Source organism: Oncorhynchus mykiss, chromosome 17, assembly GCF_057628025.1.
Source record: "Oncorhynchus mykiss isolate SJ-2025 chromosome 17, ASM5762802v1, whole genome shotgun sequence".
NCBI lineage: Eukaryota > Metazoa > Chordata > Actinopteri > Salmoniformes > Salmonidae > Oncorhynchus > Oncorhynchus mykiss.
The window spans coordinates 6,686,836-6,941,264 of NC_143038.1; the positions used below are offsets into that span (position 1 = coordinate 6,686,836).

A 254,429-nucleotide genomic window follows, 5' to 3' on the forward strand; every position below is an offset into this window, starting at 1 on the left:
AAACCCCATTTAAACAATGATATGTATTTAAGTCTAGAATAAACACTAGTACAAGCATCTGGCTGGGCTCTCAAACACAATGGAATTGTGTGTTTATAAATAATAAATGGTTTTTGGGACTTTTTTTGTCTTTCTGTTTCTTTCTTTCATCTGTAGTCCTAAATGAGAACCAACATCCACCTGGATTTCGGAGATGGCACGGCAGTCTCCTGCTCCAACCTGAGCTGGATCGAAGAGGGTATTACAAGACGGCTGGGATATTATGTCTCTGCCTTGGCGGAGAACACCCTGGGATTCCATACTACCACCTTGGATCTGCATGTTACATGTATGTTACCTCTATACATTCAGTTATTGTGTCAGGGCTATTCAATTCCCACCATTGAGGACTGAAGTACTTCTGGTTTTAGTTTCTACTGTACCTGGTAGATAATTGGTCATTGATTGGCCAGAGTGGTCGCTCACCTGGTGACCCAGGTCTGAGTCAGTCCCTGATTGGAGGGAACGACTAGAAAACCACAGTGCTGTGGTTCAAGGATCATAATTGAATATCTCTGCCTCATATTCCTCTGTAAATTACCACCTTACTAAATATACAGCAGTGTTCAGGTTCAGGTGAGTCTGAAGAGGCACTGGTGCATGTAACGATGGTGAAATGTGTGGTTAATAATGAACAGCCTGGTGACCTAGAGAGCCGGAGAGGGAGTATACGTGAAAATGTCATTAACCTTCCCTTATCAGCTTAAGTAGTCTTATTGAAAAGAAGATCTCACACATTACCCCAGTGATAATGACAAGTGGTGTACAGAGGGAAGGTGGAATGGAGCTGGAACGGAAGTGGAATGAGAAGAGGGCCTAGAACTGAGCCCTGTGGGACTCCAGTAGTGCGACCACATGGTGCAGACACAAATACTCTTTTGATGTTGTGTACAGTATACACTATAATGTATGTGGGGTATCAACTATACAACTTTAGTAGAGTTGAACTGACACTATTCATTCTTACACGATGATGCCATATAGTGTGCATGTACTGCAGTGGTGGATGGTGTAACTGTAACTAAATCAGAGGACAGGCTTATTGTAATGGCTGGAACAGAATAAATGGAACAGCATCGAACACTTCAAAGACATGGTTTCCATTCCAGTTCCATTCCACTTCAGCCATTATTATGAGCTGTCCTCCCTTCAGTAGCCTCCACTGATGTATATATGGGTTATACATGATGTCTATGGTATTACATACATTGACCACTTCTATTGCTGAAGATGACAGTGATAGAGGCGTAGCAGTCTCTGATTTTGTATTTTTTTCAAACATCTTATTAGTTTGTCATGAGTTATGACCTTAGCTGCATTGGTTCTAGATCTTATGGGGAGGATGTTTTTTGTAGGGTTTTATTCAAGTCAGAAGCTCTGACTACTCTTCAGGACAAGTTGTTATCATCTGGAATGGTTTTATTTTATGTTCTGTGGTTTTATGTAAGTGTTTTAGGTGAAGGGATTATGACCAGATCAAAGTGTGATCATCCATTTTGTCCATGTTCCCTCTTCCTCCAGCTGGTGATCAGTTTAGACAGGAGAATCTCATGCACCTTCACCAGTGAGGGAATGAACACGGTCCATGTGTCTTCAGCCAACAAAACAGCAAGACGATAGCAGTCCAAGGTAAGGATCAGTACTGCCTCTCTCTCTCCCGCTCTCTCTCTCTCTCTTACTCTCTCGGATCGCCCTAATCAAAATATTCTACTTGACGTACTGCTAATTAGCACATCTAGCAGCCATCTGAGTTGGTAAGCTACGTTTGAGGATACTTTACATTTGAATGTGTCAGGATATGTGGGAAAGGGGAAATTTCCAAAATTATCTAAGAACTCACTTGTGCGATCAATCATCTCCCCTTCAGCACACGAACACGCACACACCGACATCTCTGTCAGCTTTCCCACCCATCACAAGGCAGTTAGAGGAGGGACTCAACCAGAACAAATGACAGTCGGGAATGAGAAGGATACCTTGAGAATAATGCACCTAGATTAGGAGCTGAATTAACGGTCTGTTTCTCCCCTGGGTCTCTCTCTCTCTCTGACAGAGTTCTTCAAATCTCTGCTTTTATCTTTCTCTCTTAATCTGGACGAGTACAACCCTGATGTTCCCGAGTGGAGACAGGATGTGGGGAGAGTCATTAAGAAGACTCTGCTCCAAGTTAGTGTGAATTCCTTTTCTCGTTTTCTCCCTCGTCTCTTTCTATCCGCTCAGATACTTCTGCATTCGCCCTCGAGCTGTCCTGTGATTCATTATCACACAGGTGTGAGAGGCTCGGCTTCTTCTTCCCCTCGCGAGGCAGCTTGATGAGCACTAATAACTTATTTTCAGAAGTCGGAGCAATCAAATGCATTCTTCGGAATTAGTCTGGAATGTACTTAGGTAAATATACTTTAAAGTACTACTTAAGTCGTTTTTTTGTGTATCTGTACTTTACTATTAATATTTGACAACTAACTTTTACTTCTCTACATTCCTAAAGAAAACAATGTACTTTTTACTCAGTACATTTTCCATGACACCCAAAATTACTTACATTTTGTATGCTTAGCAGCACAGAAAACTGATTCAATTCACACACCTGGTCATCCCTACTGCCTCTGATTTCGTGGACGCACTAAACAAAAATGCTTTATTTGTAATTGATATATGAGTGTTGGAGTGTGCCCCTGGCTATCCATAAATGTAAAAAAGAAAAAGAAAATTGTGCCATCTGGTTGGCTTAAAGAAAGCTCCAGCTTGGGCTATTAATTGCTAGCTTCAATAGATTGATACAACACCTCTTTTCATACAGAACATTTTGTAATAGAACCTTTTAGGACCATGGAAGATGACCGAAGGCTCCCTTTCAGGTTCCAGACAGTGACTGTCTGCAAATTCATATAATTTAGAACATTTTCACATTTTCACATTTTCCTGAAGAGGTGGTTTTTCAGCCAAATTCAGTCGGACTCACCTACACCCCTCCCTTAACCCAGATCAGATTTTTCTCTCCAGCGAACGAGTTTGGGGGTCATAAAATGCCAGCGCTGCCCAAGCACACAGAGACAGAAGGCTTTTAAGACTAATGAGTGTTCGCAAAGAGAACAAACAATGCCTGAGTGCATTGATTTTTTGGCAGCCCATTCCCTTCCCTTTCCCTCTCCCATTCCTTCTATGCCTCTTTTCCCTCATTGCAAGTCATTCCTTTGCTCTCGATTTGTCCGCTACCTTGCTACTCAAATAGTGACTTTTATGCTTGATAATTGATGTGCTTCAAGTGTGTGTGACTCGCAGACTACGCCAATCCATTGTTCGCCGATAGCCCCATAGAGAACCCATAGAGAACCCATGAAAGCATTAGTGCCTTTTAAAATGGACACTGATTGTCAGTTCGAATCCCCTGCCTCACAGGTAATCTGAAGTGGTTAAAAGACATTATTAACAAAAACATGAAATAGTAGCTATTTTGAAGGCATGGAAAACAGTAGTTTGGCAAGAAGTACTTTGCCATCAAGAATGAAATACACTTTCGCAAAACAGGGAGGTTGAGATTGGATTTAAAAAAGGGTCAAACTTTATATGACACCTAGGGCCATAACACATTATGACACGGTCATTAGCATGTCATAACAGCTGACCAAACTTGTCAAAACCTATCATTATATATTCATAATGTTGTCATGGCCCATATATTTAGACCTGTTGTGACATATTGCATTATTTTATGGCTGGTTATGACACCTGTCAAAACCCACAATACCTGCCACACAAGGCAAACTATTCCATTACACCATACTTCAAATTAAATCAAATTGTATTGGTCAGATACACATGGTTAGCAGATGTCAATGCGAGGGTAGCGAAATACTTGTGTTTCTAGTTCCGACCATGCAGTAATATCTAATAAGTAATCTAACAATTTCACAACAACTACCTTATACACACAAGTGTAAGGAATGAATAAGAATATATACATATAAATATATGGATGAGCAATGGCCGAACTACATAGGCAAGATGCAGTAGATGGTATAGAGTACAGTAATTACATATGAGATATGAGAGTAATGTAGGGTATGTAAACATTATATAAAGTGGCATTGTATATAGTGACTAGTGATGCATTAATTACATTCAATTTTTAATTATAAAAGCAACTAGAGATTTGAGTCAGTATGTTGGCAGCAGCCACTCAATGTTAGTGATGGCTGTTTAACATTCTGATGGCCTTGAGATAGAAGCTGTTTTTCAGTCTCTCGGTTCCTGCTTGATGCACCTGTTCTGACCTTGCCTTCTGGATGATAGCAGAGTGAACAGGCAGTTGATTGGGTGGTTGTGGTCACCCAACTTATTGTGGGAAGCTCATGGAAGGCTACCCAAAATGTTTGACCCAAGTTAACCTGTTGGGTCAACCTCCCCCCTACTTTCTGCAATTTCTGCCTGAAGACACACCCAAATCTAACAGCCTATAGCAGAACCAAGGATATGCATATTCTTGGTACCATTTAAAAGAAAACACTCTGAACTTTGTGTAAATGTGAATTGAATGTAGGAGAATATAACACAATAGATTTGGTTTAGATAAAACAATGGAAAAAAACATATGTTTATTTTTTAAATTTTTGTATCATCATCTTTAAAATGAACAAGATAAAACAAACATTCAGATAGGATGATGGGGACAATTTCAGTGAAGAATACAAGAGGGCAACAGTACTTGTGCAAAGTTTCAGAATGATAACTTCCAAAATGATTGTGCTACATGACATTTATCATGAAGTCACCCAGGTGTCCCACACAAGTAGCCCAAATGTACCCAAGAGGCGAAATTGGTGAAGGTATACATTTTGAAACAAATAACGATATACAAAATACCAAAATGGTATTCTAACACAAAAAAAACTAAGACAAAAAAATGGAAAAAATTGAATTATTGATGAAAAAAATATGAAAAAAATGTATATATATACACATTCACAAAATAACATGGGTAACTATTTACACACTTTCAATATTTGGAAGACCCTCAGTCCTCTATCAAATCAAATCTATTTATATAGCCCCAGCCTAAAACCCCAAACAGCAAGCAATGCAGGTGTTTAAGCACGGTGGCTAGGAAAAACTCCCTAGAAAGGCAAAAACCTAGGAAGAAACCTAGAGAGGAACCAGGCTATGAGGGGTGGCCAGTCCTCTTCTGGCTGTGCCGGGTGGAGATCACAGTGGTTGTTGAGGGTGCAACAGGACAGCACCTCAAGAGTAAAAATGAACACTTTAGGGTTCCATAGCCGCAGGCAGAACAGTTGAAACTGGAACAGCAGCAAGGCCAGGTGGACTGGGGACAGCAAGGAGTCATCATGCCAGGTAGTCTTGACGCATGGTCCCAGGGCTCAGGTCCTCCAAGAGAGAGAAAGAGAGAATTAGAGAGAGCATACTTAAATTCACACAGGACACCGGATAAGACTTCCATTCGCAGTCAGTGTCACTGTGAAAGAAAATGTTCAGTTAAAATAGCTTCACATATGAGCCCTTATTCAACAGGTATAATAAACATATATATATATATATGGAGTACAGGGAACATAAGGTTGAATATATTATTATGACCTGCTAGATCTACTGTCTCTTTTATATTTTGACATTTCAGCTAGATCTACTGTCTCTATTATATTATGACAGACCAGCTAGATCTACTGTCTTTATTATATTACAACAAACCAGCTGTATCTACTGTCTCCATTTCACTTTGGCCATTGTTGTGGGCCTGCTCTCCCCTCAACAGTCTCAAATAGGCTTTTTCATGTGGGTTGGGGTGGGGCGGCAGACACACGCATCTCACATTTCATGACATTACATGTTTATATATTGCTTCTAAAATTGAAGTAATATTTTATGTTATTAATTTCAAACAAGGGCATTAGCATGATAAGAACTTACCAGTCCAAAACGATGTCCTCGCCCGTTCAAAAAATATTCCTCCACAATCGCTAAATGAATCGTCCAACAACAGTCTCTGTCTCACTTTCCCAATCAATTTATTCTAAAATTGTGTGTACATCTGTATATCTAGACTTAGATTTAGCTTTCCCTGACTTAGTCGCCAAACTGATTGATATATAAACAGCTGAATCTGCGCATTTACCAAACAATTCAGTGCGTAATATGTGTTTCTCCTTCCGGTATGAAACTTCAATAGCGGATGACTCTCTTTACGCTGGAGCTTACTACATGGGTTGGTCTTGCAACACATAAACTTGAACTATTGCCGTTTACATCAGCTCATTGGCTATCTCAATCTCACACAAATGATCAATGAACCTACCAGGTACCTCCCCAAAGCCTTAAACACGGGCACCCTCATAGATATCATCCTAACCAACTTCCCCTCTAAATACACCTCTGCTGTCTTCAACCAAGATCTCAGCGATCACTGCCTCATTGCCTGCATCCGTAATGGGTCAGCGGTCAAACAACCTCCTCTCATCACTGTAAAACGCTCCCTGAAACACTTCAGCGAGCAGGCCTTTCTAATCGACCTGGCCGGGGTATCCTGGAAGGATATTGACCTCATCCCGTCAGTAGAGGATGCCTGGATATTTTTTTTAAATGCCTTCCTAACCATCTTAAATAAACATGCCCCATTCAAGAAATTTAGAACCAGGAACAGATATAGCCCTTGGTTCTCCCCAGACCTGACTGCCCTTAACCAACACAAAAACATCCTATGGCGTTCTGCATTAGCATCGAACAGCCCCCGTGATATGCAGCTGTTCAGGGAAGCTAGAAACCATTATACACAGGCAGTTAGAAAAGCCAAGGCTAGCTTTTTCAAGCAGAAATTTGCTTCTTGCAACACTAACTCAAAAAAGTTCTGGGACACTGTAAAGTCCATGGAGAATAAGAACACCTCCTCCCAGCTGCCCACTGCACTGAAGATAGGAAACACTGTCACCACTGATAAATCCACCATAATTGAAAATTTCAATAAGCATTTTTCTACTGCTGGCCATGCTTTCCACCTGGCTACTCCTACCCCTGTCAACAGCACTGCACCCCCAACAGCAACTCGCCCAAGCCTTCCCCATTTCTCCTTCTCCCAAATCCATTCAGCTGATGTTCTGAAAGAGCTGCAAAATCTGGACCCCTACAAATCAGCCGGGCTAGACAATCTGGACCCTTTCTTTCTAAAATTATCTGCTGAAATTGTTGCCACCCCTATTACTAGCCTGCTCAACCTCTCTTTCGTGTCGTCTGAGATTCCCAAAGATTGGAAAGCAGCTGCGGTCATCCCCCTCTTCAAAGGGGGGGACACTCTTGACCCAAACTGCTACAGACCTATATCTATCCTACCATGCCTTTCTAAGGTCTTCGAAAGCCAAGTCAACAAACAGATTGCCGACCATTTCGAATCTCACCATACCTTCTCTGCTATGCAATCTGGTTTCAGAGCTGGTCATGGGTGCACCTCAGCCACGCTCAAGGTCCTAAACGATATCTTAACCGCCATCGATAAGAAACATTACTGTGCAGCCGTATTCATTGATCTGGCCAAGGCTTTCGACTCTGTCAATCACCACATCCTCATCGGCAGACTCAACAGCCTTGGTTTCTCAAATGATTGCCTCGCCTGGTTCACCAACTACTTCTCTGATAGAGTTCAGTGTGTCAAAGCGGAGGGTCTGTTGTCCGGACCTCTGGCAGTCTCTATGGGGGTGCCACAGGGTTCAATTCTTGGACCGACTCTCTTCTCTGTATACATCAATGAGGTCGCTCTTGCTGCTGGTGAGTCTCTGATCCACCTCTACGCAGATGACACCATTCTGTATACTTCCGGCCCTTCTTTGGACACTGTGTTAACAACCCTCCAGGCAAGCTTCAATGCCATACAACTCTCCTTCCGTGGCCTCCAATTGCTCTTAAATACAAGTAAAACTAAATGCATGCTCTTCAACCGATCGCTACCTGCACCTATCCGCCTGTCCAACATCACTACTCTGGACGGCTCTGACTTAGAATACGTGGACAACTACAAATACTTAGGTGTCTGGTTAGACTGTAAACTCTCCTTCCAGACCCAAACATCTCCAATCCAAAGTTAAATCTAGAATTGGCTTCCTATTTCGCAACAAAGCATCCTTCACTCATGCTGCCAAACATACCCTTGTAAAACTGACCATCCTACCAATCCTCGACTTTGCCGATATTTATGTAGCGATCACCGTATGTTGTGGAATTTCAGCCCACTAGCGGGTTCTGTGCGCAGGGAGGTTGAAGAAGTTAAGCATTATGAGCATCATAATTATATAAATCCAGAAAGGCCTATCACATACATGTCCTCATGTCAGTTATCAGTGACAAAGAGGATGTCTTGTCCAGCTCCTGAAATCTGCTCCTGCATTCATCCCAGTCATCAGAAACAGAGCATTGGGGTAGGTACATGTTTGATATCAATGTGTGTGCAGTTTAATATGGTCAATTTTAGAAAATGTTATATAACATAAACATAACATATAACATAAACATAACGTTTACGTTTACAACAAAACAAAGGAGATGATCGTAGACTTCAGGAAACAGCAGAGGTAGCACCCCCTATCCACATCGACAGGACAGTAGTGGAGAAGGTGGAAAGTTTTAAGTTCCTTGGCGAAATTTGGCTTGTCAACTAAAACACTCAGAAACTTTTACAGATGCACAATCGAGAGCATCCTATCGGGCTGTATCACCGCCTGGTATGGCAAATGCTCCGCCCAGAACCGCAAGGCTCTCCAGAGGGTATTGCAGTCTGCCCAACACATCACTGCGGGCAAACTACCTGCTCTCCGGGACACCTACAGCACCGATGTCACAGGAAGGCCAAAAAGATCATCAAGGACAACAACCACCGGAGCCACAGCCTCTTCACCCCCACTATCATCCAAAAGGTGAAGTAAGTACAGGTGCATCAAAGCTGGGGCCGAGAGAATGAAAAACAGCTTCTATCTCAAGGCCATCAGACTGTAAAATAGCCATAATTAGCCATCACTAGCACATTAGAGGTTGCTGCCGAGATACATGGAGCCGGAGAAGAAGGCAGACATTTTACATGTCCGCAACTGATTGTGTTTTTTGTTATTTTATTTGCATGGTTTGTAACTTATTTTTTTACTTCTTTGTACATAATGTTTCCGCTACTGACTCTTAGGACCGATAATAACTTCTGGACATCACTGTGATTACTCACCACGGACTGGCAGAATCCTTTTTTCCCTTTAACAAGTCTGATGAGACCGACGTGAACGACATACTGCTTTCTCAGGAACAGGCCAAGATCCCCGTGATTGCATGAAAAGGTGGAGAAAAAGGGGGCAGCGGGCAGGCTGCCTTCTGAGAATTTGTAGGCGATCGAATAAACCCCCACTTCCTTCTATTCTGCTTGCAAACTTGCAATCTTTGGAGAATAAAATTGATGACTTACGTGCAAGTTAAAACTACATTCAAAACTGTAATATTTTTTGCTTCAGAGGCATTGCGGAACGACAACACTAACAACAAACAGCTGGCTAAATATACGCTGTAGGATAGAACAGCGGCGTCTTGTTAGACATGGGGCGGCAAACTATGCAGTTTTGTAAATAACAGCTAGTGCACAATATCTAAGGAAGTTTCGAGCTATTGCACGCCTGAGTTAGTGTGGTCTACAGCTTATCATGAGATACTCTATCTACCTAGAGAGTTTTCATCTGTATTTTTTGTAGCTGTTTACATACCACCACAGTCAGAGGCTGGCACTAAGACAGCATTGAATGAGCTTTATTCCGCCATAAGCAAACAAGAAAAAGCTCGCCCAGAGACGGCGCTCCTAGTAGCCGGGAACTTTAATGCAGGGAAACTTAAATCCGTTTTACATTTCTATCAGCATGAAAAATGTGCAACCAGAGGAAAACAAACTCTGGACCACCTTTACTCCACACAGAGATGTATACAAAGCTCTCCCTCGGCCTCCATTTGGCAAACCTGACCATAATTCTATCCCCCTGATTCCTGCTTACAAGCAGACTAGATCAATAAAAAGTGGTCAGATGAAGCAGATGCTAAGCTACAGGACTGTTTTGCTAACACAGACTGGAGAATGTTCTGGGTTTCCTCCGATGGCATTGAGGAGTATACCACATCAGTCATTGGCTTCATCAATTAGTGCATAGATTGCGTTGTCACCCACAGTGACCATACGTACATACACCAACCAGAAGCCATAGATTACAGGCAACACTAAGCTAAAGGCTGCCGCTTTCAAAGTGCAGGACTCTAACCCGGAAGCGTATAAGATATCCCGCTATTGAGTGTGTGTGCGTTATTAACATCTGCCTACGTCACGGCGATCCCAATCCGGACATCCGCTGCCCAGCCATGGAGCGGACTTCTTCATTTGCAGACACCCTACCCGGGTCGACCACCAGAGGGGGGACTGCAACGGCGATCCCAATCTGGACCTCCGCTGCCGAGCCATGGAGCGGACTTCTTCATTTGCAGACACCCTACCCGAGTTGACCCCGATGGGGACCAAAACGATGATCCACAACCAGGACAACCCACGGTCATTTTTATGTTGGTTTGCAACATGCAGGTTAATCGAAAGATTGAATGCAACATGGGGGACTGTCATGACGCTGGCCTGGGTGTAGGTTTATAACAGTCATAAATACCTCTTCCCCCCCTTTTCCTCTCTCAACCCTACTGATGTGAAATTTGAAAACCCCTTGTTAACATAGAGATTCTTGGAACATCAGAAGGTGGGGGGAAATTAACTATATTCTGGTAGTCCGTCCAATTGAACATATGTGGTGGTACTTAATGAATATGATGTCACTTCGGATGTCATCTGAGACATTCTCCTCAATGATAGGGTGACATAAACTGTACAGTGGAAAGTCTACACATCAGGGTTATCGGATTCACATGGAATTGTTGTTCAATTTAAATGTTTGGATATAAAATTATTGGTGTAGAGATTAAATGTAATTTTAGCTTCCAAATGAGAGATTTGGGTTTTCATAAGGTTAGGGCTCTGCTCAATCAGTGACCCACCCCTGTGAAGAGACATGGGCTGTAGACTGTGAAACACACCCTTCTCCCTCCACTATATAAGCCCTTGACAACGATGTAACCTTCTGTTCCAAGTACGTGAGGTCTGCAGCCTCTGCGTTAAAAGTACTAACATGTCAACTACAGAACTAAGCCAACCTCAGCGTGAGCTTGGGTTGCGAATGGTATGAACTTTGAACTCTTATTCACTACAGAAGTGATACCTCCTAGCCGTTGAGTTAGCCACAGCAGCTGCAAACGTGGGCTAGGAAAGAACAGACAGAGTATCCTCTCTACCACACAATAATGTTACTACAACATATCTAATTGACCACTAGAGACATTCTTCAAAGGACAAAGGACTCGGTTTGACAACACGGCCTTCCATCTACCACCAACCTACCGAAGAGCAGCTCAGAGTAAATATTTATTGTATTTTCCTTTTCCAATGGGCGGTCATTTAGAATGCATAAAATACTGTATTTACGATAGCACAGCTTCTCCCTTTGTCCCTCAGTCTTCCCGCTTTTTCCCTCAAACCCAGTCCCTTTTCTTTTGTGTAACCAGCTGTCATATCTGTTCCGCCCGGTAGGGACGTTTTCCTTTATGACGTAATTTTAATCAAGGTATAATTCATTCTTTGTATATGTCATTCTGTGTGATTAGTTAGGTATTTAGTAAATAAATAATTAAATCCAATTTTGTATTGCTGATTCAACTTGTTATCCAGGGTTCCTGAAGATAACCAAGAATTTACAACTTTCATATGAGACTGAATTAAGGTGACGATTAATATTGACTGCTATTGATGTAAAATATTACTATATTACTAGGTCTTTAAGAGTTTATTCGGAAGATAACAGCTCTATCAATATTATTTTGTGGTGCCCTGACTCTCTAGTTAATTACATTTACATGATTAGCTCAATCAGGTAATATTAATTACAGAGAAAGAAGAATAGCATGTCATATTACTTAATCCGGCATAGCCAAAGACATGACAGTGTCTTCACTCACATTTTCAACCTCTCCCTGTTCGAGACTGTAATACCAAAATGTTTTAAGCAGACCACCATAGTGCCTGTGCCCAAGAACACTAAGTTAACCTGCCTAAATGACTACCGACCCGTAGCATTCACGTCTGTAGTCATGACGTGCTTTGAAAGGCATGGCTCACATCAACACCATCATCCCAGAAACCCTAGACTCACTCCAATTTGCATACCGGCCCAACAGATCCACAGTTGATGCAGTCTCTATTGCACTCCACACTGGCCTTTCCCACTTGGACAAAAGGAACACCTATGTGAGAATGCTATTCATTGACTACAGCTCGGCGTTCAACACCATAGGCCCTCATCAATAAGCTAAGGACGCTGAGACCAAACACCTCCCTCTGCAATTGGATGCTAGACTTCCTGACAGGCTGCCCCCAGGTGGTAAGAGTAGGTAACAACACATCTGCCATGCTGATCCACAACACAGGGGGCCGTCAGGGGTGTGTGCTCAGTCCCTTCCTGTTCTCCCTGTTCACTCATGACTGCACAGCCATGCATGACTCCAACGCCATCATTAAGTTTGCTATTGACAAACAGTGGTAGGCTGTTTGCTAATGTCAAACAGTGGAAGGCCGACAACAACGAGACAGCCTATAGGGAGGAGGTCAGAGACCTTGCCTTGTTGTGCCAGGACAACAACCTCTCCCTCAACGTGATCAAGACAAAGGAGATGGTTGTGGACTACAGGAAAAGAGGACGGAGCACGCCCCCATTCTCATCGACGGGGCTGTAGTGGAGCAGGTTGAGAGCTTCAAGTTCCTTGGTGTCCACATCACCAACAAACTAACATGGTCAAAGCACACCAAGACAGTCATGAAAAGGGCACGACAAAACCTATTCCCTTCAGGAGACTGAAAAGAAGTGGCATGGGTCCTCAGGTTCTACAGCTGCAACATCGAGTGCATCCTGACTGGTTGCATCACTGACAGGTATGGCAACAGCTTGGCCACCGACCGCAAGGCACTACGGAGGGTAGTGTGAACGGCCCAGTACATCACAGAGGCCAAGCTTCCTGCCATCCAGGCAGTGTCAGAGGAAGGTCCTAAAAATTGTCAAAGACTCCAGTCTAGTACCAAAGGCTTCTAAACAGCTTCTACCCCAAAGCCATAACACTCCTGAACACCGAATCAAATAGCTATCCAGACTATTTGCATTGCCCCCCCCTCTTTTACACCACTGTTGCTCTCTGTTGGTATCGTTTATGCATAGTCACTTTAATAACTCTACCTAAATGTACATAATACCTCAACTAACCAGTGCCCCCGCACATTGACTCTGTACTGGTACTATTGTTATTCTACTGCTGCTCTTTAATTACCTGTTACTTGTATTTCTTATTCTTATCCATATTTTCTTTTAACTTCATTTTTGGTTAGGGGCTCGTAAAGTAAGCATTTCACCTGTTGTATTCGGCGCATGTGACTACAAAAATTTTATTTGATTTTTGGAACATTTCGCACATTTTTTCCCGCGTGAGGGTGGAGGTGTGGGTTGGAGAGAGGATTGCTCAAAACTCTTTGGTCAGATTTGGTGGTGGTTGAAGACTTAACAGGTATAATAGAACATATTTTGAAGGTTCTATTAGCCACATAATCCCATTGACAACACATAGCCTTGAGCTGGCAGTCTGTGGCTTACAGGGCTGGGTATACACAAGCAGGTCGGTGGGTGCTGGACCTTAAAGTGTGTGTGTGTGTGTGTGTGTGTGTGTGTCACCTTAGAAAAGGTGGGAAGAGCCTTCAAGCTACTTCAGAAAGGGAATCGGCATCACAGGCCGCCTCTCAGAGCTTGGGCTGGAAAAAATACAAAGTAGAAAATATAGTGTGCGCTACCTTTGATAATAGATATTAGTATGCATTTCAGAGTCAGTGTAATACCCCAGAGAGAGGGTGAGATGGAGTTGTTGAATATTATAATCAGCACCATATACTTCCAGTTTATGCCACAGTAAGTGATGCTGTGTTGTTCTGTATTTGTGACAGTCATTGTAAAATGCCTGTTTTTCCATTAATTTAGCATTTACCTCAGAATATGAGTGTTGCTATGCTTATTTTAAGCAGATGGCTTTTAGTTGAAGAAAGGCAACCATTTAGAAAATTCTAATTTCACGCTATCACAGTCTTTTAAATGTGGGATATTAAAAATGCACTATCATTGCATCATCTACCCATAATCCATAGCCTGATTTATTTACTGTTGAATAAACTTGGCGACGGAGATGTCCCTTGTCCCAGCTCTGTTGTTTTAGGCCTAGACTACATAATCATACAAATCAGACCAAATAAATGCAATTTGTTGCTGTTTACTGGCCACTGGAAGGGAATAGTTTTTGACAATGTTGTGGCGCCAAAACGCAACATTATTGAACACCGTGTTCTTGTATTACACCATTTTGTTTTCAAAAAATTAATTCAAGTTAAGCATATGGACTGACTGTATGTAGCCCTACTGTAGCAGACTATTATGATTCAAAATATCTCAACTGTATTCCATGGGTGTTATTGGTGATAAAATATAGTATAGGATACATTTTGGCAATGAAGCAAGAAAATCTCCAAGGGATTCCCATATTAACCTTTATTGTGATGCTATATTCCTGTTATGTTTAACGTTCACCCTTATGATCACTCGGCTACGAATGCCTCTCCCTAATGTAAATATGCCTTGTCCATCTCTGTTCTGGTTATTGATTATTGTTTTATTTCACTGTAGAGCCTCGAGCCCTGCTCAATATTCCACCTCCCACATATGCGATGACATCACCTGGTTTAAATGTTTCTAGAGACAATATCTCTCTCATCATCACTTAATGCCTAGGTTTACATCCAACGTACTCACATCCTACCATACCTTTCTCTGTATATTATGCCTTGAATCTATTCTATCACGCCCAGAAACCTGCTCCTTGTAATCTCTGTAGCGAACGTACTAGACGACCAGTTCTTATAGCCTTTTGCCGTACCCTTATCCTACTCCTCCTCTGGTGATGTAGAGGTTTATCCAGGACCTGCAGTGCCTAGTTCCACTCCTATTCCCCAGGTGCTCTCATTTGTTGACCTCTGTTAACCTCTCTAGGCTAGGGGCGGTATTTTCACGTCCAGATGAAAAGTGTGCACAAAGTAAACTGCCTGCTACTCAGGCCCAGAAACTAGGATATGCACATTATTAGTAGATCTGGATAGAAAACACTCTGAAGTTTCTAAAACTGTTTGAATGATGTCTGTGAGCATAACATTACTTATTTGCAGGCGGAACCCCAAGGACAAATTTTGTTTTTGAGGTCACTCTCTTTTCAATAATTCTATCTAGATTTCTACGGCACTTGCTCTACGGCACTTGCTTGCAGTTACTATTGCTTCCACTGGCTGTGAACAGTCTTTAGAAATTGGTTGATGTTTTTCTTTTGAGAAATGAAGAAGTAGGGTTGTTCAGAACAAGGCTCGAGTCTAGTGTACTGTTGTGGTTGGAGCACGCGATCTGAAAGCTCGCTCCACTTTGTTTTTATCCGCTATTGAACATCTGTGTTTGTTTGATGGGGTGCTGTCCTCAGGATTAACAAGAAGTTAAGCTTTATATTGACATATTGCATATGTATTTTCAAGAATGTTAAATATTTACAATTTCGTAGTTTGAATTTGGTGCACTGCACTTTCACTGGATGTTGGTCAGGTGGGACGGTAGCGTCCCATCTAGCCTAGAGAGATTAACTTCTTGGCGCAACGATCCCTTTAGCGGGATCATTTTTGTCAACATCCGCTAAATTCAAATTAAATTACTAAAAATATAAAATTTTCATGAAATCACAAGTGCAATATAGCAAAACACAGCTTAGCTTGTTGTTAATCCACCTGGTGTGTCAGATTTCAAAAAAGCTTTACAGCTAAAGCAAACCAAGTGTTTATGTAAGGACATCTCTCTCAGCAGACAAAACAATGCAAACAGCTAGCAGCAAAGTAGCTTGGTCATGAATGTCAGAAAAGCAATAAAATGAATCGCTTACCTTTGATGGTCTTCGGATGTCAATCACGAGACTCCCAGTTACACAATAAATGTTCCTTTTGTTCGACAAAGATTATTTTTATATCCAAAATACCTCCGTTTGGTTGGCGTGTTTTGTTCAGAAATCCACAGGCTCGAGCGGTCACGACCAGGCAGACGAAAATTCCAAATAGTATCCGTAAAGTTCGTAGAAACATGTCAAACATTTTTTTATAATCAATGCTCAGGTTGTTTTTAAAATAAATAATCGATAATATTTCACCCATAGGAAAAGGAATCTGGTTGAGGTTTCAGGAAAAACAGTACTTACTGGTTGGATTTTCCTCAGGTTTTCACCTGCAATATCAGTCCTGTTATACTCAGTTCTGTTAAACTTTAGAGTGTTTTCTACCCTAATCTGACAATTATATGCATATTCTAGATTCTGGGCCTGAGAAATAGGCAGTTTCATTTGGGTACGTTTTTCATCCAAACATCAAAATACTGCCCCCTACACTCAAGAAGTTAACGTGAAAGCCTTGGTTTCATGCATGTTAACATTAGAAACCTCCTCCCACACTCTGCCAACCCGGAAGTCTTAGCCGTGTCTGAATCCTGGCTTAGGAAGACCACCAAAACCCCCTAATTATAACTTTTTCAGAAAAGATAGAACTGCCAAAGGGGCGGAGTTGCAATCTACTGCAGAGATAGCCTGCAGAGTTCTGTTTTACAATCCAGGTTTGTACCCAAACAATTCAAGCTTCTACTTTTAAAAATCCACCTTTCCAGAAACAATTCTCTCACCATTGCCGCTTGCTATAGACCACCCCCAGCTGTGCATTGGACACCATATGTGAATTGATTGCCCCCCATCTATCTTCAGAGCTTGTGCTGCTAGGTGACCTAAACTGGGACACCCCGGACATCCTACAATCTACGCTTGATGCCCTCAATCTTACACAAATTATCAATGAACCTATCAGGTACGACCCCAAATCTGTAAATATGGGCACCCTCGGAGATCATCCAAACCAACTTGCCCTCCAAATATACCTATGCTGTTTTCAACCAAGATCTCCGCGATCACTGCCTCATTGCTTGCATCCGTAAAGGGTCTGCGGTCAAACGACCACCCCTCATCACTGTCAAACACTCCCGAAAACACTTCAGCGAGCAGGCCTGTCAAATCAACCATGCCGGGGTATTCTGGAATGATATTGACCTCATCGCGTCAGTTGAGGATGCCTGGTTATTTTTTTTAAGTGCCTTCCTCATCATATTAAATAAGCATGCTCCATTAAAAAATGTAGAACCAGGAACAGATATAGCCCTTGGTTCATTCCAGACCTGACTGCCCTTGGCAAGCACAAAAACTTTTCAGGGAAGTTGGGAACCAATATACACAGGCAATCAGGAAAGCTACGGCTAGCTTTTTCACACAGAAATTTGCATCCTGTAGCACAAACTCAAAAAAGTTCTGGGATACTGTAAAGTCCACGGAGAATAAGAACACCTCCTCACAGCTGCCCACTGCACTGAGGCTAGGAAACACTGTCACCACCGATAAATTCACTATAATTGCATTTTTCTACGGCTAGCCATGCTTTCCATCTGGCTACCCCTACCCCGGTCAACTGTGCTGCACCCCCCACAGCAACTCGCCAAAGCCTCCCCCATTTCTCCTTCACCCAAATCCAGATAGCTGATGTTCTGAAAGAGCTGCAAAATCTGGACCCCTACAAATCAGCCCGGGCTAGACAATCTGGACCTTCTCTTTCTAAAACTTATCTGCAGAAATTTTTACAACCCTTATTACTAGCCTGTTCAACCTTTCTTTCGTATCGTCTGAGATTCCCAAAGATTGGAAAGCTGCCGCGTTCATCCCCCTCTTCAAAGGGGGTGACACTCTTGACCCAAACTGCTACAGACCTACATCTATCCCACCCTGCCTTTCTAAGGTCTTCGAAAGCCAAGTTAACGAACAGATTACCGACCATTTTGAATCCCACCGTACTTTCTCCGCTTTGCAATCTGGTTTCAGAGCTGGTTATGGGTTCACCTCAGCCACGCTCAAGGTCCTAAACGATATCATAACCGCCACCGACTAAACAGCCTTGGTTTCTCAAATGACTGCCTCGCCTGGTTCACCAACTACTCTGACAGAGATCAGTGTGTCAAATCGGAGGACCTGTTGTCCGGACCTCTGGCAGTCTCTATGGGGGTGCCACAGAGTTCAATTCTCAGGCCGACTTCTCTGTCTACATCAATGACGTCGCTCTTGCTGCTGTTGATTCTCTGATCCACCTCTATGCAGACAACACCATTCCGTATACTTTTGGCCCTTCTTTGGACACTGTGTTAACTAACCTCCAGATGAGCTTCAACGCCATTCAACTTTCCTTCCGTTGCCTCCAACTGCTCTTAAATGCAAGTAAAACTAAATGCAGGCTCTTCAACCGATCGATGCCCGCACCTGCCCGCCCATCCAGCATCACTGCTCTGGACAGTTCTGACTTAGAATATGTGGACAACTTCAAATACTTAGGTGTCTGGTTAGACTCACATTAAGCATCTCCAATCCCAAATTAAATCTAGAATCGGCTTTCTATTTCGCAACAAAGCAACCTTCACTCATGCTGCCAAACATACCCTCGTAAAACTGACCATCCTACCGATCATCGACTTCGGCGATGTCATTTACAAAATAGCATTCAACACTCTACTCAACAAATTGGATGCAGTCTGTCACAGTGCCCCATATACTACCCACCATTGCAACCTGTACGCTCTTGTTGGCTCGCCCTCGCTTCATACTCGTCGCCAAAGCCACTGGCTCCAGGTCATCTATAAGTATCTGCTAGGTAAAGCCCCGCCTTATCTCAGCTCACTGGTCACCATAGCAGCACCCACCTGTAGCACACACTCCAGCAGGTATATCTCACTAGTTACCCCCAAAGCCAATTCCTCCTTTGGCTGCCTTATCTTCCAGTTCTCTGTTGCCAAGGACTGGAATGAACTGCAAAAATCACTGAGCTGGAGACTCATATCTCCCTCACTAGCTTTAAGCACCAGTTGTCAAAGCAGCTCACAGATCGTTGCACCTGTACATAGCCCATCTGTAAATAGCCCATCCAACCACCTCATCCCCATACTGTATTTATTTATTTATCTTTCAACTTTGCACACCAGTATCTCTACTTGCACAATCATCTTCTGCACATCAATCACTCCAGTGTTTAATTGGTATATTGGAATTACTTCGACACCATGGCCTATTTATTGCCTTACCTCCCTTATCTTACCTCATTTGCACATAGTGTATATATACTTTTTGTATTGTATTATTGACTATATGTTTGTTTATTCCATGTGTAACTCTGTGTTGTTGTATGTGTCGAACTGCTTTGCTTTATTCTTGGCCAGGTCGCATTTGTAAATGAGAACTTGTTCTCAACTAGCCTACCTGGTTAAAAAAAGGTGAAAAAAAATATTATTTCTCTACCCTCTGTTACAGCACCCTCTGTGGATTCCAGCCTGAGACACAGCAGTTCAGCCATGCTGATGCTCCTATCAGTAGTATTCCTTGGTTTAGCAGTTTTTCTCATCTACAAATTCAAGAGGTATGTACAGCACTTTATGATTATATATTTGAACACTTTATCGAAGCACAGGTCTAATCACCTGCCATCGTCATTAACCTCGTCCTTAACCACACGTACCAACAAATGGGTGTGATCATTCTACAGTGGTGCCTGTACGTACGCTCAAACCAGTGTGATTAGAATGCTTATTTAGAACGTCCTGTTTCAATTGACACAACAGTCAGTGTTTGAGCTGGCCACACAATTTTTTCACGGAAACATGTCCAAAATGTGACCAGTTTATTTTTGGATGAAGTGTTGAGAAATTCACAGAAGTAGCTACAGCATAAGACAATCATCCAAACCGGAAAATGTAGGCTAAATTTGTCCTAGCACTACCTGAGGAAAGATTGAGTAACGCAAGCGGTCATATTTTTATAACTCTCGGCTGACAGAAACTACAATGTGACTTAACTAATAGCAAATACTATGTATAATTAATCTGGTGAGCCCACCATTGATTAAAATAGTTGCGTAAAACACTTTCTAGGAATCGAAACTAATCCGACGATGGGTAGTTTGTGCGCTACCATGTTTGTTTTTTCGCATCAACCAAAGATAATAAGAGGAGACAAGATGAGTTTTGTCTGTTTATAGTATGCATGTTGAAGGTGATTTGTTGTCTACAAATGAGTGAACTCTCCCTCACGGCATTATAACATATTTGTTCTGACAGACGTTTATGTGAAATCCAGAATGCATTGTATGTCAACAACCATGGCTCCACACATAGCTGGCAAATAGCTTAGCATTAGCTCATTAGAATCAGTACAACAAAATACCAACAAAACGATTTTACACACATCATAGGAGTCCATTACAATCTATGCAATAATCGTAATGGAATAGTTGTCACAAGAACTTGAAAACAAGTGAATAAAAGTGTAAATACATTCTGCTCCATGATTGCATACATACAGTGGGGAGAACAAGTATTTGATACACTGCTGATTTTGCAGGTTTTCCTACTTACAAAGCATGTAGAGGTCTGCAATTTTTATCATAGGTACATGTCAACTGTGGGAGACGGAATCTTAAACAAAAATCCAGAAAATCACATTGTATGATTTTTAAGTAATTAATTAGCATTTTTTTGCATGACATAAGTATTTGATACATCCGAAAAGCACAAATTAATATTTGGTACAGAAACCTTTGTTTGCAATTACAGAGTTCATACGTTTCCTGTAGTTCTTGACCAGGTTTGCACACACTGCAGCAGGGATTTTGTCCCACTCCTCCATACAGACCTTCTCCAGATCCTTCAGGTTTCGGGGCTGTCGCTGGGCAATACGGACTTTCAGCTCCCTCCAAAGATTTTCTATTGGGTTCAGGTCTGGAGACTGGCTAGGCCACTCCAGGACCTTGAGATGCTTCTTACGGAGCCACTCCTTAGTTGCCCTGGCTGTGTGTTTCGGGTCGTTGTCATGCTGGAAGACCCAGCCATGACCCATCTTCAATGCTCTTACTGAGGGAAGGAGGTTGTTGGCCAAGATCTCGCGATATACGGCCCCAAGCATCCTCCCCTCAATACGGTGCAGTCGTCCTGACCCCTTTGTAGAAAAACATCCCCAAAGAATGATGTTTCCACCTCCATGCTGCATGGTTGGAATGGTGTTCTTGCGGTTGTACCTCTTCTTCCTCCAAACACAGCGAGTGGATTTTAGACCAAAAAGCTCTATTTTTGTCTCATCAGACCACATGACCTTCTCCCATTCCTCCTCTGGATCATCCAGATGGTCATTGGAAAACTTCAGATGGGCCTGGACATGTGCTGGCTTGAGCAGGGGGACCTTGCGTGCGCTGCAGGATTTTAATCCATGACGGCGCAGTGTGTTACTAATGGTTTTCTTTGAGACTGTGGTCCCAGCTCTCTTCAGGTCATTGACCAGGTCCTGCCGTGTAGTTCTGGGCTGATCCCTCACCTTCCTCATGATCATTGATGCCCCACGAGGTGAGACCTTGCACGGAGCTCCAGTTGTTGCATTCTCACCAAGCTGCTTGCCTATTGTCCTGTAGCCCATGCCAGCCTTGTGCAGGTCTACAATTTTATCCCTGATGTCCTTACACAGCTCTCTGGTCTTGACCATTGTGGAGAGGTTGGAGTCTGTTTGATTGAGTGTGTGGACAGGTGTCTTTTATACAGGTAACGAGTTCACGATTGGGGCCTGGTCGGGTGTCTGCAGTATATCCTTCGCGTCCGACTCATTGAAGAAGAACTCCTTAGCAGCATCATGTTGTGGGGGTGATTTGCTGCCGGAGGGACTGGTGCATTCACAAAATAGATGGCATCATGAGGTAAATTATGTAAATTATGTAATTATGTAAGTAAATTATGTGGATATATTGAAGAAACGTCTAAGACGTCAGTTAAAGCTTGGTCGCAAATCAGTCTTCCAAATTGACAATGACCCCAACCATACTTTCAAAGTTGTGGCAAAATGGCATAAGGACAACAAAGTATTGGAGTGGCCATCACAAAGCCCTGACCTCAATCCTATAGAACAATTTACCCAACTTAATTGATGTGGGAAGCTTGCGGAAGGATACCTGAAACATTTGACCCAAGTTAAACCATTTAAAGGCAACGCTACCAAATACTAAACTATTATTCTGACATTTCACATTCTTAAAATAAAGTGTTGATCCTAACTGACCTAAGACAGGGAATTGTTACTAGGATTAAATGTCAGGAAATGTGAAAAATGAGTTTAAATGTATTTGGATAAGGAGTCTGTAAGCTTCCGAGTTCAACTGTACATATGTACATACAAACATACCGTGTGCTACAATAGAAACGACAACACGACACTGAATATAAGGTACTTACTTTGATAGGAACGCACACATGTCCAAAGTTATTATTTGTAAGGAAAACAATGCAATAATGTGAGCGACAGACAGAAAATGTTCCAGTTCGTGGAGAACTGCGCAAATGTCTGCATACTTGATATGCCCAAAAAATGGGGAAGGGCTTTGTCCGGCTCAGTAAAGCCTCAAACATAAATTGAGCACAACACTGAAATGGGCTATTTCTATGTGAATTAATCAGGAGGCAGGACACATCTCAATTCAAACTGTTGTTAGAAAATACAACCTGTTAGAAAATAATTGACAAGTTGAAACATAGCCTATAGATAATTAGCAGGCAGCATGGGTTAACTGTCCTATTGCATAACAATCACATTTTGGAACAGTGAGTGCATTCTGACATCACGTGCATAAAACAACCCATTAGAGATATTTGGAACTCATGTGAAAAGGTTAATAATAATTATAAGAATATGCTATCTTGATAATCAATGATGAACTAATGACGTTCCTTTGAAATAACATTTAAAATATCCTTTATTTGGATGCATGAGGAACATGTGTGATTTGGTGATGTTATGTTAAGAAAACTGGCATTCAATTGCTTAATATTCTGTTGCCATACTTTGGCTGTTAGTAGCTGAATTATTAAAATTATTTTTTCCTAAAAGTCAGTGGAAAACGCATCAATTATGGATATGGAATTCCCCTCATTAATCTAAAGAGGAAACAGATTTATTGAAATGTCACACACGACAAAGCAAAACAATTAAATAACAAAATTACTTGTAATTTGAAATAAATTGACGTACGGGTGGATGAAACACATTTCTAATCTTAAATATAAATGGGGAAAGATTTTAGAGATGATGCTAAATACACATTACAGTCTGTTACCTCTACTAGACATTGATGTCATATGTGGATTTAATGATGGATAGATTAAGATTTTCTAGATAATATGTTCAGGGGTTAATACCAACTCTGAACTGAGAAGTGCTGCCAAAGGGATGGACCATCATTGAATAGTCATTCCCTATTGTAACATGGCTGTTGTCTGTCTACATTTACCAATCTGTAGAAAAATCCCCTGGATGAACATGTAGGAGGAGGTGAATCAGGAGAAAGAGCAGATGATTGGTTCAGTTAGCCAGAGCGCTAGCACTCCTAAGACCACCCTCAGTGAGTTCTCTACACCCAAAGAAGTCATGGAGAAGGAGATGGATACCAGGGTTAAACGTAAGATACAAACTTAGTCTGATTAATCGTTGTTTATTGTGTTATTAGCAAGTTGCTGATTTGGCGACTTTCGACTTCGTCGTTGAGAATATAATAAAACACATACATTAAAATATAACACATACATTGTCCAAATTAATTGTATTAGAGTACAACAAATATGGTTCATATCTCCATGTATAACAATGTTGACTTTTGACCTGCAGTATATAAAGTCTTCATTGTTTCTTTACATGGAATTAACTGGTAGGAAAAAGGAGAAGTAATGTATCTTCAGAAAAAAAGGGAAGAAAATTGGGAAACAAACAAACCAATGGTTCAGCTATTAATGTCCCACACATGAAACAACAGCTTAAGAGCTTTTGATAAGACGTTGTAATTAAACCCCAGTAATCAACAGGCAGTATCAGTGTCAAAGTAGTTATTTGTTTCACAGACACCAAAGCCTCTAATACCAGTGGACTAACACACGTTGTTCTTATGTTACATTTTTTCTCTCTACCCCAGGGCAAATTGGAAATGCCTGCGAGAGCACAAGGGAGATTCCTAACTGTACTAGCGTGTATGGCCGAGGAAGTAATGCAACAAATGTGTAAAGACAAAGTATTGCTATTTTGAGGGTTCTCACTTCATCTTTTGTAATTTCTCAAACACAAACCCAATGTGTGCTTTCTAAGTACCTGATTTAAACTGATATGCATGGGTGTTTTGTTTGATAACAAGTATGAACTACATAGGCCTACTGTCACACAATTTGGATTACCAAAAAACGTAAACTTTGACATTTATGAAGAGTTATGTACTTTTTTTGTTTGTTTTACTTTTCATGAGGTCTATGGGCCATTATGTCTACATGTAGGTCTCCTTTCTAACAGGGAATACAATTGAAAATGTACCAGACTATCTTTAGATATCTTTTATCACTGTCACGACTCCTACCGAAGGTGGCTCCTCTTCCTGTTCGGGTGGCGCTCGGCGGTCGTCGTCACCGGCCTACTAGCTGCCACCGATCCCATTTCCCTTTTCTGTTGTTTTTGTCTGATTAGTAACACCTGTTTCTTGTTTAGGTTTTAGTTGGGCTATTTAAGCCGGTAGGCCCACCTACTCTTTGTGCGGGCTTATTTATTTTCCACTGTGTTATTGTGGGGTAGTGTGTGTTGTTTTGGGGTTTTCCCTCCGGACTGGTTAGGTCCTGGTTTTGGGCATTTGTGTATGTGCGCCCAATATCTTGGCGAGTACAATTTTTCCTGTGCTTAATAAAGCGCTATTCTGTACCTCCTGCCTCCTGCGCCTGACTCCGCACCCAATACGCCCAGTGCGTTACAGAAGCCTGCACCATCAAATGGAGTCAGCAGAACGCGTCCTCCATCATACCACCATCCTCCATCAGATTGGGTCTGCGATGGACCAGATGATGGAGAGAATGGACCGATGGGAGAGGAGTGGTCTCCCAACTTCACCTCCGGCTCCTCCGACGAGTCCACCTACTCCTCCCCCAGCGTCCGGCTCCAGCGCACTTCGTCCTGCTCCCCCGAGGGAGTATGATGGAGCGGCGGCTGGGTGCCAGGGGTTTCTACTTCAGCTCGAGTTGTACCTGGCTACCTTGAGGCCGAGTCCTTCGGGGGAGGAGAGTGTGAGCGTCCTCGTTTCCTGCCTGACGGGTCGAGCTCTGGAGTGGGGCAACGCTGTCTGGAATGGCCCAAACTCAGCGAGGTTTCCGGGCCGTATTCGACCACCCTCCGGAGGGCCGAGCGGCGGTTGAGCGACTATGCCACCTTAGGCAGGAGACGAGAAGCGCACAGGACTTTGCGTTGGAGTTCCGGACCTTGGCCGCTGGGGCCGGGTGGAATGACAGGGCCCTGATGGACCACTACCGGTGCAGCAGAACACTTCTCGGTCACCCCAGGTGAGTCAGCATCAAACTCACCCAGAGCCCCTTGTTGGTCACATGGTTGTATTAATTTTTTTCATATATTTTTCTCCCTCTTCCCAGCATAAGGCGCTAGTCGATTCAGGCACAGCTGGGAACTTTATGGATCGCGGACTCGCCCTCAAGCTGGGAATTCCGCTGGTGCCGATAGATCCCCCTTCCCCGTGCACTCCTTAGATAGCCGGCCATTAGGGTCAGGGGTGGTCAGGGAGACCACGGTTCCACTGGACATGGTAATACAGGGGGATCATAGGGAGCGGATTAGTCTCTTCCTTATCGATTCACCTGCGTTTCCAGTGGTGCTGGGGGTTCCCTGGCTGGCCAGTCACAATCGCAGGATTTCGTGGAGACAGGGGGTTCTCCAGGGGTGGTCAGAGGAGTGTTCAGGTAGGTGTATGGGAGTTTCCATTGGTGCCACGTCGGTGGAGAGTCCAGACCAGGTTTCCACTGTGTGCAATCCCTCTGAGTATGCCGATTTGGCTGTTTCAAGATAATCTCCTCAAACATTATTTCCATACAAGAAGGAAAAAAACAACTTTGTGTTGACTTTCCACTCGTCTGATGAGGTGTCTAGAGTAAAAACTATGCAATACAATGATTTTAAACCACCATCCCATTCATATGTGTCTTATCAAATGATCCCACTATCAACACATTTCATCAGCTTCTTTTAGAAGTTAGAAACCAACTGTTGAGTCAAGTTCCACCACTTGAATTCCCTAACGTGGTGAAGTACACACAATAGTGTACATGCTATCTAGTAGCTAGTTTCCTCCACTACACTGCTGTGCAATGCAATCCTCCGAAAGCTGTCACTAGCAAGAGTAGAAGCAGGAGCTCCAGTCAGCCAGCCAGCCAGCGGCTTGAAGGCACGCACAGGTCCCCTGGCAGCAGGTGTAGCCAATCTGGCGGTAAGCAGAGATGGGTGGATGGTTAAGCACCGAATGTACCATGCCGAGCTATCCTATAATGCAATGCCTAGAGTCAGCACATAATGACACATAGGAGAGTTAGAGGAGAGAAGGACGGAGATGTTTTGAGAATGTTAAAGAAGTGTATTTTTAGTCACAGGAAAATGTGTTTCCCATGATAGTGTTGAGTAGTAAAGGAAAGAGGTGGAGCTTCTGTATCTGTAGTCCCTTGTTACATTATAACAAGTGTGGTGCTACATTCTAATAAGAGTATTATAGCAGTTGTCATATCCAGCCGTTGCTGTAGAGACAACTAACGTTGTTATGATGCATGAAACATCATCCACAGAGGCTGTTTTTTTCCCGCTCTGGTTCCGTTCTTCCTGACACAACATCAAAGCAATGCTTTGTTTTGTTGAATGATAATTGCATCATCCTTACTCATCTATTTAGGGACAGTGAGATGTCACACTGGCTTTGTTCAAAAACGTAAAACTTTATTGACAGATAATTGGAACACTAAAATATTTTTTCTTTGTGTCATCTCTGCCACCACCAGTTCCTACGGCAACTCCTGCACTGCCTCCACTGGCAGACAAAGCTGAACGAGCTGAGCTAGGTCACTGAGAGTTCATCCACATGTACACTACCATTCAAACGTTTGGGGTCACTTAGAAATGTCCTTATTTTTTAAAGATAAGCACATGTTTTGTCCATTAAAATAACATCAAGTTGATCAGAAGTACAGTGTAGATATTGTCAATGTTGTAAATGGCACATTTTTTATGGAATTTTAATTTTAATTTAATTTTTTTTAATTTTTTTAAATATAGGTGTACAGAGGCCCATTATCAGCAACCATCACTTGTGTGTTCCAATGGCACGTTCTGTTAGCTAATCCAAGTTTATAATTTTAAAAGGCTAATTGATCATTAGAAAACCCTTTTGCAATTATGTTAGCACAGCTGAAAACTGTTGTTCTGATTTAAGAAGCAATGAAGCTGGTCTTCTTTAGACTAATTGAGTATCTGGAGCATCAGCATTTGTGGGTTCAATTGGCTCAAAATGGCCAGAAACAAATACTTTCTTCCTGAACTCGTCAGTCTATTCTTGTTCTGAGAAATGAAGGCTATTCTATGTGAGAAATTGCCAAGAAACTGAAGATCTCATACAACACGGTGTACTACTCCCTTCACAGAACACAGCAAACTGTCTCTAACCAGAATTTTTCAAAAGGAGTGGGAGGTGCCGATGCACAACTGAGCAAGAGGACAAGTACATTAGAGTGTCTAGTTTGAGAAACAGACAAGTACTCAACTGGCAGCTTCATGAAATAGTACCCGCAAAACACCAGTCTCAACATTAACAGTGTAGAGGCGACTCCAGGATGCTGGCATTCTAGGCAGAGTTGCAAAGAAAAAGACATCTCAGACTCGACAATAAAAATAAAATATTAAGATGGGCAAAAGAACACAGACACTGGAAAGAGGCCTATAAGGCCAGCATCCCGGAGTCGCCACTTCACTGTTGACGAAGAGACTGGTGTTTTGTGGGCACTATTTAATGAAACTGTCAGTTGAGGACTTGTGAGGCGTGATGGTTGCTGATTATGAGCCTCTGTATGCTTATGTAGATATTCCATTAAAAAATCTGTGGTTTGCAGCTACAATAGCTACAACATTAACAATGTCTACACTGTATTTCTGATCAATTTGATGTTATTTTAATGGACATTTTTTTTTGCTTTTCTTTCTAAAACAAGGACATTCGTAAGTGACCCCAAACTTTTCAATCGTAGTGTATAATTCCATTTATCTCTCCGGAATTTCTTTGGAAAGGCATTCCTTCGGCATGTAAAGCCATCATAACGGTGGAGTACTGTCACGACTTCCACCGAAGGTGGCTCCTCTCCCTGTTCGGGCGGCGCTCGGCGGTCGTCGTCAGCGGTCTACTAGCTGCCACGATTACTTTTTATTTTCTGTTGGTTTTGTCTTGATTGTTTTCGCCTGTATCTTATTTGTTGTTAATTAGGGGCTATTTAAACTGTTGTGTGGGTTTATCCTTTATGTCAGTGGTGTATTATTGTTTTTGCTTTTACGTGTTGGCTGTCTGTTATTTTCCCTGGTTGAGGGACTATTCGGTTTATTGGTCATTTTTGCCTGGTTGTTGGCTGGACCCAGCTGTATTATACGTATTCACTGCTCTCTGCACCTGACTCCACACCCACCACTCCTAGCTATCCATGACAAGTACAACCATTCATCCCATAAGCCTCGAAGCTCCTTTTGCCCTATGAGCGGGAAACCATGGGGGAAATTTCCTGAATCTTCTCATTACCCGGGAGCTAGCATTTAGCAGTCACTTCTTAAAAGTTGAAAGGGGGACAACTTGTTGTCTTCTTGATGCACCCATCCCATTAGCGGGATCATTTTCGTCAACATCCGCTGAATTTCAGAGCAGTATATTCAAATTAAATTACTAAATATAGCAAAACACAGCTTAGTTTGTTGTTAATCCACCTGGCATGTCAGATTTCCAAAAAGCTTTTCGGCGAAAGCATACCAATCGTTTATGTAAGGACATCTCTCTCAGCAGAGAAAACATTACAAACAGCTAGCAGCAAAGTAGATTGGTCACGAAAGTCAGAAAAGCAATAAAATTAATCGCTACCTTTGATGATTTTCAGATGTTTGCATTCACGAGATTCGAGACTCCCAGTTATACAATAAATGTTCCTTTTGTTCCATAAAGATTATTTTTATATCCAAAATGCCTCCATTTGGTTGGCGCGTTATGTTCAGAAATCCACAGGCTCGAGCGGTCAAGACCAGGCAGACGAAAATTCCAAATAGTATCCGTAAAGTTCGTAGAAACATGTCAAACGTTTTTTATAATCAATCCTCAGGTTGTTTTTACAATATATAATCGATAATATTTCAACCGGACTGTAGCTTCTTCAATAGGAGAGAGAGAGAAAATGTCTGCTCCTCTCTGTTGGCGGATGCAAAACACTGCTGGCACCCAGCCATCCAATGACGCGATGTGATCTTTCTCGCTCATTTTTCAAAATAAAAGCCTGAAACTATGTCTAAAGACTGATCACACCATGCGGAAGCCATAGGAAAAGGAATCTGGTTTATATCCCTTTAAATGGAGGGAAGGCATGTTAAGAACGAGGGTCGAGTCTAGTGTACTGTTGTGGTTTGGGTCGCGTCACCTGAAAGCTCGCTCCACTTTGTTTTTATCCACTATTGAACACAGTTTATCCCGTCTTAAATTTGATTGAGTATTTACGTAAAAAAATACTGAAAGTTGTTTGAAATGTTTGGACAAAGATTACAGGTAACTTATTAGATATTTTGTAGTCATGTTGCGCGAGTTGGAACCGGTGTTTTTCTGGATCAAACGCGCCAAATAAATTGATATTTTGGAGATATAACGATGGAATTAATCAAACAAAAGGAGCATTTGTGATGTTTATGGGACATATTGGAGTGCCAACTGAAGACGCTCTTCAAAGGTAAGGCATGAATTATATCGTTATTTCTGAGTTTTGTGTCGCGCCTGGCAGGATAAAATATGATTGTCTGTGTTTGTTTGATGGGGTGCTGTCCTCAGAAAATCGCATGGTTTGCATTCGCCATAAAGCCTTTTTAAAATCTGACACCGTGGCTGGATTGACAAGAAGTCAAGCTTTAATTTGACATATTGCATGTGTATTTTCAAGAATGTTAAATATTTACAATTCTGTAGTTTGAATTTCACGCTCTGCAACTTCACTGGATGTTGGCCAGGTGGGACGCTACCGTCCCACGTACCCTAGATCAGAGAATATCATATTACTTCAGAGCTAGCCTCCCTACACTGGCTTCCTGTTAAGGCAAGGGCTGATTTCAAGGTTTTACTGCTAACCTACAAAGCATTACATGGGCTTGCTCCTACCTATCTTTCTTTTTGTTCCTGCCGTACATACCTACACGCACGCTATGGTCACAAGATGCAGGCCTGCTAATTGTCCCTAGAATTTCTAAGCAAACAGCTGGAGGCAGGGCTTTCTCCTACAGAGCTCCATTTTTATGGAATGGTCTGCCTAGCCATGTGAGAGACGTAGACTCGGTCTCAACCTTTAAGTCTTTACTGAAGACTCATCTCTTCAGTGGGTCATATGATTGAGTGTAGTCTAGCCCAGGAGTGTGAAGGTGAACGGAAAGGCCCTGGAGCAACGAACTGCCCTTGCTGTCTCTGCCTTGTCGGTTCCCCTCTCTCCACTGGGATTATCTGCCTCTAACCCTATTACAGGGGCTGAGTCACTGGCTTACTGGTGCTCTTTCATGCCGTCCCTAGGAGGGGTGCGTCACTTGAGTGGGTTGTCACTGATGTGATCTTCCTGTCTGGGTTGGTGCCCCCCCTTGGGTTGTGCCGTGGCGGAGATCTTTGTGGGCTATACTCGGCCTTGTCTCAGGATGGTAGGTTGGTGGTTGAAGATATCCCTCTAGTGGTGTGGGGGCTGTGCTTTGGCAAAGTGGGTGGGGTTATATCCTTCCTGTTTGGCCCTGTCCGGGGGTATCATCGGGTGTGGCCACAGCGTCTCCTGACCCCTCCTATCTCAGACTCCAGTATTTATGCTGCAGTAGTTTATGTGTCGGGGGGCTAGGGTCAGTTTGTTACATCTGGAGTACTTCTCCTGTCTTATCCGGTGTTCTGTGTGAATTTAAGTATGCTCTCTCTAATTTTCTCTTTCTCACTTTCTCTCGGAGGACCTGAGCCCTAGGACCATGCTTCAGGACTACCTGGCATGATGAGTCCTTGCTGTCCCCAGTCTACCTGGCCGTGCTGCTGTTCTGCCTGCGGCTATGGAATCCTGACCTGTTCACCGGATGTGCTACCTTTCCCAGACCTGCTGTTTTCAACTCTCTAGAGACAGCAGGAGTGGTAGAGATACTCTTAACCTGATGAGGCGGTAGGGATCCCTTTTGGGAACATCCCCTCCCACGTTCAGCTGGAACGGTGGCGCATGGAACGCAAAAATATTCTTAGAAATATTTAACCTCCACACATTAACAAGTCCAATAGCTCAAATGAAAGATAAACACCTTGTTCATCTACCCAGCATGTCAGATTTTTTAAATGTTTTACGGTGAAAACACACCACATATTTATATTAGACCACCACCGAAACGAAGACAAGAGGCAGCCATTTTGTCCCAGAAAATATAAAATTATAAAAGCAGGATTAAAAAATAAATCATTCACTGACCTTTTGAAAATCTTCATCAGATGACAGTAATAGGACATGTTACACAGTACATTTTTTTTTCAATAATATGCCATTTATATCCATAAATGTCCATTTACATTGAATTCATGTTCAGAAAATACTCAAAAATGTCCGCAGAAAATATAGGTAGCGCGGCAAGATAACGTAAATAGACATCATAAACTTTGACTAAATATACATGTTCTACATATAGTTAGAAAGATACACTGCTTCTTAATGCAATCGCTTTGTTACATTTATTTTTAACGTTACAGAAATCGCTCACTATTCAATATTCTGAGACGGCGCTCAGATATAAGCTATATTTCTCCGCTATGTTGGAGTCAACAGAAACACAGATTTCAGCATAAATATTCCCTTACCTTTGATGGTCTTCGTTCAGAATGTACTGGAAGGGTTCATACTTACCCAAAACATTGTTTGGTTTCAAGTCTTGTGTCTTTGTATTAGCTACTGCTAACAACATCAGCTGAAATGCACCCAAAATGTCCTCTGGTCCGGAAAAGTTGCGCATCAAAACTCCAAAATTACATATTATATGTCGACTAAACAGGTCAAACTAAGTGCAGAACCAAGCTTTAGGATGTTATGAACATACAAAACAATTTTCTATTCAACCGGTCATTGTTTGTCCTTCTCCGGAGTGCTGGAACAAAGGAATGGCTGGGACTAATTTGCGCCCTAACGCACAGGTATTTTCTCGCGGCACTCACTCAATTCACTCCCATAGGGCCAATTCTCACGAGATTTGAACGATTAAACGCTCTACTGAATGAGGACATCTAGTGGAAGACATAGAAAGTGTCCCCAGATCCATAGCTGGTTGGTAAGGGTGGGGGCGATGACGTCAAAGTTGCCCCAACTTTCATGACCACAAAACTAGTTTGGAAGAATGCCTGCCCTGTGAGTTCTGCTATACTTACAGACATAATTCCAACGGTTTTAGAAGCTTTAGAGTGTTTTCTATCCAATAATAATTATTATATGCATATATTAGCAATTTTTGACAGATTTTTTTTCAGTTTACTATGGGCACGCAATTCCTCCAAAGGGGGCAGTAGTCAGCCCTATCTTTAAGAGGTTTTAATGATCGGCTATGAAAAGCCAACTGACATTTACTCCTGAGGTGCTGACTTGCTGCACCCTCGACAACTACTGTGATTATTATTATTTGACCATGCTGGTCATCTATGAACATTTGAACATCTTGGCCATGTTCTGTTATAATCTCCACCCGGCACAGCCAGAAGAGGACTGGCCACCCCTCATAGCCTGGTTCCTCTATAGGTTTCTTCCTAGGTTTTGGCCTTTCTAGGGAGTTTTTCCTAGCCACTGTGCTTCTACACCTGCATTGCTTGATGTTTGGGGTTTTAGGCTGGGTTTCTGTACAGCACGTTGAGATATCAGCTGATGTACGAAGGGCTATATAAATCAATTAGTTTTGATTTAAACACTTTCCCAAACTTCTTCAATGAACCATAAACAATTCATGAACATGCACCTGTGGAACGTTCGTTAAGACACTAACAGCTTACAGACGGTAGGCAGTTAAGGTCACAGTTATGAAACCTTAGGGCACTAAAGAGGCCTTTCTACTGACTCTGAAAAACACCAAAGGAAAGATTCCCAGGGTCCCTGCTCATCTGTGTAAACAGGCATTAGGCATGCTGCAAGGAGGCATGGGGACTGCAGATGTGGCCAGGGCAATAAATTGCAATGTCCATACTGTTAGACGCCTAAGACAGTGCTACAGGGAGACAAGACGGACAGCTGATCGTCTTCGTAGTGGCAGACCAAGTGTAACAACACCTGCACAGGATGGGTACATCCAGACATCACACCTGCGGGACAGGTACAGGATGGCAACGACAACTGCCCGAGATACACCAGGAACGCACAATCCCTCCATCAGTGCTCAGACTGTCCGCAATAGGCTGGACTGAGGCCTTGTAGGCCTGTTGTAAGGCAGGTCCTCACCAGACATCATCGGCAACAACGCCGCCTATGGGCACAAACCCACCATCGCTGGACCAGACAGGACCGGCAAAAAGTGCTCTTCACTGATGAGTTACGGTTTTGTCTCACCCCCGCATTTTTCCATTTATGTTAGTCATATGTCTGTGAAACTTGTTCAGTTTATGTCTCAGTAGTTCAATCTTGTTCTGTTCATTCAAACATTTACACCTGTTATGTTTGCTGAAAATTAACACAGTTGACAGTGAGGATGTTTCATTTTTTATGTGTGTGTGTGTCTGGTGATGGGCATGTCATTTGCAAATAGCATCTACAACAGTTGTTGTAAAATACTTATGGTAAATGCAAAGGCTGCTAGACAAAGGTCGGGCATAAATATTGGCAATGTGATTAATGTGATTGTTTGTGAGTTGCTGTCACCTATACTTCTTAACAAATGATGAAAGCAGTTGTGTGTAATACAGGGTAATCTTCCAATAATGCAGTCTTGTTATACAGTACGTTCTTGTTAAAGCTACTGTATTTTGTTACTGTAAATACTATATTGTATCTTGTTATTGTTGATACCATACTGTATCTTGTTATTTTAAAGATTTTATATTTCTTTTGAATATTTTCTCCACATGGTAGCGAAGTTGCTGCATATCTCCTTCCTGAACCCAAACAAGCAAGAGGTATTCCTATGAGTCACTGGTTTAATTATAACCACGGCGACATGATGACTTCACGGTATCATGGGATGCCACCTCCCGCACGGATTTGTTAATTCTTAAGTCTTTGGACACTGACAGGTAAATCGTCTCAAATTTGACATCCGCGCCATGTGACACCCGCTACCACTCAAAGATCAACAATAAGCGTTGTCTAAGTGGCCATGTTTTTTTTCTTCCATTATCCTCAAGCCGCTTGTAGACGGTAAGAGCTGAAAAAGAAGTGAAGAATTGATTGGAGGCAGAATATTTGTGGTTGATCAAATACCTTTGTCAAGAAAGATGTCAGCACTGTCATCTCCAAAGCCACCAAAGTGTACTCAAGGGATTGGCACTTCACAAGACTATAAATTTACTCTGTCAAAATAATAACAAATAAAGGCTCTCCATTGATTACAGTTTATTTCACTTTTGCAGTTTTCTGGCATAGTTGGCAGATGGGCTGACTTTGACATGAAATGGATACCGCTGGACGGCAAAGCCTGGCATAAACAAGGACCATTTGTCTTGACTCGCGAGGGGAAAGCCTTCGGAGCAGCGTCATTAAACCTAGGGTTGGATTAATCTTGGGCCTGTTTTTCCCTTTCACCTTGGGACCCCATTACAATGTATTACAGGTCTCTTTGGCTGTGTTTACACAGGCATACCAATTTTAATGTTGCTTCCACTAATTGGTCTTTTGACCAATCATTTGAGCTCAAAAAAAAGTAATATCTGATGTGATTGGTCAAAATACCAATTAGTGGACAAAATATCAGAATTGGGCTGCCTGTGTAAACACAGCCTTAGAACCCCAAACACATACTCTAACCCTTGGCGAGGGTTGCTGATAGACCTGTGGGTTGGGTAATAGAAGCTTGGAGCTAGGCTGGAGTGTGTTTACACATTGGGAAATGAAAGCCAATTCTTCACATTTCACATCTCAGCTGTGAAGTGAATCCAACTCCCGATGATTGGGCCAATGTTGCATCAACGTTATATCTTTGACCTCGTGATTTTAGCAATTGCTGGAAGATTCTGAAAGATTTTTGTTGTTTTTCAAAGCCTGTTTATGTTATTTTTGGAATGGATGCTTGTCCTTGATGCCTTGTAAAAAACAAACATAACAAACAAGGTGGATGCCATGGGAGGGCTACCAATTTGGGTAAGGGGGTTGGAAGACTCATAATTGTCTATGAGTTGTTCAAAACATTTCTTAAATGTTTGTAATCAATCTCACCTCCAACTTCAATCTCGCCAGACTAGGTTGAACTAGACCCTGCAAATTGTAAACTGAGCGTTTAAGAAGTACTTTGCATTTCACAGATTTGGAACTTGTGTCAAGCGGGGAGATGTGGTGGCATTTGTTTCACCACAGTAATGACAGACACCAGCACACAGGAGGATCTTTAAAATGGTTTGAACTTTGAATCTCAACATGAGGTGGAGACAATAAAATCACCTTCCGGACAATCACTGGTACGGCTGATTAGCTGTCCTAAGTAAAGTATCATCGTAAGTGAACTTAAGTAGGACCATCCTGTTACTCTGCTCAAACCATCGTATTACAATACTGTCATCAACCCATTGGGGAACGATCGATACGGTTGGCTAGGCTATCTTCAAAGAAGCATCTCCCAGAGCAAATGGAAGGAAAATCAACTCTGTAGTTCTGTTCAGTACTACACGACAAGTCACCGGATACCGGACAACTACGAAGGAAGACAACAGTAGAAGAATTGTTGGAACCATTTCGGACAATCAGAGCCTTACAAGCGTGCCGCAAAAAGGCCCAACCACTTTTCCAAGGCTGCCCCGTTCACCGAGAGATCCCTAGCGAACCCAGGCATTTCACTTAAATACATTCATGAGTTCTTGCTCAAAGCTGGCAGCGGTTTGTGTGCAAAGTATACGGTTATTGTAGGCAGAGTAGTTTCTGAATGTGGCAGTGTTATCCATGTTGTCATTCCTCTAGGGATCTATTTTTAGCGTATTACGTCTCCAGTCAATATCAGTGTAGCATGCGTGTTTATCCTGTGTCCCCATTTAATTAGCTAGAAAATAAGTAATTAAACCAATTTGTGTAATTCTGAGTCATAAATTAAGCTCAGGTTTTTGCAGATGCAAGGTTACGACTGTACAGAATGGTGATATGATACGAGGTTATGATTAATAAGTTATCTTTTTATAGATGTGATAGGTAAATACCTTTTAGAGTTTATTTTGGGAGATGGTAACTCTTCAAAACAGACTGATATTTCTGGCAATCTTTTCTAACAGCTTTTACACTAAAAGAGCATTTTCATAATTTTCAAAATGTCATTTTTATTCCAACCCCATAGGGTGGAAAAATCACATTTTCGACTGCACTGGGCCTTTAAAATGTGTTTACTCGAGAAGGATCTTGAACAGATTTTTAACCTGTTGATGCCAGGCAGATTTACGCCCCCTTTGGAGAAATTGGGTACCCCTAGTAAACTGAAAAAAAAAATATTAAAAATTGCTAATATATGCATATAATAATTATTATTGGATAGAAAACACTCTAAAGCTTCTAAAACCGTTGGAATTATGTCTGTAAGTATAGCAGAACTCACAGGGCATGCATTCTTCCAAACTAGTTTTTGTGGCCATGAAAGTTGGAGCAACTTTGACGTCATGCCCCCACCCTTCCCGACCACTTATGGATCTGGGGACAATTTCCATCTCTTCCACTAGATGTCCTCTTTCTTTGGAGCGTTCAATCGTTCAAATCGCGCGAGAATTGGCCCTACAGGAGTGGTTTGGTTGGAGTAAGTGTCGCGATAAAAAAACCTGTGCGTCAGGGCGCGAATCGGTCACAGCCATTCCTTTGTGCCAGCACTCCTGGGAAGAGCAAACGATGCCCGGTTGAATTGAAGTTTGTTTTGCACGTCTAAAACATCATAAAGCTTGCTTCTGCACTTAGTTTGACCTGTTTAGTCGACATATAATGTGTAATTTTGAAGTTTTGATGCGCAACTTATCCGGACCGGAGGACGTTTTGGGTGCATTTCAGCTGATGTTATTAGCAGTAGCTAATACAAAGACGCAAGACTTGAAACCAAACGATGTATTGGGTAAGTATGAACCCTTCCAGAACATTCTGAACGAAGACCATCGAAGGTAAGGGAATATTTATGCTTAAATCTGTGTTTCTGTTGACTCCAACATTACGTGGAAATGTAGCTTGGAACTGAGCGCTGCCTCAGCATATGAAATAGTGTGCGATTTCTGTAACGTTAAAAATAAATCTAACACAGCGGTTGCATAAAGAAGCAGTGTATCTTTCTAACTATATGTAGAACATGTATATTTAGCCAAAGTTTATGATGTCTATTTACGTTATCTTGCCGAGCTACCTAGGTTTCCTGCGGGCATTTTTGAGTAATTTCTGAACATGAGTACACTGTAAATGGACATTTATGGATATATATGGCATATTATTGAAAAAAAAAAAATGTACTGTGTAACATGTCCTATCACTGTCATCTGATGAAGATTTTCAAAAGGTTAGTGAGCGATTTATTTTTTAATCCTGCTTTTATAATTTTATATTTTCTGGGACAAAATGGCTGCCGCTTGTCTTTGTTTCGGTGGTGGTCTAATATAAATGTGTGGTGTGTTTTCGCCGTAAAACATTTTAAAAATCTGACATGCTGGGTAGATGAACAAGGTGTTTATCTTTCATTTGAGCTATTGGACTTAATAATGTGTGGAGGTTAAATATTTTTAAGAATATTTTTGCGTTCCATGCGCCACCGTTTGAGCTGAACGGGGGGGAGGGTGTTCCTACAGAGGAACTCCTGGCACCAAGACAAATATAGAATATCTACTCTGTTTGCTTTGTCACATACATTCCCTGTTAGTCCTATATACCTTGTCTGTCTACAACTATTAGCCTGCGTATGTGAGTGTTTGAACGCCATGCTAAGCCACTTAGCCATGTCCATGGCTGTTTATGTATAAAGTGTCTGTATTAACTTCTTTGGGACGAGGGGTGCCCCGTCCCAAAGTAGCGTGGATAAAAAGGTGCCCAGAGTAAACTGCCTGCTACTCAGGCCTAAAAGCTAGGAAATGCATATAATTAGTAGATATGGATAGAAAACACTCGGAAGTTCCTAAAACTGTTTGAATGATGTCTGTGAGTATAACAGAACTCATATGGCAGGCAAAAACCTGAGAGAAAATCCAACCAGGAAGTGGGAAATCTGAGGTTTGTAGTTTTTCAAGTCATTGCCAATCCAAGTCTTTGCTGATCACGCGGGCTCCCGTGAGAGGTAGCTGCAATCCATTGCATTTCTAAAGACAAAGGAATTCTCCGGTTGGAACATTATTGAAGATTTATGTTAAAAACATTCTGAAGATCGATTCTACATATCGTTTGACATGTTTCTACGGACTGTAACGGAAATGTTTGACTTTTCGTCTGGACCCACTGATCGCGCCTCATGTATTTGGATTTGTGAACTAAATGCGCGAACAACAAGGAGGTATTTGACATAAATGATGGACATTATCGAACAAAACAAACATTTATTGTGGAACTGGGATTCCTGGGAGTGCATTCTGATGAAGATCATCAAAGGTAAGTGAATATTTATATAGCTATTTCTGACTTCTGTTGACTCCACAACATGGCAGGTACCTGTACGGCTTGTTTTTGTGTCTGAGCGCTGTACTCAGATTATTGCATGGTGTGCTTTTTCCGTTAAAGAAAATGTTAAAATCTGACACAGCGGTTGCATTATGGAGAAGTGGATCTAAAATTCCATGCATAACACTTGTATCTTTTAGCAATGTTTATTATGAGTATTTCTGTAAATTGATGTGGCTCTCTGAAAAATCACTGGATGTTTTGGAACTACTGAACATAACGCGCCAATGTAAACTGAGATTTTTTAATATAAATTTGACAAAACATCGGGAACTTGAGGAGCCGGCTGAGGAGTGGGAACCTGGTGAGCCGTCTGAAGCGGGGGAACCTGACCAGCCGGCGGAGGCGCGGGAATCTGGCGAGCCAGCTGAGGCATGGGAGACTGAGAAGCCGGCTGAGACATCCCCGGGTTGCTTCGGCCTGTTGAGCCGGCCCCGGCATGGGGAGCCGGGCGAGCCGGCTGAGGCATCCCCGGTTGTTTTGGCAATGGAAGCCTGATGAGCCAGCTGAGGCTTGAGAACCTGTCGAGACAGCTGAGGCATCCCGAAGCGCAAGAGAGGATGAGCGGGAGTAGACTGGGGAGGTTTTCAAAAGCATCAGCAAAGAAGGGCACCTATTGGTTAATGGATAAAAATAGAAAGCAGACACTGAATATCCTTTTGAGCATGGTGAAGTTATTAATTACACTTTGGATGGTCTATCAATATACCCAGCCACTACAAAGATACGGGTGTCCTTCCTAACTCAGTTGCCTGAGAGGAAGGAAACCGCTCAGGGATTTCACCATGAGGCCAATGGTGACTTTGAAACAGTAGAATGGCTGTGGTAGGAGAAAACTGAGGATGCATCAACAACATTGTAGTTACTTACTAATACTAACCTCATTGACAGAGTGAAAATATGGAATTCTGTTTGCAACAAGGCATTAAAATAATACTGTGGTTAGAAATTGCCTTTTTTACCTGAATACAACATTTTATGTTTCGGGCAAATCCAATACAACACATTACTGAGTACCACTCTCCATATTTTCAAGCATAGTGGTGGCTGCATCATGTTATATTTATGCATTGAATCGGTAAGGACTCGAGAGTATTTCAGAATAAAAAAATGATGGAATGGAGCTAAGCACAGGCAAAATCATAGAGGACAACTTGCTTCAGTCTGCTTTCACCCAGACTCTGGGAGATTAATTCACATTTCAGCAAGACATTAACCTAAAGCATGAGACCAAATATACACTGGAGTTGCAAGAAGACAGTGAATGTTCCTGAGTGGCGGAGTTACATGTTTTTACTTAAATCTGCTTGAAAATCTATGGCAAGACCTGAAAATGGTTGTCAAGCAATGATCAACAACCAATTTGACAAGAGCTTGAAGGCTTTGAAAAGAATAATGGGCAAATGTTGCACAATCCATGTGTGAAAATCTCTTTGAGACAAAAAGACTCACAGCTGTAATCACTACCAAAGGTGATTCTTGACTCAGGGGTTTGAATGCATATCTATTTTTATTTTTTTTACAAATAACAGTTTTCTTCTTTTGACATAAAGAGTATTTTTGGTAAATCGTTCACAAAAAATGACAGTTAATTCCATTTTAATCCCACTTTGTAACACAACAAAATGTGGAAAACGTCAAGCGGTGTGAATACTTTCTGATGGTATTTCATAATTTAAATGCATGGTGTTAGGTGTCAGTCCATTAAAAGTTGTAAAGCATTTTACCATCTCCTTCGCAGCACATTGTTGTGAAGATTCAGTTATTTTCCACTCACAACCATCTCCAATACTCTTCACTGTTGAGAAAGAAGTTTTAAAAAAAACTGTCGTCAGTGATAATTATGTGTGAAAACTCCTTTAATGAAAATTAATTAGTCCTTTGAGTTATTGTCGACGAAAGACTGATTAGGGGGACATGGGGGCTCAAATTGTTAATTCATCTTGGAGTTGAGTGATGCTTGCTGAGTCAGCATTCCCATTTCCATTTTGTCAATAGTGTACCTCCCATATTTTACAAGGTGATTCATTCATTAAGTTAAAGAAAGAGCGACCGGGCCTTCTAAAGATAAGCACCTACTTCAAAAGGAGGCAGGAGACTTGTGTTAAGATGCAGGGAAGATAAACATGAACAATTATGTTTTAATTGTGTGAGAGGGGAAATGAGAAACAACATGTTTTTCAGTGAGTTGTAGGGTCTTCTCGCTGGTGCTCTGAGAGGTTTGTCAAATACTATATAACTACACAGCCTGTGTTTGGTATGTATGTATACAACCTGTAACATTTGGTCTACCCTCCTCCTGGATACCTGGGGATACTGGCTTTTGCGCCACAGCCTTGCCATTCCTTGTTACTGGTATTTGTCAGACGTATTGTCAGCAACTTTTTCTATATTGTGCAACATCAAAACCACACTATTTCCATATGTTTACAACATTTACGAATCTCGATACTCTCGTCTTGCCCTCTGCTCTCCACTGCTGACTGACTAATGGGTTATTGAGTAATTAATCAACTTCTAATGAGTCGACAGCAGATTTCCAAATGGGGTCTGAAATAAGTCTGAATGGCAAACATGCACTGAGACTTGATGTTCGGGACACTGCAATTAAAAATGCAATATCTAGTCTTCTCCTCCAATGATTCTCTTGGTGGAGGTGGATGACTCAGGGTTGTGTCCTTGCGAAGAGGAAAAACACTAGACATTATCTGTTAAAAGTGTGCATTTGCACACCTTAGTTTTAAGTTTCAAGTTATAATGTCATATGCGCAAGTACAGTCAAATGCTTTTCTTGCAAGCTGTAAACCTGGAGTATTTATTCAGTCTTATCCATTGCCCTGTGTGAATTTAAGTATTGTCTCTTGGATGACCTGAGCCATAGGACCATGCCTCAGGACTACCTGGCCTGATGACATCTTGCTGTCCCCAGTCCACCTGGTCGTGCTGCTGCTCCCGTTTCAACTGTTCTGCCTGCGGCTATGGAACCCTGACCTGTTCACTGGACGTGCTACCTTGTCCCAGACCTGCTGTTATCAACTCTCTAGAGACAGCAAGAGCGGTAGAGATACTCTTAATGATCGGCTATGAAAAGCCAACTGACATTTACTCCTGAGGTGCTGAACAGTTGCACCCTCTACAACCACTGTGATTATTATTATTTGACCCTGCTGGTCATCTATGAACATTTGAACATCTTGGCCATGTTCTGTTATAATCTCCACCCGGCACAGCCAGAAGAGGACTAGTCACCCCTCATAGCCTGGTTCCTCTCTAAGTTTCTTCCTAGGTTCCAGCCTTTCTAAGGAGTTTTTCCTAGCCACCGTGCGTCTACACCTGCATTGCTTGCTATTTGGGGTTTTATGCTGGGTTTCTGTACAGCACTTTGTGACATCAGCGGATGTAAGAAGGGCTTTATAAATACATTTGATTGATATTCTTCACTCCTTTTTGTAGGTCGCCAGGACCTTCTTGTACCTTTTTGCTATGTTGTCGGGGGATTTGCTGTTAACATACACAACATAAAGCAATTATTTAATGTTCTTGCTGAAATCTGAACACAATGTAATTTATTCTAAAAATAGATATTTATATCTTTCCCTCTGCCATTACTCAAATAAAGCTTAAGCTAAAAAAACAAATCAACATCAGCATGTAAAGATTGTTTGAGGATGTTTTAATTAGAAAACATAACAACCTGTCACGTAGAGTAGGCCAGAAGGGTAAACTGGAAAACCTAACCTCTATCAAAATAAAAAGATGGCGGAGCCGCAAAAGTACTTCTGTGCATGGGTGTTTATTTACATAGTGATTCCGGAACAAAAACAACAGTACTGCCATCAAACATATACCTTATGGGCCAGCTAAAAACAATGCTTCCCCATCCACAGCTCAATCCAAAATGCCTCCCCATGAACTGAAAGATAGGCTCCTTTTGTAGGGCTAGCCCCTCCCCTCAGAACAATTAACCCTAATTAATATTAATTTAGCAATTACCCAGACAAACCTATATTTTCCATTTAACTAAACGTACTAAAGTATATACATTGCAACATGGTTATGAAACAATATCACAACATAACATTTACAAAATTACATCACTACTGACAGTGTCTTTCAATATGCCCATTTACATTAATGAGCCATTTGGGACAGGCACTACAAAGTCAGCCCAATTCCCTTAGCTCGGGTCCTTATCCAGCATTCCCGGAAGCTACAGAAATGGAGAGAGAGAGGAACAGAACAGACAAACAATGCGCTCATCCACAACATCGATAAGTATAAAAAATATTGCTTATATTAAATATGAACACTGACATAAGTGTGAAATGTATGTACTAAGACAGAGAAGTTAACTTGTGTGTCGACCCACATTGTTAACTTATCTGATAACAGAGCAGGGAGGAGTGATGAATGTGTGCGTGCGTTAAAGTACCAAATGCTGCCCGCGGCCAGTGACGGACACAACCCTTATCCTTAAGTTCATGTTATATAGTAACTACATAGTAGTGCTCTTAGTAACCACAATGTAGGCAAATAGTAATTGCAATGTAATTACTGTTTGGTGACAGATGTTATTACAGCACACCTGTGTAATAACCTATGGCTCCAAACAATATTACCATGTAATGACACAGTTGCAATTCCAATAAAACTAAAATGTTACTATCTAGTAACTAATACTAAGTAGTTACTTTTACTACTCAGGTAAGTTGTTCATTCTATACTTTAAGCTATATAGCTTTTGTGCCCAACAGTATCAGAGAGTAACCTTAATTAAGGTGTTGGAATACTGAGTTGTAGAAGTCACATATAATGCCAGCTGGCGCCACTCGTGCGCAGAGCTGTGTGAACACTGTGTTTATATAATGATTTTGTGGTTGACTCTGGTCTTCTCTATCCTATGAGGAGGAGTCAGCTACCCATCAGTTTGGTGCGTTTTAACCTTAAAGTGAAAACTGCCCATGTTCATTATGCCTTAAACTTTCCCTTAAATACAAAGTTCAACTCTAAAATATCTACAAGAGTAACAACGTTGGTCACTTGCAGAACCACTAAGGTAGTTGAATTTTCCCAAAAGTACACATTTATTTGAGTCTTTTGTGACGACCCTCCTACTCTGTCTCCTGAATTTTTTCTCTTTGCTCTTGTTTTCTTTAGTGGGCAGAGCTGGGAGAGTCGTCAGCCAAATGGGACACACCTGGGCCTGGGTGTGTTCCAGGATAAATACACATTTTCCTCATTCATTGAGGAGACTCCATGCAGACACACTGTTTGATTTTGGTTGTGGCATTTTTGTGGCCGTCTTGCTTGCTTTGGCATCTTTCAAAACTCCTCATTATCACATCTATACACACAACCACTCACTTACAATACTGATTACTGACTCCACACACCATTGTTCATTTGTATATAGTTAACAAATATAATTTTGTTATTCCTTATCTCCACGTTGTCTCCCTTTTTGTTGCGTGCTTTGAGCCGGTTCGTGACAATTTTGAAGGTAATATTTAGAATGTCCCTCATATTCTTCTACTGCATCTGGGCCTTGTTTCAAAACTCTACCTATAATACACTATTTTATGACAGGAGGGTAACCCAAGCAATGAAAGAACAAGTCTAACTCATGCTAGCTCATAGTTTACTATCCTAACGCTCCTTTGCCGGCTAGCCTGTGGAGGAGTGAGCTAGCTGCACTTCAAACAGATTTTAGTCAAGTAACAGGAATAGGTGTTGACATAAATAGTAGGTACTGTATGTATTGACATGTATGCAGACTATAATATGCTTTAGTTTAAATTCAAATTCAAATTCAAAGACGTATGACCTTAGTTGTAAAACATAGTAATTTTTCTGGGAGAGAGAGGGAGCTGGTCACTTTTGTTCCCCTTACAATCTTCGGGCCTTTCTGACAAGACCTTAGGATTTTCCATGGGTGTGGGCAAATATTGTTGAATTTCTACTCTATGGTAGTATTGAGAGAACTTTAAATTGAAACGTTTGATGTGTTCGATTAATATGCATGCCATATGACAGCTTGACTGTGCTAGCTTGTCTTTAAACACTTAACCCTTGTGTTGTCTTAAGGGTCAAAAAATGACCCGCCACTATGTATAACAGCAGAGAAAATGCTCTAAATGCTCTATTTTCAACTTTAAATGTTATTACTTTTCCTCGATTGACCCCAACATTAGAAAAAGTGAAACATCGCCTTTGTTCATATTTCTATGAAAGCTGTACACCACCAGGGTACAAAGATTATCTTAGGGTAATGTTTAACATTACAAAATAATTTATAAAATAATTTACACACCACGAACAAAGGAAAGAAGGCAGGAAGGAAGGAAGGCGCGGGCGGACAGGCAGGCAGGCAGGTAGGCACGCACACACACATAATGAGAAATTGAGATTATGTGTGCTACTGATTGAACTCAGCCAATGGCTCCTGAAAAGGAAGATCACCATGGTTGGCACAGTTAGAAAGAACAAGCCTGAGCTCGCCCCTGCACTCCTCGCAACAAGGGGGAGAGAGGCCTTCTCATCAAAGTTTGCCTTCACCCCACCACCACTCTAGTTTCTTACCTCCCAAACAGGAACAAGAATGTGGTCCTCCTGAGCACACTGCACAAAACGGCTGAGATCAGTGTTCGTGAGGACAGGAAGACAGACATCATCCTGGACTACAACCACAACAAAGAGGCATGGACAACCTGGACAATGTGATTGGAACTTACAGCTGCAGGAGGATGACTGCCCACTGGCCCCTGGTCATCTTCCATAACATCATTGATGTCTCCTCATACAATGCCTTCGTGATATGGAACAAGATCAACCCTACCTGGATGCCTGATAAGCGGAACAAGAGTAGGGAGTTCCAGGAGCAGCTGGGAAAGGCACTTGTAACCCCACACATTCAAAGAAGGGAGCACCTCCCCCGCACAGCAGCGTCTGCAGCACTTGTGAAATCTGTTCAGGGGGCTGAATCTTGTCCAGATCCACCTGAGGCTGCAGCTGGGCCAGGCAAGAGGAGGAGATGACAATTTTGCCCCCCAAAGAAGGGCTGTAAAACAAATACTATGTGCTGCACATGTGAGAATTACATCTGCAAAGTCCATGCACACACTTGTATACTGTCCTACATCTGCTAATTAGAGTTGATTGATTTATGTTCTTCATGTTTTTGTTTTGTATCTATTATCTTATTTTATTCTTATTTATAGTGGTTGTTTATACACCTTGTGGGTGGGTGCAGTGGTTAAAAAAAATGGGAGAAGACTAGTATTTTGCAGCTGAATTCCTCATTGCACAGTATATAATGTATCACTATGTTGCCAAAAGTATATAACACAGTATATAAAGTATATAACACAGTATATAATGTATCACTATGTTGCCAAAAGTATATAACACAGTATATAAAGTATATAACACAGTATATAATGTATCACTATGTTGCCAAAAAAGTTCAAGATTGTTTTCCTTCAATAAAATGCATTCCAAACTACTTTCTGCTCATTTCTGCTACGTTCTTAGGCTATACAAGTATGTATGTTTACACCTATGCAGTACCTTCAGCAATAATAATGATAATAAACCTCTACTTTAGTAAAGAAAACAATTATGACAGGTGTGTTGTAATAAAAACGACTGATTAAATGCAGTCTTTATGCATTGTGAAGCGGGAAAACCCAGCTAATCACAAAGTTTGTGATGAAAGGCAGGCTGTTTCTTCATGCAAAATAGATTTGGGGTTTAAAATTCAATTAAGCTGCTTTATTTTAGGGGTTTAGTGAAGAAGGTGCATCATTTATTTACCCTTGGGGCAAGGGAAGTATACCGAATGTTAAGACTACACAAGGGTTAAAGTCTCTAATGTTCGTTGATTTCAATGAATTGTTGTAGTGTCATGACAAATACCTCTGCATTTAGCCGTCTCCTTTTTTTTTTGATCCCCTCTTCTTCTTCTTTTTCACTGTCAGCTGTCTGAGCTTGAAAACAATGAGCTGTTGTCCGATTCACATTTGGTCAACGTTGTCCCCTGAAACATAAAGGGAGAGTTAGTCCTAAAGGCATACGTAACAGAACGAACCTTACACATGATTGCTGAACCTGACTATGTGGTGAATGCAGCCCGCCCACGACCCGCCACAACCTGTTAAATAAGATTTTTTTTCCCCACATGATTTGTGTGAAGGTAATTAAACAGTAGGGCTATCAAAGCATTGAATTGAATCCCTCCATTTCCCACTCACTGGCACACACATACGCTACGGTTTGGTATTGATAAGATTTAATTGATTCCTATACTTAACGATCATTCAACGATTCTGTTAATGGTTCTGGAAAGATAAATGAAGTCTCCTGCTTAAACATTGACCATGTGCCGATTTTATTACCATTTAATTCCATTCATTAGTAGTGGGTTAGTTGAGTTATTTAGAGTAGTTGGGGAAGTTGTGGTATTTAGGGTAGTTAAAGAAGGAAAGAAAACAAACAATATCAAAGTCAGCCCTTGAAGTACTCAAGAGCTGTTTTAATTTGAAATTACAAAGAGATATAACTCAGCAGATTTTAATTTTTTATTGAATATTTAAAACAATCTAGTTGCAGTGAGTCTGCTCAACATCCATTTAGTCATCTAACAGACTCCCATCCTGAGCAACCCACAGAAGCAACCAGGGTCAACGCCCTGCTCAAGGACACAGATCTCCCATCAGGTCAAAAACGGGGACCTGCTCAAGAGTGAGGTGTCCTATCTGTGGTCACAAGCAGAAGATTATCCGGCATAAGTGCAAAGATGGATACATTTGGTAAGTTAATGTTACAACTGGTATTGATAGCCTAGATAACTTTGGGAAAGTTTGAAATGAGGAGTACTGTACTGTAAGAAATGTTTGAATATGTAAATGTACAGTGATTCTAACTATCATCTTGAGCTGGTATGTAGGTAGACTAGTTAGCTAGTCTCATAGGTTCTAGGCATGTTCACTGCCAGGCTGGGCTGGCATTGGCCAGTGGAGGTTGGTGGGAGGCGCTATAGAAGGACAGGCTCATTGTAATGGCTGGAATGGAATATATGGATCAGAGTCAAATATGTGGTTTGATACTGTTCCACCCTTTCCATTCCAGCCATTTCAATGAGCCTGTCCTCCTATAGCTCCTCCCATCAGCCTCCTCTGACATTGACCCATTTATTATTTCACCAGCAGGAACACATTTTTTTAAATGTTGCTTTTCCATGCATTGAAGTGAATAATCTAAGCTTTCCAGTGGCTAGTGTCCTTCAAAATTGTGCATGTGCTGCTCGAGAAATTAGATTTCCAGTCTTTCTACAAGGGCTCGCGCTCCTCTGTGTCCAGGCTGCATTTCAACTCTGGACACTCTGGACTGCAAGCGAGAGAAGAGCTTAGAAGACACCCTGGTCTACACCTGCTTCCAGGGACCTGTGCGTGCCTTCAAGCCACTGGCTGACTGGCTGACTGGAGGTCATGCTCGTACTCCTGCTGATGATAGCCTTCGGAGGATTGCATTGCACAGCAGTGATGCTTCTAAATGCTTCTAAATTAAGCTTATGAAATGTGTTGATATTGGGATGATTTGATAACACTCATATGGATGGGGTGGTGGTTTAAAATCATTGTCGTGTAGTTTTTACTCTACATACCTCATCAGATGAGTGGAAAGTCACCACAAAATTGTTTTGTTTCCTTCTTGTACGGAAATAATGTTTGAGAGATAATGTTTGAGGATATTACCATGAAACTCTATGAGAGTTGATATGTTTAACAGAGACAGAACACTCTATGCATAGATGCCAGCAAAGGACATGATAAAATACATCACTGCAAAATACCCCGAAGCTACTTGTCCTTGTCATGCTGATGGTCCTTACAAAATATACTCACCAGTAACGACAATTGACATGTACAACAATGTGGGATCATCTTGATGAGTCAGACACAAATTATATCCATGGATCATAAATGGTTGATTCCACTTTTCTCGTTACATTCAAAGGGCAAACAGTAGAAATAATCCCATGGTGTTTATGGCAAGTTTTGTCTTTTACAAAGAGTTTAACTGTTGAGATGCAGGTAAAAATGACCACCAATTATGTGTTTTATTTCATTTCAAGCAGGGGTGGTGTTGCGTAAACCTGGTTTGATATTTATAAAATTATGCCCATCTTAACAGTTAAACCATTTGTACAAGACAGATACATTTTATAGCCATAAATTAACAAAATGACGGATATGAGAGTCTGTATATATACTGTATGTAAAAATGACTGAGCTTTTTTGACTAATAGAAAATGACTATTTACAACACTTGCTTATCTACAACACATACATCTCGTCCTTAATAACATCTCGTCCTTAATAACAACATGCACAAGTCAGGGACCTCATTAAAAACAAAGTTGGACTCATTCTATAAGTAATATCTTGCTTTTTGTCATGACGTGCTTTTTGTCATGACGTGCTTTTTGTTATGACGTACAAACACATGAAAACCATTTTGCAACCAGGCAGGTGCGACACGAAAGACAGAAATAGCAATACAATAAATGCCTTTCCTGTGAAGATCGTCATTCCTTTGCCATCCCAAATGTCTCAGTGACACAATGAATGGTCGTTTTGTTCGATAAATTCCTTCTTTATATCCCCATTTATTTGCCGCGTTTGATTCAGAAATACACCGGTTCCAACTCGCCCAACATGACTACAAAGTATCTAATAAGTTACCTGTAAACTTGGTCCAAACATTTCAAACAACGCTTCTAATCCAACCTCAGGTACCCTAAAAAGTAAATAATTGCTGAAATTTAAGACGGGATAAACTGTTCCCAAAACAGGAGAAAAGTAACGAGGAGCGCGCTCCTGTTCACGCTCACCAAAAGACTTGAGTCTATCTGAGTGACACATGGAAAGAATAGGACTACTTCATCATTTCTCAAAAGAATAACATTTAACAATTTCTAAAGACTGTTGACATCTAGTGGACGCCATAGTAACAGCAATATGGGTCCTAATAAATCAGGTTTCCCATAGAAATATACTGAAATACTGTAATACATATTACAGTGAAAAAATACAATGCCATTGTTTGAGGGGAGTGCACAACAAAAAAAAACTTTTATCACGTTAACTGTTTTGATACATTCACCTCTGAAGGTAAATCATGTACTTAAATTCAGTAATCATGCTCTGATTTGTCATCCTGAGGGTACCAGAAATAAAATGTAGCATTGTTCTGTTTGATAAAATAAATTGTTATATTAAAATGTAGGAACTGGGTTCTACAGTTTGAACCCCTGCTGTGTCTTCCTTCCCCCATCTAGATGTGTGAAGGTTAGTGTCTTTTCGGTAGGGAAGCTAATTATCCATCATTTATGACCTTCCTGGGAGTGTGTAAACTGATTTATTTTTATTAACATATTTTTCTATGTTCTCTATAGTTATGTACTTGAAAATGTATCAATTGACCAATTCGGCACATTTGGCCAGACTTGATACAACATTTTGAACAGCAATGCAATGTTTCATTGGATCAGTCTAAAACTTTGCACATACACTGCTAGTGGCCAACATCTAAATTGTGCCTAGACTCCTAAGTGATATAATGTCCTTTATCTTGCATTTCAAAGATGATGGAACAAAATAAAATTGAAAATGCATGTTTTTTCTTTGTATTATCTTTTACCAGATCAAATGTGTTATATTATCCTATGTTAATTTCACATTTCCACAAACTTCAAAGAGTTTCCTTTCCAATGGTATCAAGAATATGCATATCCTTGCTACAGGTCCTGAGCTACAGGCGAGTTTCCTTTCAAATGGTATCAAGAATATGCATATCCTTGCTTAAGGTCCTGAGCTACAGGCAGTTAGATTTGGGTATGTCATTTTAGGCAAAAAATGAAAAAAAGGTCAGATTCTTAACACTATAGCTGCCGATGCACTCTACACACCATATAGTGTATTTTAATAACTGCAATAGAAGAGTGAGACTACATGAGTGAAACTACACAGTATGAGACTACACACCAATGTGTACTACAGGGAGGTGTGCTCTCCACCTCTGCAAGGCAATTATTGTTAGGTCTTCAGCTTCCCTTGGTTTCTCAGCGGCAGCTGTAAGACAGTTCTGCCGAGCTGTTTTCCGGAGTAATTCAAGGAAAGAGAGGAGGGCTTCTCTCTCACTTGAGTATCTTAAAGAGTAATTGTGTGTTTTCTATTCCTGTAATCACCTCTTCCCTGTAGGATTTACAGACGCTCCCCACCCCTTGGCCACAACCCTTCTAATTTAGTGTACCTGGGTCTCTGGCAGCATTTGGAAATGCCTATCTGCAGTCAAGAACATTGAGTTCATCTCAGCCTATGCTGGTTGCAGCATAGGCTGGTCCCTTGACTTTTCGGCCCTGACGGAGACATGAATCACCCCAGAGAACACTGCTACCTCAGCTGCTCTTTCTTCATCTGACTATGTCTCTCTAATAGTTGCGGTGGTGGCACAGGTCTATTCATTCTCCCTTTTCTACCTGTCGAATCTCCTCATTTGAATTTCATGCTGTCACTGTCACTTGTCCACTCAAGCTTAACATTATTGTCATCTATCACCCACCAGGTGCCCTCGGAGAGTTCCTCAATGAGCTTGACACATTGATGAGCTAATTTCCTGACGATGGCTCTCCGCTCTTCTTCCTTTTCGACTTCAACGTCCCGACGTCTACCATCGATTCATTTCTTTCCAACTCGCTCTTTCCCCTCTTTGCCTCTTTTGACCTCACCCTTTCCCAATCCCCTCCAAGCGCAATACGCTTGACATCATTGTTACTAGGCTGCTCGCCTACTAATCTTATTGCAACCCACTTCCAGGTCTCTGATCACTACATTGTTTTCTTTTCTGTCTAACTTTCCTCCAAACCTAACAACTCAGCCCCTACCCAGATGGTCACGCTCTCTCTCTACCACTACTCTCTCTTCTTATATCCTATCATCTCTCCCTTCTGCTAAATCCTTATCCCTTCTGTCTCCTGATTCTGCCTCTTTGACCCTACTCTCCTTCTTTCCACATCCTATGACTCACATTGTCCCCCTTTCCTGCTGGCTGGCTCGGACTTCCCCTCCTGCTCTGTGGCTGAGTGACTCATTGCGAGCTTACTGAACAGGGCTGAGGGTAGCTGAGGGAAAATGGAGGAAAACTAAACTTCCGGAGGACCTATCATCCTTTCACTCCCTCCTCTTCCTCTGTATCTGCTGCTAAAGCCAATTTATATCACTCTAAATGTCAAGCTTCTGCTTAGAGGACATTATTTTCACATGGTCTCTCCTATCATTGCTATGCAGACAACACTCAACTACTTTCTCCTTTACCCCACTGACATCCAGGTGGCGACATGCATCTCTGCGTGCCTGGCAGATATCTCAACTTGGATGTCAGCCCACCACCTCAAGCTCAACAAGACGGACCTGTTCTTCCTTCCCGGGAAGGCCTGCCTGCTCAAAGACCCCTCCCAGAGTGCAAAGAACCTTGGCATGACCCTGGACAATACCCTGTCATTCACAGCAAACATCAAAGCAGTGACCCGCTCCTGCAGGGTCATGCTCTACAACATTCTTAGAGTACAACTGTCACGTCCTGACCATAGAAAGCCATAATTTTCTATGGTAGAGTAGGTCAGGGTGTGACTAGGGGTTTTAGCCTAGTTTATAACTTCTATGTGGGGTTCAAGGTTTAATTTTCTATGTTGGTGTTTGTGTATGATTCCCAATTAGAGGCAGCTGGTAATCATTGTCTCTAATTGGGGATCATACTTAAGTTGCAGTTTTCCACCTGTGGGTTTTGGGATATTGTTTATGTATAGTGTGTTTGAGCACTACGTAGTCACGGGTCTTTGTAAGTTTTGTTCTTGTTTTCAGTTTCACTTATTCATTAAAAGATGTGGAACTATACTCACGATGCACCTTGGTCTGCTCATTTAGAAGAACGTGACAACGACCTTACCTCCTGTCTGGGCTACTGCAACTCGCTGTTGGCTGTGCTCCCTGCTTGTGACATCAAACCCTTACAATTCATCCAGAATGCAGCAGCCTGCCTGGTTTTCAACCTTCCCAAGTTCTCTCATGTCAACCCGCTCCTCCGCACACTCCACTGACTTCCAGTTGAAGCTCGCGTCCACTACAAGACCATGGTGCTTACCTATGGAACAGCAAGAGGAACTGTCCCTCGCTACCCTCAGGCTATTCTCAAACCCTACACGCCAACCCGAGCACTCCGTTCTGCCACCTCAGGTCTCTTGGTCCTCCCACCCCTATGGGAGGGCAGGTCCCACTCATCCCAGTCCAAGCTCTTCTCTGTTCTGGCACCCCAATGGTGGAACCAGCTTCCCCCTGAAGCTAGGACAGCAGAGTCCCTGCCCATCTTCCGAAAACATCTGAAACCCTATCTCTTCAAACAGCATCATGAATATTCCTCCTCCTCACCTTAAAAAAAATAAAAACAACCAGCACTTGCACATGTCCACCCCACCACCCCCTTCTAGATCTGACTCTACTGACAGCTACGTTATTGAGAAAAAAATATCTTTCTATGTCGATGATATGTGGTTGTCTCCCCTAATTATCTTTAGATGAATGCACCAACTGTAAGTCGCTCTGGATAAGAGCATCTGCTAAATGACAAAAATGTAGTAATGCTACAGATATTTCTGTAGCTAAATCCTTTTGTTGAATGGAGAAAACAAGGGGGGACATTGTTGCTTACCTCAAATCAAATACAATTTATTTGGCATATAAGCCATTCACAACAGGTGTAGACTTCAAATGCTTACCTTGAAATGCTTACTTAAGAGCCCTTTCCAAACAATTCAGGGTTAAAAAGTAAGACAAATTTGCAACATAAAATACAACAATTCTATCGGAATAATTGATCTCTTGTATGTATCAGAATATTTCAGCAGTTTGATTTTGAGGAATGGATCCCTCTGGTAGGACACATAGTAGCTGGCCTGTCCTGCTGTAGTAACCTGGAACAAATTGAGCCAAGACACTGAGTATTCCCTTTGTGTTCACTTGTATCATTTGTCCATGCTGCACATCTGTGACTCGTTATTGTCAACATTAATTAACTACTTGGACTAATCTAAAACCTTCATAAATGTGTCAATCATTACCTATCTTGTAACCTTCACCCAAGTGAACATAGATGACATTGTTCATGATGTAAAGATATATACTTTACATTATCTGGCAAGGAACATTGATGCATGAGAAATGTAAATGGCTATTTCCAGACTTTACTATTGAGAAAATAACAACATCTTCTGGCTAGCGTACAGCGGAAACTGCTCCTCTCAGTCCTTTTCTGTTGTTGATGCCCTTTGTGGTTATGGAGGTAGACTTGGGTAAATATCTGGTAAGGACAATCAATAGCCTCATTATTCTCTGTCAAGAGAAATCTTTAACTCTCCCAAGCAATGCTCAGTGGCCTGTCTAAGGAAAGTCAACCTTAATGATACCAGGGCCTCGGCAAGCAAACACTCGAGCTGTTAGCTGCTGTTAGCCTATGCAGTACAAACACCGCAAGCAGGGAAGAAAGTCCTAGAATCCTGTAATTAGAGCACAGGATTCTGAGACTCTCAGGATAGGAGAACAATTTTGAGCGACAAAAGTGTGATTGTCCTAGCGTCAGCACTAGGTAGCAATTTATTTCATCCACTATTTCTTCTTAATTACATTAATCGAGAATTCATCCACAAAACAAGCTGCTGGCTTTCTGGGTTGGAAAATGGAGAGGTGAAATAAGCTTATTATATGACAGAACCAATTAGGCTTCTTAGTGTGCTTCTAAGTGTACTGGTCAATTGGAGGGAGGGAGGTGAGAGGGAGAAAGAGAGAGAAGGAGGGCACGAGAGAGAGAGAGAGAGAGAGAGAATGAATCTGAATCTGTTCGGCTGTGATTGCTCGCCAGAAACAGTCCCACATGCAACTGAGTTAAGAAGGTCAAAGTCGATGGAGAGTAACCGAGGGCGGTTTTGAACTGAAAGAGAAATTGGAATGATTGATTTTTCATTACCATCTTTCACAGAATCTGTTCGGCTGTGACGCAACGCAAGAAAACATTGTAGGTTTCCTCAATTGAAGATGAGGTCGGAGGTTTAGGTCGAGTGGTTGTGGGTTTAGCTAGGGAGACGTATGAGTGTGGTCAAACACGGTTGAGGGATCTGGTAGACCACAGATCTATATTGTCAGACCATTATTCTGGCAGAGTGAAGCCAATCAAGTGTAGGGCCTGGAGTTTCCTGAAAATATGACCTGACTGTGAAGAAGTCTTGGCCCTGAGTAGACTATAACTACATGCCAGAGTTTTTTCAAGGCATCACGTGTAGGGATAGGAGTTCTTCCGGAACCCCTGATATAGGCTACTGGAGGCAAGAGTTTTCCTGGTGAAGCCACTTGCTCAAGAGAAAACTATTTCAATTAAAGCCAGGAGTTAAGACCATGAGCTTTACGTCTGACCCGACTTGGAAAAACTTGTGGGCCTAATTCATGTTCTAATATAAATACATCCATACCTCTCCCCTTCAAATACTTCAAACAGCTAGGTAAGCCTTTGGAGTTCAATTTGGGTGGAAAAGGTTGGACTGTATTGGTGGCATAAATATTGCTATTTTCCTGTTTACTTTTAGATTCATGTGTCCTCATTTGCACAATGTCAAAGTAAATAATATTCAGGTGGCGGGAGGGAACTTAAAAGGATTTCCCCCTTTTTTTCAATTTTCGCCTAAAATGACATGCCCAAATCTAACGGCCTGTAGCTCAGGACCTGAAAAAAAGATGTGCATATTCTTGGTACCATTTGAAAGGAACCACTTTGACGTTTGTTGAAATGTTAAAGTAATGTAGGAAAATATAACACATTGTATCTGGTAAAAGATAATACAAAGTTTTTTTGTATTTTTTTTGTACCATCATCTTTGAAATGCAAGAGAAAGGCCATCATGTTTTATTCCAGCCCAGCTTCAATGCAGATTTTGGCCAATAGATGGCAGCAGTGTACGTGCAAAGTTTTAGACTGATCTAAGGAACCATTGTATTTCTGTTCAAAGTGTTGTATCAAGACTGCCCAAATGTGCCTAATTGGTTTATGAATAACTTTTCAGGTTCAAAACTGTGCACTCTCATCAAACAATAGCATGGTATTATTTCACTGCAATAGCTACAGTTAATTGGAAAGTGAAGTTAGATTAACAAGAATTTAAGATTATTCCAATATCAGATATGTCTATGTTCTGGGAAATGTTCTTGTTACTTACAACCTCATGCTAATCGCATTAGCCTCCATTAGCTCAACCGGATACCCACCGAGCAGGGTACCCACCGATCCTGAAAAAGTTTTAAACATGACCACGAAATTGCACCAGCATTACTTAGAATTCAGCACATTACCATTTCAGATTCCTCTTTCTCGCACAAATGGTGATTAATATGACATAGTGGGGACTGGTGTGGAAGAATATAAAACTCCCTAAGTTTCACATCTGAATCAGAATAGTGTGCAAATGCAGACTCTCGAATGAAGGATCAAAAAAAAGGTTTGCATATTTTACATATGTCATGCGAGGTGCCTTGTCTTTATACAGAATGTGTCTCTATTGTTATTTGGACAATAGAAATTATGGAAATAGCTAGAAATAAAATACCCATGCAGTATAACAACTGGTAAAGTTTTCGGAGGCGAGAATGACAAGTCCCGTCCCAGTCCTAGCCAAACCAAGTTGTGCATAATACATAACACATGCACATATCATTTAAGGCTAATAATGCACATCCTATGCAATGCATCATGGGCCCTATACAATATGGTACAATATATTATTCTCAGACAGAGCCTTACCTGTGAGCTGATGTTGATGTATCCAGGCAAGGGGTAGTTTCTGTTGGGCTCTGAGCACGTGAGAGCCTGGCATGTTACATACTGTATACCTGCCAGATGAGGAGATAGAGATGACTGGAAATCTGGATTAATAGAGCTGTGGATCATGTCCCTTATTCCTGGGAATGTGAGGATGCCTGGAAACCGAGGCTATATGTCTGTTGATCTTGAGGGAACTTTTGTATGGTTTGTGATTGACATGCAATAGAGGAGACAGCATTACACTTGTGACAGTATACTGACTGTGTATATATATATATATGCTTTGTCATTTGACCAGTTGATTGTGATTTCCATTCGGTGATTGGTTCAGTCATACAATATGTAAAGTTGTAGATTTGTCACTATTCAACATGATCAAATATGATCATTCTCTGTGTACAGAAAACTAAACTGTCTCTGATTCTGGGGCTCTAACAACAGCAACAGCAGATAGCTAGAATAAATAATCTCACAATTTCCCCTATGGATGACCTTGGGTGGCGTTGCCGTGGCGAGTTATAGAGCTGACACTCCCAGGGTGAGAGGGATGAGAGGGAAAGGCCACATTAATCAAATGTCATGCACTGCATTTATCAGTGGGGTAAATCCACTGTCTCTCCTCTGGGACACAACATTCTAAACCCAGGGTGGAATTTATTCCTTGGTAGACTCTCATTCTCTTCTATCGTTTGAGGGCTGATAGTTGGACAGCAAATGTGGGGGCGTTTCTCTGCTGTGTGTGAGACAGAGAGAGAGAAAGAAAATAGGTGTGTGTGTGTGTGTGTAGTGCCACTTACGTTCTTTAGGGGTGTGTGACTCCATATGAACCATCTGTCTCATTGTCTAGACCTGTTACAGACCTAGATTAAGAAGAGGAGAGAAGGAAGGGTGAAGAGGGGGAGGGGGAAGGAGGGGTAAAGTAATGAGAAGAAGGGAAAAGGAGTAGGGGAGACAGAGAAGAAGAGGAGGAGAGAAGGAGGGAAGAACAGGATGGGAGAAAATTGGTTGAAGTGAAGAGGAAGGAAGAGGAGGAGAGGAGGAAAAAGAAGGAGGGAAGAAGAGGAGATGAGGAGAGGAGGAGGGAAGAGAAGGACAGAAGAAGAGGAGAGAAGGAGGGGAAGAGGGAAGAAGAGGAGGGAAGGAGAGGAGGAGGGAAGAAGAGGAGAGAAGCAGGGAAGAAGAGGAGAGGAGGAGAGGAGGAGGGAAGAAGACTATCAACAGAGGGAGATGAGTCTCAGCATGGGTATTCCACTCCAGATATAAAAGTCTCATTTCAGCATTGTCTCAACAATGATGGCAATAAAATAGCAATGCCTTTCCATGTGAGGACGTTTTCCCAAGATATGTATCACAAAATGTCACATTACCCTTAGCAACCCCCACAGCAACAGCCAGACACGGTGGGTTTGTTATTCTACCAAAAAAGTGGTATCTGTCACAAAAGAGTACATTTGCATTAACCTAAATATGGTATTTCTTTTGTCTGGCACTTTACACCGGCAAGGCTGTGCCACATAATTCAAGTCACTGTACTGTATATCACTGTATTATATAATTTTATTGGGTAGAGTGGATTACCTGGGACAGATTTGGCGTTCCTATAGTGTGATGTATGTCAGTCCTGGTGGAGTGAGACTGAAAACCTACCTCATGTGAGCATGGCTTGAGGGGCCAGGGGTACTAATATTGAGGGCCAGAGTTTAAAGTCCTTGAAGGGGTTGGATCAAGGATGGATCGAGCAAATGATTTAGGATATGTGATGAAAAGTATACACCGAATTTATGCAAGTTGCTGTGGACATAGCTGGCAGCTGCTCGACACACACACACACACACACACACACACAAACACACACACACACACACACACACATCATCCCCTCTATCTCTAGGAAGGAAAGCTGCCCGGGCGGTGTGTTTGGGATCATTGTCATGCTGAAAGACCCAGCCACGTTTCATCTTCAATGCCCTTGCTGAAGGAAGATTTTCACTCAAAATCTCACGATACATGGCCCCATTCATTCTTTCCTTTACACAGATCAGTAGTCCTGGTCCCTTTGCAGAAAAAAAGCCCCAAAGCATGATGTTTCCACCCCCATGCTTCACAGTAGGTATGGTGTTCTTTGGATGCAACTCAGCATTCTTTGTCCTCCAAACACGACGAGTTGAGTTTTTACCAAAAAGTTATATTTTGGTTTCATCTGACCATATGACATTCTCCCAATCTTCTTCTGGATCATCCAAATGCTCTCTAACAAACTTCAGACGAGCCTGGACATGTACTAGCTTAAGCAGGGGGACACGTCTGGCACTGCAGGATTTGAGTCCCTGGTGGCGTAGTGTGTTACTGATGGTAGGCTTTGTTACTTTGGTCCTAGCTCTCTGCAGGTCATTCACTAGGTCCCCTCGTGTGGTTCTGGGATTTTTGCTCACCGTTCTTGTGATCATTTTGACCCCACGGGGTGAGATCTTGCGTGGAGCCCCAGATCGAGGGAGATTATCAGTGGTCTTGTATGTCTTCCATTTCCTAATAATTTCTCCCACAGTTGAGGTTGTGGACAGGTGTCTTTTATACTGATAAGTTCAAACAGGTGCCATTAATACAGGTAATGAGTGGAGGACAGAGGAGCCTCTTAAAGAAGAAGTTACAGGTCTGTGAGAGCCAGAAATCTTGCTTGTTTGTAGGTGACCAAATACTTATTTTCCAACATAATTTGCAAATACATTCATTAAAAATCCTAGAATGTGATTTTCTGGATTTTTTTTTTCTCATTTTGTCTGTCATAGTTGAAGTGTACCTATGATGAAAATTACAGGCCTCTCTCATTTTTTTAAGTGGGAGAACTTTCACAATTGGTGGCTGACTAAATACTTTTTTGCCCCACTGTATATGTTGGGGTCAATGAAGGGTAGATGGGAACTAGGAATATGGAAAGTTACTGAGAGTAGAAACTTCACATTCTGTTCCAAGTTTCTGAGGAGGGAGGCGAAAGGAAATTGTTAGTCTCTGATAAGACAGATGAGGTGAGAGGAAACCCCTGGGAGGGGGACCAGCAAGGCCCACCACAACGTCTCCCCTTTTGCAGTTCTCTCTCACACACACACTTTCACACCCACAAAGGTTTTTGTAACAGGCATGGCTGTGACTACCACAGTGAAAGGAACCAATTAAATTCCTGCCTAGCAACAGAGATGCATGGTTGTCTATGTGTGTAAGGAGTTGACTACACCCATTAGAATGTTATAAATATATGTGCTTGTGTAAACCTGGCTTCGTCTTGGCAGCTGTATGACCCAGCGGCTTTTTCTAGAGGTCCGTGAGTTTTTACTCAGTTTGTTCAGAACCTAACAAGTGTTACCCTGTTTTCCTTTCCAAATGTAAATTAGCACGAGGTATAAATAAAGCGCGTCAAGTCCAGTATGTTCAGTGAAAAATAGGTTAACATTATCGTTTGCTTTTCCTGGAATAGCAAAACCTTTGGTGGATTCCAGGTGACCAAATTAAGTGGAGTGCTTATATATAAAATTATGTATCTAAGAAATGGAAACCAACCCTTATATATCAGAGGAATATTAGAAATCAAGAATGCTACTGTAAATGATGGATATTAGCATCCAAAAATAAATGTATTGCCCTGTTGACGATCAGGTGTAGTAGCGCCCATGGCCTCATTTCATTGGTCTAATTATATTTTCCACTTCCTGGGTGCATAATGACAGGGTGCATTTTGTTCCATTACACTGATTGATGCTCCTGAATTTGCTTCCTGCTGGCTGTTTGTATTGTTATTTTAGTCCTACAGACAGAGTCAGTGGCCTCAGTCAAACTCCATACTAATCTTCTACCATTCAAGTACAATGAAAAGGACACACCTTTCTCAGTGGAGGCTGCTGAGGGGAGGACAGCTCATAATAATGGGTGTCCCGGGGTAAATGGGATGGCATTAAGCACATGGAAACCATACCATTCCACTGATTCTACTCCAGCCATCAACACTAGCCCGTCCTCCTCAATTAAGGTGCTACCAACCTCCTGTGGCATTTCTCGACGGAAGCAAATGTATCTGTCAACTTCACAGAGAAGGCAGTAATTAAAGTAAACAGCTGCAACATCTGCAACATTGTTTGATAAATGGAAAACCCATACATACAGTAACTCAGAGTAGAGTTACTAGCTACTGTATTATCATGTTTAGCTAAACTAGATCCATAGTATTTGTTGTAGGCAGTGTCTTTTATCAGTGTTTGCTCATAGGCTAACAATCATGAAATACAAGGTGCACCTTACCATATGGGCTACAAACATATTAGTATGGACACACAGAAGGCCTAACTATCACAAAGGCCAACAATCATCAAACACCAGATGCACCTGACTAAACTGTCATCATCAAAATCATCATGTTATTTATCACTGGCTTGGTACCAGATATGATCCTATAGCTAAACCATTAGTAAATTAATAGCATATAGGATCCTGCATGTGGCATGCAGGCGGAACCATGTTTCTCCCAATTGAAGTCTATGGTGGCAGCCAGGGGGAGCAGGTCGTTAGGCCAGGCTAGTCTCTCATCACTCTGGACAGTGACATAATGCCACTGTGTGAGCTGAAGCTGCACTCAATCATCAGGCCAATGACATTTTAAAGTCGGAAGCTCATGTGCTCAAGTGAGCTTCATAGTTTCACACTCGCCTCGATAAATCAAAACACACACCAGATCCAGAGCCACTGATGAGGCCTGCCCGGCGACAGTCGAGAGACTGAGAGAGCAAGAGCTGCCAGGGAAACTTCTAAATGGTGGTTGTAGGGTCGAGGATAACATATGTTGGTTCCACTCATCTATTCATGTTGACGGAGGATTTCAATTTAAATCTATACGGCGGGATGTACGTCATTGTGTTCTGAGACTTGTTCAGCTGTGTACTTTAGAATGCAAACGCTGACACGCGCTGCTGAATTTTAAAAGTAGAACGTGGTTTACCAGGAAAGAGAGACAGAAAAAGAGAGTCATGATTGTTGTGCCTGAGCTAGGTTGGTAAACCATGTAAGTATAGCGTGGAGGACGCTGCCACAACTGAAGGTCTGCTAGTTGAATTATTTTTTATTTGCCCTGCACACGAAGAGACAACACACATTATGTTAACCCTTGGCACAGTCCTAGCTCTCAGGCACCTGCGCAAGCACATGGACACTCACTCAAACACTGTCCCAAGTACTCACAAGTTACAATAGAAACCCTAGTTAGCGAGCTTTGTGAAACTTGTTAACATAAATCTTTATATTATCCACATTGTAACAAACTTATGGTAGCATAACAGTACATTGTGTAACATTATGACGGTTTTTATATGAAACATATTCAGAGCCAAGGACAACATACCTTGCTAGCCGAAGGTCAGGCAAAAGAGAACAATAAGGGGGTATGGAAATACAGATAACCCGCGATGGACCAAACCAAAATATACAAAACTTTTCCAATCACATGTATGTACAATATTGATATGAAAAAGTGTACACCAAAGAAAAACATTAGCTATGCAGCTGTAATTAACTAAAAAAAATACACTGAATTAGTATTATTATTGTCAAATTATTAACTTCCCCCCTTGACCTGGCCTATTTGAATTGGTCCTTGTGTGCAACTTGGTGCATAATCTAGGGGAACAACATCACACTGCTACATAAGCATTTGAGAACATGTCAAGGGACTAACGAAAGCACCTGATTATGTACAAGAACAAACCATCACGGCGCATGAGGGCAGGGAGGACGTCGCACAGCATGTGTCATGTCTTCATTTAAGAATAATGTATTCTAATGTGGTTTCAGGGAAAACGCAGAACATTATGAGAGCACAAACATTATCGCATAAGCATATGGTGCGTTGCGGCCCCAAAGAGTGGGCATCCCGCAGTCTGAATCACAATCGAGGCTGCAAGATCTCACGCAGGCCTCTTTTACCAGACAACAACAGCTTTTATATTGTCTGCAGCCAGCCAGTCAGAACATTTACAGATATGACTTGGTCTTTAAAAGAGGAAATCAATTGATTTTATTTTAACATTGGCCATATGACTGATATCTGTTAGATAGGACTATTGGATTTCATATCTGTAGGTGCTTTTTATGAGTGAATGTGAGCATATTACTGTGACTGATACATCGCAAGCTGTCAGTCATGTCTCCACAAGGCACAGTTCATTACTCCTTAGCACAGAGAGACTGACAGTGTACTGGCCAGTCTGACAGTGTCTTGACCAGTCTGACAGTGTCTTGGCCAGAGTGAACCTGTATAGAAGCTGCACTATACAGTATGTGGTCAGTCTCGACAGCCATCCCTTCAATATGGACTCTTTTAGTAGCTGTACATAGATACAGTACATGTTATCACCAACAAATGCTTGTGCACACTGTACTATCACTACCTATTCATTACGGTAGTGGATATGAGGTGATGACTAGGATGACTGTCATTCTGTCCATCATGTCTGGATCATGATTGACATAGAGGAAACAGGGTGGCATAATTTGACTACAGTATGGGTCTTGTGGACGTTTAGCCTACTGTGAGCTCTGTATGAGCCCTGGGATAATGTGTCATTTGCAAGGCAGATGGCAGAATGTGTTAGACTTATGCTTCCAATTAATAACAGGAGGCTTCATTTACAGTGTGATACAGGGCAGCAATCAACTCTACTTATTTGATTAACTTCATACAGTAGCAGATTAAGTATAGAAGGAACTAAAAAGGGATTTCAAGCCAATAGTATCAGAGATTGTCAAGTTTATTGGTGTCATACTTCAGGCTACATACTTGACTTGTTTCTGGGTTTCATTCAAAGTTACACAACTTGATTATTTTTTTCACGAATGTTCTTGCCCTTGTGGTCAAAGATATATAGGAAAAACAAGCCTGCAGTCACAGAAAGGTTATCTAAGGTTCTTCATCTTATCCTGCTTCCTTCTTTCATCTGAACTCTGGAAGCTAGATATCACAACTGACCTCTGTTTCGCCGCCAAATATCCTCATTCATTAAAGGTCCAATATAGTCGTTTTTATCTCAATGTCACCAGGAAGGCCAAAACTCCATCCACCACAGCAGGCCTATGTTTCAGGAAGTCTATTGAAACAGATCTTATATTAAAAGGGCATTGTAATTTTTATCAGTATTATTCCAACCAAATATTGTGGGCAAACTGTATATATAAAACACAACCTTTAACACCCAAACAGCAGAATCTCCTCCCAACTGAAATAGGACATGTGGAGCTATGGAAATGGTAAATGGCGTATTATAGACTCTGTGTCCTGAACAATTACTATAATTTACTTTTACAACACCTAATTAAAAGTCTCCTATGAATTCCTTTAGCATTTATGTACAGTACTCTAAATCAAACCGCACCGGTTGACAGTGCCTTGGCTCTGACTAGAGCGGAAGAGAAGGTGATGGGACAATTTTTTCTGGAATTTATGAAGCCAGGAGAATGCAACGCGGTGGTGCGTTACAGCATCACTCAACAACGAATCTACAACTTAATAATCTTCAGAGGTTGAAAAATGAAACACGCTGCAATGGCAACAGCATGTATTCTCATATAGCATACCGTATCACTAAACATGTAAGTGGAAAATCTAAAGTTGCTAGTAGTATACACTTGCCAAATAAAACAATTATCTCATGAGATGAACTTCAAACTCTAATGGAGCCCACTTTACTGTAAACCAATACCAATTCCCTCTCACATTACGGTGACGTATTACCCACCACCGTCCCCTTGGATCTTAATGGGGCAAACATCTGCACTACCGCTGTACAATAACAAATGATAGCAGCATTAAAATGGCGCTGCAACTGCTTTCCGTTCAGAATGTCACCAAATGTGTCATCTCTGGTGGGGAGGAATGATGGCTGTTGAGCTCAGTCATCTATTCCGCTCGGTTGGATTCGCTCTGCAAACTCGGCGACAACAATCTCCACCTAGAAACCCATCTACCTTTTATAGGTGTAGTTTAGTGGTGTTTGAATAATGTGTGTGGATGTGTAAGTAAGTATATTGCTTCTACATGTCTAGACTGTGAAAAAACGTGGTGATTCACAATGCAAACTAATAATACCCAACTAAGTACTTCGGCTCGGTATGTCTGCATTGTTATCCAATTAGGCATAATTACTCTGTTAAGTGCTATGAGGTAAACACAGAGAAAATGACACTATTAGTACACTGCTAAAGGCAAAATGGAGGTCGGCATTGTCATGACAGTGTGTTTCAAATTAAAGTCCATTAAAGGTGTCCTGAGAGGACCTGCTGGGTCCAGTGAACCGCAAAGGGAGACGACCTGTTGCACCTTCAGCTGACAAATGGGCTGAGCACTAAAGATACCTGCCATGTGGAGGGGCATTGAGCTGAGAAATGCACCACAGTGGAGGAGGAGGAGGAGCAGCCATTTTTATCTCTGGCTCAGCAACACTTTGAAGGGTCGCATCCAGATCTAAGGTGGGTGGGGGAGGGGAGGCCCTGCGGTGGTGGTGGAGTCCATTTTGGATTTAGATCAGCACATACTATTGGTAAATTAATGGACAAGAGTCTGTTTTTATTGTGGAGGAACAATTTGGGGTCTGACTACACAGCACCTTGCTGGTTGCGTCATGACATAGTGGGCTTATGCACTGCAGTGATGGGAGGCTGGGGAGGCCATTTTTGCTCAAGATCAACATCACCTTCGAGGATCAGTTTATGCGGAGGAGTGAAAAGTAAAAGTTTAGTATACACCTGTGGTTGCATTATTTTATGTGGTGCAAACCCTGCAATGGTACAAACTTTATGACAAAATGGCTACCTCACGTCAGCAGTTTCACTCCTCCACATAAACTGATCCTCCTCCTCTTCCACTGTGGTGCATTTCTCAGCTCAATGCCCCTCCAGATGGCAGGTATCTTTAGTGCTACTACCTGGCTACCGGTCTGGGAATGCACATAAGGGGCAGATGTTGCTTCTGCTAACACAACACAATCTCCTTAATCAGAAAAATGGTTTACTGCTCTCTCTGTCTGTACTATAGTGCATCTATTTAAGTCTTGTAGAATGAAGAATCAGTATTGAGCAGCAGAAAGGTGTCAGCCGCGGATTAAAATGACAAGAGATGATCCTGTAAGCGAAAGCGCTCTGGGATTTATAAATTCACTGACTCCTATCAGACAAGGATTGATTTAAACTAGTTTATCTGAAGGAGACTCCAACGACAAGAGCTGAAACCCATCCACAGAAAGGCAATATCCCACATATTACTATTATTACTACAGAATTGGAAATGATAATACATTTTTTATACAGTCAATTTAAATGACAAATGAAGACAAAAAAACTAAAATCCTGAATAATGTATTTTTGTCTACTTCTTTTCTCGCTCTGCAAACTTAGCGGCAATACGATTCCTACCATTTCCTAATTTGTTTTTTGGTAACTGTCTGCCTGGGAGAGGAGATCGGAGGAAAACGATCTATTCTGCTGGAAAGCTAAGCGCCAACAGCCAACATTCGGACACATATATTTGTGGCCTGAGTGTTTTGAAAAGCAAAAACAATGGCAAGCAACAAATGTTGGAAATCACTATTCTTATACTTCCACGTCACCTTGCTCTCTAAGTGTACCGTACCGTTTCCTTCCCACAATTACCTGCATCACACAGTCTAGTATACTACAAAGTAGGTTGTACTGTGACATATTGGAACATTATCTACCATGTTTGTTTCCATGCTCAATACAATACTAAATATAAGAGTACATGGAATATGCCATATTGAAAGGGTGATGTTGCTATATAGTATTTTGTATGGTAGATTACTATTAAACAATAGTTTTGTATTTAAAGCTGGAATACTTAATGGTGAAACTGTGACGCCCGTTTGCAATATTACAACAACAAAGAAGTTACTTCAAAGACAAAAACGCACATTAGAACAGCAGATGATGTACTATGATTTATTTTTACTGCGATGCTGGATGTTCCTCCCCTCTGTTACTTCAACTAAACAAAAGAAATAACAAATGTGCTGGGTGGAACAGTGGCACTGTTTCACCTTATGGTGAGTTCAGATTTACAATAATCTTGGGACAACTGTATATATTTGTATATATAGATATATTGGTTTCTTTCTTCGTGGTGGCACCATCAAGATATTAAAACCCCAACATGCACATTATGAATGCACATGCAGTTGTTAACATGACAACCATCCTGCCATGGACCTCCAATGGGATTTCCTAACACATAGGGAATGAACTAACAGCAACAGCATTATACCACAACCCAAAATGGGCCCTGTCAACTTCAGTCACCCATTACCATTAGTCAACCAGTTGAGTAATTCAAATGACCACATTACGCCAAAGACAACGAAATGGCACGAGGACGAAATGTACGATTTTTTTTAAATAAAAAACTTACGGAAACGAGATTGTGCCCCTACTCTTCAGGACATATGGTAGATTTTCTCTGAGAGAGGATAGGTGGAGACCACATAATGATGAGACACTTAGTTTCACTACTGCACCCAATGTATAGGTTCCTGGGCAAGTTAAGATCATTAGGGGAAATGTGGGGGAGTGGATGGGGGTACGACTAGAGCTGGGGGGAGGTGGAAGGGAAATTACATCAAGGTTTATTCTGGTGAACGCAACACTTTTGAACTATAGGTCTTTGATCCTCCCTCCGCACTATTTGTGCAATGGCATTTTGTGCAATGACGACTCCATATAATTTCACACTCCAATTAGTACATGACTAATGTTGTCCTAAAGAGCAAATCTCTGGGTGACATTGAACAAATACTGATTGTTCTAAACCTCAAGGGAATCAAAGGTTCCCCAAGACCAAATAAAACCGTCATTGAATGTATGTCTAAGTGGAATATATGTGGGAAATCAATTGCAGCTGAGAGTGCATGAAAAAGCATTCTCTGAGCGTTTTGATTGTGGTTGGTTGTTAATGTCATGGCAAAAGTAGATAATTACTCCCAGGTGTGTATCATAACACTACAGGTTAGATATACTGGAATTGACGCTCTGGAAAAGTAATATCAATAATGTACTATTTGTCTTGCTGTCCAAATCTACAGTACATGAGGCAGGTTCGCTGTAACGGTTTTCTTCCTGGGAAGGAGAGGAGGACCAAAATGCAGCGTGGTTAGAGTTCAACATGTTTAATCAAGACCATACACGAGAACAATACAAAATACAAAACAACAATGACACAAAGACAGAAGCATAAACATACAAAACCCCTAGACCAGAATAAACACATAAATCCCCATGTCACACCCTGACTTAACCAAAATAATAAAGAAAACAAAGATAACTAAGGCCAGTGGCGGCTCTGGCGCGGGACGTGGACCCCAACCCACCCTAGTCTTTGTCCGCTTTAGTCTGTTCCTAGGAATGGCGACCCTCGCCGCCGACCTAGGATTGGCAACCCTACTAAAGGGCCCCACTCCACTAAACAAACTCCTCCGGACTGAGGGGCAGCTCAGGACTGAGGGGCAGCTCAGGACTGAGAGGCAGCTCAGGCTGAATGGCGTCTCTGGCGGATCCTGGCTGACTGGCAGCTCTGGAGGATCCTGGCTGACAGGCGGGAGACTCTGGCAGCGCTCTGGACAGGCGGGAGACTTTGTCAGCACTCTGGACAGGCGGGAGGCTCTGGACAGGCGGGAGACTCTGGCAGCGCTCTGGACAGGCGGGAGACTCTGGCAGCGCTCTGGACAGGCGGGAGACTCTGGCAGCGCTCTGGACAGGCGGGAGACTCTGGCAGCGCTCTGGACAGGCGGGAGACTCTGGCAGCGCTCTGGACAGGCGGGAGACTCTGGCAGCGCTCTGGACAGGCGGGAGACTCTGGCAGCGCTCTGGACAGGCGGGAGACTCTGGCAGCGCTCTGGACAGGCGGGAGACTCTGGCAGCGCTCTAGACAGGCGGGAGACTCTGGCAGCGCTCTGCACAGGCGGGAGACTCTGGCAGCTCTGCACAGGCGGGAGACTCTGGCAGCTCTGGACAGGCGAGGCACACTGTAGGCCTGGTGCATGGTGCCGGCACTGGTGGTACTGGGCTCTGGACACGCACAGGAAGCCTGTTGCTGGGGGGCTGCCACCGGAGGGCTGGTGCGTGTAGGTGGCACTGAATAGACCGGACCGTGCAGGTGCACTGGAGCTCTTGAGCACTGAGCCTGCCCAACCTTACCTGGCTCGATGCCCACTCTAGCCTGGCCGATACGAGGAACTGGTATGTACCGCACCGGGCTATGCACCCGCACTGGAGACACCGTGCGCTCCACAGCATAACACGGTGCCTGCCCGATCCCTCTCGCTCTCCGGTAAGCACAGGAAGTTAGCGCAGGTCTCCTACCTGGCTTCGGCATACTCCCTGTGTGCCCCCCCCAATACATTTTTGGGGCTGACTCTCTGCTGCCGTGCTGCCTCTTCAAACCGCCGCCTCTCCGCTTTGGCTGCCTCCAGCTCTGCCTTGGGGTGGCGATATTCCCCCGGCTGCGTCCAGGGTCCATCTCCATCCAGTATCTCCTCCCAAGTCCAATAGTCCTGATTGCGCTGCTCCTCCTGCCGCTGCCTGTCACCACACTGCTTGGTCCTGTTTTGGTGGGTGATTCTGTAACGGTTTTCTTCCTGGGAAGGAGAGGAGGACGAAAATGCAGCGTGGTTAGAGTTCAACATGTTTAATCAAGACCATACACGAGAACAATACAAAATACAAAACAACAAAAGTGAAAACCGAAACAGTCCTATCTGGTGCAATGACACAAAGACAGGAGACAATCACCCACAAAATACCCAAAGAACATGGCTGCCTACCCAAGAATACCCAAAGAACATGGTTCCCAGTCAGAGACAATGACAGACAGCTGCCTCTAATTGGGAACCAATCTAGGCAACCATAGACATACAAAACTACCTAGAAAGGAAACAGCCCCATAAACATACAAAACCCCTAGACCAGGAAAAAACATAAAAATCCCCCATGTCACACCGTGACCTAACCAAAATAATAAAGAAAACAAAGATAACTATGGCCAGGGCATGACATTCGCCCAGGTTTAGTATCTGGAAGTATCTGGAAGTTTTATCACAGACCCACGCTGCACTACTGCAACAATGTATAGTATTATTATTATCTCCTGTATCAAGAAAGTATAGTCCAACCCAGTATAGTCCAACTCCAGTGTAGTCCAAATCCAGTGCAGTCCAACTCCAGTATAGACCAACTCCAGTCCACTGCTTTAATAATCCCCAATTTCTAACAGATGATGAGGAAACTGCTGGCTGGCAGCTTCAAATGACCATAAACATTAATGGCTTCAAAATGGCCGCCCCTTTCACTATCGCTCTCCCTCAGAGGGAGACTTTATCATACTGATAAACAAGAAAAAAAGGCAGAGTGGGTTATGACCGTGACGTATGAAAGTGGAGCCGGCCATAGAACGAGGCTAAGAGGTGAGGTTCAGCAAGAGGCAGAATCCATCATGTTGACCATTTTGGAAGGATGGCAGCTCTGGCACTGATACCCAGCAGATCCTATTTGCAAAGGTAAATGTCAGCCTTGTCCCTTGCCAAGATACTGAGATACACACTCTGACTTCTGTCTGTGACGGAGGAGAAGAGGGGGATCAAAAGGCAGGGACAGGGTGAAACAAGAGAGGGAGTGGGAGAAGTGTAATAAAGTGTCAGATCACCGCCAGTGCAAGTTCAGGGAAGGGACGTATGCAAACCGTGTTTTCTCCCTCACTGTCACTGTAATATGGGCCAAGATGTTTAATTGAAAATAAGTGATTTTGACCCAGTGCAAAAGAGATCTCAGATAGTTGGGGGTTTGGAGGGTAAACTGAGAGAAAGAAGTGAGAATATTCTGGAGGCCCAGTTTCAAAACAGATAAACAAACTGATCAAACTGATCAAGATAATTTGCTGCAAGCAACAAATAACAGCAGAAGTCAAATAAAGGTTATTAATCAACCTACCAGGGTGTTTACAAACACTACAGGAACAAGATCATCCACATGTGTCGATCACATTGTTACTAATGCTGTAGAACTTTTTCTAAATCTGTCTCCATACCCATTGGATGCAGTGATCACAATATAGTTGCTATTTCCAGTAAAGTCAAAGTTCCAACAGCTGGGCATAAAATAGTGTATAAGAGATCATATAAAACATTTTGCTGTGACTCTTATGTGGATGATGTTAAAAATATTTGTTGGTCTGATGTGATTAATGAGGAGCATCCAGACGCTGCACTTGATGAATTTATGAAACTGCTTCTTTCAATTATTGATAAACATGCACCTGTTAAGAAACTGACTGTTAGAACTGTTAAGGCGCCATGGATTGATGAGGAATTGAACAACTGCATGGTTGAAAGAGATGTGGCAAAAGGAGTGGCTAATAAGTCTGGCTGAACATCTGACCGGCTTACTTACTGCCGTTGAGAAATTATGTGACTAAACTCAACAAAAAGAAGAAAAAACGTTATTATGAAGCCAAGATTAATGATATAAAGAATGAAGGAAAAAAACTTTAAATGGAATTATGGGCAGAAAGACAAACTCCATCTTTCATCAAATCAGATGGCTTATTCATCACAAAACCATTTGATGTTGTGTAATTCCCGGGGTGTAGTGGAGGAAGGAGTCAGACACAGGAGACAGAGAGTTCAGAGTAGGCTACTTCTTCATACACCGACCAGGTGAAAACAGACGCCACTCAAAACAAATGCCCCAAAACACAGGGGAACTAAACAGTCCCAAAAACCAGCTCACGTACACGAACAACCGTGACATACATGCGTGTACAAAGAGTACACAAAAACAATCCCGCACACCCAGCAGGCGGGCCGGCTGGCTAATAAAGCCCAACTAATAAACCGAATTAACAACAGGTGTAACTAATAAACAGACAAGGAGGGGGAGGAAAAGATCAGTGGTAGCTAGTAGGCCGGTGACGACGCCCGCCGAGCGTCACCCGAACGGGAAGTGGAGCCACCTTCGGTAGGAGTCGTGGCGTGTTTGCAATTATTTTAATGATTATTTCATTGGCAAAGTGGGCAAACTTAGGCAGGAAATGCCAACAACAAACAGTGAGCAATTGTATTCATGCATAAAAAACTAATAATGAAAGAAATGGATTCCAAGTTTGAATTTTGGAAAGTTAGTGAGGGAGAGGTGGAAAAGTATTGTTATTGATCAATAATGACAAACCTCCTGCCATTGACAACTTCAATGGAAAGCTACTGAGGATGGTAGCTGACTCTATAGCCACCCCTAGCTGTCATATTTTTAATCTGAGCCTAGAAGAAAGTCTTTGTCCTCAGGCCTGGAGGGAAGCCAAAGTAAAACCGCTATCCAAGAGTGGTAAAGTGGCCTTTACTGGTTCTAACAGCAGACCTATACGCTTGCTGCAAGCTCTTAGCAAACTGTTGGGAAAAAATTGTGTTTGACCAAATACAATGTTATTTCTCTGTAAACAAATTAACAACAGTCTTTCAGCATGCTTATAAAGAAGGGCACTCAACATGTACTGCACTGACACAAATTACTGATGATTGGTTGAAAGAAATTGATAATAAGAAGATTGTGGGAGCTGTACTGTTAGATTTCAGTGCAGCCTTTGATATTATTGACCATAACCTGTTGTTGAAAAAACATTTGTGCTATGGCTTTTCAACCTCTGCCATATCGTAGATTCAGAGCTATCTATCCAATAGGACTCAAAGTTTACGGGCTATGGTCCTTTTTTCAGAATTTCCGCCTGACTGACGTGCCCAAAGTAAACTGCCTATTACTCAGGCCCAGAAGCCAGGATATGAATACAATTGGTATCATTGGATAGAAAACACTTTGAAGTTTGTAGAAATGTTAAAATAATATATGAGACTATAACACAAATACAAAGAACATTTAGAATTATTTTTTTTGAGATCCCATGCTATTTCATTGGAAAGCTATGGGTCCTATGCAATTCCAGCTCCCAGATTGCAATTCCTATGGCTTCCACTAAATATCAACAGTCTTTGTTCAAGGTTTCAGGCTTGTTTCTTCCAAAACTAGGAAGAATTTTGAGTTTTGATACCGGGAGTCACAGTTGGAAATCAGTCAGTGGGTGTGCGACGAAGAGGACGCGCACTTACTCATTTTACTTTTCTATTGAACATACTTCTTTCCGTTTGAAATATTAAAATATTAAAGACGCTACCATCCCACATATCCCAGAAAGGTTAAAAAGTTTAGCGGTAGCTTTTTGGATTCCTTTGTCTGCAAGTTGAACAAGTGGATTACTGAAATTGATGGTGCCAACTAAACATACTTTTTGGGATATAAAGAAGGATTTTATCTAACAAAACGACCATGCATGTTGGAGCTGGGACCCTTGGGATTGCAAACAGAGGAAGATTTTCAAAAAGTAAGTGATCATTTAATTGCTATTTGTGATTTTATGAAGCCTGTGCTGGATGAAAAATATCTTGATGTGGGGCGCCGTCCTCAAACAATTGCATGGTATGCTTTCACTGTAAAGCCTATTGTAAATCGGACAATGCAGTTAGATTAACAAGACTTTAACTTTTTATGGCTGCAGGGCCACTCGTAGCAAGCTAGAGCGCGTGCTACGAGTGGGTGCTGCTATGGTGACCAGTGAGCTGAGATAAAGCGGGGCTTTACCTAGCAGAGACTTGTAGATAACCTGTAGCCAGTGGATATGGCAACAAGTATGAAGCGAGGGCCAACCAACGAGAGCATACAGGTCGCAATGGTGGGTAGTGTATGGGGCTTTGGTGACAAAACGGATGGCACTGTGACAGACTGCATTCAGTTTGTTGAGTACAGTGTTGGAGGCTATTTTATAGATGACATCACCGAATTTGAGGATCGGTAGGATGGTCAGTTTTACGAGGGTATGTTTGGCAGCATGAGTGAAGGATGCTTTGTTGCGATAAAGGAAGCCGATTCTAGATTTAATTTGGATTGGAGATGCTTAATGTGAGTCTGGAAGGAGAGTTTACAGTCTAACCAGACACCCAGGTATTTGTAGTTGGTATTTGTAGTTGTCCATGTAAGTCAGAGCCGTCCAGAGTAGTGATGCTGGACGGGCGAGCAGGTGCGGGCATTTACTTTTACTTGCTTTTAAGAGCAGTTGGAGGCCACGGAAGGAGAGTTGTATGGCATTGAAGCTCGTCTGGAGGTTAGTTAACACAGTGTCCAAGGAGGGGCCAGAAGTATACAGAATGGTGTCATCTGCGTAGAGGTGGATCAGAGAATCACCAGCAGCAAGAGCAACATCATTGATGTATACAGAAAAGAGAGTCGGCCCGAGAATTGAACCTTGTGGCACACCCATAGAGACAGTCAGAGGTCCAGACAACAGGCCCTCCGATTTGACACACTGAACTCTATCAGAGAAGTAGTTGGTAAACCAGGCGAGGCAATCATTTGAGAAACCAAGGCTGTCAGGTCTGCCAATAAGAATGTTGTGATTGACAGAGTCGAAAGCCTTGGCCAGGTCGAAGAATACGGCTGCAGAGTAATGTCTCTTATCGATGTCGTTTATGATGTCGTTTAAAACCTTGAGCGTGGCTGAGGTGCACCCATGACCAGCTCTGAAACCAGATTACATGGCGGAGAAAGTATGGTGGGATTCAAAATGGTCAGTAATCTGTTTGTTAACTTGGCTTTCGAAGACCTTAGAAAGACAGGGTAGGATAGATATAGGTCTGTAGCAGTTTGGGTCTAGAGTGTCACCCCCTTTGAAAAGGGGGATGAACGCGGCAGCTTCCCAATCTTTGGGATTCTCAGACGATACGAAAGAGAGGTTGAACAGGCTAGTAATAGGGGTTGCAACAATTTCAGCAGATAATTTTAGAAAGAGAGGGTCCAGATTGTCTAGCCCGGCTGATTTGTAGGGGTCCAGATTTTGCAGCTCTTTCAGAACATCTGCTATCTGGATTTGGGTAAAGGAGAAATGGTGGGGGCTTTGGCGGGTTGCTGTGGAGGGTGCCGGGCAGTTGACCGGGGTAGGGGTAGCCATGTGGAAAGCATGGCCAGCCGTAGAAAAATGCTTATTGAAATTCTCAATTATAGTGGATTTATCGATGGTGACAATGTTTCCTAGCCTCAGAGCAGTGGGCAGCTGGGAGGAGGTGCTCTTATTCTCCAAGGACTTTACAGTGTCCCAGAACTTTCCTAACTTCCCTGAAAAGTAGCATGTCATGGGGGCTATTCGATGCTAATGCAGAACGCCACAGGATTATTTTTGTGCTGGTCAAGGGCAGACAGGTCTGGCGTGAACCAAGGACTATATAGATTCCTGGTTCAACATTTTTTGAGAGGGGCATGCTTATTTAAGATGGTTAGGAAGGCACTTTTAAAGAATAGCCAGGCATCATCTACTGACCGGATGAGGTCAATGTCATTCCAGGATACCCCGGCCAGGTCGATTAGAAAGACCTGCTCGCAGAAGTGTTTCAGGGAGCGTTTGACAGTGATGAGGGGTGGTCGTTTGGTCGCAGACCCATTACGGATGCAGGCAATGAGGCAGTGATCACTGAGATCTTGATTGAAAACAGCAGAGGTGTATTTGGAGGGCGAATTAGTTAGGATGACATCTATTCGAGGGTGTCCGTGTTTACTGAGTTGGGGTTGTACCTGGTAGGTTCATTGATAATTTGTGTGAGATTTAGGGCATCAAGCTTAGTTTGTAGGATGGCTGGGGTGTTAAGCATGTCCCAGTTTAGGTCACCTAGTAGCACGAGCTCAGAAGATATGGGGGGCAATCAGTTCACATATAGTATCGAGGGAACAGCTGGGGGCAGAGGGAGGTCTATAGTAAGCGGCAACAGTGAGAAACTTGTTTCTGGAAAGCTGAATTTTTAGAAGTAGAAGCTCATCATCATGAAGTGCTTTGAGAGACTAGTCAAGGACCATATCACCTCCACCCTACCTGACACCCTAGACCCCACTCCAATTTGCTTACCGCCCAAATAGGTCCACAGACGATGCAATCTCAACCACACTGCACACTGCACAAACCCATATGTACAAGAGGAATACCTATGTGAGAATGCTGTTCATCGACTACAGCTCAGCATTTAACACCATAGTACCCTCCAAACTCGTCATCAACCTCGAGACCCTGGGTCTCGACCCTGGGTCTCGACCCCGCCCTGTGCAACTGGGTACTGGACTTCCTGACAGGCCGCCCCCAGGTGGTGAGGGTAGGTAACAACATCTCCACCCCACTGATCCTCAACACTGGGGCCCCACAAGGGTGCGTTCTGAGCCCTATCCTGTACTCCCTGTTCACTCACGACTGCGTGGCCACACACGCCTCCAACTCAATCATCAAGTTTGCGGACGACACAACAGTGGTAGGCTTGATTACCAACAACGACGAGACGGCCTACAGGGAGGAGGAGAGGGCCCTCGGAGTGTGGTGTCAGGAAAATAACCTCACACTCAACGTCAACAAAACTAAGGAGATGATTGTGGACTTCAGGAAACAGCAGAGGGAACACCCCCCTATCCACATCGATGGGACAGTAGTGGAGAGGGTAGTAAGTTTTAAGTTCCTCGGCGTACACATCACAGACAAACTGAATTGGTCCACCCACACCGACAGCATCGTGAAGAAGGCGCAGCAGCGCCTCTTCAACCTTAGGCACCAAAAGCACTCACAAACGTCTACAGATGCACAATCGAGAGCATCCTGGCGGGCTGTATCACCGACCGGTACGGCAACTGCTCCGCCCACAACCGTAAGGCTCTCCAGAGGGTAGTGAGGTCTGCACAACGCATCACCGGGGGCAAACTACCTGCCCTCCAGGACACCTACATCACCCGATGTCACAGGTAGGCCATAAAGATCAACAACCACCCGAGCCACTGCCTGTTCACCCCGCTATCATCCAGAAGGCGAGGTCAGTACAGGTGCATCAAAGCTGGGACCGAGAGACTGAAAAACAGCTTTTATCTCAAGGCCATCAGACTGTTAAACAGCCACCACTAACATTGAGTGGCTGCTGCCAACACACTGACTCAACTCCAGCCACTTTAATAATGGAAATTGATGGGAATTGATGTAAAATATATCACTTGCCACTTTAAACAATGCTACTTAATATAATGTTTACACACCCTACATTATTCATCTCGCATGAATACGTATATACTGTACTCTATATCATCTACTGCATCTTTATGTAATACATGTATCACTAGCCACTTAAACTATGCCACTTTGTTTACATACTCATCTCATATGTATATACTGTACTCGATACCATCTACTGCATCTTGCCTATGCCGCTCTGTACCATCACTCATTCATATATCTTTATGTACATATTCTTTATCCCCTTACACTTGTGTGTATAAGGTAGTAGTTTTGGAATTGTTATTTAGATTACTCGTTGGTTATTACTGCATTGTTGAACTAGAAGCACAAGCATTTCGCTACACTCGCATTAACATCTGCTAACCATGTGTATGTGACAAATAAAATTTGATTTGATTTCAAATTGTTTAGGTACAGACTTAGAAAGTAATACAGAACTCTGCAGGCTATCTTTGCAGTAGATTGCAACACCGCCCCCTTTGGCAGTTCTATCTTAGCGGAAAACGTTATAGTTAGCAATGGAGATTTCAGGGATTTTGGTGATTTTCCTAAACCAGGATTCAGACACGGCTAAGACATCTGGGTTGGCAGAGTGTGCTAAAGCAGTGAGTAAAACAAACTTAGGGAGTAGGCTTCTAATGTTAACATGCATGAAACCAAGGCTTTTACGTTTACAGAAGTCAACAAATGAGAGCACCTGGGGGGTGGGAGTGGAGCTAGGCACTGCAGGACCTGGATTAACCTCCACATCACCAGAGGAACAGAGGAGAAGTTAGGATAAGGGTATGGCTAAAGGCTATACGAACTGGCCGTCTATCACGTTCAGAACAGAGAGTAAAAGGAGCAGGTTTCTGGGCACGATAGCATAGATTCAAGGCATAGTGTACAGACAAAGGTACGGTAGGATGTGAGTACATTGGAGGTAACCTATGCATTGAGTAATGAAGAGAGAGATAGTCTCTAGAGTTGTTTAAACCAGGTGATGTCATCGCATATGTAGGAGGTGAAACAACATGGTTGGTTAAGGCATATTGAGCAGGGCTAGAGGCTCTACAGTGAAATAAGACAGTAATCACTAAGCAGGACAGTAATGGAGAAGGCATATTGATATTAGAGAGAGGCATGCGTAGCCAATTGAACATATGGGTCCAGTAAGTGGTTGGTCTGGCTGGGGACATGGCGATTTAGACAGTTAGCAGGCTAACAAGCTAACATTTAGTAGGCCGGAGCTAAACAAGCTTGCAGCTAGTAGACCAGGGCAAGCTAGCAGTTAGCAGGCCGGGTTAGCAAGCAAGCAGTTAGCATGGGCTAGCAGTTAGTATACCAGGGAAAGTTAGCAGTTAGCAGGCCGTGTTAGCTAGCAAGCAGTTAGCAAGGGTTAACAGTTAGCAGACTGCGCAGGCAAGCTAGCAGTTAGCAGACCAGGGCCCGGCAGTTTAGCAGTTAGCAGACTGGGTTAGCAAGGGCTAGAAAGTTAGCCTTTGGTGGGGGGGGGGGGGGGGGGGGGCGTCGCGATGGGGGTAAGTCTGTTTTTGCCCTCTCCGTGCGGTGACGTCGATAGACCAGTCGTGGAATTAGTAGGGTTCCAAGTAGCTCTAGGTAGCTAGCAGGCCGATATTGTAGCCCAGGAGTATGCTTCGATGGTAGCACAGGAGCCCTGGCCGGGCTAGTTTCAAGCTAAATTGGTGCCACTCTGGGATGGAAACTCTAGCCAGGAGTAGTCATCCGGGATTGCTGTTAAATAGTTGTGAAGATCTAGATGAAAATGTTCAGTTTGCGGTAGGAATCCGGGGATAAAAATAACAGGTCCATTATGCTCTGGTTAGTCACGTTGTTCGAACTGGCGAGAGCTTTCCAAGGTGAAGGTTAGCTGATGACTGCTGGCAATGGTTTGCTGACGGATACCTAGCTGGCTAGCTTCATTTGAGGGATTCCAGATCCGAAGTAAATATAAATACTTTAGGAAAAAAAAGCAGATCCACGCCACATTGGGTGAGGCGGGTTGCAGGAGAGTATTTAGATGATGAGGTTTAGCAAAATATTTTAAAGGATATAAGCCGAAAAATATGTAAAACGACATATACAAGGGACAGGACAAGGACGTCTGACTGCTACGCCATCTTGGATCAAGGAAGTGCATGGTATGCTTTCACTGTAAAGCCTATTGTACAGTGCTTTGCGAAAGTATTCGGCCCCCTTGAACTTTGCGACCTTTTGCCACATTTCAGGCTTCAAACATAAAGATATAAAACTGTATTTTTTTGTGAAGAATCAACAACAAGTGGGACACAATCATGAAGTGGAACGACATTTATTGGATATTTCAAACTTTTTTAACAAATCAAAAACTGCGTGCAAAATTATTCAGCCCCCTTAAGTTAATACTTTGTAGCGCCACCTTTTGCTGCGATTACAGCTGTAAGTCGCTTGGGGTATGTCTCTATCAGTTTTGCACATAGAGAGACTGACATTTTTTCCCATTCCTCCTTGCAAAACAGCTCGAGCTCAGTGAGGTTGGATGGAGAGCATTTGTGAACAGCAGTTTTCAGTTCTTTCCACAGATTCTCGATTGGATTCAGGTCTGGACTTTGACTTGGCCATTCTAACACCTGGATATGTTTATTTTTGAACCATTCCATTGTAGATTTTGCTTTATGTTTTGGATCATTGTCTTGTTGGAAGACAAATCTCCGTCCCAGTCTCAGGTCTTTTGCAGACTCCATCAGGTTTTCTTCCAGAATGGTCCTGTATTTGGCTCCATCCATCTTCCCATCAATTTAACCATCTTCCCTGTCCCTGCTGAAGAAAAGCAGGCCCAAACCATGATGCTGCAGTGGGGATGGTGTGTTCAGCGTGTTGCTTTTACACCAAACATAACGTTTTGCATTGTTGCCAAAAAGTTCAATTTTGGTTTCATCTGACCAGAGCACCTTCTTCCACATGTTTGGTGTGTCTCCCAGGTGGCTTGTGGCAAACTTTAAACAACACTTTTTATGGATATCTTTAAGAAATGGCTTTCTTCTTGCCACTCTTCCATAAAGGCCAGATTTGTGCAATATACGACTGATTGTTGTTCTATGGACAGAGTCTCCCACCTCAGCTGTAGATCTCTGCAGTTCATCCAGAATGATCATGGGCCTCTTGGCTGCATCTCTGATCAGTCTTCTCCTTGTATGAGCTGAAAGTTTAGAGGGACAGCCAGGTCTTGGTAGATTTACAGTGGTCTGATACTCCTTCCATTTCAATATTATCGCTTGCACAGTGCTCCTTGGGATGTTTAAAGCTTGGGAAATCTTTTTGTGTCCAAATCCGGCTTTAAACTTCTTCACAACAGTATCTCGGACCTGCCTGGTGTGTTCCTTGTTCTTCATGATGCTCTCTGCGCTTTTAACGGACCTCTGAGACTATCACAGTGCAGGTGCATTTATACAGAGACTTGATTACACACAGGTGGATTGTATTTATCATCATTAGTCATTTAGGTCAACATTGGATCATTCAGAGATCCTCACTGAACTTCTGGAGTGAAAGTAAAGGGGCTGAATAATTTTGCACGCCCAATTTTTCAGTTTTTGATTTGTTAAAAAAGTTTGAAGTATCCAATAAATGTCGTTCCACTTCATGATTGTGTCCCACTTGTTGTTGATTCTTCACAAAAAAATACACTTTTATATCTTTATGTTTGAAGCCTGAAATGTGGCAAAAGGTCGCAAAGTTCAAGGGGGCCGAATACTTTCGCAAGGCACTGTAGTTCATTTCCCCCCACCTTCTGATGTTCCCAGAATCTCTATGTTAACCAAGGGGTTTTCAAGGGCCAAGGGCTACGTGTGCTTTAAAAAAAATGCATGTAGTGCTGTCCTTGAGCTGTTCTTGTCTAATGATGTTCTGTATTATGCCATTCTGTATTATGTTTCATGGTTTGTGTGGACCCCAGGAAGAGTAGCAGCTGCCTTTGCAACAGCTAATGCTGATCCTAATAAAATTCCAAATACCAAAAAACACCTCTAACTGAAATAAATGTTTTTTTAATATGAATTCAATCATCCTTGAATCAAAGTCAATCTCTATTTTCTCCCAGTCTTTAATTCATCATCTTCACTCCCACTCCCTCTCCCTGTCACACACACACACACACACACACACATACCATCCTTCCTTCCCACATGCACACACAACACACAGACCTCTTCTACACACACCGTATCCCACCCACATGACTTGACAGCTGAATACCAATAAACTGACAGCTCCCCCACATAAAGGTTATGACGCCACTGAAATATCAAAGCCTTCAGGTGAGTGGATAGAAATTCTAAATACACCCTGTGGACGTGTGGTCTTCACCAAGGGCAAGGAGGGCTACTCATAAGACATAACCCAATACCCAATAACCCAGTATCTGTATGAAGGTAGCCTGCCTTAGCCTTGCAACTGGGGCTTGGAATGCAATACAGAAGCTGCCCACCCTAAAAAAAAGGATGTCATACCCACTTTCAGTCGGGTACAAAATATTTGACACCCTTGATGAAGATGAGCAAAAAATAAATAATACAAATACTGAGCTATTCAACAACAAAAAAGGGCAGTGATATGGTGTGCATGGCCAAAGGGCTCTATTTTCATGTCATCTGACCGTAGCACAGGTTCCAATTCAGGTGCCAATACCATTTAGCAATCTCTAGGCGTTTACATTTGTTGGATGACAAGAAAATATATCTCTTTGGCCACGTACACAAGTAGGGGGTTTGGTGTCTAAAGAAAGATGCATATGAAGGGAAGAACCCCATACCTGTAAAATATGGTGGGGGATCTTTGATGACATGGGGATATTTGGCATCCACTGGTCCTGTAACACTTGTTAATGACAACGGCATCATGAACTTTACCCAGTACCAGGACATTTTAGCCAAAAACATGGCTGCCTCTACTAGGAGGCTGAAACCTTGCCACTATTTGATCTTTCAGCAAGACAATAGCCACACATAAAAATCCTCAAAGAAATGGTTAATTGCAATAGCCATCTCAGTCTCCAGACTTGAACCCCATTGTGATTTGAATTGAAGTGGCAGTCCATCAACTGGGGCTGTAAACTCAATATAAATAGGCTGACACATGCTGAAAAACCAAAAGGATGTCACACCTCCACAATATCACCAAAGGAACACAGGTGTATGGCAAGAGAGGCCTAACAACGACAGAAAGTTGCATTTCTTACACACGCTACAATCTGTTTCCTTGTTGTTGGCACATTGGCTGCTCCCTCCTCTCTCTATTTAATAGCACACTTCCAAACATCTGCTGTTGTGGCAATGTGTATCTGCTATTCCATTAAAAGAGTAACTTCTATCAGTTTACGCTCTCTATCTCTCCTCGCCATGAAGCTGCCTTCACTTCGCTGTATCCATAATTTCCCTTTGATTTCAGTCCACTGTTCTCTCCGCTTCAAAAACACCTTCTCCAGCTTTATCCTCACCAGGAAGGCACCCCTCCACAACACCTTCTCCAGCTTTATCCTCACCAGGAACAACCCACTCCACAACACCATTTAGTTATATTTTATTGTATTATAATCTTTTGGGCTTTAAGCCATCCTTCCCCCACTTGACTAATGACACTAATCCTGCTATCTATAACAGTCAACAAACCTAATGCAGGCAAGGGGCCAATCAAATCCCCATATGCAATGTAGGGCAAGTGAGTCAGAGACTGGAGAAGTCACAAATAAACCTGAGATAAACTAACGCTTTATTCCAGCAGTGCTGTCTGGCTATACTGATTGTTTCCCCCAGTGGCAGGAATGACAACTAACCTCATAATGAGTTGTCTGACATTTGTTTTAAATGGGGCATAGGGGGTATGTTGGGTTGCCTGAAATGTAATTGTGGTGCTGGGTGACTAGGCTGCAAATAGTGTATGCAGGTAATTGACTCAAACTCATTGTTGTGATTTTATTGTATTTTTTTTTTTATGGGTGGGGGAGGGGGTGTTGGTAACTGTGATTGACTATGCAAAGAAACTTTAACTTGTTTCTGTTGATACATCTGAAGTGGAAAGTTCTTTGCTCACTTTTTTCAAAGGTTGAAAGGAAGTGTGAATAAATACATCTCCAACATGTCAACTATCTAAGAGCAGCATGATTTGGTTGTTGTACCGAATGCGGTGAACTGATGTTCTTCATCTGACATTGTGTGCCTGACTGGGAGACAACAGGGGGCTGACGGGAACATTCTTTGGGAAAAACAAAGTTATGTCAGCCACCTGGGGTTCTCCTCTTGACATACACAAAACTAAATGATATGAACATTAATTGTTGCAATTATGAGACTGGTCCACCCAACAGTCTTGATTGTTGGGCCGAGCAGCCTAACTGATTATGAAAAAACAGATCTTATATAGGACCACCAATAAGCCACCTTGGGTTCATCCTGTGGTCATCTGCCTCTGGTATTATTTCCCAGACGCAAGAACAAATATTTGTGCAATTAAGAATCATGTCTTTGTGGAATGATCTTAGTTACCACAGTGGTAGGAATCCTAATTCTATGCTAGGAATAACACCGTCTCTACTTTCAGTGAAAATGTTCATGTTTTGCTGCACATTTGATTTGAAATGTGACTCTCAAGAAAGCAAGAACAGAGCAAGATCTGTAAAACTCAATCATATTAGGAACACAAATATACAGTAGGTGTTGAGTACAATTATGTAAATTAAAGGAGTAAAGCAGACATTTTCATCACAGTTCATTTACTCTCAAAACAGAAATATGCCTAAAAAGCATTTCCACTATATAGAACCATGGCCTATTTTCTCAAAGTAATCCATAGATGTATTGATTAATGAGACATACATAGCTCAAATATGCTTTCTCTTTGTGATTCAATGCAATAAGACATTAACCTAACACCTGGCTTGAATGATAGCAAACTACTAAACCCAGACAGAAAAAAGAGAATGGGAAGCGTGACTTGGATAGTGTCACAGCCCAAACGATTTTGTTTTCTTTCCCTGCAACAGATTTGAATTGGAAAAAACAGCAGTGCATTTGCCAATGACAAAAATAACACCCTCTTTCCCCAGTTTTAACTAGGAATCTTCCCCACCCCTGTTTCCCAAGCTTTAACTAGGAATCCTCCGAGGTGGTGATTTAGATACATTGGTTTTCATTAAGAGTCAGTAAACAAATTGCGGATTCTGTGCCAGTTTTTCTCTTTTTTTTTTCATACATTTTTTTTTGGGGGGCCTGACCTTGCCATTCATTACCCTCACTGAGGGACAAGGGACGGCGAAGGGGCCCCTCTATTCCTCCTAAGTTCTAAGGCCCTATCACATGAAATGTATAATTTGTAAGGTCAGGTCTAATCATTTTCCATAATGTCGTATTAAGCAACAGCATTTATTATGAGTGGAAAATGCATTTCACCATGCATTTTTTTAATATTCTGTCAGAACCTTTCTCTCTGTCTCACCACTTAGAGGGGAAAGTGGAAATGCTAGAAGTCCTTGAAGGGTCTGGGTGGATCAATGTTTCTTCACCACTGAACAGGGAGACACTGAACATTTCTCAACTCTCCAATAATAATTTAAGCGAGTCCTTTTCAACCAGGCTTCCTTTATATTTACTGTAATACACTGCATGTTAAAACCTATCTCTATTGAGGGCTTGTTGTATAGCTGCACTCAGTATATCCACTATATCACTGTTGCATTTATTGGAAGGCGTAATTAACTGCCAAAGATGAGTCATAAACCAACCTGATTTAACTTCCTGCATGGAAAATATGATTTGCCATGTGACATATTCAAGAATAAACCCTATTCAAATATAATTTATCTTACAAAATGTAGAACAATTTGACTAAACTGTACTAAAAGCCTTCTCATAACCCATCTCTCAGTAGATTCTGAGATTTTTTTTATGTAGATCCATATGGATATGGGCATGTCCATCTGTTCCTGAATCAGTTTTAACAGGCACTAAGTTCCACAAGGGGAGCTCAAATCAAATCAAATCAAATAAAATGTTATTTGTCACATACACATGGTTAGCAGATGTTAATGCGAGTGTAGCGAAATGCTTGTGCTTCTAGTTCCGACAATGCAGTAATAACCAACAAGTAATCTAACTAACAATTCCAAACTACTGTCTTGTACACAGTGTGAGGGGATAAAGAATATGTACATAAGGATATATGAATGAGTGATGGTACAGAGCAGCATAGGCAAGATACAGTAGATGGTATCGAGTACAGTATATACATATGAGATGAGTATGTAAACAAAGTGGCATAGTTAAAGTGGCTAGTGATACATGTATTACATAAGGATACAGTCGATGATATAGAGTACAGTATATACGTATGCATATGAGATGAATAATGTAGGGTAAGTAACATTATATAAGGTAGCATTGTTTAAAGTGGCTAGTGATATATTTACATCATTTCCCATCAATTCCCATTATTAAAGTGGCTGGAGTTGAGTCAGTGTCAGTGTGTTGGCAGCAGCCACTCAATGTTAGTGGTGGCTGTTTAACAGTCTGATGGCCTTGAGATAGAAGCTGTTTTTCAGTCTCTCGGTCCCAGCTTTGATGCACCTGTACTGACCTCGCCTTCTGGATGATAGCGGGGTGAACAGGCAGTGGCTCGGGTGGTTGATGTCCTTGATGATCTTTATGGCCTTCCTGTGACATCGGGTGGTGTAGGTGTCCTGGAGGGCAGGTAGTTTGCCCCCGGTGATGCGTTGTGCAGACCTCACTACCCTCTGGAGAGCCTTACGGTTGAGGGCGGAGCAGTTGCCGTACCAGGCGGTGATACAGCCCGCCAGGATGCTCTCGATTGTGCTTACGTAAAAGCTCACATCATCGTCAATAACTTTCACATCATCAAATATAACATAGCCAGGTAATTAAGATTTTGCTCCGCATCCACTTGGCAATTGATCACCAATGCGTCTCCCGGGAACAAAGAGGAACGAGGTTGGTAACAGTCTCCATGATAACCTCTGCATGTTAACTGCTGATGGTCAGCCAGTCAGTGGGAGTCCAGCGACCAAGCTAATTGTCATGCGAGGAGTGCGATAGTCATTGCTGTGTTGTCTGAGTGGCTGAAGCCTGCTCTTTGATGGTGCTTGGGCCATCTGATGACCGCAAACAAGGGGAGGAGAGGAGGAGATGATGCCTCACAGCAGATAAATCATGTCAAACCCAGATCAATTGCGGTCTGTCTGTGAGTGAGAACTCCATAGCAAACACATAAATAGGCTCATTTCCGGTGAATTGGGACATCAATCTACTATAGTTACAACCATAGAACTAGAATGTCTATTCATTCTATGTCTATTAATTATATTTATATATCTAGAAGGCTAGACTCTTCATTATTAGCTGTGGTGGTGAGTCAACCCATGCAGAAGAGACTGCACATGCATAAGAGTGTCTTCTTTAAAAGCTTGAAGTTTAATATCAGCACCATCAATCAAATCTATTATCTGCTTTTAGAAAGTCATGCCTCTGGCTTTTTTACTTTAGACAACACGTGAGAATATAGTCAATGATGTTAACAGAATCTCGTTGTGAGAAAAACAATCACTTGTCATGCTATATTCACGTGGGAGAAAAAACACCCTTGAGGCATTAAATACACATATATATTGTGATGGGGATTTAAGGTTGCCTCATCTCAACAGACAGAGATAACTGTCTTCCTAATTTTCCCACACTAGATACACAGATGTCATGCTTGGCCACTCAAATACAATGAGGGAAAAACAAGTCCCAGGTTATCCAGTAGAGAGTTGGGGTCATCAATCCATAATGTGATAAAAGATAGTGTGGAGGATTGTGGGTCGGTGGAAGCCAGAGGTCCATAGTGGTTGTCTCTAAAACATGGCCCTTAACGAGGGCTTCCGGACATCATAGGATCTCGTGACTAGCTTCTACTACAATTGGAGATGATAAGGCCCTTGAAGCAAATCTGTTGCCTGTCCACGTATATCATGTGTCTTTGGCTTGGTTAACCTATATCCCTGAACCTAGGAAATGTGCTGAATGTGCATACTCTACCTTCAACTACACTGTAGGTTCTATCGCTAAGTCCAGCTGGCCAGTGGGGAAATACTCACAGGGTCATACCGAGGTATTACTGAGCCAATGCTGACGTGGGTTTAGTCCATCAGCTCAGTATCCCACAAACCCTCTCTTTCCATGGAGGGATTTTCAGGGTCAGCGCTAGAGATCTATGGACTGATTTGACTCTCTTCGGGAGGCCCAGTAAGCCAGCTGGGTCCCTTTTCCCTTCACATTACCAACAGAATAAAATGTAGTCATGGATGGTTTGCTACTGAGTGACCGTAACATGACCCTTAAAAAGGTTCAGGAGAGATTGAGACACCTGTGTTATAATGTGGAATAGATGGTCTGCTTCCCAAAGTGAAAATAATCTTTGTTCAGAGAAGGTGCTCCTACTTTTTTTTAAATTTATTTTGTTTTAGCATTTAACTACACACCAACAATACTCTGTATTGAATACGTTTTGGCTTTCTAACAGGTCTTTCTCATCTCCGTGTTGTGTCATGGTAAATGTTCTGAGGCTTTAACTACAGTATGAGTAAGTTTTGCTTGGTAACAATCTTGAATTTAATTTCTAAGTCAAGCTTCCAGCATAAGGCTGGAACTTTGGGCATCTCACAAATGACAAAAACAGTTCAATGCTTGAAAGTGTTAGGTTCTTATTTTTCAGAGTAAGTAACTCACGGACACTAGAGAAGCTTTAACCAAGTTTAATTCTTCCCAAAGGATCTGTACAGCTGTAATTCAGACAACCCAACATTTCTCACATCACAGATATATATATCCCACTTAAGACACTCCTCCTTCTCTTCAATACTTACATCTTATGGTTCTACAGGAAAAGAGTAACAGGATACTAAACCCTTATTACTCCCTTCAGTGGATCTGACCTCACCTCCTGAACTCAACCCCTCCTTCACCTAATCCACAGATGTCCATCTATCATTCCTGTATCAAAACGGTGCTCTCCTCCCATCCCCCAACACATTCCAATGCCATCTGGCTTTCTACAGAGAACCATTAACCTCTCTTGGGTAGGGGGCAGTATTTTCACCTCCGGATGAAAAGTGTGCCCAAAGTAAACTGCCTGTTACTCAGGCCCATCAGCTAGGATATGCATATAATTGGTAGATTTGGATAGCAAACACTCCACAGTTTCTAAAACTTTTAAAATAATCTCTGTGAGTATAACAGAACTGATATGGCAGGCCTGAAGACACACCATCCAGGGGAAATAAATTGAGGTCATAGGATTTTCGAATTGTTTGCTATGGAATACCTTTATTATTAGGAACCTGGTTGCAGTTCCTATGGCTTCCACTAGATGTCAACAGTCTTTAGCAATTGTTTGATGTTTTTCTTTTGAGAAATTAAGAAGTAGGGCTGTTCTTTGTAAGTGTCACTCCAGGTGGACTCTACTGTTTGGGTGCAAGTGAACTGGAGCGCGCTTCACATTGTTTTTATCCGGTATTGGAAACAGTTTATCCCGTCTTAAATTTTAGCGATTATTTACGTTTTAGGGTACCTGAGGTTGGATTAGGAACGTTGTTTGAAATGTTTGGACCAAGTTTACAGGTAACGTATTAGATACTTTGTAGGCATGTTGGGCGAGTTGAAACCGGTGTATTTCTGAATCAAAGGCGCCAAATAAATAGACATTTTTAGGACATAAAGAAGGACATTATCAAACAAAATGAGCATTTGTGATGTTTCTGGGACATTTTGGAGTGCCAACAGAAGAAGATCTTCAAAGCTAAGGCATTAATTATATCGCTATTTCTGACTTTGTGTCGCACCTGCCTGGTTGAAATGTGTTTGTATGCGGGGCGCTGTCCTTAGATAATTGCATGGTTTGCTTTCGCCATAAAGCCTTTTTTGAAATCTGACACAGCGGCTGGATTAACAAGAAGGTAAGCTTTATTTTGATGTATAACACATATTTTCAAGAATGTTCAATTTCGCACTCTGCAATTTCACAGGATGTTGGCCAGGTGGGACGCTACCGCCCATAAGAAGTTAACTTCTGACATAAAACATATTCTCTTTCACTCCTAATATTCTATTCTTGTTCACTATCATGTATTTAATATCTCAATGTTCAAAATGTCAAATCCAACAAAATAAAAGATTTACTCAAAACATTTATTTATTTAATTTTATAGTTTGTCTACAATCTAACCACTTCGTGTTAACATTTCATTTGATCAGAAAGAACAAACAGTGGCAGCAGAGAATGGACAATGAACAATTCAGTTCCACTTAACTCAACTAAATGCAATTAAGTTCTTCTAAGTCTTAGTCATTACTGTGTTATTGAAAATCAGTCTTTTGAAGTTTGTCTTACCTTTCTCTTGTTGGATAGACAGACATAACTGAGCACAGTCTTAGATCCCACGTTATCATTAATCCTCTCATAGGATCTGTTGATCTGTAAATGAAAAAAATGTGTTTAGACTGAGGGAAATACAGACAGACAGGCAGTTCAATGTATAGACAGACAGACATACAGACTTATAGACAGCGGTTGTGTGAAATAGCCCTGTTATTGTACATCTTACAGTACTTGGCTAGCTCACCCTTGTAACTATAGGAATCTAGGCTGCTCGAGAGCCTTTGATCCTATAACATACAAACTAAATATACGACCATGAAATATGACGAATGCAAAAACATGTGGATGTTCCCCGAATCCAGGAGGCTTGAATAATTTAGCAGTGGGAATGAGCTGTTAGCTAACAGGCATGTGTACAGATAGGGCTCTACTTCTGCAGAAGACATGCTCTTTTGCCTCACCAAATTGCACTTTTTGGTGGTAGTATAATTTCCCGCCCCCCTAAAAAATATATATTTTTTTTTTCTGACCCCACTGCCTGCAAGTAATCTTTAAATTCTCATTATATGCTTCAAAACCAAAAGGTTGCGCGTCTTGGAGCACAAAGGTGGGCACGCATATCCAAATTTGAGACATTTTAAAAATATAATTTCTTCAAATTTTCCCTGATAAAAACAAAGTAGGTCTACGTTTATCATCCAAATAAAATACAGTTTAGCGATCTACTACTGACTCATCTACCTGGGGATTTCATTGATCATTTTCATATTTCAGTGGTGTTTATATATTTGGGTGCCTACTGGCTATACACAGTGTACCAAACGTTAAGAAAACCTTCCTAATTTTGAGTTCCCACCCTCTTTTGCCCTCAGACTAACCCCAATTCGCCGAGGCATGGACTCTAAAAGGTTTCGAAAGCTTTCCACAGGGATGCTGGCCCATGTTGACTCCAGTGTGTCAAGTTGGCTTACACGGTGCAGACAGAACATACTTTCCATCCGGTTGCAGGAACCTCCGTAAAAAAATAGGTTGTATGATTTAGCTTGTTCTGAACTCCAGAGAAGTGACATGATATGATATTGGCTGCAAACATGAATGACCTTCAGCTCAAAATGCAGGTGTAAAACAGTTAATTTCTTGGTTTTTAAAATGTATAACTTTTTATGGTTGTAATTACAGGCTACATTTCTCACTGATTGTGTGTGCATGTTCACGTGAGCCTAAGAATAGCTTCCATGTTCCTGTGATTACCAAATGATTTCTGGCTGAAGACTGAAAAAAGTCCACACCCATTCAGCAGTAACTCCCTTCGGATGTGTGGTGCAATTTACAGTATGAGTGAGGAAAGACAAATGGGTACAGATTATTAATTTATGTTATGGCTCTTCAGGTTTTTTTTCTCCTGATGGCGTAGTCGGCAGAGAGTAGTGCCGCTCCGCCAGTAATAGAGTTTCGATTGAAATTACAATAAGATCTTTTTTCATTCCAGTTCTTTCCTGGGTGCCGGGGAGAGACGGTCACGATGAATATAAAGTAGAATAACGAGAGAGACAGACACTGCATGAGGGCGTGCTGATAGCTTCTACAGGATATTAAAAGAGAGTTGGGAAATTGAACGGGGTTGATGACTGATTGGAGAGGAGAATATGATGTGGAACGGGCCTCCGAGCACTAGGGAGATCCCAAGGGCCATGTTATATTGTTAAAGTCTTCTCTGGGTCTTCTATTCCTGTGGCAGTCCTCATTACAGCCCAGACACAGAATGCTGCCTGCCTGAGTGGCTTGTCAAGTTTAAATTGAAGAGATAGCTAGTTGCTGTGTGGTATTGTATGTAGGCTATGCATCCATTTTACTGTTCACCGCTTAGTTCTATCCTCAAGTACTAAAGCTCTGGTGTGAGAGTGTCACAGACAATCAAACCTCCAAACCATAACGCATATACCTCCTAGAGTTAGTCTGATTACTGAGGCACCTTTTTTTTATTCCAAAACCTAGAATGACTACATATTCATGAGTGTCTGCAGGGAAGGATGCTGTACTCAAAATTAGCATGCAATTGCAGTGTTTAAACCTGGCTACACCACCATACAATAGGTGCTTCTCTTCCTTCCTTCCTTATTTTTTATTCAGTAATTTCCTCATCAGCACCTGTCCACCGAGATAGTTGTTTATCTGGTGTTTAGTCCTTAGGTGTTTATGTCTATCTTCTGGTCTGGAGAAAATGTTATGAGGTTATGAGACAGAGAGCCAGAGGCACTGTTGCAAGTCAATGGAGAGTCTGAGAAAAAGACTCAACGTAATTGAAGCTTCTTCAGCAGCACAGTAGAGCGGTAATACTCACTCTTGTTGTTGGAGAAGCAGTTTATGAAATATAACAACGCTTCCCTAGCATCTGAAACGAATGGGGTTTTGACATGTTGATGTAAGATGGCAGCAGTCTGAAATATTCCTTGACTATCAGAGGGGGTTAGGTACTGCAGTAGTTGCACTGTCTGCTGTTGTTGTGTCTACCTGCATTGAGGAAGAAACCCTGAGGTAGTGTGGATAGTGATGAAATGCTTTCACCATAGTAAAGAAGTTAGTGCTTGAAGCAGTTTAATCAACCATTCCAATTGCACACATTTTGAGGCAAGATCAAACTTCTCTCATATCCTATAGTTAAACTTTAATTTACTTGGCGCTTCAATCCAATAACTTTATTTTCCAAGCAATGAAAGGCAGTTGCTTCAGAATACAATACACCTACAGTGAAAGATATTAATATCTAAGCACTAAGTAATATTGTTGTGTTATAGTAAACACAGAGGGGTAATATACAGTAAAAAAGAAAGACAGAGTGAGGCCAAATCTTGTTTGAAGATTCATGTAGAGATTATTCATAAACACTAAAGCCATGTACCATATACTGCAGATTGCCTAATATGTAACATGTACACTACCGATTTTTTTAGAACACCTACTCATTCAATGGTTTTTCTTTATTTTTACTATTCAAAACATATGGAATGATGTTGCAACCAAAAAGTGTTAATCAAATCTAAATATATTTTATATTTGAGATTCTGCAAATAGCCACCCTTTGACTTAATGACAGCTTTGCACACTATTGGTATTCTCTCAACCAGCTTTACCTGGAATGCTTTACCAGCAGTCTTGTAAGAGTTCCCTCATATGCTGAGCACTTGTTGGCTGCTTTTCCTCCACTCTGCAGTCCGACTCATGTCAAACCATCTCAACTTGGTTGAGGTCGGGGGATTGTGGAGGCCAGGTCATGTGATGCCGCACTACATCACTCTCCTTCTTGGTAAAATAGCCCTTATAGAGCCTGGAGATGTGCTGGGTCATTGTCCTGTTGAAAAACAAATGATAGTCCCACTAAGCCCAAACCAGATGGGAGGGTGTATCGCTGCAGAATGCTGTGGTAGCCATGTTGGTTAAGTGCACCTTGAATTCTAAATAATGAAATGTTTAACTTTATTATGTAACCTGTATTTAAATAGGGAAGTCAAATAAATCACAGACAGTGTCATCAGCAAAGCACCCCACACCATAACACCTCCTCCATACTTTACAGTGGGAAATACTCAGGCTGAGATCATCCGTTCACCCACACCACGTCTCATAAACACATGGCGGTTGGAACCAAAAATCTTCAGTTTGGACTCCAGACCAAAGGACAAATTTCCACCAGTCTAAAGTCCTTTTCTGGGCCCAAGAAAGTCTTGTCTATTATTGGTGTCCTTTAGTAGTGGTTTCTTTGCAGCAACTCAACCATGAAGGCCTGATTCACGCAGTCTCTTCTGAACAGTTGATGTTGAGATGTGTATGTTACTTGAACTCTGTGAAGCATTTATTTGGGCTGCAATTTCTGAGGCTGGTAACTCTAATGAACTTATCCTCTGCAGCAGAGGTAACTCTGGGTCTTCCATTCCAGTGGCGGTCCTCATAAGAGACCGTTTCATGATAGTGTTTGATGGTTGTTGCGACCACACTTGAAGAAACTTTCAAAGTTCTTGAAATTTTCAGTTTTGACTGGCCTTCATGTCTTAAAGTAATGATGGACTGTCATTTCTCTTTGTTTATTTGAGCTGTTCTTGCCATAATATGGAATTGGTATTTTACCAAATAGGGCTATCTTCTGTTTACCCCCCTACCTTACACAACTGATTGGCTCAAATGCATTGAGAAGGAAAGACATTCAACAAATTAACTTTAAAGAAGGCACACTTGTTAATTTAAATGCATTCCTCATGAAGAGAATGTTGAGAGAATGTCAAAAGTGTGCAAAGCTGTCATCAAGGCAAAGGGTGGCTTTTTGAAGAATCTCAATTAAAATATATATTTTTATTTATTCAACACTTGTTTGGTTACAACATGATTCCATATGTGTTATTTCATAGTTTTGATGTCTTCATTATTATTCTACAATGTAGAAAATAGTAAAAATGAAGAAAAACCCTTGAATGAGTAGGTGTTCTAAAACTTTTGACCGGTTGTGTATATGTAGCAGTCCAGGGAAATACCAGAATACATAATGTTTTCTTCTCAGAATTCAAACCCCAACAGCGTTTTGACCAAGTTCCATCTGCACTGACATAAAGCGAGTAGCTTTTTTTTTATAACTAAATCAATTTCAGAGAGGTGCGACAGGGAGGGGAAAACAATGTGCATGTTCCTCCACGAACATCAAATTAACAGTAAAAAAAAAAAGTCAGTGACCAGAAATCGCATTAGGCATTGTTGTGAGGCTTTGCCAGATGGCTGCTTGTAAAGCAGAACAAATAAGTGGTTGGTGTACAGAGGCAATGTGTGGAGACCAGGCTCTGGGGAGAGAGGAAAAATCCCAGTGCTTCAAAGCCGAGAGTGAGACCAAACTCCCAACCAATTCACCTCAGTCTGTCGTAACACACAAAACAGAAGAGAAAAAGCCTGGGGCGTTCATGAGAGCAACTGACTCAGAGGTCCTATTCCTGTATAGTTCTAGCAGCGAAACTAAAGGTTGGTGATCTATCTTACATAGCACGCTCACAGACTGAGGTCTCTCTTTGTCTCTTGAAGCTGACTTGGCTGGCTGCTGACCACACCAAAGAGATATTAACTGTGTGATTGAATAACAAAGACACTTAATAGACTAGCCAGGGAGAAAAACTGGTAAAACCCTGTCAAAAATTCCACCGGGGCCCAAAATTTGGACATGGTCAGGTTGTTGGTGACAGAAGTGGGATTAACAAAAAGGAACAAATTTATCTGACATTGCAACTGTGAGAGAGAGATGTGAGAAAACAGTTCAGTTCTTAGCTGAAGACCCCGAGGCAAGATCAAGCCTACAGGCTCTAAACATGATCTTTCCTCTGATTGATATGCTTAAACATTATTAACATTATTAGTCTGAACACAATGTCTGAACCCACTATGAAACATTTCTACAGCTATCGTTTGCGTTAATGTTAGTCATTTTTGTTCTTAGCCAGACCGCAAGGGAATGACGGATGCAATATGGGTCCAAACACCAGATCCAAGACCCAATGAATCTACTGTTTGAATCGATGCTGAGACCTCTGGACGACACAGGAAAATGAGAGATGAGAACATAGCGACTGAGATTCGGTTGGCAGAGGCAAACCGCAATGAGCATGAATTGGGTTATGCCCTACCATCATTGCTATGCTAGACGGTACTGGAAAGTAGAGAGACTGTTGGGCCAGAGATCTTAAAAAGAGACAGATGAAAAGAGTTCATGTGAAAAGGTCATGCAATTACCAACTGAAAGGGAAATAAGTGAATAATTGCGGGGAAAAGGCTGACTTATAGCTGATCACATTGTGAGATGCTGGAATAAAAAGTCTTTCAAATTCAAAAAGAAGAACCATCTCTACCCTCTTGAAAAACAACTTAGAGAAATGCCGTCAACACAGAGAATGTGGTAGAAAATGTCCTATAGAGTTGGGGTCCCATAAAGAAACAGTAAACTGATAATAAGGCTTATAGTAAAAGGGACTGTGATAACACATTATCTCAGGCTAATCTCAACCCTTAATATACACCATTAACAATCACATCTCTGGGATAAATCTCAAGAGCCTCCCATTAGCAAACTGCCGTCATTTTGAGTTCAGAGACAGTAGCTGAGCTGAAAGTTTTATGATGCCTGTGAAAATCCATTCCGCTAGTGTTTGCACACCAAAGAGAAACAGAGAGAGAGAAAGAAAGGGAGGAGAAAATGAAGAGGGAGAAAAAGAATGAAGAGAATGCATCAGTAGAGGAAGGTGTGAAGAACAAAGGCAGCAAATATACTTTTTAATAATCAAATCAAATGTTGTGTCACATGCGCCAAATACAACCTTACAGTGAAATGCTTACTTACAAGCCCTTAACCAAAAATAAGTGTTCAGTAAAAAAAGATAAGTAAAAAAATGTAATACAAATAAAATTAACAAATAATTCAAGAGCAGCAGTAAAATATCAGTAGAGAGGCTTTAAACATGGGGTACCGGTCCAGAATCAATGTGCGGGGTCTTAGGTAAGTATGGGGGGGGGGGGGGGGGGGGGGGCTATGCAAATATTCTGGGTAGCCATTTGGTTAGATGTTCAGGAGTCTTATGGCTTGGGGGTAGAAGCTGTTAAGAACCCTTAATCCCTGCTGCCATCAGCATACCTTATCTCAGGAAAGGGACCAGCATTGTACAAGCTGTCATAGTGTTTATCTGTTGGAACATATACACAACGCAAAGGCATTGAGACACACACACACACACACACACACACACACACACACACACACACACACACACACACACTTTTCACCCTTAAGGCACATTAGCTGCAGCAGAATCTCTCCTCGAATAACCAAAACTATTGAAGCATAATTGAACATCAGTTTTGGAGAATTGCCACAATAAGGGTACGGAAATATATTTGCAGGTGTTTGCCGGAAGAGCGCAGTAGATCATTGGTGAGAGACATGTAGGACGGTGGAAACTCAAGCGTGAATGAATAATGGAGGGAAAAACATTCACATTTACAGACTGGGTCGGTGAGAGGAGATATGCTTTTTCTTCTTTATCTCAACACTTGGAGTGACCTTGAGAAATGAGAAACAGTCCACGCATGAAACAAAACAACAACAGCAGGAACAGGGAAATGTGTCTGATGCACAAACATATTCACTACACCACCTAGGCTCTCTGGCTTTCAGATAATAAACTAGGAAGTCAATAAATATTCCCACTGTGTGAAATGAAGATGTTAGTTAAGAACCAAGAGAAAGCACTGTAGGCGACTGCAGGTCGCCTTGAGGTTTAGAGTTTTGGGTAAGGTCTCTGGTTTGAATCCTGGAGCCAACAAGGTGAAAAATCTGTCACTGGGCCCTTGAGCAATGCACCTAACCCAAAATTGCTCCAGGGGCAATAGGGACCCTGACCGTAACCCCACTCCCTGCGGGTCTCTCAGGGGGAGTTGGAGTATGCAAGAAACACATTTCCATGACACACTTGTAACAGGACAAATATAAGCACCACCTCAATGTATTATCATTTATCGATGTTACTGAGCAGAGTGTGGAGGAGAAAAGCTGTGAGACAGGAATCTCCCAATGTACCTAACCTTAACTTTCATGGAACTGTATGCATTTAACAACCAAGAGTGAGCACAAGATACTGCATGTGTCATAAGTTACTGGACATGGGGGGAAATCTATAGGACATGAAAGTTTACATTTCACAATTCATACTTCCATGGCACTTTAGGCAAGGCCTTCATTACATCAATCCATGCTTCCTTTCAAAACCAAGAGTGAACACTAGATAAGGTATTTGTGACAAGCTACTGAACATGGTGAAAAACATCTACGAGACATTTTAAAGTTTAAATCTCACTATGGACCTAAGTCATTCTTTCATGGTACTTTAAGCATGGCCTTCATGGTATGAATGAATGTCACTGCTTTCATTCACAAATGCACTCTTGAAGTGCTTTGAAGCACTATAGCGGAAGAAACGCTGACATTTGGAGGATGTTTTTAAATGACCTCACATACTGTCTCGTGGATATCTCTGTCACGTTCAACTTTCCCCTTTCACTCCTGACTGTGCATATTCAAGCGTCTTAGCTTGATCTCGTGTTCTCCCCTATTCTCTACATTCCAGGAAGCTCTTTTCCAGAACAAATCTTTAAATAAACATGTTAAAGTTTGAGATTCCCCCTCCAGGCGTGATTATTTTTGCATGAGGGCGAAGAGAGCTTTTTAGGTCACACCGTGACAAATCCACGAGGGGGTCAGCGACATCTGTCTTTTTTACGCTTATCGCCAAGCATCAGCACTGACCTGAAATGCAAAGGTGTTGACTCATCATGTGGTCACCTCATAACCTCTTCTGACCTGACTACACCCTAACACGTATTCTGCCCTTTTCTCACAATGGATCGCGGTTGTCATGTGTGAATTGATGGAGTCATGCTCGGGTCAGGGCACACCAGCAGGCTTTGGGGTATAATCTTCAGGTCGGATCTTTGCTCTGGCTGGGCGCGTACGGCACGAGCACAACTGATTCCCATTCATTATTTAGAGCTGGAGGAAGCTGAGGCCGAGGCACTGGGGGGGGGGGGGGGGGGGTGTAATGGACTTTAAGCAGATGTGAGGATGTAGTTGAGTTCTCTAGTGAGGAAGGATCTTGACCATAAATAAAGTGTCTGGCCCTGGGGGTGTAGGCAGTATATTAAAGAGTTCAATAGAATGTTTAGTTGCAGAGTTAAAACAAAGGACGATACAGTAGATTCAATTCTGTTTTTCATTTTCTTATGTAATGTACAGGTAACTGATAAAACTAAAAAATAATGGAAACACTTGAGTAAATGAGGGATACAAAGTCTATTGAAAGCAGGTGCTTCCACACAGTTGTGGTTCCTGAGTTAATTAAGCAATTAACATCCCATCATGCTTAGGTTCATATATAAAAATGCCCAGTTTCCCATTATTTTGACTACCATGGCTAGAAGAGATCTCAGTGACACTGAAAGAGGGGTCTCAAAGGAGCATAGGGGGTTTAAAGAGAGAGAGAGAGAGTGTGTGTGTGTGTGTGTGTGTGTGTGTGTGTGTGTGTGTGTGTGTGTGTGTGTGTGTGTGTGTGTGTGTGTGTGTGTGTGTGTGTGTGTGTGTGTGTGTGTGTGTGTGTGTGTGTGTGTGTGTGTGTGTGTGTTTGTGTGTGCGTGCATGTGTGTTTGGTTTTACTATCCTTGTAGGAACCATAAGTCCTCACAAGATACTAAAACAATGAACATTTGGACAAATTTGGACATTTTGCCATTACTCACATGGAAAAAGGCTTAGGGGTTAGGTTTAATTTAGTGTTAGAATTAGGGTTCGATTTAGGTTTAGGGGTCCGGAGTTCCGGGTGTGGGGTTTGGGGCTAAGGTTAGGGTTAAGGTTACTTTTAGGTTAAGGATTATGGTTAGGGTTAGGGAAAATAGGATTTTGAATAGGAATCAATAGTTTGTTACCCACAAGGATAGTAAAACAAACGTACGCGTGTGTGTGTCTCAGTCACCAGATCTCAATTCAATTGAAAGTTGGGAGATTGTGGAGTGGTGCCTGAGACAAGAGTTTTCACACTATCATCAACAACATGTCTAGTGGAACAATGGTGTCGCATCACTCCAATAGAGTTCCAGACACTTGTAGAATCTATGACAAAGTGCATTGAAGCTGTTCTGGAGACTTGTGGTGGACAAATGCCCTGCTAAGACACTTTATGCTAGTGTTTCCTTTATTTTGGCAGTTACTTGTACCTCTTCTATACATTTTTTCATCAAGATTGATTTGAACATCAGTCTGTTTAGACTGTTTTTGTGACAATTTAAAGGATATCTTTACTGCTCCCAGTTCTACTGCTTTCGTTTGTGGATGGAAGAATTCAAGGCTCAATTTCTCTTCACTATAAGCCTTGGGGGGATGATGTGAAAAAGGTCTGTGACTTCACACATCATCTGTTCTAACCTGCCCCTTGGCATTTTGGGTAAGTCAATAATCCACCTCCCTTGAGTTGGATTCTGCCAAAGTATCTCTACGCCTCTCTAAAGACTGCCACTCTTTCAAAACATTTGAGAAATCACACAACAATTGTGTTACTCAGAGTAAGCGAGGGAAATAAATGGTTTGTCCCTTTTTCCGTGTGCACTTTAGCATTTACGATGATTGTATGGAATCTTGCCAAGCTTTTCAAATCCATGTCATAATGAATGAGGGGCCACAAACAAGTCAGTTTCTTTGTTCCGATAGCTTCGATCTGAGCGGTTTGTAGAGAGGAAAAGAGAGAGAGGAGGGAAGGGGGTCTTTGATAACCTATTGGACAGGGTGACGGGTGAATCACAGACCAATATGGCTCACCATATTCTAGAGACCCAGTGGTCAAAACAGAGGACCAGAGAACTCGGTGGCTTTTTGACTCGATGAAGCCTGAGGTGACATCTGTCACTGAATCCCAAATCAACCCCTATACCTCCTGCCTAGGCACCCTGTAGTAAATGTTAAACTTGTAGTATAATTACCTCTTAAGGCTAGGCAGAATACTGCCCCCTTTGGAGGAATTGCGTGCTCATAGTAAACTGACAAAAAAATCTGTCCAAAATTGCTAATATAGGCATATAATAATAATAATAATTATTATTGGATAGAAAACACTCTAAAGCTTCTAAAACCATTGAAATTATGTCTGTAAGTATAGCAGAACTCACAGGGCAGGCATTCTCAAACTAGTTTTGGGATCATGAAAGTTGGGGCAACTTTGACGTGATCGCCCCCACCCTTCCCAACCAGCTATGGATTTTGGGACACTTTCTATGTCTTCCACTAGATGTTCTCATTCAGTAGAGTGTTTAATTGTTCAAATCCCGCAAGTTTTGGCCCTATGGGAGTGAATTGAGTGCGTGTCGCGAGAAAATACCTGTGCGTCAGGTCCCATCCATTCCTTTGTTCCAGCACTCCTGAGGAGAATTAACAATGACCGGTTGAATTGAAAATGGTTTTGTATGTTTAGAACATCCTAAAGCTTGATTCAGCACTTAGTTTGACCTGTTTAGTCGACATATAATATGTAATTTTGAAGTTTTGATGCGCAACTTTTCGGGACCAGAGGACATTTTGGGTGCATTTCAGCTGATATTGTTAGCAGATGCTAATACAAAGACACAAGACTTGAAACCAAACAATGTTTTGGGTAAGTATGAACCCTTCCAGTACATTCTGAACGAAGACCATCAAAGGTAAGGGAATATTTATGCTGAAATTGTGTGTTTCTGTTGACTCCAACATAGCGGAGAAATATTGCTTATGTCTGAGCGCCGTCTCAGAATATTGAATAGTGAGCGATTTCTGTAACGTTAAAAAGAAATGTAACAAAGCGATTGCATTAAGAAGCAGTGTATCTTTCTAACTATATGTAGAACATGTATATTTAGTCAAAGTTTATGATGTCTATTTACGTTATCTTGCGGCGCTATCTATATTTTCTGCGGACATTTTTCTGTATTTTCTGAACATGAATTCAATGTAAATGGACATTTATGGATATAAATGGCATATTATTGAAAAAAAAAATGTACTGTGTAACATGTCCTATTACTGTCATCTGATGAAGATTTTCAAAAGGTTAGTGAATGATTTATTTTTTAATCCTGCTTTTATAATTTTATATTTTCTGGGACAAAATGGCTGCCTCTTGTCTTCGTTTCGGTGGTGGTCTAATATAAATATGTGGTGTGTTTTCGCCGTAAAACATTTTAAAAATCTGACATGCTGGGTAGATTAACAAGGTGTTTATCTTTCATTTGAGGTATTGGACTTGTTAATGTGTGGAAGTTAAATATTTCTAAGAATATTTTTGCGTTCCATGCGCCACGTTCCAGCTGAACGTGGGAGGGGTCGTTCCCAAAAGGGAACCCTCACCCGTCATCAGGTTAAAAGGCTTATGAAGTTTGTAAGTTCCACTTTGAAATGTCAGACTTGATTGTCCCTTACAAAAAACATATCAACCCCTGAATTTAAAAATAAATAAATAAACATTAGAATTCACATGTACAGTGCCTAGCATAGGCATTTTGTTACATTACAACCTGTAATTTTAAATAGATTTCTATTTGGATTTCATGTGATGTACATACACAAAATAGTCCAAAATGTTGAAGTGAAACAATTTTTTGTTGTTGTTTCAAACAATTAAAAAAAAAATTTAAACGGAAAAGTGATACGTGCATACGTATTCACTCCCTTTGCTATGAAGCCCCTAAATAACATCTGGTGCAACCAATTACCTTCAGAAGCCACATAATTCATTAAATAAAGTCCACCTGTGTGCAATCTAAGTGTCACATGATCTGTCAAATGATCTCAGTATATATACAGCTGTTCTGAAAGGCCCCAGAGTCTGCAACACCACTAAGCAAGGGGCACCACCAAGCAAGTGGCACCAAGGAGCTCTCCAAACAGGTCAGGGACAAAGTTGTGGAGAAGTACAGATCGGGGTTGAGTTATAAAAAAATATCCGAAACTTTGAACATCCCATGGAGCACCAATAAATCCATTATTAAAAAATGGAAAGACTATGGCACCACAACAAACCTGCCAAGAGAGGGCCGCCCACCAAAACTCATGGACCAGGCAAGGAGGGCATTAATCAGAGAGGCAACAAATAGACCAAAGATAACCCCGAAGGAGCTGCAAAGATCCACAACGGAGAATGGAGTATCTGTCCATAGGACCACTTTAAGTCGTACACGCCACAGAGCTGGGCTTTACAGAAGTGGCCAGAAGAAAAAAAACATGGCTTAAAAAAAAGAAAGAAAAAAACATGTTTGGTGTTCGCCAAAAGGCTCGCCAAACATATGGAAGAATGTACTCTGGTCAGATGAGACTAAAATTAAGCTTTTTGGCCATCACGGACAATGCTATGTCTGGCACCGACCCAACATCTCTCATTACCCTGAGAACATCTTCCCCACAGTGAAGCATGGTGGTGGCAGCATCATGCTGTGGGGATTTCTTTCATAGACAGGGACAGGGAAACTGGTCATAATTGAAAGAATGCTGGATGGCGCTAAATACAGGGTAATTCTTGAGGGAAACCTGTTTCAGTCTTCCAGAGATTTGAGACTGGGACGGAGGTTCACCTTCCAGCAGGACAATGACCCTAAGCATACTGCTAAAGCAACACTTGAGTGGTTTAAGGGGAAACATTTAAATGTCTTGGAATGGCCTAGTCAAAGCCCAGACCTCAATCCAATTGAGAATCTGTGGTATGACTTCAAGATTGCTGTACACCAGCAGGAACCCATCCAACTTGAAAGAGCTGGAACAGTTTTGCCTTGAAGAATGGGCAAACATCCCAGTGGCTAGATGTGCCAAGCTTATTGAGACATATCCCAAGAGACTTGCAGCTGTAATTGCTGCAAAGTGTGGCTCTATAAAGCATTGACTTCAAATGATACAAACCCCCCAAAAAATCTATTATAATTTCAGGTGGTAAGACAACAAAATAGGAAAAATGCCAATGGGGTGAATACTTTCGTAAGGCACTGTAATGTTGCTGCAGGATTATTTTCCTGCTGTATCAAACTGCCTCAAATTAAGATCCTACATCTGTAGGTACAAGCAGTATTGAAAAAATCAAATTGTTACAAAGTTATTACCATTCTGCTTAAACCTATCCAGTTAAAGGGCCAAGGGATTGATATGGGATTCAGTGTATGCTCTTCTGATTGGTAGGCCACTGATTTAACCAGGTCACATATGGCGTCTGTGGAGGAGACAAACCTGGAATTAAATAGTTTAAATTAAGTTAAACTGCTTTGCTTTATCTTGGCAAGGTCGCAGTTGTAAATGAGAACTTGTTCTCAACTAGCTTACCTGGTTAAATAAAGGTGAAATAAAATAAAAAAAAAAATAAAAATAGATTTTGGGGGGGGGTTGTATCATTTGATTTACACAAAATGCCTACCACTTTGAAGTTGAATTTTTTTTATTGTGAAACAAATAAGAAATAAGACAAAAAGCAGAACTTGAGCGTGCATAACTATTCACCCCCCCATCTTGCAATCATCTTGCTGTGAAGTGACTCAAGTCAGGCTTGTCTGTTTGCTTTAAGGTAACATACGCTTGATGCAAAGGGGAGACACTAACAAGAGACAAGTATGTAAACAAAAAAGTAATCTATGTCGTGGCGAATGGTAAATAATTAAGGTTAGAGACAAGTCATTCTTTTCCATGTTTTTGTATTTAACAGATTCCAGTGTCAACCTCAGAATTAACGACCCGGAGGTGGTAATGTCAATCGCTAATGTCGCCGTGACCATCTGGCTGTTGTGACATTTATATAAAGACAGTGTTGTCTTGCCAGTATTACTCTTAATTCCAGGTAGTAAGGCAAAAAAATAGGCAAAATGCCAAGACGTGGTGACTACTTGGGCAAGGCACTGTACATCAGGAAAATGGAACTCAGGAAGGAGAAAGGAATAAAGCCAACACCCGTTGTTAGACATGACCTCCGTGGTTCATGTGTAAAGGCTCCAGGATTGGCCTCACTAGCCCGGCTGGCCCTTAAAACCTGTTAGAGCTCTAGGGGCGCTATTTCATTTTTGGATAAAAAACGTTCCCGTTTTAAGCGCGATATTTTGTCACGAAAAGATGCTCGACTATGCATATTCTTGACAGTTTTGGAAAGAAAACACTCTGAAGTTTCAGAATCTGCAAAGATTTTGTCTGTAAGTGCCCCAGAACTCATTCTACAGGCGAAACCAAGATGATGCATCACCCAGGAATTAGCAGAATTTCTGAAGCTCTGTTTTCCATTCTCTCCTTATATGGCTGTGATTGCGCAACGAATGAGCCTACACTTTCTGTCGTTCGCCCAAGGTCTTAGCAGCATTGTGACGTATTTGTAGGCATATCATTGGAAGATTGACCATAAGAGACTACATTTTCCAAGTGTCCGCCTGGTGTCCTGCGTCGAATTCGGTGCGCAATTGCCAGCTGCTTCTACTTTACCATTTGATTCAGGGGAGAAAGCATGTGTCCAAGAACGATGTATCAATGAAGAGATATGTGAAAAACACCTTGATGATTGATTCTAAACAACGTTTGCCATGTTTTCAGTCGATATTATGGAGTTAATTTGGAAAAAAGTTCGCGTTTTGAGGACTGAATTTTCTGATTTTTTTTGGTAGCCAAATGTGATGTATAAAACGGAGCTATTTCTAATACACAAGGAATCTTTTTGGAAAAACTGAGCATCTGCTATCTAACTGAGAGTATCCTCATTGAAAACATCAGAAGTTCTTCAAAGGTAAATGATTTTATTTGAAGGCTTTTATGTTTTTGTTAATGTTGCGTGCTGGATGCTAACGCTAATGCTAACGCTAAATGCTAACGCGAAATGCTAACGCTAGCTAGCTACTTTTACACAAATGATTGTTTTCCTATGGTTGAGAAGCATATTTTGAAAATCTGAGATGACAGTGTTGTTTACAAAAGGCTAAGCTTGAGAGATGGCATATTTATTTCATTTCATTTGCGATTTTCATAAATAGTTAACGTTGTGTTATGCTAATGAGCTTGCTGATAGATTTACACAATCCTGGATACAGGGGTTTTTTCATAGCTAAACGTGACGCAGAAAACGGAGCGATTTGTCCTAAACAAATAATCTTTCAGGAAAAACTGAACATTTGCTATCTGAGAGTCTCCTCATTGAAAACATCTGAAGTTCTTCAAAGGTAAATGATTTTATTTGAATGCTTTTCTGTTTTTTTGTGTAAATGTTGCCAGCTGAATGCTAATGCTAAATGCTACGTTAGCCATCAATACTGTTACACAAATGCTTGTTTTACAATGGTTGAGAAGCATATTTTGAAAATCTGAGATGACAGTGTTGTTAACAAAAGGCTAAGCTTGAGAGCTAGCATATTTATTTCATTTCATTTGCGATTTTCATGAATAGTTAACGTTGCGTTATGGTAATGAGCTTGAGTCTGTATTCACGATCCCGGATCCGGGATGGGGAGATCAGAAAGGTTAAGAGCCCCAAGGACTGGCCTGGACCTCCCTGGGGAACCACTGATGGTTCTCTCTGAGAGACGGTGCCACCACCCCGGGGCCCCTCTCCTCTTCCTAAGACTGTGAGCAGATGGTTCGGCCCAGCAAGACTGCATTGCAAGAGAGGGCAATGTAGAGAGAGAGAGGATGAATAGCATATAAGAAGAAAATTGGATTCATGCTTGTAAAATACAAAGCAAAACTGATTTTTTATTGGTGTGTGCGTGTGAGCGTGCGTGCGCTTGCATGTTCTTGCTTTAGAGTGTGTGTGTGTGTGTGTGTGTGTGTGTGTGTGTGTGTGTGTGTGTGTGTGTGTGTAGATTCCTCCAGGGATCTTGGTCTCCTCAGACAAGCTTGGTCTCCTTGTCCAGGGGGTGGCACCACACAGACAGGGAGCAGTCCCCTTCTATGACAGCATGAATTGAAAATTCACATCAAATAACTGGGGCACCAGCTGAAATCCCAGAGAATACTTTTGCCCTGTCAGCTTGTATCACCCTCATGAACATCTTAATCATGTCTCCGAAGAATGCCCTGCTCGCCCAACCACAAACGATGTACAAACGGTGAAAGCCTTAAATGTGGGACGTCCTTGTAACATATTGTCAAGTTTGTTTACATAGTGCCGATCGTTGTTGGCCCTGTTTAGTCAAAAGGGCAAGGATTTCAATGCAATATGGATGGCACAAACTGTAAACAAATACGTTTCACGAGGCGGCCATTTTTCCAGTACACTCTCCCCTCTTCAAAAACCCCAATTGACCCGCAATGAATGGAAGTAAATGTCACCTTGTTGCCTCGCAATTAAACAACTGTAGCGAAAATATTTTATTAGCATAACTAAATGTCCGATGTCCACAAAGACCAATTCAAAGTGTCTAACGCAATTTTGTATGCTGATTTAGTTCTGTTGTGCGCTAATGATAGGTCACTAATGACTGAGGAAACAGTTAATCTCTCCTCCAAGCCAGTCAAAAGTTTGTGCTAGACCTACGATTTGCTGGTGTTTATTGTTGGGGTCGATGCTATGCGGCCCGGTTACAAGTACACTAAATTAAACATGCTTTTAAATATTGAATACTGAATGAATATCTCGTCCCTCAGGAGTGTTGAATCAGTGAAGCATGGCGGAAACACCTGGATAATAAAATAACACCTCAGAATGTCTGTGTACATTTTTTTTTTATTTAACTGGTCAAGTCAGTTATTAAGAACAAATTCTTATTCGCAATGACAGCCTAGGAACAGTGGGTTAACTGCCTTGTTCAGGGGCAGAACAACAGATTTTTAGCTTGTCAGCTCGGGGATTCAATCTAGCAACCTTTCAGTTACTGGCCCAATGCTCAAACCACTAGGCTACCTTCCGCCGTGGAAAATTGGCGCTGCATGTGATGTTGATTGCATTAACCATACAGTAGCTGTGTTATGGAACATTGAACATTTCAAAGAATAATCATTAAAACATAAATGTAGTGTGGGGAACATTAGTTGACCGTTTGTTTGAATATATTTTTCTTGAGACACCTGTATAGGTGTATGTTAATGAGACTTCTGCCTGTTTACACAACATTTCTTCTCATTCAAAGACTTCAGTACCTGTTCCACACTTAGAATGTAGCTACATTTTATACCCCCCATAACCACACTACTGATCAGGTCCACTCTACTCTTAAGCCCCGGGAACAGCACCACTCTGATGCAGAGAGAGACAAGAGCCAGACAGAGAAAGTGAAAGAAAGAAAAGAGGGCGAGAGAGAGAGAGAAACAGACAGAGAGACTGAAAGCCATGTCTAAATCCCCAAAACCGCAGCAGAGAGCTTGCAAAACAAACGTAAGAGCAGATGACACCAAAATGGCAGCCGAACGAAACGCTGATCTATATCCAAAAGTGATTAAGGCCCCCAGCCTTTCAGTAACGTGTCAGCGGACAAGCAATTACTCCATCAAGTGGAGGGAGAGGCCTGTTTATGAGAAAGGGAGATAGAGCCATCAAACATCTACTACTTGGGCACACCACAAATAGAGAGGTGTGTGTGTGTGTGTGTGTGTGTGTGTGTGTGTGTGTGTGTGTGTGTGTGTGTGTGTGTGTGTGTGTGTGTGTGTGTGTGTGTGTGTGTGTGTCTTTTATGGCGTCTGTTGTATGGCGTCTGTTGTTGAAAGACAGGATCTCTTTCCTGTCATGATTTACCTTGAAAGACATGTATGCTATAGAGCTGGCAGTATGTGTATTTACAAAGAACCTTTCAAATGGCCCCCACACAATTATTTATAGCTCATTCATCCCCACTCCCTTGTAACTATACCCCAAGTTGTTGATGTAAATGAGAAAGTGTTCTCAGTGAACTTACCTGGTAAAATAAGTGTTAAATAAATAATTAATAAATAGTGAGAGAAAAAAGTGTCTGTGTATGCGTGTACATAGAGTACATCTGTTTCACCTGTCCTTGTGATTGTCTCCACACCCTCCAGGTGTCTCTGATTTTCCGCAGTGTATTTATCCCTGTGTTTCCTGTCTCTCTGTGCCAGTTCGTCTTGTATGTTTCCAAGTCAACCACCGGTTTTCCCGTTCTCCTGCTTTTTGCATTCTCCTTTTTCTAGTCCTCCCGGTTTTGACCCTTGCCTGTTTCTGGACTTTGTTCCCACCTGCCAGACCATTCTGCCTGCCTTGACCACGAGACATTCTGCCACTTTGTACCTCCTGGATTAACCCCTTCGGATTAATAAACATTGTAAGACTCCAATCCAACCATCTGCCTCTGTGACTGCATCTGGGACTCGCCTTGTGCCTTGATACATTTGTGTGTGTGTGTGCAAGAGAGAGAGAGAGAGCCATAGAGAGAGAGCCATAGAGAAGCAACATGAGCTCGTAGCACTATGCCTAAACCCTGCTGAAACAAGGGGAAGCGCTGGCTGTTAAAACGTCTGTTCGGTAGCATGTTTACACTGGCTCAATGGCAGGGGAAATGGTGGGAGATGTCCCATTTAAAATGTAACACATGAATATGCTGTGCAGCATTACACATTTCTTGAGCCATTCCCTCAATCCCTCTCATCGCCAACGGTCACACGCATAAACGCACAACACACATACAGACATACTCAAACACACACATATACATACACCAGTGGAAGCTGGTGGGAGGAGCTAAAGGAGGACAGGCTCATTGTAATATAATTTATACCATTCCAGTCATTACAATGAGCCAGTCCTACTATATATCTTCCCACCAGCCTCCACTGACAAACACACAGACTCACGTACACACACACACATGCACGCAGATTGATGTCAAAATTGGACGTCGTGAGGACGTCGAGAAATGCCTTCAAAACTGGCCACTAGTTGCAACAATGAGTGCGATTACAATCAAGAAGGCTTGGGTTTTGATAGGGCGTTGTGGACGGGGGTGGTGGATGGGCGAAATCCCATGGGTTAAGATTTGGGATACGGTTAAAACATTAAGTTTAACCACTTATTCTGAATGGTTAAGGTATAGGCTACGGTTTGGGATAGGGTTCAAACATTAAGTTTAAAAAGTGGTTAAACAACCGGCATCGAACACACAACCTTCGGACCCAGAGCCATATCTGTTCGATGCCAGTCGTAGACACTGGTTTTAATTGTTTTGTTTGAACCCTATCCCAAACCCTATCCTTAACCCTTACCTTACCCATTCAGAATGAGTGCCTAAACTTAACCCTTAACTTAGAAATGCAACGTTTGGTGAAATGGAACGATACTGAGCAGCAGGAGAAACAAAAACAATTTGACATTTGACAGTTGGTGCAACTTCAAAATGTTATGTTTTTTAGGACATGGATGAATGTCTCATGCTGCAATGGGACTGTGAGAGCTTGTTGTGCACGCATGCCAGCACACACACTCACACACACAGTTCATCTTTTTGGCCTTCAGCTGATACAGCACTCATCGTCTTTATAACATCCTTATTGATTCTCCTCATTCACAGCAAAGGAAGATATATACAGTAGTGGTCTGTGGAGCCAGCCCAAGGATAACCTTACAAATCATTATCTATGTAAATATTGCCAGATGGAGTAAGTAGCCTAATAAACAGACAGGAAATACGGTTTGAGAGAGTAGGTCTGTCTGGATGGAGCTCTACCTGTTCACCATTATATTGATGATGATTCGAATTGCCTTAGTTATGGAGAACTAGGGAGGTAGCCAAGCCAATTTTCTACCTCCCTCCCTACTTTCTCCTCCAACAGGCTGACAACACTGCTCGCGTCGCATCCACAAGCCTTGCAAAATACATTTAGAATGTTTTATTTATTTTTTAAATCAAATGTATTTATAAAGCCCTTCTTACATCAGCTGATATCTCAAAGTGCTGTACAGAAACCCAGCCTAAAACCCCAAACCCCAAACAGCAAGCAATGCAGGTGTAGAAGCATCGCGCTGCAAGAAATCTATTCAATTATTGCGCGCGCGCCAACGAGCGTCTGCGTTGCCAAGGGATAAAATAGAAGTCAGTTCTATTTCTGACGCCTCTCCCATCTCCTCATTGGTTTATAGAAGCAGGTACCCACGTGCCATCTCCTCATTGGTTATACCCACATGGGTGACAAAGACGAACGAGGTCAGTGGCGGTAATGCACCTAATTTATGAATGTTGCCAATCGCATTATAAAGTCAAGAAAAGAAAAAGCATGGAAGGAGGAGAGATGACTAGAAACGATTCGGTTGACAGTTTTATGTGTGGATTAATTGTCGGAGTAGAGGACCTTGTGCATTTCAGGTAAAACAACTCAATGTTTATATCCAAGGACAAATGAGCTAGCAACAGCAAGCTAGCCAAATAAGACAAATTAGCTAGCAAGTGCAAGCTAGCTAGCTAAATTGCCATTCATGTTTAATGCTTTTGAACCTGTCCCCAAATTAATATAATTGGTTCAGTTTGTTTTGATATTTTAACCTGCGTGCCGTGATCGCATTTGGTGTGGGGGGGACAAAATACATTTATGCACGATGGCGCACACGTGCAGCCGGTTTGGCTTCTGTGTAGCACTCCTTTAACCTCTATCCATGCCTCTCCTCCTTGCTGCCTCTTTCTTGCTATTTCTTTCCCTTCTATACTCCATTTATTTCTCCTACCTCCACCTCTATCTGCCCTCCTCTGTCCTCCCTTCATTTCTATCTCTCTCCCTCCCACACATCCCTCTCTCCTCTCTTACTAGTTCTCTCTCATCCAAGCCTCTCTCCTCTGTCATCATATCCTTTCTTTCTCCCCCTCCCTTCCTCTGACCCTTCCTTCCCTTCCTCTCTCACTCCACAGCCCTCTCTCCCCCTCCCTCAGCCCTTCTTCTCTCTCTGTCTCTCTCCTCTACCATCTCTCTCCACCCAGTCTCTCTCTCTTCCTCCTTCCTCTCCCTCTCCCTACAGCAGAAGGGAGTAGAGTTAGTTATACACTGCCTGGAGGAGGCCTAATTAAAACCTATGTAAATTTACTGAATGTTCGTTAAACCACAATGGAGGTGCTTATCTGTTTGGAATTTTAATTAAAAACCTCCCATGAAATGTGGAGAGCGTTCTCACCTACTATTGGTTTTAAAAACGTGATTGATTGATCACACCACTGTCATAGGCTATTACACAAATACACCTGAAACGTACACAACACAGTCAATAATCATTTTCATTTAACGAAACCAGCTCAAGAAAAATTGCTGCTTTTCGTATCTTTGGCCTAGTGGTTAGAGTGCTAGGCCAGTAACCGAAAGGTTGCTTGATCAATTCCCTGAGCTGACAAGGTAAAAACCTGTTGTTCTGCCCCTGAACAAGGCAGTTATTGTAAATAAGAATTTGTTCTTAACTGACTTGCCTAGATAAATAAAAACAAATAAAAAATAAATGTGGTGGCATTCCATTTCATAATCCTCTGTCATTAACACTTTTCCCATTTCAACTTCATAGTCCAATGACAGAAGAGTGGTACGATAACAACCAGTGTCTGAACTTAAATACCCGCCCAGCGCCATTTTGGATGGATATTTTCTAGAAACCAGAGAGAAACCTTCAACCATGTTTGTACCCTATCGTCCAAACTGGAGACATGTTCTACATGCTTTATGATTCAGTGGTCTGACGTGTGGGAACAATGCATGATGATATGTGCTGGATTGTCATAATACGATTTCATATTTTATATGGCTCTTCATTAATCATCATCTCATCTGACACAGACATAGATCAAATGCTAGGTATAACAGCAGGTATAACAACACAACAAACATATGAGTTCACTATAGAGCACAAAACAAATCAGAGTCAGACTAATATAAACCTAATCCCTTGTAACAGGAACCCTAGAAAACTTAACTTAATTCTAATTTAAAGTGTCAACAAAGGTGTTCTCTCAGTGCTCTCTATATCTGTGCTTTCTGTCTGACATTTCAAGAGTGAGGGCACAAGCTGCAGAGCTCCCTTCTCTTACATTACATTACGGTCTCCCTTTTTCACTTCCCATGGTGCAACTGGCTCTCAGGCTGGCAATAGCCCTTGGAGTAAGTGAAGCGAATCAAACGCTATCTGGCTGCCCAGGAGAATCCTTGGCGGGGGTTTGCACACTGAGGAAGAAGGATAAAAGCACAAGCCAGGCCTGGCGGACCCAGACACTCTCCCTCTCTCTGACTCCCTATTATCTCCAGTCTTGAGTGGCGACAAATATCCTTTCTTTTTTCCTCTCCCTTCAACGTTGAACCGTGAACCTCTGGCCAGAGACTTCAATGTCTCTCACAGTACTGTACATTACTATTGGACAACTACTAAAAGTAGTAAAGGACTAAAATACAAGAAGGTTATGCAGTAGGGGACAGAGAAAATGCAGGATGATTTGATGGGAGACCAGGTTTGGAGATATACTGGGGCTTTGGTATGGTCTAATACACAGTGTTCATCAGGGTAGAAGACATAGGTAGACTAGTGTCTAAGAACAAGGCCATAAGTGGAGAGTACACTACAATAGAAGCAGCAAGACAACTGAATGGTCTAAAAATATTCTTCAAAGTGCAAATAGATGAATCTTCCACGTCTTCTCTGACTGAATGCCTCCTCCAACCGCTGCAACAAATCCCGAACACTTGCCATTTCCCATTTAATTGAACCACTGACATATCATTTCTGGTTACTGAGACATATTCTACTTTATTCATCAAATGAGGGACAGGAATTAGTTGGGAGTCTTTTCTCATCTTCTCCTCTTTTCTTTCTCTTTTTCACAGCTCTGGTATTTTTCTCTGTTCCCCCTGTCAGGCAGAGAAGAGGTGAGGGAAAGAAGAAGGGAGGGAGTCTTTATTCACCAGAGGCATACCAGTGCGTGCCGTTGTGAATCTTCCTCAGAGGTGACACGATGAAGCGACGACAGCAGGACACCTGATTAACTGTGAGCTGCATCTCCTAAAAAAATTTAATTATATTTTTTCAAAGTTGTCTTCCCATCAGTCACATTGCTGGAGCAGCAGACTGATGTGTCCAATATGGAGGAGAAAAAAATGAAGATAATGCCTCCCTAGTGGCACAGCATCGAAGTGCTAGAGGCGTCACTACAGACCCGGGTTCAATCCTATGCTGTATCACAACAGGCCGTGATCGGGAGTCCCATAGGGTAGAGCACAATTGGCCCAGCGTCATCCGGGTTAGGGGAGGTTTTGGTCGGTTTTTACATGGCTCATCGCGCTCTAGCGACTCCTTGTGGCGGGCCGGTGCGCCTGCAGGCTGACCTTGGTCATGAGTTGAACGACACATTGTTGCGGCTGGGGTCCTGGTTAAGCGGGCGGGTGAGAAGTACAGTTTGGCGGGTCATGTTTCGGAGGATGCAGGACTCGACCTTTGCATCCCGAGGCCGTCGGGGGAGTTGCAGGGATGAGACAAGATCAAAATTGGGGAGAAAAAGGGGGTAAAATACAAATACAAATAATAATAATACAAATAAATAAAGATAATACTTTTCAAAATGGAGTGTTACAGATAGTGTGCCGATGTCATAACATCTGTCTTCCAGCATTAACATCCGGATAAGGCAGTGTCAGGGTGGTAGACGACGGCTGGTGTGCGTTACAGTGCCAATCCTCTCCCACCATCCCGCCAGCCACGACGCCATCCATTGTTGCCACAGTTTTTGCAACTGTTTATGATCGCTCAGCTATTTTGGAGAATCGCTTTGGCCGTTGTTGCTTTTTGCGATATTAACGATTTATTTCTTTCCAGATTAAAGATGAGAGATGTTTAAATGTTTAAACACACTTACTGTAACATAGTCTGTCCGTCTGTCACAGATTCACTTCCATTATTTTCCCCTTTTGAGAGACATGGTCCTAAAGGCAAATTTGTGAATGATTTAAATGGCAGAACATGAATATCTAACTCCATATTTACAATTCAAAAGAGCCCTGTTGGTTAAAACAGACATGACAACGATTAAGTGCCAAACTAATTGCATTTTGGAGCATTGAGATTAAGAAAACAAGCAAAGTGTTTTTTAATTTTTCTGAGATTTAATTCTAAGTCATAGAAGTTATTGTTTTATTAGAGTTCTAGTTTTCCTTCTAAAAAACACAACTAAGCCAGAACCAACAACAATATATATTTATATGATGTTCATATTAGGACAGCATACTGTAGATCTGAGAATGTTAGATTATATATAAGCACAGTTGATGTAAATTGGAAAACATGGTGACTCAGTCATACAGAAAGGGTCACTTCTACACACAGTCGGCTTCACCCAGTCCCAGGCAGCCCTAACAAACAGTTCTGCCATTAGTTGCATGATATGACTCATTCAGACATCTGTGGTCATCCAGCGACCTCACAGGGCACGTCTGATGAGTCATTCCAGAAAAGCGGACTGGGCCTGGGTAACCCTAGCAGGGTTGGAGGGCGATCACCATGGAGCTATGGCTGCCCCCATTACAGTGTAATGGGGACAGCCACTAAAGGCCGATTAGTTAGTCCCTAAAGCTAAAAGCTAGGCAGTTGGCTCGAGTCATGCGGATGACCAAAATTCACTATATGATTCATTACAACAGCATCACACAATAAGTAGGGTTGGCTGAAGGCTATGGTATGAGCTGTACTGTATGTGCCATTGAGTTGTGGCGAGATAGGAGTTACCACAACTGTAGGCCTATGAGTGCTAAAGGTCATACAACTTTTATTTCCACGATACAGAAAGTTTCTTGAATTGTCTAACAAAGTGTTAATCCTACAAGAGGTCATTTGAACCTCGGGTATATTTCCCATACTCTAACGGAACAGTCATCTAGTGAAGTTGCAATACTCGTGTGTTAGAGAGACTCTATATAAACCAATTAGAAGTCTAAAAGGTCCCAGCCTTGGAGGGGGAAAGATAAAACACATATTGGCTATTACACAAATACACCTGAAACGTACACAACACAGTCAATAATAATTTTCATTTAACTAAACCAGCTCAAGAAAAATAGCTGCTTTTCGTACAATTGGACGATGTAACCTTTCACATCAGCAGAAATTAACTGGTTTCACATTACTACACAACATTCTTTTATCTTTGGCCTAGTGGTTAGAGCGCTAGGCCAGTAACCGAAAGGTTGCAAGATCGAATCCCCGAGCTGACAAGGTAAACATCTGTCGTTCTGCCCCTGAAGAAGGCAGTTAACCCACTGTTACTAGTCCTTCATTGAAATTAAGAATGTGTTCTTAACTGACTTGCCTAGTAAGAAAAAAGGTAAAATAAAAATGTTCACATTTTTACCATCAGGCTATTCACTCAGCAATTATATATAGAGACGATGTTAGAGCTCTGCTCCTTTCTTCTCCCTCTCTCTATCTGATATTTCTGCAGTGGAGAGGAGAGGAACATGGGTTTATTAACAAGATTGGGCCCCTGAAGGATCTGACAATGTGTAAACGTTAAGTTTTCTTTTCTTTATTCTCAATTTTCTACTCTACTAACAAATACAATTGGAGCTAAAATAATTTATTCACTTATTTATTAACTTATTAAAGCACTTAAATGCAAATTTCAGAAAGTATAGTTTACTAGTGTCGGATGATGAAAGACTACAAGTATATGATTGCTCTATAACACGCTAAACCACAGTCTTCTTCTAAGGTTTCTGTGTACTTTGACAATGATTTTCCACAACAAACTCAACCTCATTCAAAGAACACGTCATGTTCTACAATCATCTCGCCTAATACTTTGAAATATTTTTCAAAAGCAAAGAATCACTGCTTATGCAACCCTTTCATGTAAATAACACGCCTACAACACCTCACCGGCCCAAATCACAATCATCCAAGCCAGTACTATCTGCTTAGGAACATCAAAATACCGAAATATCAGGCCTCCTGTTGTTACAACTCTCCAATCGACTTTATAGCTCTAAGTGTGGACTATAAAATAAAGGATGTCCTATTGAGAAAGGTGAATTAAAACTATTAAGTGTCATTAGTTGCTGTGATTTGGTCGGCATGGGCCTGTGTGCTGTGTTCCTTGATAAGCAGCATGCTACAGAGATAGCGCCGACTGGTGATCATTACAATGAAGAGCACATTTATTTTCCTTGTCAGACGCTCCCCAGATTCAATGCCTTTCCATGAATTCCTAATTTCTTAAAGGGATACCTCTGGATTTTGGCACTAGCATGCTAGCAGATACCCATAGACTTCCAGTCATTGTGCTAATGCTAGCTAGCATTGGCTCGGGAAACTAGCTCTAACTTCCTTCATACTGGACACAGAGACATAAGAATGGTATCCACTAGTTCCTCTGACTCTGGGGAAGTATATAAAGGGCCTCATTATCAAAATCCCAAAGAATCCCTTTAAACTGATGGAAATGGGTTTTCTGTTTTCATTTCTTCTGATGCACCTTTCGCAACAAGCTTTGCTTAAGCAATGGTTGCACTCAGCGAAGCGTGATTTCGATGTTGTAGCTACACTGGCATGTCAGGAGGGAAGGCGAGAAAGTGATATATTGAGAGAGAAAAAACATCCATTTGGAATAGACCAACATCAGGGATATCCTGCAAATGCCAAGAAGATGTATAACTTTTAAATGAGCAGCCATTTTTATTCACGACAACAGCAAGAACACAACAACAACTTAACTCCCACTTTGTATTGCCTGGTTCATAACCCAAGAAGCCTAGACTCCTACAGTTTGTGAATGCTCTTTGTTACCTTTTCAATTATTTGTCAGAAACAGCAAATATTCTAACTTGTCTTGCTGTACCTACAGTACAGTATCTGCCTATTTCTGGACCTCTGACTACCTCTCCTCCTGCTCTTCTGCTAAGGTACATTGACTATAAATAGAAGAAACTCAGGCAAACATGCAGGTTAATAAAAGCTGTCAAAGCATCACAATCACTTTGAAGAATGACAGGTATGGCAACACGTCTATGTATCCATTAAGGGTAACGCATCATTCCAAGCTAAGTCCTCACTATCAGGGAAGGAATACATGTGGTCTAACTCTTTCGGCAGAGGCTCATGAGTGTGGGAATAGTGTCGGCATGCTCTCGGATAGCTCTCAGGTCAGGTGCAATTCGGCTGTGCAGAGGCTCAAAGCTAGCTCAATTAGGACATTGCGGTACTTCTCACTCCTCAAGATCAACGCCCTTCAGTAACTTTGCTCCCAGGGCTCTCTCTCTCAACCAATCGGACGGCTTGCAGACTGCAGTGAATTAGAACTGGCACCTTGCCTTCGGAGTGTTAAGGGTTACCATCTGTAAATTGAGAGTGGGTGGGTACTCTTCTGTAGAGTAAAGGTAGCTTGTAGCTTTGTGATGTCTGATGTGTTGGATATGCTGTCAATTACGTGATTTCATTCATTCAGTGTCACCTGCTGCTACGTTATGAAATCAAATGTTGGCATTTTGTATTGTACTTTGATTATCTTGACAATTTCAGAAATTGCAGACAACTCCCTGGTTCAAAATACAGAAAAAATATGTATTATTGTGTGCGTCATACTCTACTTTCAGGAATTGCCTACAACAGTATTAAGCTCTCATATTAGTAATCTATTGAACAACTAAAACCAAACAAGTTATCCTGATCACAACCTTGTTACTAACAGGAGATGGTGCTGAAAGTGCAGTGCATCACTGGAGTATAAAAGGCTCTGCAGTCACGTTCACAAATTGGCATTGTCACATTTTCTTGGCCCATTTTCAGATGGGCCAACGCAAACAACTGATTTTTCCTTTTTTCCGCTCTTGTTTTGGTTCAGTTCCCTGGCCTGAAAGTTGGTTCTGTCTGACTGAGGTTTCAGATCTAAATAATAATAACTCAATAGCTCTCCATAGCTCTCCATACATTGTTAAGACAATATCATCTATACATTAGGGACGATTTAGGGAAGATTTGTTGAATTAGAACAAATGGAGGAAAAGAGATGTTGAAATACATAAGAGTAATTACTTTTTTGGAAAGTGTAACACTATAAAGGGTCCCTCTCTTAAAATTCATTTTACATGTACCTCACTGTGTTTGACGAAGGAGATGCAATATCCCTATCTGTTGTTTTCAACCAGAAAATGCAGAAAGCCAAAATAAATGAAGGTAGGGAATCAATTCAACAGAAGCACTGGACTGTGGAGGAAACAAAATGCATGTAGCGCAAACTCTCAGCATGGCAGATATATATTCTCATTTACCCATAAACTGAAACACCCTAGCAATAACTTCCAAAATCAACGCTGATTTAAGACGACATACAGTTGAAGTCGGAAGTTTACTTACACTTAAGTTAGAGTCATTAAAACTTGCTTTTCAACCACTCCACAAATTTCTTGTTAACAAACAATAGTATTGGCAAGTGGATTAGGACATCTACATTGTCCATGACACAAGTAATTTTTCCAACAATTGTTTACAGACAGATTATTTCAATAATTCACTGTATCACAATTCCAATGGGTCAGCAGTTTACATACACTAAGTTGACTGTGCCTTTAAACAGCTTGGAAAATTCCAGAAAATTATGTCAAGCTTCTTATAGGCTAATTGATATCATTTGAGTCAATTGGAGGTGTACCTGTGATTGTATTTCAAGGCTTACCTTCATACTCAGTGCCTCTATGCTTGACATCATGGGAAAACCAAAGAAAAGCCAAGACCTCAGAAAAAAAATTACAGACCTTCCACAAGTCTGGTTCATCCTTGGGAACCATTTCCAAACGCCTGAAGGTACCACGTTCATCTGTGCAAACAATAGTACGCAAGTATAAACACCATGGGACCACGCAGCTGTCATACTGCTCAGGAAGGAGACGCATTCTGTCTCCTAGAGATGAACGTCCTTTGGTGCGAAAAGTGCAAATCAATCCCAGAACAAAAGCAAAGGACCTTGTGAATATGCTGGAGGAAACATGTACAAAAGTATCTATATCCACAGTAAAACGAGTCCTATATTGACATAACCTGAAAGGCCGCTCAGCAAGGAAGAAGCCACTGCTGCAAAACCGCCATAAAAAAGTCAGACTACGGTTTGCAACTGCACATGGGGACAAAGATCATACTTTTTGGAGAAATGTCTTCTGGTCTGATGAAACAATAATAGAACTGTTTGACCATAATGACCATCGTTAAAATTGGAGAAAAAGGGGGAGGCTTGCAAGCCGAAGAACACCATCCCAATCGTGAAGCACGGGGGTGGCAGCATCATGTTGTGGTAGGTGCTTTTGCTGCAGGAGGGACTGGTGCACTTCACAAAATAGATGGCATCATGAGGTGAGAAGATTATATGAATATATTGAAGCAACATCTCAAGACATCAGTCAGGAAGTTAAAGCTTGGTCGTAATTGGGTCTTCCAAATGGACAATGACCCCAAGCATACTTCCAAAATTGTGGCAAAATGACTTAAGGACAACAAAATCAAAGTATTAGAATGGCCATCACAAAGCGCTGACCTCAATCCTATTGATAATTTGTGGGCAGAACTGAAAAATTGTGTGCGAGCAAGGAGGCCTACAAACCTGACTCAGTTACACCAGCTCTGTCAGGAGGAATGGGCCAAAATTCACCCAACTTATTGTGGGAAGCTTGTTGAAGGCTACCCAAAATGTTTGACCCAAGTTAAACAATTTAAAGGCAATGCTATCAAATACTAATTGAGTGTATGTGAACTTCTGACCTACTGGGAATGTGATGAAAGAAATGAAAGCGGAAATAAATCATTCTCTCTACTACTATTCTGACATGTCACATTCTTAAAATAAAGTTGTGATCATAACTGACCTAAGACAGGGAATTTTTACAAAGATGAATTGTCAGGAATTGTGAAAAACTGAGTTTAAATGTATTTGGCTAAGGTTTATTTAAACTTCCGACTTCAACTGTTTTACTGATAACAAGAAAACACATTTGACCGTTATTCAATGTTGGAGTGCAGAGAAGAATCTTTGGTATATTATATATTGGAGTAAGGAAATGTTGGCTTCTGCTAACATTGCTAACAAATTTAGCAAAAAGCTAAAAATCCTCATATGAATATGTTCCTGAGAATCAAACCTTTATATACTGAACAAAAAATATAAACGCAACTTGTAAAGTCCTATGTCTCATGAGCTGAAATAAAAGATCCCAGAAATGTTCCATACGCATAACAGCATATTTCGTTCAAATTTTGTGCACAAATTTGTTTACATCCCTGTTAGTGAGCATTTCTCATTTTCAAAGATAAAACATCACAACCGCAGAGCCGGTCTTGACCTGACTGCAGTTCGGAATCGTAACCGACTTCTGTGGGTAAATGCTCAGCTTTCATGGCCACTGACACGCTGGAGAAGTGTGCTTTTCACAGATTAATCCTGGTTTCAACTGTACTGGGCAGATGTCAGACACAATGTATGGGTCCGTATGGGCAACCGGTTTGCTGACGTCAACGTTGTAGTGCCATGCATCTGATGCCATCACCTTATGCTTCAGCATGATAATGCACGACCCCATGTTGCATGGATCTGTACACAATTCCTGGAAGCTGAACATTTCCCAGTTCCTCCATGGCCTGAATATTTAACAAACATAACAAACATGTAACCCACTGTGCATGTTTGGGATACTATGGATCGACGTGTACGCCCGCGTGTTCCAGTTCCCGGCAAAATCCAGCAACTTTGCGCAGTCATGGAAGAGGAGTGGGACAACATTCCACAGGCAACAATCAACAGCCTGATCAACTCTATGCAGAGGAGGCAAATGGTGGTCACACCAGATACTGACTGATTTTCTGATACATGCCCCTCCTTTTGTTTTAAGTATCTGTGACCAACAGATGCATATCTGTTTTCCCAGTCATGTGAAATCCATAGTTTTGGGCCTAATGAAATGATTGAAATTGACTGATTTCCTTATATGAACTGTAACTCAGTAAAATCTTAGAAATTGTTGCATGTTGCGTTTGTATTTTTGTTCAGTGTACAATCCCATAATTCTTTGTAAGGCAACCGCTTGCAAGGCTCCCTCATTCTTATTCCAAAACCATTAAACCAGAGTTTAAAATAATAAGACCATAAAACCTTTATTTACATTGCTTCCTACATGGTACATTAAGGCAGGGCCCCAACCCTCATCCATGCACTTCACAATATTATTCCAGAAACTACTTTGTGCAGAGGCAGCAGAGATACATCATAACAAACGTACTAGACTAATCCGGTGAAAACCTCATAACCTCAAAAAGCTATGAGGGTCAATAAAATAATTGACCCCGGTCCTTACTTTGCCAAGTGGGCAAATATCCCGATTACATTGTAAATAAAAAATAATTAAAAAGGCACTTTGCACATTGCAGAAAAGACATAACAAACTTTATAAAGTAAGCCATGTTTCCTGACAGTATTGCCTAAACTCTAATCTCTCGTGGACAGACTATGTAACCATAAGTAGTACCAAAGATCTGTCATGATATGCGTGAGATCAGCAGCATTATTTTCGGTACTTGGGGTTTTTGCCACTGGTTACTTGGACAAATCAGGATTTTGCAGCTGTTAATAACTTTCACATTTCAGAAGGGGAGGGAACATTTGTCCCATAGACTTGCCCGTAACTTTCAAAAGAAAGAGGGTGGAGCTCTTCGTTCTATCCTTTTTCATAACATGTATGGACTCAAAACTTAATAGAGCGTCTGACCAATTACGAAAAACTTTAGTTATGGGTTAACCCGAGGTTACTTAAACCCAAACCAAGACCACTCGACAGTTTCCTTATGTCCTTTGGATGATACAGCTAGTCTGCACGCCACTTCACCAAAGTTATCTGGTTAATTAAAAAGTTAAAACCTCTATCTAAGGTTTCATTATGAAGCCTTTTATCTGAAATGTGAAAAATAAGGTGACATAGAAGTGCTTGTCAAGGGTTCTTCTGGCGGCCTTGGGTATTTAGAAGATGGGTAACACACGCCAACCCCCTGTCACCCTATCAACCTCAGCCTGCCAAAAACTGTAGACTCATTGATAGCTCTGTAGTCAGCCAGCTCTCATGGAAGAGGTGGACACAACTCACACACTCCGAGTTTCACATCCACACATGCATGTAAGTGTACATTGACATTAGCAGTATTTTCTCGCACACCTCTCTCTCTCTCTCTCTCCTACCACAACAACACACACAGACATATAATACACCACACTCTCCAGATCAATTCTCCTGGATTAATGGCCCGGGGCCTTCTAGCTGACTCATAGTGTCACCAAATATGGTGAGTTACTGTTGAATTAGGCCAGGCTGCCACTCTGTCACAACCATTGATACACTTAGTCAATCCTAATGTCCACCACTTGTCATCACAGACACCACCCCGCTCACCGCCGTGGGTGACCCTCCGTACTGTTCATGAATACAAACAAGGGACCGATGTCTCTTAAACCGCAGACAGCTGCATCTCGATGTGTTCGCCTTGAGTGAGTTTGTGAAACAAAGACCCAGACAGAGCATTTCTTCCATTCTTTCATGCCTGGGTATTTCCATATGTCCCCCATAGCTCCCCTATCCATCCATCCATCACATTTCACTGTGGGCTAGACAGCTGTCCAGGGATAACGCATACTCACAGTCCAATCAAATTGGATCTAATGCCATAATTCCTTAGCAGTCAAGGCGGGCACACAGAGAGGTGAAATTCGGTGTATGTTTTCTTCTTCGCCTTATTCAAGGGTTGAATATGTTTCTTTATTTAAGTAGGGGTTGGGGATTTGCTGTGTGTGTAAGAGTGCATGTCATTGTATTATGTGTGTGTGTGTGTGTGTGTGTGTGTGTGTGTGTGTGTGTGTGTGTGTGTGTGTGAGTGAGTGAGTGAGTGAGTGAGTGAGTGAGTGAGTGAGTGAGTGAGTGAGTGAGTGAGTGAGTGAGTGAGTGAGTGAGTGAGTGAGTGAATGAGTGAGTGACTGAATGAGTGAGTGAGAGAGACAAAGAGGCACAGCCATGTTGAAACAACATGTCAAGATTAATTAGAGGATCTTGCTCTGGCTCTTGTATTAAGACGTGATGTCATGTGATGTTAACTCAACAAGGAGCCCCTCCACAGTAAACTGTCGACTCACTACTGCATAATGACATGTGTTTACTCAACCCAATCCCATTTGGCCTTTAAAGAAATTGCTACATGAACAAAATAGAAAACAGGCCTCTTATGTTGCCTTAACACTTAAAGTAAACAGTGTAAAATGTCTGCCTAACACAACAACTAAATAACATATTAGAGTATGGTATAAAATATCTGCCTAACAATACAACCAAATAACGTATTAGAGTATGGTATAAAATGTCTGCCTAACAATACAACATATTAGAGTATGGTATAAAATGTCTTCCTAATAATACAACTAAATAATGTATTTGAGTATGGTATTAAATGTCTGCCTAACAATACAACTAAATAACGTATTTGAGTATGGTATTAAATGTCTGCATAATACTAAGATGTGACCTTCCGGTGCCGACAGAGATGGCCGCTTCGCTTCGCGTCCCTTGGAAACTATGCAGCATTTTGTTTTTTTACGTGTTGTTTCTTACATTGGTACCCCAGGTAATCTTAGGTTTCATTACATACAGTCGGGAAGAACTACTGAATATAAGAGCAACGTCAAGTCACCATCATTACGACCAGGAATATGACTTTCGCGAAGCGGATACTGTGTTCTGCCTTCCACCCAGGACAACGGAATGGATCCCAGCCTGCGACCGAAAACAAAAGAGGCAAATGAAGCAGTCTTCTGGTCAGGCTCCGGAGACGGGCACATCGCGCACCACTCCCTAGCATACTACTCGCCAATGTCCAGTCTCTTGACAACAAGGTTGATGAAATCCGAGCAAGGGTAGCATTCCAGAGAGACATCAGAGACTGTAATGTTCTTTGCTTCACGGAAACATGGCTCACTCGAGAGACGCTAATGGAATCGGTGCAGCCAGCTGGTTTCTTCACGGATCGCGCCGACAGAAACAACCAGGGGCGGGGGGGGGGGGGGGGGGGGGGGGGTATGCCTTATGATTAACGAGATGTGTTGTGATCACAACAACATACAGGAACTCAGGTCCTTCTGTTCACCTGAATTAGAATTCCTCACAATCAAATGTCGACCGCATTATCTACCAAGGGAATTCTCTTCGATTATAATCACAGCCATATGTATTCCGCCCCCAGCGCAGACACATCAATGCCCCTGAACAAACTTTATTTGACTCTTTGCAAACTGGAAACCACATATCCTGAGGCTGCATTCATTGTAGCTGGGGATTTTAACAAGGCTAATCTGAAAACATGACTCCCTAAATTGTATCAGCATATCAATTTTGCAACCAAGGCTGGTAAAACCTTGGATCACTGCTATTCTAACTTCCACGATGCATATAAGGCCCTCCCCCGCCCTCCTTTCGGAAAAGCTGACCACGACTCCATTTTGTTGCTCCCTGCCTACAGACAGAAACTAAAACTGTTCAACGCTGGTCCGACCAATCTGATTCCACGCTTCAAGACTGCTTCGATCACGTGGACTGGGATATGTTCCGCATTGCTTCCAACAACAACATTGACGAATATGCTGATTCGGTGAGCGAGTTCATTAGAAAGTGCATTGACGATGTCATTCCCATAGCAACGATTAAATCATTCCCAAACCAGAAACTGTGGATTGATGGCAGCATTCGAGTGAAAGTGAAAGCGCGAACCACTGCTTTTAACCAGGGCAAGGTGACCGTAAACATGACCGAATACAAACAGTGTAGCTATTCCCTCCGCAAGACAATCAACCAAGCTAAGCGTCAGTATAGAGACAAAGTAGAGTCACAATTCAACGGCTCAGACACAAGAGGTATGTGGCAGGGTCTACAGTCAATCACGGATTACAAAAGAAAGCTAAGGTAACTGAGCTAAACGACTACTAGCACTCACTTCTGTCATCATGATGTGCTTTGAGAGACTAGTCAAGGACCATATCACCTCCACCCTACCTGACACCCTAGACCCACTCCAATTTGCTTACCGCCCAAATAGGTCCACAGACGACGCAATCTCAACCACACTGCACACTGCCCTAACCCATCTGGACAAGAGGAATACCTATGTGAGAATGCTGTTCATCGACTACAGCTCAGCATTTAACACCATCGTACCCTCCAAACTCGTCATCAAGCTCGAGACCCTGGGTCTCGACCACGCCCTGTGCAACTGGGTACTGGACTTCCTGACGGGCCGCCCCCAGGTGGTGAGTGTAGGTAACAACATCTCCACCCCGCTGATCCTCAACACTGGGCCCCACAAGGGTGTGTTCTGAGCCCTCTCCTGTACTCCCTGTTCACCCACGACTGCGTGGCCATGCAAGCCTCCAACTCAATCATCAAGTTTGCGGACAACACTACAGTGGTAGGCTTGATTACCAACAACGACAAGACGGCCTACAGGGAGGAGGTGAGGGCCCTCGGAGTGTGGTGTCAGGAAAATAACCTCACACTCAACGTCAACAAAACAAAGGAGATGATTGTGGACTTCAGGAAACAGCAGATGGAGCACCCCCCACATCGATGAGACAGTGGTGGAGAGAGTAGTAAGTTTTAAGTTCCTCGGCGTACACATCACGGACAAACTGAATTGGTCCACCCACACAGACAGCGTTGTTAAGAAGGCGCAGCTGCGCCTCTTCAACCTCAGGAGGCTGAAGAAAATTGGCTTGTCACCAAAAGCACTCACAAACTTCTACAGATGCACAATCGAGAGCATGCTGTCGGGCTGTATCACCGCCTGGTACGGCAACTGCTCCGCCCACAACCGTAAGGCCCTCCAGAGGGTAGTGAGGTCTGTACAACGCATCACCGGGGGCAAACTACCTGCCCTCCAGGACACCTACACCACCCGATGTCACAGGAAGGCCATAAAGATCATCAAGGACAACAACCACCCGAGCCACTGCCTGTTCACCCCGCTATCATCCAGAAGGCGAGGTCAGTACAGGTGCATCAAAGCAGGGACCGAGAGACTGAAAAACAGCTTCTATCTCAAGGCCATCAGACTGTTAAACAGCCACCAATAACATTGAGTGGCTGCTGCCAACACACTGACTCAACTCCAGCCACTTTAATAATGGGAATTGATGGAAATGGATGTAAAATATATCACTAGCCACTTTAAACAATGCTACTTAAACTATGCCACTTTGTTTACATACCCTACATTACTCATCTCATATGTATATACTGTACTCGATACCATCTACTGCATCTTGCCTATGCCGTTCTGTACCATCACTCATTAATATATCTTTATGTACATATTCTTTACCCCTTTACACTTGTGTGTATAAGGTAGCAGTTTTGGAATTGTTAGGTTAGATTACTCGTTGGTTATTACTGCATTGTCGGAACTAGAAGCACAAGCATTTCGCTACACTCGCATTAACATCTGCTAACCATGTGTATATGACAAATACATTTGATTTGATTTTTAAAACATACAACGAAAAAACGTATTACAGTATGGTATAAAATGTCTGTCTAAAACTACAACTAAATAACATATTAGAGTACGGTATAAATGCCTATATGCCAGAGTACAACCTTGTAAGCCAGACCTTTTGAACAGCTTTATTGACGCCGAGTAAGGAACTCCTTTGTGGATTGAGGTTAACCGACACAGCTCTTTATCCCAGGGTGAGGGACACTTCTCTGTGGCCGTGCCAAGTCTACTGCATAATGACATTTCAGATAAGGAATCTACAGGGAACAGAGCATCGCTGTGGTGACACTGGCCTGATAAACTGGACTCTGGTGTGTGTACGTGTGTGAGTCCAACAAGCTGTTCTCACCATCCCCAGGAGAGATATACTAGGCCTAGACTTTTCTATTTGGAGACTTGAGAAGTCAATGTTTCCAGCATAAATGTGAATGTTCGTGACACAGCAATACTCTGATGGCTCTGTATAGAGAGAGGGAATTGCTACAGTGCCTTGCGAAAGTATTCGGCCCCCTTGAACTTTGCGACCTTTTGCCACATTTCAGGCTTCAAACATAAAGATATAAAACTGTATTTTTTTGTGAAGAATCAACAACAAGTGGGACACAATCATGAAGTGGAACGACATTTATTAGATATTTCAAACTTTTTTAACAAATCAAAAACTGAAAAATTGGGTATGCAAAATTATTCAGCCCCCTTAAGTTAATACTTTGTAGCGCCACCTTTTGCTGCGATTACAGCTGTAAGTCGCTTGGGGTATGTCTCTATCAGTTTTGCACATCGAGAGACTGACATTTTTTCCCATTCCTCCTTGCAAAACAGCTCGAGCTCAGTGAGGTTGGATGGAGAGCATTTGTGAACAGCAGTTTTAAGTTCTTTCCACAGATTCTCGATTGGATTCAGGTCTGGACTTTGACTTGGCCATTCTAACACCTGGATATGTTTATTTTTGAACCATTCCATTGTAGATTTTGCTTTATGTTTTGGATCATTGTCTTGTTGGAAGACAAATCTCTGTCCCAGTCTCAGGTCTTTTGCAGACTCCATCAGGTTTTCTTCCAGAATGGTCCTGTATTTGGCTCCATCCATCTCCCCATCAATTTTAACCATCTTCCCTGTCCCTGCTGAAGAAAAGCAGGCCCAAACCATGATGCTGCCACCACCATGTTTGAAAGTGGGGATGGTGTGTTCAGCTGTGTTGCTTTTACGCCAAACATAACGTTTTGCATTGTTGCCAAAAAGTTCAATTTTGGTTTCATCTGACCAGAGCACCTTCTTCCACATGTTTGGTGTGTCTCCCAGGTGGCTTGTGGCAAACTTTAAACAACAGTTTTTATGGATATCTTTAAGAAATGGCTTTCTTCTTGCCACTCTTCCATAAAGGCCAGATTTGAGCAATATACGACTGATTGTTGTCCTATGGACAGAGTCTCCCACCTCAGCTGTAGATCTCTGCAGTTCATCCAGAGTGATCATGGGCCTCTTGGCTGCATCTCTGATCAGTCTTCTCCTTGTATGAGCTGAAAGTTTAGAGGGACGGCCAGGTCTTGGTAGATTTGCAGTGGTCTGATACTCCTTCCATTTCAATATTATCGCTTGCACAGTGCTCCTTGGGATGTTTAAAGTTTGGGAAATCTTTTTGTATCCAAATCCGGCTTTAAACTTCTTCACAGCAGTATCTCGGACTTGCCTGGTGTGTTCCTTGTTCTTCATGATGCTCTCTGCGCTTTTAACGGACCTCTGAGACTATCACAGTGCAGGTGCATTTATACGGAGACTTGATTACACACAGGTGGATTGTATTTATCATCATTAGTCATTTAGGTCAACATTGGATCATTCAGAGATCCTCACTGAACTTCTGGAGAGAGTTTGCTGCACTGAAAGTAAAGGGGCAGAATAATTTTGCACGCCCAATTTTTCAGTTTTTGATTTGTTAAAAACGTTTGAAATATCCAATAAATGTTGTTCCACTTCATGATTGTGTCCCACTTGTTGTTGATTCTTCACAAAAAAATACAGTTTTATATCTTTATGTTTGAAGCCTGAAATGTGGCAAAAGGTCGCAAAGTTCAAGGGGGCCGAATACTTTCGCAAGGCACTGTATGTGTCCACAGCGACGTGGATAATATTTTACAGAGCGAACCTCAGCAGACGAGGAAAAACTCATGACCCAAATGTTTATTTTATTTTACCTTTATTTAAACCGGTAGGCCAGTTGAGAACAAGTTCTCATTTACAACTGCGACCTGGCCAGGATAAAGCAAAGCAGTGCAACAAAAACAACAACACAGAGTTACACATGGGATAAACAAACGTACAGAATCATGGTACAGTATATATATCAGCTGTTATTGGTTTTAACTCAATGGAATCGATTGTGTCAAGGGGTGAATAGCCTCGGCTAGCCAATTGACTGACAGTGAAGTACAAATCCCAGGAGCACAATTCCCAGACTTCCTTCCATCCCTTCTATTCCACCATCCCTCTCTACCTACCTGCTTCTATAACAGTGCACCAACGTCACTTAAAGACAGAGATCCTCAGGAAAACATATTTTCAATGGCGTGGTGAAACTCAAAGCTACATGCCATTTCAAGGCTTTTCAGATTGTGTGTGTGTGTGTTTGTGTGTGTGTATGAATGAGTGTTTGGTTTATGGCTTCTCCGATATTGGGTTGGATTTGAATGAGGCCCATTGTTTTCCCACACGGGGGTTTGCGACAGTCCCCTCCTCATGAAGATTGCCTTGTTAACCCACTCAGTGAGTGAGTACAGGATTGCACTTTATTTAATGTAGGGTGGCACCTCTCCAACATTATCCTTTTTATATTACGGTGAGCTGTGAGCTCTGCCACCATAGCCACCAACCAATCTCTTTCTATTATGGCTTCCCTCCTCCCTGCCTCGTGCCGAGTCTCATCCCCATCATTACACTGTGATAAACTTCTGATGACGATCATCCTTTCAGAGAGACGAGTGGGAGTCATTTTCTGTCACTGAGGATTTGAGAGGCCTGATGAATACAAATGTGGATGAAATTATACAGTATAACATGCTCCAACTGAATGGAGTAATGAGGAGAGAGGTTTTGTTGTCATTCCTCTTTGTCTGCACACCTCAAATGTAATGTGGCCATTCACATTACATTCCTAAATAATCAAGATATGTTCTCCCATGAGTTTTTAGGGTACACTCTGTCCATTTATATAGTAGCTTTTGGTCATAGGCTTTATTAAAACAAGAATCACATTGATCTCTAGTACAGTACCTTGAACATTACTTTAAAAACATTATCATACAGGACACACAGCCAACATTATCCCATATAGGAAAGGAAATGGACCTGTGTAATGTATGGGAAAGATAGCTAAGTAGGCTACACATGAATTAGACATTTTGACAAGGACAATTTCACATTGTAATTGTTTCAGCTAGTGCGCGAATCTACTTTAGATTCAGAATGGTGCTGTGCAGACAGAATGAATTGCCTCATTGTTACTACTCTGTCTATCTTGCAAAGGCACAATACAAAGAGACAGCAAGTCAGGACAATGAATATAGATTAAATCGGAAATATTTGCACAACTAATTACCTCCAAATGGCTTTCTGGTAAACAAAACGACAAGCTCCTGCAGTATCACCACCAGGTAATGGACAAAACATTGTCTCCCCCAACACCATGATGATTTAACTCACAACCAAATTAATGAACATGGTTTTAGAAACCATTGACAAATGATTGATATTTCAGAAGGTTGCATTTGAAATAGCTAGGAGGGAAAATAAATGTACACAGAAGAAGTGTTGTAGCCGAGCAATCATTTGTTGAAATGTGACGTGTAAAGTTCACAGGAGTTTTTCCTTTTAGAAATTTAGAAATTTTAGAAGTGCTAGTACAGCATCTAAACACTTATACCTACGTGAGGTAAAACAACAATCATTATGTCCCTCTGAGGGCACAGGCAGAGCTGGTGATTTATTCCTACTAATGTTTTATTAATACAGATGTGTGTCTGAGGGGGAAACGGTGCCTTTTCTCACATCCACACTTCCCTTTGAAGATATCAATCATTCTAACTCACTCTCTAATGACACCTCATCAAGCCTGACGGACTACACGTTTCTACCAGCTTCTAGGCTGAACTTTAGTCTGAAAGTGAAATTCAGATCAGAAACTGCTGATGGAAAGTGAAAGGCAGTACAGTAATAGTGTTGAGGGACATCCAACATGGCGCTAAAAATAATATCTGATTGGCAGTCTTATTAAACTTGAATGGCAATCGTGTTGTTTTGTGAGGTGTTCTGAGGTAATTAGCTATGAATACGTTGCTTAATGAAACAACAGTCTTAACACAGTCTTAAGAGAACAGACTGAATGTTTTATATATTCTTATTAACAATGAGTCCCAATCATGTTGTTTTCAGAGTTATAAACTATTAACATGTTCTAAAAACCCTGCCTTTTAAGAGAGCAGAGAGGGGATGGATGACCTTATGTTCATCCAAGTACAGTGCCTTGCAAAAGTATTCACCCCCTTGGCATTTGTCCTATTTTGTTGCATTACAACCTGCAATGTAAATAGATTTTTATTTGGATTTCATGTAATGGACAAACACAAAATAGTACAAATTGGTGAAGTGGAATGAAAAAAATAACTTGTTTCAAAAAATTCAATAAAAAAAAACAGAAAAGTGGTGCGTGCATTTGTCTTCACCCTCTTTGCTATGAAGCCCCTAAATAAGATCTGGTGCAACCAGTTACCTTCAAAGCCACATAATTAATTAAATAAAGTCCACCTGTGCTCAATCTAAGGGTCACATGATCTCTGTTTATATACACCTGTTCTGAAAGGCCCCAGAGTCTGCAACACCACTAAGCAAAGGGCACCACCATGCAAGCGGCACCATGAAGACCAAGGAGCTCTCCAAACAGGTCAGGGACAAAGTTGTGGAGAAGAACAGATCAGGGTTGGGTTATAAAAAAAATATCAGAAACTTTGATCATCTCACGGAGCACCATTAATTCCATTATTAAAAAACGGAAAGAATATGGCACCACAACAAACCTGTCAAGAGAGGGCCGCCCACCAAAACTCACAGACCAGGCAAGGAGGGCATTAATCAGAGAAGCAACAAAGAGACCAAAGATAACTCTGAAGGAGCTGCAAAGCTCCACAGCGGAGATTGGAGTATCTGTCCATAGGACCACTTTAAGCCGTACACTCCACAGAGCTGGGCTTTACAGAAGAGTGGCCAGAAAAAAAAGCCATTGCTTAAAGACAAAAATAAGGAAACACGTTTGGTGTTCGCCAAAAGGCACGTGGGAGACTCCCCAAACATATGGAAGAACGAACTCTGGTCAGATGAGACTGAAATGAAGCTTTTTGGCCATCAATGAAAACGCTATGTCTGGCACAAACCCAACACCTCTCATCATCCCGAGACAACATCCCCACAGTGAAACATGGTGGTGGCAGCATCATGGTGTGGGGATGTTTTTCATTGGCAGGGACTGGGAAACTGGTCAGAATTGATGGAATGACGGATGGCGCTAAAATACAGGGAAATTCATGAGGGAAACCTGTTTCAGTCTTCCAGAGATTTGAGACTGGGACAGAGGTTCACCTTCCAGCAGGACAATGGCCCTAAGCATCCTACTAAAGCAACACTTGAGTGGTTTAAGGGGAAACATTTAAATGTCTTGGAATGGCCTAGTCAAAGCCCAGACCTCAATCCAATTGAAAAACTGTGGTCTGACTTAAAGATTGCAGTACACCAGCGGAACCCATCCAACTTGAAGGAGCTGGAGCAGTTTTGCCATGAGGAATGGGCAAAACTCCCAGTGGCTAGATATGCCAAGCTAATAGAAAGATATATCCTAAGAGACTTGCAGTTGTAATTTCTACAAAAGGTGGCTCCACAAAGGCTGACTTGAGTCACTTCGCAGCAGGAGGATTGCAAGATGGGGGATAGTTATGCACGCTCAAGTTCTGTTTTTTTGTCTTCTTGTTTGTTACACACACACAAAAAATCTTCAAAGTGGTAGGCATGTTGTGTAAATCAGATGATACATACCCCCCCAAAATCTGTTTTAATTCCAGGTTGTAAGGCAACAAAATAGGAAAAATGCCAAGGGGGTGAATACTTTCACAAGGCAATGTATATGTTACCCCCCCATTTTTAGATTCCCAGTCTCAGTAAAATTGCACAGGCCCCATGATGCTCAGGCAACTAAAATTCTTCTGAGATTCCACTATGTAGAGACTAGCAGAACTCCATGGTAACGGAACCATCCTGGTCATTTATTTTATTTTGAACACCCTGCCTGCCCCGATACCACCAGCACAGCACAAAAGGGTTATTCAGACCTATCCAATCTGGCAACCTTCCCTTAGTCTTGTTCCTTCTGCTGGACCAGAGGCAAAGATAACAGACCACTGACCAGGGCAACAAACCTTGACCAGACTCGCCACAGTGGACAGTTGATGTGGAGAGTTCGGGACTATATGAGGAAAGAGGTTGTGAACCCACCCTCAAGTACTAAATGGATCATTCCAACTCTATTCTGCAGCTAAAACAGCGCCGCGAGCAAAGAGAAAGAGAGTCAGAGTTGATACCATTAACAACATAACAAGCTCCAGTACCTCTCGATAAAACAAATTAAATCATGAAGATGTGTTTCTATACAACTTATTTCTTTACTTCCTTTGCTTCTAACCTCAACACAATCCATCATCATTCTTGTCTCAGCTCATGGCTCCCCTGGTTTTCACTCATGTTAGGTGTGTGCCATATGGTGTCCACAACAAATACTTATTCTCATCCTCCTCCATCTCCCTTTTCTCTCTCTCTCTCTTCCCCCTGTACTTTTGGCCTTTGATAAGAGAAACACTTGGCGAGCCACCTGGAAAACGACTGGCCTCTATTAAATCGACAGTTAAAGGGAACGTTTTGTAGAAATAAATATACAGTTAAAAAGTTTTACCCGATGACATCATCAAAGTTGAAACATTTTAAAAACAGATTTTCAAACACTGAGATTTGCCGTGACGTGTGGAGCAAAAAAATACCTTCCCTTTGGCTAGAAATTTGTTGCAGGTTTAGAAAATCACCGGTTTTTACTTTAAATCTTACCCTGTGATGTCATAGGGAATACAGTTTTTTTTTAGGGCCTTATTTACTTTCTTTTTAACCACAGATCATAGAAACGGGCTGTTTTCACATACAGTACGTAGACACTGGTTTGGTGCTGGAGATGATGAATATGAGGTTGAGAAGCGGCGGAATTGCACTTTAACAAATGGAGGTTAAATATGACACAAAAAAGGAACATTATCAAGATGAATCTGCCTGAGAGGCAGAGCATAAGGCCATATTCAACTTAGTTACACAGACAGGCAGGCAGTTAAGAGAAATACATAACATTCTCTGTGACTTATTAATATGATTGTTCTATGGAAAGAGAAACGGTTTATTACCTCATATTGACACGAATATGGAAGAGATTGTAAATGGAGGAGGCATAGGCGTGTGTGTGTGGGTGGGTGTGTGTGTGTGTGTACATGTGTTCTAAAATGTAATGTGGGTGTGTGTGTGTTCAAATGGAGTAGGTGTCTGTGTTTAGGTCACTGCCTCACAAAGCAATATTTATGTCCTTAAGAAACACATCAGCCAAAAAGGAGATATAATCTAGGGCAGAGAATGGCAATGCATCAGTGCACCTGTACAACATTCTACATCAAACTGGAAATTACTTGCCCTCCCTTGATCTCCAAATACAAAATGATACTTAAAAGCTATTATTTGCATGTGTTTGCTATGTTATGAATAATTAAAACATCTTAACGACTATACCTTAACGAATACTCCAAATACTAAAGAAAGTCTGAGTGTATAGATTTGATATTAAAATAACCAACGGTGGTGAGGGAGTGTTAGTTACTCAAGAGCCTGCAGCTAAATCACCTTCAGTCATTACTCCTTCACATCTAAATGTGCAAACAAGGAAGGAATCATAGAGATATTTGTAAAACCACGTGTGTCTACTTAGTGTGTATCCTCATCTGGCGTCCATACGTCACAGACAATCACCGTTTCACAAAGAAACCATCTGGGACTCTCCTCGATCATCATACATTCTTAACCAGGGTCCAAAGAAGATTAGCCAAGATACAGTAATCTGACTTAGTTTTTTAAATAAAAGTTACACTGTTTTTTTTTCACTTCTTCAAAGCAGAATCTGTTGTACTGTACTGCCTGGTTGGATTCCAATAACAAAAGGTTATGATGCTTAATGGAACCATTTAAATAATTAGGGTTGCGTAATGACAGATGTGGTGATGAGGTTTGATTTTGTTTAAAGAATCCATTACATGATAACAGCACTCAACATTTCCACCTATTATAACTAAGGGTGTATCATGCAGTATGATGGATAGATTATTCTCTTTTTTGATGTGGATCAGAGATTTATGTCAAATGGCATTACCCATAAGCCCAAAACATCCATTCAATATATCATGATTGGCTAATTTAAATGTCACTGGCTTTCTAATCTGGAAACACAGCTAAAAAAGCTACACTGAAAAACACATTGTGTACATTCAACCAGATGGGGAAATAGATGAAAGGCAATGAAAAATAATCCTTGCAAACACCTTATGAGACCATATTGAGACACTTCCTACTCATTAGCCTCAAAGTAGAAGAAACAAAGAAAACTCCACGCAGACAAAATCAAAACAGTTTTGTTGAAAGAGTTTTGTGTTAAAGTCACCTCATTACTAGGATGAGCGTTCTTTACCCGACTTAGCTAGACCCATCAGCTGTCAAACACCTGCTTTCCACGTCTGCGAGACAGAGACAGAAAGACAGGAGCGCCTTAAGAGGTCAAATGCAACCAGTCGGTGTGACTGCAAGACTGGGACACTTCCAAAGCAGCTGACATCAATAGGAATATGTTGCATCACAACGAGTGCGATCGCAACCTGAGACAACCTTGCTGGTTTTTGTAGAACTCAGAAGTTCACAACTATGTTTTGATATCGGCAACAAAAGTGTGATGAAGGCTGCAGGTATTTCATGTAGATTGAATAGTTTTAGAGTAACTTCTAGGATCTGTTGTCACAAACACCTTCAACACTGTGATTTAAATCTGCACAGTGACTGACTTTCACAAAATAAAACATATGTTGGGGTTTTTATTCCTTTTCACCTGATCGGAAATCTCCCAGGAATTAATTCCTTGTTAGTCGGGCTATAATTGTGACTTGTCACTCAAGCTAACACCTGTCCCACAGGAGGTTTAAGGGATATGTTCCGCTCTGTCATTTAGTCATTTGCATTGATCATTCGCTCATCTTAATGTGGACCTTGACGGTACTATCATACCTCAGTGCACCTTCCCTAACTTTCCATCAGTGCCTGGTTAAAAGGAAAACAATAGGGAATAAATAATGAATGTCATTTTAAGATTATCAAGATTATGAACAATAATATTATATAACTTGAACAAATATCATGTATTTATGACCATTTTATGACCAATTATTTTTCTAAAAAGTAGGTATATTTATGCAGAATATTTTGCTGGTAGGAACAATGATTTGTCTGGAGAGTAAATTAGATTCTCACCTCTGTGGCGCTCCCTTGTTCCGACAAGCAAAATAGCTCCCAGTTAATCTCCTCACCAACTAGGCTTATAAACAATGAAGAATTCAACAGCCATCTCTCCCCATTCTAGAGAGAAAAGGTTGAACATAGCCATGAGCTGCGTTGTGAGTACCTTGTGCTTCAACAATTTGGTAACTATCTCTGTTTTGGCAACCTAGCAGAAGAAGGGGTGAGAAAACAATGTCCATCTTGCAGGACTGTGTTTTTTGTATTATTTAGTTTGCCAGTCTACTGCTGTATGAGTTAAATGAGACTGAAAGAGATAGGAAATGAGGACAGTTTCAGGGCTACAACAGGGACCCAATTCATATGTCTCAAACTTGTTGACTTGATCTCACGTTCAACCACCACAAACTTAAATGGAGCTTGAATGTTAGCATGACAATATGAACTTTCTGTGTGAACATGCAGACTAAATGCAACAAGCAACTGACAGGGCTCACTTACAAATGCTCCTTAATTTCTTCACACATTCAGTGCATGTACAGTGGGGAAAAAAGTATTTAGTCAGCCACCAATTGTGCAAGTTCTCCCACTTAAAAAGATGAGAGAGGCCTGTAATTTTCATCATCTGTATTAATGGCACCTGTTTGAACTTGTTATCATTATAAAAGACACACCTGTCCACAACCTCAAACAGTCACACTCCAAACTCCACTATGGCCAAGACCAAAGAGCTGTCAAAGGACCCCAGAAACAAAATTGTAGACCTGCACCAGGCTGGGAAGACTGAATCTGCAATAGGTAAGCAGCTTGGTTTGAAGAAATCAACTGTGGGAGCAATTATTAGGAAATGGAAGACATACAAGACCACTGATAATCTCCCTCGATCTGGGTCTCCATGCAAGATCTCACCCCGTGGGGTCAAAATGATCACAAGAACGGTGAGCAAAAATCCCAGAACCACACGGGGGGACCTAGTGAATCTCTAGGGATTGCTCAATGGAGCTTTTCTACTACTACTTTTAGTGCTTTTAGAGACCGTTTTGCACTGCATGAACTTACATGCAGTGTCATTAAATCTCTGTGATTTAATTGCCATTCATCACTTCAATACTGGGGGGAAATATCCAAGAGTGAGATTGACCCCTATGTCTTTCAACATATAAGGGTATACAGTACAATAATTTTACGGTTCCTTTTGAAAACAGACATAAATTACTATTTTTGGTCTTTGCTCTCAACATCCCACTGTGGTGCAGATCTCTGAACCCGCCAGTTAGCTATATGCAGGCCTGCTCTCCTCTCCACTCTTCCAATGGCATTCACATCCTATGGCCTCATTGAGAGTATCACTCTGCTCATTACCCTCAGTGCACCGACGTACCCCAGGGCTCTGCTCTCAGCCCTCTGTCTTTTCTCATGCAATGCCCACTCACTGGGCCAGCTCGCTGCCTTTCCCAGTTGCCTCCTAACACTCCTATGCAGATGATACTTCTTCAACACAATTTTTCATTTCTCCGCTCTCTGTTTTTTTTTCCTCTGTTCTTCTATCACGCTGGTCGCAGACTACTCTCCTCCTGTTCATCTCCGCCAAACCACCTGAGGGTGTCCTCCACCGCCTTGCTGTCCTCTCTCAGATTTAACCACAGTTACATCCTCTCTGAGTAGTTTCTTCCTTCCCCTTTACTCCGTTGTCAATTTTAAAGATTGAATATTGTGTGAATGCATTAAATGTCACAAAATAATATCTCCGTCCAGAATTAAAAATGACATTAAACCCACTCTATATTTCTCCAGTGCTAAACTCTGATATGAAAAACACACAATACACATTCTTGAAAGTCTCTTTAGAAGCTCAGATACATTTGAGGTTCTTGAGAAACATCTTGACAACATAGTACAGTATACAGTGGGGCAAAAAAGTATTTAGTCAGCCACCATTTGTGCAAGTTCTCCTACTTAAAAAGATGAGAGGCCTGTAATTTTCATCATAGGTACACTTCAACTATGACAGACAAAATGAGAAAAAAAATCCAGAAAATCACTTTGTAGGATTTTTATTGAATTTATTTGCAAATTATGGTGGAAAATAAGTATTTGGCCACCTACAAGATTTCTGGCTCTCACAGACCTGTAACTTATTCTTTAAGAGGCTCCTCTGTCCTCCACTCGTTACCTGTATTAATGGCACCTGTTTGAACTTGTTATCAGTATAAAAGCCACCTGTCCACAACCTCAAACAGTCATACTCCAAACTCCACTATGGCCAAGACCAAAGAGCTGTCAATGGACCCCAGAAACAAAATTGTAGACCTGCACCAGGCTGGGAAGACTGAATCTGCAATAGGTAAGCAGCTTGGTTTGAAGAAATCAACTGTAGGAGCAATTATTAGGAAATGGAAGACATACAAGACCATTGATAATCTCCCTCGATCTGGGGCTCCACGCAAGATCTCACTCCGTGGGGTCAAAATGATCACAAGAACGTAGTGAATGACCTGCAGAGAGTTGGGACCAAAGTAACAAAGCCTACCATCAGTAACACACTACGCCGCCAGGGACTCAAATCCTGCAGTGCCAAACATGTCCCCCTGCTTAAGCCAGTACATGTCCAGGCCCGTCTGAAGTTTGCTAGAGAGCATTTGGATGATCCAGAAGAAGATTGGGAGAATGTCATATGGTCAGATGAAACCAAAATATAACTTTTTTGGTAAAAACTCATCATGTTTGGAGGACAAAGAATGCTCAGTTGCATGCAAAGAACACCATACCTACTGTGAAGCATGGGGGTGGAAACATCATCCTTTGTGGCTGTTTTTTTGCAAAGGTACCAGGGGCCATGTATCGTGAGATTTTGAGTGAAAACCTCCTTCCATCAGCAAGGGCATTGAAGATGAAACGTGGCTGGGTCAAACAACATGACAATGATTCCAAACACACCGCCCGGGCAACGAAGGAGTGGCTTCGTAAGAAGCATTTCAAGGTCCTGGAGTGGCCTAGCCAGTCTCCAGATCTCAACCCCATAGAAAATCTTTGGAGGGAGTTGAAAGTTCGTGTTGCCCAGCAACAGCCCCAAAACATCACTGCTCTAGAGGAGATCTGCATGGAGGAATGGGCCAAAATACCAGCAACAGTCTGTGAAAACCTTGTGAAGACTTACAGAAAACGTTTGACCTCTGTCATTGCCAACAAAGGGTATATAACAAAGTATTGAGATAAACTTTCGTTATTGACCAAATACTTATTTTCCACCATAATTTGCAAATAAATTAATTAAAAATCCTACAATGTGATTTTCTGGAATTATTTTTCTTATTTTGTCTGTCATAGTTGAAGTGTACCTATGATTAAAATTACAGGCCTCTCTCATCTTTTTAAGTGGGAGAACTTGCACAATTGGTGGCTGACTAAATACTTTTTCCCCCACTGTACATGCACTGAATGTGTGAAGAAATTAAGGATTTAATGATCAGTTCATCCTTCTCTGAAGCATCTGATCATTAAATACAATTTAAATTAATTGTATTTAATGATCAGATGCTTCAGAGAAGGATGAACTCAATTCATCCAATTTAGACTTTGGAGACCACATCGAGTCAACATCAAGGGCGGGGTTAGCTAGCATGTCTATTGTCTTACATGGCCTTACACTCTCAAGTCAATTCTACAATCCAATCAGAGAGAGAGAGACGAAACCACGCCCCTTCCATACACCAACATTCTTTTTTTTGTCACTGGCGGCTTCCTGCCCAAACCATGCCAGGAACATGGGGAGAAAGGCTTTGGAAGCTCCATGCCTCTGGCAAACTGGGAGCCATGGCATATCAACACGCATTCCCCTGAAAGGTAATTCATTGGATTTGGGAACAGATGGTGTGAGCCGTTTACCAAGGGGTTAGAAATGAGAAGATCAATGCATTCTGTTTTCCCTTTCATGTAGGAAAAAGTGGAATCGTCAGAGACATAATGAACTCTCGGTACACAGACGTACACTTTTCGTGTCATTCTCAGTCTTTCATAAGTTGAGAGTTGTGATCATTTTGAATAATCAGAGTTCTTCAGTAAAGAGTCTTCAAGCAAGCCAATGTATTGATCTTTACTCATATTGACTTTATTAGCATAGTTCTTTAGTTGAGAATTTTGAAGACAACAGATCTATCTCTGCACATAGATATTAACTGTTTGTCTTCATCATATCTCTCATGAGTTATAATCATTTCACATCACCGTTGATATCCTGTAGAGAATCTCAAAGACACTGGATATTTAGTGTAGCTCTAGTAGGACAACGCCGGCTTAACTTCTCAGAGTCAAATGGAGCAGGAACTACAAGACTGACCGTTTGTGTTCCATTTTAATGAAGTGACTAAACATTGCCTTGGGCTTGAATGTGAGTAAGAACAGTAATGAATCCACTACGTTCACAAAAACAACTTTCATGTTACTAGAACTGCTGAGACTCAAGACTCTCTCTCAGTGTTTAAGAGCACCATACTTTGCGGTTGTACAAAGGAGATGAGAGAAGGACTCAAAAAAAAAAAAAAACATGGGGGGGGGTCGTATGGTGAAGGCATTCAATGGCTGATGAGTGTATTTATTATTATTATTTATTATATTGAAAAGGCCTGGTTAATAGAATACATCTTAATAAACTGCAATGTATTGTCTTTAACAGCACAATCGGTCTTGTCAAAACATTAACCCATTTCAACAAGTTAATTGATTCCTTCAGCACCTTCTCCATCCAACAGTGTAAGACAATGTTACATCACATTTGTCTAATGTAAAAGAGTGTCCTCCTTCACTTCTAACAACACTCTAGTCCTATCCAGGCAACAACCTTGAACCCCAGCCCACTCCATCGGCTCCTATCATATCCTCACCATTGTGTTTTAGTTGGTGTTCTCACACTTTTGTCCTAGCCAATGTGGTCTTCTCTCTGCATCCTAAACAGACTTCTTTTGTTTTTGCACACCCCTGTTTCCAGCTCCGACTCTCAGGATCCCACTGGCCGGTTGAGAGCCGCCAGACGGGCGATCCAAACAAGTTCCTTCAGTTCTGATTGCCATCACTCCAGCTCCCCTCATCATCCCTCCGTCATCACACACCTCAACTCCTCACATTTTCTCGCAACTCTTACGCAATTTGCAACCATCAATACCCGTTGAAGGTGCAATCCAATTTGTTCTCTCATCTCTCCAACCTTCTCCTCCATTCCACCACCTCCTCCACTTGTTTATCACTTTCTGATGATGATTCCTCCTCATCTTTCACTGCAACAATGACTATTATTCACATTCTTTGGCTCCACAAATTATCGTTCCTGCACCACTTTGTGCAATGTTTCAACTGACTCTTGCCTGTCAGCGCTTTAACCCTTGGCCCTCCACGTGTGTTTCGGCATTTATTGTTCCCCCATGTTTCACCACTCATAGTTGGTATTGTGAACTGAAACTAAGAAAAAGAAACTGCTTATTCAGGTCTACATACGGTATTAACTTGACAACTGGCTGATCTGCCACGGATGATTTAGGGAAAACTAGATTTGTGAAACAGATTTGAACTAGGCCAGATTTGAAAGTTGTCTTAACGACTTGTTGACAACATTTGTCCTTTAGATCAAGCTTGTCAGAATGACATGAGAACCCTAACCATGTGAGTACGGGACTCCCGTGGATATCTTAAATGTTATTATTTTTCACAAACCAGAGCGATGCAGGGGACTTTTTTTCCCCCATGTCTAATTACAGTGCATTGTGGGATTTTATTTAATCCCGAAGGAAAACAGATGGCATCAGAAGTGATGTGTTTACAACTAGGTTTGAGGAGAGAAGTAATAGGCTTAGGATGGTAATGTCAACCTTCTCTCACTAATTTAGTTGATGATTAGATAAGTCATGTCCTTATTGGTTCCAGGGTTATATTCTAGCTGAACGTCATGTTTTCGATAATCTATTTCATTTGGCATCTTGTCTTTGGACTCCGTTTGGAAACATATTAAAATGAACATGTGGACAAATGGCTGTGAGGAGATGAATGTCACTGCAATTCTCTCATTTACTAACGGCGTTCATCAACCGCTTGTTTCATTGGCATATTCTCCATGATGGCCAGCCAATCATAATGCACTCCTCCAGCTCATTGTGACACACTCTGACATTATCAATAAGTGATGAGGGAATGTTGAACATGGCTAATTGTCAGTTTGTAATTGCTTAAAAGAAACCCGGACGGTCGACACATGAGATACATAGTAATGAGATAATACCGCTAGATGTTTAAAGGAAAGACGGAAGCCGTCTCCACGATGGTGAGCCTTGTGCGCTTAAAAACCTCCATCATTAATTAACATAACCCTAGTTTTGAGAGTGCATGCATAGACACCTGCAATGTTTGCTGACAGCTTTACTTAGTACGACATTGACACACCCAGTAAAGCTCAATTAATGATGTGTATTTAATTCATTGACATGGTTGGAAAACATTAGCAATTAGCATGACATGGTAATGAACACCGTAACATGCCTCGTCTTCATGACGTACTCTTCTGAGATCCCGCAGTAGATTAATGCGGCTGAATATTATTCTGAAATAAAAGTTCTGCTTCAAACCCACTAATCAAGAGCTGTGTTGCGTTCAGCTGATTCATGGTTTTGAATTTGAATTTGCATAGCTCCTCACATTGCAGAGTGTTGTATTGTAGGTGGTGGAGTAGATGACAGTACTATACAATGGTGTAAACTGTCAGACCTTACTGTTTCTCGTGCCTCGATCATCTCTTTGTCACACATAATGTTTCATAATGGAACATAATGACCATTATTCAGAGACAAATTTTCAAGCATTCAAGAGAGACAAAGCGATTGCATGACAAGTGACACCCGGGTTAAATGTACAGTCAACCCTTGGACCTAAAGATATCTCGCAAAATATATTTCACAATCTAAGAATGGAATCAGACGATATATTATGATTTCTTAAATGCATGGCAAAATACATTTTGATCACTGGACATTGACACATGGTGACATTAACACTGCTATGCTTTTTATGGAGAAGGGGGGTATAATCTGAACTGTTACAATACCTTCTCTATGACTGCCTGTGCAAAACATGGACCCATGACACAGGGTACAGAAAAGCATCATCGTAGTTGGCCCTCCTGGATAGTGTGAACTGTGATGCACTTTCTAACCTGCTTGGCCATTACGGAAGGATGGAAGGAAGGACGGAAGGACGGAAGGAAGGAAGGGAGGGAGAAAGAGAGAAAGAGAGAAAGAGAGACAGAGAGAGAGACACAGAGAGACACAGAGAGAGAGAGACGCAGAGAGAGAGAGGTCTGCTTGGGACAACAGACTGACAACAGGGGTCAATCTGTACCGCCAGACTGTCTCTCTCTCTCTCTGTAGAGCTCCTCTTCCACCGTCAAATCAAATCAACTAGGTAACAACTGTGCTCCGAGTACTATTTCCATCGGTTTTTACCTAGTATTTACAGTGCCTTGCGAAAGTATTCGGCCCCCTTGAACTTTGCGACCTTTTGCCACATTTCAGGCTTCAAACATAAAGATATAAAACTGTATTTTTTTGTGAAGAATCAACAAGTGGGACACAATCATGAAGTGGAACGACATTTATTGGATATTTCAAACTTTTTTAACAAATCAAAAACTGAAAAATTGGACGTGCAAAATTATTCAGCCCCTTTACTTTCAGTGCAGCAAACTCTCTCCAGAAGTTCAGTGAGGATCTCTGAATGATCCAATGTTGACCTAAATGACTAATGATGATAAATACAATCCACCTGTGTGTAATCAAGTCTCCGTATAAATGCACCTGCACTGTGATAGTCTCAGAGGTCCGTTAAAAGCGCAGAGAGCATCATGAAGAACAAGGAACACACCAGGCAGGTCCGAGATACTGTTGTGAAGAAGTTTAAAGCCGGATTTGGATACAAAAAGATTTCCCAAGCTTTAAACATCCCAAGGAGCACTGCGCAAGCGATAATATTGAAATGGAAGGAGTATCAGACCACTGCAAATCTACCAAGACCTGGCCGTCCCTCTAAACTTTCAGCTCATACAAGGAGAAGACTGATCAGAGATGCAGCCAAGAGGCCCATGATCACTCTGGATGAACTGCAGAGATCTACAGCTGAGGTGGGAGACTCTGTCCATAGGACAACAATCAGTCGTATATTGCACAAATCTGGCCTTTATGGAAGAGTGGCAAGAAGAAAGCCATTTCTTAAAGATATCCATAAAAAGTGTCGTTTAAAGTTTGCCACAAGCCACCTGGGAGACACACCAAACATGTGGAAGAAGGTGCTCTGGTCAGATGAAACCAAAATTGAACTTTTTGGCAACAATGCAAAACGTTATGTTTGGCGTAAAAGCAACACAGCTGAACACACCATCCCCACTGTCAAACATGGTGGTGGCAGCATCATGGTTTGGGCCTGCTTTTCTTCAGCAGGGACAGGGAAGATGGTTAAAATTGATGGGAAGATGGATGGAGCCAAATACAGGACCATTCTGGAAGAAAACCTGATGGAGTCTGCAAAAGACCTGAGACTGGGACGGAGATTTGACTTCCAACAAGACAATGATCCAAAACATAAAGCAAAATCTACAATGGAATGGTTAAAAAATAAACATATCCAGGTGTTAGAATGGCCAAGTCAAAGTCCAGACCTGAATCCAATTGAGAATCTGTGGAAAGAACTAAAAACTGCTGTTCACAAATGCTCTCCATCCAACCTCACTGAGCTCGAGCTGTTTTGCAAGGAGGAATGGGAAAAAATGTCAGTCTCTCGATGTGCAAAACTGATAGAGACATAGCCCAAGCGACTTACAGCTGTAATCGCAGCAAAAGGTGGCGCTACAAAGTATTAACTTAAAGGGGCTGAATAATTTTGCACGCCCAATTTTTCAGTTTTTGATTTGTTAAAAAGGTTTGAAATATCCAATAAATGTCGTTCCACTTCATGATTGTGTCCCACTTGTTGTTGATTCTTCACAAAAAAATACAGTTTTATATCTTTATGTTTGAAGCCTGAAATGTGGCAAAAGGTCGCAAAGTTCAAGGGGGCCGAATACTTTCGCAAGGCACTGTACTAGGAGACTAGATGGTAACCATGGGTACTTTATGGTACTTCAAAAAAACAACCTGCTACAGTACCTATTATGATGTCCAGTGGTGCTTCTGAACAAACATAATCACCTATACGTGTTTTATACTGAACATCATGATTGAGTCGGGTGTAATTGGAATATTTTTAAAGGTTAACATCATGTCAAAATCCTGCCAGATTGAACCTTTATTGAACTATGGAAGTCAGTTAAGAACAAATTCTTACTTACAATGACAACCCACTGTACTCCGGTAGGGTAACTGCCTTGTTCAGGGGCAGAAAGACAGATTTCTGCCCCTGAACAAGGCAGATTTGTCAGCTCGGCAATTTGATCCAGCAACCATTCGGTTACTGGCCCAACACTCTAACCACTAGGCTACCTGCCACACCTTGCAACAGATGAATGTATAAACCTGGAGACGGAGAAGAAAGATAGCCGTTACATCCAGTCATCAATACAGTGCAGGTATTTAAGGCATCCTCAGACCTCTGTGCTCTCTCAGGGGAGGCCACGGTTCAATATCCACCACATCAATTTTTATTAAGCCCCGGCAACAAAACCTGAAAACATTTAATCTGCTTGATGAAATAATGATTTCCATTTTCCTCCCAGGACCATTGGCGACCACTGACATGTAGTGGTTTTTAAACACTGCTAAAATACACAAGTCACAATGGTTGAACTGAAGGACTGAAATTGCAAACCACACAGCGATGGTAGTATATACGGCTACTTTGCAAGCTCAAATCAAATCAAATTGTATTTGTCACATGCGCCGAATACAACATGTGTGACCTTACATTGAAATGCTTACTTACAAGCCCTTAACCGACAATGCAATTTGAAGAAAAAAGAAAAAAAAGTAAGAGATAAGAATAACAAATAATTAAAGTGCAGCAGTAAGCTTGGCCCCGGTAATGTACTGGGCCGTATTCACTACCCTCTGTAGTGTCTTGCGGTCGGAGGCTGAGCAGTTGCCATACCAGGCAGTGATGCAACCCATCAGGATGCTCTCTGGTGCAGCTGTAAAACTTTTTGAGGATCTGAGGACCCATGCCAAATCTTTTCAGTCTCCTGTCTTGGTATGCTTGGACCATGTTCGTTTGTAGGTGTTGTGGATGCCAAGGAACTTGAAGCTCCACTACAGCCCTGTTGAGAATGAGATGAGAATGGGAAGAGCTCGGTCCTCCTTTTCCTGTTGTCCACAGTCATCTCCTTTGTCTTGATCACATTGAGGGAGAGAATGTTGTCCTTGCACCAAACGGTCCTGCTTTAATTTGTGCTTGTAAGCAGGAACCAGGAGGATAGAGTTATGGTCAGATTTTCCAAATGGAGGACGAGGGAGAGCTTTGTACGTGTCTCTGTGTGTGGAGTAAAGGTGGTCTACAATTTTTTCCCCCTCTGGTTGCACATTTAATTATGCTGATAGAAATGAGGTAAAACAGATTTACGTTTCCATACATTCAAGTCCCAGGCTACTAGGAGCACCGTCTCCCGGTGAGCATTTTCCTGTTTGCTTATGGCAGAATACAGTTAATTCAATGCATTTTTAGTTCCAGCCTCGGTCTGTGGTGGTATGTAGACAGCTACAAAAAATACAGATGAAACCTCTCTAGGTAGATAGTGTGGTCTACAGCTTGTCATGAGATACTCTACCTCAGGCAAGCAAAACCTTGAGAATTCCTTAGATATCATGCATCAGCTGTTGTTTACATAAATGCATAGGCTCCCGCCCCGTGTCTTACCAGAGGCTGCTGTTCTGTCCTGCCGATGGAGTGTATAACCCGCCAGCTGTACATTCTTAATGTCGTCAATCAGCCACAACTGCAAGACTGCAGCCCTACTCTCTGGCGCCATCTTTGTACATCATTCAGAAAGACGTAATGCCAAATGTAATCTTTCCCCAGACCGTTATGGGGTTTAAGGCGAGCCATTAGAGAAAAGATGGTGTCCGTGAGATAAAATAGCAGGCTGGACTCTGAGATTCTGTCAATTCTCTCTATCCACTAAAAGCTCTCTAACAAGATCAGATTTTGAGTTAACCTCATTGTGAACGAGGGAGACCTTATCTCTGAAACCAATTATTGAGTATTGCTTGAATAGTGTTTTCTAGGGGGGAGACTCACTCTCACACAGCAGGAGATGAAAAATGAAAGTCCAGGATAATCACAACTACTTCGTACTGAGTTGAATGGGAGCAGAGAGGGCCGGTCTGACAGAAACAGAGAGTGAGAGATACAGAGAGATAGAGATATGTTTCTCTCTAGAGTAGAGACCTGCAGCCCAGGCCAGACCTGCAGCCTAGTTGAGTCATATCTTCTAGTCGTCTAGTCGTACTTTTAATGAGCCGAGTTGTCGCAATTCTAAAGAACCCGGCCTGTGCCAAACAATTTAAGGGGAGAGTGTTCAGTCAAAACTGCATGGGAGCTTATGTCTGTATGATCCTTTTAACCACATAGTATTAGGAGGAGAAGTAGGAGGAGGAGGACAGATAGAGAGGGAAACAAAGAAGATTAGGGGGAGAAAACACAAAGAATGAAAGAAAGGATGACCTATGTGCAAGCACGCAGGGGGGGAAATTATATTTTCTTCTTCTATCCAACGCAGCTCATGTACCACTTGCTGTTGGCTTAATGAGGAGGATTGCGCAAGAGTTTAGACAAGAGAAGGGGTTTATAAGGTTACAGCTTTCTGTGTGTCATACTAGATGTACTGGATGTGTTGGAATCAAATAATCTTTGCCACAGTAAAGACATTTACAGCCTAATTAGACGCAGTATCAGAAACACCAAGACTATACTTTGCCATCAGACTTTCGCAAAGGATTCCATACAGATGTAGGATCTTAATTTGACCCATATTTAGTCACATCAAAATAATCCTGCAGAAACAGGATTTGAACGTTAAGTCTATAATGTTGCTTGATCGGTGGTTAGCTATAAACTGTCCAAAAGAATGCTACGTGAAATGTTGAATACTGTTGATATAACCGTGAATTAGTGTGGATTTTCAGTGAATTTATATAAATCACGAAGCTCCTCTTCATTTCCCGCAGTGCAGGAAAATTATCAGCAACAAAGGAGTGAGCAAATGAAGATCCTATATCTGTATGCAGTATTTTGAATTGTGGTATGATGTTACTGTTGCCTACATATGCTTGGACCTCTGCTTCTGCTTTAGAACCATGTTTAAAGTCTAATGAAATGTGGACCAATTAAAAGCTTTTGAAAAGACAAATGAAGCACAGTTAAACACGTTTCCAAATACTGTGTTTAATTGCTCATTATTTTTGGTGATTATTCCATTTGAATTAAATGATCAAGCTAATCAGTCAGGGGAGTCATTAGAATGCCCATCGTTAGTCCTCTGTGTGCACTTGCACTGCCGAGCATGACGGGAAAATAAATGTCCACTGAGGTGACTGAGTAATCCAAATGATGGCTTGCCTCTGAAGCTAAGCAGAGTTGGTCCTGGTCGGTTCCTGGATGGAAAACCAGATGCTGCTGGAAGTGGTGTTGAACGGCCAGTAGGAGGCACTCTTTCCTCGGGTCTAAGGAGACCCCAATCCCCCAGGGCAGTGATTGGTGACGTTGCCCTGTGTAGTCTGCCGTCTTTTGGATGGGACAATAAACGGGTGTCCTGACTCTCTAAGGTCACCAATGATCCCATGGCACTTGTTGTAAGAGTAGGGGTGTTAACCCCTGTGTCCTGGCTAAATTCCCAATCTGACCCTCATACCATCAAGGCCACCTAATCACCCCCAGCTTCCAATTGGCTCATTCATCCCCATTCTCTCCTCTGTAACTATTCCCCAGGTCGTTGCTGTAAATACGAATGTGTTCTCAGGTCTGTGTCCAAAATGGTTCCCTATGAAGTGCACTACTTTTGACCAGATCCCTTTGGACCCTGGTCAAACATAGTGCACTATATAGGGAATATGGGACCATTTCAGAAGCACAAATAATTGCACCCAGGGTCAACAAGAACAAAGAAGAGAAAACAATATTGCCAATGAGCCCTAGATTGCTAATAAATAGAGTGTGATTTCTCTTCAAACAAAATGAGTAGATAACTTGCCAAGACGGTTTCCGATTCCAATGAATTTCCTTAGAATCGTATTATACATTCTGTGTCTGTGAGCACAGAAAAAATGTTTATTCCATTATCACAGCTGGCCAGACCTTTCAGAAGAGATATTCCTCAAGTGGGGAGATACATTAGTCAATAAGTGCAAATCGCAGTGGGGCCCTAAGGGGAGTTGAGTCAAAGACTAACAATGTGGCTGTCCACAGGAGATCTGCATGAAGAGCACACTAACACTACTGGAGCTAACCGCTGGCCAGATTGTCACGGCAACAGTCTAAAATTGGCTCTGTATATTATAGGTCTCTTTTGTCAACTTGAATGTAGCCTATATACATACAGCCATTCAGAACCCAACGTACAGCAAAGAAAGTGGTGTTTCTGCAAAGTATCCATAATACAGTACTTACTCTTGTTACGGTGCGTGAATGAGGACCCAAAAGCGAATTAACAAAACAGAGTTTCTTTAATGACGAAACACATGTAGGCTCAGATGGACAGGCAGATTCCAACAGGACAGGACAAGGTTAGATGAACTGGCAGATTCCGACAGGACAGGACAAGGTTGCAGCAAACACGACGATAGTCTGGTTCAGGCATGAGAAACACAAACAAGAATCCGACAAAGACAGAAACAAAAACAGAGAGAGATATAGAGGACTAATCAGAGGGAAAAAGGGAACAGGTGGGAAAAGGGGTGACGAGGTAGTTAGGAGGAGACAAGGAACAGCTGGGGGAAAGAGGGGGAGAAAAGGTAACCTAATAACGACCAGCAGAGGGAGACAGGGTGAAGGGAAAGGACAGAAACAAGACACAACATGACAATACATGACAGTACCCCCCCACTCACCGAGCGCCTCCTGGCGCACTCGAGGAGGAAACCTGGCGGCAACGGAGGAAATCATCGATCAGCGCACGGTCCAGCACGTCCCGAGAGGGAACCCAACTCCTCTCCTCAGGACCGTACCCCTCCCAATCTACTAGGTACTGATGACCACGGCCCCGAGGACGCATGTCCAAAATCCTACGGACCCTGTAGATGGGTGCGCCCTCGACAAGGATGGGGGGGGGGGGGGGAAGACGAGCGGGGGCGCGAAGAACGGGCTTGACACAGGAGACATGGAAGACCGGGTGGACGCGACGAAGATATCGCGGAAGAAGAAGTCGAACTGCGACAGGATTAATGATCTGGGAAATACGGAACGGACCAATGAACCGCGGGGTCAACTTGCGAGAAGCGGTCTTAAGGGGAAGGTTCTGAGTGGAGAGCCAAACTCTCTGACCGCGACAATATCTAGGACTCTTAGTTCTACGCTTATTAGCAGCCCTCACAGTCTGCGCCCTATAACGGCAAAGTGTAGACCTGACCCTCTTCCAGGTGCGCTCGCAACGTTGGACAAAAGCCTGAGCGGAGGGGACGCTGGACTCGGCGAACTGAGATGAGAACAGCGGAGGCTGGTACCCGAGGCTACTCTGAAAAGGAGATAGCCCGGTCGCAGACGAAGGAAGCGAGTTGTGGGCGTATTCTGCCCAGGGGAGCTGTTCTGACCAAGACGCAGGGTTGCGAAAAGAAAGACTGCGTAAGATGCGACCAATAGTCTGATTGGCCCGTTCTGCTTGACCGTTAGACTGGGGGTGAAAGCCGGAAGAGAGACTGACGGAAGCCCCAATCAAACGGCAAAACTCCCTCCAAAATTGAGACGTGAATTGCGGACCTCTGTCCGAAACGACGTCTGACGGAAGGCCATGAATTCTGAAAACATTCTCGATGATGATTTGTGCCGTCTCTTTAGCAGAAGGAAGCTTAGCAAGGGGAATAAAATGAGCCGCCTTAGAGAACCTGTCGACAACCGTAAGAATAACAGTCTTCCCCGCTGACGAAGGCAGTCCGGTGACAAAATCTAAGGCGATGTGAGACCACGGTCGAGAAGGAATGGGAAGCGGCCTGAGACGGCCGGCAGGAGGGGAGTTACCGGACTTAGTCTGCGCGCAGACCGAACAAGCAGCCACGAAGCGACGCGTGTCATGCTCCCGGGTGGGCCACCAAAAACGCTGGCGAATGGAAGCAAGCGTACCCCGAACGCCAGGGTGGCCGGCTAACTTGGCAGAGTGAGCCCACTGAAGAACGGCCAGACGAGTAGGAACGGGAACGAAAAGAAGGTTCCTGGGACAAGCGCGCGGCGACGGAGTTTGAGTGAGTGCTTGCTTTACCTGCCTCTCAATTCCCCAGACAGTCAACCCGACAACACGCCCCTCAGGGAGAATCCCCTCGGGGTCAGTGGAGGCTACTGAAGAACTGAAGAGACGAGATAAAGCATCAGGCTTGGTGTTCTTAGAGCCCGGACGATAAGAAATCACGAACTCGAAACGAGCGAAAAACAGCACCCAGCGCGCCTGACGCGCATTAAGTCGTTTGGCAGAACGGATGTACTCAAGGTTCCTATGGTCAGTCCAAACGACAAAAGGAACGGTCGCCCCCTCCAACCACTGTCGCCATTCGCCTAGGGCTAAGCGGATGGCGAGCAGTTCGCGGTTTCCCACATCATAGTTACGTTCCGACGGCGACAGGCGATGAGAAAAATACGCGCAAGGGTGGACCTTGTCGTCAGAGAGGGAGCGCTGAGAAAGAATGGCTCCCACGCCCACCTCTGACGCGTCAACCTCGACCACGAACTGTCTAGAGACGTCAGGAGTAACAAGGATAGGAGCGGATGTAAAACGATTCTTGAGGAGATCAAAAGCTCCCTGGGCGGAAACGGACCACTTAAAGCACGTCTTGACAGAAGTAAGGGCTGTGAGAGGAGCTGCCACCTGACCGAAATTACGGATGAAACGACGATAGAAGTTTGCGAAGCCGAGAAAGCGCTGCAGCTCGACGCGTGACTTAGGGACGGGCCAATCAATGACAGCCTGGACCTTAGCGGGATCCATCTTAATGCCTTCAGCGGAAATAACAGAACCGAGAAATGTGACGGAGGAGGCATGAAAAGTGCACTTCTCAGCCTTCACAAAAAGACAATTCTCTAAAAGGCGCTGGAGGACACGTCGAACGTGCTGAACATGAATCTGGAGTGACGGTGAAAAAATCAGGATATCGTCAAGGTAAACGAAAACAAAGATGTTCAGCATGTCTCTCAGGACATCATTGACTAATGCCTGAAAGACAGCTGGAGCGTTAGCGAGGCCGAAAGGAAGAACCCGGTATTCAAAGTGCCCTAACGGAGTGTTAAACGCCGTCTTCCACTCGTCCCCCTCCCTGATGCGCACGAGATGGTAAGCGTTACGAAGGTCCAACTTAGTGAAAAACCTGGCTCCCTGCAGGATCTCGAAGGCTGAAGACATAAGAGGAAGCGGATAACGATTCTTCACTGTTATGTCATTCAGCCCTCGATAATCTATGCAGGGGCGCAGGGACCCGTCCTTCTTCTTAACAAAAAAAAACCCCGCTCCGGCGGGAGAGGAGGAGGGGACTATGGTACCGGCGGCAAGAGCTACAGACAAATAATCTTCGAGAGCCTTACGTTCGGGAGCCGACAGAGAGTAAAGTCTACCCCGGGGGGGAGTGGTTCCCGGAAGGAGATCAATACTACAATCATACGACCGGTGTGGAGGAAGAGAGGTGGCCCTGGACCGACTGAACACCGTGCGCAGATCGTGATATTCCTCCGGCACCCCTGTCAAATCACCAGGCTCCTCCTGTGAAGAAGAGACAGAGGAAACAGGAGGGATAGCAGACATTAAACATTTCACATGACAAGAGACGTTCCAGGAGAGGATAGAATTACTAGACCAATTAATAGAAGGATTATGACAAACTAGCCAGGGATGGCCCAAAACAACAGGTGTAAAAGGTGAACGAAAAATTAAAAAAGAAATGGTTTCGCTATGATTACCAGAGACAGTGAGGGTTAAAGGTAGCGTCTCACGCTGAATCCTGGGGAGAGGACTACCATCCAAGGCGAACAAGGCCGTGGGCTCCCTTAACTGTCTGAGAGGAATGTCATGTTCCCGAGCCCAGGTCTCGTCCATAAAACAGCCCTCCGCCCCAGAGTCTATTAAGGCACTGCAGGAAGCTGACGAACCGGTCCAGCGTAGATGGACCGACAAGGTAGTGCAGGATCTTGAAGGAGAGACAGGAGTAGTAGCGCTCACCAGTAGCCCTCCGCTTACTGATGAGCTCTGGCTTTTACTGGACATGAAGTGACAAAATGACCAGTGGAACCGCAATAGAGACAGAGGCGGTTGGTGATTCTCCGTTCCCTCTCTTTAGTCGAGATGCGGATACCTCCCAGCTGCATAGGCTCAGCACCCGAGCCGGCAGAGGAAGATGGTAGTGATGCGGAGAGGGGGGCAACGGAGAACGCGAGCTCCTTTCCACGAGCTCGGTGACGAAGATCAACCCGTCGCTCAATGCGAATAGCGAGTTCAATCAAGGAATCCACGCTGGAAGGAACCTCCCGGGAGAGAATCTCATCCTTTACCTCTGCGCGGAGACCCTCCAGAAAACGAGCGAGCAAAGCCGGCTCGTTCCAGCCACTGGAGGCAGCAAGAGTGCGAAACTCAATAGAGTAGTCTGTTATGGATCGATTACCTTGACATAGGGAAGACAGGGCCCTGGAAGCCTCCTCCCCAAAAACAGATCGATCAAAAACCCGTATCATCTCCTCCTTAAAGTCCTGATACTGGTTAGTACACTCAGCCCTTGCCTCCCAGATTGCCGTGCCCCACTCACGAGCCCGTCCAGTAAGGAGAGATATGACGTAGGCGATACGAGCAGTGCTCCTGGAGTAAGTGTTGGGCTGGAGAGAAAACACAATATCACACTGGGTGAGGAACGAGCGGCATTCAGTGGGCTCCCCAGAGTAACACGGCGGGTTATTGATTCTGGGCTCCGGAGATTCGAAAGCCCTGGAAGTGGCCGGTGGATCGAGGCGGAGATGGTGAACCTGTTCTGTGAGGTTGGAGACTTGGGTGGCCAGGGTCTCAACGGCATGTCGAGCAGCAGACAATTCCTGCTCGTGTCTGCCTAGCATCGCTCCCTGGATCTCGACGGCTGAGTGGAGAGGATCCGAAGTCGCTGGGTCCATTCTTGGTCGGATTCTTCTGTTACGGTGCGTGAATGAGGACCCAAAAGCGAATTAACAAAACAGAGTTTCTTTAATGACGAAACACATGTAGGCTCAGATGGACAGGCAGATTCCAACAGGACAGGACAAGGTTAGATGAACTGGCAGATTCCGACAGGACAGGACAAGGTTGCAGCAAACACGACGATAGTCTGGTTCAGGCATGAGAAACACAAACGAGAATCCGACAAAGACAGAAACAAAAACAGAGAGAGATATAGAGGACTAATCAGAGGGAAAAAGGGAACAGGTGGGAAAAGGGGTGACGAGGTAGTTAGGAGGAGACAAGGAACAGCTGGGGGAAAGAGGGGGAGAAAAGGTAACCTAATAACGACCAGCAGAGGGAGACAGGGTGAAGGGAAAGGACAGAAACAAGACACAACATGACAATACATGACAACTCTAGTCTTTCAATGTATGGAAATGCACAGAAGTTTAAACAAAAATTGTAGCATTTCACGATAAGGTCTACATTTGTTGTATTGTGACATAAAATTGGAAAATAATTTAAAAGAGATAGCAAGCCTTCCAGTTTCACTCTGTATGGTTAATTGCTGCACCACCATGTGAAACTGAGTGGATCTGCCCAAGAATGGAGGCCCACTATGCCAGACTGAGAGCAAAGCACTGCCAGCCTTGTCTTACACCCACACCAATAATACAAATTGATATTTTAAAGGAACAGATGGATCTTGGAAAACAGTGTTTACTTGTTGGACTAGTTTCCTGGACCGGTATAAACGAAGCATCTCAGAGTTGGAGTACCATCAATACCCTATACAGTATCTACCATCAATACCCCACACAGTATCTACCATCAATACCCCATGCAGTGTCCACCATCAATACCCCATACAGCATCTACCATCAATACCCCATACAGTATCTACCATCAATACCCCATACAGTATCCACCGTCAATACCCCATACAGTATCCACCATCAATACCCCATACAGTATCCACCATCAATACCCCATACAGTATCCACCATCAATACCCCATACAGTATCCAAAATCAATAACCCAGACACTTTCACTTTATAAAAACATAATAAACAACCATTCCAATAGGTAAAAATAACCATATGAATATATCAGGTAAATAATCGTTTGGTAACTATTTTGAGGAAAATATTTAAACATTCCAGAAATGAACCAATATGTCAATGAGTCCACTTATCACACACACACACACACACATACACACACACCCCTCCGCAGGCTTCCTGCTACAATTAATGAAGAGATCACATTATATATTTATATTATATATTTATTTCCCAGTCATTATGATTCTGCCCCTAAGGGCCGACATCCTCCTGCTGTTGACAGTGTTCCCTGGGGAGCGTTTATTTTGTTTGGTCTAGATAACAAAGAGATAAAAATGTAAAGCTCCCAAACGGGCCTTTTTTCCCTAAATGCCTGCATGCAGTTTCTATTGCTGGGGTTTGTGTCTGTAAACATAGGGAATGAATGCTTGAGGAAAGTTGTTTATGGTTTAATTAAATGACAGGATAAGAAACTAAAAAGCTACAGGCAAAAGCATTATTCTAGGTATTAAGAGGTTGGTTATTGTTGGTTATTGTTTCAAAGGAACAATGGTTTAATGTTAATAAGTATTCTGGGTGTAATTTTGCTTTACAAGCTGTAATGTTGTGCTGAGCAAGAGTAATGACAGTAGACATTGTGTGACAGTAGACATTGTGTGTGTGTGTTTATTAACAAAAAATGACGGTGGTCATTACAATAATTATTGACATATCATTATTGTAGCATTGGGCAAGTCCATTATGCCCTTGCCCAACACCTATATGCATTTACATCAAACAGCATAAGTCTTGCCCTACTGTTGATATTGCCAATTGGAAGATCATAGGCCTTTAAGTTAGTCTTTTCACATCACAGCATCAACCAATTCAAACTGCCAACTAAAACACATGAATCAGCCCACTGATTCAGAAAGAGGTGAACTTTTCAAACTGTGACTGCATCCTGAATGGCACCCTATTCCATAGTGAACTACTTTTGAATAGAACTCTATGGGCCCTGTGTACTATATAGGGAATACGATGCCATCTGGGATTCAGCCTGTGTGTACATGACTTCTCTGGTAGATTGGGGCTTTTTGAATCATTTTGACGCCCATGTGAAATGAGTGCTTAGTCATTAGCGTGAAATGGGTGCTCAGTCATTAGTGTGAAATGAGTGCAGTCATTTCAGAAATGTGCCCGTCGGTGACTAAATGACACTTGGGAGTAATTGAGTGAGGATACGGTGTGAATTATGAGGACCAGACTGATAAATGAGGACAGAACTATTGTCTAACTGTACCATTTAGATTAATACAAAAATAACCATACGAGAGCAAAGGACTGCATTTCACTGATGGAATCTTGAAACTAAATAAAATAAATGAATCCTGAAACTGTGGCATGACATCAAGATAAATGAAACATACTGCACAATATAAAATCCAGAATGACGACAGTGACTCCCTGGTAAAAACAAGAACCCAACATGCTCTCTAATATTAGCCTGTGATCTCCTGACCCCTGTTCTTTCCCCACTGGCCATTGGTTAAGTGTGGCTGACCATGTGACCTACGTCAGCACCGTGCTGCCTGCGAGCCATAGGAGGTGAAAACAGGGCACCGATGAGAGAGGGAAGGCTACAATCTGAATCTAACGTAGAGTAATACCACAGTGGTTCAAATGACACAAATATGCTAAATATGTGTGGTTTAAACTGCATTAGTGTCAGCCAGGTGTTTTGAAAAAAATAACAGAATGTCCTTCCATGTATGATTATAATACCATGGTGTACTATCTAGATCAATGCTGTCCCATTCTGGCCATGGGGACACACAGACTATTATTCCGGCCGTGCACTACCACCTGATTCAACTTTACAAGGGTGATTAGATGATTAGTACAGTCAGGTGTGTTATTGCTAGGCTGGAACAATACCCTGCACATACTGTGGGTCCCCAGGACCAGGATTACATAACACTGATCAGACAGAGTGAAACCCTTACAGAATATAAGATCTACTGTAATATCATCCTTTATCCAAGTTGTTATATCTGGACCAGTACAGTTGAAAAGCCACATTGCCAAAGATGTAACTGTACTGCAGGCAGCAGCAGCAGGTACATGAAAGGAGATGAGAGGAGTTTGATTGTGCGTCAGAGTTCTCTTTGACCACTGGAAGACCTTTAGCTAGCTAGCCGAGGGGGGTAGAAGAACTACCAGCTACAACCTCCCTCGCTACTTCCCACAGGACTCTCCTACTCCCTCCTTCATAAATACAGTTGAAGAAGTTCTGAGTGCCAACAGTCATGTACTGCTATGGCATCAAAGAGGGAACATCGCTGGATCGAGTATATCGCCACGCTGCCAGTTTTTCCCCACGTTGGCTTGATAACATGAAACTGTACCATCATACCATCAGCTCTGGCCAAAAACATGAGAATCTACGCCTATACTAGAATAGATTCTTATTTTCATTGGTCTTGTCAGAGTCAGTTGGAGGCAGAGAAGACAAGCATGAAATATGTGGATATCATGCAGTACTCTATAACCGAATACATAGTATTGATTATCAAGACACCACATAGACATACCACAGCCAGGGGAGGATTGGCCATCTGGCAATTCTGGCAAATGCCAGATGGGCTGAACAATTCTTTTGTTTGGGTGGGCTGGTCGAAATTGACACACACAAAAAAATGAAATTATATTAAATGATATAAAAAATGAAAATGTGACATCTCATCAGCAAAGAGACCTGCTTCTACTCTGTCATCAGCATAGAGACAGACAAAATCATGGATTGTAAAATGGAAAGGGTGCCTATAAACGTACAGTAGAAAGAGCACATTCTACATTGTCACCTCACTCTCTGTGAGTTGGCAGCGCATACAGAGATGGAGGCTGGTGTGGATAAAATGCCAGGGACAAATTCTTGTCCCAGTTCACCCCTGACTACAGCACACCAGTATGTAGATCAAGCAGATATTACTGCATGATTAAAAACCATGGTGACACTGAAGTCACCGGTAACCCCAATATATAAATCACTGACCTTGATCTAAAAATGTTGAATTATAATTCCAAAATAATTAACCTGCACTAATTAACTGCAAGGTATTTTTATACAAAAGCAGGAGTTTTGTAGAATTTGAAGAATTGTCAAATATACCAGTGAAAACCTCAAGGTCCTCGTTAATTACAAGGCTAGATTAATATCCTTTGTTAGGCCTCCCTTCCTTTCCCCATTTAGAAAAAGAGAGGGAGAGCAGAAAGAGAGAGCGAGCGGAAACAAATAGAGAAAGAGTGAGGGAGGGAAAAGAGGAAAAGAGAGGGAAAGAAAAAGTTAAAAAGACAGAAAGCAGAAGAGAAGACGAGAAAGAGAGTGGAGAAGAAGAGGGAGAACAGAAGAGAAAGAGAGAGACATCAGAGGGGAGGGATGATCAGAGGAGCTGAGCAGAGAAGAGGAGAGAGGTTTACTCTGTACGATGGTGGTTAATTACCAGGGCAGTTCAAAAACATCTTCCCTCCTCCCGCAGTGATCATGCCCCAAGCCAGTATCCTACGCCACTGCAGCCTTCCGGGGCAGAGACAGACTGTATACCTCAATTACGTCGTACCCCTGCACATCAGCTCGGTACTGGCACCCCGTGGACTGTATATAAGCAAGTTATCGTTACTCATTGTGTATTTATTGCTCGCGTTATGATTTTTCTATTATTTCAACGACCAAAAATGATCTGCATTGTTGTCAAATGGTCCATAAGTAAGCATTTCACTGTTAGTCTACACCTGTTGTTTTATGAAGCATGTGATGAATCAAATTTGATTTGGTCCCCCATTGGCTGCGTTTAGACAGGCAGCCCAAATCTGATCATTTTTTAACAAATTGGTCTTTTGAACAAAAATATCAGCTCTGAAAAAGATCAGAAATAAAGCAGTTTATTCCATTTTAGACATGAATAAGTGTATTCCATACAGGAAACTTCATTGTAACTTAAGTTTTAGGACCCATGGCCCATGCATTGTAGGGGAAGACTGCAAAGCCTCCTCCATCTTGGCTCCCTAATGCAGCATTCATCTCTCATCCAATAGTGGATTTATGATGACATAGCTGCCAGAGGCCTGAAGAGAAATGACCAGAGATTAATGACTCGTTGAACTGGGGGAGGCTCCCAACATAGACTTTGTGATGCATGCAATGTTTGTTCCACATGTATGGATGTTGTTAGACATGAACCGAAACAAGAACCTGAGGTGGAATTTGTCAAGCAGGTCGGGTCTCTCTCTCTCTCTCTGGGCCTATGTTTCCTCATATTGCATATTTCACAATGTGAGCCAAATTCATAAATTGAATTACCTATATTCCGATTGCTTCGAGGCTGTTGATAATATCAGATGATATTTTTGTTAATTGTGAGGTAAAGTGAGCCAAACGGTAGGACAAGCTTGACAGGAAAATTTGAAAAAGTGAATGGCCAGCAGAAGCCTCAGGCAAGGTGCTGAATACATTGGCTGAAGTATTTCATTTGTGATTTTATACAGTGTGTCCTTGTTTTGAAATAGCTAATTTACCAATGATCCCCTGGGAGAAAATGGCCACCAGTCTGTCACGTAAAAAAAAAAAAAATTTGGCGCAAAAGATGTTGTTTCTCCGATGAGGGTGAAAAGTCACGTTTCCTCGAGTGTAGCCAGTGGCTTTCTGGCGAAGGAGGAAGGAGGGAGGAGGATATATATCACAGTTTATCGTTAATGTGGAAATAGACATCGCACTCAAGGTCATTCAAATGAAAACTGACAGACACTCTTGATGTCTAACGCAGAGATAGAAGAACACTTGGAGGAGAGAAGGAAGGAGAGAGGAAAAGGAATGGGAGGAGAGGAAGGAGAGAAATAAATGAATAGGAGCCAAGAAAATGAGAGAAAATTATATAAGGAGTGAAGAAAATTATAAAAGGAGAGAAAAAAACAGGAAAAAGATGGAATCCCTCAGACGAGTTGCTTGAGTTGATGGAAGGACACTTAGAGGAGGGAAAGGGAGGGAACATTTGATGAAATTAAATAATCCACAGACAAGTTTATTGCCTGAGTTCCTCATCCTTGGGGAGACTTGGATCCATCTGGGGACTTGGAGAGTACAGACAATTCACACAGATTCTCTCCTTCAGGAACCATATGCTGCTGCTTAACCTTCCTGGATTGCTGTCATATGGCAGACTACTGAGTTATACTGGCAAGCATTTGTGAAAAAGTTTGAAGACTGTGCATGACGAATGTTAATCGTAATGTTTACTCCCAAGAAGAGATCATTGACTTAATTCAGCAGATCTCACTAAAAGACATGAAAAGAATGTATTCAGGAGTATTGTATTGGTCCCTTGTGTAACATACAGACTGCATGGTATTATTCTACACCTATACAAATAGACCATAAGTCCCCACAGGAATAGTAAACAAACAGAAATTTGAACAACTGTGGACATTTGGTTAGACCCCACAAAGTAAAATGCTATTTCAAGGGGGTTAAGGTTAAAATTAGTGTTAGGGTTAGAATTGCGTTAAGGGTTAGGAGCTAGGGCTAGGTTTAAGATTAGGTTTTTGGGTTAAGGTTAGCGTAAGAGTATGGGTTAGGGTTAGGTTTATGGAAAATAGGATTTTGAATGGGACTGAATTGTGTCTCCCCTCAAGGTTAGCTGTACAAGACTGTGTGTAGTCTTATCACTCCTTGCACGGCAGCCCCACACAGCCCTCCTAAGGAATACTAGTACTTTTTTGATTCAAAAACTACCCCCTTAAAAAAGCATTTGATAAAAAATAAGATAGTTCTCTCTTCGACTGCATTTTTCAAGCTTTGTGATCAAATGTAAGCATAAAATGATCTGTGAGCTCTATGAGAGGGCTGTTGATAGTTTGAAATATTATTGGTTTTTCGGTTAAACTGGCTTGACTATAGATGTTTGCTAGTTAGCCTTCTGTATCGACTGTGTTCAGCTTTACGTCTTTGTAGAAATGAAAACAAAAACCCTGAATTGTTTCCCAATCTATTCCATAAAAACAAGAAGAGTCCTACAGTAGGCTTACAACAGCATCATAATGCCTAGGACTAGAAGGCTAATTGTATAACCACAGATTATGGATGAAGATGGTCATGTAAAAAAAAAAACTGTCCTAACCATTTCAATAAAAATGAAAGTTCCTGGGGGTCAAAGATCATACCCCCAAGATATGCTAATCTCACACCATTACAATAACAGGGGAAGGTTAACATGTCTTGGTGGAATGAACTTTGACCCTCTGTAACTTTCCCACTCATCATTCATTCAGGATTATACGTAATCATTGTAGCATCCACATGAATGTTGAAGTGTTAAGAAACATATTCTATTCTTATTTTCAATAAAAGTGACTCCAAAATGACAACACATTATTTAAGGTTCATTTCTATTCGGCACAAAATAATCTGAAACACAACCAAAACTAACTGCAAATACATCCAACAAGTTTGTAGAGTAACATAGTAGTCATTGTGTACTAGGAATATGGGAACAAATACTAAAAACTGCCAGTCTGCATAGAGCTGCCAGTCTGCATAGAGCTGCCAGTCTGCAAGGAGCTGCCAGTCTGCAAGGAGCTGCCAGTCTGCAAGGAGCCGCCAGAGCTGCCAGTCTGCAGGATGCAGCCAAAGCTGCCAGTTTGCAAGGAGCCGCCAGCGCTGCCAGTCTGCAAGGAGCCGCCAGAGCCGCCAGTTAGCATGGAGCAGCCAGAGCCGCCAGTCAGCATGGAGCAGCCAGGGCCGCCAGTCAGCATGGAGCAGCCAGGGCCGCCAGTCAGCATGGAGCAGCCAGAGCAGCCAGTCAGCATGGAGCAGCCAGTCAGCATGGAGCAGCCAGAGCTGCCAGTCAGCATGGAGCAGCCAGAGCAGCCAGTCAGCATGGAGCAGCCAGTCAGCATGGAGCAGCCAGTCAGCATGGAGCAGCCAGAGCTGCCAGTCAGCATGGAGCAGCCAGAGCTGCCAGTCAGCATGGAGCAGCCAGAGCTGTCAGTCAGCATGGAGCAGCCAGATCTGCCAGTCAGCATGGGGCAGCCAGTCAGCATGGAGCAGCCAGAGCTGCCAGTCAACCAGACTCTTCCAGATCTGCCAGTCGACCAGACTCTTCCAGATCTGCCAGTCGACCAGACTCTTCCAGATCTGCCAGTCGACCAGACTCTTCCAGATCTGCCAGTCGACCAGACTCTTCCAGATCTGCCAGTCGACCAGACTCTTCCAGATCTGCCAGTCGACCAGACTCTTCCAGATCTGCCAGTCGACCAGACTCTAGCAGATTCTCCAGTCAGCCAGGATCTGCTAGATCCAACTACCTGCCTGGGCTTCCTCTCAGTGCTGAGCTTCCTCTCAGTGCTGAGCTTTCTCTCAGTGCTGAGCTACCCATCAGTCCCGAGCTACCTCTGTCCCGAGCTGCCCCTCTGTCCCGAGCGGTCATTAAGGAGGGTAACCTATCTAGGGACGCTAAGGAGGTGGACTAAAACTATTATGGAGTGGGGTCCACGTCCAGCGCCAGAGCCGCCACCGCGGACAGATGCCCACCCAGACCCTCCCCTATAGGTTCAGGTTTTGCGGCCGGAGTCCGCACCTTGGGGGGGGGGGGGGGGGGGGGGGGGGGGGGGGGGGGGGGGTACTGTCACACCCTGACCATAGTTTACTTTGTATGTTTCTATGTTTTGGTTGGTCAGGGTGTGATCTGAGTGGGCATTCTATGTTACATGTCTAGTTTGTCCAGTTCTATGTTCGGCCTGATATGGTTCTCAATCAGAGGCAGGTGTTCGTCATTGTCTCTGATTGGGAACCATATTTAGGTAGCCTGGGTTTCACTGTGTGTTTGTGGGTGATTGTTCCTGTCTATGTGTTTTCACCAGATAGGCTGTTTAGGTTTTCGTTACGTTTATTGTTTTTGTAGTGTTTGTGTTTAGTGTGTTTTTTTTCATTAAACATGAATCGCAATCGACACGCTGCATTTTGGTCCGACTCTCCTTCTCATATAGAAAACCGTTACATTATCTACTTATGCTAAGCTTCCCAGTAAAGCAATGAAAACAAGTAATCATCCCGGAAGAAAAGTGCTCAAAATAGCACACGTTCACATGTGTAGCTTAAGAAACAAGGTTCATTAAATCAATTATTTGCTAGTAACTGTTACGGTGAGTGAATGGGGACCCAAAAGCGAACTAACTTAAACAGAGCTTCTTTAATAACCAAACATAGGTAGGCTCAGATAGACCGGCAGATTCCGACAGGACAAGACAAGGTTACAGCAAACATGACGATAGTCTGGCTCAGGCATGAAACACAACAAACAAGAATCCGACAAGGACAGGAACAAAAACAGAGAGAGATATAGGGGACTAATCAGAGGGAAAAGGGGAACAGGTGGGAGAAGGGGTGACGAGGTAGTCAAGAGGAGACAAGGAACAGCTGGGGGAAAGCGGGGGAGAAAAGGTAACCTAATACGACCAGCAGAGGGAGACAGGGTGAAAGGAAAGGACAGAAAGACACAACATGACAATACATGACAGTAACAGATTACATTCATGTTCTGACTATCTTTGAAACTCACTTATGATGATACTGTGGTAGCAATACAAGGTAAAACATTTAAAGAAAAGACAGAAATGGCAATGGTGGAGGTGTTGCTGTTTATATTCAGAACCACATTCCTGTAAAGCTTAGAGAGGATCTCATGTTAAATACTGTTGAAGTAATATGGCTACAGCTTCATCTGCCTCACCTAAAGCCCATTCCTGTGGGAAGCTGCTATAGACCTCCACATCTTAACAGTCAGTATCTGGATAACGTGTGAAATTCTTTATAATGTACAGTGGGGCAAAAAAGTATTTAGTCAGCCAACAATTGTGCAAGTTCTCTCACTTAAAAAGATGAGAGAGGCCAGTAATTTTCATCATAGGTACACTTCAACTATGACAGACAAACTGAGAAAAAAATTCCAGAAAATCACATTGTAGGATTTTTAATGAATTTCTTTGCAAATTATGGTGGAAAATAAGTATTTGGTCAATAACAAGTATGGTGTCCTTTGGCTGCAACTCAGCATTCTTTGTCCTCCAAACACGACGAGTTGAGTTTTTACCAAAAAGTTATATTTTGGTTTCATCTGACCATATGACATTCTCCCACTCTTCTTCTGGATCATCCACATGCTCTCTAGCAAACTTCAGACGGGCCTGGACATGTACTGGCTTAAGCAGGGGGACACGTCTGGCACTGCAGGATTTGAGTCCCTGGCGGCATAGTGTGTTACTGATGGTAGGCTTTGTTACTTTGGTCCCAGCTCTCTGCAGGTCATTCACTAGGTCCCCCCGTGTGGTTCTGGGATTTTTGCTCACCGTTCTTGTGATCATTTTGACCACACGGGGTGAGATCTTGCGTGGAGCCCCAGATCGAGGAAGATTATCAGTGGTCTTGTATGTCTTCCATTTCCTAGTAATTGCTCCCACAGTTGATTTCTTCAAACCAAGCTGCTTACCTATTGCAGATTCAGTCTTCCCAGCCTGGTGCAGGTCTACAATTTTGTTTCTGGTGTCCTTTGACAGCTCTTTGGTCTTGGCCATAGTGGAGTTTGGAGTGTGACTGTTTGAGGTTGTGGACAGGTGTCTTTTATACTGATAACAAGTTCAAAAAGGTGCCATTAATACGGGTAACGAGTGGAGGACAGAGGAGCCTCTTAAAGAAGTAGTTACAGGTCTGTGAGAGCTAGAAATCTTGCTTGTTTGTAGGTGACCAAATACTTATTTCCACCATAATTTGCAAATAAATTCATTAAAAATCCTACAATGTGATTTTCTGGATTTTTTTTCCTCATTTTGTCTGTCATAGTTGAAGTGTACCTATGATGAAAATGACAGGCCTCCCATCTTTTTAAGTGGGAGAACTTGCACAATTGGTGGCTGACTAAATACTTTTTTGCCCCACTGTATGTGATATCAGCAGAGAGGTATGTTTTCTGAGTGATTTAAATATTGACTGGCTTTCATCAAGCTGCTCACTCAAGAAAAACCTTCAAATTGTAACCAGTGCCTGCAACCTGGTTCAGGTTATCCGTTAACCTACCAGGGTAGTTACAAACAGCACAGGAATTAAATCATTGATCACATCTTTACTAAGGCTGCTGAAATTTGCTTGAAAGCAGTATCCAGATCCATCGGATGTAGAGATCACAATATAGTAGCCATATCTAGGAAAACCAAAGTTCAAAAAATTGGGCCTAACATAGTGTATAAGAGGTCATACAATACGTTTTGTAGTGATTCCTATGATGTTGATGTAAACAATATTTGTTGGTCAGTGGTGTGTAATGAAGAGCTAACAGACGCTGCACTTAACATATTCATGAAATGGCTTATTCCAGTTATTAATAAGCATGCACCCATTAAGAAAATGACTAAACTGTTAAATCCCTGTGGATTGATGAATCAATGTAAATTGTCCGATGGCGATTTTATTAATTGTTCAGCAGTCTTATGGCAGAAGCTGTTGAGGAGCCTTTCGGTCCTAGACTTGGCCCTCTGGTTACCGCTTGCCATGCGGTAGCAGAGAAAACAGTCTAACTTGGGTGACTGGAATCTCTGACAATTTTATGGGCTTTCCTCTGACACCGCCTATTATATAGGTCCTGGATGGTAGGAAGCTTGGCTCCAGTGATGTATTGGGCCATTCGCATTACCCTATGTAGCGCCTTATGGTCAGATGCTGAGCAGTTGCCATACCAGGCTGTGATGCAACTGGTCAGGATGCTCTCGATGGTGTAACTGTAGAACTTCTTGAGGATCTGGTGACCCATGCCAAATATTTTCAGTCTCCTGAGAGTAAAATGTTTTGTTGTGCCCTCTTCACGACTGTCTTGGTATGTTTGGACCATGATAGTTCGTTGGTGATGTGGACACCAAGGAACTTGAAACTCTCGACCCGCTCCACTTCAGCCCCATCAATGTTAATGGGAGCATGTTTGGCTCGCCTTTTCCTGTAGTCGACAATCAGTTCATTTGTCTTGCTCACATTGAGGGAGAGGTTGTTGTCCTGGCACCACATTGCCAGTTCTCTGACCTCCTCCTTATAGGCCATATCATCGCTGTTGGTGATCAGGCCTACCACTGTTGTGTTGTCAGCAAACTTGATGGTGTTAGAGTCGTGTTTGGCCACACAGTCATAGGTGAAAAGGGAATACAGGAGGGACCAAGTACACACCCCTGAGGGGCCACAGAGTTAAGGATCAGCGTGGCAGACGTGTTCTTGCCTACTCTTACCACCTGGGGGCAGGCCGTCAGGAAGTCCAGGATCCAGTTGCAGAGGTTGGTGTTTAGTCCCAGAGTCCTTAGCTTAGTGATGAGCTTCGTGGGCATTATGGTGTTGAACGCTGAGCTGTAGTCAATGAACAGAATTCTCACATAGGTGTTCCTTTTGTCCAGGTGAGAAAGGGCAGTGTGGAGTGCGACTGAGATTGCGTCATCTGTGGATCTGTTTGGGCGGTATGCGAACTGGAGTGGGTCTAGGGTGTCCGGGAGGATGGTGTTGATGTGAGCCATGACCAGCCTTTCAAAGCACTTCATGGCTACCGACGTGAGTGCCACGAGGCAGTAATCATTTAGGCAAGTTACCTTTGCTTCCTTGGGCACAGGGACTATGTTGGTCTGTTTGAAACATGTAGGTATTACAGACTCGGTCAGGGAGAGGTTGAAAATGTCAGTGAAGACACTTGACAGTTGGTCCGCGCATGCTTTGAGTACACATCCTGGTAATCCGTCTGGCCCAGCGGCTTTGTGAATGTTGACCTGTTGAAAAGGTTTTGTTCACATCGGCTACCGAGAGCGTTATCACACAGTCATCCAGAGCAGCTGGTGCTCTCGTGCATGCTTCAGTGTTGCTTGCCTCGAAGCAAGCATAAAAGGCATTTAGCTCGTCTGGTAGGCTCGCGTCACTGGGCAGCTCGTGTCTGGGTTTCCCTTTGTAGTCCGTAACAGTTTAAGCCCTGCCACATCCTACGAATGCTAGAGCTGGTATAGTAGGATTCTTTGTATTGACACTTTGCTTATTTTATTGTTCGTCTGAGGGCATAGCAGGATTTCTTATAAGCGTCCGGATTAGTCTCCCGCTCCTTGAAAGCGGCAACTCTAGCCTTTAGCTCGATGCTTATGTTGCCTGTATTCCATGGCTTCTGGTCAGTCACTGTGGGGACGACATCGTCAATGCACTTATTGATGAAGCCGATGACTGAGATGGTGTTCCAGTCTGTGCTCGCAAAACAGTCTTGCAGTGTAGCATCCGTGTCATCTGACCACTTCCGTATTGAGCGAGTCACTGGTACTTCCTGCTTTAGTTTTTGCTTGTAAGCAGCAATCAGGAGGATAGAATTATGGTCAGATTTGCCAAATGGAGGGCGGGAGAGAGCTTTGTATGCATCTCTGTTTGTGGAGTAAAGGTAGTCTAGGATTTGTTTTTCTCTGGTTGCACATGCTGGTAAAATTTTGGTAAAACTGATTTAAACTTTGCCTGCATTAAAGTCCACTAGGAGCGCCGCTTCTGGGTGAGCATTTTCTTCTTTGCTTATGGACTTAGAGTTGGTTGAGAGTGGTCTTAGTGCCAGCTTCGTTCTGTGGTGGTAAATAGACGGCTACGAATAATATACTGTATAGTAGATGAGAACTCTCTTGGTAGATAGTGTGGTCTATGGCTTGTCATAAGGTACTCAAGCGAGCAGTACCTCGAGACTTCTTTAATATTAGATGTGTTACCAATCAGCCTGTTACCAACCTTTAGTAAACTTTTGGGAAAAATGTATTTCTCAATACTATTTTATTGTACAACAATTGACAACAGACTTTCAGCACGCTTATTGGAAAGGACATTCAACATGCACAGCACTTACACAAATGACTGATAAAAAATACTTTTGTTAGACTTCAGTGCGGATTTTGACATTATCGATCAAAATCTGCTGCTGGAAAAATATATCTGTTACGGCTTTACACCCCCTGATATATTGTGGATAAAGAGTTACCTGTCTAACCACTCCAACATAATCCAGGTGGATTCAGGAATTCCCGTGAGCAGCTGTCTAGGCCCCTACCTTTTTCAATCTTTACTAATTACTTTGAGTAAAGCCAGTGTGTCCATCTATATAGGCGTATGACTCAACACTATACACGTTAGCTACTATAGTGACTGAAATGACTGCAACACTTAACAAAGAGCTGCAGTTAGTTTCAGAGTGGGTGGCAAGGAATAAGTTAGTCCTAAATATTTCTACAACTAAAAGCATTGCATTTGGAAGAAATCATTCACTTAACCCTAAACCTCAACTAAATGTTGTAATAAATCATGTGGAAATTGAACAAATTGAGTCAAACTGTCAGGGTCAAAACACTCATACAACAGTAGCTAAGATGAGAAGTCTGTCAATAATAAAGCACTGTTCTACCTTCTTAATATAATGAAGCACTGTTCTACCTTCGTAATATAATAAAGCACTGTTCTACCTTCTTAATATAATAAAGCACTGTTCTACCTTCTATAATATAATAAAGCACTGTTCTACCTTCTATAATATAATAAAGCACTGTTCTACCTTCTATAATATAATAAAGCACTGTTCTACCTTCTTAATATAATAAAGCACTGTTCTACCTTCTTAATATAATAAAGCACTGTTCTACCTTCTATAATATAATAAAGCACTGTTCTACCTTCTTAATATAATAAAGCACTGTTCTACCTTCTTAACAGCACTATCAACAATGTAGGTCCTACGGGCCCTAGTTTTGTCGCACCCGGACTACTGTTCAGTTGTGTGGTCAGGTGCCACAAAAAGGGACTTAGGAAATGTGCAATTGGCTCAGAACAGGGCAGCACGGCTGGCCCTTGGATGTACACAGAGAGCTAACATTAACAATATCCATGTCAATCTCTCATTGCTTGAAATGGAGGAGAGATTGACTTCATCACTACTTGTATTTATGAGAGGTTTTGACATGGTGAATGCACCAAGCTGTCTGTTTGAATTACTGGCGCACAGCTCGGACACCCATGCGTACCCCACAAGACATGCCACAAGAGGTGTCTTCACAGTCTCCAAGTCCAGAACAGACTATGGGAGGCACACAGTACTACATAGAGCCATTGACTACATGGAACTCTATTCCACATCAAGTAACTGATGCAAAAGCAGTAAAATTTGATTTTTTAAAAACAAATAGGAAATATACCTTACGGAACAGTGGGAACTGTGAAGCAACACAAACATAGGCACCTACACATGCATACACATGCACTATACGCACACATGAATTTTGCATTGTAGATATGTGGAAGTGGTGGAGTAGGGGCCTGAGGGCCCACAGTGTGTTGTTATACCTGTGAATGTATTGTCATTTCTTTTTTAAATGTAATAAATATATATACAAATGTATATTTTATTTTCAAGCAATTGAGGTTTGCTGCACTACGATGCTCCCAAACTCTCCTCGACATGTCAGTGAATGGTTTGACCCAGCCCTGTCTGACCTCACATCAGCTCTTTGGTGCACATCACTCTGAGCTCAGGGAGATGGGTGACGGCATGTCGCTGTGGCCTTTGAACCTGTTGTTGACAACTTTAGGCCACCTCAAGTTGCAGCGAGAGAGGTTCGTACATCTCATGAATATTGTAGCAGGAATGGCGATGACATAAAATCTTCTATTCATTTATACCAAGGAAGGAATTTTAATGCTTTTCCTGTTGCGGTATTGGCGTGGGAGTTATAAGAAAAGTCAGAAGGTAAATATGCAAATATTAATAAATTGTGATGTATTGTCATCAGTTTTAACTTCTGTCTTCTTCTATGTTCATCTTGACAGTACCAGAATATTTTATTTATTTAAATAAAACATTACAGATTGACTAATCTCTATTCTACAGGGTGCTTGTTAAATGTCAGGCAGTGTTAATATTAAGTGTAGCTTGAATTTAGCATGTATGTATAGTACATGTAGTACATTTACATTACATACAGGTTAAGTCAAGCATAAACACACTATAGCCATGCTGTCATACTAAAAAATGTCTGCAGTTTGTTCAATCACACAAAGCCAGACTGAGGCCGAGACAGTGGTGGTAGAGACTAGCGATGTTAAACATGCGTGAAGTCCAGCTCTCTCTCTCTCTGCACATGTTAGTGTTAATCCAGACTGAACACTCCCTCTAGTGATGGACACAGGCAGTTCATGAGGACAAACCAACAGGCACTGTGAATGTGGCAATCCACAACAGACTCAGAGACTTCCCTCACAGGCTAGTTTGTATGTGATAATGTGCTGTTCCCACTGCTAACTAGGAAACATAGTGTATTGAGAGGATGGTTGATACTGTAGGTCTTAGAATATAGGTCTATATTGGATAAAAACACATGCATGAACTCTCTCTGTCCCTCCATCTGTCTCTCTTTCTCACAAATACAAATACAAATACACACATGTACAAGCTAGTTACAGCCGCAAGAGACACCAGCGCATGAGAGCGTGTGACATCCGGCATCGAGGAAGCACGTGTAGAACTGGTCAACTAAATAGGCCGCATGTAATTAGAGTGTGAATCCAATTGGTGCAATATCAGCTGATGCAATCAACCACACTCAGGTTTCCCTTCTGAACTGGCTAGGCCTAATTTCACATGCATAGATAATGAAAGCATCCTGATTGAACACTTCTTCCTATGTGTCAAGCATGTTCATTTGTATTTAAGCGGGGTGCTACCGCCCATCATTACCTGATGGTTTGTCTTCCATACATATACACCGGCTATACACCTATACGCCGTGGGAACCAAATGAGAGGTAAACACATGTAGTAATGCCTTCAATGTTACATGATAATAATCAGCCAACCGGCATGTGTGCGTGTGTGTGCGTGCGTGCGTGCGGGTGACTGTGTGTGCACTGAAACCATACTGTTTGAAGATATTCACACTGATTGCATTAATTATTAAAGTTTTGAATTCATTCATACCCTGGAGCCATTACATACACTGAGTGTACAAAACATTAGGAACAACTGCTCTTTAGTTGACATAGACTGGCCAAGTGAATCCAGGTGACAGCTATGATCCCTTATTCATGTCACTTGTTAAATCCACTTCAATCAGTGCCGATGAAGGGGAGGAGACAGGTGAAAGAAGGATTTTTAAGCCTTGAGACAATCGAGACATTGGATTGTGTATGTGTGCCATTCAGAGAGTGAATGGGAAAGACAAAAGATCGAGCTGCCTCTGAACAGGTTATTGTAGTAGGTGCCAGGCGCACCAGTTTGAGTGTGTCAAGAACTACAACGCTGCTGAGTTTCTCACAATCAACAGTTTTCCTGTGTGTATCAAGGAACTAAAGGCCATCCAGCCAACTTGACACAACTGTGGGAAGCACTGAAGTCAACATGGGCCAGCATCCCTGTGGAAAGTTTTGAATTGAGGCTTTTCTGAGAGCAAAGGGTAGTGCATCACAATATTAGGAAGGTGTTCCTAATGTTTTATACACACACACACACACACATATATATGTGTGTGTGTACAATCTATAAATGTATAGATTTATATGTATATATGTATATATAATTGATATTTCCTGAGTCCTGCATGAGGCACTGTATTCATTTGTTTTAAATGAGCAACTTACTTTCATTTTTCTGGCCATAGCAGCCAGAAGAGCTAAAAGTAGTGTGTAAGCTGAAACACCTGAAATGTGTCGGGGTAAGTATTTATTTAGTTATACGCTCTTTACCAGTCATTATTGAACTTTACTTTTAACTTAACTTAACTTTTATATATATATGAGAGAGAGAGAGAGAACTTTTAATTTTTGTCTTTCTTTACTGAAACTTTCTCATTTAATTTAAAATAAAAACTCACCCCCCCTCCTTAAAAATAAAACACCAAAATATATCCTGTACTGCAAACATGTACCATACTCAAACTTTCCATCTACCACATGATACAAACCAACATCACAATACCCAAAACAACACACCACTTCTACAACCGTATATCCAAAACATCTTCCCCAGCTATACAGACAGCCCATATGCATATAATTGACAGATTTGGATAGAAAACACTCTAAAGTTTCCAAAACTGTAAAAATATTGTCTGTGGGTATAACAGAACTGATATTGCAGGCGAAAGCCTTAGGATAATGCAATCAGTAAGATTTTGAAACCTCTGTGTTCCGATGCGTGCCTGTCCTCCATTTAAAGGGATATCAACCCGATTCCTTTTTTCTGTGGCTTCCCTAAGGTATCAAAAGTCTTAAGACATAGTTTCAGGCTTTTATTTTGAAAAATGAGCGTGAAGGATCACATTGCGTAAGTGGAGAGGTGGGGGCTCTCAGAGTGAGATGGTGCGCAATTGAGTGAAGCGGCCATTGTTCCTCCCGCTTTTATGGAAAAAGCTACACACTCGGTTGATATACTGTATTATCGAATATATATTTTAAAAACTACCTGAGGAATGATTATAAAAACGTTTGACATGTTTCTGTGGACATTATGAAGACTATTTGGAATTTCCATCTGCGTTGTCGTGACCGCTCTTTCCTGTGGATTTCTGAACATAACGCAACAAACAAACGTCTGTATTTTGGGTAAAAAAATAATCTTAATGGAACAAAATAAACATTTGCTGTGTAACTGGGAGTCTCGTGAGTGAAAACATCAGAAGATCATCAAAGGTAAATGGTTCATTTGATTGCTTTTCTGATTTTCGTGACCAAGCTTCCTGATGCTAAGTGTACATAATGCTAGGTTATCGATAAACTTACAAACGCTTGGATTGCTTTCACTGTAAAGCATAATTTCAAAATCTGAGACGACAGGGTGATTAACAAAAGGCTAAGCTGTGTTTCAAAATATTGCACTTGTGATTTCATGAATATGAATATTTTCTAGTAATATTATTTGACTGTTGCGCTATGCTATTCAGCGGTTGCAGACGAAAATTATCCCAATGTCGCCTGAGCAAACAGAAAATTCAACAAAACACATTTGGCCTTCTCCTTAATCGAATACCTGTATCCCATTATAAACATCCCAACAGTAAAAACCAACCCCAACCTCTCACACAGACATTCCAACAGAGACATTAATGACATTAACCTGGTGCACACAGAAAACACATGAATCACAGTTTCTTTCTTTACACAGAAAGGACACCCCTGCCCAATTCCCGGTTTAACCCGTGCCAACCAGCTGTTAGTGGCCAGGGCCCCATGAAGAACCCTCCACTGGAGGTCCCCTGACCTCTTTGGTACTGGGGGTTTGTAGAGCCCCCTCCATCTAAATCCCACCATTCTCTCCGCCCCACATACCCCCTGCCACTGATGTGCCTTCACTCCTGTTAGGTTCCTAATGTTCCTCACCTTAATGCAGAGGTTGTAGAGGGCTTTACCTCCCACCCCTTCAAACTCCCCCAGGCTCAGAGTGTTAACCTCTAGCAACGAGCAATCCCGTATCCGGGAGCGTAATCATAGCCTCAAGCTCATTACCATAACGCAACGTTTCCTATTCATGAAAATCTCAAATGAAACGAAATAAATATATTGAAACACAAGCTTAGCTTTTTGTTAACAACACTGTCATCTCAGATTTTCAAAATATGCTTTTCAACCAAAGCTACACAAGCATTTGTGTAAGAGTATTGATAGCCTAGCATAGCATTAAGCCTAGCATTCAGCAGGCAACATTTTCACAAAAACAAGAAAAGCATTCAAATAAAATAATTTACCTTTGAAGAACTTCGGATGCTTTCAATGACGAGACTCTTAGTTAGATAGCAAATGTTCATTTTTTCCCAAAAGATTATTTGTGTAGACGAAATAGCTCCGTTTTGTTGATCACGTTTGGCTAAGAAAAAGACCGGAAAATGCAGTCACTTACAACGCCAAACTTTTTTACAAATTAACTCCATAATATCGACAGAAACATGGCAAACGTTGTTTAGAATCAATCCTCAAGGTGTTTTTCACATATCTATTCGATAATCTATCAGTGGTGGCAGTTGGCTTCTCATCAGAAGCAAACGGAAAAATACTGCAGCTGGAGATTACGCAATAATTGCAGCGGAGGGCACCAAGCGACCACCTGGTAGATGTAGTCTCTTATGGTCAATCTTCCAATGATATGCCTACAAATACGTCACAATGCTGTAGACACCTTGGGGAAAATGTGGAAAACGTAAGCTGACTCCTAACTCCTTCACAGCCATATAAAGAGTCATTGGAATGAGGCGGTTTAAAAAAAATGCGGCACTTCCTGATTGGATTTTTATCTGGGTTTCGCCTGTAACATCAGTTCTGTGGCCCTCACATACAATATCTTTGCAGTTTTAGAAACATCAGAGTGTTTTCTTTCCAAAGCTGTCAATTATATGCATAGTCAAGCATCTTTTTGTGACAAAATATCTTGTTTAAAATGGGAACGTTTTTCATCCAAAAATTAAAAGAGCGCCCCCTATATCGAAGAAGTTAAAATCTAACAAGTCCTCCAGACCCCCTTGCCAGTCTCCAGTCTCTGCCGTCACATGCAGTGGCAGAAACATTGGTGGCCCCTACCCCTTTGGCCGCTCAAACACCCCCCCTTACCGGCTCAGACACGTCCTCGTGGACCTCCTCCAGGATGCTCTCCAGCAGCCTAAGATATGTTATTCCTGTTTGTTGTGCCAAGACTTACGGAGTTTTCCACCCCTCCTCTCCCAGCAGTCTCAGGTCACCCAGCCTTTGTAAACCCGCTGCCATCAGTTGCCTCTGCAGGGTGGCCGACTCAACCGATCTCAAAGGGATGGCTGGGTTGTGGAAGATATGCTCCTCCCATACCCACAGCCCAAGCTCCACACCCCCTTCTTATGTGGGCCTAAGCAGCTTCCAGGCCCTCAGTACTGCAGAGTAAAAATCTGAGAGACCTGCTGTACTCAGCCTTTCCAGCTTCATGAGGAACAGCTGCTGGTCCAACCCTAATCTGCCAGCTCTCCTCAACAGCGCGCATGCTGGTTCCCTCCAGCCAACATCAGTATGGTACAGCAGGCTGCACCGAATTTAGCCGGAAAGCAGCCATCCTGCTCTCCAGTTCCACCAGGCCCTGTCCTCCTTTGTGGACAGTCATGTACAACACTGCCACCCTCAGCCAGTGATGGACCGACCAGAAAAAGTCCACCAGCTTGCGTTGCAGGTCTGTGAGCAGAGGACAGCCAGTTTATGCCACAGGGAAGATGCTACCAGGTTGTTGATTATCAACACCCTCCCTCTATATGATACTTGGGACAGGAACACCTCCACCTAGCCAGTCTTGACACCACTGCCTGCGACAGCCCCTCCCAGTTCTTCCTGACCCACTTCTCTGAGCCCAGGTACACCCCCAACACTTTAATCCCTTCACAACCCCACTGCAAACCCCCTGGAAGCAGAGGGGCCCCATCCCCCCATGCCCCACATAACAGAGCTTTACTCTTGCCCCAGTTTTCCTTGGCTGATGAAGCTCCCTCGTACACCTTCAGACTGGTTTCTAGTGCCTGCATTTCCTGACCATTTCTGGCCATCACAGAAACATAATCTGCATATGCTGACAATGCTATGCCTGTCACCACATCCATGCTGTCCAGCATACTCCCTGCAGTCTCCTGCGTAGCAGTCCCAAAAAAGGCTCAATGGCTAGTGTGTATAACTGCCCAGATAGAGGGCATCCTTGTCTAATGCCCCGTCTCACCCAGACTGGCCTACTGAGCCCCCCTCCCACCCAGCATACAACAGTTTCACACAGGTCACAAAACTCTTCCCAGACCCAAACATCACATTAAACAGATACTCATGGTCCACTCTATCAAAAGCCTTCTCTTGATCTTGACCAGTCCAAAGTTCACATTAGAACCTCTCGACAAGTCCAACATGTCTCTGATGTTACCAAACAATATGTTTGGTTTTTATGTACTATCGAGTCCAAATGGGATTTCGGTCTGTTAGAGAGGACCTTGGCAAATATTTTGTAGTCCGCACAGAGTAATGCCACCGGCCTCCAGTTCTTAAGTTCACAGAAGTCCCCTTTTTTGGTCAGGAGAGTCAGAGCCGCCCGATGGCAGCTCATCGGCAACTCTCCTACCCAGACTCATTCAGGCAACACGCAAAAGAAGTCCTGTCCAATTATTCCCCAGAATTTTTTATAAAACTCCACTGGGAGTCCATCAACCCCCGGTGCACGACTGGTGGACATCTGAGTTACGGCCTCTGCCAGTTCATGGGACAACAGAGGAATGTCAATTTCATCCCTATGTGCCAGAGAGAGCTTAGGGAGTCCTGCGAACAAGACTTGAGCACACATAGGATCACACACTTCTGCCCTATACAACTCAGTATAAAACTCCACAGTCCGCTCCCGCATCTCCCCCACCACAGAGGTCACCAGACCATCATACAGCTGTGGACAGCTGTAGACAATGCATACCCTTGGCTTCACCACTCTGTCTTTCCAAACCAAAGGAGGAGGAGCTGGGAGCATCGATCTCCTTGAGAATGGAGAACCTAGCTCTTACAAGTGCTCCCTTTGCTTTAACCTGGAAACTACCCAGGTCCCTACGTAATTCAGCTAAATTAGCTAGTAGAAGGAGCTGAGTGTGCAGGTGTGTATGTAACGGTGTGCTAAATTAGCTAAATTAGCCTGGAGGCCTACATTGCCTTGCCCCAACATCTCTACCTCCATCTCACTAATACAACGCTTCCCCCAATACTCTCCTAGCCTCTGAAGATGAGAGCTGTGTACTGTTGACAGAAAAGCCAAATTTGGAAATTCTCCACATCCCACCATTGACTCAGAGACTCATACTCAGTTTATACTCATACTCAGTTTATTCAGTTTATTTCAAATGGAAGAATCCATGTGTACCAGCATATTCCTTTGTTCATGATGAGGAGCCAGGTGCATGAGTCTACTAAATGTACTGAAATTATTGAAGAAATAAAATGTCTCCAATTATGGTCTATACAGTATGCCTTACAACCTAAATATTACAGTGGACAGTTACTAATTATGCATGAAAGACTTCCATGTGTACAGTACATTACAAAATGCCTTACAAAATGGGCCTGTGTGTGTGTGTGTGTGTGTGTGTGTGTGTGTGTGTGTGTGTGTGTGTGTGTGTGTGTGTATATATATTAGCTCTCTGAAAGAGATGGAGGCATTTCAAAAGACCAGCTCACTACGTTGATAACCTGCCAGATATATAATGAACTCTCGCTGACCAGCACACAGAGTCCCACTCTGCATCTTATGCAAAATCCATAACATCAAGAAAAAAATCATTGCCATTGATCACGCCAAGGCTGGCAGATTTTCCGCAATATTGACATATATGTAGATATTTACTACCAGCAAAGTGCATTACTGGAAGCATCAACTTAAAAAGCAAGTTGCTGGATGAAATAAATGATTATAGTTGAACCCTGCCATTATATTCATAAAGCAGCAGAGCAGGGAATTCTGGGACAGGTAGGGAATAAAAGAGAAAAGAAGGGAAAATTGTGACACAACAGCAAGTGAGTGAATGAATGAGTGAGGCCAGAGTAGACTCAGTCCCCCGTTCAGCCACCCACCCACCCCCGCCACACACACACCAACCCCAACTGCTGTGGTTAAGTTATAGTTTGAGCACTTCAGGCTGCATCAGGCCATCCTTGAGGGCTTATTTCACCACCCATACAATCAGGATCTAAAGCCCAATGAAGATAAAGTAGACCAGTACTAGTGTCTGAGAGCTGGAGAAAACATGTTTGAGTAGGCAGTCAGTCCCCCTCACCTGGCAATAAGAAAATATCTCAAAATGGATGCAAGTTTCTGTCTTCACAATATTTATTAAAGAGTTACAGTTAAGGGGAAATGGAGGCAGGGAGGAAGGCTGAGGTAGACAGTGCACCCAGCAACCCTGTCTTTCAGGCACGCAAGAGCACACACACACATAGAGACACACACACACACTTCCCCCAAACGGGTTAAAAAACAAGTTCATGCAGCATGTAATCATCATTTCAGACGAGCACTGAAACTGTAGGATTTGTTCCTCCTTCATCCGAATGAAATCAAACAAAAAGCAGCAGCCACAACAACAAATTAAACATGTAAGAATGATATGGCTGTGTGGTCCCAAGTCTAAGATTAAGGGTCTCTTTTCCTAGTTTAAAATAAAAAAAACATTCAACATTGGCCATGCTGTCCATGAAGCGTGATTTGTGGCTCGTTCAAAACAACTGTTAACTCGGAACTGCAAAATCTGACTTTAGTGAGTTCAAGACAGATGTGAACTCGGGAAAAACAAGCTACGACTGGGAAAATACGTTTTGAACTTTAATCCAACTCGGAATTGTAAATAGGGAACTCTGGCCTCTTTCTAGAGCTCCGACCTGAAGATCACTGACATCATGATTAAACCTTTTTTCAGAGTTCCCAGTTGTCTTGAAAGCACCATAAATCCAGAGAATGCCAGACTTTGATGACAAAGTGCAATGACTAAATTTGCACACGAAGGACCGTCGCGCCACCTTCATGTTCATGTGAGCACAGCACAACAAGGTGAGTCCAAAAATGTATTGTATGCTGCTGCATAAATTATGTAATATGCCAGGGAGATATGTATACTGTAGCTAACAAAGTAATACTAAATGTATGTTGTGTAGTAAGCTGTTAGTAGCCCATGTACCTCTCCCTAATAATTGTGTCTATTTTCACCTCTTCATTTCAGCTACTGTTCTGACTTGGTGGTACACATGTAGCCTATAACCTGTTTTTGAGAAATGTTATCATTGAATATTGTAAGAGTTTTCATTGTCTGCTTATATGCCCCCTTTATTTATCCTACTGTTCTGACTTGGTGTACAGGGAGAACACTGTAAAAATGGCTCATGTCTGAAATCTGTCGCTGCACATTTCAAAAGTGCTGAACAATTAGTTAGATTCACTACGTTGGTCCTAGCTTGCTCATTAATGTCTTAATCGAAATTATGGATTTCCCCTTATCTTCTTGTCATCCCCTTATGCCATAGTTTATACATCTCAATTGTCAGTAAAAACCACATTTGTTTAAGCAAGCCAGACATATCAGCTATGTTTTTTAAGGCAGTAAATGAGGCTGAATGAACTGTTTCACTGCCAGACAAGGCTCTGCTGATATCCAAGTGTAGCAGTGGTAGGGTGTTGGGACTGCTGTTGGGACAGCTTTCTGTAGGCCCTAACAGTTTGTCGGCGCTGTTTGTCACCGTTATAGTGCAATTAATGTATTGTTTTGTGTTGTGTTGTGTAGTAGATGTGGATTTGCTGGCATGCATCCCACAAGATTGACATGTTAAAATCGTCACTGCCCTTATGTAGACTGACAGATTTTGGTGGCAGAACAACATGAAACAGTTATGGACCAAAATCCGATATGCCATAACAATTATTCTGTGTGAATGTGTAAGCCTGCTATCATGGGCTCATGGCCTGACAATCAATGTAAGTGCACTATTGACCATCAGATATTGATCATATAGGCCTAAGAAGGCATGTTTAGAACAGTGTTATAAGTGTTGTGGATGTTTTGCTAAGAAAGTTAAGAGTAGATCCTCCACTAGATGATTACATTGGCTCTGTATCCCTACAATAATAAACCACAGCAGATGCTGCTTTAAGGAAGCCTTATGATACCCTCATACAAAGTCCACATACTACATAGGCATAGAATCTTATAATTAAACTAGGCCTTAATCAATAGCTTTTGTAAAGGCATTGTGACGGTAGAAGTACCAAGAACAAGTCAGCAATTCAGATGAAAACACAGGCTTTCCTTCTCAAGGAAATGGCATTACAAGTAAAGATATCGAATAATTTATAGCCCCGTCCAAAGTATTAACAACTCTGCCCAGTCAATTCAATTCGATGAATGATCTCGGATCTGAAGCGAAGTAGAGATGATAGCCTATTACCGAGCATATCTATTGCAAAACACAAGACAAATTAAGGATTAGGATTTATTTCACTCGTTTTCATTACATATAAATAAACTACAACTAATTGTGGAATTCACCTGTCAGAGTATGCTATAGTCTAGGCTCTAGCCTGTATGGCCCGGGCACGGCGTCTGCAGCAAGAAAATCTCTTGGTGCGCATAGCAATGCCAGTCCAACCTGTCCCCGAATGCAACCTTCTGGAGGTGCTGAAACTCAGTATTTGGGGTATGTGTGCTGTGCCCAACTGAACCAATGCTCCTGTTACAGTGGATAAAGAGCTCGCTGAAACAGGCCAGTTTTCCGTTGGCAACAGCATGGTATGATCAACAATTACACTGCATGACGAAACGTAATGCTTTATTCATAATACACAAGGCTTTATTCATAAAATCACACGCACTTGGTGAATAATTATCACTTACGCTGCGGTTTTGTCCCGAACAGTAAACCATTGCATGGTTGTGCGCGGAGTAACCGGCCAAGGCGAAAGTAGTGCTGATTAGTTTGGGATTATCTCCCCTGGAAGTCCCTCTCCTCTCGTCCGTGTTTCACTTTAATTCGAATCGGCCCAGTCTTTCTGTCCAGTAACGGACCAGGACTCCTCTCATCCGAGGTATCTCCTTCCAAACCTGGGCCACCGGTGCTCAGGCTCTCGCTAAACATGGGGGTTTCGGGACCGCTTCGCTCACTCAATTTCACTACACCCGGTTGAATCTTCCAGAGCGACTTTTGCGGTAACTCCATCATCAGTGAACCTCGGCTCACCTACCTGTTGGGTGTTGCTTAGTACTCAAGTAATTGGTCAATACTCCAGCCAGACCTGTTCCAGAGCTTTGGCCGCCTGGCTCCGACCAGCAGCCGCGCGCGTACCGGTATCCAGCTGTAATTCCTACAGGTGTATTTGGATCGGCGACGGGCACAATGAGCAAATTATCCCCGCCTTGGCATTCAGCTGGGTATGAGCGGAGATCCGAAACCAGCTACACAGAGTTAAGTGCAAGCAGGGGCGTCAGCTGGGCATGCCAATCTTAGATCAATACCAAAAATGAAAAAGTGGGCTACAAAAAAAGTAATAATTTACTTTCATTACAATCCCTATTAAAATGCCACTACCGTTTATAAACGAAAAACTGGCTTTAGGACCATGCAGATCATTGCTCTGAGAGAAGCGACATGCCTGCGCGCCTTTCTTTCAGAGAGCAGAGACAGTGCCAGACAGTTTGCTTAGCCAGTCAGTCGTTCAGGCAAGGCGCCTATTCCTTTGATGTGGGCATTTGAACACTTCCTCATAAGCCTCGCAGCCAGCTGTTTTATGCACTGGTTACTTTCATGTTGATGTCATGTTGTGTTGTTGATGTCGGCATAGGCTGTGCGTCCAATACACTCCAATTCAGCTTCCCCTGAAATAAATTGAATTTATCAAATGCTATTTAATTACTGGTGCCTTTACATAAATAAATTAAATAATTAAAAATACGAGCATGATTTCTCCACAGAGGATCATTAGCTTATTTTTTTTTAAAGTACTGTGGGTTGTCTTAAGCTGCAATTTGGGCAGCATCCCTGACAAATAGCCTACCAAATAGTTGATTGTTGAGTAACAGCTCTCAGTGAAAAGCAGTTAAATATCCCTAGGACTATCACAATATTTCAAAATACAATCGTAGGAAAAACATAGTTTAGAAAATACTCTAATCTGTTTCTAGTTATCTAAATTCTAAACTCCCAATTGAGCGAACAGTAGACTATTTTATTGGCACCAGAGGAGGACATCGGCCATATCCCAGGTGAGTGCCTGCAGGCCATATTTCCCGGTGAGTGCGCGCATATATTCACTGTCTTTATCATTCGATCAGTACCACTGGAAAGCTTTTTGGGGGACAATAATTTCCTCTTCCTGTCTAGATGGTGATCATATTGTACAATTTGTGTTTCCCCTTGTCGAAGCCTAGATTAGATGGTTGCATTCAAGACCATGTCGTTTTTTACTGATCTGTTTGTCAGTATCAGCATAGTAGGCTACTAATTTGTGCCTTGTTAAAAAAACATACTGGTTATGTATACTGCCATATAAAGTGAAGTAGAATTACATGAAATGGGTTTCTGAAAGGCCACATTTTTCCTGTGCAAAGAAAGGAGAAGAAATGTCTCTCATTAGGCCTTTTTGTCACTACATGCTCAGGCATGCATAGTTCAGATCAGTCTGTTTTGCTAACAATTATTCAACTAAATTATGACTATAATCTATAGTCTATCTTCCTATCTTACATTAGCCTGCAAATGTGATGATAGATGCATGCAATCCTTTATTATAAAGGTGCAATTTGATGGTGAAAAAATAGCTTCCCTAAACTTAAAACTCATGAGATGCCTATGGATGTCCAGCCAGGTCATCCATAATACATGTCAGTATTAGACGTCCACCATGTCCGTGAACTCCGGGAGATTATGTGGAAACTGGCCACTAGGGGCAATGGTGAGCACTGTTACCTTAACTTCCCAAAAAATCTGAACTGACACCACTGGTTGACCTTAACAAGGGCCCCAAGACCATAGGAAGCAAAATAGCCCCATAACATCAAAGATCCGACCCCATATTTTACTGTAGGAATGAGGTAGTTTTCTCCATATGCTTCTGTTTTTTAATGTCAAACCCACTACGGGTATCCGTGGCCAAAGAGCTCTATTTTCATGTCATCTGACCAGAGCACCGGTTCCAATCCAAGTGCTAAGGATCTGGAAAGATTCTGTATGGAGGAACGATCTAAGATCCCACCCAACTTTTTTCCCAATTAATCATAACGTTTTTTGCACGGGTAGGGTGCTAGAGTATCGAAAACAAGGGTACCAATCATTTCGACCCCTATCTTTTTGAGATTTGTTTTAATACTTGTTAAACAATCTCTTTCTCTGAGTATTGTATTAGTAGGATTAAAGGCATGAGCTGGCACACGCCCTAAAAAAGGTTGGTAGAGGTGCTGACTAATGGCGCGTAAACTGTATGCTATAAAAATACATTAAGAGAGTTGCACACTCTATATACAAGCTCCTAGTTATTTATTTGGTTTATACAGGTATCTATTATGTTACTCTACCAGGGGGAAAGGTTACATTGAGATCCTGCTACTACAGAGGGAGGCCTACTGGATCTCCTATCTAAAAACACTGACCCCTAGTGGTCTGAACACTGACTTTGACCTCAGGCACATTTTATGAACAAGTCTGCTAAATGAACATTCTTTCTACAGTGCATCAGCGTGCGTCAAAGAAATTCCCTTTGTTGATTATGCTTATTATGCATTGCGGTTTAACCAAACAATTACACGTAACAAATATGAAATGAAATGGAAACAATGAAATATATATATGAAATGTAAAAAATAGTGATGCAATTACTATGTACAATATCTAATGATGTTGCAAAATGATAACAAAAGCCTAATACATTCAACTTGCTGTAAACTATTGTCTTTTTAACAGTATTTTTTTTAAATTCTCATCACCCTAATTACTATAACACACCCGTCACTATTGTCATTGGTTGCACTATTGTACTGTTTGTAAACCTAACCTGGTTCAAGCATTTATGACATTACCCTGAAGAACGCAAACGTTGGTAGTTTACCCAATACATGACTGGGAGCTTGTATGTAGAGTGTGAGATTCTCTTTATTTATTTTTATAGCAATTGTATTAGCATAAAATAATATAATTTCCCAATTGTATTTTAGCATAGAATATAGCTTAGTATTTGTATTATTTATTTTATATATTATTTTTTGCTAATCTTTATCAAGGGTGCCTGTCAGCGTCGTGTGTATAGGTGGCAAGGAAGTTTGGCGCAGGAGAGTCGAAATAGAGTGTAAATGGAGTCTTTTAATAACTGTCCACAGAACATGCTCCATAACACTAAATAGTACAGACATGAAAAGCCATGGGTACGAGGACCCATCGCGCACCAATACAACAAATAAACAACACTGACAATAAAACAATCTCTGACAAAGACATGAGGGGAAACAGAGGGTTAAATACACAACAGTTAATGAATGGGATTGAAAACAGGTGTGTGGGAAGACAAGACAAAACCAATGGAAAATGAAAAATGGATCAATGATGGCTAGAAGACCGGTGACGTCGAACGCCGAGCACCGCCCGAACAAGGAGAGACAACGACTTCAGCAGAAGTCGTGACAGTGCCAATAATTATGGACCTGACTATAAGTGTTGATCTAGCTAAGCAGGTGTTTTTTCATTCTGTAGCCCTTCCAGAATAGAACTAATACACATTCCAAATGATTTAAAACAGGTGGTTTAGGTTCAATGGATGCCTTTGAATTATTGCCCCCTTCTGTATAACAAAAGCTGTGACTGATACGCAGTAAATACATCTGTAATATCACCCCAAATTTTATATGCTCAACATGAGCATTCATCCACAATACTGAATCACCATTCCCCATCTGGGTTATGAATGCATTCAACATTATCATACTTTCAGACGAGCTGGCACCTCCATAAATCATCCCATCGAGTTCTTAACAGTGAATTTGTCTTGAATCTTGACAACCCCAATGAAGTTACATAGTAGTCTGGTAGCAGTGAAAAAAATGCAAACTTTAGCTCAACATCCATGATTAGTTAGGTTGACTCCATAAGCTTGAATATCAAGGACAAATGTCAACATGGACAGGATAATTTGTTCAGATCATTATTGTTTGCCCTAGCCTGCCAGGAGTGCAAGATGGGCAGGGTTTACTCTTTTGAAATTACTCTAATAGTTCCACTGCACCAGACAAGCTCAATCAATCAATGGGTCTAACCCATACACAGTAGCCTGCAATAGACAGCATGGTAGAAAATCAAATGCCAACCAAACTGGGGCAATCAGATAAAGTATGACTCTGATCAAAAGTTCAGAGAACATATCAAAATCATTCCAGACATAGAAACAAAACAAAATGTTGACTCAGCAATAGCTTAATCTCAGGGGGTTCCCTGTCCCAATTAGATAGCATTTTTAATGTCTACATCCAAAGTGCCTTTGAAAGAATTCACCCCCCTTGGCACGTTTCCCATTTTGTTGCCTTACAACCTGGAAATAAAATACATGTTTTGGGGATGGTTTGGTTCATTTGATTTTCACAACATGCCTACCACTTTGAAGATGCAAAATATTTTGTTGGGGTGAAACATACAAGAAATAAGACAAAAAAAACAGAAAACTTGAACGTGCATAACTATTCACCCCCCGAAGTCAATACTTTGTAGAGCCACCTTTCGCAGCAATCACAGCTGAATGTCTATTGGGGTATGTCTCTATAAGCTTGGCACATCTAGCCACTGGGATTTTTGCCCATTCTTCAATGCAAAACTGCTTTACGCTTCTGCTACTCTCTGTTCATCATATATGCATAGTCACTTTAACGATACCTACATGTACATACTACCTCAATAAGCCTGACTAACAGATGTCTGTATATGGCCTTGCTACTCTTTTTTCAAATGTCTTTTTACTGTTGTTTTATTTCTTTACTTACCTACACACACATACCTTTTTTTCGCAACATTGGTTAGAGCCTGTAAGTAAGCATTTCACTCTAAGGTCCACACCTGTTGTACTCACGTGACAAATAAACTTTGATTTGATTTGATATACCAGGAGTTCTCTGGGCTCTCTGCCCACCCCTTTCTCTTTCTCTCTTTCTGGCCCCCCATTTCCTCTTTCTCTCTTTCTGCCCCCCTCCCCCTCTTTCTCTCTTTCTGCCCCCTCCCCCTCTTTCTGTCCCTTCTCTCCCTCTATCTCTCTTTCTGTCTCCATCTCTTCTCTCCCTCTCTTTCTGTCCCCATCTCTCTCTGTTCCCACTCTCCCCCCTCTCTTCCTTTGCCCTCTTTATCATCACACACTTTGTCTCTTCCCCTCTCTCTCTCTCTCTTTCACTTTCTAAAGGTATTCTTCTGGTGTCTTCTGTGATTGGACATTAGCTATTCGCTCTAACTCCCGAGAAGCTGTGATAACTTCAAACGTCTCCTGGCTTATTGGCATTAGCTAGTCTAGAATGACAGTGAACAAAAGCGAGGTGAAACGCTGACACGGGAAAGGCAAATAACAGGCTATTTGCACATGTCCTTGCACCTTGTAGCCGAGAGTAATTATCTCTCTCTCCGGGAGTCAAACGCTGAGCACTATAATGGCAACATTCTGCTACAAATGTGACCATCTTTTAGATATGTATCATTATTCTTCCCTTTTCCCTCATCTGTCTTTAAGGTTATTGATGGTTGATGGTACAGGGTCCATCACAGACATCAGAGACTGAGCTAAATAAAGGCTTTGTACGCCTTTACCACCCGGCACCAAAGCATGTCATTATGACTTCAGCAAGTAAGCATTAGTTTCAATGTCTTTTGTGTCACAGGCAGGAGTACTGAAGAATATAATAATTTACATCAAAACCATTGATAGACATTGATTTGTATGATTCTTAATTTATTCAGGGAAAAACCATTGAGACCATGGTCTCATTCCCAAGGGTGCCCTGGTCACAACAAGACAACACAATGTAAAACAAAACAGCAATCAACACAATACACACTATTTATGAAACATGTTACAGTCCTCAGCTACAAGGTCCTCAACTAACACCCTCACATCCAGAATACAGAACCATGTCTAGCATTAACCTGAACATATAGTCCAAGTAGCTGGCACGAGATCATTATATCATACTATACACCCCAAATATCTGATGACAAACTACTGTACATGAATGACATCTAATCTGATGAAAGAAGAGTCCCAATTAAGGCCCCAGTAAGGCAGATAGAGATATGTTAATTGACACTGAAGACGGAAGGTCAGAGAGGAGAACGAGGGAGCCTAATTAGCTGAGGTTCCCGTGTAGCCTATCAAGTTGCACATCAAACTCACTTTGGTGGGGAGTCTTTCGTTCTGGCTTAAACCTCACATAATTCCATATACATGTCAAATGAATGCGTGTTCTAAGCTAGGTTGTATTATCCACCGCCGTACCATCATTAAAGACTCACTGCCTCATGATCTTTTAGCTGCATGGACTTTCCCTTTGAACATGGAAACTGACCACGAGTGGGATACCGTGTTTCCTCCTTTTGAAAGGTACACATTGTAAGACTAAAGGAGGGAAGTAATGAGTGTAGCTAGCTATCCACCTTCCTTGAACTCCCTTTGCAACAAGGAAACCACGATTGTGACTTAATGTCCCCTTTTAAATGGGACACATTTTCTAAGACTAAAGGAAGGAATTCCTGCTAGCTACCATCTACTCAGTGTTTACTTTACATGCTATAAAGTAATTGTTATAGTTAGTTAGCCACCGTTTACACATGATTTTGCCAGTGTCTCATTTTGAATGGTACACATGTTCTGAGTCTAAGGAATTGTTGTAGCTAGCTAGCAAAGGCCTTTAGAAAGGTACACGTTTTCTTACACTCTATAAAGGAATTGTTATAGCTACTGTCGGGAACCTTACTAATTAATTTGGCAGTGGAAGGTACAAAGAGAGATGGACAGCTAATCTGCTGTCGTTATAGCTTTCTCATTCATTAAGAGGACATCCTAATTGGTGCAGCAGTAGAGCAAATTGCCCAAACAGTTTGCAGTGCTTTGGATTAGGTAATTACATGTACAATCAATTAATATGCCCCATCATAGGTTTTACTTATGCGGCAGGTAGCCTAGTGGTTAGAGGGTTGGGCCAGTAACCGAAAGGTTGCTGGATCGAATCCCTGAGCCGAGAAGCTAAAAATCTGTCATTATGCCCCTGAACAAGGCAGTTAACTCACTGTTCCCCGGTAGGCCGTCAATCTAAATAACATTTTGTTCTTAACTGACTTTCCTAGTTAAATAAACAATAATAAGCTTTACTTTGAGCATACACCCATACATAGAGTGAAGTCAAGTTGCTCTAATGTAATTTCACCAATAGAAAAGACTGTTGCTGTAAGAAACAGATTGATGATCTAGCAAGGATTTATCTTATCTTGGGGAAATTGGCAACACTTGAGTGAAAAATAGTTGACCTACAAAATAGAGCTGAGTCAAGACAGGTCACATCTCAAAGATAAAATACGTTCGGTCTTTTAGCAGTATTATTTTGTACGTGTGGGATGAGCTGCCAGAGAGAAAAGGTTAGAGAAAAGGTATTAATCTTGCTTTGACACCCAGAGAAGGAATGTCAGATCAATATTTTGCAGAAGAAGTCAAACTGAAGATGGCTAGAGTCAACAGGTCTTGGTTTGCACAGTTCGAATAACAAACGTGCCTCTGTCAATATCATCATATAACATGTTTCTTAAAGGTGATTTAAAATCAGACCGTAACTTATTTGCAAGCATTATCCAAATAATTGAATGCAAATAATAAAACAAATACCTTTCATCTAACGTATTGTATTGATACTTGTTATATGAGCCAAGTTAGAATTCACACCAAGTGACTTAACCCTATTGGTGAGATGAGTAGGATGTTTGCCATTCACGTCAGCGACCCAGATTTGCTTCCCTGCCCCGCCATTCGATAAGTTGGTGTCAAAAGTGGGATGGCGGCTGTGAGACTACCTGCACAGCCTGGAAGTGTGAGGGAGCTGAGTAGTCATCCTTGCTATATGAGCCACATTACAATTGCCACAAAGTGAGTTAATACTATTGGGGTGATGTGTATTGTGTTTGCCTTTCATGCTAGCCACCCAGTTTCACTTCCCTGTTCGCTACGATATTCTAGTTTAATTAGGTTTATTGTCACTGTAAAGTGACAAGAACCACACAATAAAGTCACTTGTCATGTCTTGGAGTATATTTAAAATGATTTACTAATTTCAAACAATACTAACATTTTCATATCATTCAATTTCTTCTAGTTTTGTTCACATCAACAACCGACATCTACAGAAGCCAAGACAAGATTGTCTGCGGTGACATAGGTCTTTGCATGTTAATCATATCAGATGTATGTGTTTTTCAGTTCCCTCCATTGCTACCGAGGTGGCCGATTGGCCCTCTCCACATCTACACAGTCATCAGACAGATACATTATTGCCCTGTGTCTCTAGGGCTAACTCAATCTATATCACATTGGCAGGGCTAACAGATTATCATTATCAGGGTCATCCAAACGCTGTAAATAAAAGGTCAAGCTTAATTTTGCTATAGAGGTCAAACTAGTTGTCATTGAACTAGAGTTGCAACGCCCCAATACACTTAAATAGCTGCATCTCTTTGCATTTCCCTTTTTAGCTTTTGGGACAGGAATCAGGGGGTAAAGAATGTTTTAAATTCACCTTGAACCCCATTGGACAGTCACTCTTAAATAGCTGCATCTTTCTCTTTTAACCCTTTAACTCCTAACCGTAACCTTAACCCCTAGAATAGCTTAAAGTTAGCCACAACAAATTGGAATTCATAACATATCATGCGTACTGCAAATTCGTAAAATATCATACAAAATGGATGATGGACATCCACAAATTAATACATACCATACAAAATTAAACCTGTCAAACAAAATGGAGGGAGACAAACATACTTTTACTATAGTATGTTATACCTGAGTCCAGGTTGGTATATACTGAACTGCCAATACACACAATTGTATAATTATTGTAATCACTAGTTTGTATGATTTGATTCTGTATCTATTATTAATCACCAGTAAAAACTTGTATTATACTTATTACAATATATGTATAATGTGATAAATGCATCCATGCAATCCTCTGTCAGCCAAAACTAAAGTACTAGAGCAGATACATTAATTCTACATTATTCATACCAGAAACAATAGGATAGCACATGATTCATTGGCGGCAATATATACATTACCTCTGTTGGACAAACACAATATGTTGGGCCTCCCAAGTGGCGCAGCGGTTTAAGGCACTGCATCACAGTGCTTGAAGGGTCACTACAGACCTGGGTTTAATCCTGGGCTGTTTTGCAGCCAGCCATGACTGGGAGATCCATGAAGCGGCGCCCAATTGAATTGGCGCCAGAGCAGAAGGCATGCATTTTACATGCCCCCAACCGATTGTGTTTTTTTGTTTGTTTATCTGCGTTGTTTGTAAATATTTGTTTTACTCATTTTGTACATAATATTGCCGCTACCGTCTCTTATGACCAAAAATAACTTCTAGACATCAGGAATGCGATTACTCACCACAGACTAGTAGAATCCTTTTTCTTCTTAAACGACTCTGACGAGCCTGAGGCAGAGGATATACGGCTCCCTCGGGAACAGGCCCCGAGCCCCGTGATCTGTGTGAAGAGGAGGTGGAGAAAGAAAGGCTGGAGAGCGAGAAGTCGAAGAAGTCGAAGGCGATCAAATAAACCCCCACTTTCCTCAATTCTGCTCGCAATTGTGAAATCTTTGGACAATAAAATTGACCAGTTATGCTTAATATTAAACTACCAACGGGACATTAAAAACTGTAATATCTTATAGACAAGGGGCGGTGATCTATGTATTTTTGTAAACAACAGCTGGTGCACGACATCTAAGGAAGTCTCGAGCTATTGCTCGCTGGAGGTAGAGTTTCTCATGATAAGCTGTAGACCACACTACCTACCAACAGAGTTTTCATCTGTATTCTTTGTAGCAGTTTACATACCACCACAGTCAGAGTCTGGCACTAAGATGGCATTGAATGAGTTGTATTCCGCCATAAGCATACAAGAAAACGCTCAGCCAGAGACGGAGCTCCTAGTAGCCAGGAACTTTAATGCAGGGAAACTTAAATCAGTTTTTACCAAATTTCTATCAGCATGTTAAATGTGCAACCAGAGGGAAAATAACTCGACCACCCACATTCCACACACGAAGACGCATACAAAGCTCTCCCTCGCCCTCCATTTGACAAATCTGACCATAATTCCATCCTCCTGATTCCTGCTTACAAGCAAAAATTAAAGCAGGAAGCACCAGTGACTAGATCAATAAAAAAGTGGTCAGATGAAGCAGATGCTAAGCTACATGACTGTTTTGCTAGCACAGACTGGAATATGTCCCGGGATTCCTACAATGGCTTTGAAGAGTACAGCACATCTGTCATTAGCTTCATCAGTAAGTGCACCGATGACGTCATCCCCACAGTGACCGTACGCACATACCCCAACCAGAAGCAATGCATTACAGGCAGCATCCGCACTGAGCTAAAGGATAGAGCTGCCGCTTTCAAGGAGCGGGACTCTAACCCGGAAGCTTATAATAAATCCCGCTAATCTCTTTGACGAACCATCAAACAGGCAAAGCATCAATACAGGACTAAGATTGAGTCGTACTACACCGGCTCTGAAGCTCGTCGGATGTGGCAGGGATTGCAAACCATTACAGACTACAAAGGGAAGAACAGCTGAGAGCTGCCCAGTGACACGAGCCTACCAGACGAGCTAAACTACTTCTATGCTCACTTCGAGGCAAATAACACTGAAACATGCATGAGAGCACCAGCTGTACCGGAAAACATTCACAAGGAAGCAGGGCCAGACGGGTTACCAGAACGTGTACTGCGAGCATGCGCTGACCAACTAGCAAGTGTTTGCATCCCCCCCTCTTCACACCACTGCAACTCTCTGTTGTCATCTATGCATAGTCACTTGAATTAACTCTACATACATGTAGTACATACTACCTTAACTAAACAGTGCCCAAGCACATTGACTCTGTACCAGCACCACCCTGTATTCAGTATATTGTTATTTTTTACTGCTGCTCTTTAATTACTGTCATAGCTGAATCAGAATTAGTTAGGTAACATAGATAAATAAGATGTTTTATTTATTTTATACTTGTCATTAGAATGTCTTCTTTTGGACTATACTGTTGGCAGTTGCATTTTCCTCTCTCTTCTCTAGGGAAAAGTCACTTGGGGCCCAGAGAGGGGAGAGGTCAGGCTTGTCTTTTACATGTCTGGTAATAGGCAGAATATCAGAAAGGGAGAAGTCAGGTTTGAACATGGTCTTCATAATGAATATATCTGTGAAACCATGTGAAGGGCTCCACTATGTCTGTACTCCAGTCACTCCCTCCTTTTCCCATTGGGGGGAGGAGTAAGGCAGTGTCTGGAACCATTGTATGTCCCCTCTGATGTTGAAACTTATCTTTCATAGTATATGACCTAGAGGCTCACTCCTCTCAGGGAGCTTGTCCAGGGGTGGGTTGTATTTGAGATGGCGGTATCTAGAATTGATATATGCCATTGGATGAGGTAATGTTTTGGTAATAGGAAGTACCAAGAACGAGAAGTAGAACATTGTCTTAGAGAGCAAACTGAATGATAATGTATTGCAAATGCTGTCTGGCTATGGGATACTCCTCTCTCAAGTAAAAGTCTTTCTTTGTGAACAGTTCCTAAGATCTGTGGTTTGTCATGTCGACTAGGGGGTGGATCTTTGCTATAAAAGATATCAGTTGCCATTATGTTGACACTCTCAGAGAATTCATTTATAGACACTGAATTGATCTGAGAGTCACAGGGCTATGGTGAAGCTCATATATTATTAAAAGATGAAGTTTAAAATATAACTCTGACTTGTGTGTGGTTTGTAAACTCTCCTTTCACTTAGTAATACAGGTAATTACCACGACATTACTTGTTAATTTATCTATTATTCTTATCCGTATTTTTTGAAACTGCACTGTTGGTTAGGGGCTCATAAGTATGCATTTCACTGTAATGTCTACACCTGTTGTATTCAGCACATGTTACTTATACAATTTGATTTGATTTGACAATTGGCCCAGCATCATCCGGATTATGGGAGGGTTTGGCTGCCTGGGATGTCCTTGTCCCATTGCGCTCTAGCGACTCCTGTGGCGGGCTGGGCGCATGCATGCTGACACGGTCGCCAGTTGTACTGTGTTTCCTCTGATTAATTGGTGCGGCTGGCTTCCGGGTTAAGCAAGCAGTGTGGCTTGGCAGGGTCATGTTTTGGAGGACGCATGGCTCTCGACCTTCGCCTCTCCTGAGTCTGTATGGGAGTTGCAGCGATCGTACAAGATTGTAACTATCAACTGGGAAGAAAAAGGGTTACATTTGGTTTATTTATCTGTATAATCTGTATGTTTACCAACAAGCCTGACTCGATCAAGTAAACAAGCGTTTTTTTGACTACCTCACAAAGCTCTGGCACATAACGCCACACCAACTCCATTCATGTCACAGAGGAAAACGGAGGAGAGTGAAAAAAAGAAAGTAAAGATTTTGAGTCCCATCCTCCTGCTCTTCTTGTGATGAATGCGAACGAGGTAGCTAAAGCTGAGGTCATCAATCATAGATTATACTATTAATTAATGTCGTAGTAGGTAAGCCAGCAAAGACCTGTTCCACATGAGCAGAAAAAAGGAAAGCTATTCCAAACACAACCTTATTTTAGCTATCGCAGTAACAGCACAGAGGATTACATGCAGTTCTTAGAAGTGGAAACAAATGCACGTCTAATGGATACACACACATGCAGGTACACACGTAAACACACACACGTAAACACACACACACACACACACTGCCAGAAACACATGTGTGGACTCATATAAACACACACACACCCTACACTGCTCCCCTACCCTCCCACCACACAACCGTGTATTACGCCTGTCAATTTGGAATTGAGCTAAGAGCTAAGACAATCCAGCTTGTACTGTAATAGCCCTGGCCATAAACCTCAGCATTATCAGGCTTGGGATGTGACTCACAGTATTCATTACGCTACGATGTGATTCATGCCACTGGTAATTTATTATGCTATTGTAAATCATCCCCCCATCTCCTGGAAATAAAAAGTGTGCCATTATTGTCACCGCAATGTGATTTCTCCTTCACAATGGCAGCGCCGCTGCTGGGATAGACCTATGTCCAGTCAAAGAGAATGCCACACCATAGAAAATGAATGGCAAATAGTAAGTTTACTATACACAGAGCCCATGGGACTACTATTAGGCTGTTTAGTATTTATTTTGTGGGGTTATTCAGTCCAAAAGTTTAAAGGAAATGTAACTTAAAGTTTAATGCCACAGCCTTGGGCTTAAAATACTCAGAATGGAGGAAATGGAGGAACAAGGTTACCATGTTCGCATCCTATTCATGGAGCCCTTATGCCAGATAAAAAACTCTCCTCAGCTTTCCGTTTACTTTAAATTATTTTTCTTCATAGAAAGTTCTGAATGTCAAAAGAGAATTTGGTGTCAAGTAAATAAAACCGATTAAAATAATGTGAAGAGGGCTACAAAACAGCCCGCCATTTTGATATGATGAACAACAATGGGAAAATGTATCCCCTAACAGATTGGTTTCTTTAAGATCTGCATTTACAGTCAGATTTAAAGGGCAACTGACCTGCTGCCAAGAACACAGGGTTCAATGATGTGTACTGCCGGTGTTGTGACAGAAAGTCTAATAAAGTAGATTGATCTAGCACATAGTAAAGGTTAAAAACTGCTAAGGTGTTTCCGATCAGTCTAGCATCAATAACAAAATGGTGGCACCTTCTTCAGGAGAAACGGCAACGATATTTCATTGATTGAAGTTAAAGTTAACCCTAAAAGTGACAACATATTTTTTAGCTTAAAAGAGACAGTCCCCTAAGAGACAGTCTGTCAACCAGTAGCATTGTTTTATTATTTTTACATTTTGTAACACAAGTAAATGGTTTAAATTCCCCAAAATAAGCATATACAGTAATTGGACATGTTTATTCATTTAGATTCAAATTAAGGGCTCCCAAGTGGTGTACCAGTCTAAGGCACTACATCTCAGTGCTAGATGTGTCACTACAGACCCTGGTTTGATTCCAGGCTGTATCAAAACCGGCTGTGATTGGGAGTGCCATTGGACGGCGCACAATTGTTCCAGCGTCGTCTAGGGTAGGCAGTCATTGTAAATAAGAATTTGTTCTTAACTGACTTGCCTATTAGTTGAACTACATTAGGTGTCAGTTCTGGGCAAGAATGAAAGTACATAGTCCTGGGTCCCCTGAACCATGAACTGAAGTAACCCTCGATGACTCTGCGACTTTCTGGCCCTTCTCTTTAGTCACTGTAAGCCCCCTGTCAGGAGAAGACTACAGCACATAAACAATAAATCCACTCACCTCTGTAGTATTTTACAAATTGCTCATCGACAATCACTACACTTCCCCTGATGGATTTTGTAAACATCCATCACTTGCCCCAACCACGAGTTAGCATTAGGTCAGATATTGAGAGCAAATTATCATCCGTCACCATCTTTCCCTGGGCATCATAAATATGGCATTTATTGTGAAGTTGATCCTCCACGGAGGCTCCACTTCTAATATATTCCTTATCTGACAGGAGGCTAAATGATAAATCTCTCCTTGGACCATTTATGACGAGGTACAAGACGAGGAACTTAAAGATGTAAAAACGCATGTTTTATGCATGAGGTGACAAAACGGTGCACCAATTACTGAGCTGTATATACTGCCACAGAGTTGCTACCCATCTCATCGATAGTTAAATTTGAAGGGATGGGAAGATAGATTCATGAGTGATCCAAAGTTAGAGGATTCCAAGGTTAAGGCAACACGTCATCCACAATTACCTTCTTCATGTGCTATTTTTACATAAGGTTGTGAGTACAAATATATCTCTTGCAATTAAGAATATGCAAGTTGAACTTCACTACCCACATTAGTGGAGTAAGGCAGATGTGAGGATTGTACAATAGACACTGACAGTGACAGGGTTCTCAGCTTGCCATGCCTCTACTTCTCATATTGATAAAAGCTAGCTCTTGCAATCTGCACATTTTTGGGGATTTCCTATTTCATAATTTTTCGGTTAATGTCCTTAACCAGTTTACGAGGTGCCTCTGAAACATTCAGGACTTTTCCAATGACATTACTGTAGTATCTGATTAGAGATAAAAAAAAAATGAGCGCCGGAAGTAATTACAGAAGTTTTACGGGCGCCCAACCAAAATGTGCTACTATGTGGAGGGGTTTCCCGTTATTTGTAACTTATTTTGTACATAACGTTTCTGCAACCGTATCTTACGGCAAAAAAAGAGCTACTGGATATCAGGACAGCGATCACTCACCTCGGCTTAGACAAAGATTTTTTCTTCAACATGCAAGACGCACAGGACATTCTCCAAACCCCCGACAGGGCCAACATCCCCATTATTTGCAAGAGGAAGTGACGCAGGTACAGAGGACAAAGAGCCGGATGCCTGGTCAGGACCCGGAAAAGGCAAGTGGGAAAGCTGCCGTTACCGTCAATACTACTCGCCAACGTGCAATCATTGGACAATAAACCAGACGAGGTACGATCAAGAATATCCTACCAACGGGACATCAAAAACTGTAATATCCTATTTTTTACGGAATCGTGGCTGAATGACGACATGGATATTCAGCTAGCGGGATATATGCTGCACCAGCAAGATAGAAAAAGCAGGGGGGGGGCGGTCTGTGCATATTTGTAAACAACAGCTGGTGCACGAAATCTAAGGAAGTCTCTAGATTTTGCTCGCCTGAAGTAGAGAATATTGTGATAAATTGCAGGCCACACTACATGCCTAGAGAGTTTTGAGCTATATTTTTTCGTGGCTGTTTATTTACCACCACAGACAGATGCTGGCACTAAGACCACACTCAGTCAGCTGTATAAGGAAATAAGCAAACAGGAAACCACTCACCCAGAAGCGGCCCTCCTAGTGGCTGGAGACTTTAATGCAGTGAAACTTAAATAAGTTCTACCAAATTTCTATCAACATGTTATTAAATGTGCAACCAGAGAGAAAAAAAATCTAGAACACCTTTACTCCACACAGAGACACGTACAAAACTCTCCCTCGCCCTCCATTTGGTAAATCCACAGGACTGTTTTGCTATCACAGACTGGAACATGTTCCGGGATTCTTCCGATGGCATTGAGGAGGACACCACATCAGTCACTGGCTTTATCAATAAGTGCATCGATGACGTCATCCCCAGTGACTGTACGTACATACCCCAACCAGAAGCCATGGATTAATGGCAACATTTGTACTGAGCTAAAGGGCACAGCTGCCGCTTTCAAGGTGTGGGAACCCGGAAGCTTACAAGAAATCCTGCTATGCCCTACGACAAACCATCAAACAGGCAAAGTGTCAAAACTGGGCTAAGATTGAATCATACTACACCGGCTCTGACGCAAGTCTTATGTGGCAGAGCTTGCAAACTATTACAGACTACAAAGGGAAGCACAACCGCGAGCTGCCCAGTGACACGAGCCTAGCAGAGGATCTAAATCACTTCTATGCTCGCTTCGAGGAAAGCAACACTGAGGCATGCAGGGGGGGATCAGCTGTTCTGGATGACTGTGTGATCACACTCTCCGTAGCCGACGTGAGTGAGACCTTTAAACAGGTCAACATACACAAGGCTGTGGGGCCAGACGGTTTTACCAGGACGTGTGCTCCGGACATGTACTGACCAACTGGCAGGTGACTTCACTGAAATGTTCAACATGTCCCTGATTGAGTCTGTAATACCAACATGTTTTAAGCAGACCACCATAGTCCCTGTGCCCAAGAACACAAAGGCAACCTGCTTAAATGACTACCGGCCCGTAGCACTCTCGTCCGTAGCCAAGAAGTGTTTTGAAAGGTTGTTAATGGCTCACATCAACACCATTATGCCAGAAACCCTAGACCCACTCCAATTTGCAAACCACCCAAACAGATCCACAGATGATGCAATCTCTATTGCACTACACACTGCCCTTTTCCCACCTGGACAAAAGGAAAACTTATGTAAGAATGCTATTCATTGACTACAGCTCAGCGTTCAACACCATAGTACCCTCAAAGCTCATCACTAAGCTAAGAATCCTGGGACTAAACACCTCCTTCTGCAACTGGATCCTAGACTTCCTGACGGGCCACCCCCAAGTGGTGAGGGCATGTAGCAACACATCTGCCACACTGATCCTCAACACTGGAGCTCCCCAGGGGTGCGTGTTCAGTCCCCTCCTTTCCTTCCTGTTCACCCACAACTCCATTGCCAGGCACAACTCTAAAACCATCATTAAGCTTGCAAACGACACAACAGTGGTATGCCTGATCACCGACAACGATGAGACAGCCTATAGGGAGGAGGTCAAAGACCTGGCCGAGTGGTGCCAGAATAACAACCTATCCCTCAACGTAACCAAGACTAAGGAGATGATTGTGGACAACAGGAAAAGGAGGACCAAGCATGCCCCCATTCTCATTGACAGGGCTGTAGTGGAGCAGTTTGTGAGCTTCAAGCTCCTTGGTGTCCACATCAACAACAAACTAGAATTGTCCAAACACACCAAGACAGTGTGGAAGAGGGCACGACAAAGCCTCTTCCCCTAAGGAAACTAAAAAGATTTGGCATGGGTCCTGAGATCTTCAAAAGGTTCTACATCTGCAACATCGAGAGCATCCTGACTGGTTGCATCACCGCCTGGTTCGGCATTTGCTCGGCCTCTGACCGCAAGGCCCTACAGAGGGTAGTGCGTATGGCCCAGTACATTACTGGGGCTAAGATGCCTGCCATCCAGGACCTCTACACCAGGCGGTCTCAGAGGAAGGTCCTAAAAATTGTCAAAGACCCCAGCCACCCCAGTCATAGACTGTTCTCTCTACTACCGCATGGCACGCGGTACCGCAGTGCCAAGTCTAGGACAGAAAGGCTTCTCAACAGTTTTTACCCCAAGCCATAAGACCATCAAATTGCTTCCCGGACTATTTGCATTGTGTGGCCCCCCAACCCCTCTTTTTACACTGCTGCTACTCTGTTTATCATATATGCCATAGTCACTTTAACTATACATTAATGTACATACTACCTCAATTGGGCCGACCAACCAGTGCTCCCGCACATTGGCTAACCGAGCTATCTGCATTGTGTCCCACCCTTCACCCGCCAACCCCTCTTTTACGCTACTGCTACTCTCTGTTCATATATGCATAGTAACTTTAACCATATCTCCATGTTCATACTACCTCAATCAACCTGACTAACCGGTGTCTGTATGTAGCCTCGCTACTTTTATAGCCTTGCTACTGTATATAGCCCCTCTTTTTACCATTCTTTTATCTCTTTACCTACCTATTGTTCACCTAATACCTTTTTTTTCAATATTGGTTAGAGCCTGTAAGTAAGCATTTCACTGTGTTGTATTCGGCGCACGTGACAAATAAACTTTGATTTGATTTGATTAGCACTAGTAGTGCATTGGAATCGCTCTAAAAACAATATTTCCCGATTGGACAGATTACCCAGACCTGACCAATCCTGGATCATTAGTCTTGGACCCGGCAACCACGACAGTTGAGAGAGTACATCTGGACACTCCCCTCAATCAAAGTGCATGTATTTTCACAAGAGACATGAAAGTGCATTTCTGTTGCTATAAGAAGATGTATTAGTGTGGCATTCAGTGCTACTTCTCTTACACTGTAGTTGATATGCTGTAAAATTTATTGAGATAGCTTAGGGTGACTAAGGTCAAACACAGCACCATTTCTGGTCACAGTCCATAGATGATCACTAAATCATTTTGAAATTATTCATCTGCATACCAAAAGCTTCAACACACAATTTTTTTTACAGTTCTAAAAATCTAAAGTGTTGAAGTAATCCCGGTATACGGTTGTTGTCTTAATCCTAACTGGATCATCAGTAGGACCTGACAGCTGAGGGATTTATTACCTAAATGTAATATTTCTGGCTGACACTGAGCAAATAGATTGTTGCTGAAACGGCCTTATGGGTCCTCCTCGGGACATTTATAACCGTCCATTGTTATTCATCTCATTTGAAATGCTCCGGACCTTCCAAATGGAGGGGGCAGAGTTCTACTCCACTCCAGGCCACTTCCCTTGGCGCTCACAACTTTCTGTTTTGATTGGTACCGTACAAAACCAAATGTGCCATATGTGTGACTGCCAGGGTTGTCTTTGTGTGAAAGTTGTGTAGGTTGTTTACAATTATATAATAAAAGATGGTTGTTGTGTGACCTGTATGACTACTTGTGATGACTGGTTTTCACTTTGTTACTCTGTTACAACACTGTTTCATTTGCATTATGAGACCAACTATTAACCTTGTAAATAATTCAATTACTTTGGATATTTCCTGTGTAGCTAATAGACATACTCTCCAATATGAAGCAAGGGGTTGAGAATCAAAGAGAGAACTCAACAAGGTCATCTCAAGGTAAACCCATTTTCACAACAACAGCACACCCCAGACTCCCTTTTATGTTGTATTACCACAGAATTACCATTCATCATTTGTTAGATTTCACAGATGTGTACAGAAAACAATATTATCAAGCTGTAAGGGGATTTTCATAAGGCCTTCTGTTTTTCTTATTTTTTCTTTCACCTTGAGCTCTGTGATCAGAGTCCGTGGCCCAACCCAGGGGAAATCCTGTATTCAGTGTCTTAATTTTTTTTTTTTATCTATTTGAATAAAATGAATTGAAAATAAATTGAATAAATTGTTTGAATTTGAAAGCCAAAGTAATTACTCTGATTTAATTGTTGTAGACACAAACCCTCCTACCCCTCTTAATCACATTGTCGTTTAGGTTGTTGATGTATGCAGAGGCAGAGAAAAAATGAAATCCACAAATCCGCATAAGATTTTTATATACAGTGAAACAAGAAATGTGGATGTGTTTGTAAACTATAACAGCTGGAGCGCAGTGGGAGAAGATGAATTAGTGTCACCAGGAACGAGTTGTGACTTCTCATAGTAATTTACATTGCATCCAAGCTGTCTATTTTAAAGACGGTATATTTACTGTATATTTTCAGCGTCAACATCCATAAAATGAAACGGAGCTCATTGGAAAGAACTAAAATACCTTGATGGAACCCTCAGTCTAATTACAGGATAGATACTGCATGACATGCTGCTCTTAGATGTCTCACCATGCTCTTTTCTCTTTAAATGAGATTATTTGTGTTAAGTAACACATCATGTCATTTGTGGGATTTAATGCCATTTAGATGTAAATACTAAACACGATCACAAGATTTGCCTGCTACTCATTCAAAGTGTTGTGTTTCTGTGATACCCAGGGGCTTAGAAATTGGCAATTGAGCTAATCTGACATATCCAGTAGTACCTAAAATGGCCACCAATATAGGCGAGATGGGTGCCGGTGGTAAATATGTATTTAAATGTTTTAGTTTTACTTTTGTTATAGTTGCTGCTACGCCCTAATTTAACTTTAGAGGATTTGCATTTAAAGATCATTTAATGTCAATTCAATTGTTTATTTTCAGTAAAAAAAACAGCTTTGTGCAAGGTATTAAAACAAATCTTAAAAGAAAGAGAATAGAAAGGAAAATTCGTAGTCTGCTGCCAGTACAAATAACTTATTTTCCACTCTCACCTTTTCACACTTTCTAGTTTCACACCCGGTGCCCAGAAGGTGTGAACAGGGAAGAGGACTGGTGCAGCGTCAGAACAAGTGGTGAGATGACTCAGGGACATGGACGTTACAGACAGAGAACAACACACTATGGGTGGGTTTGCTGCCACATATATTGTGGGTTACAACTTGATCTCTTATTAAGTTCATCCTAACAGGAATGAGTCCTGACCAACTGGTTTATCTATATGGATGGGAAGCTGACTTGAATAAATAAAATCTTAGAATTCAAATTCTGACCTGTACCTCCAGCTTTGCTTTTATTTCAACTTACCTGGTAAAGTAAGGGTTTAATACCTTTATGGTACATTGTCACCAGGTAGTTCAGCCTGAGTACCATACGTATGGGATGCCAATGTCTGTGAGCGCACACTGTGCTCCACTACTTATGTCAGAACATCCCATGTCAACAACCTGCTAAATACAGAAATTCATGACAATTCAAACCAAAACACACATTTGGCAAGTAACACATTCTCTGAAATAAACAAAACAAAGCTGGAGTCGAGGGTCATAAATGGTAGAAATGAAAACCCAATAACAATTTTGCACCAACAAAGGCCCCAAATGGAACGAAAGCATCAGTTGTTACTCTAATCAAACGGATTCCAAGCAGCTGCAGTGTCGAAGATCCACAGGGGGCGGCCATGTCTGGCCCAGCTTGTGAAATCACATCCATAGAAATATGATTACTAAAACTACAGTACAAGTCAATGTTCTGCGATGGATAGGCCGGCGGCCATATTGAGTGTACCCTTGCCAGTAATTATATTTCTATGTTCATATGTGGATAACCAGTGGTTGAAACTCAACAAACACAGCATCTCTCAGAAGCTCTTCAGTGCCCTTTCCTCTCAGCTAATTATGTTTATCTCTCAAACAGATGCAGGACATATTGTATGCTAGAGGAAGTTTTGGTAATGCAAGACATTTGGAGAAAAAGTAATGGTTTGGTGACTTGATCTGTATTTGTGAATGGCTAGTACAGAACCTAGTACAACTGGACCGAGGGATTTTGTAATTCAATGTATTTTATTGGTATTAGGTTCAAATAGCTGTCTTTAGCTATTGAAATAGATTTTATGGGAAATTTCCCAAAGGAAAAAGATGTGCTATGTCATCATAGTGGCATTAATGTTTTTGATGAAAATAAGAAGAAAGACAAGAGGAATTATGACCTGCAGTCACAGATATTCCCCCAATTTAGATCAGCTTTAAAATTGCAGATCGATTGTGGCTTCTATCAGTGTAATTGTCTGAATCGTTTCAAATCCCCAATATACTTTTTTTGTAAATATATATATATATATATATATATATATATATATATATATATATATATCATTTTAATTGTATGTATTTTTTATACATTTTCCTTCTTTATTAATTTCCACTAATCCTATCACCCCTTCAAATTGGAGTAAATCAATGGACAACAATACTTAGGCTTCCACTTCCAGCTTATAAATACTACATATATATCATGGACAGTATATTGTATATTAGTTATCATTTGTTTGTTTTTAGTCCCAGCCTTCAGCTACTCGCAACCCCTCCCATCTATCTCAAACACCATCCAGTTTTGATTTCTAGCTGCCATAAATGTTCTACTTTGGTGTTAACAAACGTTTTGAATCTTTCTTTTCTCATAGTTTCTACAGACTGTAAATTAAAGATAAACACATTTTCTAAGAGCATTATCATGTTGTTCATATATTTTTTTTCAAATCACCCAGCAGTGCTATTTACAGAGTTAGTTCCAATTAAATGTTGTCATTTAATGTTGACAAGCTACATATGGGCAGTAGCAAAACAAGTGATCTCCTCGCAACAAAATCTGCAGAGCTGGGATGGTTGTATCCCCCATATATAAACTCAGCAAAAAAAAGAAATGTCCTCTAACTGTCAAGTGCGTTTATTTTCAGCAAACCTAACATGTGTAAATATTTCTATGAACATAACAAGATTCAACAACTGAGACATAAACTGAACAAGTTCCACAGACATGTGACTAACATAAATGGAATAATGCTTCCCTGAACAAAGGGGAGGTCAAAATCAAAAGTAACAGTCAGTATCTAGTGTGGCCACCAGCTGCGTTAAGTACTGCAGTGCATCTCCTCCTCTTGGACAGCACCAGATTTGCCAGTTCTTGCTGTGAGATGTTACCCCATTCTTCCACCAAGGCACCTGCAAGTTCCCAGACATTTCTGGGGGGAATGGCCCTAGCCCTCACCCTCCAATCCAACAGGTTCCAGACGTGCTCAATGGGATTAAGATCCGGGCTCTTTGCTGGCCATGGTAGAACACTGACATTCCTGTCTTGCAGGAAATCACACACAGAACAAGCAGTATGGCTGGTGGCATTGTCATGCTGGAGGGTAATGTCAGGAGGAGCCTGCAGGGAGGGTACCACATGAGGGAGTAGGATGTTTTCCTTGTAACGCACAGCATTGAGATTGCCTGCAATGACAACAAGCTCAGTCCGATGATGCTGTGACATACCGCAACAAACCATGGCGGACCCTCCACCTCCAAATCGATCTCACTCCAGAGTACAGGCCTCAGTGTAACGCTCATTCCTTCGATGATAAACGCAAATTCGACCATCGCCCCTTGTGAGACAAAACCGTGACTCGTCAGTGAACAGCACTTTTTGCCAGTCCTGTCTGGTCCAGTGACGGTGGGTTTGTGTCTATAGGCGACGTTGTTGCTGGTGATGTCTGGTGAGGACCTGCCTTACAACAGGCCTATTGCGAACAGTCTGAGCACTGATGGAGGGATTGTGCGTTCCTGGTGTAACTCGGGCAGTTGTTGTTGCCATCCTGTACCTGTCCCGCAGGTGTGATGTTCGGATGTACCGATCCTGTGCAGGTGTTGTTACAAGTGGTCTGCCACTGCGAGGACGATCAGCTGTCCGTCCTGTCTCGCCGTAGCGATGTCTTAGGCCTCTCACAGTACGGACATAGCAATTTATTGCCCTGGCTACATCTACAGTCCTCATGCCTCCTTGCAGCATGCCTAAGGCACGTTCACGCAGACGAGCAGGGACCCTGGGCATCTTTCTTTTGGTGTTTTTCAGAGTCAGTAGAAAGGCCTCTTTAGTGTCCTAAGTTTTCATTACTGTGACCTTAATTGCCTACCGTATGTAAGCTGTTAGTGTCTTAACGACCGTTCCACAGGTGCATGTTCATTAATTGTTTAGTTCATTGAACAAGCATGGGAAACAGTGTTTAGACCCTTTACAATGAAGATCTGTGAAGTTATTTGGAGTTGTACGAATTATCTTTGAAAGACAGGGTCCTGAAAAAGGGACATTTCTTTTTTTGCTGAGTTTATAACATTCTATTGGTTGCAAGAATTTTCTATCAAAATGTAAATTGAAAAACTCTACATTTTGAATCCGGTGACATTTTGTATATCGGTACATAAACCATGTGCCATGGAATCATTACATCAAAAATCTCCTCCCAGCTATTGTCCAACCTGTATGGCGCAGCAGTCAATTTTCGGGAATTGGTGAAAATGGTGTTAGTTCCCACCCATTACAAACCCAATACCAAATGATACTACTGAATAGCCAACAAAATGGCTACACTAACTATCTGAATAGATCCTTGTATTTTATTCAAATGTTTCTCTATGCACGCTCACAGGACTCTACACACTCACACACACTGACACACACACACACACACACACACACACGCGTATACACACACTTTTACTGACTCTACACACTCAAACTCACGTACAATAATCCTATATACACTGCTGGTTCTCTGTTAATCTAATACCCTGGTGCCTAGTCACCTTACCCCTATAAATATCTACATCTATCACTCCAGAATCCCTGCACATTGTAAATATGCTACTGGAATTGAACCTGGATAGAGCTTCTCATATTTCTCATATTTCTATTCGTCGTCTTTCTGTTCTACCTTATGTTATTTTTAGTACTACATTGATATGCATTACTGAATTGTTGGATTTCAAGCTTGCAAGAAAGGCTTTACAATGTACTTGAGCACATCACATTAAAACTTCAATCTTAAAACTAAGGCGTGCAAGCGCTCACTTTTGACAGATAATGTATAGTGTTTTTCCTCTTCGCAAGGAAACAACCCTGAGTCATCCACCTCCACCAAGAGAATCATTGGAGGAGAGGACCAGATAGTGCATTTTTAATTGCAGTGTCCCAAACATCGAGTCACAGTGCATGTTTAAGTGTGCCATTCAGACTAATTTCAGACCCCATTTGGAAATCTGCTGTCGACTCGTTAGAAGTTGATTATTTACTCAATAACCCATTAGTCAGCAGAGGAGAGCAGAGGGCAAGACAAGAGTATTGAGATTTGTGAATGTTGCAAATATATGGAAATAATGTTATTTTGTACTTGTAACAAGGAATGACAAGGGTGAGGCACAAAATCCTACATCCCCAGTTATCCAGGAGGAGGGTAGACCACCCTTGTGTTATGGTAAGTAGCATACTATTGAATGCTATTCCCCGTTCCCTCAAATGATATAGGTTGCATACATACATACCAAACACATGTTATGTAGTACTATCTGACAAACCTCTCAGAGCACCAGTGAGAAGACACTCACTGCAAACATGTTGCCTCATTTTCCCTCTCACACACATGAAACATCCAAAGAAGAAGTATTATGTTTATCTCCCCTGCATATTAATACAAGTCTCACGTCACCTTTTGAAGTAGGTACTTATCTTTAGGAGGCCCCGCTCATTCCCCAGATTAATGAAGGGATTACCATGTAAAATATGGGAAGCAGACTATTGACGAAATGGAAATGGGAATGCTGACCCAGCAAGCATCACTCATTATCAAATTGAGCCCCCATGTCCCCCTTATCAGTCTTTCCTCGACAATAACTCAAAGAACAAATTAATTTTCATGAAATAACTTTTATTTTGCCTCTCAATTACTGACAACAGTTTTTTTCTTTCTTTCTTTCTCTTTCTTTCTTTCTTTCTTTCTTTCTTTCTTTCTTTCTTTCTTTCTTTCTTTCTTTCTCACCAGTGAATAGTATTGGAGAAGTGGTTGTGGGTGGAAAATAATTGAATCTTCAAAACAATATTTGGCGAAGTAGATGCTGAAATGCTTTACCATTTTAATGGACTGAATTACAACACCATGCATCTACATTATGAAATACCTTCAAAAGATGAACATATTTATAGGATGAATATATTTATCAAGACATCATGCAGAAGGGAGATATTTTATATTACAAATGAAAAGTAAACATACTGTGCCTTGCAAAAGTATTCACCCCCCTTAGCGTTTTTCCTATTTTGTTGCATTACAACCTATAATTTAAATGGATTTTTATTTGGATTTCATGTAATGGACATACACAAAATAGTCCAAATTGGTGAAGTAAAATGTAAAAAAAAAACTGTTTCAAAAAAGTCTACAAACAGAAAAGTGGTGCATGCATGTGCGTTCACCCCCTTTGCTATGAATCCCCTAAATAAGATCTGGTGAAACCAATTACCTTCAGAAGTCACATAATTAGTTAAAAAAGTCCACCTGTATGCAATCTAAGTGTCACATGATCTGTCAGATGATCTCAGTAGATATACACTTGTTCCGAAAGGGCCCAGAGTCTGCAACACCACTAAGCAAGCGGCACCATGGAGACCAAGGAGATCTCCAAACAGGTCAGGGACAAAGTTGTGGAGAAGTACTGATCAGGGTTGTGTTATAGAAAAATATCCGAAACTTTGAACATTCCACAGAGCACCATTAAATCTATTATTAAAAAATGGAAAGAATATGACACCACAACAAACCTGCCAAGAGAGGGCCGTCCACCAAAACTCATGGACCAGGCAAGAAGGGCAGTAATCAGAGACCAAAGATAACCCTGAAAGAGCTGCAAATAGCGCATATTGGAGTATCTGTCCATAGGACCACTTTAAGCACTCCACAAAGCTGGGCTTTACGGAAGAGAGACCAGAAAAAAAGACATTGCTTGAGGAAACATAAGCAAACACGTTTGGTGTTCACCAAAATGCATGTGGAAGACTTCTCAAATATATGGAAGAAGGTACTCTGGTTAGATGAGACTAAAATTGAGCTTTCAGTCTTCCAGGGATTTGAGACTGGGGTGGAGGTTCACCTTCCAGCAGGACAATTACCCTAAACATACTGCTAAAGCAACACTCAAGTGGTTTAAGGGGAAACATTTAAGTGTCTTGGAATGGCCTAGTCAAAGCCCAGACCTCAATCCAATTGAGAATCTGTGGTATAACTTAAAGATTGCTCTACACCCATCCAACTTGAAGGAGCTGGAGCAGTTTTTCCTTGAAGAATTGGCAAACATCCCAGTGGCTAGATGTGCCGAGTCATATCCCAAGAGACATGCAGCTATAATTACTGCAAAAGGTGGCTCTACAAAGTATTGATTTTGGGGGGGTGAATAGTTATGCATGTTCAAGTTCTGCTTTTTGTCTTATTTCTTGTTTGTTTCACCCCAAAAAATATTTTGCATTTTCAAAGTAGTAGGCATGTTGTGTAAATCAAATGATAGAAACCCCCAAAAATGTATTTTAATTCCAGGATGTAAGGCAACAATATAGAAAAAATGCCAAGGGGAGTGAATTATTTTACAAGGCACTGTAAGTATATTTAAAACCAAATAGTTTTAAACTTTTACTCAAGTAGTATTTTACTGGGTGACTTTCCCTTTTACTTGAGTCATTTTCTATTAAGGTATCTTTACTTTTACGCAAGTATCACAATTGAGAACTTTTTCCACCACTTATAAAAGTAATACAAATAAAAGCTGGTTTGTTCGTAGAGATCAAAGCCACGTCACGATGACAACATCTTGAGACCAAGTGATGTTCAGTTGAGAAACTCTACTCAGCCTCCCGAGTACACAGGTGAACTGTGCTTGACAGATGACTTAAAATGATCAGGGACTCAGGAGGTGAGACCTAAAAAAGCCCCACTCATTGCTATGCCAACTGAATCTTCCCATTCTACAAGGCTCCTTTCTTACTAAATGTGTTTGTACCACTCTTCATACACATTCTGACATACAAAGCATCATGAATGTGTAGCTAACCATATGCAAAGCACAACCCTGTCAGGGAATCTTATATCAAAACAGTGTCATATCAATATGCATCAGTGAGGATCAGAATACCCACTCAGTTTTATGGATCTCCACGGTATTACTTTTGGCGATGTAGATATCCTGTTCATAAAAACAAAAACTAGGCTCCATTTTTTTTTCTCTCACTTCACTGGTGTTGACACAGCTAAGCTCAAACTTTGTTGGTAACTAAACTTCAAGACAAGACTTTGGTTGTCTATCTTCAACAGCACAGGTGGATGGGATTATAGTGTATTTCATATATATTCCTCCACTAAAAGTGTGTGTGAAGGACACATGCGGCGTTTAAGCCTACCGTGAATGTAGTCTCCGCGAACATGGGAAAATCGGCCTTAATTGTCAATCGTGCTTTAAAGAGTATCTTCAGCACTACGGATCCAATAGAGCCTTTTAAGAGCATGTCTTCAGCGGCGTAGGTGGATTGGTTTATAATGTATTTCACATACAGGTAACTGCCAAAATAATGGAAACACATGAGTAGATGATGGATACAAAGTACATTGAAAGCAGGTGCTTGACTTAATTAAGCAATTTACATCCCATCATGCTTTGGGTCAAGTATAAAATTGCTGGGCAGGCCATTATTTTGGCTACCTAGGCTATGTCCCCACAGGATGGCATTGCCCCCATCTATAGGACACGAGGGGTCACTGAATGGTTGAGGATCACAAAAACTATGTTAACATATGCCATGGCCATCTCAGTCACCAGATCTCAACCCAATTGAACACCTGTGATAGATTCTGGAGCGGCTCTTGAGATAGCGTTTTCTACCCCCAAAAAACACCAAATTATGAAATTTCTTGTGAAATAATGGTGTCACATCCCTCCAATAGAGTTTCAGACACTTGTAGGATCTATACCAAGGTGCATTGAAGCTGTTCTAGTTAGTGGTGACCCAACGCCCTATTAAGACACTCCATGTTGGTGTTTCCCTTATTTTGGCAGTTACCTGTATTTTCCTCCACTAAAATTGCCTCCATCCCTGAGACTCACAGATACAAAACATAAACAAAAGCTGAAGTGATATTCATTTGAATTTATGAGCCTCACTGAATTGGGTTGTGTCTGGCACACTGAGAAGGTGCCATGCTAAAATTCAGTTGAAACCTTGCAGCATTGTGTAAGGAGCTGGATGATCTGAATACACAATAGCTTCAGACACAATAGCTTTAGACACATTCCCCATGGTGTATGCTGCTCAGTGCAGTGGCTGGATGACTACCCCACTTACAAAAGGTATCAGTTATGTTTTCTCTCTAAGGTGAGTCAATTCATATCATTGAGGGAAAGCAATAGAAAACAGGTTATATTATCTTGTCTCCACACACCAATGTTAGACAGTGTAATGTGCAGCATTAGTGTGTGCTGGTTCTTTCACACAAATGTACAGGGATTTGTCCTTGAATATTGAACTATCTAGTTGGCCCAATAATGAAAAGCAGCTGTTCCAAATACTGTTAAAGCATCATATTATCTCAATTTGCACATTCACCTTCGCCATTTGTACAAGTGTCCCAAAGCTCAGGGAGTGAAAATTATAGAGGGTGTAGTCCGGGGCGGCAGGGTAGCCTAGTGGTTAGAGCATTGGACTAGTAACTGAAAGGTTGCAAGTTCAAATCCCTGAGCAGACAAGGTCTGTTGTTCTGCCCCTGAACAGGCAGTTAACCCACTGTTCCTAGGTCATCATTGAAAATAAGACTTTGTTCTTAACTGACTTGCCTAGTTAAATAAAGGTAATACTTAGACCCTCTGCCACTGTGACAGAACCAGCAAGGCTGGTGTGCTATCCCGCACTGTCATATGTTTGGATCTTTTCATACTAAATAGTGGAGAGATGTGCCTAATTATGTGTCTTGTGCATTTGTTTGTGTCTGACTTCGAGACTTGCTCATTGGAATTTCGTGCTTGTTTTATTTTAAAAGTGGAACACAAATTGCATCATCACGTCAGGAGTATGTCCCGAAGTTGTTGGGTTTATTGATCCAGTCACCACTCTCTGGATGTCACAGTCGTTGTATGGAGGAGACCAAGGCGCAGCGTGATATGAATACATACTTATTTTAATGAAGAATAAACACTGAACAAGCTATACAAAACTACAAAACGAACTGTGACGCTAATATGGCTAGTGCAGACAGGCAACTAAACATAGAATAACAACCCACAAAATACCCAAGGAATATGGCTACCTAAATATGGTCCCCAATCAGAGACAACGATAAACAGCTGCCTCTGATTGAGAACCAATCTAGGCAACCATAGACATATAAACACCTAGACTAAAAAAACTCCTGACATACAAAACCCCCTAGACAAAACTAAACAAACCACCCTTGTCACACCCTGACCTAATCAAAATAATAAGAGTGTCTCCCCCTTTGAAGAGGGGAATGACCACGGCAGCTTTCCAATCTTTGGGGATCTCAGACGATACGAAAGAGATGTTGAACAGGCTAGTAATAGGGGTTGCAACAATTGCGGCGGATCATTTTAGAAAGAGAGGGTCCAGATTGTCTAGCCAGCTGATTTGTAGGGGTCCAGATTTGGGTGTCCGACTATCTGGATTTGGGTGAAGGAGAAATGGGGGAGGCTTGGGCAAGTTGCTGTGGGGGGTGCCGGGCTGTTGACCGGGGTAGCCAGCCATTGAAAAACGCTTATTGAAATTCAACATTATCATGGATTTTTCAGTGGACAGTGTTTCCAAGCCTAAGTGCAGTGGGCAGCTGGGAGGAGGTGCTCTTATTCTCCATGAACTTTACAGTGTCCCAGAACTTTTTGGAGTTTGAGCTACAGGATGCAAATTTCTGTTTGAAAAAGCTAGGCTTTGCTTTCCTAACTGCCTGTGTATATTGGTTCCTAACTTCCCTGATAAGTTGCATATCGCGGGGGCTATTCAATGCTAATGCAGTACGCGACAGGATGTTTTTGTGCTGGTAAAGAACAGTCAGGTCTGGAGTAAACCAAGGGCTATATTTGTTCTTGGTTCACTTTTTTTTTAATGGTGCATGCTTATTTAAGATGGTGAGGAAAGCACTTTTAAAGAATAACCAGGTATCTTCTACTGGCGGAATGAGGTCAATATCCTTCCAGGATACCAGGGCCAGGTCGATTAGAAAGGCCTGCTAGCTGAAGTGTTTTAGGGAGCGTTTGACAGTAATGAGGGGTGGTCGTTTGACTGCAGATCCATTATGGACGCAGGCAATGAGGCCGTGGTTGCTGAGATCCTGGTTGAAGACAGCAGAGGTGTATTTGGAGGGCAGGTTAGTTAGGATTATATCTATGAGGTTGCCCGTGTTTACGTATTTGGGGTTATACCTGCTAGGTTCATTGATCCTTTGTGTGAGATTGAGGGCATCTAGCGTAGATTGTAGGACGGCCGGGATGTTAAGCATGTCCCAGTTTAGGTCACCTAACAGTACGAGCTCTGACGATAGTTGGGGGGGGCAATCAATTCACATATGGTGTACAGGACACAGCTTGGGGCAGAAGGTGGTCTATAGCAAGCGGCAACAGTGAGAGAATTGTTTCTGGGAAGGTGGATTTTTAAAAGTAGATGCTCAAATTGTTTGGGCACAGATCTGGATAGTATGACAGAACTCTCCAGGCTATCTCTGCAGTAGATTACAACTCCGACCACTTTGGCATTTTAATCTTGTCGAAAAATGTTATAGTTAGGGATGGAAATTTCAGGGTTTTTGGTGGCCTTCCTAAGCCAGGATTCAGACATGGCTAGGACATCCGGGTTGGTAGAGTCTGCTACCTGGGGCGACAGGTAGCCTAGTGGTACAATATATTGTTCTGCCCCTGAACATGGCAGTTAACCCACTGTTCCTAGGCTGTCATTGAAAATAAGAATTTGTTCTTGACTGACTTGCCTAGTTAAATAAAAATAAAAAAACAACTAAGGGAGAAGGCTTCTAATGCATGAAACCAAGGCTTTTACGGTTACAGAAGTCAACAAATGAGAGTGCCTGGGGAAGGGGAATGGAGCTAGGCACTGCAGGGCCTGGATTAACCTCTACATCATCAGAGGAACAGAGGAGGAGTAGGATAATGGTACGGTTAAAGGCTATAAGAACTAGTCGTTTATTGCCTTTGAAACAGAGAGTAAAAGTAGCAGGTTTCTGGGCACGGAAGAATAGATTCAAGGCATAATGTACAGACAAAGGTATGGTAGGATGTGAAAACAGTGGAGGTAAACCTACGCATTGAGTGACGATGAGAGAGGTATTGCCTCTAGAGACTCCATTTAAACCAGGTGAGGTCACCGCATGTATGGTAAGTGGAACAAAAGGGCATATTGAGCAGGGCTGGAGGCTCTATAGTGAAATAAAACAATAATCACTAACGGGCCAGGGTTAGCAGGCTAGCAGAAGGGCCTTAGGGGGACGTCAAAACGGAAGAGTCAGTTGTAGCCCCCTCGGGCGGTTACGTGGGCAGACAGACTAGTCGTGATGGATTGGCAGGGCTCTGTGTAGCAAAAGGGTCCAGGCCAATTGGCAAAATAGGTATTGTAGCCCAAGAAAATTGGCTGATTGACCTCTTCAGCAAACAGTACGATATGCTCTAGACAGCTAGCGGGCTGCGGCTAGCAGGCTAGCAGATGGGCATTCAGGGGACGTAGCGATGGAGGAGCCTGTTGAGAACACCCTCGGGCGGATCGGCAGGGCTCCGTATCGACAGTAAAAAGGGTCCAGGCCAATTGACAAAATAGGTATTGTAGCCCAAGGAGTGGCTGATGGATCGCTTCAGCTAGCCGGGAGATGGGCCTAGCATAGGCTAGCTCCAGGCTAATTGGTGCTTGCTTCGGGACAGAGACGTTAGCCAGGAGTAGCCACTCGGATCGCAGCTAGCTAGCTGCGATGATCCAGGTGAAAGGTTCAGAACTTGTGGTAGGAAACCAGAGAAGTGGGGGAAAAGAGTCCGGTAAGCTCTGAGTTGAATCGCACTGTGCAGACTGGCAGGAGTTGTCTGGGCTAAATTAATAAATACACACACACACACTTCATTTGCTCTCACACACAAAACATGCAGACATATTTATATTGACTCTAAACACTCAAACTCAAGTATGATCATCATACAATCAAACTCAAGTACAATCACGCTGCTGCTACTCTGTTTATCATATATCCTGATGCCTAGTCACCTTACCCTTATACATATCTACCTATATCACTCCAGTATCCCTGGACAATGTTAATATAGCACTGGAACTGACCCTGTGTATAGCTTACTTCTCTTTTTTTATTTATGGTTTTTTTGTTCTACCTTATGTTATTTTAATATTACATTGATATTGATTACTGCGTTATTGGGTTTTTGAGCTTGCAAGAAAGGCTTTTCACTGTAATTGTGCATATGACATTAAAACTTTAATCTTAAAACTAAGGCTTGTAAACATTCACTTTTGACAAATAAAGTCAAGTGTTTTTTCCTCTTCACAAGGAAACAAGCCAGTCATCCACCTCCACCAAGAGAATCATTGGAGGAGAAGACTAGATAGTGCATTTTTAATTGCAGTGTCCCGAACATCGAGTCACAGTGCATGTTTAAGTGTGCCGTTCAGACTCATTTTGGCCCCCATTTTGAATTCTGTGGCCGACTCGTTAGAAGTTGATTAATTACTCAATAACCCATTAGTCAGTCAGTAGAGGAGAGCAGAGGGCAAGATGAGAGTTTCAAGATTTGTGAATGTAGCAAACATATAGAAATAATGTGCTTTTGATGTTGGACAATGTAGACAAAGTCGCTGACAATTTGTCTGACAAGTACGTACTTGTATCAAGGAATCCAAGGGTGTGGCGCAAATTCCTACTGTACATCCCCAGTTATCCAGGAGGAGGGTAGACCATCCCTGTGTTATGGTAAGTAGCATACCATTTAATGCTATTCCCCATTCCCACAAATGTTATAGGTTGCATACATACATACCAAACACATATCATGCAGTACTATCTGACAAACCACTCAGAGCACCAGTGAGAAGACCCTACCACTCACTGCAAACTTGTTGCCTCATTTTCCCTCTCACACAAATAAAACATCCGAAGAAGAAGTGTATGTTAATCTCCCCTTCATCTTAATACAAGTCTTCTGTCTTCTTTTGAAGTAGGTACTTACCTTTAGAAGGCCCGGTCTCTCTTTCTCCAACTTAATGAACACACCACCTTGTAAAATTTGGGAAGCACACTATTGACGAAATGGAAATGGGAATGCTGACCCAGCAAGCATCACTCATTATCAATTTGAGCCCCCATGTCCCCCTTATCAGTCTTTCATCAACGATAACTCAAAGGACTAATTCATTTTATTAAAGGACTTTTTATTTTGACTCTTAATAATATGATAGCCGCCTTTTTTCAATTTTCGCCTACCCAAATCTAATTGCCTGTAGCTCAGGCCCTGAAACAAGGATATGCATATTATTGGTACCATTTGAAAGGAAACACTTTGCAGTTTGTGGAAATGTGAATTGAATGTAGGAGAATATAACACAATCGATCTGGTAGAAGAAAATACAAAGAAAAAAACAACTTGTCTTTTCTACCACCATCTTTGAAATGCAAGAGAAAAGTCATAGTTCTAGCCATCATTCTGGTTGTAATTCCGATAGTGTCCACAAAATGGAAGCAGTGTATGTGCAAAGTTGGAAAAAACAAAGATGGATAACTTGAAGTATGACTGAACTAAAATACTTTTAGTGTGAAGTCCACAGGTACATTTGGGCAAATCGTGAAAGAGACATTCGCATTCATATTCCATTTTTCTGCAAGAATATTGTCAAATCTGTATACTTGGACTTTGATTTAGCTTTCCAAGTATTAGTAGCCATATTATAAGTTCAACATTTGCAAAACAACCAGTTTTCATAACTTCGTAACTCTGAATATCCTTATAATTTTTGTCCAAAATGAAAAGGCATGCAGTCTTACAAGGTTAGTTGCTACATTAAGGCATATTCATAGTTTCCTGATACTCCCGTAAAGCCCATCTCATTGGCTATCGAGTTAGCTTTGTTTGACCCCAATTTGACAAAGATACAATCGTTCAAGTGATGGCCACCGGCGTCATGGGCGTGCAGTGAAGGCGTCGCTCTCTCACCAAATATGGTGTCCTATAGGATATTCTACACCCCTAATGAAATAGTGAAGTCTTGTTACCTTCTAGGATCTCTGAGGAATAGATATGAATGTGATTTGACTTGTTGAGACAACGTTAAGGGTGAGATTTTCACAGATTCCTTTCTAGCAAATTGAACGGCTGGAAATACAAAATAGATTGTGCTACATGGACCTTTTTAGGATATTATCTAACAAAACGACACTTCATGTTATCTCTGGGACCCTTTGGATGATAAATCAGAGCAAGATTTAAGATTGTAAGTACACATTTCACCTTCAGAGGTGAATTTATCAAACCTATCGCGGTGAAAAAGTGTTTTGTTGTTAGGAGCTCTCCTCAAACAATAGCATGGCATTTTTTCGCAGTAATAGCTGTAAATTGGACAGTGGAGTTATATTAACAAGAATGTAAGCTTCCAGCCAATATAAGACACTTATATGTACTGACAGTTGTTGTTTCTCTAAAATCTGCGATCTTGACATGATACGCTGCATGATTTACAACTGTGCAGTTGCCAAAACGCCAATCCTTGAAGTAATCACACGGAATTATCACTGACAACAGTTAATAACTTAATCTTCACACCAATGTGTTGCGAAGTAGATGGTGAAATGCTTTACAACTTTTAATGGACGGAGTTATAACACCATGCATCTAAATTATGAAACACCTTCAAAAGTAAAATATATTTATAGGATGAATATATTTATCAAGACATCACGTAGCAGTGGGATATTTTATATTTTAGATCAAAAGTATAGATACAGTGCCTTCAGAAAGTATTCACACCCCTTGGCGTATTCCACATTTTGTTGTGTTACAAAGTGTGATTAAAATGGATTTAAGTGTCCTTTTTTGTCAACGATCTACACAAGGTGCTCTGTAGTGTCAAATTGGAATACAAATTCTAACATTTGTAAAATCTAAAAATAAATTAAAAAAACACAACACTAATATATCTTGATTAGATAAGCATTCAACCCTCTGAGTCGATACATGTTAGAATCACCTTTGGGAGCAATTGTATCTGTGAGTCTTTTTGGGTAAGTCTATAAGAACTTTCCACATCTGGATTGTGCAACATTTGCCCATTATTCTTTTCAAAACTCTATCAAATTGGTTGTTGATCATTACAAGACAACCCTTTTCAGGTCTTGCCATAGAAAAGCAACTCCAGTGTAGATTTGGCTTTGTGTTTTAGGTTATTGTCCAGCTGAAATGTGAATTCATCTCCCAGAGTCGGTTGGAAAACAGAATGAACTCGGTTTTCCTTTAGGATTTTGCCTGTGCTTAGCTCCTTTATGTTTATTTTTATCCTGAAAAACGTCCTAGTCCTTAACAATTACAAGCATACCGATAACAGCCACCACCATGGTTGAAAATATGGAGAGTACTGTATTTTTCACGATGGTTATGAGAGACGGACCAAGGCGCAGTGTGTGTAGAGTTCCACATCTTTATTTCGGTGAAACTTCAAAACAATAAACCAACAACGAAACGTGAAAGTAGTGGTGCACATGCACAAACACAAAACAATATCCCACAAACACAGGTGGGAAAAATGGCTACCTACAGTGCCTTGCGAAAGTATTCGGCCCCCTTGAACTTTGCAGCAGCAAAAGGTGGCGCTACAAAGTATTAACTTAAGGGGGCTGAATAATTTTGCACGCCCAATTTTTCAGTTTTTGATTTGTTAAAAAAGTTTGAAATATCCAATAAATATCGTTCCACTTCATGATTGTGTCCCACTTGTTGTTGATTCTTCACAAAAAATACAGTTTTATATCTTTATGTTTGAAGCCTGAAATGTGGCAAAAGGTCGCAAAGTTCAAGGGGGCCGAATACTTTCGCAAGGCACTGTAAATAGGATCCACAATTAGAGGCAACCAGCTGCCTCTAATTGGGAACCATAGATATATTGAACTAGAACACCCCCTAGTCACGCCCTGACCTACTACACCATAGAGAACCAAGGGCTCTCTATGGTCAGGGCGTGACAGTATTTGCCCCAGACATTTGTATTCAGGACAAAAAGTTAATTGCTTTGCCACATTATTTGCACTACTACTACTACTTGTTGCAAACAGGATTAATTTTTTTGAATATTTTTGCTCTGAACAGGCTTCCTTTTTTTTAATCACTCTGTCAATTAGGTTAGTATAGTGGAGTAACTACAATGTTGTTCATCCATCCTCAATTTTCTCCTATCGCAGCCATTATACTCTGAGACTGTTTTAAAGTCACCATTGGCTTCATGGTGAAATCCCTGAGTTGTTTTCATCCTCTCCGGCAAATGAGTTAGGAAGGACGCCTGTATCTATGTAGTGACTGGGTGTATTGATAGACTATACTTGCTCAAATGGATATTCATTGTCTGCTTTTTTTCAACCAATAGGTGCCCTTCTTTGCGAGGCATTTAAAAACCTTCCCAGTCTTTGTGGTTGAATCTGTATTTGAAATGCACTGCTCGAGGAATAGAGGGTCCAGATAATCATAGGTACACTTCCACTGTGAGAGACGGAATCTAAAACAAAAATCCAGAAAATCACATTGTATGATTTTTAAGTAATTAATTTGCATTTTAGTGCATGACATAAGTATTTGATACATCAGAAAAGCAGAACTTAATATTTGGTACAGAAACCTTTGTTTGCAATTACAGAGATCATACGTTTCCTGTAGTTCTTGACCAGGTTTGCACACACTGCAGCAGGGATTTTGGCCCACTCCTTCCATACAATCCTTCTCCAGATCCTTCAGGTTTCGGGGCTGTCGCTGGCAATACGGACTTTCAACTCCCTCCAAAGATGTTCTATTGGGTTCAGGTCTGGAGACTGGCTAGGCCACTCCAGGACCTTGAGATGCTTCTTACGGAGCCACTCCTTAGTTGCCCTGGCTGTGTGTTTCGGGTCGTTGTCATGCTGGAATACCAAACCACGACCCATCTTTAATGCTCTTACTGAGGGAAGGAGGATGTTGGCCAAGCATCCACAAAAAATGATGTTTCCACCTCCATGCTTTACGGTTGGGATGGTGTTCTTGGGGTTGTACTCATCCTTCTTCTTCCTCCAAACACGGCGAGTGGAGTTTAGACCAAAAAGCTCTATTTTTGTCTCATCAGACCACATGACCTTCTCCCATTCCTCCTCTGGATCATCCAGATGGTCATTGGCAAACTTCAGACGGGCCTGGACATGCGCTGGCTTGAGCAGGGGGACCTTGCGTGCGCTGCAGGATTTTAGTCCATGACAGTGTACTGTGTTACTAATGGTTTTCTTTGAGACTGGGGTCCAAGCTCTCTTCAGATCATTGACCAGGTCCTGCCGTGTAGATCTGGGCTGATCCCTCACCTTCCTCATGATCATTGATGCCCCACAAGGTGAGATCTTGCATGGAGCCCCAGACCGAGGGTGATTGACCGTCATCTTGAACTTCTTCCATTTTCTAATAATTGCACCAACAGTTGTTGCCTTCTCACCAAGCTGCTTGCCTATTGTCCTGTAGCCCATCCCAGCCTTGTGCAGGTCTACAATTTTACCCCTGATGTCCTTACACAGCTCTCTGGTCTTGACCATTGTGGAGAGGTTGGAGTCTGTTTGATTGAGTGTGTGGACAGGTGCCTTTTATACAGGTAACGAGTTCAAACAGGTGCAGTTAATACAGGTAATGAGTGGAGAACAGGAGGGATTCTTAAAGAAAAACTAAAACATTCTTATTGGTTGGAAGGTGATCAAATCCTTATGTCATGCAATAAAATGCAAATTAATTACTTTAAAATGATGTGATTTTCTGGATTTTTGTTTTAGGTTCCGTCTCTCACAGTTGAAGTGTACCTATGATAAAAATTACAGACCTCGACATGCTTTGTAAGTAGGAAAACCTGCAAAATCGGCAGTGTATCAAATACTTGTTCTCCCCACTGTATGTGGGGTACAGAGATAAGGTACTGTAGTCATTCAAAAATAATGTTAAACCCTACTATTCCATGCAACTTTTAAGTGACTTGTTTAGCTAAGTTGTACTGCTTAACTGATTTAGGCTTGCCATAGCAAAGAGGCTGAATACTTATTTGTAAAAAAAAATAAAAACATAATTACATTTTTGTAATGATCGATGCTGGAGACAGGAAGCAGGTACAGGGAGAACATTTAACTTCTTGCTCCTACTTGAGACGCAGATGTCTCAAGTAGGCACCTGGAAATGCAAATGCGCTACGCTAAATGCTAAATGTACTCGTTAAAACTCAAACGTTCATCAAAATACACATGCAGGGTATTGAATTGTATCTGATAGCATGCAACACCCCAAAATGCCTGAATGCGACGTAAACAAAGATTTAGCGTAGCCGGCGCTACACAAAACGCAGAAATAAAATATAAAACATTCATTACCTTTGACGAGCTTCTTTCTTGGCACTCCTATATGCCCCATAAACATCACTATTGGGTCTTTTTTTCGATTAAATCGGTCCATATATACCCAAAATAGCTATCTATGGAAGCTGTGTAATTCAGAAAAAAACATTGTTTTAAAACGCAGCGTCATTTTTTAAAATTAAAAAAGTTGACGATAAACTTTCACAAAACACTTCGAAATACTTTTGTAATCCAACTTTAGGTATTAGTAAACGTTTATAATCTATCAAAATGATTACAGGGCGATGTGTATTCAATAGCTCCTCGTCTTCAAATCAATGGCTGAAAATGTGCACTTCAAAACATCCTGGCGGAGACCGGAAGAAATGGAATCCAGTTAGTTGGATTTACCAACAAAAAACTCCCCGGATAATGACGACAATGGCGACATCGTGTGGAATCTGTAGGAATGCAGGTCCATAATTAATTTTGTGCCTTTTTAACAATCCATGAAAGTGACGCATGGATATTATTTTTAGCTTTCATTGAGCAGTTTTTCTTGCGCTTTTCGATGAAACACACAATCTGTTATAGTCACAGCCGTGATTTAACCAGTTTTAGAAACTTCAGAGTGTTTTCTATCCACACATACTAATCATATGCATATACTATATTCCTGGCATGAGTAGCAGGACGCTGAAAAGTTGCGCGATTTTTAACAGAATGTTCGAAAAAGGAGGGGGTAGGATGATCCAAGATGGCGTAGCAGTAGGACGTATTGTCGTGTTGTGTCCCTTGTATATATCGTTTGTTTTCGTTTTTTTTTCTTCACATATCTTTAAAACTTTTTGCTGAACCTCAACTTCTTCTAAATACTCTCCTGCAACCCGCCTCACCCAACGTAGCTATTTTTCCTAAAGTATTTATATTTACTTCGGACCTTGGAACCCCTCAACTGAAGCTAGCCAACGAACTACCAGCTTCAGCAAAACATTGCTAGCGGTCTTCAGCTAACCGGTCATCAGCTAACCTTTAGCTCGGAAAGCTCTCGCCAGTTCGAACAACGCGACTCTAACCAGAGCATAACGGACCTATTTATTATTTTATTTTATTTTTCATCCCCGGATTCCCATCGCAAACGGAACATTTTGAGCTCCTGGGCTACAATATCCAGACCCACGACCGGTCCATCGATGTCACTGCATGAAGAGGAATAAACAGATACCCCCATCGCGACGTCCCCAAAGGCTAACTCTCTAGCCCCTGCTATCTCCTTGCTTGCAAATTCGGCCTGCTAACCGCTAGCTTGTTTAGCCCGGTCCGCTAACTGCTACCGTGTTTAGCACCGTCTACTAACTGTTAGCTTGTTAGCACAGGCCTGCTAACCGTCTGAATCGCCGCGTCCCAAACACTCACTGAACCCATATTTACTTTCTATCCCTTTTCGATTTTTAATTTGTTTATACCTTCCGGTAACCTGCCTCACCCAATGTGATACGGAACCGCTATTATCTTTACATTTTTAGAACACACTCAAGAACCTCCAGAAGCTAACCAGCTAACTGGCTACAAGCTATTTGGTCATTGTTAGTTTTCTAACCTGGATAACACTCGCCAGTCCAGCTTCCCTGCCCCATCCACCGCTGCCCCTTGGACACTGATCACTTGGCTACATAGCTGATGCATGCTGGACTGTCCATTAATCACGGTAATCCATTCTGCTTGTTTATGTTTTATCTGTCGGCCCCAGCCGCACTTAGGCTCTGTGTGTAGTTAATCCGACCCTCTCTGCCTAATCAATCGCCATTCTACCTGCTGTTGTTGTGCTAGCTGATTAGCTGCTGTCTCACCTACTGTTTTAGCTAGCTCTCCCAATTCAACACCTGTGATTACTGTATGCCTCGCTGTATGTCTTTCTCAAATGTCAATATGCCTTGTATACTGTTGTGCAGGTTAGTTATCATTGTTTTAGTTTACAATGGAGCCCCTAGTTCCACTCTTTATACCCCTGTTACCTCCTTTGTCCCACCCCCCACACATGCGGTGACCTCACCCATTACAACCAGCATGTCCAGAGATACAACCTCTCTCATCATCACCCAGTGCCTGGGCTTACCTCCGCTGTACCCGCACCCCACCATACCCCTGTTTGCACATTATGCCCTGAATATATTCTACCATGCCCAGAAACCTGCTCCTCTTATTCTCTGTCCCCAACGCCCTAGGCGACCAGTTTTGATAGCCTTCAGCCGCACCCTCATACTACTCCTTCTCTGTTCCGCGGGTGATGTGGAGGTAAACCCAGGCCCTGCATGTCCCCAGGCACCCTCATTTGTTGACTTCTGTGATCGAAAAAGCCTTGGTTTCATGCATGTCAACATCAGAAGCCTCCTCCCTAAGTTTGTCTTACTCACTGCTCTAGCACACTCTGCTAACCCTGATATCCTTGCCGTGTCTGAATCCTGGCTCAGGAAGGCCACCAAAAATTCTGAGATTTCCATACCCAACTATAACATCTTCCGTCAAGATAGAACTGCCAAAGGAGGAGGAGTTGCAGTCTACTGCAGAGATAGCCTGCAAAGTAATGTCATACTTTCCAGGTCCATACCCAAACAGTTCGAACTACTAATTTTGAAAATTACTCTCTCCAGAAATAAGTCTCTCACTGTTGCCGCCTGCTACCGACCCCCCTCAGCTCCCAGCTGTGCCCTGGACACCATTTGTGAATTGATCGCCCCCCATCTAGCTTCAGAGTTTGTTCTGTTAGGTGACCTAAACTGGGATATGCTTAACACCCCGGCAGTCCTACAATCTAAGCTAGATGCCCTCAATCTCACTCAAATCATCAAGGAACCCACCAGGTACAACCCTAACTCTGTAAACAAGGGCACCCTCATTGACGTCATCCTGACCAACTGGCCCTCCAAATACACCTCCGCTGTCTTCAACCAGGATCTCAGCGATCACTGCCTCATTGCCTGTATCCGCTATGGAGCCGCAGTCAAACGACCACCCCTCATCACTGTCAAACGCTCCCTAAAACACTTCTGTGAGCAGGCCTTTCTAATCGACCTGGCCCGGGTATCCTGGAAGGACATTGACCTCATCCCGTCAGTTGAGGATGCCTGGTCTTTCTTTAAAAGTAACTTCCTCACCATTTTAGATAAGCATGCTCCGTTCAAAAAATGCAGAACTAAGAACAGATATAGCCCCTGGTTCACTCCAAACCTGACTGCCCTCGACCAGCACAAAAACATCCTGTGGCGGACTGCACTAACATCGAACAGTCCCCGCGATATGCAACTGTTCAGGGAAGTCAGGAACCAATACACACAGTCAGTCAGGAAAGCTAAAGCCAACTTCTTCAGGCAGAAGTTTGCATCTTGTAGCTCCAACTCCAAAAAGTTCTGGGACACTGTGAAGTCCATGGAGAACAAGAGCACCTCCTCCCAGCTGCCCACTGCACTGAGGCTAGGTAACACGGTCACCACCGATAAATCCATGATTATCGAAAACTTCAACAAGCATTTCTCAACGGCTGGCCATGCCTTCCGCCTGGCTACTCCAACCTCGTCCAACAGCTCCCCCCCCCCCGCAGCTACTCGCCCAAGCCTCTCCAGGTTCTCCTTTACCCAAATCCAGATAGCAGATGTTCTGAAAGAGCTGCAAAACCTGGACCCGTACAAATCAGCTGGGCTTGACAATCTGGACCCTCTATTCCTGAAACTATCTGCCGCCATTGTCGCAACCCCTATTACCAGCCTGTTCAACCTCTCTTTCATATCGTCTGAGATCCCCAAGGATTGGAAAGCTGCCGCAGTCATCCCCCTCTTCAAAGGGGGCGACACCCTGGACCCAAACTGTTACAGACCTATATCCATCCTGCCCTGCCTATCTAAGGTCTTCGAAAGCCAAGTCAACAAACAGGTCACTGACCATCTTGAATCCCACCGTACCTTCTCCGCTGTGCAATCTGGTTTCCGAGCCGGTCACGGGTGTACCTCAGCCACGCTCAAGGTACTAAACGATATCATAACCGCCATCGATAAAAGACAGTACTGTGCAGCCGTCTTCATAGACCTTGCCAAGGCTTTCGACTCTGTCAATCACCGCATTCTTATCGGCAGACTCAGTAGCCTCGGTTTTTCGGATGACTGCCTTGCCTGGTTCACCAATTACTTTGCAGACAGAGTTCAGTGTGTCAAATCGGAGGGCATGCTGTCCGGTCCTCTGGCAGTCTCTATGGGGGTGCCACAGGGTTCAATTCTCGGGCCGACTCTTTTCTCTGTATATATCAATGATGTTTCTCATGCTGCGGGCGATTCCCTGATCCACCTCTACGCAGACGACACCATTCTATATACTTCCGGCCCGTCCTTGGACACTGTGCTATCTAACCTCCAAACGAGCTTCAATGCCATACAGCACTCCTTCCGTGGCCTCCAACTGCTCTTAAACGCTAGTAAAACCAAATGCATGCTTTTCAACCGTTCGCTGCCTGCACCCGCACGCCTGACCAGCATCACCACCCTGGATGGTTCCGACCTTGAATATGTGGACATCTATAAGTACCTAGGTGTCTGGCTAGACTCTAAACTCTCCTTCCAGACCCATATCAAACATCTCCAATCGAAAATCAAATCAAGAGTCGGCTTTCTATTCCGCAACAAAGCCTCCTTCACTCACGCCGCCAAACTTACCCTAGTAAAACTGACTATCCTACCGATCCTCGACTTCGGCGATGTCATCTACAAAATTGCTTCCAACACTCTACTCAGCAAACTGGATGCAGTTTATCACAGTGCCATCCGTTTTGTCACTAAAGCACCTTATACCACCCACCACTGCGACTTGTATGCTCTAGTCGGCTGGCCCTCGCTACATATTCGTCGCCAGACCCACTGGCTCCAGGTCATCTACAAGTCCATGCTAGGTAAAGCTCCGCCTTATCTCAGTTCACTGGTTACGATGGCAACACCCATCCGTAGCACGCGCTCCAGCAGGTGTATCTCACTGATCATCCCTAAAGCCAACACCTCATTTGGCCGCCTTTCGTTCCAGTTCTCTGCTGCCTGTGATTGGAACGAATTGCAAAAATCGCTGAAGTTGGAGACTTTTATCTCCCTCACCAACTTCAAACATCTGCTATCTGAGCAGCTAACCGATCGCTGCAGCTGTACATAGTCTATTGGTAAATAGCCCACCCATTTTCACCTACCTCATCCCCATACTGTTTTTATTTATTTATTTTTCTGCTCTTTTGCACACCAATATCTCTATCTCTACCTTTACATAACCATCTGATCATTTATCACTCCAGTGTTAATCTGCATAATTGTAATTATTTGCATACCTTCTCATGCCTTTTGCACACAATGTATATATAGACTCCCCTTTTTTCTACTGTGTTATTGACTTGTTAATTGTTTACTCCATGTGTAACTTTGTGTTGTCTGTTCACACTGCTATGCCTTATCTTGGCCAGGTCGCAGTTGCAAATGAGAACTTGTTCTCAACTAGCCTACCTGGTTAAATAAAGGTGAAATAAATAAAAAATAAAAAAAAAGAGGTGAACAAGGGACATGAAACAGGACAGGCACAGCGTCTGGACAGGGGAAAAATATGCAGGGAATAACATGAGGAGCAGACAGATAAAGAGGGGGGTAATCAACAAAGTAATGGAGTCCAGATGAGTCCAATATTGTGCAGTGGCGCGTAATGATGGTGACAGGTGTGCGTAATGAAGGGCAGCCTGGTGCCCTCGAGTGCCAGAGAGGGGAAGCGGGAGCAGGCGTGGCAATTTTGACATTATGGGGTATTTTTTGTAGGCAAGTGACAAAAAATGATACATTTAATTAATTTAAATTCAGGCTGTAACGTAACAAAATGTGGAAAAAGTCAAGGGGTGTGAATACTTTCTGAATGCACTGTATTCACTGAATACATTGGTTTAGTAATTCAACAAAATATGATGTTAATAACACAATAGGGCAAACATTTGCTTGATAGTGGTTCAACAAAATCAATAGTGACTTCACTAAATTGATAGTGGTCAATAAACTCTCAAATGTCCACAAATATACCCAACTGTGCACAAGTTACTGTGTTCTTTTCACAAATCGATTGACATAAATACCTGACGGGATAACGATGGCACATAAATGTAGAAGGAAAAAAACAGTACTTCTCGGCGGAGTTATTATTCATACACAGAAGACAAGCAGAAGCAAATGAGCTGTGAACGAGGGCAGCTGTCCCTGCTGTTGCATGGAGAACTCTGGACTTGGAGGATACAAGAGGTAGTATTAGTACACAGACAAAGGCTAATGCTAAACTATTAAATACTTGTCATTGGAGGATTGTGTGTCAAGGTAGGTGAGGGTGAAGTGGCGGTGAGGGGGACTCATTATTTTTTCTCAGATTTGACAGTTGCCGTATCGGAAATAGCTCCTCTCGTCTAGCTAAGAGAGACTTGATAGAGAAATTAAAATGGTTTGTGGTGTATCCATTCCAGAGATTCTGATTGAGCCTGACAATGTTTTTCTTATAGCTATTCATGTGATTGTAAACAATGGAGGGCCCTGCAATACTGTAGCGACTAAACAAACAATATGGAACAGAACAGGCTGTCACGATGGTATAAATTATTCAGGCGACAGGCGCAGGAATGCGTAATAGGGTTTTTTATTAACCTCAAATTACAGTGTGTCGTGTAAAGGCATGGGGACTAAGACCAACAAATACGTAACAAAACACAGGGTTGATACCCAAACAAAAGAGTGAGGAGTACCTTGTAGAAATAACACATGCGCACAATGATTAACACACAGGATGAGACCCGTAATGATCTGCTCAATCTACAATGGTCAAAAGCCAAAACGCACAGCACAGGTACACACACCACCAACAGACATAGCAGCAATAAATCGACCGCACCATGGTGAACAAAGGGCACATATATACAAATACTAATCAAATGGGAATAGGGACCAGGTGTGCGTAATGACAGTTCCGGAGGGATCCGTGACACACGCTTTCATTTGATCCGATATCATGAATGTAGTTCTTCTGAGCCAGGAGGTTGGTAATTCAGGCTATTCATGTTCAGGCACTTCCACAGAAACTCTAAAAATGGAACTGTGAGACTGTGGCTAATGAAATATGTAGCTCTTGTCCTATCCTTCTGTAAAACATGTAACGCATTCCCTGGTATCTGACATTTGAATCTGGCTCACATCAGCGTTTTATACCAGAACCCATGATGCTCCTTGGTCCTGTCAAAAAGTGCTTAAAATGTTCACTCCCAGCTATAGACAAAGGGAGTGCTCTTAGACTGTTTTTAATAACAGGGATGACTAGATAACTGGAACGACTTTAAGCAGCAAAGTGACCGAAGGACCCCTTTCACACAGTTGACCAGAATTTGGGGGCTATTAGAGAGCTCTCAGCTTAGCAAGGCCATTCCCCAGTGTTTCTCAAACCTGGTGCTCAAGTACCCCCAACAGTACACATTTTTATTGTAACCCTGGACAAGCACACCTGATTCAACTTGTCAACTAAGCTTCAAACCCTCAATGAGATGAATGAGGTGAGTTTGTCAAGAGCTACAACAAAACAGTGTACTGTTGGGGGTACTTGAGGACCAGGGTTAAGAAACACTGCCATCCTCAATAGAACTGTTTAATAAGTAAATATCCCACACCCCAGTGTCAGTGTGAACACTTAGTTCAATTAGGCTTCAACTCAGCCACTTCAGCCATTCAAGAAATTGACCATTTACGTTACTCATGAATACCTCTGCAATTCACTATCATTCCAGTTATCGCCATTCTGAGGTGAAATATTAAATGAACAAAACCAACCTCCAGGCTTCTGAAAAATAATAATCATCACTGACTCACACCATTCATCTGTCAAAATTCTTTTTTTTTGCCCAATATAATAGTATTTTATCCAATGAACTCCAAAGTGCCCATAAGTGGCCAACATTTTATAGTCTGTTTCTGGTCAATCAATCCCAGAAACAGTTCTGTCTGTGAACCCTTTTTTGTCATTAATTCAACTGACCCAGTAGAGAGGAAATCAACGTTAATTGACATTTAAACTGATATTTGAACACAGACATGCCCCCCCCCCCCCGACCCACCTCTACACAGACAACACCATTTTACATACTTCTGGCCTTTCTTTGGGACACCGTGTTAACAACCCTCCAGACGAACTTCAATGCCATACAACTCTCCTTCCGTGGCCTCCAACTGCTCTTAAATACAAGGAAAACTAAATGCATGCTCTTCAACCGATCGCTGCCTGCACCTGCCCGCCCGTCCAGCATCACTACTCTGGATGGTTCTGACTTGGTATTTGTAGTTGTCCACATATTCTTAGGTGTCTGGTTAGACTGTAAACTCTCCTTCCAGACTCACATCAAACATCTCCAATCCAAAGTCAAATCTAGAATTGGCTTCCTATTTCGCAACAAAGCATCCTTCACTGCTGCCAAACATACCCTCGTAAAACTGACCATCCTACCGATCTTCGACTTTGGCGGTGTCATTTACAAAATAGCCTCCAATACCCTACTCAATAAATTGGATGCAGTCTATCACAGTGCCAACCGTTTTGTCACCAAAGCCCCACATACTACCCACCACTGCAACCTGTACGCTCTCGTTGGATGGCCCTCGCTTCAAACTCTTCACCAAACCCACTGGCTCCAGATCATCTACAAGACACTGCTAGGTAAAGTCCCCCCTTATCTCAGCTCGCTGGTCACCATAGCAGCACCCACCTGTAGCACGCGCTCCAGCAGGTATATCTCTCTGGTCACCCGCAAAACCACTTCTTCCTTTGGCCGCCTCTCCTTCCAGTTCTCTGCTGCCAATGACTGGAACGAACTACAAAAATCACTGAAACTGGAAACACTTATCTCCCTCACTAGCTTTAAGCACCAGCTGTCAGAGCAGCTCACAGATTACTGCACCTGTACATAGCCCATCTATAATTTAGCCCAAACAACTACCGCTTCCCCTACTGTATTTATTTATTTAGCTCCTTTGCACCCCATTATTTATATTTCTACTTTGCACATTCTTTCACTGCAAATCTACCATTCCAGTGTTTTACTTGCTATATTGTATTTATTTCGCCACCATGGCCTTTTTTGCTTATCTCACCTCATTTGCTCACATCGTATATAGACTTATTTTTCTACTGTATTATTGACTGTATGTTTGTTTTACTCCATGTGTAACTCTGTGTTGTATGTGTCAAACTGCTTTGCTTTATCTTGGCTAGGTCACAATTGTAAATTAGAACTTGTTCTCAACTTGCCTACCTGGTTAAATAAAGGTAAAATAAAAATAAACAATTTAAGAAATGTTTCAGACAAACTCATGGAAAATTATGAGTTTTCCAACCCTTTTACCCATATTGGTAACTCCCACAGCATCCACCTTGTTTTTTTGTTGTTGTTCTTTTACAAGGCGCTAAGAATCCAGGACAAGCATCCATTCCACCAGGGAGAGAGGGAGGGAAGGAAGGAATACACCAGTTTGTCATCTTATTTGATAATTCCAGATGCTTCATTAGGACTTAGCGCTCGGCATTTGCACTCCACTCAGGTTGCACTGTTTGTTTTTTTATGGGAATCGATTTATCAAAAATCATAAAAATAGGCTTTGAAAAATGACTAGAATATTTCAGAATCTTCCAGCAATTGCTGAAATCATGAGGGGAAAGATACTGTATAAAGTTAATGTAACGTTGGCCCAATCATCTGGAGTTGGATACAATTCACAGCTGAGATGTGAATGTGAAGAATTGGCTTTTGTCATGCCCTGACCTTAGAGAGACATTTTATGTGGGCATTCTGTGTGATGTGGGCATTCTATTTATTGTTTTCTAGGTTTCTTTATTTCTATGTTTTAGCAGGGTATGGTTCTCAATCAGGGACTGCTGTCTATCGTTGTCTCTGATTGGGAATCATACTTAGGTAGGCCTTTTTCCCTCCTTTCAGTGTGGATAGTTAACTTTGTTTGTGGCATTTAGCCCTGTAAGCTTCACGGTTGTTTCTTTTGTTTGTTATTCTGTTGGCGACACTATATAAATAAAATAAAATTTTCGCTCACCACGTTGCACTTTGGACTACTTCCAATGACACCCGTGACAGAACTACCCACCACCAAAAGACCAAGCAGCGTGCGCCAATAAAGGACGAGCTCGACTGGGGAGGAGAGAATGGCAGGGGACAAGACTTGGTCACGGAAGCCTGAGAGGCAGCTCCAAAAAAAAATTTGGGGGGAGCACACAGGGAGCTTGGCAGATGCGCACAGTGTCTTGAGTGAGCATTCACAGGCCGGTGTGCTCTGTGCCAGTGTCCCGCATTTGCCGGGTGGATGTGGGCATCCAGCCAGAACGGGTTGTGCCAGCTCTGCGCTCGAGACCGCCAGTGCGCCTTCACGGCCCAGTGCATCCGATGCCCGAACCACGCACCAGGCCTCGTGTGTCTCCCCAGCCTGGTGAGTCCTGTGCCTGCGCCCAGAACGAAGCCTCCAGTGATGATCGATGGCACAAAGCGGGGTCTAGCGGGGTCTACGTCCCAGACCAGAGTCGCCACTGCGGATAGATGCCCACCCAGACCCTCCCCTATAGGTTCAGGTTTTGCGGCCGTAGTCCACACCTTTGGGGTGGGGGTACTGTCACGACCTGACCTTAGAGAGACATTTTATTTCTCTATTTGTTTAGGTCAGGGTGTGATGTGGGCATTCTATTTTATGTTTTCTAGGTTTCTTTATTTTTATGTTTTGGCCTGGTATGGTTCTCAATCATTGACCAGCTGTCTATCATTGTCAAAAGTTTGGACACACCTACTCATTCAAGGGTTTTTCTTCATTACTATTTTCTACATTGTAGGCATCAAAACTTTGAAATAACACATATGGAATCATGTAGTAACCAAAAAAGTGTTTACCTCACTAGGGTAACATCCAGTGCGATTGCAGAGCGCCAAATTCAAAGACAGAAATACTCATTATAAAAGTTCAGAAAACAAAACATATTTTACATAGGTTTAAAGATGAACTTCTTGTGAATCCAACCACGGTGTCAGATTTAAAAAATTCTATATGGCGAAAGCGTAAAGTATTGAGAACATAGCACAGTAGACAAATCATTACAAACACTAACCAGCCAAGCAGAAGAGTTACAAAACTCAGAAATAGAGAAAATTAATCCCTTACCTTTGATCTTCATATGGTTGCACTCAGACATTCATTTGTTCAATAAAGTCTCTTTATATCCAAAAACCTCAGTTTTGTTTGCGCTTTTTCTTCAGTAATCCACAGGCTCAAACGCAGTCAAAACAGGCAGACAAAAAAATCTAAATTGTATCCGTAAATTTCATAGAAACATGTCAAACGATGTTCATATTCAATCCTCAAGTTGTTTTTAGCCTAAATGATCTATAATATTTCAACCGGACAGTAACTTTGTCAATATAAAAGGTAAACAAGAAATGCACTCTCTCGGGTTTGCACATGAAAAAGCTATATGACACGTCCACTCATTCAGACTGGTCTTACTCCCTCATTTATCAGAATACAAGCCTGAAACAATTTCTAAATATGGTTGACATCTAGTGGAAGGCATAGGAACTGCAATTTGAGTCCTAAGTCAATGGATACTGTAATGGCATTGAATAGAAAACTACAAAACCCCCCAAAAAAATCCTGAATGGGTTTTTCTCAGGTCCTGCCACATCAGATATATTATACTCACAGACACTATTTTAACACTTTTGGAAACTTTAGAGTGTTTTCCATCCAAATCTACCCATTATATGCATATATCTTCTGGGCCCGAGTAGCATACCGTTTAATTTGGGCATGCTTTTCATCCAAAATTCCGAATCCCTACCCTAGAGAAGTTAAATAAAACAAAATATATTTTATATTTCAGATTCTTCCTTGTACAGTAAGCATGCTTTGCCTTGATGACATGCTAAAACTCAGAGGTGAAACTTTGCAGCATTGTGTAAGGAGCTGGATGATCTGAATACACAATAGCTTCAGACACAATAGCTTTAGACACATTCCCCATGGTCCTTCGGAGACGGAGAAATTGAAAACGAAAGCACAGATGCTGTCTTAATATGTTTGGGGATCACACTTCATCAAAGAGTTTTTAAAAGTGTCATGAAATTCCATTACCTTTGAGTGTATGTTTCTCAGTGCAGTGGCGGGATGACAACCCCAATTACATAAGGTATCAGTTACATTTTCTCTCTAAGATGAGTTGAATCTTATCATTGAGGGAAAGCAATTGAAAATAGGTTATGTTATCTTGTCTCCACAGACCAATGTTAGACAGTGTAATGTGCAGCATTAGTGTGTGCTGGTTCTTTCACACAAATGTACAGTGATTTGTCTGTGAACTAGCTATGAGCCAACTATCTAGTTGGCCCAATAATGAAAAGCAGTGATTCCATATACTGTTAAAGCACCATGTTCCCTTTGACTCCATCCCACTCGGACCTCCATTTGCGCATTCACGTGCGCATCTGCAATTTGCAGAAGTGTCCCAAAGCTGAGGGAAGGTGTAGAGGGTGTAGGGGATAAATGGACCCTCAGATAGCCACTTCAGACGAGCCAGCAAGTCTGTAGGCTTCAGAGCAATGTGCTATCCCAACACCCTGCGATATGTTTGGGGTTTGCACAATGTTATACAAAATAGTGGAGAGGTGTGCCTAATTATGTCACGTTATGTCACGTGCATTTGTTTATGTCTGATTTCGAGACTTGACATGTAACAGATGAAATACCTCCCAAATTATATGTTTAACTGAGGTTACTGAGGTCATATCTTGAAACACAACAGGGGGATTTATCAATTTGAATTTCATGCTCGTTCTATTATTTAAAAGTGTAACATGAATTGCGTCATTCAAGTCAGGAGGAGTGTGTCCTGAAGTTGATGGGTTTATTGATAACATCCCATGGAAGTCACCCTCGGAGTTTCGTCAGCAACACGTGACAAACGAGGGCCCTCTGATCTAGTTGGTAGGGTCTCTCTCACTCAAAGACATACATTACAGAATATTACAAATGTAACAAGTTTACCTCCGTTTCCTTATATTCTTAAATGATCCAATTTTGCATATGCCTCAATATACAGTACTTATTTACACACGCTTATCTTTTAATGGATATTACTAATCTAAATATCTACATTACAATCAATATAATCACATTGACAATAAGATTAATGTCTCCCTAATGGACCCTCCATATCTACCTTATTTATCTATTTTCTAAATCTCTGCAGTGAAGCTGGACCTTCTGCTCACCCATGCTCCTCCATGAACCTGTAGAGTTGTTATCAGGCTTAGCTGTCACATCCTGACCTTAGTTCCTTTTTTATGTCTCTATTTTAGTTTGGTCAGGGCGTGAGTTGGGGTGGGCATTCTATGTTTTGTTCTGTGTGTTAGATTTGTTGTGGTGTTTGGCCTGGTATGGTTCCCAATCAGAGGCAGCTGTCAATCATTGTCTCTGATTGAGAACCATACTTAGGCAGCCTGTTTTCCCACTATGGGTTGTGGGTAGTTGTTTTCTGTTTTATGTGTATTGCACCTTGAACTGTTCGTTTGTCGTGTTGTTGTTTTTTTGTTCAAGTATTCGTATTTATTAAAAGTATTATGAATACTTACCACGCTGCACCTTGGTCCTCATCTCCTTCTCCCGACGACAATCGTTACAGAACTACCCATCAAGAAAGTTACCAAGCAGCGTGGTAACGAGTGGCAGCAATATCTGGAGAAATGGACATGGGAGGAGATATTGGACGGCAAGGGACCCTGGGCACAGACTGGGGAATATCGCCACCCCAAAGAAGAACTGGAGGCAGCTAAAGCTGAGCGGCGGCGATATGAGGTAAGGCTGCGCAACAGGCACGAGAGGCAGCCCCCAATTTTTTTGGGGGGGGAGAGGGGGAACACGGGGAGAGTGGTTGAGTCAGGCGACAGACCTGTGCCAACTTCCCGTGCTTACCAGGAGAGGCGTAGTACTGGTCAGTCACCGTGTTATGCGGTGAAGCGCACGGTGTCACCAGTGCGCATTCATAGCCTGGAGCGCTATAGGCCAGCCCCCGGCAAGTGGCATCCGAGAGTGGGCATCCAGCCAGGGCATGTTGTGCCAGCTCAGCGTGTTTGGTCTCCGGTACGCCGTTTCGGCCCAGGGTATCCTGCGCCGGCTCTGCGTGCTGTGTCTCCGGGGCGCTGGGAGGGTGCAGTTCGCCCTATGCCTGCGCTCCGCCCATGCCGGGCGAATGTGGGCATTGAGCCTAAGGGAGAGGTGCGAGTGGTATGCACCAGATCTCCAGTGCTCCCCCACAGCTCGGTTCAACCTGTGCCTGCACTCTGGGGGGTCCGGGCTAAGTGGTCATCCAGCCTGGAGGAGTGGTGCCAAGGCTGCGCACCAGAGCTCCAGTGCTCCCCCACAGCCTGGTCCATCCGGTGACTCCTCCACGCACCAGGCCTCCTGTAGGTCTCCCCAGCCTGGTGGGTCCTGTGGCAGCCTCATGCACCAGGCTGTCTCTCCGTCTCCTCCCTCCAGGTTCTCCCGCCTGTCCGGCGCTTCCGGAGTCTCCATCCTGTCCGGAGCCGCCCGTCAGTCAGGAGCTGCCAATGCCGCCCATCAGTCAGGAGCTGCGAGAGCCGCCCGTCAGTCAGGATTTGCCAGAGCCGCCATTCACTCCTGCGCTGCCAGAATCGCCCTTCACTCCTGCGCTGCCAGAGTCTCCCGCCTGTCCGGCGCTGCCAGAGTCTCCCGCCTGTCCGGCGCTGCCAGAGTCTCCAGTCTATTCAGGGCTGTAAGGGTTCCCAGTCCGGGGTCGGCGGCGAGGGTCGCCGCTCCAAAGGCGCCACTTAAGTGGGCCAAGACTAAGGTGGTGTGGGGTCCACGTCCTGCGCCAGAGCCGCCACCGCGGACAGATGCCCACCCAGACCCTCCCCTATGGGTTTAGGTTTTGCGGCCGGAGTCCACACTTTTGGGGGGGGGTACTGTCACGTCCTGACCTTAGTTCCTTTTTTATGTCTCTATTTTAGTTTGGTCAGGGCGTGAGTTGGGGTGGGCGTTCTGTGTTTTGTTCTGTGTGTTAGATTTCTATGTGTTTGGCCTGGTATGGTTCCCAATCAGAGGCAGCTGTCAATCATTGTCTCTGATTGAGTACCATACTTAGGCAGCCTGTTTTCCCACTATGGGTTGTGGGTAGTTTTCTGTTTTGTGTGTATTGCACCTTGCAGAACTATTCGTTTGTCGTGTTGTTCTTTTTTTGTTCAAATATTCTTATTTATTAAAATTATTATGAATACTTACCACACTGCACCTTGGTCCTCTTCTCCTTCTCCCGACAACAATCGTTACATTAGCCAATTATCTTACTTTCAAATTGAAGTTAAATTAGAAGAAAATTTATTTCCTTTTTATTTAGTTGGAGCCCATATCCAAACGTGTTAGTGCAGATAATTTTTCATACATCATACCATGATTCAGTTCTAGTATTGAATAATTTTTTTGTTCTGGCCAATGGATTGCTGTTACAACACAGGAGAAGTCATGCTTTAGATAAGACCAAGAAGAAACATGCCTGAATGATGAGTAGAGTTATTGTGATTAAGATAAAATGGGAGTTTTAATTTGATTGACAGTGTGATTGACAACTGTATTTTGTATCTAAGTTACAGTGCCTTGCGAAAGTATTCGGCCCCCTTGAACTTTGCGACCTTTTGCCACATTTCAGGCTTCAAACATAAAGATATTAAACTGTATTTTTTTGTGAAGAATCAACAACAAGTGGGACACAATCATGAAGTGGAACGACATTTATTGGATATTTCAAACTTTTTTAACAAATCAAAAACTGAAAAATTGGGCGTGCAAAATTATTCAGCCCCCTTAAGTTAATACTTTGTAGCGCCACCTTTTGCTGCGATTACAGCTGTAGGTCGCTTGGGGTATGTCTCTATCAGTTTTGCACATCGAGAGACTGAAATGTTTTCCCATTCCTCCTTGCAAAACAGCTCGAGCTCAAGTGAGGTTGGATGGAGAGCATTTGTGAACAGCAGTTTTCAGTTCTTTCCACAGATTCTCGATTGGATTCAGGTCTGGACTTTGACTTGGCCATTCTAATACCTGGATATGTTTATTTTTGAACCATTCCATTGTACATTTTGCTTTATGTTTTGGATCATTGTCTTGTTGGAAGACAAATCTCCGTCCCAGTCTCAGGTCTTTTGCAGACTCCATCAGGTTTTCTTCCAGAATGGTCCTGTATTTGGCTCCATCCATCTTCCCATCAATTATAACCATCTTCCCTGTCCCTGCTGAAGAAAAGCAGGCCCAAACCATGATGCTGCCACCACCATGTTTGACAGTGGGGATGGTGTGTTCAGCTGTGTTGCTTTTACGCCAAACATAACGTTTTGCATTGTTGCCAAAAAGTTCAATTTTGGTTTCATCTGACCAGAGCACCTTCTTCCACATGTTTGGTGTGTCTCCCAGGTGGCTTGTGGCAAGCTTTAAACAACACTTTTTATGGATATCTTTAAGAAATGGCTTTCTTCTTGCCACTCTTCCATAAAGGCCAGATTTGTGTAATATACGACTGACTGATTGTTGTCCTATGGACAGTCTCCCACCTCAGCTGTAGATCTCTGCAGTTCATCCAGAGTGATCATGGGCCTCTTGGCTGCATCTCTGATCAGTCTTCTCCTTGTATGAGCTGAAAGTTTAGAGGGACGGCCAGGTCTTGGTAGATTTGCAGTGGTCTGATACTCCTTCCATTTCAATATTATCGCTTGCACAGTGCTCCTTGGGATGTTTAAAGCTTGGGAAATCTTTTTGTATCCAAATCCGGCTTTAAACTTCTTCACAACAGTATCTCGGACCTGCCTGGTGTGTTCCTTGTTCTTCATGATGCTCTCTGCGCTTTTAACGGACCTCTGAGACTATCACAGTGCAGGTGCATTTATACGGAGACTTGATTACACACAGGTGGATTGTATTTATCATCATTAGTCATTTAGGTCAACATTGGATCATTCAGAGATCCTCACTGAACTTCTGGAGAGAGTTTGCTGCACTGAAAGTAAAGGGGCTGAATAATTTTGCACTCCCAATTTTTCAGTTTTTGATTTGTTAAAAAAGTTTGAAATATCCAATAAATGTCGTTCCACTTCATGATTGTGTCCCACTTGTTGTTGATTCTTCACAAAAAAATACAGTTTTATATCTTTATGTTTGAAGCCTGACATGTGGCAAAAGGTCGCAAAGTTCAAGGGGGCCGAATACTTTCGCAAGCCACTGTATATAAATCAGCACACAACACAGAAAAGATGTCAACAAGTGACTGTATATGCAGTGGTTTCCCAAACGTATCCCCTTGGGTAACAAAAGTCCTCACCAGAACGGATGATGACAGATTTGTTACCTGGGTACAATGAATGGGTACAATGATATATATTCCGCCTTTGAATTATGACAAATAACCTTCGGTGTTGTTGTGCTAACTGATAAAAAATTACTTGATATCTGAAAGCTCCATTTTGACGAGAGGTAGATAATTCATATTTATAATATAATCTGCTGAACTTATGAAATCATGAATGAATATTCACTTGTTTTTAAAAGCGAGACAATATAACTGATTTAATGTTATTTTTAGAATTGATTTATGCTGAACTGGGAGAGATATTGTTCAAATATTGTGGACATCAGCACATCTCCTCAGATACTTCAGTCTATATTGTTGTTATAGCCTGGCACTCATTTCACTTTTTTATGTTAAATGTATAAGATTACTCCCACTTGCAGAGTCAAAAAGTTGCTGAGCTCATTTAAGGGGATTTGATATCAAACCGATTCTCTTATGATAGTCGACAAAGGTTGATGTCTATCCCCTCTCTTCAGGATAAGTGTTTGCTGAACTCTTGAGTGACTAGAACGGCTTTTCTTTGTGCCTCCGTTTATATAATCGGCTTCTTTGTGAATATTTATTGAGTGGTTGAATTGAGATTGAATTAAGATTATTATTACAATATGCATGGCTTCCAGTCCTCTTCCGGTCCCTGTGGGATGTAAGACAATGGAAAGCTGTCCTCTGGCCTGGCTGCTGTTAGTAGAGGAAAATAACTCCAAGTCAGAGACATTTACAGATGCTTATGAAGGTTGTTTTCCTCAAAAACGTATTTTTGGCATCTCTATGTGAAACTCAATGGGAGACACAAGATGATGATCGTGCAGTTTTCAAGCAAGACCACCTCACTTGACATCACATGTCATCACTGTTTTTGCAATACCATAGTGGACCTATAGTAATAAGTATTTTGATAAAGGGGGTTACCTACTCAGTTGTACAACTGAATGCATTCAACTGAAATGTGCCTTCCACATTTAACTCAACCCCTCTGAATCAGAGAGGTGTGGGGAGCTGCCTTAATCAACATCCACGGTGCCCGGGGAACAGTGGGTTAACTGCCTACTCAGGTGCAGAACGACAGAGTTTTACCTTGTCAGCTCAGGGATTCGATCCAGCAACCTTTCGCTTACTGGCCCAATGCTCTAACCACTAGGATACCTGCCGCCCAAAAGTCAATATTTGAGTGATTACACTGAAACGCCAGTCATTTTTTGTTCACATTTTGTGATAAACCAAATGTGAGAGACATGGAACTATCATAAAATTATTTATGACAGAAAACACTAGCTGGTGAAATTAGCATTTTCATTATGATTACTCACAATCAACTACCTTAAACACCAAAAAACACATTATCGAGCCCTGTACGGTTTTGACAAAATGTACATCCTTATCAAACCACCTCTTCACTGCACCATCATCCTAACCAAATTCCAGAGTTATACTATGTGTGGTAGCCCAGCTCAGATTTAAACGATGTGTAAATACATTCCAGCCTAGCTCCAAGCTTATATTACCCATCCCACGGGTCTATCAGGAACCCTCATCAAGGGTTAGAGTATGTGCTTGGGGTTCTAAGGCCGTGTTTACACAGGCAGCCCAATTGACAACCAGAGACATTCCTCAAAGGACTCGGTTGGGCAACAAGGCCTTCCATCTACCACCAACCTACCGAAGCGCGGCTCAGAGTAAATATTTATTGCATTTTCCTTTTCCAAATGGGCGGTAATTTATAATGCATAAGATACTGTATTTACGATAGCCCAGCTTCTTCCCTTTGTTCCTCAGTCTTCCCGCTCCTTCACTCCAACCCAGACGCTTTTCTTTTGTGTAACAAGCTGTCATATCTGTTCCGCCCGCTAGGGACGTTTTCCTTTATGACGTAATTTGTAATCAAGTTATGATTTAATTATGTGTATGTGTAATTCTGTGTGATTAGTTAAGTATTTAGTAAATAAATGATTAAACCCATTTTTTTTATTGCTGATTCAAATTGTTAGCCAGGGTTCGTGCAGATAACCAAGAATTTAAACCTTTCAGATGAGACTGAATTAAGATAACGATTAATATTGACTGCTATTGATGTAAAATATTACTAGGTCTTTAAGAGTTTATTCAGAAGATAACAGCTCTAAAAAATACTATTTCGTGGTGCCCGAGTCTCTAGTTAATTACATTTACATGATTAGCTCAATCAAGTAATGTTAATTACGGAGATATTATTTTATAGAATAGCATGTCATATCACTTAATCCGGCATAGCCAAAGACACGACACTTGTTACTGTAGATACTATACTGCATCTCATGATTGTAGATACTATACTGTATCTTGATATTTTAGAGAAATGATATTCCTTTGGAATATTTTCTCCACTTCCTGAATGGGTGCAAAGTCGCTGTGTGTCTCCTTCCTGAACCCAAACAAGTAAGAGTTATTCCCATGAGGCACTGGTTTAATTATCACCATGGCGACAGGATGACTTCACGGTATTATGGGATGCCACCTCACCATCCTTTGCACACTGACAGCTAAATCGTCTCTAATTTGACATCTGCGCCGTGTGACACCCACTACCACTCGAACATCAACAATGAGCGTTGTCTAAGTGGCCACGTTGTTTTTGTTCATTATCCTCAAGCCGCCCGTAGACGGTAAGAGCTGAAGAAGTGGTGAAGAATTGATTGGAGGCAGAATATTTGCACTTGATAAAATACCCTTTGTCAAGAAAGATGGCAGCATTGTCATCTGGAAAACCAAACTATAAAAGTACTCTGTCACTTATATATGAATAAACGCTCTCCTTCGATTACAGTTTATTTCACTTTCGCAGTTTTCAGGCGTATTTGGCATATGGTCCGACTTGGACATGAAATGGATACTGCTGGACGGCAAAGCCTGGCATAAACAAGGGCCATTTGTCTTGACTTCTTCAGGGCCTGTCTCTCCCTTTCACCTTGGGACCCCATCACAATGTATTACAGGTCTCTTAGGCTGCGTTTACACCGGCAGACAAATTCTGATCTTGCTTCCACTAATTGATATTTTGACTTATCAGATCTGTTCTAAAAAAGATCTGATGTGAAAAGATCTGATGTGATCCAAATAAAAGTCCATTTAAATTACAGGTTGTAATGCAACAAAATAGGGAAACCGTGAATACTTTTGCAAGGCACTGTAGGTCCTCATGAGCAAGCAGCTTCAAGTTAAGTGAAAAACAGTAGGGTAAACCTTTTTATTACAATCTAGGGAAAATACATTTCAATTTACAATAACTGTTGTTACAGCACCTATAAGTGTAATTACAATGTGACTTCAATGCAATTACATATTTCACAGAATATATCAAAATGTCAGTTATTACAATGTTGGTAAAAAGAAAAGCATAGTAACTACAATGTCTATACAGGAACAAGCACATTAATGTATAGTGAAACAAATTGTGAAGTCACTATGTAGTTACTATATGACAATGATGGCAGACACCCAGTATTGTACTTGTAGTTGTGATCAATGGGAATCCATCTCAAATCAAGGAAAAACATTGTAAATTCACCTTAAAAGTGTAATTGCTATTTACTTTCAATATTGTTAAATATTTTGCAGGGTATATGAAAAGTTTAAATATTACAATGTTGTTATAAAGAAAATTGTTTTAGATACAATGTTTTTACGCAGGAACAAGCAACTTAATGTCAATTCAGTGATTATCTTTCATTTAACGTGTACAGACTGCTCTCTCCACTGCTCATCTGGAGCAAGCGTCAATCGACTCACAATATTGTTTTGTTGTTGTTTATAATTTACAGCCAGAACATGCTGTATCCTTAACAGTTCAACATACACTACCAGTCAAAAGTTTTGGAAAAACTTCCCATTCAAGGTTTATTTTTTATTTTTACTGTTTTCTACATTATAGAATAATAGTGAAGACATCAAAGCTATGAAATTACACATATGGAATCATGTAGTAACCTAAAAAGTGTTAAACACATTTTATATTTGAGATTCTTCAAATAGCCACACTTTGCCTTGATAACAGCTTTGCACACTCTTGGCATTCTCTCAACCAGCTTCATGAGGAGGGAGTCACTTATAATGCACCTGTAATGCATCTGTAATGTGTCTTCCTAAAAGTTCATTTGTGGAATTTCTTTCCTTCTTACTTTCTCTCCAACTTAGCCAATCAGTTGTGTTGTGACAAGGTTGGGGGGGGGGGGGGGGGGGGGGGGGGGGGAGAAGAAGAAGACAGAAGATAGCCCTCTTTGGTAAAAGACCAAGTCCATATTATGGCAAGAACAACTCAAATAAGCAAAGAGAAATCAGTGAATAAGGACATTTTCAAGAACTTTGAAAGTTTATTCAAGTGCAGTCACAAAAACATCAAGTGCTATGATGGAACTGGCTCTCATGAGGACCGCAACAGTAGTTTCCTCTGCTGCAGAGGATAAGTTCATGAGAGTTACCAGTCTCAGAAATTGCAGCCAAAATAAATGCTTCACAGAGTTCAAGTAACAAACACATTTCAACACCACTGTTCAGGGGAGACTGTGTGAATCAGGCCTTCATGGTTGAATTGCTGCAAAGAATCCTCTACTAAAGGACACCAATAATAAGAAGAGACTTACTTGGGCCAAGAAACAAGAGCAATGGACATTAGACCGGTGGAGATTTGTCTTTTGGTCTGGAGTCCAAATTGGAGATTTTTAGTTCCAACCGCCGTGTCTTTGTAAGACGTGGTGTGGGTGAACGAAGGATGTCCGCATATGTATTTCCCACCGTAAATCATGGAGGAGGAGGTGTTATGATGTGGGGTGCTTTGCTGGTGACACTGTTTGTGATATTTAGAATTCAAGGCACATTTAACCAGCATGGCTACCACAGCATTCTGCAGCGATACGCCATCCCATCTGGTTTGGGCTATCATTTGTTTTTCAACAGGACAATGACCAAACACACCTCCAGGCTGTGTAAGGGTTATTTGACCAGGAAGGAGAGTGATGGAGTGCTGCATGAGATGACCTGGCCTCTACAATCCCCCAACCAAATTGAGATGGTTTGGGATGAGTCGGACCGCAGAGTGAAGGAAAAGCAGCCAACAAGTGCTCAGCATATGTGGGAACTCCATCAAGACTTTTGGAAAAGCATTCCAGGTGAAGCTGGTTGAGAGAATATAAAGCTTTGTGGGCAAAGCTGCCATCAAGTCAAATGATGGCTATTTGAAGACTCTCAAGTATAAAATATATTTTGATTTGTTTAACACTTGGTTACTACAGTGAGGGAGCAAAGTATTTGATCCCCTGCTGATTTTGTACATTTGCCCACTGATAAAGAAATGATCAGTCTATAATTTTAATGGTAGGTTTATTTGAACAGCGACTGGTAGTTTATATATAAATGCCTAGAATATTTCAATTTTGGGGAATCTCTTATAAAATGGGTTAAAGTTATGTATAGTAATTCTAGGTGTAAAATAGTAAATAATGGCTACATCTCAAAGTTTTAAACTCTCAAGAGGAGTAAAACAAGGTTGTCCACTATCGGCATATCTATTTATTATTGCCATCAAATCAAATCAAATCACATTTATTTATATAGCCCTTCGTACATCAGCTGATATCTCAAAGTGCTGTACAGAAACCCAGCCTAAAACCCCAAACAGCAAGCAATGCAGGTGTAGAAGCACGGTGGCTAGGAAAAACTCCCTAGAAAGGCCAAAACCTAGGAAGAAACCTAGAGAGGAACCAGACTATGTGGGGTGGCCAGTCCTCTTCTGGCTGTGCCGGGTGGAGATTATAACAGAACATGGCCAAGATGTTCAAATGTTCATAAATTACCTTCATGGTCGAATAATAATAAGGCAGAACAGTTGAAACTGGAGCAGCAGCACGGCCAGGTGGACTGGGGACAGCAAGGAGTCATCATGTCAGGTAGTCCTGGGGCATGGTCCTAGGGCTCAGGTCCTCCGAGAGAGAGAAAGAAAGAGAGAAGGAGAGAATTAGAGAACGCACACTTAGATTCACACAGGACACCGGATAGGACAGGAGAAGTACTCCAGATATAACAAACTGAACCTAGCCCCCTGACACATAAACTACTGCAGCATAAATACTGGAGGCTGAAACAGGAGGGGTCAGGAGGAGTCAGCTGCTAAAATTAGATTAAAGAATAATAATAAGGGATGAAAAATCCATGGTTTAAAAACTAAGGTGTCATTGTACGCTGATGATTCATGTTTTAGTTTAAAACCACAATTAAAGTCTCTCCACGGCCTCATAGAGCATCTAGATACTTTTGCTATTCTCTCTGGATTAAAACCAAATTATAATAAGTAATATACTTAATATTACATATTGGATCACAAAAAAAATCTAATTTTACATTACCATGTAGTTAACCAATAAAATGGTCTGATGGAGATGTGGACATACTCGGTATACAAATCCCAAAAGAAAGAAATGATCTCACTCCAATAAATATTTATAGAAAGTTAGCAAAAATAGATAAGATCTTGCTACCATGGAAAGGAAAATACCTGTCTATTTGTGGAAAAATCACCCTGATTAACTCTTTAGTCATATCACAGTTTACCTATTTGCTTATGGTTTTGCCTACACCTAGTGACCTGCTTTTTAAATTATATGAACATAAAATATTCAATTTTATTTGGAACGGCAAGCCAGATACAATTAAAAGATCCTATTTACATGACTAATATGAATTCGGGGGGCAGAAATGATTAAATATTAAATCATTAGACCTCTCACTAAAGGCATCAGTCATACAAAAGTTATACTTAAATCCAAACTGGTTCTCTAATAAATTGGTATGAATGTCTCATCCTATGTTCAAGAAGGGCCTTTTTCCCTTTATTCAGATTACACCGGCCCACTTTCGATTGTTTGAAAAGGAAATAATCTCCAACATATCTTAATTTTTTAAACAAGCCTTAGAAAGTTGGTTGCAATTTCAGTTTAATCCACCTGAAAAGACAGAACAAATAATACAACAAATATTGTGGTTAAATAAATAAAAAATACAAGAAACAAACGTCTGACCTCTGTGATTGCCATCAAGTACTAAGTCATGTTTTGCAGAGGGGTCAAATACTTTTTTCCCTCATTAAAATGCAAATCAATTTATAACATTTTTGACATGTGTTTTTCTGGATTTTTGTTGTTGTTATTCTGTCTCTCGCTGTTCAAATAAACCTACCATTAAAATGATAGACTGATTTCTTTGTCAGTGGGCAAACGTACAAAATCAGCAAGGGATCAAATACTTTTTTCCCCTCACTGTACATGATTCCATATATGTTATTTCATAATTGTGATGTCTTCACTTTTATTCTACAACGTAGAAAATAGTAAAAATAAAGAGAACCCTCTTCTCACATCTTTCACATTGTCTTGACCTAGTGTGTGTGTGTGTGTGTGTTTATATAATCAGTGTTTATTTGAACAAGTGATAGGGAGCAGTTGATTACGCCTCTTCTCTTTTACAGTGTCGATCACCTCTGCTGTTGCGTTTTTGGTGATCCTTCTTGCATATTGGTTGAGCGTCTCTTTAGAGCTGTCAAGCGCTGGCTGTGAACGACCACTGGCATGAATCACATCGTAGTGTAAAATACTGTGAGTTACATGCCAAGCCTGATAATGATGAGGTTTATGAATAGGGCTATTACAGTACAAGCTGGATTGTCTAGAGCTCTTAGCTCAATTCCAAATTGACAGGCGTCATACAAGAGTGTGTGTGTGTTGTGTGTGGTGGGAGGGCTGTTGGGTGTGTGAGTGTCTGTCTGTGTGTGTGTGTGTGTGTGCTTATGTGAGTCCACGCATGTATTTGTGTCTGTACGTGTGCATGTGTGCTTGTGTGTGTATCCATTAGACCTGCATTTGTGTGTAAGAACTGCATTTAATCCTCTGTGTTGTTCCTGTGAAAGCTAAAATAGCTAAGGTTTGGTTTGGAATAGCTTTCTTTTTTTCTGCTGATGTAGAACAGGTCTTTGCTGGCTTACCTCCTACAACATTATTTAATAGTCTAGTCTATGATTGATGACCTCAGCTTTAGCTGCCTTGCTCGCATTCATCACCAGCAGTGTAGGAGGATGGGACTCCAAATATTAAAATGTTCTTTCTTTTATATGCCACAGCTTTGTGAGGTAGTCACAAAAAAACGTGTTTACGTGTTTACTAATTTGCATTTTATTGCATGACGTAAGTATTTCATACATCAGAAAAGCAGAACTTAATATTTGGTACAGAAACCTTTGTTTGCAATTACATAAATCATACGTTTCCTGTAGTTCTTGACCAGGTTTGCACACACTGCAGCAGGGATTTTGGCCCACTCCTCCATACAGACCTTCTCTAGATCCTTCAGGTTCCGGGGATGTCGCTGGGCAATATGGACTTTCAGCTCCCTCCAAAGATTTTCTATTGGGTTCAGGTCTGGAGACAACTAGGCCAGTCCAGGACATTGAGATGCTTCTTACGGAGCCACTCCTTAGTTGCCCTGGCTGTGTGTTTCGGGTCGTTGTCATGCTGGAAGACCCAGCCACGACCCATCTTCAATGCTCTTACTGAGGGAAGGAGGTTGTTGGCCAAGATCTTGCGATACATGGCCCCATCCATCCTCCCCTCAATGCGGTGCAGTCGTCCTGTCCCCTTTGCAGAAAAGCATCCCCAAAGAAAGATGTTTCCAACTCCATGCTTCACGGTTGGGATGGTGTTCTTGCTGTTGTACTCATCCTTCTTCGTCCTCCAAACACAGCAAGTGGAGTTTAGACCAAAAAGCTCTATTTTTGTCTCATCAGACCACATGAGCTTCTCTCATTCCTCCTCTGGATCATCCAGATGGTCATTGGCAAACTTCAGACGGGCCTGGACATGCGCTGGCTTGAGCAGGGGGACCTTGTGTGCGCTGCAGGATTTTAATCCACGATGGCGTAGTGTGTTACTAATGGTTTTCTTTGAGACTGTAGTCCCAGCTCTCTAAAGGTCATTGACCAGGTCCTGCCGTGTAGTTCTGGGCTGATCCCTCACCTTCCTCAAGATCATTTATGCCCCATGAAGTGAGATCTTGCATGGAGCCCCAGACCGAGGGTGATTGACCGTCATCTTGAACTTCTTCCTTTTTCTAATAATTGCGCCAACAATTTGTTGCCTTCTCACCAAGCTGCTTGCCTATTGTCCTGTAGCCCATCCCAGCCTTGTCCAAGGTCTACAATTTTACCCCTGATGTCCTTACACAGCTCTTTGGTCTTGGCCATTGTGGAGAGGTTGGAGTCTGTTTGATTGAGTGTGTGGACAGGTGCCTTTTATACAGGTAACGAGTTCAAACAGGTGCAGTCAATACAGGTAATGAGTGGAGAACAGGAGGGATTCTTAAAGAAAAACTAACAGGTCTGTGAGAGCCGGAATTCTTACTGGTTAGTAGGTGATAAAATACTTATGTCATGCAATAAAATGCAAATTAAGTTTCAAATGCCATCTGCGACCAATCTCTGAGAATAGAATAACCATAGTTACATACATAATACATACATATTTCTCCAAGATCGCATAGCAGTTCAGACGTCTTTTGTCCTCGTCTTGTCGTGTCCTGTATATATATATATATTTACAACTTTTTTCACATACATTTTATTTTTATTTTCCATCAACTCATCTTCTAAACCCTCTCCTGCAACCAGCCTCACCAATTTATATTTATAAAAAAGTATTATTTACCTCAGATCTGTAATCCTCCAAGAAGCTAGCCAGAAACTCCAAGAAGCTAACCAGAAACTAGCCAGGAGCTAGCCAGGAGCTAGCCCAGAAGCTAATCCAGAAGCTAGTTAGCTTCTTTACTGGCAAATCGTTAGTATTCAGCTAACCACGGTTTGTGGTCATCAGCTATCCTTTAGCTCGAAAATCTATCGCCAGTTTTGTACGGCGCAGCGCGGCTCGGAACGGAACATACCGGACCAATTTTTCTCTCCATGTCCCTGGATTTCAACTGCTCTCTGGACATTCATACCCGGATCTCACAGCTAGCTAGCTGCTATCCGTGTGACAGTCGGCTTTCGTCGATTCCGGAGCAAACATCGATTGTTCCGGTGCTAGCCAGCTCCGTCAATCACTCCTGAGTTCCATCATTCACTCCTGGGCTGCAGTCACCTATCCGGACCCGTTTCACTGCCTACGCGGAGCCCCACCGGGCCTTCACAACTGGACTGCCGACGTTATCTACCTGAATGAGATCCGGCTGGCTCCTCTGTCGCGACGTTACCTGAACGCCCATCTGCGGCCCGCTAACCGTTAGCTGTCTTACCGGCTGCTATCTGAATAGACAATCGGACAATTTATTTATTTTTATTATTATGTTTTCTTCTCGGGCCTCTATAACTATATCTATTGTTCTTATTTTTGTTGTTGTTGTGTGATTTGGATTAATCCCCTCTACCTCACGGAACCCCACTAATCTACTGACCGAACGCAAGAGGTGGCTAACAACAGACTCCATCCTATGCTAGCTTGCTACCGATGGCCCGGCTAGCTGTCTAAATCGCCGTGAGCCTCAACCAACCTCTCCACTCACTGGACCCTTTTGATCACTCGACTAAGCATGCCTCTCCTTAATGTCAATATGTCTTGTCCATTGCTGTTCTGGTTAGTGTTTATTGGCTTATTTCACTGTAGAGCCTCTAGTCCTGCTCACTATACCTTATCCAACCTATTAGTTCCACCACCCACACATGCAATGACATCTCCTGGTTTCAATGATGTTTCTAGAGACAATATCTCTCTCTTCATCACTCAATACCTAGGTTTACCTCCACTGTACTCACATCCTACCTTACCTTTGTCTGTACATTATACCTTGATGCTATTTTATCGCCCCCAGAAACCTCCTTTTACTCTCTGCTCCAGACGTTCTAGACGACCAATTCTTATTGCTTTTAGTCGCACCCTTATTCTACTCCTCCTATGTTCCTCTGGCGATGTAGAGGTGAATCCAGGCCCTGCAGTGCCTAGCTCCACTCCTATTCCCCAGGCGCTCTCTTTTGACGACTTCTGTAACCGTAATAGCCTTGGTTTCATGCATGTTAACATTAGAAGCCTCCTCCCTAAGTTTGTTCTATTCACTGCTTTAGCACACTCTGCCAACCCGGATGTTCTAGCTGTGTCTGAATCCTGGCTTAGGAAGACCACCAAAAATTCAGACATTTTAATTCCAAACTACAACATTTTCAGACAAGATAGAACTGCCAAAGGGGGCGGTGTTGCAATCTACTGCAAAGATAGCCTGCAGAGTTCTGTCCTACTATCCAGGTCTGTACCCAAACAATTTGAACTTCTACTTTTAAAAATCCACCTCTCTAAAAACAAGTCTCTCACCGTTGCCGCCTGCTATAGACCACCCTCTGCCCCCAGCTGTGCTCTGGACACCATATGTGAACTGATTGCCCCCCATCTATCTTCAGAGCTCGTGCTGCTAGGCGACCTAAACTGGAACATGCTTAACACCCCAGCCATCCTACAATCTAAACTTGATGCCCTCAATCTCACACAAATTATCAATGAACCTACCAGGTACCTCCCCAAAGCCTTAAACACGGGCACCCTCATAGATATCATCCTAACCAACTTCCCCTCTAAATACACCTCTGCTGTCTTCAACCAAGATCTCAGCGATCACTGCCTCATTGCCTGCATCCGTAATGGGTCAGCGGTCAAACGACCTCCTCTCATCACTGTAAAACGCTCCCTGAAACACTTCAGCGAGCAGGCCTTTCTAATCGACCTGGCCGGGGTATCCTGGAAGGATATTGACCTCATCCCGTCAGTAGAGGATGCCTGGATATTTTTTAAAAATGCCTTCCTAACCATCTTAAATAAACATGCCCCATTCAAGAAATTTAGAACCAGGAACAGATATAGCCCTTGGTTCTCCCCAGACCTGACTGCCCTTAACCAACACAAAAACATCCTATGGCGTTCTGCATTAGCATCGAACAGCCCCCGTGATATGCAGCTGTTCAGGGAAGCTAGAAACCATTATACACAGGCAGTTAGAAAAGCCAAGGCTAGCTTTTTCAAGCAGAAATTTGCTTCTTGCAACACTAACTCAAAAAAGTTCTGGGACACTGTAAAGTCCATGGAGAATAAGAACACCTCCTCCCAGCTGCCCACTGCACTGAAGATAGGAAACACTGTCACCACTGATAAATCCACCATAATTGAAAATTTCAATAAGCATTTTTCTACTGCTGGCCATGCTTTCCACCTGGCTACTCCTACCCCTGTCAACAGCACTGCACCCCCAACAGCAACTCGCCCAAGCCTTCCCCATTTCTCCTTCTCCCAAATCCATTCAGCTGATGTTCTGAAAGAGCTGCAAAATCTGGACCCCTACAAATCAGCCGGGCTAGACAATCTGGACCCTTTCTTTCTAAAATTATCTGCCGAAATTGTTGCCACCCCTATTACTAGCCTGTTCAACCTCTCTTTCGTGTCGTCTGAGATTCCCAAAGATTGGAAAGCAGCTGCGGTCATCCCCCTCTTCAAAGGGGGGGACACTCTTGACCCAAACTGCTACAGACCTATATCTATCCTACCATGCCTTTCTAAGGTCTTCGAAAGCCAAGTCAACAAACAGATTACCGACCATTTTGAATCTCACCATACTATGCTCACCAGATGCTATGCAATCTGGTTTCAGAGCTGGTCATGGGTGCACCTCAGCCACGCTCAAGGTCCTAAACGATATCTTAACCGCCATCGATAAGAAACATTACTGTGCAGCCGTATTCATTGATCTGGCCAAGGCTTTCGACTCTGTCAATCACCACATCCTCATCGGCAGACTCAACAGCCTTGGTTTCTCAAATGATTGCCTCGCCTGGTTCACCAACTACTTCTCTGATAGAGTTCAGTGTGTCAAATCGGAGGGTCTGTTGTCCGGACCTCTGGCAGTCTCTATGGGGGTGCCACAGGGTTCAATTCTTGGACCGACTCTCTTCTCTGTATACATCAATGAGGTTGCTCTTGCTGCTGGTGAGTCTCTGATCCACCTCTACGCAGACGACACCATTCTGTATACTTCCGGCCCTTCTTTGGACACTGTTAACAACCCTCCAGGCAAGCTTCAATGCCATACAACTCTCCTTCCGTGGGCTCCAATTGCTCTTAAATACAAGTAAAACTAAATGCATGCTCTTCAACCGATCGCTACCTGCACCTACCCGCCTGTCCAACATCACTACTCTGGACGGCTCTAACTTAGAATACGTGGACAACTACAAATACTTAGGTGTCTGGTTAGACTGTAAACTCTCCTTCCAGACCCATATCAAACATCTCCAATCCAAAGTTAAATCTAGAATTGGCTTCCTATTTCGCAACAAAGCATCATTCACTCATGCTGCCAAACATACCCTTGTAAAACTGACCATCCTACCAATCCTCGACTTTGGCGATGTAATTTACAAAATAGCCTCCAATACCCTACTCAACAAATTGGATGCAGTCTATCACAGTGCAATCCGTTTTGTCACCAAAGCCCCATATACTACCCACCATTGCGACCTGTACGCTCTCGTTGGCTGGCCCTCGCTTCATACTCGTCGCCAAACCCACTGGCTCCATGTCATCTACAAGACCCTGCTAGGTAAAGTCCCCCCTTATCTCAGCTCGCTGGTCACCATAGCATCTCCCACCTGTAGCACACGCTCCAGCAGGTATATCTCTCTAGTCACCCCCAAAACCAATTCTTTCTTTGGCCGCCTCTCTTTCCAGTTCTCTGCTGCCAATGACTGGAACGAACTACAAAAATCTCTGAAACTGGAAACACTTATCTCCCTCACTAGCTTTAAGCACCAACTGTCAGAGCAGCTCACAGATTACTGCACCTGTACATAGCCCACTTATAATTTAGCCCTATCAACTACCTCTTTCCCAACTGTATTTAATTTATTTATTTATTTTGCTCCTTTGCACCCCATTATTTTTATTTCTACTTTGCACATTCTTCCATTGCAAAACTACCATTCCAGTGTTTTACTTGCTATATTGTATTTACCTTGCCACCAAGGCCTTTTTTGCCTTTACCTCCCTTCTCACCTCATTTGCTCACATTGTATATAGACTTGTTTATACTTTATTATTGACTGTATGTTTGTTTTACTCCATGTGTAACTCTGTGTTGTGGTATCTGTCGAACTGCTTTGCTTTATCTTGGCCAGGTCGCAATTGTAAATGAGAACTTGTTCTCAACTTGCCTACCTGGTTAAATAAAGGTAAAATAAATTAAAAAAAATAAAAAAAATAGTGATGGATTCTGTTCAAATAGACCCCCTACCAGCTGTGTCACTCACTCAAACGCTTGACTGATGCGCTGTCATTCACGTTTGGCATAAACTCCAGGGCTGTTCTTCTTTGCTCATCTCTTTTACTTTCTATACCGACATTGATGCAAAGAGATGCAGCTAATTAAGAGTTTTGGGGCCTAGTTGCTCTAGTTCAATGACAACTAGTGTGATCTTTGTAGCAAAATGAATTAGGTATTTTACAGAGTTTGGAAGCTTCTAAAGCCATGACATAATTTTTTGGAATTTTACAAGCTGTTAACTTAGTGTATGTAAACTTCTGACCCACTGGAATTGTGATACAGTGAAATAATCTGTCTGTACACAATTGTTGGAATAATTGCTTGTGTCATCCACAAAGTAGATGTCCTAACCTTGTTAACAAGAAATGTGTGGAGTGGTTGTAAAACAAGTTTTAATGACTCCAACCTAAACGTATGTAAACTTCTGACTTCAACTGTACAAAGCCTTTATCTAGCTCAGTCTCTGATGTCTGTGATGGACCCTGTACCATACCATTCCAATACCCTCAAAGACAGATGAGAGAAAAGGGAAGAATAATGATACATATCTAAAAATTTGGTCACATTTGTAACACAATGTTGCCATTATAGTGCTCAGCGTTTGACTCCCGGAGAGAGAGATAATTACTCTAGGCTACACAGTGCAAGGACATGTGCAAATAGCCTGTTAGTCGCATCTCCCGTGGCAGCGTTTCACCTCGCTTTTGTTCTCTGTCATCGTAGCCTCGCTAATGCAAATAAGCCAGGAAACGTTTGAAGTTATCACAGCTTCTCGGAGTTAGAGTGAATAGCTAATGTCCAATCTCAGAAGACACAGGAAGAATACCTATTGAACGTATGAGAGAGAGGGGAAGAGACAGAAAGTGTGTGATGAATATAGAGGGTAAAGGAAGGGACGGGGAGTGAAGGGACCGAGAGAGAGAGGGGTGGCAGAAAGAGATAGAGAGGGGGGGGGGGCTGAAAGAGAGAGAGAGGGGGACAGACAGAAAGAGAGCAAGAGAGAGAGGGGGACAGAGCGAGAGGGACAGAAAGAGAGCAAGAGAGAGACAGAGTACACAGTGGCAGAATACCTGACCACTGTGACAAACCCAAAATTAAGGAAAGCTTTGACTATGTACAGACTCAGTGAGCATAGCCTTGATACTGAGAGAGGCTGCCTTAGGCAGACCTGGCTCTCAAGGGAAGACAGGCTAGATGCACACTTGCTAACCTCCTTGCCAACCTCCTGCCAAATGTATGACCATATTAGAGACACATATTGTCCTCAGATTACACAGACAAAGAATTCTAAAACAAATCCAATTTTGAGACACTCCCATATTGTTAGGCGGAGCGGAACAGGTGAACCCAAGCGCAGACTTGGACAAGGGGACAGGGATGAAGTAACCAAGCTATTTATTGGAACACGGGGAAGATGGAGTGCAGGCCAGGGGAAGAAGCTAGGCGGGTTTCTGGAGACCAAGTCCGGAGGCTGGAGCAAGATGGGTTGAGATAGAGTAAGCAGATCTGGGGAGGAACCCAGGGGAGTAGTGGAGTGAGGAATCCAGGACAGAGTAGCAGGATGACGAGATGTGGGACAGGAAACAGGGAACAGAGTCAGAGCTGGTAGAACTGTAGTGGAGACGAAAACAGCGTCAGGCAGGGAAACATGCTCAGCAGGGTAACAGGATCTG

The 254,429-nt window shown here is 42.2% G+C and overlaps 1 protein-coding gene and 4 long non-coding RNA genes across 8 annotated transcripts; 2 read left to right on the plus strand and 3 right to left on the minus strand.

The window, feature by feature from the left end:
• Positions 1-43,049: 43,049 nt before the first annotated feature.
• Positions 43,050-46,528, minus strand: LOC149975696 (uncharacterized). The gene is made up of 2 exons (XR_016487704.1): positions 45,852-46,528; positions 43,050-43,482 (listed from the first exon to the last, which is right to left on the minus strand). It is a non-coding gene; the product is annotated as an uncharacterized LOC149975696 (long non-coding RNA).
• LOC149975697 (uncharacterized) lies at positions 43,457-46,773 on the plus strand. Its single transcript, XR_016487703.1, has 2 exons — positions 43,457-43,547; positions 44,430-46,773. It is a non-coding gene; the product is annotated as an uncharacterized LOC149975697 (long non-coding RNA).
• Positions 46,774-47,186: 413 nt separating this feature from the next.
• On the minus strand, positions 47,187-58,440 carry LOC149975698 (uncharacterized). The gene is made up of 3 exons (XR_016487705.1): positions 57,986-58,440; positions 57,168-57,256; positions 47,187-47,307 (listed from the first exon to the last, which is right to left on the minus strand). It is a non-coding gene; the product is annotated as an uncharacterized LOC149975698 (long non-coding RNA).
• Positions 58,441-68,376: 9,936 nt separating this feature from the next.
• On the minus strand, positions 68,377-78,836 carry LOC149975699 (uncharacterized). Its single transcript, XM_090204638.1, has 2 exons — positions 78,047-78,836; positions 68,377-69,859 (listed from the first exon to the last, which is right to left on the minus strand). Exons 1-2 carry the CDS (start codon positions 78,097-78,099, stop codon positions 68,860-68,862), a joined length of 1,053 nt encoding a protein of 350 aa, XP_090060764.1. The 5' UTR covers positions 78,100-78,836; the 3' UTR covers positions 68,377-68,859.
• Positions 78,837-104,648: 25,812 nt separating this feature from the next.
• Positions 104,649-243,360, plus strand: LOC149975700 (uncharacterized). Of its 4 annotated transcripts, XR_016487706.1 has the most exons (6): positions 104,649-105,077; positions 105,446-105,507; positions 113,072-113,232; positions 179,280-179,410; positions 200,976-201,048; positions 202,255-203,352. It is a non-coding gene; the product is annotated as an uncharacterized LOC149975700 (long non-coding RNA). The 4 variants fall into 4 exon arrangements; XR_016487708.1 differs by lacking the exons at positions 200,976-201,048; positions 202,255-203,352 and adding an exon at positions 179,580-180,504 and having other exon boundaries at positions 104,650-105,077; XR_016487707.1 differs by lacking the exon at positions 113,072-113,232 and having other exon boundaries at positions 104,653-105,077.
• Positions 243,361-254,429: the final 11,069 nt, after the last annotated feature.

Coding starts and splice junctions, on each gene's coding strand:
- LOC149975699 (XM_090204638.1), bottom strand. CDS start 78,099: ATGTGGAGGTTAATCCAGGTCCTGCAGTGCCTAGCTCCACTCCCACCC. Junction 69,860..78,046: donor GCTCCACTCCCACCCCCCAG/GTGCTCTCATTT, acceptor TCTCCTTCCCAG/GAAGAAAACCGTTACAGAAT.